Source organism: Paramacrobiotus metropolitanus, unplaced genomic scaffold, assembly GCF_019649055.1.
Source record: "Paramacrobiotus metropolitanus isolate TYO unplaced genomic scaffold, Prichtersi_v1.0 Parri_scaffold0000175, whole genome shotgun sequence".
Lineage (NCBI taxonomy): Eukaryota > Metazoa > Tardigrada > Eutardigrada > Parachela > Macrobiotidae > Paramacrobiotus > Paramacrobiotus metropolitanus.
Window position 1 is genome coordinate 1 of NW_026570395.1, and position 204,810 is coordinate 204,810.

At 42.5% G+C, this 204,810-nt stretch overlaps 23 protein-coding genes and 5 long non-coding RNA genes across 30 annotated transcripts; 20 read left to right on the forward strand and 8 right to left on the reverse strand.

The window, feature by feature from the left end:
* The first annotated feature begins 15,124 nt into the window (after positions 1 to 15,124).
* On the forward strand, positions 15,125 to 15,674 carry LOC129600400 (uncharacterized). Its single transcript, XR_008692045.1, has 3 exons — positions 15,125 to 15,237; positions 15,304 to 15,571; positions 15,627 to 15,674. It is a non-coding gene; the product is annotated as an uncharacterized LOC129600400 (long non-coding RNA).
* Positions 15,675 to 18,031: 2,357 nt separating this feature from the next.
* LOC129600399 (uncharacterized) lies at positions 18,032 to 18,998 on the forward strand. Its single transcript, XR_008692044.1, has 4 exons — positions 18,032 to 18,128; positions 18,328 to 18,463; positions 18,519 to 18,560; positions 18,652 to 18,998. It is a non-coding gene; the product is annotated as an uncharacterized LOC129600399 (long non-coding RNA).
* A 7,120-nt stretch (positions 18,999 to 26,118) lies between these two features.
* On the forward strand, positions 26,119 to 27,526 carry LOC129600401 (uncharacterized). Its single transcript, XR_008692046.1, has 6 exons — positions 26,119 to 26,225; positions 26,425 to 26,560; positions 26,616 to 26,657; positions 26,749 to 26,889; positions 27,078 to 27,213; positions 27,402 to 27,526. It is a non-coding gene; the product is annotated as an uncharacterized LOC129600401 (long non-coding RNA).
* A 1,559-nt stretch (positions 27,527 to 29,085) lies between these two features.
* Positions 29,086 to 34,159, reverse strand: LOC129600396 (atrial natriuretic peptide receptor 1-like). Its single transcript, XM_055498889.1, has 18 exons — positions 34,101 to 34,159; positions 33,608 to 33,915; positions 33,470 to 33,513; positions 33,361 to 33,399; positions 33,198 to 33,275; positions 32,994 to 33,131; positions 32,686 to 32,736; positions 32,441 to 32,620; positions 32,215 to 32,362; positions 31,889 to 31,973; positions 31,653 to 31,812; positions 31,196 to 31,339; positions 30,495 to 30,849; positions 30,105 to 30,435; positions 29,780 to 29,999; positions 29,526 to 29,661; positions 29,396 to 29,444; positions 29,086 to 29,332 (listed from the first exon to the last, which is right to left on the reverse strand). Exons 1-18 carry the CDS (start codon positions 34,130 to 34,132, stop codon positions 29,086 to 29,088), a joined length of 2,745 nt encoding a protein of 914 aa, XP_055354864.1. The 5' UTR covers positions 34,133 to 34,159.
* A 4,462-nt stretch (positions 34,160 to 38,621) lies between these two features.
* Positions 38,622 to 39,183, forward strand: LOC129600405 (uncharacterized). The gene is made up of 3 exons (XR_008692047.1): positions 38,622 to 38,762; positions 38,832 to 39,011; positions 39,103 to 39,183. It is a non-coding gene; the product is annotated as an uncharacterized LOC129600405 (long non-coding RNA).
* Positions 39,184 to 44,750: 5,567 nt separating this feature from the next.
* Positions 44,751 to 45,471, forward strand: LOC129600397 (histidine-rich protein PFHRP-II-like). The gene has a single exon (XM_055498890.1). The coding sequence runs from the start codon at positions 44,823 to 44,825 to the stop codon at positions 45,300 to 45,302; it is 480 nt and encodes a 159-aa protein (XP_055354865.1). The 5' UTR covers positions 44,751 to 44,822; the 3' UTR covers positions 45,303 to 45,471.
* A 733-nt stretch (positions 45,472 to 46,204) lies between these two features.
* On the forward strand, positions 46,205 to 52,118 carry LOC129600393 (solute carrier family 2, facilitated glucose transporter member 1-like). The gene is made up of 2 exons (XM_055498887.1): positions 46,205 to 46,336; positions 50,203 to 52,118. The coding sequence occupies exon 2, from the start codon at positions 50,227 to 50,229 to the stop codon at positions 51,751 to 51,753; it is 1,527 nt and encodes a 508-aa protein (XP_055354862.1). The 5' UTR covers positions 46,205 to 46,336; positions 50,203 to 50,226; the 3' UTR covers positions 51,754 to 52,118.
* Positions 48,105 to 49,255, reverse strand: LOC129600394 (uncharacterized). The gene is made up of 3 exons (XR_008692043.1): positions 48,885 to 49,255; positions 48,669 to 48,744; positions 48,105 to 48,360 (listed from the first exon to the last, which is right to left on the reverse strand). It is a non-coding gene; the product is annotated as an uncharacterized LOC129600394 (long non-coding RNA).
* A 95-nt stretch (positions 52,119 to 52,213) lies between the features above and the next one.
* On the forward strand, positions 52,214 to 57,038 carry LOC129600391 (uncharacterized). Its single transcript, XM_055498884.1, has 12 exons — positions 52,214 to 52,399; positions 52,503 to 52,604; positions 52,892 to 53,027; positions 53,720 to 53,951; positions 54,142 to 54,213; positions 54,360 to 54,525; positions 54,624 to 54,830; positions 54,977 to 55,078; positions 55,143 to 55,285; positions 55,475 to 55,619; positions 55,698 to 55,816; positions 56,587 to 57,038. The coding sequence occupies exons 1-12, from the start codon at positions 52,345 to 52,347 to the stop codon at positions 56,743 to 56,745; spliced, it is 1,638 nt and encodes a 545-aa protein (XP_055354859.1). The 5' UTR covers positions 52,214 to 52,344; the 3' UTR covers positions 56,746 to 57,038.
* A 699-nt stretch (positions 57,039 to 57,737) lies between these two features.
* On the forward strand, positions 57,738 to 62,773 carry LOC129600390 (nuclear pore complex protein DDB_G0274915-like). The gene is made up of 13 exons (XM_055498883.1): positions 57,738 to 57,755; positions 58,570 to 58,730; positions 58,903 to 59,004; positions 59,327 to 59,462; positions 59,712 to 59,940; positions 60,009 to 60,080; positions 60,239 to 60,404; positions 60,531 to 60,752; positions 60,965 to 61,066; positions 61,130 to 61,272; positions 61,486 to 61,630; positions 61,699 to 61,811; positions 62,349 to 62,773. The coding sequence occupies exons 2-13, from the start codon at positions 58,673 to 58,675 to the stop codon at positions 62,505 to 62,507; spliced, it is 1,647 nt and encodes a 548-aa protein (XP_055354858.1). The 5' UTR covers positions 57,738 to 57,755; positions 58,570 to 58,672; the 3' UTR covers positions 62,508 to 62,773.
* A 1,135-nt stretch (positions 62,774 to 63,908) lies between these two features.
* On the forward strand, positions 63,909 to 70,164 carry LOC129600387 (uncharacterized). Its single transcript, XM_055498880.1, has 12 exons — positions 63,909 to 64,066; positions 64,202 to 64,306; positions 64,389 to 64,515; positions 64,623 to 64,860; positions 64,931 to 65,008; positions 65,081 to 65,237; positions 65,445 to 65,696; positions 65,768 to 65,857; positions 65,928 to 66,070; positions 66,144 to 66,249; positions 66,585 to 66,712; positions 69,743 to 70,164. The coding sequence occupies exons 1-12, from the start codon at positions 64,012 to 64,014 to the stop codon at positions 69,956 to 69,958; spliced, it is 1,695 nt and encodes a 564-aa protein (XP_055354855.1). The 5' UTR covers positions 63,909 to 64,011; the 3' UTR covers positions 69,959 to 70,164.
* A 6,637-nt stretch (positions 70,165 to 76,801) lies between these two features.
* Positions 76,802 to 80,716, forward strand: LOC129600389 (mucin-2-like). The gene is made up of 12 exons (XM_055498882.1): positions 76,802 to 77,057; positions 77,187 to 77,291; positions 77,376 to 77,502; positions 77,585 to 77,822; positions 77,974 to 78,045; positions 78,116 to 78,272; positions 78,455 to 78,694; positions 78,774 to 78,863; positions 78,936 to 79,078; positions 79,158 to 79,263; positions 79,500 to 79,627; positions 80,280 to 80,716. Exons 1-12 carry the CDS (start codon positions 77,003 to 77,005, stop codon positions 80,493 to 80,495), a joined length of 1,677 nt encoding a protein of 558 aa, XP_055354857.1. The 5' UTR covers positions 76,802 to 77,002; the 3' UTR covers positions 80,496 to 80,716.
* Positions 80,717 to 82,568: 1,852 nt separating this feature from the next.
* On the forward strand, positions 82,569 to 86,077 carry LOC129600388 (mucin-2-like). The gene is made up of 12 exons (XM_055498881.1): positions 82,569 to 82,778; positions 82,909 to 83,013; positions 83,107 to 83,233; positions 83,302 to 83,539; positions 83,801 to 83,872; positions 83,943 to 84,099; positions 84,248 to 84,490; positions 84,572 to 84,661; positions 84,734 to 84,876; positions 84,953 to 85,058; positions 85,217 to 85,344; positions 85,688 to 86,077. The coding sequence occupies exons 1-12, from the start codon at positions 82,724 to 82,726 to the stop codon at positions 85,901 to 85,903; spliced, it is 1,680 nt and encodes a 559-aa protein (XP_055354856.1). The 5' UTR covers positions 82,569 to 82,723; the 3' UTR covers positions 85,904 to 86,077.
* Positions 86,078 to 88,057: 1,980 nt separating this feature from the next.
* Positions 88,058 to 91,831, forward strand: LOC129600392 (uncharacterized). Its single transcript, XM_055498885.1, has 12 exons — positions 88,058 to 88,144; positions 88,251 to 88,358; positions 88,551 to 88,686; positions 88,754 to 88,979; positions 89,218 to 89,289; positions 89,353 to 89,512; positions 89,714 to 89,851; positions 89,931 to 90,026; positions 90,116 to 90,258; positions 90,347 to 90,482; positions 91,266 to 91,390; positions 91,477 to 91,831. The coding sequence occupies exons 1-12, from the start codon at positions 88,102 to 88,104 to the stop codon at positions 91,642 to 91,644; spliced, it is 1,551 nt and encodes a 516-aa protein (XP_055354860.1). The 5' UTR covers positions 88,058 to 88,101; the 3' UTR covers positions 91,645 to 91,831.
* Positions 91,832 to 93,251: 1,420 nt separating this feature from the next.
* On the forward strand, positions 93,252 to 98,120 carry LOC129600386 (mucin-2-like). Its single transcript, XM_055498879.1, has 12 exons — positions 93,252 to 93,407; positions 93,528 to 93,653; positions 93,748 to 93,883; positions 94,427 to 94,667; positions 94,742 to 94,813; positions 94,918 to 95,074; positions 95,135 to 96,595; positions 96,763 to 96,855; positions 96,937 to 97,073; positions 97,147 to 97,270; positions 97,348 to 97,466; positions 97,672 to 98,120. Exons 1-12 carry the CDS (start codon positions 93,350 to 93,352, stop codon positions 97,858 to 97,860), a joined length of 2,913 nt encoding a protein of 970 aa, XP_055354854.1. The 5' UTR covers positions 93,252 to 93,349; the 3' UTR covers positions 97,861 to 98,120.
* A 661-nt stretch (positions 98,121 to 98,781) lies between these two features.
* Positions 98,782 to 100,991, forward strand: LOC129600395 (dehydrogenase/reductase SDR family member 1-like). The gene is made up of 7 exons (XM_055498888.1): positions 98,782 to 99,034; positions 99,407 to 99,471; positions 99,604 to 99,824; positions 99,990 to 100,122; positions 100,218 to 100,461; positions 100,584 to 100,664; positions 100,723 to 100,991. The coding sequence occupies exons 1-7, from the start codon at positions 98,929 to 98,931 to the stop codon at positions 100,749 to 100,751; spliced, it is 879 nt and encodes a 292-aa protein (XP_055354863.1). The 5' UTR covers positions 98,782 to 98,928; the 3' UTR covers positions 100,752 to 100,991.
* A 743-nt stretch (positions 100,992 to 101,734) lies between these two features.
* On the forward strand, positions 101,735 to 104,787 carry LOC129600384 (dehydrogenase/reductase SDR family member 1-like). The gene is made up of 7 exons (XM_055498876.1): positions 101,735 to 102,031; positions 102,352 to 102,416; positions 102,853 to 103,073; positions 103,296 to 103,428; positions 103,799 to 104,042; positions 104,203 to 104,283; positions 104,475 to 104,787. Exons 1-7 carry the CDS (start codon positions 101,926 to 101,928, stop codon positions 104,510 to 104,512), a joined length of 888 nt encoding a protein of 295 aa, XP_055354851.1. The 5' UTR covers positions 101,735 to 101,925; the 3' UTR covers positions 104,513 to 104,787.
* On the reverse strand, positions 104,723 to 108,350 carry LOC129600385 (uncharacterized). The gene is made up of 8 exons (XM_055498877.1): positions 107,943 to 108,350; positions 107,733 to 107,797; positions 107,541 to 107,665; positions 107,346 to 107,450; positions 106,637 to 106,735; positions 106,080 to 106,169; positions 105,928 to 106,014; positions 104,723 to 105,177 (listed from the first exon to the last, which is right to left on the reverse strand). Exons 1-8 carry the CDS (start codon positions 108,019 to 108,021, stop codon positions 105,063 to 105,065), a joined length of 765 nt encoding a protein of 254 aa, XP_055354852.1. The 5' UTR covers positions 108,022 to 108,350; the 3' UTR covers positions 104,723 to 105,062.
* A 6,715-nt stretch (positions 108,351 to 115,065) lies between these two features.
* Positions 115,066 to 122,484, reverse strand: LOC129600402 (cytochrome P450 2F3-like). Its single transcript, XM_055498894.1, has 5 exons — positions 122,235 to 122,484; positions 120,736 to 120,909; positions 118,212 to 118,791; positions 116,525 to 116,751; positions 115,066 to 115,391 (listed from the first exon to the last, which is right to left on the reverse strand). The coding sequence occupies exons 1-5, from the start codon at positions 122,482 to 122,484 to the stop codon at positions 115,066 to 115,068; spliced, it is 1,557 nt and encodes a 518-aa protein (XP_055354869.1).
* A 35,414-nt stretch (positions 122,485 to 157,898) lies between these two features.
* LOC129600377 (uncharacterized) lies at positions 157,899 to 161,462 on the reverse strand. 2 transcript variants are annotated; one of them, XM_055498870.1, is made up of 3 exons: positions 161,337 to 161,462; positions 159,535 to 160,316; positions 157,899 to 159,042 (listed from the first exon to the last, which is right to left on the reverse strand). In XM_055498870.1, exons 2-3 carry the CDS (start codon positions 159,665 to 159,667, stop codon positions 158,225 to 158,227), a joined length of 951 nt encoding a protein of 316 aa, XP_055354845.1. In that variant the 5' UTR covers positions 159,668 to 160,316; positions 161,337 to 161,462; the 3' UTR covers positions 157,899 to 158,224. The 2 variants fall into 2 exon arrangements, with proteins under 2 accessions (XP_055354845.1, XP_055354844.1); XM_055498869.1 differs by lacking the exon at positions 161,337 to 161,462 and having other exon boundaries at positions 159,535 to 160,384.
* A 609-nt stretch (positions 161,463 to 162,071) lies between these two features.
* On the forward strand, positions 162,072 to 163,695 carry LOC129600378 (uncharacterized). Its single transcript, XM_055498871.1, has 6 exons — positions 162,072 to 162,207; positions 162,266 to 162,533; positions 162,597 to 162,791; positions 162,948 to 163,067; positions 163,254 to 163,397; positions 163,516 to 163,695. Exons 1-6 carry the CDS (start codon positions 162,175 to 162,177, stop codon positions 163,659 to 163,661), a joined length of 906 nt encoding a protein of 301 aa, XP_055354846.1. The 5' UTR covers positions 162,072 to 162,174; the 3' UTR covers positions 163,662 to 163,695.
* Positions 163,696 to 165,467: 1,772 nt separating this feature from the next.
* Positions 165,468 to 167,176, reverse strand: LOC129600383 (uncharacterized). The gene is made up of 2 exons (XM_055498875.1): positions 166,740 to 167,176; positions 165,468 to 166,484 (listed from the first exon to the last, which is right to left on the reverse strand). Exons 1-2 carry the CDS (start codon positions 166,798 to 166,800, stop codon positions 165,892 to 165,894), a joined length of 654 nt encoding a protein of 217 aa, XP_055354850.1. The 5' UTR covers positions 166,801 to 167,176; the 3' UTR covers positions 165,468 to 165,891.
* A 1,510-nt stretch (positions 167,177 to 168,686) lies between these two features.
* Positions 168,687 to 170,488, forward strand: LOC129600379 (dehydrogenase/reductase SDR family member 1-like). Its single transcript, XM_055498872.1, has 6 exons — positions 168,687 to 168,972; positions 169,044 to 169,105; positions 169,166 to 169,386; positions 169,456 to 169,588; positions 169,776 to 170,013; positions 170,204 to 170,488. Exons 1-6 carry the CDS (start codon positions 168,867 to 168,869, stop codon positions 170,287 to 170,289), a joined length of 846 nt encoding a protein of 281 aa, XP_055354847.1. The 5' UTR covers positions 168,687 to 168,866; the 3' UTR covers positions 170,290 to 170,488.
* A 447-nt stretch (positions 170,489 to 170,935) lies between these two features.
* On the forward strand, positions 170,936 to 173,240 carry LOC129600380 (dehydrogenase/reductase SDR family member 1-like). The gene is given in 6 exon segments (XM_055498873.1): positions 170,936 to 171,190; positions 171,298 to 171,583; positions 171,893 to 171,981; positions 171,984 to 172,024; positions 172,150 to 172,357; positions 172,899 to 173,240. Coding segments are annotated over 6 exon segments (816 nt in total). The 5' UTR covers positions 170,936 to 171,084; the 3' UTR covers positions 172,985 to 173,240.
* Positions 173,241 to 178,782: 5,542 nt separating this feature from the next.
* On the forward strand, positions 178,783 to 180,915 carry LOC129600381 (homeobox protein engrailed-1-B-like). The gene is made up of 3 exons (XM_055498874.1): positions 178,783 to 179,257; positions 179,877 to 180,111; positions 180,406 to 180,915. The coding sequence occupies exons 1-3, from the start codon at positions 179,044 to 179,046 to the stop codon at positions 180,692 to 180,694; spliced, it is 738 nt and encodes a 245-aa protein (XP_055354849.1). The 5' UTR covers positions 178,783 to 179,043; the 3' UTR covers positions 180,695 to 180,915.
* A 1,314-nt stretch (positions 180,916 to 182,229) lies between these two features.
* LOC129600398 (uncharacterized) lies at positions 182,230 to 185,533 on the reverse strand. 2 transcript variants are annotated; one of them, XM_055498892.1, is made up of 3 exons: positions 185,024 to 185,533; positions 184,773 to 184,930; positions 182,230 to 183,310 (listed from the first exon to the last, which is right to left on the reverse strand). In XM_055498892.1, exons 2-3 carry the CDS (start codon positions 184,894 to 184,896, stop codon positions 182,490 to 182,492), a joined length of 945 nt encoding a protein of 314 aa, XP_055354867.1. In that variant the 5' UTR covers positions 184,897 to 184,930; positions 185,024 to 185,533; the 3' UTR covers positions 182,230 to 182,489. The 2 variants fall into 2 exon arrangements, with proteins under 2 accessions (XP_055354867.1, XP_055354866.1); XM_055498891.1 differs by having other exon boundaries at positions 184,994 to 185,532.
* Positions 185,534 to 190,908: 5,375 nt separating this feature from the next.
* Positions 190,909 to 192,164, reverse strand: LOC129600403 (dehydrogenase/reductase SDR family member 1-like). The gene is made up of 4 exons (XM_055498895.1): positions 191,973 to 192,164; positions 191,642 to 191,825; positions 191,066 to 191,204; positions 190,909 to 190,926 (listed from the first exon to the last, which is right to left on the reverse strand). The coding sequence occupies exons 1-4, from the start codon at positions 192,076 to 192,078 to the stop codon at positions 190,909 to 190,911; spliced, it is 447 nt and encodes a 148-aa protein (XP_055354870.1). The 5' UTR covers positions 192,079 to 192,164.
* A 4,520-nt stretch (positions 192,165 to 196,684) lies between these two features.
* Positions 196,685 to 198,850, forward strand: LOC129600404 (golgin subfamily A member 6-like protein 22). Its single transcript, XM_055498896.1, has one exon. The coding sequence runs from the start codon at positions 196,685 to 196,687 to the stop codon at positions 198,848 to 198,850; it is 2,166 nt and encodes a 721-aa protein (XP_055354871.1).
* Positions 198,851 to 204,810: the final 5,960 nt, after the last annotated feature.

The window sequence follows — 204,810 nt, forward strand, 5'->3', positions numbered from 1 at the left end:
CAAATGATACTGACAAGTTGCTTGCCAATTTGACAGATTTTTGACAAATTGACATACGGATGAAAAATTGACAAGGTGGTTAAAAAAGTTGTGTTTTGTTGTAGAAGACAATTTTTCCAGCTTTAACAAGTTTTTATTTAGGGCTGCAGTATTTTCTTTCTGATATGCCGAACAAGCTAATGGTTACAACAGTATTTTCGAAACATCCGGATGTTTCGCAAAATAATTCAGAATCGTCTTCTGCTGACTGAGGCGAGCTGATTTTTCTTCAACTCGGTTCTTTTGTGAACAGGATTGCGGGTCAATCGTTTAGAAAGGAAGCCAAATGATACTGACAAGTTGCTTGCCAATTTGACAGATTTTTGACAAATTGACACACGGATGACAACTTGACAAGGTGGGTGAAAATCCCGTGTTTTTGTTTTTAAATAACTATTTTCCAGCTTTGACAAGTTTTTATTTAGGGGCTGTAGTTTCTTCCTGATATCCCGAACAAGCTAATATACAACAGTATTTTCGAAACATCCGGATGTTTCGCAAAATAATTCAGAATCGTCTTCTGCTGACTGAGGCAAGCTGATTTTTCTTTCAAGTTCGGTTCTTTTTGTAAACAGGATTGCGGGTAAATCGTTTAGAAAGGAAGCCAAATGATACTGACAAGTTGCTTGCCAATTTGACAGATTTTTTGACAAATTGACATACGGATGACAAATTGACAAGGTGGGTAAAAATCCCGTGTATTGTTTTAAATAACTATTTTTCCAGCTTTGACAAGTTTTTATTCAGGGCTGCAGTAGTTTTTTTTCCTGATATGCCGAACAAGCTAATGGTTACAACAGTATTTTCGAAACATCCGGATGTTTCAAAATAATTCAGAATCGTCTTCTGCTGACTGAGGCGAGCTGATTTTTTTCCCAACTCGGTTCTTTTGTGAACAGGATTGCGGGTCAATCGTTTAGAAAGGAAGTCAAATGATAGTGACAAGTTGCTTGCAGAATTGACGGATTTTTGACAAATTGACACACGGATGACAACTTGACAAGGTGGGTAAAAATCCCGTGTTTTGTTTTAAATAACTATTTTTCCAGCTTTGACAAGTTTTTATTTAGGGCTGCAGTAGTTTCTTTCCTGATATCCCGAACAAGCTAATAGTTACAACAGTATTTTCGAAACATCTGGATGTTTCGCAAAATAATTCAGAATCGTCTTCTGCTGACTGAGGCAAGCTGATTTTTCTTTCAAGTTGGTTCTTTTGTAAACAGGATTGCGGGTAAATCGTTTAGAAAGGAAGCCAAATGATGCTGACAAGTTGCTTGCCAATTTGACAGATTTTGACAAATTGACATACGGATGACAAATTGACAAGGTGGGTAAAAAATCCCGTGTATTGTTTTAAATAACTATTTTCCAGCTTTGACAAGTTTTTATTCAGGGCTGCAGTAGTTTTTTTCCTGATATGCCGAACAAGCTAATGGTTACAACATAGTATTTTCGAAACATCTGGATGTTTCGCAAAATAATTCAGAATCGTCTTCTGCTGACTGAGGCGAGCTGATTTTTCCCAACTCGGTTCTTTTGTGAACAGGATTGCGGGTCAATCGTTTAGAAAGGAAGTCAAATGATAGTGACAAGTTGCTTGCAAATTGACGGATTTTGACAAATTGACACACGGATGACAACTTGACAAGGTGGGTAAAAATCCCGTGTTTTGTTTTAAATAACTATTTTTCCAGCTTTGACAAGTTTTTATTTAGGGCTGCAGTAGTTTCTTTCCTGATATGCCGAACAAGCTAATGGTTACAACAGTATTTTCGAAACATCCGGATGTTTCGCAAAATAGTTCAGAATCGTCTTCTGCTGACTGAGGCGAGCTGATTTTTTCTTCCAACTCGGTTCTTTTGTGAACAGGATTGCGGGTTAATCGTTTAGAAAGTCAAATGATAGTGACAAGTTGCTTGCAGATTTGACGGATTTTTGACAAATTGACATACTGATGACAAATTGACAAGGTGGGTAAAATCCGTGTTTTGTTTTAAATAACTATTTTTCCAGCTTTGACAAGTTTTATTTAGGGCTGCAGTATTTTCTTTCCTGATATGCCGAACAAGCTAATGGTTACAACAGTATTTTCGAAACATCCGGATGTTTCGCAAAATAATTCAGAATCGTCTGCTGACTGAGCCGAGCTGATTTTTCTTTCAGTTGGTTCTTTTGTCAACAGGATTGCGGGTAAATCGTTAGAAAGAAACCAAATGATACTGACAAGTTGCTTGCCAATTTGACAGATTTTGACAAATTGACATACGGATGAAAAATTGACAAGGTGGTTAAAAGTTCGTGTTTTGTTGTAAATACAATTTTCCAGCTTGTAAGTTTTTTTAGGGCTGCAGTATTTTCTTTCCTGATATGCCGAACAAGCTAATGGTTACAACAGTATTTTCGAAACATCCGGATGTTTCGCAAAATAGTTCAGAATCGTCTTCTGCTGACTGAGGCGAGCTGATTTTTCTTCCAACTCGGTTCTTTTGTGAACAGGATTGCGGGTCAATCGTTTAGAAAGGAAGCCAAATGATACTGACAAGTTGCTTGCCAATTTGACAGATTTTGACAAATTGACACACGGATGACAACTTGACAAGGTGGGTGAAAATCCCGTGTTTTGTTTTTAAATAACTATTTTTCCAGCTTTGACAAGTTTTTTATTTGGGGCTGCAGTAGTTTCTTTCCTGATATGCCGAACAAGCTAATAGTTACAACAGTATTTTCGAAACATCTGGATGTTTCGCAAAATAATTCAGAATCGTCTTCTGCTGACTGAGGCAAGCTGATTTTTCTTTCAAGTTGGTTCTTTTTTGTAAACAGGATTGCGGGTAAATCGTTTACGAGAGGAAACCAAATGATACTGACAAGTTGCTTGCCAATTTGACAGATTTTGACAAATTGACATACGGATGACAAATTGACAAGGTGGGTAAAAATCCCGTGTGTTTTGTTTTAAATAACTATTTTTCCAGCTTTGACAAGTTTTATTCAGGGCTGCAGTAGTTTTTTCCTGATATGCCGAACAAGCTAATGGTTACAACAGTATTTTCGAAACATCCGGATGTTTCGCAAAATAGTTCAGAATCGTCTTCTGCTGACTGAGGCGAGCTGATTTTTTTCCCAACTCGGTTCTTTTGTGAACAGGATTGCGGGTCAATCGTTTAGAAAGGAAGTCAAATGATAGTGACAAGTTGCTTGCAGAATTGACGGATTTTTGACAAATTGACACACGGATGACAACTTGACAAGGTGGGTGAAAATCCCGTGTTTTGTTTTTAAATAACTATTTTTCCAGCTTTGACAAGTTTTTATTTAGGGCTGCAGTAGTTTCTCTTCCTGATCAGCCGAACAAGCTAATGGTTACAACAGTATTTTCGAAACATCCGGATGTTTCGCAAAATAATTCAGAATCGTCTTCTGCTGACTGAGGCAAGCTGATTTTTCTTTCAAGTTGGTTCTTTTGTGAACAGGATTGCGGGTAAATCGTTTAGAAAGGAAGCCAAATGATACTGACAAGTTGCTTGCCAATTTGACAGATTTTTGACAAATTGACATACGGATGACAAATTGACAAGGTGGGTAAAATCCCGTGTATTGTTTTAAATAACTATTTTCCAGCTTTGACAAGTTTTATTTAGGGCTGCAGTAGTTTTTTTCCTGATATGCCGAACAAGCTAATGGTTACAACAGTATTTTCGAAACATCCGGATGTTTCGCAAAATAGTTCAGAATCGTCTTCTGCTGACTGAGGCGAGCTGATTTTTTCTTCCAACTCGGTTCTTTGTGAACAGGATTGCGGGTCAATCGTTTAGAAAGGAAGCCAAATGATACTGACAAGTTGCTTGCCAATTCCGACAGATTTTTGACAAATTGACACACGGATGACGAAAAAATTGACAAGGTGGGTAAAAATCCGTGTTTTGTTTTAAATAACTATTTTTCCAGCTTTGACAAGTTTTTATTTTAGGGCTGCAGTAGTTTCTTTCCTGATATGCCGAACAAGCTAATAGTTACAACAGTATTTTCGAAACATCCGGATGTTTCGCAAAATAATTCAGAATCGTCTTCTGCTGACTGAGGCCGAGCTGATTTTTTCTTTCCAAGTTGGTTCTTTTGTCAATAGGATTGCGGGTAAATCGTTTAGAAAGGAAGCCAAATGATACTGACAAGTTGCTTGCCAATTTGACAGATTTTGACAAATTGACATACGGATGACAAAATTGACAAGGTGGTTAAAAAGTTCGTGTTTTGTTGTAGAAGACAATTTTTCCAGCTTTAACAAGTTTTATTTAGGGCTGCAGTATTTTCTTTCCTGATATGCCGAACAAGCTAATGGTTACAACAGTATTTTCGAAACATCCGGATGTTTCGCAAAATAGTTCAGAATCGTCTTCTGCTGACTGAGGCGAGCTGATTTTTTCTTCCAACTCGGTTCTTTTGTGAACAGGATTGCGGGTCAATCGTTTAGAAAGGAAGCCAAATGATACTGACAAGTTGCTTGCCAATTTGACAGATTTTGACAAATTGACACACGGATGACAACTTGACAAGGTGGGTGAAAATCCCGTGTTTTGTTTTAAATAACTATTTTTCCAGCTTTGACAAGTTTTTATTTGGGGGCTGCAGTAGTTTCTTTCCTGATATGCCGAACAAGCTAATAGTTACAACAGTATTTTCGAAACATCCGGATGTTTCGCAAAATAATTCAGAATCGTCTTCTGCTGACTGAGGCAAGCTGATTTTTCTTTCAAGTTGGTTCTTTTGTGAACAGGATTGCGGGTAAATCGTTTAGAAAGGAAGCCAAATGATGCTGACAAGTTGCTTGCCAATTTGACAGATTTTTGACAAATTGACATACGGATGACAAATTGACAAGGTGGGTAAAAAATCCCGTGTATTGTTTTTAAATAACTATTTTTCCAGCTTTGACAAGTTTTTTATTCAGGGCTGCAGTAGTTTTTTTCCTGATATGCCGAACAAGCTAATGGTTACAACAGTATTTTCGAAACATCCGGATGTTTCGCAAAATAATTCAGAATCGTCTTCTGCTGACTGAGGCGAGCTGATTTTTTCCCAACTCGGTTCTTTTGTGAACAGGATTGCGGGTCAATCGTTTAGAAAGGAAGCCAAATGATAGTGACAAGTTGCTTGCCAATTTGACAGATTTTGACAAATTGACACACGGATGACAACTTGACAAGGTGGGTAAAAATCCCGTGTTTTGTTTTAAATAACTATTTTCCAGCTTTGACAAGTTTTTATTTAGGGCTGCAGTAGTTTTTTCCTGATCATGCCGAACAAGCTAATGGTTACAACAGTATTTTCGAAACATCCGGATGTTTCGCAAAATAGTTCAGAATCGTCTTCTGCTGACTGAGGCGAGCTGATTTTTCTTCCAACTCGGTTCTTTTGTGAACAGGATTGCGGGTTAATCGTTTATAAAGGAAGTCAAATGATAGTGACAAGTTGCTTGCAGATTTGACGGATTTTTGACAAATTGACATACTGATGACAAATTGACAAGGTGGGTAAAATCCCTTGTATTGTTTTAAATAACTATTTTTCCAGCTTTGACAAGTTTTTATTTAGGGCTGCAGTATTTTCTTTCCTGATATGCCGAACAAGCTAATAGTTACAACAGTATTTTCGAAACATCCGGATGTTTCGCAAAATAATTCAGAATCGTCTATTGCTGACTGAGCCGAGCTGATTTTTCTTTCAAGTTGGTTAATTTGTCAATAGGATTGCAGGTAAATTGCTACGAGAGGAAACCAAATGATACTGACATGTTGCTTGCCAATTTGACAGATTTTTGACAAATTGACATACGGATGAAAAATTGACAAGGTGGTTAAAAAGTTCGTGTTTTGTTGTAGAAGACAATTTTTCCAGCTTTAACAAGTTTTTTTTTAGGGCTGCAGTATTTTCTTTCCTGATATGCCGAACAAGCTAATGGTTACAACAGTATTTTCGAAACATCCGGATGTTTCGCAAAATAGTTCAGAATCGTCTTCTGCTGACTGAGGCGAGCTGATTTTTCTTCCAACTCGGTTCTTTTGTGAACAGGATTGCGGGTCAATCGTTTAGAAAGGAAGCCAAATGATACTGACAAGTTGCTTGCCAATTTGACAGATTTTTGACAAATTGACACACGGATGACAACTTGACAAGGTGGGTGAAAATCCCGTGTTTTGTTTTAAATAACTATTTTTCCAGCTTTGACAAGTTTTTATTTGGGGCTGCAGTAGTTTCTTTCCTGATATCCCGAACAAGCTAATAGTTACAACAGTATTTTCGAAACATCTGGATGTTTCGCAAAATAATTTAGAATCGTCTTCTGCTGACTGAGGCAAGCTGATTTTTCTTTCAAGTTGGTTCTTTTTGTAAACAGGATTGCGGGTAAATCGTTTAGAAAACCAAATGATGCTGACAAGTTGCTTGCCAATTTGACAGATTTTTGACAAATTGACATACGGATGACAAATTGACAAGGTGGGTAAAAATCCCGTGTATTGTTTTAAATAACTATTTTTCCAGCTTTGACAAGTTTTTATTCAGGGCTGCAGTAGTTTTTTTCCTGATATGCCGAACAAGCTAATGGTTACAACAGTATTTTCGAAACATCCGGATGTTTCGCAAAATAGTTCAGAATCGTCTTCTGCTGACTGAGGCGAGCTGATTTTTTTCCCAACTCGGTTCTTTTGTGAACAGGATTGCGGGTCAATCGTTTAGAAAGGAAGTCAAATGATAGTGACAAGTTGCTTGCAGAATTGACGGATTTTTGACAAATTGACACACGGATGACAACTTGACAAGGTGGGTAAAAATCCCGTGTTTTGTTTTAAATAACTATTTTTCCAGCTTTGACAAGTTTTTATTTAGGGCTGCAGTAGTTTCTCTCCTGATCAGCCGAACAAGCTAATGGTTACAACAGTATTTTCGAAACATCCGGATGTTTCGCAAAATAGTTCAGAATCGTCTTCTGCTGACTGAGGCGAGCAGATTTTTCTTCCAACTCGGTTCTTTTGTGAACAGGATTGCGGGTTAATCGTTTATAAAGGAAGTCAAATGATAGTGACAAGTTGCTTGCAGATTTGACGGATTTTTGACAAATTGACATACGGATGACAAATTGACAAGGTGGGTAAAAATCCCTTGTATTGTTTTAAATAACTATTTTTCCAGCTTTGACAAGTTTTTATTTAGGGCTGCAGTAGTTTCTCTCCTGATATGTACAAGCTAAGGTTACAACAGTATTTTCGAAACATCCGGATGTTTCGCAAAATTTTTCAGAATCGTCTTTTGCTGACTGAGGCGAGCTGATTTTTTTTCCAACTCGGTTCTTTTGTGAACAGGATTGCGGGTCAATCGTTTAGAAAGGAAGCCAAATGATACTGACAGGTTGCTTGCCAATTTGACAGATTTTTGACAAATTGACACACGGATGACAACTTGACAAGGTGGGTAAAAATCCCGTGTTTTGTTCTAAATAACTATTTTTCCAGCTTTGACAAGTTTTTATTTAGGGCTGCAGTAGTTTCTCTCCTGATATGCCGAACAAGCTAATGGTTACAACAGTATTTTCGAAACATCCGGATGTTTCGCAAAATAGTTCAGAATCGTCTTTGCTGACTGAGGCGAGCTGATTTTTTCCAACTCGGTTCTTTTGTGAACAGGATTGCGGGTCAATCGTTTAGAAAGGAAGCCAAATGATACTGACAGGTTGCTTGCCAATTTGACAGATTTTGACAAATTGACACACGGATGACAAATTGACAAGGTGGGTAAAAATCCCTTGTATTGTTTTAAATAACTATTTTTCCAGCTTTGACAAGTTTTTATTTAGGGCTGCAGTAGTTTTTTCCTGATATGCCGAACAAGCTAATGGTTACAACAGTATTTTCGAAACATCCGGATGTTTCGCAAAATAGTTCAGAATCGTCTTCTGCTGGCTGAGGCGAGCTGATTTTTTTTCCAACTCGGTTCTTTTGTGAACAGGATTGCGGGTCAATCGTTTAGAAAGGAAGCCAAATGATACTGAGAGGTTGCTTGCCAATTTGACAGATTTTTGACAAATTGACACACGGATGACAACTTGACAAGGTGGGTAAAAATCCCGTGTTTTGTTCTAAATAACTATTTTTCCAGCTTTGATAAGTTTTTATTTAGGGCTGCAGTAGTTTCTCTCCTGATATGCCGAACAAGCTAATGGTTACAACAGTATTTTCGAAACATCCGGATGTTTCGCAAAATAGTTCAGAATCGTCTTTTGCTGACTGAGGCGAGCTGATTTTTTTTCCAACTCGGTTCTTTTGTGAACAGGATTGCGGGTCAATCGTTTAGAAAGGAAGCCAAATGATACTGACAGGTTGCTTGCCAATTTGACAGATTTTTGACAAATTGACATACGGATGACAAATTGACAAGGTGGGTAAAAATCCCTTGTATTGTTTTAAATAACTATTTTTCTAGCTTTGACAAGTTTTTATTTAGGGCTGCAGTAGTTTTTTTCCTGATATGCCGAACAAGCTAATGGTTACAACAGTATTTTCGAAACATCCGGATGTTTCGCAAAATAGTTCAGAATCGCCTTCTGCTGGCTGAGGCGAGCTGATTTTTTTTCCAACTCGGTTCTTTTGTGAACAGGATTGCGGGTCAATCGTTTATAAAGGAAGCCAAATTATACTGACAGGTTGCTTGCCAATTTGACAGATTTTTGACAAATTGACACACGGATGACAACTTGACAAGGTGGGTAAAAATCCCGTGTTTTGTTTTAAATAACTATTTTTCCAGCTTTGACAAGTTTTTATTTGGGGCTGCAGTAGTTCATCTCCTGATCTGCCGAACAAGCAAATAGTTACAACAGTATTTTCGAAACTTCCGGATGTTTCGCAAAATAATTTAGAATCGTCTTCTGCTGACAGAGGCAAGCTGATTTTTCTTTCAAGTTGGTTTTTTTTGTAAACAGGATTGCGGGTAAATCGTTTAGAAAGGAAGCCAAATAACACTGACAGGTTGCTTGCCAATTTGACAGATTTTTGACAAATTGACAAACGGATGACAAATTGACAAGGTGGGTAAAAAGTTCGTGTTTTGTTGTAAATGACTGTTTTTCCAGCTTTGACAAGTTTTTATTTGGGGCTGCAGTAGTTTCTTTCCTGATATGCCGAACAAGCTAATAGTTACAACAGTATTTTCGAAACATCCGGCTGTTACGCAAAATAATTTAGAATCGTCTTCTGCTGACTGAGGCAAGCTGATTTTTCTTTCAAATTGGTTCTTTTTGTAAACAGGATTGCGGGTAAATCGTTTAGAAAGGAAGCCAAATAACACTGACAGGTTGCTTGCCAATTTGACAGATTTTTGACAAATTGACAAACGGATGACAAATTGACAAGGTGGGTAAAAAGTTCGTGTTTTGTTGTAAATGACTATTTTTCCAGCTTTGACAAGTTTTTTTTAGGGCTGCAGTAGTTTCTTTCCTGATATGCCGAACAAGCTAATGGTTACAACAGTATTTTCGAAACATCCGGATGTTTCGCAAAATATTCAGAATCGTCTTCTGCTGACTGAGGCGAGCTGATTTTTCTTCCAAGTTGGTTCTTTTTGTCAACAGGATTGCGGGTTAATCGTTTAGAAAGGAAGCCAAATGATACCGACAAGTTGCTTGCCAATTTGACGGATTTTTGACAAATTAACATACGAATGACAAATTGACAAAAGGGATAAGAAGTTCGTGTTTTGTTGTAAATGACTATTTTTCCAGCTTTGACAAGTTTTTATTCAAGGCTGCCGTAGTTCCTTTCCTGATATGCCGAACAAGTTAATGGTTACAACAGTATTTTCGAAACATCCGGATGTTTCGCAAAATAATTCAGAATCGTCTTCAGCTGACTGAGGCGAGATCAATTTTTTTTCTGGTTGGTTTTTTTGTCAACAGGATTGCGGGTGAATCGTTTAGACAGGAAGCCAAATAATACTGACAAAATGCTTGCCAATTTGACAGATTTTTGACAAATTGACATACGGGTGACAAATTGACAAGGTGGGTAAAAGGTTCGTGTTTGTTGTAAACGACTATTTTTCCAACTTTGGCAAGCTTCTATTTAGGGCGGCAGTGGTTTCTTTCCTGATATTCTGAACAAGCCTATGGTTACAACAGTATTTTCGAAGCATCCGGATGTTTCGCAAAATAATTCAGAATCGTTTTCAGCTGACTGAGGCAAGCTCATTTTTCTTTCAGGTTGGTTTTTTTTGTAAACAGGATTGCGGGTAAATCGTTTAGAATGGAAGCCAAATGACACTGACAGGTTGCTTGCCAATTTGACAGATTTTTGACAAATTGACATGCGGATGAAAAATTGACAAGGTGGTTAAAAAGTTCGTGTTTTGTTGTAGATGACAATTTTTCCAGCTTTAACAAGTTTTTTTTTAGGGCTGCAGTATTTTCTTTCCTGATATGCCGAACAAGCTAATAGTTACAACAGTATTTTCGAAACATCCCGATGTTTCGCAAAATAATTCAGAATCGTCTATTGCTGACTGAGGCAAGCTGATTTTTCTTTCAAATTGGTTCTTTTTGTCAACAGGATTGCGGGTAAATCGTTTAGAAAGGAAGCCAAATGATACTGACAAGTTGCTTGCCAATTTGACAGATTTTAAACAAATTGACATACGGATGACAAATTGACAAGGTGGGTAAAAGGTTCGTGTTTGTTGTAAACGACTATTTTTCCAGCTTTGACAAGCTTCTATTAGGGCGGCAGTGGTTTCTTTCCTGATATTCTGAACAAGCCTATGGTTACAACAGTATTTTCGAAGCATCCGGATGTTTCGCAAAATAATTCAGAATCGTTTTCAGCTGACTGAGGCAAGCTCATTTTTCTTTCAGGTTGGTTCTTTTGTCAACAGGATTGCGGGCGAATCGTTTAGACAGGAAGCTAAATGATACTGACAAGTTGCTTGCCAATTTGAAGAATTTTTGACAAATTGACATACGGATGACAAATTGACAAAGGGGATAAGAAGTTCGTGTTTTGTTGTAAATGACTATTTTTCCAGCTTTGACAAGTTTTTTTTAGGGCTGCAGTAGTTTCTTTCCTGATATGCCGAACAAGCTAAAAGTTACAACAGTATTTTCGAAACATCCGGATGTTTCGCAAAATATTTCAAAATCGTCTTCTGCTGACTGAGGCGAGCTTATTTTTCTTTCAAGTTAGTTGTTCTGTCAAAAGGATTGCGGGTTAATCGTTTAGAAAGGAAGCCAAATGATACCGACAATTTGCTTGCCAATTTGACGGATTTTTGACAAATTAACATACGGATGACAAATTGACAAAAGGGATAAGAAGTTCGTGTTTTGTTGTAAATGACTATTTTTCCAGCTTTGACAAGTTTTTATTCAGGGCTGCCGTAGTTCCTTTCCTGATATGCCGAACAAGTTAATGGTTACAACAGTGTTTTCGAAACATCCGGATGTTTCGCAAAATAATTCAGAATCGTCTTCAGCTGACTGAGGCGAGATCATTTTTCTTTCTGGATGGTTCTTTTGTCAACAGGATTGCGGGTGAATCGTTTAGACAGGAAGCCAAATAACACTGACAAGTTGCTTGCCAATTTGACAGATTTTTGACAAATTGACATACGGGTGACAAATTGACAAGGGGGATAAGAAGTTCGTGTTTTGTTGTAAATGACTATTTTTCCAGCTTTGACAAGTTTTATTTAGGGCTGCCGTAGTTCCTTTTCTGATATGCCGAACAAGCTAATGGTTACAACAGTATTTTCGAAACATCCGGATGTTTCGCAAAATAATTCAGAATCGTCTTCAGCTGACTGAGCCGAGCTGATTTTTCTTTCAAGTTGGTTAATTTGTCAATAGGATTGCAGGTAAATTGCTACGAGAGGAAACCAAATGATACTGACAAGTTGCTTGCCAATTTGACAGATTTTTGACAAATTGACATACGGATGACAAATTGACAAGGTGGGTAAAAATCCCGTGTTTTGTTTTAAATAACTATTTTTCCAGCTTTGACAAGTTTTTATTTAGGGCTGCAGTAGTTTCTTTCCTGATATGCCGAGCTAGCTAATGGTTACAACAGTATTTTCGAAACATCCGGATGTTTCGCAAAATAGTTCAGAATCGTCTTCTGCTGACTGAGGCAAGCTGATTTTCTTTCAAGTTGGTTCTTTTTGTAAACAGGATTGCGGGTAAATCGTTTAGAAAGGAAGCCAAATGATGCTGACAAGTTGCTTGCCAATTTGACAGATTTTTGACAAATTGACACACGGATGACAACTTGACAAGGTGGGTAAAAATCCCGTGTTTTGTTTTAAATAACTATTTTTCCAGCTTTGACAAGTTTTTATTTAGGGCTGCAGTAGTTTCTCTCCTGATCTGCCGAACAAGCTAATGGTTACAACAGTATTTTCGAAACATCCGGATGTTTCGCAAAATAGTTCAGAATCGTCTTCTGCTGACTGAGGCGAGCTGATTTTTCTTCCAACTCGGTTCTTTTGTGAACAGGATTGCGGGTTAATCGTTTATAAAGGAAGTCAAATGATAGTGACAAGTTGCTTGCAGATTTGACGGATTTTTGACAAATTGACATACGGATGACAAATTGACAAGGTGGGTAAAAATCCCTTGTATTGTTTTAAATAACTATTTTTCCAGCTTTGACAAGTTTTTATTTAGGGCTGCAGTAGTTTCTCTCCTGATCTGCCGAACAAGCTAATGGTTACAACAGTATTTTCGAAACATCCGGATGTTTCGCAAAATAGTTCAGAATCGTCTTCTGCTGACTGAGGCGAGCTGATTTTTCTTCCAACTCGGTTCTTTTGTGAACAGGATTGCGGGTCAATCGTTTAGAAAGGAAGCCAAATGATACTGACAGGTTGCTTGCCAATTTGACAGATTTTTGACAAATTGACACACGGATGACAACTTGACAAGGTGGGTAAAAATCCCGTGTTTTGTTCTAAATAACTATTTTTCCAGCTTTGACAAGTTTTTATTTAGGGCTGCAGTAGTTTCTCTCCTGATCTGCCGAACAAGCTAATAGTTACAACAGTATGTTCGAAACTTCCGGATGTTTCGCAAAATAATTTAGAATCGTTTTCAACTGACTGAAGCGAGCTCACCTTTCTTTCAGGTTGGTACTTTTGTCAACAGGATTGCGGGTGAATCGTTAAGACAGGAAGCCAAATGATCCTGACAAGTTGCCTGCAGTTTGACAGATTTTTGACAAATTGACATACGGATGACAAATTGACAAGGTGCGTAAAAAGTTCGTGTTTTGTTGTAAATGACTGTTTTTCCAGCTTTGACAAGTTTTTATTTGGGGCTGCAGTGGTTTCTTTCCTGATATGCCGAACAAGCTAATAGTTACAACAGTATTTTCGAAACATCCGGCTGTTACGCAAAATAATTTAGAATCGTCTTCTGCTGACTGAGGCAAGCTGATTTTTCTTTCAAATTGGTTCTTTTTGTCAACAGGATTGCGGGTTAATCGTTTAGAAAGGAAGCCAAATGATACCGACAAGTTGCTTGCCAATTTGACGGATTTTTGACAAATTAACATACGGATGACAAATTGACAAAAGGGATAAGAAGTTCGTGTTTTGTTGTAAATGACTATTTTTCCAGCTTTGACAAGTTTTTATTCAGGGCTGCCGTAGTTCCTTTCCTGATATGCCGAACAAGTTAATGGTTACAACAGTGTTTTCGAAACATCCGGATGTTTCGCAAAATAATTCAGAATCGTCTTCAGCTGACTGAGGCGAGATCATTTTTCTTTCTGGATGGTTCTTTTGTCAACAGGATTGCGGGTGAATCGTTTAGACAGGAAGCCAAATAACACTGACAAGTTGCTTGCCAATTTGACAGATTTTTGACAAATTGACATACGGGTGACAAATTGACAAGGGGGATAAGAAGTTCGTGTTTTGTTGTAAATGACTATTTTTCCAGCTTTGACAAGTTTTATTTAGGGCTGCCGTAGTTCCTTTTCTGATATGCCGAACAAGCTAATGGTTACAACAGTATTTTCGAAACATCCGGATGTTTCGCAAAATAATTCAGAATCGTCTTCAGCTGACTGAGGCGAGATCAATTTTCTTTCAGGTTGGTTTTTTTTGTAAACAGGATTGCGGGTAAATCGTTTAGAAAGGAAGCCAAATCACACTGACAGGTTGCTTGCAGATTTGACGGATTTTTGACAAATTGACAAGGTGGGTAAAAGGTTCGTGTTTGTTGTAAACGACTATTTTTCCAACTTTGGCAAGCTTCTGTTTAGGGCGGCAGTGGTTTCTTTCCTGATATTCTGAACAAGCCTATGGTTACAACAGTATTTTCGAAGCATCCGGATGTTTCGCAAAATAATTCAGAATCGTTTTCAGCTGACTGAGGCAAGCTCATTTTTCTTTCAGGTTGGTTTTTTTTGTAAACAGGATTGCGGGTAAATCGTTTAGAAAGGAAGCCAAATCACACTGACAGGTTGCTTGCAGATTTGACGGATTTTTGACAAATTGACATACGGGTGACAAATTGACAAGGTGGGTAGAAGGTTCGTGTTTGTTGTAAACGACTATTTTTCCAACTTTGGCAAGCTTTTGTTTAGGGCGGCAGTGGTTTCTTTCCTGATATTCTGAACAAGCCTATGGTTACAACAGTATTTTCGAAGCATCCGGATTTTTCGCAAAATAATTCAGAATCGTCTTCAGCTGACTGAAGCGAGCTCACCTTTCTTTCAGGTTGGTACTTTTGTCAACAGGATTGCGGGTGAATCGTTTAGACAGGAAGCCAAATGATCCTGACAAGTTGCCTGCAGTTTTGACAGATTTTTGACAAATTGACATACGGATGACAAATTGACAAGGTGCGTAAAAAGTTCGTGTTTTGTTGTAAATGACTGTTTTTCCAGCTTTGACAAGTTTTTATTTGGGGCTGCAGTGGTTTCTTTCCTGATATGCCGAACAAGCTAATGGTTACAACAGTGTTTTCGAAACATCCGGATGTTTCGCAAAATAATTCAAAATCGTCTTTAGCTGACTGAGGTGAGCTCTTTTTTCTTTCAGGTTGGTTTCTTTTTTACCTCAACAGGATTGCGGGTGACTCGTTTAGAAAGGAAGCCAAATGATACTGACAAGTTGCTTGCCAATTTGACAGATTTTTGACAAATTGACAAGGTGGGTAAAAATCCCGTGCTTTGTTTTAAATAACTATTTTTTCCAGCTTTGACAAGTTTTTTTTAGGGCTGCAGTAGTTTCTTTCCTGATATGCCGAACAAGCTAAAAGTTACAACAGTATTTTCGAAACATCCGGATGTTTCGCAAAATATTTCAAAATCGTCTTCTGCTGACTGAGGCGAGCTTATTTTTCTTTCAAGTTGGTTGTTCTGTCAACAGGATTGCGGGTTAATCGTTTAGAAAGGAAGCCAAATGATACCGACAAGTTGCTTGCCAATTTGACGGATTTTTACAAATTAACATACGGATGACAAATTGACAAAAGGGATAAGAAGTTCGTGTTTTGTTGTAAATGACTATTTTTCCAGCTTTGACAAGTTTTTATTTAGGGCTGCCGTAGTTCCTTTCCTGATATGCCGAACAAGCTAATGGTTACAACAGTATTTTCGAAACATCCGGATGTTTCGCAAAATAATTTAGAATCGTCTTCTGCTGACTAAAGCAAGCTGATTTTTCTTTCAAGTTGGTTCTTTTTGTAAACAGGATTGCGGGTAAATCGTTTAGAAAGGAAGCCAAATGATACTGACAGGTTGCTTGCAGATTTGACGGATTTTTGACAAATTGACATACGGGTGACAAATTGACAAGGTGGGTAAAAGGTTCGTGTTTGTTGTAAACGACTATTTTTCCAACTTTGGCAAGCTTCTGTTTAGGGCGGCAGTGGTTTCTTTCCTGATATGCCGAACAAGCCTAATGGTTACAACAGTATTTTCGAAACATCCGGATGTTTCGCAAAATAATTCAGAATCGTTTTCAGCTGACTGAGGCAAGCTCATTTTTTCTTTCAGGTTGGTTTCTTTTGTACCTCAACAGGATTGCGGGTAAATCGTTTAGAAAGGAAGCCAAATGATACTGACAAGTTGCTTGCCAATTTGACGGATTTTTGACAAATTGACATACGGATGACAAATTGACAAGGTGGGTAAAAGGTTCGTGTTTTGTTGTAAACGACTATTTTTCCAACTTTGGCAAGTTTTTGTTTAGGGCTGCAGTAGTTTCTTTCCTGATATGCCGAACAAGCCTAATGGTTACAACAGTATTTTCGAAACATCCGGATGTTTCGCAAAATAATTCAGAATCGTCTTCAGCTGACTGAGGCGAGCTCTTTTTCTTTCAGGTTGGTACTTTTGTCAACAGGATTGCGGGTGAATCGTTTAGACAGGAAGCCAAATGATACTGACAAGTTGCTTGCCAATTTGACAGATTTTTGACAAATTGACATACGGATGACAAATTGACAAGGTGGGTAAAAGTTCGTGTTTTGTTGTAAATGACTATTTTTCCAGCTTTGACAAGTTTTTATTTGGGGCTGCAGTGGTTTCTTTCCTGATATGCCGAACAAGCTAATGGTTACAACAGTGTTTTCGAAACATCCGGATGTTTCGCAAAATAATTCAAAATCGTCTTTGCTGACTGAGGTGAGCTCTTTTTTCTTTCAGGTTGGTTTCTTTTTACCTCAACAGGATTGCGGGTGACTCGTTTAGAAAGGAAGCCAAATGATACTGACAAGTTGCTTGCCAATTTGACAGATTTTTGACAAATTGACAAGGTGGGTAAAAATCCCGTGCTTTGTTTTAAATAACTATTTTTTCCAGCTTTGACAAGTTTTTTTTAGGGCTGCAGTAGTTTCTTTCCTGATATGCCGAACAAGCTAAAAGTTACAACAGTATTTTCGAAACATCCGGATGTTTCGCAAAATATTTCAAAATCGTCTTCTGCTGACTGAGGCGAGCTTATTTTTCTTTCAAGTTGGTTGTTCTGTCAACAGGATTGCGGGTTAATCGTTTAGAAAGGAAGCCAAATGATACCGACAAGTTGCTTGCCAATTTGACGGATTTTTGACAAATTAACATACGGATGACAAATTGACAAAAGGGATAAGAAGTTCGTGTTTTGTTGTAAATGACTATTTTTCCAGCTTTGACAAGTTTTTATTTAGGGCTGCCGTAGTTCCTTTCCTGATATGCCGAACAAGCTAATGGTTACAACAGTGTTTTCGAAACATCCGGATGTTTCGCAAAATAATTCAGAATCGTCTTCAGCTGACTGAGGCGAGATCGTTTTTCTTTCTGGTTGGTTCTTTTGTCAACAGGATTGCGGGTGAATCGTTTAGACAGGAAGCCAAATAACACTGACAAGTTGCTTGCCAATTTGACAGATTTTTGACAAATTGACATACGGGTGACAAATTGACAAGGTGGGTAAAAGGTTTGTGTTTGTTGTAAACGACTATTTTTCCAACTTTCGCAAGCTTCTGTTTAGGGCTGCCGTAGTTCCTTTCCTGATATGCCGAACAAGCTAATGGTTACAACAGTATTTTCGAAACATCCGGATGTTTCGCAAAATAATTCAAAATCGTCTTTAGCTGACTGAGGCGAGCTCTTTTTTCTTTCAGGTTGGTTTCTTTTTTACCTCAACAGGATTGCGGGTGACTCGTTTAGAAAGGAAGCCAAATGATACTGACAAGTTGCTTGCCAATTTGACAGATTTTTGACAAATTGACAAGGTGGGTAAAAATCCCGTGCTTTGTTTTAAATAACTATTTTTTCCAGCTTTGACAAGTTTGTATTTAGGGCTGCAGTAGTTTCTTTCCTGATATGCCGTACAAGCTAATGGTTACAACAGTATTTTCGAAACAGCCGAATGTTTCGCAAAATAATTCAGAATCGTCTTCTGCTGACTGAGGCAAGCTGATTTTCTTTCAAGTTGGTTTTTTTTGTCAACAGGATTGCGGGTGACTCGTTTAGAAAAGAAGCCAAATGATACTGACAAAATGCTTGCCAATTTGGCAGATTTTTGACAAATTGACATACGGATGACATATTGACAAGGTGGGTAAAAAGTTCGTGTGTTGTTGTGAATGACTATTTTTCCAGCTTTGACAAGCTTTTATTCAGGGCTGCAGTAGTTTCTTTCCAGATATGCCGAACGAGCTAATGGTTACAACAGTATTTTCGAAACATCTGGATGTTTCGCAAAATATTTTCAGATTCGTCTTCAGCTGACTGAGGCAAGCTCATTTTCTTTCAGGTTGGAATTTCTGTCAACAGGAGTGCGGGTAACCCGTTACGAGAGGAAACCAAATGATACTGACAAGTTGCTTGCTAATTCGACGGATTTTTGACAAATTTTCATTCGGATGACGAATTGACAAAGGGGATAAGAAGTTCGTGTTTTTCTGTAAAGGACTAATCTTCCAGCTTTGACAAGTTTTTATTTAGGGCTGCAAGAGTTTTTTTCCTGATATGCCGAACAAGCTAATGGTTAGAACAGTATTTTCGAAACATCCGGATGTTTCGCAAAATAATTCAAAATCGTCTTTAGCTGACTGAGGCGAGCTCTTTTTTCTTTCAGGTTGGTTTCTTTTTTACCTCAACAGGATTGCGGGTGACTCGTTTAGAAAGGAAGCCAAATGATACTGACAAGTTGCTTGCCAATTTGACAGATTTTTGACAAATTGACATACGGATGACAAATTGACAAAGGGGATAAGAAGTTCGTGTTTTGTTGTAAATGACTATTTTTCCAGCTTTGACAAGTTTTTATTCAGGGCTGCAGTAGTTTCTTTCCAGATATGCCGAACGAGCTAATGGTTACAACAGTATTTTCGAAACATCTGGATGTTTCGCAAAATAATTCAGAATCGTTTTCAGCTGACTGAGGCAAGCTCATTTTTCTTTCAGGTTGGTTTCTTTTTTACCTCAACAGGATTGCGGGTGACTCGTTTAGAAAGGAAGCCAAATGATACTGACAAGTTGCTTGCCAATTTGACAGATTTTTGACAAATTGACATACGGATGACAAATTGACAAGGTGGGTAAAAATCCCGTGCTTTGTTTTAAATAACTATTTTTTCCAGCTTTGACAAGTTTTTATTTAGGGCTGCAGTAGTTTCTTTCCTGATATGCCGAACAAGCTAATGGTTACAACAGTATTTTCGAAACATCCGGATGTTTCGCAAAATAATTCAGAATCGTCTTCAGCTGACTGAGGCGAGATCATTTTTCTTTCAAGTTGGTTGTTCTGTCAACAGGATTGCGGGTTAATCGTTTAGAAAGGAAGCCAAATGATACCGACAAGTTGCTTGCCAATTTGACGGATTTTTACAAATTAACATACGGATGACAAATTGACAAAAGGGATAAGAAGTTCGTGTTTTGTTGTAAATGACTATTTTTCCAGCTTTGACAAGTTTTTATTTAGGGCTGCCGTAGTTCCTTTCCTGATATGCCGAACAAGCTAATGGTTACAACAGTGTTTTCGAAACATCCGGATGTTTCGCAAAATAATTCAGAATCGTCTTCAGCTGACTGAGGCGAGATCATTTTTCTTTCTGTTTGGTTCTTTTGTCGACAGGATTGCGGGTGAATCGTTTAGACAGGAAGCCAAATAACACTGACAAGTTGCTTGCCAATTTGACAGATTTTTGACAAATTGACATACGGGTGACAAATTGACAAGGTGGGTAAAAGGTTCGTGTTTGTTGTAAACGACTATTTTTCCAACTTTGGCAAGCTTCTGTTTAGGGCGGCAGTGGTTTCTTTCCTGATATTCTGAACAAGCCTATGGTTACAACAGTATTTTCGAAGCATCCGGATGTTTCGCAAAATAATTCAGAATCGTTTTTGTTGACTGAGGCAAGCTGATTTTTCTTTCAGGTTGTTCTTGTCAACAGGATTGCGGGTGAATCGTTTACGAAAGGAAGCCAAATGATACTGACAAGTTGCTTGCCATATTGACAGATTCTTGACAAATTGACATACGGATGACAAATTGACAAAGGGATAAGAAGTTCGTGTTTTGTTGTAAACGACTATTTTTCCAGCTTTGACAAGTTTTTATTCAGGGCTGCCGTAGTTCCTTTCCTGATATGCCGAACAAGCTAATGGTTACAACAGTGTTTTCGAAACATCCGGATGTTTCGCAAAATAATTCAGAATCGTCTTCAGCTGACTGAGGCGAGATCATTTTTCTTTCTGGTTGGTTCTTTTGTCAACAGGATTGCGGGTGAATCGTTTAGACAGGAAGCCAAATAACACTGACAAGTTGCTTGCCAATTTGACAGATTTTTGACAAATTGACATACGGGTGACAAATTGACAAGGTGGGTAAAAGGTTCGTGTTTGTTGTAAACGACTATTTTTCCAACTTTGGCAAGCTTCTGTTTAGGGCGGCAGTGGTTTCTTTCCTGATATTCTGAACAAGCCTATGGTTACAACAGTATTTTCGAAGCATCCGGATGTTTCGCAAAATAATTCAGAATCGTTTTTTGTTGACTGAGGCAAGCTGATTTTTCTTTCAGGTTGGTACTATTGTCAACAGGATTGCGGGTGAATCGTTACGAAAGGAAGCCAAATGATACTGACAAGTTGCTTGCCATATTGACAGATTCTTGACAAATTGACATACGGATGACAAATTGACAAAGGGATAAGAAGTTCGTGTTTTGTTGTAAACGACTATTTTTCCAGCTTTGACAAGTTTTTATTCAGGGCTGCCGTAGTTCCTTTCCTGATATGCCGAACAAGCTAATGGTTACAACAGTGTTTTCGAAACATCCGGATGTTTCGCAAAATAATTCAGAATCGTCTTCAGCTGACTGAGGCGAGATCATTTTTCTTTCTGGTTGGTTCTTTTGTCAACAGGATTGCGGGTGAATCGTTTAGACAGGAAGCCAAATAACACTGACAAGTTGCTTGCCAATTCGACAGATTTTTGACAAATTGACATACGGGTGACAAATTGACAAGGTGGGTAAAAGGTTTGTGTTTGTTGTAAACGACTATTTTTCCAACTTTCGCAAGCTTCTGTTTAGGGCTGCCGTAGTTCCTTTCCTGATATGCCGAACAAGCTAATGGTTACAACAGTGTTTTCGAAACATCCGGATGTTTCGCAAATTAATTCAGAATCGTCTTCAGCTGACTGAGGCGAGATCATTTTTCTTTCTGGTTGGTTCTTTTGTCAACAGGATTGCGGGTGAATCGTTTAGACAGGAAGCCAAATAACACTGACAAGTTGCTTGCCAATTTGACAGATTTTTGACAAATTGACATACGGGTGACAAATTGACAAGGTGGGTAAAAGGTTCGTGTTTGTTGTAAACGACTATTTTTCCAACTTTGGCAAGCTTCTGTTTAGGGCGGCAGTGGTTTCTTTCCTGATATTCTGAACAAGCCTATGGTTACAACAGTATTTTCGAAGCATCCGGATGTTTCGCAAAATAATTCAGAATCGTTTTTTGTTGACTGAGGCAAGCTGATTTTTCTTTCAGGTTGGTACTATTGTCAACAGGATTGCGGGTGAATCGTTACGAAAGGAAGCCAAATGATACTGACAAGTTGCTTGCCATATTGACAGATTCTTGACAAATTGACATACGGATGACAAATTGACAAAAGGGATAAGAAGTTCGTGTTTTGTTGTAAACGACTATTTTTCCAGCTTTGACAAGTTTTTATTCAGGGCTGCCGTAGTTCCTTTCCTGATATGCCGAACAAGCTAATGGTTACAACAGTGTTTTCGAAACATCCGGATGTTTCGCAAAATAATTCAGAATCGTCTTCAGCTGACTGAGGCGAGATCATTTTTCTTTCTGGTTGGTTCTTTTGTCAACAGGATTGCGGGTGAATCGTTTAGACAGGAAGCCAAATAACACTGACAAGTTGCTTGCCAATTCGACAGATTTTTGACAAATTGACATACGGGTGACAAATTGACAAGGTGGGTAAAAGGTTTGTGTTTGTTGTGAACGACTATTTTTCCAACTTTCGCAAGCTTCTGTTTAGGGCTGCCGTAGTTCCTTTCCTGATATGCCGAACAAGCTAATGGTTACAACAGTGTTTTCGAAACATCCGGATGTTTCGCAAAATAATTCAAAATCGTCTTTAGCTGACTGAGGCGAGCTCTTTTTTCTTTCAGGTTGGTTTCTTTTTTACCTCAACAGGATTGCGGGTAAATCGTTTAGAAAAGAAGCCAAATGATACTGACAAGTTGCTTGCCAATTTGAAGAATTTTTGACAAATTGACAAACGGATGACAAATTGACAAAGGGGATAAGAAGTTCGTGTTTTGTTGTAGATGATTTTTTTTCTAGCTTTGAAAAGTTTCTTTTAGGGCTGCAGTAGTTTCTTTCCAGATATGCCGAACGAGCTAATGGTTACAACAGTGTTTTCGAAACATCCGGATGTTTCGCAAAATAATTCAGAATCGTCTTCAGCTGACTGAGGCGAGATCATTTTTCTTTCTGGTTGGTTCTTTTGTCAACAGGATTGCAAGTGAATCGTTTAGACAGGAAGCCAAATAACACTGACAAGTTGCTTGCCAATTTGACAGATTTTTGACAAATTGACATACGGGTGACAAATTGACAAGGTGGGTAAAAGGTTCGTGTTTGTTGTAAACGACTATTTTTCCAACTTTGGCAAGCTTCTGTTTAGGGCGGCAGTGGTTTCTTTCCTGATATTCTGAACAAGCCTATGGTTACAACAGTATTTTCGAAGCATCCGGATGTTTCGCAAAATAATTCAGAATCGTTTTTTGTTGACTGAGGCAAGCTGATTTTTCTTTCAGGTTGGTACTATTGTCAACAGGATTGCGGGTGAATCGTTACGAAAGGAAGCCAAATGATACTGACAAGTTGCTTGCCATATTGACAGATTCTTGACAAATTGACATACGGATGACAAATTGACAAAAGGGATAAGAAGTTCGTGTTTTGTTGTAAATGACTATTTTTCCAGCTTTGACAAGTTTTTATTTAGGGCTGCCGTAGTTCCTTTCCTGATATGCCGAACAAGCTAATGGTTACAACAGTGTTTTCGAAACATCCGGATGTTTCGCAAATTAATTCAGAATCGTCTTCAGATGACTGAGGCGAGATCATTTTTCTTTCTGGTTGGTTCTTTTGTCAACAGGATTGCAAGTGAATCGTTTAGACAGGAAGCCAAATAACACTGACAAGTTGCTTGCCAATTTGACAGATTTTTGACAAATTGACATACGGGTGACAAATTGACAAGGTGGGTAAAAGGTTCGTGTTTGTTGTAAACGACTATTTTTCCAACTTTGGCAAGCTTCTGTTTAGGGCGGCAGTGGTTTCTTTCCTGATATTCTGAACAAGCCTATGGTTACAACAGTATTTTCGAAGCATCCGGATGTTTCGCAAAATAATTCAGAATCGTTTTTTGTTGACTGAGGCAAGCTGATTTTTCTTTCAGGTTGGTACTATTGTCAACAGGATTGCGGGTGAATCGTTACGAGAGGAAGCCAAATGATACTGACAAGTTGCTTGCCATATTGACAGATTCTTGACAAATTGACATACGGATGACAAATTGACAAAAGGGATAAGAAGTTCGTGTTTTGTTGTAAATGACTATTTTTCCAGATTTGACAAGTTTTTATTTAGGGCTGCCGTAGTTCCTTTCCTGATATGCCGAACAAGCTAATGGTTACAACAGTGTTTTCGAAACATCCGGATGTTTCGCAAATTAATTCAGAATCGTCTTCAGCTGACTGAGGCGAGATCATTTTTCTTTCTGGTTGGTTCTTTTGTCAACAGGATTGCAAGTGAATCGTTTAGACAGGAAGCCAAATAACACTGACAAGTTGCTTGCCAATTTGACAGATTTTTGACAAATTGACATACGGGTGACAAATTGACAAGGTGGGTAAAAGGTTCGTGTTTGTTGTAAACGACTATTTTTCCAACTTTGGCAAGCTTCTGTTTAGGGCGGCAGTGGTTTCTTTCCTGATATTCTGAACAAGCCTATGGTTACAACAGTATTTTCGAAGCATCCGGATGTTTCGCAAAATAATTCAGAATCGTTTTTTGTTGACTGAGGCAAGCTGATTTTTCTTTCAGGTTGGTACTATTGTCAACAGGATTGCGGGTGAATCGTTACGAGAGGAAGCCAAATGATACTGACAAGTTGCTTGCCATATTGACAGATTCTTGACAAATTGACATACGGATGACAAATTGACAAAAGGGATAAGAAGTTCGTGTTTTGTTGTAAATGACTATTTTTCCAGCTTTGACAAGTTTTTTTTAGGGCTGCAGTAGTTTCTTTCCTGATATGCCGAACAAGCTAAAAGTTACAACAGTATTTTCGAAACATCCGGATGTTTCGCAAATTAATTCAGAATCGTCTTCAGCTGACTGAGGCGAGATCATTTTTCTTTCTGGTTGGTTCTTTTGTCAACAGGATTGCAAGTGAATCGTTTAGACAGGAAGCCAAATAACACTGACAAGTTGCTTGCCAATTTGACAGATTTTTGACAAATTGACATACGGGTGACAAATTGACAAGGTGGGTAAAAGGTTCGTGTTTGTTGTAAACGACTATTTTTCCAACTTTGGCAAGCTTCTGTTTAGGGCGGCAGTGGTTTCTTTCCTGATATTCTGAACAAGCCTATGGTTACAACAGTATTTTCGAAGCATCCGGATGTTTCGCAAAATAATTCAGAATCGTTTTATGTTGACTGAGGCAAGCTGATTTTTCTTTCAGGTTGGTACTATTGTCAACAGGATTGCGGGTGAATTGTTACGAGAGGAAGCCAAATGATACTGACAAGTTGCTTGCCATATTGACAGATTCTTGACAAATTGACATACGGATGACAAATTGACAAAAGGGATAAGAAGTTCGTGTTTTGTTGTAAATGACTATTTTTCCAGCTTTGACAAGTTTTTTTTAGGGCTGCAGTAGTTTCTTTCCTGATATGCCGAACAAGCTAAAAGTTACAACAGTATTTTCGAAACATCCGGATGTTTCGCAAAATATTTCAAAATCGTCTTCTGCTGACTGAGGCGAGCTTATTTTTCTTTTAAGTTGGTTGTTCTGTCAACAGGATTGCGGGTTAATCGTTTAGAAAGGAAGCCAAATGATACCGACAAGTTGCTTGCCAATTTGACGGATTTTTACAAATTAACATACGGATGACAAATTGACAAAAGGGATAAGAAGTTCGTGTTTTCTTGTAAATGACTATTTTTCCAGCTTTGACAAGTTTTTATTTAGGGCTGCCGTAGTTCCTTTCCTGATATGCCGAACAAGCTAATGGTTACAACAGTGTTTTCGAAACATCCGGATGTTTCGCAAAATAATTCAGAATCGTCTTCAGCTGACTGAGGCGAGATCATTTTTCTTTCTGGTTGGTTCTTTTGTCAACAGGATTGCGGGTTATTCGTTTAGACAGGAAGCCAAATAACACTGACAAGTTGCTTGCCAATTTGACAGATTTTTGACAAATTGACATACGGGTGACAAATTGACAAGGTGGGTAAAAGGTTTGTGTTTGTTGTAAACGACTATTTTTCCAACTTTTGCAAGCTTCTGTTTAGGGCTGCCGTAGTTCTTTTCCTGATATGCCGAGCAAGCTAATGGTTACAACAGTGTTTTCGAAACATCCGGATGTTTCGCAAAATACTTCGGAATCGTCTTCAGCTGACTGAGGCGAGATCATTTTTCTTTCAGGTTGGTTCTTTTGTCAACAGGATTGCGGGTGAATCGTTTAGACAGGAAGCCAAATAACACTGACAAGTTGCTTGCCAATTTGACAGATTTTTGACAAATTGACATACGGATGACAAATTGACAAGGTGGGTAAAAATCCCGTGCTTTGTTTTAAATAACTATTTTTTCCAGCTTTGACAAGTTTGTATTTAGGGCTGCAGTAGTTTCTTTCCTGATATGCCGTACAAGCTAATGGTTACAACAGTATTTTCGAAACAGCCGAATGTTTCGCAAAATAATTCAGAATCGTCTTCTGCTGACTGAGGCAAGCTGATTTTCTTTCAAGTTGGTTTTTTTTGTCAACAGGATTGCAGGTGACTCGTTTAGAAAAGAAGCCAAATGATACTGACAAAATGCTTGCCAATTTGGCAGATTTTTGACAAATTGACATACGGATGACATATTGACAAGGTGGGTAAAAAGTTCGTGTGTTGTTGTGAATGACTATTTTTCCAGCTTTGACAAGCTTTTATTCAGGGCTGCAGTAGTTTCTTTCCAGATATGCCGAACGAGCTAATGGTTACAACAGTATTTTCGAAACATCTGGATGTTTCGCAAAATAATTTCAGATTCGTCTTCAGCTGACTGAGGCAAGCTCATTTTCTTTCAGGTTGGTACTTCTGTCAACAGGAGTGCGGGTAACCCGTTACGAGAGGAAACCAAATGATACTGACAAGTTGCTTGCCAATTCGACGGATTTTTGACAAATTTTCATTCGGATGACGAATTGACAAAGGCGATAAGAAGTTCGTGTTTTTCTGTAAAGGACTAATCTTCCAGCTTTGACAAGTTTTTATTTAGGGCTGCAAGAGTTTTTTTCCTGATATGCCGAACAAGCTAATGGTTAGAACAGTATTTTCGAAACATCCGGATGTTTCGCAAAATAATTCAAAATCGTCTTTAGCTGACTGATGCGAGCTCTTTTTTCTTTCAGGTTGGTTTCTTTTTTACCTCAACAGGATTGCGGGTGACTCGTTTAGAAAGGAAACCAAATGATACTGACAAGTTGCTTGCCAATTCGACGGATTTTTGACAAATTTTCATTCGGATGACGAATTGACAAAGGGGATAAGAAGTTCGTGTTTTTCTGTAAAGGACTAATCTTCCAGCTTTGACAAGTTTTTATTTAGGGCTGCAAGAGTTTTTTTCCTGATATGCCGAATAAGCTAATAATTAGAACAGTATTTTCGAAACATCCGGATGTTTCGCAAAATAAGTCAGAACCGTTTTCAGCTGACTGGGGCAAGCTCATTTCTCTTTCAGGTTGGTTCTCTTGTCAACAGGATTGCGGGCGAATCGTCTAGACAAGAAGCTAAATGATACTGACAAGTTGCTTGCCAATTTGAAGGATTTCTGACAAATTGACATACGGATGACAAATTGACAAAGGGGATAAGAGGTTCGTGTTTTGTTGTAAATGACTATTTTTCCAGCTTTGACAAATTTTTATTAAGGGCTGCCGTAGTTTTTTTCCAGATATGCCGAACAGGCTAATGGTTACAACAGAATTTTCGAAACATCCGGATGTTTCGCAGAATAATTCAGAATCGTCTTCAGCTGACTGAGGCGAGATCATTTTTATTTCAGATTGGTTCTTTTGTCAACAGGATTGCGGGTGAATCCTTTAGACAGGAAGCCAAATAATACTGACAAGTTGCTTGCCAGTTTGACAGATTTTTGACAAATTGACATACGGATGACAAATTGACAAGGTGGGTAAAAAGTTCTTGTTTTGTTGCAAATGACTATTTTTCCAGCTTTGACAAGTTTTTATTCAGGGCTGCAGTCATTTCTTTCCTGATATGCCGAACAAGCTAATAGTTACAATAGTATTTTCGAAACATTCGGATGTTTCGCAAAATAATTCAGGATCGTCTCCTGCTGATTGAGGCGAGCTGATTTTTCTTTCAAGTTAGTTCTTTTTGTCAAAAGGATTGCGGGTAAATCGTTTAGAAAGGAAGCCAAATGATACTGACAAGTTGCTTGCCAATTTGACAGATTTTTGACAAATTGACATACGGATGACAAATTGACAAGGGGGATAAGAAGTTCGTGTTTTGTTGTAAATGACTATTTTTCCAGCTTTGAAAAGTTTTTAGTTATGGCTGCAGTTGTTTCTTTCCTGATATGCCAAACATGCTAAACTGGCATGACAGGGTGCATGCCAATTTGACAAATTTTTTGACAAATTGACATACGAAGATACCATAAGGTTTGCAACGAAAGTAAATGTTTGCAAATGACCGTTGTTGGGTTTTGCAGTTATCGATGAGCACAGTCGCAGGATCACTGGTTCTTACTGACAGTGATATCACGCTATGGGAAATCCAAGTAATTTCACTGTTTTGGGGCATGCTGCTGTATTTTGTTTCCATCAGCGTGCAGACGATCATCTTTACATGCGGCATAATAATTTGGGTTTGTGTGCGATCATTGAATCGAGTGGTGCTACTGTCGCAGATATGTAATATATGTTCCAGTAAAAATATACCGAAGATCCACTTGGTACAGGAGTTGGAGGGTTTAATTACATCCACGCGACTAGCCGGCAGAAAGGTTTACGGGTTTATGGTTTACGATCAAAGAAACCGTGTAAACCTTCCCTCCGGAATTCGGCAGAAAGACACACGCGCAGTTGCACGTGGTAATGCAAGCCTTTAATCTAGAGATGGCAACGGCCGGCTAAACGGCTGACCTTTCGCATGACGGCCGGCTGAAGCCCTTAGCCGGCTAACTCAACGCGGCTGGAAGTCTCAACCGGCTAGAGCGGCTGACCAAATTTTCCAGCCGGCTACGGTTGTAGTTGTACATTGCACTCCGTAGCATTTTTTTGAAGTTCCACTCATGTTGAAATGTTTTGTTGGTGTTGTGCAAAGTTCATTACATTGGCTCCTCTCTTCCTTAAAAATTAATAATTTCACGCACGATTACTGAGTTTATGAATAGAGATCTGAATAGAGTTTTGGTGAAGAAAACGCTGAAATAAATGTGGTGAACAGTTTACCAAAATTTCTCACATTAGCCGAAATTCAATTTTCGTTCACTATGAAACGTAGAGAAATTTTTGCTTCAGATTGCATTAAAGCGCCACGGTTTTCATATGGTGTGCAAGCTGAACGTTCGCGACTCCGCATGGCGCTTGATTTGGGTAAAAGATGTTTCCGCTCATCGAATTTTGCCACACATACAGTATTAGTGGCATCACCACGTGCAGATACTGAAAATAGTGCTACTAAACTGGGTTTCTAAATTCCTTAAAAAAGGCACTACATTATCGATTTCCTTTAGCATCGCGACCTTTGGAAAGATTCTCTTCTTTCCCTTCAACATTGTGCGACCAGGCAGTTAACCAAAATGTCATCATATCGTTTTTGCCTTTCACAGCCAGAAGGCCCCGGGTTTCCACCACAAAGTGGTGGTTCTTGCCCAGTAGCTGGTGGGTATCAACACTCAAATGGATACGTCCCGGCAGGCCTTGACTGCACATCCGCGAGGCCACATTGATCGTATCACCAAATCTGGAAGAAACGGAACACTGCCTCAACAAATTTAAATTTTGGCTGATTCTGCCATGGACGTACAGACAATAGCGCGGTCTTTTTGTGCCCATTATACCAGCGGCGCAAGGACCTAAAAAATTAATGACTGCTTATTTATAACGTCATGCTATTCGAAGCTGTCAGGGTGCTTCGATCATAACTGATTCTTTACCAGTATGAATGCCGATTCGGAAGCAAAGTTTCTCTGGTAAGCTTAGCGCTGATCCCGTCTGCATAACTTTAAGGGCAAATGCGCAGATGTAGCGAACATGTGAATCGCCGTTCCGCTGCGGCAGACCACTGGCAGCCTTCAGCAAAAAACGCGCCAAATTATTCATAGTACGTACAGATGGTCCAAACATAATTCCTGTAATCTTTGTGAATTTACGTAGTGGATTTAAAAATTAAAAGGTACTGAAAAAGTACCAGGAACATGTCCCCAACGGCCTCCACTTTATAAATGTCGCACTGTGTGCATAGTCTATCGAAAAAGTCTTCGACTTTGCCGATAAGGGATATCGTCACTTCCGGTGGCTCAGCACTGACAAACTCCACAAAACCGTACAGGTCGGTGAAACTGAGCGTGACACTGTTGAATACCTCGGGTGCCACTGCCAGACCAACACGTAATCGGCTGACAATCTCCCTAGAAAGCAGACGTCATTGCGTGGCTCCGGGCTCGTATAAAATATGGATACAACAACAATAGAATAAATCAAACAACATTGTGGTTTAGACTTTGTGTATATACCGTGGTAAGATTTGGCTGATGAGAGTATCGCATTTAACCATTTCCTCGTGCAGCAATTTGGTTCTGGTCTCCACTTCCCACTCCAATTGGTCAGCGTAGGCCGCTAAGCGCTGCTGGATCTTATCGAACAGTTTAAACCGACGCATGCCGGGCGCTAGTGACGGCGAGACAATGGCTAACCGGGCACGCAGTTGCCCTATGGTTGGGCGCCCGGTTGGGTCACGGTCCACGCACGCCCGAATAATCGCAGCTAACGGTTCCACTTCAGCGTAGTCGATGGCGTTTACCAAAGGATTCTCGGTAGGTTCATTTTGATGATAGCCCTTTTTATCTGCAGTTTCCCAAGGCGCTAACAAATGGTAATGTTGTAAGACAGTTAGCTAATCTTACTATGCGAAATGTCCCCCATTTTCTTGCACAGGGAACTCCTCGTCAATATATCGTAGAGGATCAATCCAGTGGAAAAAATATCAACAGCTTGCATGCTTTTGGTTTGACGGCGGCCGACGGGCAGTGTAGCATCCTGGAACAGCTCTGGCGGCGACCAAAAATGCTCTTCCCAGGTTGCCGAGAAGGGCCAAGGACAGTTGGTAAGCTTGCTTGCGCCAGCAGCCTGTATCGTAGGAAATAATCTATCGCTGGCTAAATGCATTAGCTTCAAGGTGAAGTGCTTGTCGATCCAGCAGTTAAACACGCTTAACCGCCCATGATACCCAAACGCCGAATTATGTACTGCTTCAACACCCTGCAAACGAAAACGTGGCTTACCAACAATAAACCCTTAAAATTCGGTAGAAAGATTATGAAAAATTAAGACTGAAAGTTTCGAGGTGGTTACTTGAAGATAGTCCAAGATTAGTGAGCTGACCAGGGCAAAGTCATTGGTGATAAAACTGTGCGACAATAACGGTAGAGTGCCTCGCGATGGGCATTCGAAAACAGCTGATATGTCAGCAATGCCGATTGACCTTTTATCTATACTTAATCCATAAAACCGGCAGGTATTAAGCTGTTCAAATCCATAGAACTGCAACCAGCGTGCACGGTTATTCAATTTATACGAATAAAAACGTTTGCTTTCTAAATCATACCATTTTCAGCATACTGGACAGTTCTCGGTTGGAACCCAGCTCCCCGAATGTTATTGTGGTTGTCGCATGTTTTATTATCGCGACAGGATAGCCGATCACTCCGATTCCTTTATGTAAGGCGCGGAATCCGGAAATATGGACGTCCTAAATTGACCACAAGGAATGTGTAAACACAGACTTTTTACGCTTGATTTGCCATGGCTCGAGCAGTAGTAAAATTAACTCTGGAAAAGGGTATGTGGATTTAGTAACTTAAATGTCGCATTATGGAGCAACACTAGCACGAGCTGATTTACTACATTACCAAACCTGAGCTAACTGCACAACGGAAAAAAAAGAGTTCGCACAAATTATGCACTGCCTTGCCTAAGTTTGATTATAAAATCGCTTACAAAGTTTATTTACAAACAGATGTTGGGAGAAACATGTTAAATTAATATGCCTGAATGGCTCGTACATTGTCATCGTAAGCAACACCATCGTAGTGCTCGGCTTTTGCCTCCGCGAATACCGATGAATACAGTGTTCGCAAAGCGGATGGATGGGAGATGCTGTCAAGCGTCAACTGCCACCATGTATTATGAATCAGCTGACCGTGGGCTTTGCGCTTGGCAGACCTTTAAAGAGCACGGGTAAAGGTTATAATAGCAGCTGTGCGTAGGATAAGCCGATTGCCTTGCATCACGCACGTACCTGACGCAGCATATTATCACGGTGAACACAAGGAGGACAACTCCCGCAATAGTAAACCCAATGATGTAAGTTTGATTACTGCCATCTGTAATTCCATAATGCCAGTATTATGTAATTAAAGAGCGGAATATCCAGAACACCCTTGTTTTCTTGGTTACCGAAATAAAGTAACAAAAATTTTTGCTATACCGAAATAAAGCGCTAAGAACTATTTGAAAAAAACGTAAAACGGGAAAAAATCCCTTTGAATATAAAGTAGCGAGATACAAATTTACCACTAGTTGTCGAGCAAAAAAGAGTTTAGAGCTTTTCCAAAGAATGCCTACATTTTTGCAGGCATGCCGGTTTCTGGTGTAAGTAACCGCAAATCGGTTCGCTCAGCGGGGGGAACGATGCGGTGGACGAATTGCCCCAGTGGTCGAGCTGTGTGATTTCTATCCAGGACCGCGTCATCCCATCTCTTGCGACCAGCCGCTGAATACCATCACATTCGGTATCATGTTTCGCCATATTCTGCTACAATAGGTACTGTGTTTACAATATTTCGATTACCTCACGAACGCCACTGGACAAGAAATACGATACAACGAAATCCGTACGCCGTTGGCCATTCTCGTCAATGTAGAACGTGCCGTACTCATTAGTAAAAGTACGGTTAAGGAAACGACGTGCCAGCGCTCTACCATCGCCCAGGTCCCGGATGTGACCTTCCCTTATTGAATCGTTTAGAACCTTTGCAAAAACTCGCACATTTTGATATGAAAATTGGTTACCTACAGTAGAAATTTGCCACTTACCGTTGCTATCGTCGGAAAGGCCAAGTAGCTGTCAACAATCGGCAAAAATGGCTGCAAAACAGTACAATCTAAACCGTATACCGAGTAGGTATTTCTCGGAACTATGGTGCACATTTGCAAAAAGAATATTTCCGGTTACAATTAAATAGAATGTTTTTACAACCAGTAGGTTTCTCACCGGCGATGTACTGCATCTTCAGGCGCAAAATTACCGCCTATCGTTTTCTGAGTATATCAAATCAGTGCATTATAATTTATTGTATTTGTCTAATGATGGCTATAATTAATTTATTTGCTGATTCACCGACCTGATCTTGAAGGCTGTATGTAAAGTTATAATCGAGAAAGGAGCGCCGGATGAATTCTGGTCCTAAGCGCAGATCGGTGCCCATGTCCACGTTCTTCTGGTGGACAATCAGCAGCGATTGGAAGGCTTGCAGCGCTTTCTACAACGTAGCGGCAACCAGATTGCATTTGCATCACGTTGCAAAGGTTGTTTGCGGGGTAGGTACCTCGTCGTTGGCGTCGTCATACTTCCAGTTCAGTCGGCCGAGAATCTTGTTGCGCATACTTTCCACGACGATGTAGACCTACAGTTGACGCATTATACAGAAAACTGCCATGTGAATGCTGAAAACAGCAGCTCATTTTTTATGTGTAATGTTATCGTCTTACATATTCTCCGTTAGTCATGCCCATATTGGCGGCGGTAATCTACAAACAAAATGACGCATATTATTCCGTCACTAACTACGATACCCACGCATTTTTATAATAAACTAACCAGGAATTCACGCAGGAATGCGTTGTGGCCAAAAAAGAGGACGACTAAATGCAAAATGCACTGTTATTTATTTTAGTTGTTTTTAAAGTTAACAAGTGCGAAAAAAGAGCAAATGTTTCTGCTATGAAACCACTTAACCTCGGCTGATTTTGCGTATGTCTTCCAGGATTGGTCCGAACTGTCCAAACGAAGCTCCGGGTTTTGTGGGGATTTCGCGCACAATTGGCGTGACGATGCGATTCTGTTTCAGGTCGTCAAGCAAATTGGACGCAATGATGGGATAAACCGGCGGTGATCCTTTATCGATAAGGACGAAGATTGTCGTCCAATTGTATCGTTTAAACAAGTCAATGTAGAATTCCGAGCACTGCGACGGGGCAAAATGGGTAACGGCGATCCATGAGGGATTCGCTTGTCGGTCACGAATCTGCCGACTGGTCGACTGACTGCACAAGAAACGCATTAAAGCAAATTGTTGCATTAACCAACTTTACTACTCTATAGTATAGAAGTAAGGCATTTTAATTCTTTTGGTGCGCGCGTTCAGAGGCTGCGTGCGAGTGCTATATTATATATATATATAGGTTCTCACTATCTTTTTACGTTAGAGTTAAAGAGAATGTATACATACGTGGAAATCCACAACATGTTCCATTGGCTCATAAAAGAGGGAATATCGCTGTTTTCCACGCAAGCTATACAACGAATAGAGAGTAACCGCTAGACATTTGAAAAAATGTATTTCACTTAATTTTAGAACGGTCGTAAAGTTTAACACAAATTATAAAAGTCGAAGCCACTGTAATAAGCGCACAGGTTTCTTGTGACGGCTTTCGTCTTGGTTGTAGCGGTTTTCCGCTAAAACGTCCACGTCGCGCTTTTGACACGGGGCTTAATAATTATTAAGCGAAATACTGTATCATAATAAACGCAAATTAATCAGCAGAGTGCCGAAAAACCACTACATAGCACAATACCGTTATTCAGATAAATCGTCAGATCGCTGGGATCCCGCTGCCGGTAGTGCCAGTCGGCCGCCATCCGTACCGCCACATCATCTAAATCCGGACATGTGTTGCGCAATGGATCTGTCAGGAAGCGGAAGGTAAATCGGATGCTGTCGGCATACGTTCGCTGTACGTATTCCACGCCTAATGACATGGCTGGTCCGATGTAGACGAGCGAGCTGAGCCCGATGGGTGCAGTGTACCCAATGGCCACTAGACTGATATTCAGCACGGGATGCCGGCTTTCTTCGGCGGCCACACGCAAGCCTATACACACCGCGAAGCTGAGCCGCCACAGCACGTCCGCTAGCATCATCATAAATTAATATTCACAGAATGTTGGCGCACCTGGGTTTCGTCCAACAAGCGCAAATCATGATGCAGATTAGTGTAAACCCGTAACGATTTTTCAGTTTAACTTTGAACGGCTTTGCGGTTATGCAATATTGTTCCAGAAGGGCTCAAATTTGCACCCGGGACGCACGCTGTACTGGATATCTTATTGCATAAGAAAGAGTGTAAAGGTTATTGCGCGTGTCTCTGCCATGAAAATATGGCTGGGAGCATTACTTTCTTCTAGGAGAAAAAACGTCAACATAGCACTCAATATGCCAACTATACGATCCTCCACACGCTGGATATATCTGTATCTTCTTCGCGTAACATAAATCCGCATACTGTGCAGGCGGCCACCTTGCAGCCAATCAATATTGATCTCAACTTAGCCAAGACTCGGTCTGTTAATTCAAATGCATGACGTTGGGAAAGATATTAAATGACGGATGTTACCTCATTGGTCACCATTTTTGGCAGATTCAGTTAATGCGCCCAACGCAGACATAAGCGTGAGAATCGTGAAAAAAGGTTGCACGTGTTCTGGGCGATAATTACCTCGAAGAAAAAAAGTGTTGCATAATATTTTACAGGATACTGCGTTGTCGAGTGCTAGTGTGCGGAAAGACGCAACACACCGGTGCAAGAAGACCTTGACAGTTGGCAGATTTTCGTGCAGTTCATTCTGTCTCGATCGGTGGGAGAAAAGAAAGAACATCCGGTGGATGAACGCTGCCCGCTTTATAAGGATTACTTAACCCGATTAGCTGCCGTACCTTTAGTAATCAGTTGCTCATGTGGGTGCTGGCGGCAAGTGACGTGGTAAATGCGCATTTAATTACTACCCCAGTGATAGCACGTTTAACTGTTGGTGTCGTTTGATTAATAACCGGTGACAGTAGCTTTTAAATGTATTTGTGAAAAATATGAACTACTCTAGGTAATCTTTACATGGAGATTAAGCAAGTTCCCTTTTGGTGCACTTTCAACCATGCCAGTAAGGGTTAGTAAATCTCTTTTTTAAGACAGTGCTGCAAACATGCGGACCAGTTTCTCGGGAGTGCCTCCGATGCGTTATGCAGGAAAATATTGTTGACTAGAACGTTGGACGCTGTATCATCGGAAGAACGGTTGGCAAGATCTCGCACGACTAGCACGTAGGTTAGAAACACTCCCAACATCTGCAAGGCGCAATTTATGTCACCATACTACAACTGTAATTTACGCATGTGGCAGATGCGATTCCTGGGAAAAATATTTCGAAAATTGATTTCGTCAAAGAGTTCAGAAATTCCTGCTTAAACTTACCGACAGTGCCAGATTGCGATCAATGTTAACGAACTTCCCTGCGGTAAGGACCCACGGATTCTGGCGGAAGACATGAAGTCGCGACAGCAGCTTCATTTCGCTGCGCCAGTCGACCCCACTTTTCCCGGCTAGACTAGGGCAGTGCAAGCGTTCTTCGATGACCTCAATCAGCTTTTCAATCTACATTATCGCGAAAGTCCGTCGTTACCAAACATAAAGCTTGGTCCAATATTTTGCCACATAAATATTTCGCTTACTTGGTAAATTTTTAAACCAATAAAAGTCGGCGTCGAATGTACGAATTTATACTTACAGCAGCGTTGTATCGTACAGCAATAAAAATTGGCACAGATACCAAAGCGGAAGCATACCACAAGATGATTATAATGGGAAATAATGGCGCCAAGGTCGTTCCTTGATTAGTTAGCTCTTTGCTGTCAAACGACGATGAGAACGATAAAATCGTACTGAGCATGTTCAGGAAATGGAGGAAGAGAATGCTGGAAAACACTTTATCCAGAGATTTGCCGGTTCTCTGAACATGCGATATGGCCGAGTTAAACACTTGCAATGTACATTGATCCGAATGGTGTTGACATTCCTGTTTCTGACAAATCGCGTGAATTAATGTGCGGTACAATTGGGTATTCCAGGACACGACGAAACAGAAAAAGACGATGATTAGATGTTCACCCCAGACGACAACATTCTGGGTCAACAGTAAAGCGACTTCAATACCGCAAAACGATGCATTGCGAGACAGTGGCCAGTATTCTATACCGGACATTACAGTCCATTGGGTTAAATAGGCGAATTCAATTTCGTGGATAATGAAAATAATTATTACGAATACCGTACCAAAAATCACGACTAAGCGTTCGTAATACAGGAGTTTTCCTCGGATTCGGCCAACGACTTCGCTGCCATATAAATCGATGACAAATGATTGCATTCTTTGTTGATTATGGAATGTATTATCGAATCGCGATCTGGATGCGTAGAAGCAAATGAGAGCCAGAAAAGAGAACACTACTTTACCAATCCACTTAAATTCGACGAAAACGAAAAAGGTAGTAATGCGGTTAAAATAGAAAAAGTGGAATACGCTACTAACTTCGCGCAACGTTGCTAGAAGAACGATGGTGATGTACAGGCATTTACTGATGAAAACTAACCATCGGAAGAACTTTGTCCAAGCTGATACGTAAGTTGGGGGCGTGGTCAGTGTGAAGAACTGCAGAATGTGCTGACTGTGCCATGGGACCTGAATTAGCACACCCTGTAGAACGACGAAGGGTTTACGGTTTAACCGATACAAAAGCAACTTGTTCTTTGTTGAATTACTTACCGAGTGCGCCAACTGTTTTAACATCTAGTGACTTTTTTACTCAGAAAGCGCGCATTTAAAAAAAATACTTTTCTACTTGTTTAGAACTGTTTGTTTGGTCCGAAGCCCGCTTTGCTTAATGTATCTCTCTATAAGCAACAATGCCATTCCATCGCGTTTTTGCAGCATCAACCTGCTGGTTTTCCCCAAGGACCATCCTACAACATTTTCGGCGCGGTATTCGATGCAGGGTTATTGATTTGTGCAACGTTGTACAGTTCCTCACTACGAAAACGGTGCGACATTATCAACGGAAACACTTGGGCTTTTGAAATTGAAAATCCAAAGGTCATTCACAATGCAATTTCTTTCGTGGAATCTTCTCCAGTTCTTTATCATCCGCCGACCATCTTCTTCTCTGAGTTCACGCCAGAAACTGATGCAATGGACCGTGTTACTTCTGAAAATAACGTACATGATTGTCGTTGGTCTGACTATCCTCCGTGAAGACACCAACAGTCTTCGGATGTATTTCATGCAAGGTCTCCATTCATCCATATTCTTTACGGATTTTAAATGGACGGGTAAAGTTGCCTGCTCGCTGTTGACACTCATCTGTTACCATGCATCACAGAAGCAGTTTACTAGCTTATTTCTGCGTCAAGGTAAACTGGAAGTTTTCATTAGTAATATCTGTTCAGATAAAAACGCTTTCCTGAGCCGGCAAACCGCAGTCTATCGCGAACGCTTTGCCGTAATCATTGGAACGATATTGATGATTCTGATTTTCGTGACCCATGAAGCAGAGTTTGCCTATGACAACCAATGGAACATTACATACAATATGGATTACTGGCCAATCTCCGCACATTTTCCATTTTACATCGTTGAGGTTATCTTAATACTGACCCAGAATGTTGTCGTTTGGGGCGAACATCTGCTGATAGTCTTCTTCTGCTCGATCGTATTCTATCATGCGCAACTTTTTGACGTGCTAAGACATTCGATCCATCAAGAAAAGATTCCACACCGTCAAGATTTTCAAATGACCCCGGAAATCTTGGAAGGCTTTAACTCCATAATAGCACAAGTGAGGAACTCCAGTAAATCTTTGGAAAAGACGTTTTTCAAGATTCTTTTTCTCCACTTCCTCAACATGTTGAGTACGATTCTCTGCTTCTCATCGTCATTCGATGATAAATCCTTAACTAAAAAAGGAACAGCTTTGGCACCGCTGTTTCCCGTTATTATCATACTATGGTACGCACTGGCGCTGGTAGCAGTTCCAATCTTCTTTTCTGTACGCTTTGCCTCTGCGGTAAGTCGTTCTGCTTAACGTAAAATGCCATCTTGTAACATGTCGACAACGACAGAATGAGATTTTTAGATCGAAAAGCTGTTTGAAGCCATCGAACACCGTCTGCATGCCGGTGACCTTTCTGGAAAGGGGGAGGCTGAATGGCGCTGCCAGATGAAAATTCTGATGCGCATACAGGGCCTACGTCAAAACCCACTCGTTCTAACGGCCGGAAAATTCTTCAACGTTGACCGTAACCTGGCTTTATCGGTAATACAGAACTGGGCACTATACAGTTAAATTCGCAGTGCTAAAAGTATTTCGACAAACGTGATACACGTAAACATGCAATTGTTTGCAGATGCTTGGTGTATTTCTCTCTTATATACTGGTCGTGCGCGATCTGGTTAACCGAGTGCCCGAAGAGAATAACACATCCGTCATGTACAATATTTTTCATTGCAACTCCACGCGAATGGTAGCCAGCAACTGGTCAATGTGTATTAATGCAACTGAAATATACAGTAGCACACTAGTCTGAAATCGATTTTTTGGAATGAATGTTGCGGGTGTTTTCTAATTTTGCTTAGTATCATAAAATTCGTTGTCTGTACTACAGACTGTGGTTGTACAGCAATGAGACAACATATCATGCAGTTTTCAGAACAAACGCTATCTTACGTTTTTTTAGGCAAAAGACGGGTTGACACACCTGCTTTTCTGTTTAAATTGTGAACTGCCGGTATTACAGACACCGAAAACAAATGGATTTTCCTGATAGTGTTGTTAAAAAATCGATAAAATATATCGGTGCTATTTCGGTGCTATTAGAAGTAAGACTATTTCAACGGTATGGTAATAATCTCGGAAATACGTAGTCTCTCAGTTGTCATCAGTTTTCCCAAGCAAACACTTGGGCAAACTTTCATTTTGTTCAACCTGTGTTTTCCTTACCCAGTGCTTTGGATCGTCGGCTTTTATGAGGCTCGTAGAGGCATACAAAACGATCGCCGATTAACGATTGTTTGCTCTTAAAAGTAAGGAAACGTCATTTTAAAGCCATCTATGTAGAATTAAAGATCTCTTTATCAAAGCCGACGAATAACTGTTTTTAACGTTTGTTTGTGCTTCATCTCAGAGAAGCAATGTTTAATTTCGAAGAAACTAAAATGCTAAACGATGATTCGCATCAGCTCTTAAGCTGGAACATTCTGCGAAAATTGCTTCCAACAGCGTATGTATCCAACGAAATTCCAGGCACTGGGTGCAAACTTTTCTTTAAAAAATGTTGGCATTATTTTCTCCAGTTTTGGAAAGTAATATACATCATCTGCCTTACTGTGGCGGTTATAAGGGAACCCTTCAACTCTATCCGCTACTACATTATAACGAACGACAGATTAACGATTCGCATGTTCCTGTCTGATTTTAAATGGACCGGCAAAATCAGCTTATGTGGCGCGACGGTAGTTTATTACTATGTGACCATCAAGAAGATGAACGGGTTAAACCAGATGTACCATAATATCGCGAGACTTCAAGGGGAAGTACTTGGCGAAAAGACCGTATTGGAAATACATCGAAAGGTCACGCGTTTGGATCGCGTTTTTGTCATACTCGGAGCCATTCTGTTCCTGTTAATATTTGCAACACACGAAGCCGAGTACGCGTATCTGTACCCGAAGATCCTGACGGAAGGCCGGGATTACTGGCCGTCAACCCACAACGAACCGTTTCTCCCGTTAGAAGTGTACTACGTACTGGGACCCGGTGGGGCAGTCTTTTTGGAACAACTGATCATTACACTGTTCTCCACGCTCTTATATTTCGGTATACTGTCGCTGAATGCTTTTCACCATTTTGTGGAGAACAGCAAACCGTCTCCTCACACCACGCAACATCTGTGGAAAGTCATTGCACAGAGTCGTTTGATCTTCCAGTCCATCGAGGCGTGTTTCAGTAAGATCCTGTTTCTGCATTTTGTCAACATGGCCATGACCATCTTGTCCTTTACACCGGCCTTCGACGGGGTGTCGCCGGGAGATCCGGGATTGAAGCGTCCCTGGGCGCCGCTCTTCCCGCTGATTGTAATCACGTGGTATGGAGCGATATTGATCGCCCTGCCGGTGGAACTCTCCACACAGTGTTCACAATCGGTATGACGGTTTTCGATGTAATTAAGTTGATGATGAAGTTCAAGTTCGTTATGGCTGTTTCTCGTCTGCAGATGAGTAAACTCATGGAAGCGATGCACGAGAGTGTCTGTTCGGTCAACAGTGGTGTTGATAAATGGGCGACATTTGGGAATGAGCTGAAACTGCTGCTGACGATCAATTTCACCCGGCAAACCTCTCCCGCCATCACCGTTGCCGGATTCTGTGTCGTCGATCGCACCTTTGCAATTTCGGTATGAATAATCATTAATATTGTTGTCGATTAATTTCGATTACTCATTTTTCCACAACAGGCTTTTAGTGCATACGGCTTTTTTTTTGCAGCTCTTCGGCTTGTTCCTTACCTACGTCTTCGTCGTGCGCGAGATCATTAATCGCACTGGAGAAGACCTGTGCGAAGGTCTCCGGCGCTGCAATGGAACAGTGTATTAATATATATCTACAATATCCACGAATGCTTTTTCATAATTTACATATTCCATAACACAACTTTAGCATGCTTTTTCTTAATTTACAATAATTATTCCATAAGTGACTCATACCGCTTGATATGAGGCGCCGCAAAAGGACCGATTTGCTGCCAACTAGCTGGAAACTTTGTATTAACAACGTTTGCACTTTAGCTCCCTAAAAAGCTTGTTTTCGGTAGAAAATGGCTTTATGCGAAGCCCTGATAATACGTAATTACGATATGCACCGTGAACACATGCTATAACTATGCTCCCTCATTATTTTGAGCAGTTATTTGGCGTTACCAGAGGAGAGGACTGGGATTCTCCTCAGTGTAAATATGAACATACGTCAGCAATTGTGATGCATGTTGGTATGACGGTGATCAGCAAATTTGTATGCTGATGTTCCTGTTGAGTATTACAGTCAGTCAGAACATAAATTTTGAAAATATGATTGTGTTCATAATAACAAAGTGCACCATATTTCTGCTACGCCTTTTACGTTGTATTAGTGGTAGGTTTTAGCTGCCAGGTATTAAGTGGCGGTCCACGATGGCTACGCCGCTACCCACCATCTGAATCATCTAGATGTGCTTTTAAGCTTCAGGATAATGCAAAACCTACTTCCGGTACGCTATGTCGGAAAAGCCATGCACAACTCTGGGACTGAGACCGTACTAAGACGAATTTCTCACTGCGTTCTTCAGTTCTTAAAGGCAGTGTATCTCATATGCTGCATCCTAGCCGTTATCCGGGAACTAGGCAGCAGTATTTGTTTCAACGTTTTCGATAGCGATCGCATAACCATGCGGATGTTCCTATCGAATTTTAAATGGACAGGGAAAATCCTTTTTTCTGGCTTGACAGTTGTTTATTACTACTGTAATAGCACAAAAATACAGGAGCTCAAACAGATGTGCGGAGCCGTCGAAAAACTACACAGAGAACTCTTCGGCAAAAGTGTTATGCCGCAACTGACTCGCAAAGTCAAGCGTTTAGACCGTATCTTTACCATCGTTGGAGCGATCTTATTTATTCTAGTTTTTGTAACTCACGAGGCAGAATATGCGTATTCGTATCCAAACGTAATGACGGACGGCAGAGATTTCTGGCCTGCACAACAGAACGAACCCTTTCTTCCTTTAGAACTCTACTATGTTCTTGGGCCGGGAAGCGTCGTCTGGATGGAGCAATTGATTATCACAGTTTTCTTAACGATAGTGTATTCTGGTATACTCGCGTTGAATAATTTCACACGGTTTGTTGTAAGCCAGCCGTCAACGGAAACGGTACAACATTTCTGGAAAATCATCCTACATGGTCGATTGATCTTTCATTCTATTGAGTCATGTTTTAGCAAGATTCTCTTGCTGCATTTTGTCAACATGGTCATGACGATTCTGGCGTTTATACCGACATTCGACGGTGTATCGCCCGATGTCCCCAAATTAAAGCGTCCTTTGGCGCCGCTGTTTCCCCTGATTATCATCGCATGGTATGGTTTGTTAATCGCCCTACCGGTAAAACTGTCAGCACAGTGCTCGGTTTCGGTATGAAAGTTGAGTATACTGTAATTTCAACTGATGATCTGAGTAACAGCCTTTGTTATTTGCAGATATATAATCTTTTGGATGCAATGCACGATATCGTCTGTGGAACCAATGGAAACGTAGCGACAAATCTTGTACCCGAGAAGTCGGAAAGGGATCTAAACTGTTGAATGCCATCAGCTTTGAACGACAAAAATGCCATGCGATAACCATAGCCGGCTTGTGTCCGCTTGACCACACGTCTGCCATTTCGGTAAACAGATATGATGAGGCACTGCGGTCACCGTAAAATTGTTCTGCTAACTGTATTTGCAGCTCTTTGGCCTGTTTATGACCTATGTATTCGTCGTCCGTGAAGTAACCGACGGGAAAAGCGGCGATGTGGGCGACTTGCGACGTTGTAGCGTAACACCAGGTTTCACTGCTTTGAGACGGATCGGATTTGACAAAATTTACTGTAGAATAATGACAATTATTCCAGTTAAAAAGAAAATAATTTACTGTTGGACACACGTTGACCACATCAAGTGTCGAACTTATTATTGTTTCTTCATCAAAAATTTCACAGAAGCTTCGGAAACAATCACATGTTAAGCATAAATCGAAAGAGGCGGCCTGATTACAGTGTCGAATTATCGTCAACAGGAAACCGTTTTACCGCGTTTATCAAGAAATTTTGTGGCTATGCAGTTTGTCATGTACGTATTACAAACAGTTCCCCTTGTAAGTATCGTCCTCTGTGGCGAAAGCTTGTATAAGCGCACCAATGCCTTATTTTTTGTGCAATCCGAATGTTGCGTTTAGGTAAAAAAATACTGAATATGCAAGTGTAGTAATAAGGTTGCTAGACTATGAACGAGATCAACCGACTTGGAAGAATGTTAAGGTGTTGTAAAGCATATTCATGTCGTTAGCAAAGTACATACGTATATCAACATGACAACATCTATGTCTATGTACTGTACTACTGAATATGCAAGTGTAGTAATAAGGTTGCTAGACTATGAACGAGATCAACCGACTTGGAAGAATGTTAAGGTGTTGTAAAGCATATTCATGTCGTTAGCAAAGTACATACGTATATCAACATCTATGTCTATGTACTGTACTTCCGATGCACTTCATCTGCGACCGGTTTGGATTTTTTAACACCTAATTTCCACTGTGGTATAACGGCATCATAGTTTAAACTAAGCGAGACACGGTAAAATACAGTAGTTTAGCTACGGTTGCACATTCCGATCTCGAGGATATTTTCGCAGTATTTAACGCCTGGATGGATCAGATTTCATTCGTTTGGTACGGCGTTTCATTTTAATCCGTTAACTGCAGTGAAGTAATTGAAACGAAAAATCCACAACTGGTTATCCAAACCGTTCAATTTATTTAGTTCATCTTTTTTTCCGTCTAAAGAAATTATGCTTTGAAATCCCAGGAAATAAATCAGCAGATATGGTGTATTATACGGATAGGTTTATCTGCAGTATGTTGATTATGTTCGAGGTACCAGCGTGGTGATGATCTGTTATACAATTTTCCGGTATTGTCGACACTACCGTATAAGCCATACACAGACGACGTCGTTTAAACGATCATCTCGCGCTGGGTCAGCACTGTACACCAAACAACAGCAGCGTGACCATTTGACTGCCGAGTTGAATGTCTGGATTACACGGCACATAACGCTTTAATCCTCCGCACCGTGCACAAATCCCCAGACAATCGATTTCTATACAATCCGCCGTTCCAACAAGAAATCTTCAGCAAGAAAAAAATGCTTGTCATCCAGCCAAAAAATCCACCGAAAACAGTATATAACCACCCTTAAGAAAACAGCCCAGATCGTGTCGCGTACGGACTACTAGAAAACTATTCGATATTCTTCTGTATCGAACCGCGGTCAGAATGCGTCTCTTCCTCGCTGTTTTCTGCCTGACTATCAGCGCTGTTCTGGCCCAACACGACACCGGTCACGGCGCGCCGGCCCCCGCCCACGGCGCCACCACCAAGCCGTCCGCCCGCGGCGGCACTACCGCCAAGAAGGGCGCAGCCAGCGCTGGCGGCCATGATGCCCACGCCGCACCCGCTTCCGGCCACGGAGCGGCCGCCGACACCCATGGAACCGATTCGCATTCCAGCTCCAGCCACGCTGCTGATTCGCATTCGTCCAGCGCCGGTCACGGAGCCGATTCCCATGGAGCTGACGCCCATGGATCAGCCAGCAGTAAAGACTCGCATGCTCCGGCTTCTAGCGGTCACGGGACACCCGCGGCTTCAGGAGGTCACGGAGCGCCGGCGGCCTCTGGAGGACACGGAGCCTCATCGGCGGCAACAGCGCGCCGAGGAGCCGCAGCGGCTAAACCGACGCCGGCGGCTCATCATTAAGTTGCCTGATGGTGACCTCGCGCCGGTTGGTTCTGCTACCGGCTGCATGTATACCATATACAATTTTTCTGACATTATTTTGCGTGCGGCATATTTTTGGCGGGTAAAATGACAACAGAAATTTACACTAAATGCTAGATGGCTTCGAATAAAGGTTTGAGCGCTTGTGCTATGCTACCGAATACGTATCGAGGCAAAGTATTCATATTCGTTTTGCCTGGAATATGGTTAATTAAGGCACTAAATTATTCTGCCCGTTAGTTATACCGGTTAATTACACCGACTAATTTCAAGCCGTAATTATGAATCATATAAGGGACAATATCGGCGATTGATACTCATAAATTAATACTCATAAGAACGTCATAATAAACAAAACCTTATCTTCTGTATGATCAGGATTTCGCATAAAACCGACATGAACACATAAAATTTGATATATGGCAGATTTTATTATGCACACAAAATCTTGATCGTTTAAGAGGAACGCGCATCATCACCGAAACTATCATCACCGTTGTCAAAAACATCTGATCACCAAGTGCAAGCCCATAACATTTATAACTCCGCGCAACGACGCCCGGCAATCAAGCCGCTCATTATGCTTATTCCATCGCGTGCACGGCATGCTCAAAACTCAAAAGTCAAACAAACTAAGCAGTGCCCGTCCGTCTGGTGACGTCGGCGTCTAGAGATGCAGTTGCTCTTGGTCTTCCTCTCAATCCGTCTTTGTGGTACTGTTTTCCCTGACTACACAAATTAACCGACACACAGAGACGATCGATATTTATACAGCGTCACTGATCTGTCACTTCCAGTTTCTCTGAACGATACCATGCTGATGGCGCGTGATACAGTGAGAGAGGAATTTTGGATGCGTCTCGCTCGACATCCAAGAGAAACCTTATTCCATAACCTTGAAACACGATACCCAGTTCGCCCTTTTTTCGACCGCGGATAAATTCATGGCTGTATTGGTTACGGTGATTCGAGGGTTGGTACTGTGTTGAAAACGGTGTGATTTCTGTTTCCCGGTAAGTTGACGGTATGTTTACCGTGTTTTTATACGGATTAGCGGGTTTTGTGTAATCTGTTGACATAACTATTTCAAGAGCAGTCGAGTAGTCAATAGACTATAATAACACGCTGTGAAAGCGTCCGTAACCGGTCTTTATGGCGGCCATTCAGCACTGCACAATTTCCAAAAATTCGATTAATTTGCACTTTTTGTGGATAACTCGCTCAGTTTATATTTTAGTCCGATATGCGAATGTGCAGTCTATGCACAGAACTCGATCATAAATAAACGAAAGCAGTTAAATTGGCAAGCCTATCATTACCGGCAAATGTAACGGTTTTATAATTTCCGTGAGCACTGGTTTGCGTACAATTGTACATATCTGTATTCTGGAATACAGTATTTGGTGATCGTGCTAATTATTTAATCGTTTGTTAATCAATTTGTTGATCAGTATCGTTTTTAATTGGATTATGGTTTGCTTTTACTTGGGATATTTTATCGCTAGTAATTATGTAATTGAGCCGTCCACAACCGTTTTTCTTTAACCTACAAATACATGGAAAAGTTTTTCGAAGCCAATAAATAATTTGCTCTTTCTACTGCCTTTTTGTTAGCCATCGCTGTGTGTACAGTCTACCGTAATTATTCCTGGTGTGATAATTAATAAACCCCGGCGCACTTATAAAAGATGCTTCAACTAGCGCTTTGTTTTATGTCAGCAGTACGTGCTGTACTTTGTGTACTTCTATCACTACTGTCTTTACCGGCTGTCCAATACGTGTACGTGTGTATCAAAGGATACAACTTCCATTAAGCTGGACGCAAATTTAGCATCCCGGTATAGTTAGCTGCACAGGAGTCAGGATCTACCCCTCTTGTTTCCTGGATGTGAATATGCTGTACATACCTAATTTGTATAAATGCTGTTAATGAATGTCAGTAGTTCGCCCACAGGCAAATTAGTAACGCACGCCCAATGAGCTTTAACAGTGTAAAATTAGTCTAATTTGGCCATATAAAGGCCACATGCTCTTTTATCGCGGTGCCATTGATCCTGCGCTACTAGCCATACAATAGCTGATGGGAGCTATTCAGTTATGGCGCCCTATCATTTTGGCCACCGTTCATTTTGGCCACCATTCATTTTGGCCACCATTCATTTCGCCCACAACTGATTTTGTTACCGCTTTCGATTTTTAGCTAATACATGCACTCGCTACTCACTTTGTAAGACTATGATCAAGCAATTTTTTTTAAAACGAAACGAACAAAGCAAAAATAAGAACCTAAGAGACCTAAGAAGTGAACCTCCCGGATTAAAAAAGCCTCGTTTTTGAGATAAGATTCGCAGCTTGCCAACATCTGTTTACTTATGACTTGATCTGCGCATGTTACTGGCGCAGCTCCCACAAAACGTTACTATCTGCATAATCGTGAGGTAACAGTAGCATCAGAAATTGGAACACTATTTTTTTGTCAACCACAGCATACGAAAGTACTGCCCAAGAGCGGTGCATGCCGTAAGTAAATATCAGCGAGGTATGAGAGAACTATTGTTCGAGTGCTGGGTCAATGCAAAGCAGCGGCTATTGAGGTGGTGGTTGGGAGCTAGTGCAGTACAGAAGGCGTGCGAACTAAGTATGCGTTCTCTGTTGTTTAACGCGAACGTCAATGCAAATCCAGTCACAGTTTACCAATTTTAATAATAAATAAAAACAGCCCTGCGCTGTGAGCGAGCGCTGTAACAAATGCTTAGAAAAATATTGCCAACACCAGCAACATTAAAACACAGTTATTTATTACTTATCACATAGCTGGCCGGAGAAAAACAAAAAAACAACATCGACAGCACAATTAATTGTAGAACAAACGCGTCGATCTGAGTTCTGCCAAAAACGATTTCGTTTTTACCAAGATATGTCCTAAAATATCGTCTTTCTTGGCGTCGGATTTCACGTGATAGTCCTTCCAGCCGTTGAAGATAGCTGTCACCAGGCCAGCAGCCAAAGCTCCCCGTTCGCGAGCTGCTCAAGTACACTGAAAAAACCCGATTTTGTTAAAATGTGTTCAGAATGTTATAATATAATCGGCTTTTATTAATTTATTTATCTCAACCTAATAAAATGAGAAATTGAAAAGTGAAGAGGAATGGCGAAGTAACCAAAATACGAACCACATAAAGCAAAAACATAATCTGAGGAAAACAAACGATAAAATCATAAAATTAAACGAACAGAACGATCATGCATTCCAAATACGGCGAGCTACGAAAAATACTGTGCGGTATGTTTGTTAGTATTAAGCAAGTACAGGGATTATTCAGCTGAACCACCTTTATCACATACCTTGCTTAACGCGATCTCGCTCGTTCCTGCTGTCCGCCATATGCCGCAAAGTTCAGGATGGAATAACGACGGGTGGCTAGTCAGATAAACAAAATCATTTTTAGTAACTGCAAGATGATTAAATAACTTATTGGCAAGACTTCTGTCTCTATGTGGTTTAGCTGAGGACACTAAAACGGTAACTCGCAGTCTAACACTCGAACTGTAGTGACTCACTGTAGTGAATGCGACTCCGCTTTCCGTTGAATGGCTCGTTCTCCATGCCGCTGCTTCCCCTCCATGGCTTTTCAGCTATCCCTAGGTTGTGGCGGGGTTTTTGAGGACAAATCAGGAAAGGAAACGCGAGCAAGGGTATAAACGTCATCAGCCCAGAAGCCAGGAGAACAAGCGAAGTCGCTCAAGCTAGCAAGTAGTCCCCAGTTCCAAGCGATTTCGCGCATGGTGGCGAACAGTATTATTAAATGTACCGCAAAAGTGAAAACTGCTTTAATAAAAATAAGTTTGCAGGACCAGAAACGAGATCGCTGAAACGACAACAACTTAAAAATTTTACGAAGACTGAATAACTTTTACTGACGGCAACCTGCAAAGCCTGAAAACCCGCGTGCAGAGCAACATCTGCGTCGACAGTACGCATTCAAGCACGTGGATTGTGCGGTGTGCCAACCGCACAGTCACAGAGCTACATTATTTTCGGCACAGTCGCCAACCGCCCAGAGCGCTGCTTATAGAACCCTACGGCGGTCAGAGGCCAGCGGCTAGTTTAAAAAGTTTTGCTCTGGTGGCCTGCGATTAACATCACAGCTGACACATGCGTAGCCGCTCGAACAGCCGCTGAGTTACTTGTATGTTGGCAGCGCCCAATTGTTTTGTTACTGGCACCGGAAATACAAATTTTCAAATCTGCCGTGGAAACCGGGCCTAAGAATAAAACACAAGAAATAAACATTTCTTGACTCACAGATTCCCTTTGTCAGTACGAGTACATATACTTAAAACCTAAGAAAAAACACCAAAGAAAACCTAAGAACACATATAAATACGAGTACATACATATAAAACCTAAGAAAAAAAACCTACGAATACCGTAAGAATACTGTAGCCGCCCGCACAAGTTGCTCCATTGGCAGATCCGGCCGTTGCCTTCTCCATGCACGCGCTGCGCTAAACAGCGAGCAATGTGAGTGCAAATATGCGTACACCTCACTCTGTGGAGCAACTTGTGCGGGCGGATACAGTAACTTAAGACAATCGAGCGCGGTATTAACCAAATCAGTGATGGCCGAAATGAATGGTGGCCAAAATGAACGGTGGCCAAAATGAATGGTGGCCAAAATGAATGGACACGTTCAGTTATTGCGTCAGCCTCTTTTAGTCAGATTATATGTATAGCGAGGTTTCTCACGATTGACAACTGAAGTAAATCGCGCGATTTTCTGATTTGTCGCTGTTATTTAGATATCTTAAAATTACATTACAAAAATATTGGCGGTAGATAACTAAAGATTTATCGTTTTGTGTATTATCGCTAAAGATTATCGCGATCTCCATCCGCACCATGTCCGACCAGGGGAAGCTGACCGGCAAACTGGCCGTGGCCCTCTTCGCTTCCACCTTCGGCACCTGGTTCCCGCACGGCCTTAGCGTCTCCGCCCTCAACGGGCCCCAGAACATCGTCCTCAACTGGATCCGCTCCGTCAAGTGCGTCCGCTGGGGCGGCCAGTTCGCCGGCAATTACACCAACAACACCGACCTCCACGATCCCAACCACTACTTGTGGTGCCGGACCATCCCTCAAGCCGAGGAAAAATCCCTGAAGCAGAACTACGAACTGTACACCCTGTGGGCGCTGTGCTCGTCCATGCTGTGTGTCGGCGCCCTGATCGGCACCCTCCTAACCAACCTCTTCATCCACGGACTGGGCATCAAAAAGTCACTGATGCTGGGCGCCGTCATTCTCCTGGCCGGGTGTGTCCTGTGTTCCTTCGGCCCGACCGCTGGTTCATGGGAGCTGTTTCTATTGGGACGGATCGTCATCGGACTGGGCACGGGCCTGGTTACCGTGGTCACGCCTATCTACACCTCGGAGATCACCCCTGCGAAATTGCGCGGTGCCGCCGGGACCCTGCCGCCGGTGATGTACGTCCTGGGCCTGATCGTCACCACCGCCATCGGGTTCCCGTACGTCCTGGGTCACGAGACAGGGTGGCCGTATTTGGTCAGCGCCGTCATCATCCCGGTGGTGATCGCCTGCGCCATCCTCCCGTTCTGCCCAGAGAGTCCGCGGTACCTTTATATCGAGAAGAGCCGGGAGGCCGACGCCCAGATGGCGCTTATGTGGTTTCGCGGTGCCGGTTCGGTCAAGGACGAGCTGGAGGAGATGCACACCGAGGCCGAGCACCTCAAGGGCACCCGCAACGTCACTCTCCTGGGGCTGTTCGTCGACCCCTTCCTCCGCAAGATCTGCTGGCTGGTGGCCGTGCCCATGCTGGCCCATCAGTTCTGCGGGTTCTACTGCGTGACCTTCTACTCTACCTCCATCTTCGACGATGTCGGGTTGAAGCAGATGGACGCCGTGTACGCCACCATGGGCGTCTGGGTGGTGTACCTCATCGCGCTGCTGACCTCCATGGCGTTGGTGGACCGCCTGGGCCGCCGCACCCTCCTCCTCATCAGCCACCTGGGGATGATCGTGGCGCTGGTGCTGTTCGTGGTGTTCGCCGTGACCCGCGAGCAGGGCGTGGAGTGGACCAAGTACGGGAGTGCCGCCTGTATGCCGCTCTTCATCGCCTCCTTCGCTACCGGGTCGGCGTCGGTGCCATGGATCCTCCCGGGAGAACTGTTCCCCCAGGAAGCACATAATTCATCGGCTAGCCTGGTGGCCGCAGTGTCCTGGGCGGGAGCCATTCTGACGACGCTGTTGTTCCCGCTGATTGTGGTGGTGGCTAAGCATTATACGTTCCTCATCTTTGCCGGGTTGGTGGCGCTGGCGACGGTGCATATTGTGATTAAGCTGCCGGAAACTAAAGGAAAAACTATTGAGGAGATTCAAGCTTTATTGCGCAGTGAACGGCAGACGCGATAATTTACGAAGACAAACAGCAAACTATTAGACAATTATCCGTCACAAACAAAAAATATCTGAGTCAAAAGTACAGATAGTCATAAACTGGGTTTCGCCATAGCTCTTTTGCATATATGAAATACTGTAGTTTTGTGGCTGTGTTACATTTACTGGTGATTTTTTCCGGATGCTTCCGTACGGAAGTTTATCACAGTTATTAAATTTGTTGCCGATGTTAGATATCTTCTCGACGTTGCAACGTTAATGAGCTACTTGAAAATACATTGTTTTATCCATGTATCAAGGCAAGAAACCGGCAATGTTATTCATCACATTGATATTATATTCTGATAAAATGCCAACCGCGCATAATTAAACCGTAATCCGCTGACCGCTAAGTGAAAATCGTGCTGACAGATGTGACTATGAACGAGATACCAGAAACCCGGCGGCATTGGCGATTTCCCTCCCTACCATCGGTACACACGGCCGATCCTTTACATTTTTCGATACGCTGCAGACGGTAATCATCGGCACGTAGCTGCTGCTATTTGCCCCTTTTTCCGGGATTATTCATCGGTGTTCCTGTGTACGCCCCCAGAACCAACAATCATGGCCTCGATCACTTGGTTATGCGTGATTACGGTGTTGCTCTTAAGCGTCTTAGGTAAAACGGCTACGGGAGTTATGAATGTTGAAGAATTGTCATAGAACGGGTTTAAAAATGTAAATTAAGGTACAGATATACTGTACGTGTTCACAATAAACAGGTAGTTTCGGGGCGTCCCAACATCTGCGCACCATCAATGTGGACGGTGCGTATGGAAAATGGAATGCATCGAGTATTCCCTACTGCATCGACGCCGATTACTGTACGTCAATTTCTCAGTTTTTCGCGTGCAGTATAATAACGCAGTATACATACATAATCACACCCATAAGTGCTGCAATAATTTTCTTTTTACAGTATCTAATCAGGAAAGTAACTTTCGATTTGTATAAGCACAGTAGTGCTAAGTACGAGTACTCTGTACATGGTTTTAGCGTATAAGTGGATGTTTTTGTAATAATATTTGTAATAATATTATGTAATTTGTAATAATATTAATTTTGTAATAATATTATGTAACCATTTTGATAATGGTTTCCTCTTATACAGCCCCGACAGAAAGGTCAACAATTCAGCAGGCCATCCAGATCATGATGGATGCACTGTCCGGTAAACTGATATTTACTCCCGTGGACTGCACGGATAGCCGTTACAAGATACGCTTTACGGCGCTGACCGGAGGACCGTAAGCCATTATTCGAATCCGTTCGTAGGCCGACCACTCGTTTACTGTACGGTTGACTGTACGTCCGTACTGAATCCTACAGTAGTAAAAAGGATCGGTTCGCGAACGGATTCGATGTATCTGTAAGAGTATACTAGGGTAGTACATGTTATGCAAGACAAGCCTCCGTTTCTGCTAGGGTAGAATTTATTCTAGCTTGCTCAAAGTAAGGTCTGAAATTCAAACACTTTTGAGCCGTTTTTGCAATGAGATGAAATACAATGAGATTTAAAACTAACCAAATTATTTTACAAAAACCCCTGAAAATCTTTAATCGTTTAGGAGTTGAAGTGATTAACAATTTCTCGTCCTTTTTTATCGTTTTGTCAGCTGCCTTTCGTCAAAACTTCGTTAAATCCTGTGATACCGTAGTATAAAACTGGCTTGTTAAGAGTTTAAAATAATACTTAAAATAACCAGGTTTTAAATTAATCAGCTATTTCAAACACGCAGAAAGCCTATTTCGTTATGGAATTGATACGACGTTGTAGCTTGAAATTTTGAAAATATACCGTAAATAATTTCACCCTACTGCAGCTTAAAGCGAAGCCAACTGACCACAGTGGAAGTCGGCTTTACTGTTGGGCAACCATACTAATGATACATTTACTTAGAGTTCGAAACCCATCCTAAGATTTTGTGCCATTCCACAGAGGCAGCGCCAACCGCATCTCCTCGTCCAGTGATCCTGGTGTTAATTCAGCCCAGCAGAGGGCGTCCCAGACCGAGCAAGTGGTGGCCATTGCCCGTGACAGTCTGGGCTGCTCCACCGATGTGCACTGTGCCCTCAAGTTCATCGCCATCTGTCTGGGCAAACGGGAGGAACAGCTGCGCAAGGATCGCGACCAGTATATTACCGTCACGCTCAGCAACGCCGTTACACCGGTACGCCAGTCATCATTAGCTTAATAAAACTGCACCGGGTTTTTACCAAATTAAGAAGCACGTTTCCTACCTAGTCGTCCCGTGCATCGGCACTGCGCATCTAATTAAGGGGATAAGATGAAATCGGGTTGGGAATTTCGTGGAAATATAGTGTTTGAATATAGTAACTGACAGCTTGATGGGTTCGCAGAGTCAGTTCACTACTTACCTGGACACCCAGGCGTATATTGGCCGATTCGGCTACGACTACTGCAGCATAACGGTAAGTTTATATAACCGTTACTAATGGAGAACGTTGTGTAGTGTCGTTTCTAGTTACAGTTCCCGCGGATGAATTACCGTAAACTAGAATAATATTAACAAGTCTAAGAAGCTGTCTACCATTGTATGGTGTTCTCTGGATGACAGCATAACCAGCCGACCGATTACGCCAAACCCGGCACGGTGGTCTTCACCGTCCCTGCGGGCAAGCCAAACAGTCCGGGCTGTATCCCCAAACTCAGCAATATCAGCAACACCGACTGCCAGCTCATCAGTTTGTTGTACGGGCTCGACGCGACTTTATGCAAGCCGTGTAAGTTATGCGTGATGCATCGATCTAACTGCGGAAAATAATTCCTAACCACAATAATCAGTTAGCATAACCACGACCTATAATAACCTTTGCTGCAGTAAACTGCGCCGCACAATCCTGCGTGACGACCACCACGACCACGACGACAACCACGCCCACCACACCGACGACCACCACTGCCTTGACAACCACCGGGGCATCCACCGACAGCACAACGTCCACAACACCAACAACACCAACGACAACACCAACGACCGGCACGACAACGGCTATGACCTGTCCAACGGCGGCGACGGTTCCAACAAGTATGGGAACATTTATTTTTCTATGGATATAAAATTATTAATGAAATAATTTATAAAAAAAATCACAAGCCTGCGGTGCAAAAGAATTCTTTGACTTGCAATGTAATTTTGCCATAAACGTCGTTATCTTGTTATTCCTCCTTCAGCAACCCCGCCCCCGACATGTTCCGTTGACTTCTGCGCCACACCCACTCCGACCATCGACGAGGCGAGCATTCTCTGGAACGACAAGTATTACATGTTTTCCGGTACATGATCGAGACTTTCCCGATCCGCTAAATTTGCCGTAAAACAGTTCCGTTCAAATTGCAGGTGACTGCGCCGTACAGATCGACGATCATAACAAAATCATCGGCACGTCGGTGCCGGTCAGCTATGTCCTGCCCGGAGTCTCCGGTCCCGTGAGATCCATCTGGACGGACCTAAAATATAAGATCACGCGTGTCGTCACCGACGTACGTGCTTAAAAAGAAATAAAAGTAATTTGCTTAAAATACAACGTCAGCTTCCGTCGAAGAAAACTCCCGTTCTGGTGGTTATCTACGGTTATACCAATGCGGCTTGGCGAACATATTCTGTTGCGATGAATACAACTGCATAATTATTTTTTGGGAATATCCTTGATTCCCGTCTTTCCTTTGCAGACAACACAGTACAACTGTTATGCCGCCGGGTGTTTTCCCGTATCGCCGATGGTAGACGATATCCGACCCCGCTGGGAGTTCATTCGCACCGATTCCGGCGGACTTATGGCGACAACCAGCCCGTACACAACGTACTCCTACGACGGTATGCGGTGCACGCGCACAACCGCGTATCACGCCAATTCACTTGACACATCTAACCAACATCTATAACCTTTTGCAGCGGATGTTCTGGCCTATGCAGCGGATGATGACTCGGGCAATCTGGTCGGGATCGGGAATTTGTGTATACTTACCGATCCTAACTGCAAAATCACGCAGGGATGGAATGCCGTGTACATGGTCAGTTCAAAGTGCTTATTAAGATAAAAAGCGACAAACAACAGCAAAAATAGTCGATTCCTTTGCACGGAATTTTTCTTATTTCGGCCATTCGTTAAATCATTGCCTTCTCCTTCGAAAAATTTTATAAATGGGCTCTCCTTAGCTTTGTGCTAGATGACAGTTAACTGGGTTCCCAGGTTAACTTATGTTAAACCTTTTAACTTTGTCAATTTACTAGATGAGAGCCAGATGTGTAACCGCGTTATTGTATAAGGAAGTAACGGAGCCCATTTATAGGTTTTTTCGAAGTACGCTTAATTTACATTTATGAACCGGTCCATAAACCGGTTTTGGAATTTCCTAACAAAACACAGCTTTTAGAAATGACCAGTTTAGACCTTAGACTTTGCTCATAAGTTTGTAAGTGTACTGTGTACGGAGTACTGTAAGCTTTAAACTAAATTACCCGTACACTGATTTTTTTTAAAAATAAAATGATTGACAGAAATTTAAACTAAAATTTAAATTCCAATGACCGGTTTACAAAGACGTGCATTTAAAGTTACTGAAATACGAAGAACGTAGCGACAGTTTTTTTTTGCCCCGCGGCCGGCGTACGACTTTGTAGCCCACCAGATGGTTAACTCTTCCGCAGTACAAAAGCACCATATTAATTAGCCACAACATCACACTCCCGCCGGGCACAAAGCAGGATTTTTCAGCTCGGCTGTTTTCAGTCCCTGTTGTTTGCTGGATGATGCACGGTAACGTAAAGTATGTATGATTAGGTGAAAGGCACCGCTGGGATAAACTATGTCAACGTTATCGGCACCGGCGACGACGGCAACCAGTACCTTAACACCATGTTCTGGGTTGCCACCGACTACTTTGCCTATTTATCGAATGGTGATCTGCTCTCCAAAGCCCTCCAGTGCCCCAGCCCGTAAGCAACCCCCATGGCATGCGGAGTCGGCAACCGAAATCCATGTACGATCATATCGTAGATGGGATCTTTTTTCAAAATGTGAACTGTAACTTTTGCATTGCGACCATACTGCACGTTTTATAAGTGTGACAAATTAGCCCAATTCGGCAAATCGTGCCATACTAGTAATGCAGGGAATGAACCCCTCTTACTAACTCTGCAGGTTAATGTTCTTATCGTTGATAAGACAGATTGAAAACAGGAGTTACCTTGAAAATACCGGCAATAAATTTCCAGATTGTCTGCGCGGTCGTTCACTGAAGAGAAATAAACTGTTATGTTATACTTTGTATCATACGTACACCAGGGTAGCCAACATGTCTACATTTATACAACTCAGAATGTAAATTTACAAGTGAATGTAAATCTTCGCCCATTATTATTTCTATCAAGCAAAAGCTAAAAAAGTATTTTTTTCACTTTGTTGCAAAACTGATCTACGTTTCTAAGCGATACTTTACCCTTTACTTTTTTGAAGTAACCACTTCCCAACAAACACATGCTTCGCTTAAATTCGCCACTGAACAAACCGATGGAAATTGGAAATCTATCCAGCAAGCACAGATTCATTCTGGGAGCGCGTATCTTTTATGTATCCCATGCTGTCGTCCGTATGCAACAACTTCAGAATCTTAGCGTACTAGTATCCATACTGTATTCGTTTCGTATCGCTGGAGTGTCCAGTTAATTACTTCAGGTTTCTTATTATTTGATGTTCTTCGTGAATCAGGATATGTGATAGTGCCGAATTGCACCCGGCTTGGCTACTCAATAAACATTCAGTCAATCAATTAGTGGAATACATGCGGATTACTTAGAGAATACTCCAGGAATCTTGTGGAATACGGCACTGAAAAAAAAGGACGTAGAATTAGTAGGATGGCTGGAACAGTAGTAGGATACATAAAGGCTACGTAGAAGAATACTGTGGAATACGACGGGATGCTCCGGATACATATCAAACATCAACAGGTACTGAAAATTTAACTTGTACAAACTGTGCCATAAGTGTAGCTATGAAAGTACGAACACAGTTGAGCGGTATGATTTTCTGCAAATTCAGAATTGGTACAACACCCGTGTAGACTTGTTACTCGTAAAGGCGTGGATGAATCTGATCTTTCAGAAACGAGCGAAAATATTGAAGCACATTAAGCAAAATAGGTTAAAATTTAAGAAAGATTTCATGCTTCTCCGGTTTTTGTTGGTAATTTCTCAACATCACAAATTTTTATGTCTCGCGATGGAATTCAAAAAGGACCTCCCATTGATCTGCAACGAACAAATTCATGCAACGATAAGTCCAGCGGTAAATTATTCCAGCGTAGCAACGAATAAATATGCTTTTGCTAATAACCACGTCAACCAAGCATTCCAAAACTAAATCTGCATACCTCGAAACGCTCTGCGACCGGCATTCTCCCGACAATCGGAAGTCCTTTACGCACAAGTGTCTCCAGGTGAATATCTCGCGACGGCTTGTCCCGCAGCCGTATACAGAGTGTCCCCATGATCACATGCTCAGGGAACACAAAGCATACTGGTTTATCCATATATCGGGCATGCATCCGGCCATGTTATTATAACTCTGATAAAATGTCGTCAATCAGCGCATAATTAAGCCATAATACGCTGACCGCTGAGGGAAATTTTACGCTGACAGAAGTGATTCGCGTAGACAAAACACAAAGAACCCGGCTGTGATGACGTTGTTCCTCTCCGCCGGTAGTGTGCACTGTGCGGTGTGCGGTATGCTATACACTGAATACATCTTGTATACTCGTAGATTCCTGGTAAAGGATTATAGGCACGTGGCTGCTGGTGTGTAATCTTTTGAGGGATTGTCTGCTTATCCCTGTTCCTGTTAGCGCCCACAACAACCGAGCATTATGACACTGACCCCATCGGTATGCATGGGAATAGTGCTTATTCTACAGGGTGCCACAGGTAACAGAGACAGAGTAATATAATTGCTATTAGAACAGAGTAATATAATTATTAACAGAGGTAACAATTATTATTATTTATTATTCGAGCCTTATTGAGTCTAGGTTTTTGGCAGTCGGTAATGATTGTTGAACTGTACTTTTTTAAAATGTATGGCACTTCACGCAAACAGGCAGTTTTGGCGCATCCCAGCATCTGCGCACCACCAACGTGGATGGGGCATATGGAAAATGGAATGCATCGAGTATACCCTTCTGCATTGATTTGGATTACTGTACGTTGATTGAAGTGTACTGTACAATATATACCGACACACCAGTTCACCATTGCATACCTACACTTAGTCTTCAGAGTATACAAGTATAGATAGTTGTAATTTGTTAATGTAACCTATTTTTCAGTTAATACGTTCAGTTGCAGTAGTCCTCTTGATATCTTAAACAACGTTTTATCATATTGCACTGTGTGAAAATGTATCACGTGCCCATTGTAGGCGAAGACAGATCAGAGAGAACTTCATCTTGTAAAAATCGAATTTTAACTTTATATATTTATTGTTTTTAATTTAAAATTGAAATTTATGGTGTTCTATGTAGCCGCGACAGAAAAGTCAACAATTCAGCAAGCTATCCAGATCATGACGGATGCCCTGTCCAATAAGATGGTATTCACTCCTGTGGACTGCACGGATAGTCGCTATAAGATCCGCTTTACGGCGCTGACCGGCGGACCGTAAGTCAAATAAATATATTCGGATAAATTATAGCTAGAATATTGACTTTTTTAGCGACAGCACTTATATTTAAGACTAGACAGTCGCGCGCTTCAACATCCAGCATTTCGTACTCACGTGGCGCAGTACACTGCCCGACAAAAGTAAAATATCCGGCTGTCGTACAGCGTACTGCGCCGCGCCACAAGCGTACCGAATGCTGGAAATTTAGTATGCAGCGTGCATTTTCTTACCGTCCTCATCAATAGAGGCAGCGCCAACCGCACCTCCTCATCCAGTGATCCCGGGGTCAATCGGGCGCTCCAGACCACCCAGACCGAGCAGATGATAGCCATCGCCCGTGACAGTCTGAGCTGCTCCACCGATGTCCACTGCGTCCTCAAGTTCATCGCCATCAGTCTTGGCAAACGGGAGGAACAACTGCGCAAGGATCGCGACCTGTATATTACCCTGAACCTCAGCAACGCTGTTACTCCGGTACGCTTCTACCTTAGGTTATAAGGTTATACAAGCTGCGCTCTGCTGATAGATTGTTCAATTCGCAGAGCCTCTTTACCGTTTACACGGACTCGCAGGCGTACTGGGGCCGGTTCGGCTACGACTACTGCAGCATAACGGTAATGTACTGCTGATAATTACTGGTATTGATAAGTCTCCAGATTAATGTCGTCGCCGTGGTTATTGGACCGCTGAATGAACCCCTGGAAATGTTAATATACATATTATGAGATTGAATCAGCTTATAGTTGTACGGTGTTTCGCTTGTTGACTGCAGCATAACCAACCAACGGATTACGCCAAACCCGGCACGGTGGTCTTCACCGTCCCTGCGGGCAGGCCTAACAGTCCGGGCTGTATACCGAAACTCAACAACATCAGCAACACCGACTGCCAGCTCATCAGCATGTTTTACGGTCTCAACCCGGGTTTATGCCTGCCGTGTACGTTACTGGCCATGGTGGATACTATTCTCATCCTGATACACTTCTACTGATCGAAATGAATGATTGATGAATACAATGAATGATGATTGATGAATACACGAAAACAATTTTCCTGTACTGCAGTGAACTGTGCCGCCCAATCGTGCGTGACCACTACGACCGCAACGACGACAACCACACCCCTAACGACCACACCGACAACTACAACTGCCTCGACAACCACCGGGACGTCCACTGACACCACAACGTTAACGACAATCTCGACAACGACGGCGTTGACGACGACACCGACGACCGACACAATCACGGCTGTGACGTGTCCAACGGCGGCGACAGCTCCAACGAGTAGGGGAATTTTATTTTTACTATACAGTTACACAGAACAGCCAAACTGAAAATTAATTATCGCAAAGGGCTACACTGCACAGTTTTACAGCCGCAGTCAGGATTTTCCGTAAATAATAATAATTTTGACATTAGCTCATTGGCCCTAAATACCAAAAAACCGATGTCATAGAAAGTAAATTTTTAATAAATTTTCGTATTGCATGTTTCAGCAACCGTGCCCCCGACATGTTCCGTTAACTTTTGCGCCACGCCCACTCCGACCATCGACGAGGCGAGCATTTTGTGGAACGACAAGTATTACATGTTTTCTGGTAAAAAAATTTATCTTCTACAGCATTCGCCAAATAAAAAGCTTTCCCTTGTCTCTGTTACAGGTGACTGCGCCGTACAGATCGACATCACCAACAAGATCATTGGCCCATCGGTGCCTGTCAGCTATGTTCTGCCGGGGGTCACCGGTCCTGTGCGCTCCATCTGGACGGACCAAAAGTATCAGATCACGCGTGTCCGCACCGATGTATGTTGTATTAGGAAGTAATTTGCAGATCGTATGACATTTGCCGATAGTGGTACTTTAAGATAAACCGCCGCTCCGGCAGCCTACGGTGATACGTATTCCAGTTACCGTGATAGGGACTACTACGTTGATAGTTACCTGGTACTATGGTGGTGCTTCTGCGTGGCGATCGTTGTTGTATATTTCGATGGAAATGCTGGAATCGCTTTGCAGACAGCACAGTACAACTGCTGGGCATCCGGCTGCTTTCCCGTGTCGCCGATGGTGGACGATACACGCATCCGATGGGAGTTTATTCGCACCGATTACACCGGCGCTATTTCCACGGTCCGCCCGTACACCACGTACTCGTTCGATGGTATTAACTGGAGCACTTCTTTGACCGCCTAATACGAATATAATAAAATTATCTGTGACCTTTTGCAGCGGATATTTCGGCTTATGAACCGGATGATGGGGGCTTTCTGGTATCGACGTCATCATTGTGTGTCATTACCAATAACTGCAAGATCACACAGGGATGGAATGCCGCTTACATGGTCAGTTAAAACTGCAGACTTTGGTATCTTTCCCATGAGAAACACTTTCGCTGTGTAATTCCTACCCTTTTCATAAAAAAATTCACCTGTAGTATCAGCACCGGGTCTAGCTCCATTTGTTTAAGGATAATAGCTGACGGAAGTTATACGGACATTATACGGTACATTCCAGTCTTAGTTTTGACATTTTTCTACTGTACGATTAAATAGTGTATTCGGAATGAACTTCTTTAACAGATACAATATCATTTTATCTTAGCCGATGCAGAAAATAATTTTATTTTTACGTGTGAACCAACGCGGAAAAATTTTGTGGCGTGTTTTATTATTCGAAGTCGAGTAGCAAAAGCTTTCTGCAGAAGGTGCAATGTAGTGGGAAAAACAACGAAGTTTAAAGGGGATTGGCAATAACGGAGCTAAAAATAATCGCTGTCTACCTTTTGTCGGGTACGGAAATTACATATGTACAAAATAGCTGTGTTACTCTCAACGCCTCGATTGTTCATCCTCGACGATATAATATCATGTGTTCAACAGGTAAAAGGCGCCGGCAGTATGAACTATGTCAACGTAATCGGCATCGGTGACGACGGCAACCAGTACATCGAATCCCTGTTCTGGGCTGACACCGATGTCTACGTTTTCTTGACAAATGGGGATCTGCTGTCCAAATCCCTCCAGTGTCCAAGCCCGTAATAATACCGATCTAGACAAACCCGGGGATCCGAACTCCGAATTACGACCCAACAGATGTTTTTAATGGCAGTCACCACCATAACATTCCTGTTAACGACTGCTGCGTAATTTTCGGTCATCCTGACAGCTGTAAATTTAGATGTTGACAAAATGTTCTAATAAACTGGCCAAATTCGGGTACCATACTACGCAGTATTTGTACGTACCATACACGGGCAAAGCCTTATTTGCTGTGCGGATAGTGTCATCGCTTTAATTAGAAAAATAAATGCAAAAATTTATGTATGTAAAAAGTTTTGCCATAACCGGTGCAAAATCGTTGGTATTTATTGTATTTAACATTACTTTGTTGTGCAGTTAATAGTGAAACGCATACTGAAGTACATTATGTGCTATCAATTTATGTACGATACAGTACATTATGTACTCGTATCTCTTAACGGTTTGTGTTAACGGACTCTAGCGGCGGAAAATTACAGTGCACGTGGATAATGTGGTGGATACATATTGTCCTACTCCGGAAACACGGAGTATTCAAATACACACCGGTATTTTGTAAAACCACTGCACTTCCGAGATCTACCATATTGACTATGGTATCAGGCTTAGCAGCATATCTCTCGGTCTATCGTACATATGGTAGGGCGGTTTACTTTCTTCGCGATCCAGTACCATCATGTAAATTAAGTTATAGAGTAGGTAGGTAGTACATCTACACGACAAAATGACATCAGTCCTATAAATTTTGCAAAGTTTATTTGAATTTCGGTATTTTCTATTACTGTATCTGATAAACTTCTGCTAGGCTGTCGTATAAGTCTGCCAAATTATGGCTGAAATCTGCATTCCTTACTTAAGCATTCATTAATTTCGGCGTTGTACAAGCGTGGCTGAGCAGGTTTGTTTATCGTTATTATTCGTTGGCTTCAGCATCAGCGCACCACAATACACCCGTGCAGGCCTGCTGCAAACGTACGTATTTGACCCTTCCAAAAATATAACTTATTACACATGGGAATTACCGGGAACTGTTTATAAAATTATACAGCAATTTTTATTTTCACGTCACGTGCACCAAAAGCCATGGCCCATGCATCCTGCTGCATAGCCGCTGCTGCTGTAAAAACGCCAACTGCAATAAATCGTCGATCCATGCATAAACCGCCACTGTCTGTTTTGGTCGTTCCCGGCGTTTTTTAATCCAAGCCAGTTGCCATTAACAATCGCCACTTCGACGTTTTTTACCCATCCAACCCAACGGCATCTTCCGGGTGGCAGCGATTTTTAATTACCCCAGCATAATTAATAACGGCCCTTCCAGAAAGCTGTTTAATATTCTCCAGCCGGCGGATGATTATTCTGTGCACTACCGGCAAATAAATTCCTTTTCTAACGTGTCGCTATATAAGTTTCCTTACCGATCTCTAGCAGGCTGGCTTCTGACAGTGCTGGACATTTATACACCTCGGTGACCTTGACATAGATAAAATCATTTATATCCACAATGACAGCCTGTTTTATTGCCGGGATTGTGCTGTTGGGATGTGTGTTCCTTCAAGGTTAAACACAATCATCATTAGTTTTAATTTTGTAATGTTATTCTCGTTATACGTTAATAGTCGCATTATAATATTTTCAGAAAACTATTTTTGGTTCTTGTTTTGTTAGTAAACTTGGACAATTTGTTGGTACAGGTGTGACGGCACGCAGTGCTAACCTCCGCACCGTCAATACCGATTACCACTTCTCCACATGGACGAAAGGAGTGGCGATTCCTTATTGTCTGGATTCGACCTTTTGTACGATTTTCTCTCCCATCATAAAATATTACACTGGAACAGCGTAGCTGATTTGTATCACGCCGGTTGTGTTTTTCTACAGTGCAGAACGAGGTCGATGCGTTCAACAAGGCCCTCGCCAACATTACCGCTACTATCGGCAGCTGTATGACCTGGACCCCCGTAGCCTGCAGTGCCACAACATTTAAGAACCACTTCATGCCCTTAACGTAAGTGGCTCTATGTACTTGCACAGCAGTGAGACGGATTCCGGCCTTTAATTTCACCGCACCATAAAATTACCATTATACTGATTTTCCGCATTTTATCCTATTAGGGATGGTACGACCCCGTCGTTCGCTTATCCAGGAAAGAATTTAGATCTGGCCAATTACACAAAGTCGGGAGTATACGAGCAGGTTGTCGGATTACAGCGTTCCGATAGTACAATGTGTTCCACGGATTATCGTTGTATCATGAAATGGTTGGCTGTTACAATGACCTTGCGCATGGAACACCAACGCTACGATCGCGACCCGTACATCACCGTAATAACGGCCAACTTGCGCGTTCCGGTAAGACTACATGACTGGTTGTGGCAAAGAATCTGACAAAATTTTAAAAGGTTTTATGCCGGCATCGTAGTCAGCGTACACCAAGTATCTCGCAAACGGAGAAGCCTACTGGGGATTGTATCCCGTATACGACTACTGCAGTATCACGGTAAGGGACATCCTGTTGCTATTTTTCTTGCGGTTGTTTAAACGGCGCAACTCACCGCGTGTGATGTCGCAGCATAATCAAGATACCGACTACGCCGTAGCCGGCACCAAAGCCTTCACCGTCTCCCAGGCCCCCTACTGCATCCCCAAGCTGCCGACAATCAGCAAATACGACTGCTATTATCTTACCAAAAATTATCAATGCCCGTCAGCCGTCTGTGACAGTCTTCGTACGTCCGCTACTCGTATCAACGACATTATTCGCTGTGCTTAAAAAAATACGACATTTATATCCAAAATAATTTTATTTAATGTTAATTCAGTTAATTTGATTTAATCTCCTAGTCATGTAATAATGTAATAATAATGCAATAATGTAGGAATGTTTGCGCGTTTGTAATATTCAGTTTTCTGGTTAACTTTAAATGATTTTTCAGCCGACTGTGCGAGCCAGACCTGCCAGCCGGCGACAACCACTCCCACCACAACACCAACAACACCCACAACGCCCACCACGCCCACCACCCCCACGACCCCCACTACCCCCACCACGCCTACCACGCCTACAACGCCCACAACCACGCCCACCAGCACCACCACGGGTTCAACGACCACCTCCACGTCCACCACGTCGACCACCACCACGACCACACCTACCACCACAACAACCACCACCACCACCACAACCAGTACGATCACAATTTTCGATAATAATATTTTGTAACGATTGAATTTTAATGGACTGGGTATCTCCTTACAGCCGCGCCCGTGTGCATCGACTTTTGCCTGGACACGACCAACATTGACGAAGCGTCCAAACTCTATAATGGAAACTACTACATGTTTTCCGGTAACCTATTTTAAGTGCCCGCTTTCTATGAATGCAGCGGGTCAAGTTAACCTCAAGTTCCGTATTCCAGGAAACTGCATGGTACAAATCGATACCAGCAACAAATTGGTTGGCCGTTCAGTGCAGATCAACACACTCCTTCCCGGTGTCACCGGACCGGTGAAGTCGGTGTGGACGGATAAGTACGGGACCACGTTCGTTATCACCGGCACGGTACGAGGAGCAGCATTACGGTATAGCCATTTTCATTTTCTTTCGCATATGACAGCAGTGTCTATTTTTCTAGGCTCAATATCAATGCCTCGGTACCCCGGTCAACTGCATCACCCTCCCGATTGTGGACACGGCTTTTCCCCGTACGGATTTCTTAGGAACCTTCTTTAGCTTGACCTGTGAGTTCTGAGTCGCGATAACTTGTTCACCGACATTATGTCGACTGGCTCTTCGTCGACCACATCACCAAGTCGACCGCCTCGGTTAAGAAGATCTGAGAAAACTAAGAAATTTATGACAACACCAAAGTGTTTTTAGGTTTTTTACGATTTCGTAGGTTTTTTAAAAAAACTCGAGAAAACCTAAAAAATCCAAGACTGTTTGAACTAACATGAGCTCCATTTTGTGACGGGTCGAAATTGTATCTGTTGGTCGACGAATTTCCGTCAACGAAATGGCGGGTCACACAGATGTAATCATGCTAGCTAGGAAATGACCATATTCCGTGTTGCAGCGGCCGCCCCGACCACTACCTATCAGAACGATGCGCAGAATGCCGTGGTCCCCATCTCCCTTGGTGTTAATTGCCAGTACACCGGCACGTGTGTGGTGGATCCGGCGACATGGAGTGCCATGTATACTGTAAGCTATTGGCATATTTTTGTTGGAACTGCCCACAACTATGCAAGGACAAAACTATCCTCAATTATACGTAAATGTACTGCTGCTGCCACCCACCGGAGCGCAGCGTTACGCCAGTACATTTGGTTAACTGAGACGCGTTCCATTAGCATCCTGTTTAGCTACAACGTAAAACTCCAGCCTGGCGACGGCAGGCTCTACATGAAGATGGTTCGAATAGCATGGTTTTCACTTTTGTATACCGTTCTTGAGGCACAGCTGAATGACTTTCGTGATCATCCGAGGGTTACTCGGAAAGTAATGATAACTATCGCACGATTTTTTATTGCATCAGCGCTTTCCTCGTATTTTCTCAAAACAATGTCCCTTAATCTCTATACAACGCAAACAGCTAAACAGCCACTCATCAAACGTTTTCGAAAAGAAATTAGGCGGTATCTTAGAGATCGGTGTACTGATATTTTCTTCCAGTTATTCATAATTTCAAACTTTTTGCCCCGCAACAATTTTTTCAAGCCAGGAAATATTTGGAACAGATAAAGGACTAAGGTAAACTAAGAAAAATAATGTGGAACGATAATTTTACTCCAGGCCGAGAAAAAAAATAAATCAGGGACGGGGTGCTTATCTGTGGATTTTCGCGATATTGCACCACACGGATGATACCGTGCCAGAAACCATTTTCTTCTGCGTTATCAGTAAGCAGCTGCAGCACACTCTCGACACCTTTCCTTCCATAATGATTAGACCCTCTGCTATTGCTTCGGGGTCGGAAAAGGATCTTTCTCGATCAGGGTTTTGACTATGATTACTTTTCGAAAGTGGAAACTCAAAAAATATTCCAAAATTTGAGCACCGTTGTCAAAACGGAGTGCTCGGTGGGAGTTCGCTGGAACCAACTGGCAACATCAGCAAAGAATGGTCCTTATTAAGGCGACAGAACAGGCAATACAGCATGAAAAATTCTACACTTCTCTCTGCAAATCAATTTTTCAAAATAATATCATGAAAACTGGCCAGTAATTAAGGCAACGCTTTCAGTGATCAGTGAAAAATCAGCGCTACCCAGCCATGTTCAGAGCCTTGCTAGCCGCCAACCTTAGGCGGTATGGCCACGGCCATTGCCCTATGATCTAGTTATGAATGCTACAGTTTTTAAAAAATCAGTGCATAATTTTATGATTATTAACTGATACTGATTATCATTACTTTCCGAGTAACCCTCGTAATTATGCAAAAAACTCTATCTCAAAATTTTTAAAATTTTTTCTAATAACACACTGGTTCGATCTCTCTAGATTGTGAAATGAATTTGGAAAATTTCAAAGTCCATTATAAATTTTTACTGATGCTACTGAACCTCTGATCCGTTGTGGGTTTGCACAAACGTCAGCACAGTTACGTTGTATACTTCTATAAACCCTTTAATACGGCACCCCTCCAACTCTTCTGTACTATATCCCGGCAGCCGGCTAGTTAAAAGTGCAGTATAGCATCTAGTGTGAATTTTACTCGTACTTATGCTGGAACTTACAGCTTATACTGATTTTAAGTAAAAAGTAGAGCACTTTTACTTAAGTATACTGATCATAAGTAAAACTCGAGACTTTTATTTACGCTGCAGCTCAAGTAAAACCCACCGACTTTTACTTATAATGAGTCTATTTTAACTGTTTTACTTAAGCTGATCAAAAGTACTCAAGCACCGAAGCAAAACTCAAAAAATTTTATTTTTTAAAAATTTTTTAAAGTTGCTGTCTGCTGCAATAGCACTTTGAAAATTTCTGTAAAATGCTGTCTTCCCACTGGTAACGTCGCCTTGCGAATGCAAACTCTGTTAGCTAATCGCAAGATAATCTTGCTTGTTACGAATCACAATTTTGTATATTCTTTTACTATTGATTTTTTGTGCGGCTGTGCCAGACAACTTTAGTTCTCAAACATAGGATTAGGGAGCCCCTGAGCTCTCCGCGTGGAAAGCCGTGTTCGTCCGTTTAAAAAATTCAGCTCTCTCCCGGTTTCCCTTCCGTAAACTACCTGAACCGGAGCCGTTTCCCGTTCAGTTCCGGCCCGTCTACGATAGAGTGGTATACCGGCCCAAGTCCTGGCCCGTTACGTCGATTCCGCTAGATGGCTCATGCAAGCGGAACCTGCTTGTGCAGTCGGTTTCGGCGAGCAAATACGGTCAAAACTGCTAAACAGCGATCCCCATCCAGTATTAAACCTTTTTTGCCTATTTTAATTTTGTAAAGCTTTCTATTCGGGTCTTCAGATTATCACAAAAAACTGCCTTTGCCTGCTTACAATTAGGCTGATAATTACGCTTCTTAAATTTTTGCTAAAAGTTAAATTACTTTAGCTGATGACTTTTACTTCAGCCTAAAATTTCTAGTTATTACTTAAGCTGATTATAAGTAGTCACTAATTTTACTTATGACCGGCTCAAGTCCAAAGCTTCTGCTTTTACTTGCACTTATTATACTTAACAAGGTAGAATTATAGCTTTCGATCAGCTTAAGTAAAACTACAAGTTAATTACTTCTAATCAGTCAAATATTCACCAATAGCATCTGCCTAGTATAGCTGAAAATGCAGCGTAGCATCTGTACGTACAGATGCTCCGCCGACCAATAGAAAAATTCGAAAGCAGTTGAATCGAGTGCAGATGATAAACGTGCAGTCGCCAGCGAGGACGGTTGCTCATGCTGCATTTTCAACTAGCCGGCTGCCGGAATCTGGTACAGAAGTCAAAGGGGTGCCGGAATAAAAGGTTTATCGAAGTATGGCATCACAGAGGACGCGTAGCCGTAGCCCGTATGTATCTCGGCCGGTCAGATAAAGTCCTTAATACGAAATCCATTAGCCAACACATTTTCTTTGTGGAGCTCCTCTAAAGACTGCCTGTCGTTATAGGACTGAATCTATGGCACTACTGAAGTTCACCTAGGTCGTTAAGACCTGAAATAAAACTTATTGTAGTAAATACATGTGAGTGCTTTTATTTGACGTCAGAATTATTTGTTCTTGCAGCTTGCTATATCACCCACGTTTGGCATAATGTACGTCATCGGTAAGAGTCCGGCCACGCCGGGACCGGTGCAGCGGGCCATGATGACCTTAATGCAGGCGGACGTAATAACTCCGGCCAACGCCGGCGCCGGTACCAGCAACAATTTGGCTACGGTCGGCAATGATGGTGTCCTGCTTAGTACCGTCCTGGGTTGTCCTAATGCGGGGGCAGGATAAACTGCACCTTCACAGCCAATACGTCAAAAGCTATAATTTGTCGCCTTGGGATGGGAAAAACAAGTCTTTTCGACTGTTTGGCTTGATCTACTTTTTTACTACTTGATCATGTTTGCTGGAGTGTTTTCTGCACAGACGTGTCGCTTTCCTAATGTAAGAAAAGCTGGAGTATAAGGAGCAGTGCTTTAAATTTTCCGATTCTTACATTTCTGGCACCTTTAAAGTGTATTAACAAAACCATTAAGAAAAGACTGCAATAAAATTAGATGCCAGACAGAAAGCTAACTGTCATCTGGGGATTGTTATTCAAGCACTTTGGTGAACACCAAAACGGACATTAAGTTTTAAGGTTAAACTGAAACCCTAGAAATATAGTTGTACGGTAATTATGTAGGATCTCTGGTGTCTGTATAATTATGTAGAACTAATAATTCTCCACCGTCCTTCTGGATAGATGAACACAGATGTGCCCCCGAAAAGTACGTTCGATATTATCGAAGCGCTTTTACTACCACTCGCACTTTTTCACATTGGGCTTAAGCCGCATTTCGTGTACATCGCGAAGGCTGGTACTGCAATATAATGGCGCATTTTCTACTTAAAGTGGTTTCAATTTATTATTTAACATAGGCGAATTTAGCTCGCTTGGGTGGAAGGGGCACATAGAACCAAGAACCCCAAAGACAGCAAAATAACTTACCGCAAAACTTATAAAAAATATTATATAAAGTACGAACAGAATCAAAATGGTCGGTACAGCAAGGTGTCAACTGTCAAGTCAAAAATTACATGACAAATGGACGTTTTCGCGCGAAGCGCGAAGGGAGCGAACGTGTTAACTGCAGAAATCGCTAAAAATTCCATAAAAAATAGCTGAAATAACTGAATTGTTTCTACAGCTGAAGTCAAAAACCAAAAAAACAGTGCGATATTTCATGTACAGAGTTCAGAAAACCAGTGAAATTTCGCGCGAAGCCCGAAGCCGACGGACGTTTTTACACCTGGATTTGCTAGAAATCTGATAAAAAATAGTAAATTATTACGAGTTCCTGAAAGAGCTCCCTTTGGAACATGGCTTATAGATAAAAGATTATGATCTATTCCATGATAAATACGCGCAGCGCGCTTCATGGAAAACAGTGAACAATGCACGGAAATAAATTGACCAAATATTGAGCAATGGTGTTAAGTTACAATCGTTGAAATGCAACCCCGAGGCACTTTCCCGCGAAGCGCGAAGCTAACAAACGGCTTGGCTACACAAACCGCTAGAAATTCAGTAAAAAATAGCAGTATCTGCAGTTTTTCCAAAGGCGGTAAAATTTTTCGAGCAATAGTCTCTCTCCCCTTTCCCTTTTTGAATTACCCATTTCCATTCCCCGAGGGACATGTGCCCCCGTGCCCTTTCCTTAAATTCGCCCCTTTCATATTCTTGTTATTAGCACAAGCCAGTTACATTGAGAAAATTCTGTAACTAAACAGCGCCAATTAAAATAAAAGAATCTCTTCAAAGCTGGCAGTTCCGCCATGCTCCCGAGGAAGGAAACCGCGTTGCCTCGTTGCATTCCGATCGACAAGCGTTGGCGTCGGGATTCGTGAGAGCGAGGTTCACCATAGTGCTGCTGCAGCCGCTGGCTGATTTCCTTAATTGGAACTGAACCGACTTTCCCCAGTGGCCGAGCTTCTTATTAATTAATTCTGTAACAGAAGTAGTGCATGAAATCATTTTCGGTGACGAAAATCAAAAAGATATATATGTGTCTGTAGATACATACTACCAGTAGGAAAACGCACTAAACTATGCATTTGTCGACCGGAGCGCAGGTACTGCATTAGGGTCCAAGGTTGAAGCCAGTTCGTACGGTGCTACTGGAGTCACAATTAAGAAAACACGGTTCCTGCAAGAAAATAAGTCAGTAACGTGGCTAGCTAGCTCCTACCAGCTAGCTCTACATTCCCAAATGGGTATTGGGAATTTATTTTGTCCCAGTGGTAATAAGAACAACATACTGGTATTGCTATACAATGTGCAGCCACGTATGCATCTGTATACTGTTGCGCTTACATGTAAACAAGTGTTTATGCAGTTGTTGTGACCGTTTGTGATGCTCCCTTTAAAATCTGCGAGTCGCACGAGTGTAGTAAATGTCATAACTGTATAAATCTCTGGACGGTTATGAACCTATGGTTACTCAGACCGTTTCTCCACAGTCAGACATCCCGCCATTTTGGGTTGAGCAGCATTGTTTATCGCGGATTGTTGTCAGCTGTTTGTTCGCTTCGCTTCGCTTCTACAATATTCGCTTGAAAGCGAGGCTTGCACCTCCCTTGAGACGTGACGTGCGTAGACACGTGGCGCAGTCGCATGTAAACGCTACCTCCATAAACGCAAGAGTTGCCGAAGAGAGCGAGATTGTATTCTTATTTGGAGGGCCGCTACATATTCGCACCGGTTGCTGTCGAGACACTGGGACCGTGGGTACCGTCCGCTATCGCCGTTGTTAAAGAGCCAGGCAGGAGACTCAGGATCCCATGAATTTATGCAACAACGATTATTGCTGGAAGTTTTAAGAGGGAATGTGGCATCTGTCCTTTGGACCGTGGGCGAAACGGATAGATTAAGCAAAATTTTTGTGTTTCTATTTCGTGTTGTTTGACTTACCGACGATACCACGTAAAAACCGTGTAACTGTTTAGTATAATAATTAAAGTACAATCATTGTAATGAACTATGTATCTTCACATACGTAGTTATCTGCGTCTACAAACGTCTGTTTTGTATGCTTACGGCTTACCCTATTTGTTAGCGTAGCGCTGAAGTTGTGTGGTTGAGCGATTCAGTGTCTGTCATGAGCGTGCAGAGTAAAAATCATTAATGTACTTAGGCAGTATTTTCCGTTGTGGATAACGCAAGATACGTTCGTTTATCAGTGAGAAACCTCCAGATTTTTTTAGATAAAATCAGTACTTAGAGAAGTAGTTTCTCGTGTGACTACTGGCTGCTGCACGGCTTCGTTGACATCAGTGGAACCCAAAGCGAAGTACCGGCAGTCGTTGGGAACTGACTGTCCTTTAATATCATGTAAACACTTCTTATTGCCGTCGAAACTTCAGAAACAACTAAATCTTACTGTTAAGTTTTTTCTCGGCAAATGATTCCGACAATCAGCCCAGTTTGGTAAACGTTTTTGCCACTTTGCAAAATTAATTTAACGATGCCAGTTTCTTTTGTTTTTCAGTTTAAGTTCTTCTAGTTAAGTATTTTACTTTATTCAAACTATATTACTAAGCAGTTATACTTCGTTTTGTCTCGTATTTCGGTCACTTAAAAGGCTGCGTTTTCGTATTTCGGCCACCTGGCGTTAAAATTTCCGAACAACACACAACAAAAATGCCAGAAATGAATGGTTTCCATAATAAAAACTTCGTTCAAGAAATTCGAAGCATAAACAAAAGAAATTTTAATAAAAAAATATCAAACAGAGAAATTGGACCGTATGTAATGTAAAAGAACCGCTCTTCCACGTTTACAAATTTAAGAAATTTTATGCTCCAATATTTTTACTTTTGCTTTTATAATTGTAGACAGATGAAAAATAAATCATGAAGAAAGTTATGCGATCAGCAAGTATTCATGTAGCGCGCCACAAGGGGTGGTGTAAGTGACCGGCGACCAAAATATATTTACTTTATACTGAAACATGTGACAAAACGAAGTATTTCATTTTATAATTTTTTATCGTTTACAGTCGATCCGGTAGTTTCCTTCTATCCCTGCTTCTCAGGGTCCATATTACAAAATATCTGCTCCGAACCTGTTACTAAAAGTGCCAGTCCCGATAAAACTACTCTAGTAAGTTCACGGGGTTCTTAACCGTGGCAGCATTACAAGTACGATCGCGTCGTGCTAATTTTTCTTCAAAAGCACACAGCAATTATTAATGAGAATATATTCTCACGGACCACTACGTAACTGTAGCTACTGAACCACCAATCAGAAATCAGCTAACCTTTTTGGTGCGAAGATGTCTCAAAGTATACAGATGACGGTACATCCTCCAAGAGGACTTACTTGTAAGACGATTGATCGAGCGAGCGTATACGTATTAATCAAAAATTGCGAAAATTTTGAATGTGAACTATTAAATATTTGATTCTGTTACAGTGCATTCTTTCATCAAAATTTATTATAAATATGATAACAATGTAAATTATAGATCCCCGTAATATGGGACAGGTACTGATGACGTCATCGGGTCACTTCCGTAAGAGACAGACCGACGGACAGTCAATTTTTTATTTCAGATTTAGAGAACCTTCGCTGAGCTTGATCAATAATTTTATCTTTGAAAAGGTCACTGTGGTGTACAAATGTCCAGCATTGTCAGACACCAGACTGCCAGAGATTTGTAAACAAACTTATATAGTGACACGTAGGAAAACAAACTTATCTGCCGCTATAGCACAGTACAGTCATCCGGCGGCTGAAGAATATTATATACTCGTAGCTTTCTGCGTTTCTGGGAGCGCCGTTGCTGAGGCAATTAAAAATCGCTGCCACCCAGAAAAAGCCGTTGAGTTGGAGGGGTAAGAAGCGTTGAAGTGGCGATTGTTAATGGCAGCTGGCTTGGATTAAAAAACGCCGGGAACGACCAAAACATACAGCTGCAGTGACGGTATACGCACTGATCGGCGATTTATGGCGTTTTTATAAGTGGTCAGCTGGATGCAAAGCTTTTGGTTCAAGTTCAGGTGACGTAAAAATAAAAAATGCTGTATAATTTTATAAACAGTTCCCGGTAATTCCCATGTTCAATATTAGGTTGTATTTGTGGAAAGGTCAAATACGTACGTTTGCAGGAGGCCTGCACGGGTGTCTTGAAGTGTGCCAGTGCTGATGCCATCAAATAGTAATCATGGATAAGCCTGCTTAGCCACGTTTGTACAGCGACGAAATTACTGAATGCATAATGCAGATTTCAACGTACACGACGTAGCATATGTACAAGCTTGTCCGGTAATTTCTGCCGGTTCAAAACAGCGAAATACTTACACAAATTTGCGTGTTACGCCAAGCGTAGTCTAGTGGCAATCGCTATAGCGCAAACTGGACGCTAAATATGTGCTATCTGTATCTTTACGACAGAAATTACCGGACAAGCTTGTATACGACAGATTTCAGCCTTGATGCGGCATACGTATAAGACAGCCTAGCAGAATTTAATTAGATAATAAGAAATACCGGATTTGCAATAAAATTGGCGGAATTTATAAAATTGATGTCATTTTGTTATGTTGAAGTACTACATAACCTATAACTTAATTTACATGATTTTGTACTCGATCGCGAAGAAAGTAAACCGACTGAAAAATATGCTGCTAAGCCTGATATATACCATAGGCAATATATTAACGCTCCAAAGTGCTGCGATTTCACAAAAAACCGGTGCGCATATGAATTTTCAGTGTTGCAGGAGTTAGGAGTATGACTATGTATCGGCCGCAACGTATAATGTATTCCCTCGGTAGAGGTTCGTTGTTTCGCTTACATGTCCAATCCGAATCCGTTAAGAGATACAGTGACGGCATACAACAATGTACTTCAGTATGCTATTCACTAAAGCAGTTTTATTTTGCAAGACGTTTTGAGTAATTATCACCATGTTTTTTGAAGTAATAGCTTACGATAACCTCATCCATTCTAAGCGCAAAAGCAAGACCTTCTTGTGCGATAACCTGTCGAGGTTAACACTTCCAGGAATTTTGTTTCAGTTTCTATCTTAGTTTATCTTATTTCACTTTTTTTGTTAAAATGACTGCAACGAGAGAAAAAACTATTCGGTTAAAAATGTTCGTAATAGAAAGTCCGTTAGGAATGACAAGAAAATTCCGTTAGAAACGAAAGTAAATTTGGTTAAAAGCCAAATGTACAAAATTCTTTCAAAAGTCTTAGAAAGTATTGATTCAACGAAAAGTTAGTTTATACCGGACATGTACTGGCCTTTTTTGGTCACATCAAAAAGGTATACATAAATATAAAAAGAAAAACGTTAAACTATAACAGAAAAATGCCGGACCGGAAACTCAGTTTATACCGGTTTGTACCGGAATTTCTGTTATTATGAAATGAGGTATGCCGGTACGTGGTGCCAAATTCGTGTACAAGTACAAAAACTCGCTTTCGCCACTCCCGATTTGTTTTGCATAGTTTATCGCATTTCGTAGTCAAATAATTTTGTTTCTTAAGTTTCTGCGCGCAAAATTCGTTTGGGGAGTTATGGGGGAAATCGTTTCAAAAACTTCAGACGTACAGTGTGTACCACAAGTGTAATTTTGATCCGATCTAATTCAAATTTCCGGAAAACGCACGCTAATATGAGAGAATCAGGTATCCACCATGTTTTTCAAATATTAAAATGAATATTTAAAAAATTTAAAAAGAATTGAAAATATGAAAAAATTGGCGGAAACCTGATTGGGTGTAAAAAGGATCGTGTGCGTGCATTTCCATGCAAATTCGAAGAGGTTCGATCTATAATTACACATGTGATAATCACGGACTTTATAATGATAACTACCAGAATTCTGCAGCGAGAACAAACGTACTTCGCCGTTTCCGGTGTGTAACTGCAAAATGTATTATCATACAATTTTTGCTAACACATCGTTTTTAAAGTTTACTTGCTTTAAATTCCCAACAAAGAACGATGGCATAACCGCACGGATAACTGTCAACAGCCCAAATAATATTTATATATTCTAAGAGTTATTTTGGCCCAGTTTCAGCGACGACTATTGGCTATACCACTGCGAAAAAGCGCGGTATAAAGCCGGGTAACTATGCTGGTCGGAATCCTTGTAACTCGTACTGTCGCTGCCACACAGGAATCGGGTTCACCGTTGCTTCTTATCGACAAAAGAATACGCGTTCTATCATCGGGCGTTTTAAGTTGACTTATCTGCCTTTAGAAGACTAGTGCCTGACAGTGCTAACATTTATATAATCGTGACCTTGAAATTTCCATAAAACCACATATAACCACAATGATAGCCTGTCGTATTGCTGGTGTTGTGCTTTTGGGATGCGCGTTCCTTCAAGGTTAAACGGAATTTTCCTTACTTCTTATGTCTATAATGTTACTCTCGTTATCCGCTCATTAAAATTTTCTTCGATAAATTTTATTCTGGATTACGTTTGGTCAATAAACTGAGGACTTCATTAGTACAGGATTAACGGCACGCAGCGCTAACCTCCGCACCGTCAACGTCGATACTCACTTTTCCACATGGCAAAGAGCAACGCCGATCCCTTACTGCCTGGATGCGACCTTCTGTACGCTTCGACTATCCCAGTTCTAAAGAACTGCATTTTTATAGCCCGGCCTTTATGTTTACGGTGGTTGCGTGTGTTCGATAGTGGGACCGGAGACGACCGCGTTCAACACGGCCCTCGCCAACATTACCGCTACTATCGGCAGCTGCATGACCTGGACGGCCGTGCCGTGCGCTTCCACAACATTTAAGATCCGTTTTCTGCCGTTAACGTAAGTCCTGCCCTATAGCAAGTTACAAGTTAACCGCCTCCCGAATTTTTTTATGGGTAATTCTCAAATGTATCATGAACAGCGATGGCAGTACCCCCTCCTACGCTTATCCGGGCAAGAATCTGGCTCTGGCCAATTACACACAGTCGGGAGTCTATGAGCAGATTGTCGGACTGCAGCGCTCCGATAGTACGCTGTGTTCCACGGATTATCGTTGCATCATGAAATGGATGGCGGTTACCATGAGCAAGCGTATGGAACACGAACGCGGGGATCGCAACACGTACATTGGCGTACTAACAAACAATTTGCGCGTTGTGGTAAGTGCCTATAACAGGTCGATCTTCTGTCTTCCTGTACCCCACTGAACATACTCACGCCAAAGAATTACTGCAGCCGAGAGATTTGACCGCTGAGGGCGCCGACATGAAATGGCATACAAAACTGAAAACACCGTGTTTGTGCATGTAGGCAGCGTACAACTTGTACGCAACGACGGATGCCTACTGGAGCTTGTACCCGTATGACTACTGCAGTATCACGGTAAAGGTCATCCTCTTGCTCGTTTGCATGTTGTTGCTCTAATGGCGCAACGCATTGTGTCATGCCGCAGCATAATCAAGACACCGACTACGCCCAACCCGGCACCAAAGCCTTCAACATCCTCCAGGCACCCTACTGTATTCCCAGGATGCCGACGATCAGCAAATTCGATTGCTACTACATTACCCGCAACTACCAATGCCCGACAGCCGTCTGTGACCTTCTTCGTACGTCCGCCATTTGAATCAGCGGCATTACCTGTTGTACTTAAATAAACTGTGTGATTTCCAGTATATTCAATCAAACTTACTTATACTACGTCAATTCGATTAATTCGGTCAATTCGGTTTAATCACCTATTAATGCAATAATCTTCAGTTTTCTAGTTAATTTAAAGTTATGTTTGCAGCCGACTGTGCGACTCAGACCTGCCAGGCGACGACAACCACCCCCGCCACAACCCCAACCACACCTACAACACCCACCACCCCCACCACGCCTACAACGCCCATAACCACGCCCATCAGCACCACCACTGGTTCCACAACCACTTCCACGTCCACCACGACGACGACCACCACCCCAACAACGACTACCACCACCACGACCACGCCCACCACGACAACAACCACGACCACTACCACCACCAGTACTACTGCAGATTTTTTTTAATACTTTATATTATTTTCCGTTGAGATAGTTCTAATAGGTCGGGCATCTGTTTATAGCCGCGCCTGTATGCATCGACTTTTGCCTGGACACGACCAACATCGATGAAGCGTCTAAAATATATAATGGAAACTACTACATGTTTTCCGGTAACTAGTCTTAAATGCCCCGCTTTTCTGTGAATACAATGCGCAAAGTTAACCCAGAGTTCCATGTTCCAGGCAACTGCATGGTACAAATCGATACGAGCAACAAACTAATTGGCCGTTCGGTGCAAATCAACACACTCCTTCCCGGTGTCACCGGACCGGTGAAGTCGGTGTGGACAGATAAGTACGGTACCACGTTCGTCATTACTGGCACGGTACGTGGAGCAGCATTACGTGTATTGTACTGCCTCAACCACTTTCCTTCGCATATGACCGCAGTATCTGTTTTTCTAGGCACAATACCAATGCCTCGGCAACCCCGTCAACTGCATCACCCTCCCGATTGTAGACACGGCCTTTCCTCGTACGAATTTCATTGGGACCACCTTCAGTTTGACTTGTGAGTTCCCGATTGAGCGGAGAAAAACTTAAGAATACCTAAGACATCTGATAAACTTGAGAAACATAAGAATCCTGTTAATTGACGGCTTAGCAAGACGCGCTTAGCTTGATTTTGCCGCGGGTCAGCGTTGTGTTTGTTTGTCTTAGTGACAGTCGACGAATTTCCGTTAACGAGATGGCGCGTCACAGAGATTTAACCCTGCTAGATACGAAATGAACATGATCGTTTTGCAGCCGCCGCCCCGAGCTCTAACTACCAGAACGATGGATCCGGTGCCGTGGTCCCCATCTCCCTTGGCGTTAATTGTCAGTACACCGGCGTGTGTGGGGTGGATTCAACGACATGGAGTGCCATGTACACGGTAAGCTACTTTGCATGTTTTTGTTAAAACCGCCAACAAATCCGCTAGGACCACACAAAAACTTCCTCAATCAATAAAAATATTGTTTTTGGGTACAGCCTATTAACACATTGATGATCATATGAGAAACAAGCAATTTTGTTAATTTCGAAATGAATTGCAAAACTTTTTTTAATTCATTATGAATTTTAATAAATAATGGTGAATCTTTTGCAGAGCAATCGTATTATTCGTATAGACATAGTAACGTTACCACAGTTACTTTGTACGAAGTATACGAGTTTCGGTGCGAAATAATCTGTGCATGCAGACGGTGATAATCTGTGCATGCAGACACCTGTTTGTTTTTAAACTTTAGGAATCGTTTTTCATGCCTTACACGTAACAAGCAGATGTTGCGCGCACAAACGGTCTGCACGCCACGTGTATCCGAAATCAAATTTTGGCCAGGCACTTAATTTGCAAAGCTGTTACCATGTTCTAGAGTTTGCATGTCGTCAAGGCTTTATATTGCTGTGCTATTGCAAAATTATCATTTTGGTTAAAAACGTTACAACATATAGACTACAATAATGCAATCAATACTTGCGTCTGCGTTTGTACAATACGTGTGTGTGTGTTTACCTGACATCAGAATTATTTGTCCTTGCAGCTTGATATAACATCCACATTTGGCATAATGTACGTCATCGGTAAGAGCCCGGCCACGCCAGGCCCGGTGCAGCGGGCCATGATGACCTTAATGCAGTCGGATATAATAGCTCCGACTACCGCCGGCCCCGGGACCAACAATAATTTGGCGACGGTCGGTAATGATGGTACCCCGCTTAGTAGCGTCCTGGGTTGTCCCAATGCGGGAGCAGGATAAACTGCAATTAAGACGTCATCACAACCAACAGGCTGTAGTTTGTCGCTGCGTTGGAATGGAGAACATAAGTTTTTTTGGGCTGTTTGGCTTTTAGCCGGCTTGATGTACTTTTTAATTACTTGATTATGTTTGCAAGAGTGCTTTCTGCACGGACATGTAGCTTTCCTATGAAATGCTGGAATGGAATGAACAATGTAATACTAGTAAACTTGCCCACATTACGGCTACCATTAGTAAATTAACATGACCGTTAAAAAAAGACTGCAATAAAATCCAGATGCCAGACATCATGCTTACTACCTGACGTTTGCAGTTCAACAACGTCGGTAACAACAAAAGAGAATAAAAGTTTAAAATTTTAACTGAAAGCCTAGAAATTCACTTCTATGGCACAGTGAAACGTACAGGAATACTTCACATTTATTCTTGGTTTACAGTTTAAGCAAATGTGTCCAGAGCGTGATGGTAACGCGGTTGTATGGGACGCAACATGCTGAGACACGGTGACCGCCTCCCACGTGCATGCGAGCTTTTAAAAGCCGGGAATGTGGCGCAGCTAGCCGAAAATAAACGGCGGAAGTACGCTTTGGCCGAGAAAATGAGATATCTTTTTTATCCATGCAGCAGCCGAGACGCTAGGAACGACCTAGGAGATGAGGAACTTTTGGTACGGCCGTTGCCGAACCTATCCGTTTTATCGGTCCAAAAATCCGCGATGCTACTGGGGAACCACGATCTACGGCGTCTCCGAGACAGCACTTAAACTTAGTGGTAGTTAGAGGGAAGCAGCAGCCGTTCTTGGAACACGAAATACGCAGCCTAAGACCCCGAACAACGGATTGTGGTTTTCTTTTTCAATGATTAAGTTTTTACAATTTCAGTTAGTGTCCAGCGCCGGCATTTTTGTACTAAAGGTTATATATACCAACTGTGAGAAAACAGAGAAATAAAATTAAAGTAAACACGAATGCACCTGGATCGTACGGCGCAGCCGCACTCGTATGGTGAGTTCTACAGTTTTAGGAGTGTAGCGCAGTGGCTATGGTGGCGTTGCTAAAGCGCCTTCACTGACGTCTTACAACGCATTTGCAAAAAAAAAGGTACGAGGTTTTTTAAGAATTTCCAGTACTCTGGAAAGAGAATATTCTGCTTAACTGAGAAAAAAACTGAAAGGAAATCGGTTTGTGGAACTTAAAGTTTCATGTGATTCATTAAATGACCATCGCCTGTTCATAGAGCATAATGGTCCACTTATTTGTTAAGCCACCGTGCGAGCAGTATGGTTCCTAGTAATTTAGTCTTATTTTTTTAAAGAGAAATAGTGCAAAAAAATCATTTTCTGTGACGAAAATCAAAAAGAAAAGAATGCGAAGTTTCAACATCTTCAAGATTAACATTCGTATTAGTGCCACACCAAACGGATGTAGCTGGGGTAACGGCCGGGATCGTCCCTGAATGTTCTTCAGTTGCGAACCGAGGATTTAACTTCATAATTAATAGCACTTACCATGAATTTAGGCGTTCCACAAAAATCGTAATTTCATCAGGGATAGTGGTTGAGCCAAAGCAGGTAGGCGCTGTAAGGTGGTATTTCTTTTTATCTCACGATAATTATAACTACCGAAAAGTCCACATCCTACTGTCTACGCAAAATGGTGCCGCCAAAAATATTTTACGTGGAGTCTGAATAAAGGCTGAATCCTTTTAAGGCTGAATCCAGCGGTTTACTACGTTGTAAATACACAGATTTATACTCCGTCGTTTCCGGTGTGTAACTGAAACGTGCATAATTATACGAATTGTGCCGACCCGTCGTTTTTAAAGTCTTTCTGCTTAAAAGACTAAGGACTTACTACGGACGATGGCGTAACCGCATGGATATTTGTCAACAGCCCAAATGATAATTGATATTTGTCAACAGCCCAAATGATAATCACATATTCCAAGAGTAATTTTGGCCCAGTTTCAGCGACAACCACTGGCTGTATCCCCGCGCGGAAGCGCTCTATAAAGCCGGCTTACTGTGCTGGACGAAACACTTGTAATGCCATTGCCATACAGGATCAAGCCTCGAGTTGACCGTTGTTCCTTATCCACAAAAGAATACTTGTTTTAATATACCGATATAAATAAGATTTTTTACCGGTCTTTAGCAGGCTTCTTTCTAATAGTGCTGGACATTGTACAACCGTGACCTTGACATATATATAAAATTGTATAGATCCACCATGACAGCCTGTCGTATTGCTGCAGTTGTAGTGTTGGGATGCGCGTTCCTTCAAGGTTAACCGGAATCTTCATTGATTTTTATTTCTATAATATTATTGTTGTTATACGTTCATCATAATTTTCTTCATTAAATTTTCTTTCTGATTTATGTTTTACCGATAAACCGAGGAATTTATTGGTACAGGGTCAACGGCACGTAGCGCTAACCTCCGCACCGTCAACGTCGACACACACTTTTCCACATGGCAAAGAACAACGCCGATTCCTTATTGCCTCGATGCGTCCTTCTGTAAGCTACGTCTGTCCCAATTTTAAAGAACTGTATTTTTAGATCTTGGTATTTATATTACGGTGGGTGCGTCACGTGCGTGTGTTTCTACAGTGGCTGCGGAGACAACCGCGTTCAACACGGCCCTCGCCAACATTACCGCTACAATCGGCAGCTGCATGACCTGGACGGCCGTACCCTGCACTTCCACAACATTTAAGATCCGTTTCCTACCCTTAACGTAAGTGTTCACCGAATCCCCTATCCCGGGACCATTTTTTATGATTTACATAATGTATGCGTGAACAGCGATGGTACGACTCCATCCTACGCGTATCCAGGAAAGAATTTGGCTCTGTCGAATTACACACAGTCGCAAGTGTACGAACAGATTGTCGGACTGCAGCGTTCCGATAGTACACTGTGTTCCACGGATTACCGGTGTATCATGAAATGGATGGCGATTTCCCTGAGCAAGCGTATGGAGCACGAACGTGGGGATCGCAGCACGTACATTGCCGTACTAACAAACAACTTGCGCGTTGCAGTAAGCGCCTGCCATTTTTCAGACGAATAATATATAAAGCACAGATATGTGCCAATAATCATTTGTAGTGTGATTTGTACATAATATCTGTCCAGAGTCCACACATTAGGCACTAGAATGCATCAGTGACTGTGCCACAAAACTTTAGTACGCCCTACTATACAACTATACTATACAACAGTACAATACAACTAAATATTGTACAAGTGTCAAGTGAATACATCTGTAAATCTGCAGCGCAAAAGTGTTCCAACATTTTAGGCAGCTTACAACGTGTACTCAACAACAGATGCCTACTGGAACTTATACCCGTATGACTACTGCAGTATTACGGTAAAGATCGACCTGTTACTGTTTTTGATGTTATTTCTATAATGGCTCAATTCATCGTGTGACGCCGCAGCATAACCGAGATACCGACTACGCCCAACCCGGCACCAAGGCATTCACCGTCCTCCAGGCCCCCTACTGTATTCCCAGGATGGCGACGATTAGCAAATTCGATTGCTACTACATTACCCGCAATTACCAATGCGCGACAACCGTCTGCGACGCTCTTCGTACGTCCGCAACTTGCATCATCCGCTCTGCTTAAAAATTACGTGATCTACCTATGTTCGAATTAAGTTTATTTAACATTAATTTGATTCAATCTTTTTTCCGTGTAGTTATTTTCAGTTTCCAGTTAACTTTAAATGGTTTTTGCAGCCGACTGTGCAACCCAGACCTGCCCATCCACGACAACCACATCCGCCACAACACCAACCACACCTACAACGCCCGCCACCCCAACCACGCCTACCACGCCTACAACTACGCCCGCCAGCACCACCACGGGTTCCACAACCACTTCCACATCTACCACGTCGACCACCACTACCCCAACAACGACCACCACCACCACCACCACGACCACGCCTACAACAACAACTACCACCACGACCACCACCAGTACGACTGCAAATTTTGCAAATTATTGATAATATTATCTTACTTGGCTTGAATTTTAATCGGTTGGCCATCTGCTTACAGCCGCGCCCGTATGCATCGACTTTTGCCTGGACACGACCAATATCGACGAAGCGTCCAGGCTATATAATGGAAACTATTACATGTTCTCCGGTAATTTAATTGAAATGTCCCACTTTTCTACAAATCCACTGCGTTACGATGGCCTTAAGTGCAATTTTCCAGGCAACTGCATGGTACAAATTGATACGAGCAACAGATTGATCGGCCGTTCGGTGCAGATCAACACGCTCCTTCCGGGCATCACCGGACCGGTGAGGTCAGTGTGGACGGATAAGTATGGAACCACGTTCGTGATCACCGGCACGGTATGTAGGGTTGTTTTAAACTGCCGCAACCATTCCCCTTGTCAAATAACCGTAGTGTCTGTTTTTCTACTTCTAGGCGCAATACCAATGCCTCGGCACTCCCGTCAACTGCATCACCCTCCCGATTGTGGACACGCCCTTTGCTCGTACGGATTTCCTAGGGACAACCTTCAGTTTGACCTGTAAGTTCCCGGTCTGAGTCGCAATAACCTTTTCATCGGCATTCTACATGTTTCGGCTACGGCTTGGACTATGTCTAAGAAATCTAAGAAATCTAACAAAGGAAATGAATATGAATGTCAGTAAATCGCGGTAGGAAATGAATATAATTGTGCTGCAGCGGCAACCCCGACCTCTAACTACCAGAATGATGGGACGTCGGCCGTGGTTCCCATCACCCTTGGTGTTAATTGCCAATACACTGGTGTATGTGGAGTGGATCCACAGACATGGAGTGCCATGTACACGGTAAATTACTTCATAATTTTTGTTGGAACTGCCAAAATAACATACGCAAAAACAAGGGTAAAATATCTTCAATTATGCACATATCGTTTTTTGCAATAAAGAGAAAAACGCTTCAGTACTGCTGTTTTTCGTGGAAAAGTGGCGGCAGTTTTGGGCACCATCCCGCTTGTAAAACGGCATGATAACGTTAAAAAGGGTACTGCTTGCTTTGGTTTTGTAACCTACCGGTATTTAGTTTCAAGTAGTCGTGTCTGGTTGTAGCCATAAGAATTGCTAAATTAATAAAGACTTGTAAAAAATAAATGAATGCGCTTATTTGACGTAGAATTATTGGTCCTTGCAGCTTGCTATTACACCCCAATTTGGCATAATGTACGTCATCGGGAAGAGTCCGGCCACGCCGGGTCCGGTGCAGCGCGCCATGATGACCTTAATGCAAGCGGATATAATAACTCCAATGAATGCCGGCGCTGGTACCAGCAATAACCTGGCGACGGTCGGCAATGATGGTGTCGCGCTTAGTAGCGTCCTGGGCTGTCCTAATGCGGGGGCAGGATAAACTGTTTTACGTCATCACCGTCACCACTCTGAAAGCTCTAATGCCGCTGTGTTGAAATGGAGAAACCCCTGTTTGGTGGTGTGTTCGGCTTTGAGCCGGCTGGCTGTACATACGTATTACTTTGTTATGACATTGTTTGCTGGAGTGCGGTTTGCACCAGCATGTGGAATAAGATGAGCAGTACAATAAAATGTTCAACTAGCGATACTCGACCACATTATTACCACCATTAGCAAATTAACAGAACCATTAAGAAAATACTGAAGTAGAATCCAGAAGCTAAATTAATACACTTAAACTTCGACAACCTAGGTATTAATCACGAAGACACTGAAAGCCTAGAAACCTAAACGAAATTTATCAGAGCTCTGGATGCTCACATAATCCTGTATGTTACTCCGCATTTCTTCTGGATGCCAAGGAAAATGAACCTTACCATGGAAAACCATACGTTCCATAAAATGAACGTATTAAAGCGTGGAAATCCATGAATAGTTAACAATTGGTCGATTTACTTCGCAATCTTTAATGCGTCGATAAAACAGATCGGCTGGCTGTGCATTAAGCTGCTTCTAAATGACGTATCTTCTAAATGACGCATTTAGAACCTGGAATGGTTTTGTGTACGTTGTTTTTCCTTTTTTAAGAAGCAGTGCGGGAGAGTAATTTTTGTGACGAAAATCCAAAAAATGTGCAATTTCCAAAACTTCGAGATAAAATTTTTATTATGTTTGTCACATCGAGCGGTTGCAACTGCTTCAAGCACCGGAAGTCCGTGAATTTCTCTCATCTAAATTTTTCAGTTTAGAGGTTTTGTGAACGATAGATTATGTTAGACAGGAAGGTCATCGCACAGGAATACCAGTTACTCTGCTGGGAATCGCTCTTGTGCGTTAGAAGCGGTGAGTCCCAGGCAGTCAAAATACGTAATGCGATTCTGAGTAATTTCTGACGAATATATAAACTGTATGATTAATCGCAATTACCATGAATTTATACGCTCTTTAAAACCACCGTATGCACTATATTAATGTACTTACAGATATCCAGGGCAGTATTGAAGTTACAAATTTTCGGCTGAAAGACGGGCAAGACACGACTGCATTAACGATATCCTGCGACGGGCTCTGGTTTCGGCAGGCATCCCAGCGCGAACCGGAACCTAGAGGCATGCACCACGAAAACGACACACGCCCGGATGCAATCATCACCTTTCCCTGGGCCAGAGGGCTGTGTTTAACCTGGGATGTAACTTGTGTTGACACCGTTGCCCGTTCTCATTTGGATCAGACCAGCGTAAAGGCCGGAGCAGCAGCCGACCAGGCCGAAGCCGACAAAGTGAGAAAATACAGTTCCCTGTCAAGACGATATGAATTTGCTGTGTCGGATTCGAAACTTTCGGAAGCTTTGACACATCAGCCAAGAAGCTGATCCAAGAGGTCGGAAAGAGGATTGAGCTGCAAACAGGCGAGATTCGCAGCCATGAGTTTTTAAGGCAGAACATTTCTTTAGCTATTAAAAGAGGTAATGCTGCTTCTGTTATTGGTACGGTGAAAAATGTTGTTTTGTTTAACAATAAGTGAAACTGACTCTTGATATTGTTGTTGCGTCATTGGAAATAAATACTACCATTCGGCAGTATATTTTGTCAACGAAATCTGGTGAAAAATGAAAAAATAGTGAACGGAGCGAACGTCAGTGCAAAGACTGTGAAAGATTGTGAACAGGCTGGTCACCAATTTTTTTGTCCCAGAGTAATGATAATTGATAAACACCGGAACAGCCGCATCCAGATGCCTATGCAAAATGTTTCCGGCAATATTATTTTTCGTGCAGTATATCAGGTCAATGGAGCGGCTTATTACGTTTTGAATACCGCAAATGTTGTGAATACCATCGTTTCCGCTATGTAACGGAAACATGTATAATAACACAAATTGTGCCAGCTCATCGTTTTTAAAATTCACTTGCTTCAAATCCCCGACTAAGGACGATGGCATAACCGCATGGATATTTGTCAACAGCCCAAATGATAATTACAAATTCCAAGAGTAATTTTGGCCCAGTTTCAGCGAAGACCACTGCGATTGCCACCGCGAACATGCGCTCTATAAAGCCAGCTTACAATGCCGAACGAAGCACTTGTGCTGTCGTTGCCATACAGGACCATTCTCGGATTTACCGCTGTGTTGATCATCATGTACTTTATTATATCGGTTATTTTCCTAGCGATAGCAACAGGTAAAAGTCGGGATCTCCTGGCTGTGTTGTTTTTCGTATCCGGTGTGCTTCGCGTTATGTCTCGTGTTTGTTTTGCTGCGGACCATGTTAACAATTGATTTTATAGAGTACGTCAGTGCGCACGAACCGGACAATGTCCACCCGACCAATTCGATCAGCATGTTCGGTCGCTGGAATAAATCCGCGATTTATTATTGCCTGGATTCCAGCTATGGTACGTTGTACAAGCTCGTTAAGAAAAACCATTCAGAGCCCGAATATCTTAATGAAATCCGAAGCTAGTGGATTTCAGCAGTACGTACAGTATTTGCCGGATTTTTTAAACTTTTCTAGTTTACTTTAAAATTTACGGTATGCTAATACATGTTTGCAAAATCCTGTTTAATGAGGTTTTGGTTTTCCACAGCGCCACTAGAAGTCGCCACCATCAATAATTCCATTCACGCGATGATGGTCGCCGTGCCGTGCTTGACCTTTATTCCGGTGTCCTGCAGTGATACCGTCTACAAAGTCCACATCACACCATATACGTCAGCGGCGTCGTAAGCCCGTTATTCTTTCGTACCTTCTCGCTAATACGCCACGTTGAACGTTTTTTGTCCTCTAAAGGTCTACCTTATCAGCCGTGTCCTTCAGCTTTCCCGGCATGCATTTGGAGATGGCAAAGAATTCCTCCGAGCAGGTGTTGTGTATTGCACGTGACACACAGAGCTGTTCTGTCAATGAACGGTGTGTGCTGAAATTCCTGGCGGTTCTTCTGGGGAAACGCAACGAGCACCAGCGCGGCGATCGGGATCAGTACATCACTGTCAACTACAAGAATCTCCTTATTCCGGTAAACGAACCGCCATAAAATCGAAAAAACAATCCATAAACTGGAATTATTTTTTATTCTTATTTTTTACCATACATAAAAATTATAATTGAGCAGAACCGTTGCACGATTGAATTAATCAGTAAAACAGCAAAGGAGCGATTGCTGAGCAAACGAAATAAAATAACGTCTAATTAATCTTCCATCATTTTCAAAAAATTTTGCAGTCATTTCTGAAATGTCATGATTGTTTTCGCAGTCAACATACAGACGCTACAGTACGGACGAAGCGTATTGGCAGCTTTTCCCATACGACTACTGCAGTATCACGGTAAGGCTAATAACATTCAAGAAGCTCCTTGAATTTGATAAATAATAAACGGTTTGCAATCAGCACAACCAACCCACGGATTACGCAATGGCCGGCACAGTGGCCTTCAGTGTGGCAGCCGGCGCGCGACCCGGCTGTGTACCGGCGCTCAACACCATCAGCAACACCGACTGCCGGCTGATCAGTCTGATGTACCAGTGCAATACATCCCAATGTGCAGCGTGTAAGTACAACATTATTTATATTTTATACTGCAGAAAGAGTACTTATTTATGTTTGATAATATTTGTTATTTCTAAGATTTAATTTGTAGTAATCATACTCGTTAATATTGCAAAGATTTATGTACCAGTTTCGGTATCGATTATTAACACATGTAGGGTTACCGGTTTTCATCGACTGAGGTTGAATAATTATATTACAGTGGACTGTGAAAACCAGCACTGTCCGTCCGCCGCTGCTACGGGTGTTTCCGTTGCCACCTCTGTCAGTAACAACATTGCTACCACGCTTACCATGGAGACTACCACAACGTCGAAGAGCATCAACGGAAAAATAGCAAGTAATAATTGTAGTGCCAGTGTTTTGTATTGAGATTGGAGACTGATTCTTCGTCATTTCTTACGGTTTTCTCATGATAGCCATACCTCCATGTGCGAGCTACTTTTGTGCCACACCAACACCAAAGATTGATGAAGCCTCCCTCTTATACGACAATCGGTACTTTATGTTCTCAGGTACTCGCAACGATTATTGTCGTATTGGATAGCAAAAGGCGTCGTAGTGGTGCTGACTCTGAGCATTCACTCCCGGTTTGGTTTTACAGGGGACTGCGCGGTACAGATTGACGAGAGCAACAAAATCATCGGCGAATCCATGAAGATCAGCTCCCTCTTTCCCGGTGTCAGCGGTCCAGTGAAATCCGTCTGGACGGACCAGATGACCGGGGTCACCAGCGTTGTGACAGCGGTAGTTAAACAACCTAAAATGCATCATTTAATTTCTTTTTTTTTTAGTTCTGTAATTATGCCAGTATGCAATGAAATATTATTTTCAGGCAGCTGAGTACGCTTGCCTGGCCTCCGGCTGCACGCCGGTCAGTCCGATGAACGCTACTGCCGCCCCGCGGTTTGAATTTGCTGTTATGCAGTCGACGCGGTTTGATGCGTACAATTACGCTATCAGTATAACAGGTAGGCGTCGTGTGTGCTCGTACTGATTTATCAACAACTAATTTAATTGAGTTCCTGGACGCGCGTACAAGTCGTTTGTGATTTTCACAAATAAAAAATTTCGAGGTGTTTTGACTCATTACGTATCTGTATATTGCGAACTGGTTGACCAGTAGACTGGAGTTTAAAATGGCTTTAACCCATACCCACCCGTATGCAGAGCATTATTTTTATAAATTCCACTGCATATCCGGCAAAACGCAATTCTAAGCTTGCGGACATTATTCCGAGTAGTTTTATTTATTCTTAAGCTATTTTTTATATTTGTTTTCTTTGAAATTATTAGAACGCTGCTTTTAAAGCATCTGAACTGGGGTTGCTTATAAAGGGAAGGGAAGCAAACGACTGTTAAGCTTGGAAAACGAAGCGAGGTCACGAAGCAACAACAGTATAATTACGATTACCAAAATTGAGAAACACAGATCACTGTGCGGCCAGATCGCAGGTCTTATTTACGAAGTAGAACTTATTTTTTATTTATTTATTCAGCCTTATTTATTATTTATTTCTGTAGTTTTCGTTCTTCTTTCGTTCGTACGGGACGATCCCGTACGAACGAAAGAAAAACGAAAACTAAATCAGGATAGGGACAACTTGGTCAGCTAGCTTCCTGTAATGTGCGCAGTCATGGTGCGCTCATGGTAAAGCTGGTCACAACAGACAGCCACGGCATGGTGAACCGCTTAGACAACATTCATCCGCTTTATCGTCAACAACGATTGACCTTTACAATATGTTGTACAGGGGACACGTATATCAACGAGCAGACGTCCCATCAGAAGCCGCTTAGCAGCATCACATGTCTGCCGGCAACCGGCCCATCGTCAACCCCGTGTAAAATTAAAGGAGCGTGGAATGCCGCATATATGGTAGGAATACGTATACAGTGAACCTTATAAATTGTCGGCTATCATGTACTTTGATAACAGGCTCTAGTAAAATAATTTTGTCACAGCTGCGATTGGCCGGTTTCAACATGGTCAGCGTTATCGGCACAGACGGAGCGGATCCGGAGCAGTATCTGCAAGTGATGCAGTACACGGGCACAGAAATGGCACCAGATACCTTTCAGTTTTTAACAACCGGGATCCGATTACGGGATGCACTGCAGTGTTCGCCGTGAAAATTTGCCTATACCTTACAATACACAATATCATGACGAATCTCTCAAAACCATGTATGGACTGTACAAAAGTTTCGACGTTCTGTATACAACTGTAAATGCCACGCACTGTAAAAAGCACATGTCCGCGTTGATGTAAATTACTTTTGTTGATTCGGGTGTTGCGTTATTTGAACAACACAAAACAACGTTCAACATCGCAGTTTACTGGATTGTAATTCGAGTTTTCGTTCAGCGAAGTTTCCAGCGAATACCGATATTCAGTATCGTACGTACGTACATCACGCCGTATTAAAACGGAACTATAAATCAAGCGACAAGCTGCACCAGAAATAATTTGTTTGTCAGAAAATTCAACTGCCATAGGACTGACTAGTGTATGAATACTGAATAGTAATTTTCCAAAGTCACACAAAAGAATTAAAAAAAGCGCAATTACATGTTCTTTTAAATTATGAAACGGTAAAAGGCGACAGACGTTTGGTGCAGCGAATGTGTCCTACTGAGATGAGTAGAATAACGACAGCTGACGGAATTTAGCTGCACTACAAAAATCAGTTACTGAAAGTGTTCTACTACAGCGCACGATGCTATAAAGGTGTCACATTCGGTCCGCGACCGACAATTTTATGGCCAGGACCAAATGACCAACATACAGGAAACACGCAACTGCGCATAACTCAAGAATCCAAACGCTCGCGCCGTGCACATCTCGGAACTGAAACCAACAACCGATATCTCACAAGGATGGGAAAACATCGAAAAGATTTTCGATACCAAACAGAATATCCTTTAAAAGATCTAAGAGAACAATAAGCCATTTTAGATTGTCGTCGGCAAAGCGTATGATTTGCGTGAAAACTGGAACCAAACCGTAGATTCAAATCCTGTGCTGCGTCTACATTGATTTTCTTTTAGATCTCATAAAAAACAACTGTTTGGTATCATCGTTCTTGCTTTTTTCTCATTCGTTTGACACATCGGTTAATGGTTTTTGTACGAAATGTGCTCGATGTAGCTGTTAATATCAGCAGGCGTTGGCCAGCCGGAAATGGCTGTTTGAGTACAAATTAGTGCCTGGTTGCACGCGTTTATATATGATTATATATGTAAATGTACCTAACACGTTCATAGTGTCCACTGTATATATTGCTGGTATTTACTGTCCGTGTACTGGTTTCGGGTGTGTGAATTGGTTTCGGGTTGGCCAGTGCGAGATGAGAAAATTTGTGTCGGGTAACTCTTTTGTAAAACATAAAGTAAAAGACTAAAAGTGCTTCTACCGGTCAAATTAACTAAAAGTTCCATTAACCATATAACACCGACAGTATTATCAGAAAAACTCTATAAATACAAACCCACAACATACAAGTTGATGCTGTGCTGCGTAATTTTCCCCTGCAATTAATAATCGCCACAGCCATCATGAAAAAATTCCCAGTTATTAATGGCACATGCAGAAAAGCGACAAGCCTTGCACTAAATTAATATCATACCTGCACCGCGTGCACGAAGCATAGGCGATTTTTAATGACATCTCGTTCCAGGAAGATTGTTAATGTTCCTGCTCTAAATTCACATGGCCAAGTACAACTAAGCGGTCCACATATAAAATATAACCTTGACATTGAAAAGAACGGCTGATCGGTTGACAGGAGCGTCATATTTTGTTATAGACGTGTGTGTGTATTTTCGGGAGGCAATCATGGCGAAATATTTGGTTATTACCACGACGTTGTTGGGATGTGCGCTATTACTCCATGGTATTTGTTATCTCTTTTCTATCTATTAATTATATGATTTCGATTGTTGTATTTAAGTTGTAAAATTCGGTGGCGTGATTAATGTTTGGCAAAACCAAAAGAAATCAATTCTGTTTTTAGGAGTCAGTGCGAAAAAGCCGGCCAAAAAGCCCAGTCGCAGCAGCCAGGTGCGCGCGATCAACATGAACACTAATTATGCTCAATGGAACAAAGCCAGTATTCCATACTGCTTGGACAGTAGCTTGAGTAAGTGCGCCTCCATGTGCTGGTGACCTTTATAACCTTTATGGCTACCTGGCTATTAGCCGATAATTAACACCAGCACTTTATCTTCGCGCAGCCACCGCCGAAAAGCAAGCAGTCACGGATGGCATCCAGACATTCGTTAACGCCACGAAAAACGCCGGTGTAGCCTGCTTCAACTTCGTACAAATGAATTGTGCGGACTCTGTGTACAAGTTACAATACCAAGCGCAGTAAGTACAATATTTTTCATTCACGTAGAACGGCTAACAGCTTTAGGGAAAATTGCCTCGTACATGGTGTCAAAATTGGGATACATTATACATACTGTTTACTCCGAATCACTGTTTTGTAATTCTTTATGCCATTCTAAGCCTACGTGATTTGTATACATTGTTCTCAAAACCGTTTGCGCGCACCATCCAGTTGCCGAGATATGGCGTACTACTCGTAAAACGCTTTGTTGTGTACCAAAGTCTGGTTATTACCAGATTTTCTTCAAACTTTGCTGTAAAAGACACATGACCGATTTTTTCCCCCGATTTTAAAATGAATCTGAAAAATCTTAAAATTCATTTTAAAATAATGGGAAAGCACTATGAACCTAAAATTGGTTCACTTTCGACTTCATGGTCATGTGTCTTTTACAGCAAAGTTTCAAGAAAATCCTTAACAACAACCATAAGTGTTTACAACCCGCGGCTGTTATCTCCTTAAGATATGTTACGTAAATCAGTACACTGGATTATCTATACGACTTACGATCCTTATAACAGATCGGGAGCCGCCAGCTTCTCGGTTCCGGGAATGAACACGGCACTGAAGAGTTCCGGAGCCTACAATCAGGCCATCATCCTGTCGCGGGACGACGGCTGCAGTACCAATACCCGTTGTGCGCAACGCTGGACCGTCTTCACCATGGGCAAACTCAACGAGCACCAGCGTCTGGATCGTGACCAGTCGCCAGGTCCTTTCATCGCGATGAATTCGGCTAGCATGTCGGCCAACAATATGACAGTATGCTGCGCATATGCACAGCGCTACCAGTCTATATCATATTGCGCTAAAATTTGGTTTTTCTTCATTTGTAGCTGTATTACAGAAAATACACTACCTCCGAAGCATACCTTGCCACTTTGGGTTACGATTACTGCAGCATCACGGTAACTAAATATTCTGTGCGATATCACTTTTCTAACCGTACAACAACAACTGTGACCTTTACAAATATTCTGGACAATTCCGAGGTTTTTGGTGCATACCTTAGCACAACCAGCCGACCGACTACGCCTACCCGGGCACGCAGGCCTTCACCGTATTAAAGGCGCCCTACTGCATTCCGCAGCAAAGCACCATCAGCAACATCGACTGCAATCTGTTACTGCAATGGTACAGCTGTCCCAAAGCGCCCTGCAGTGCAATACGTGAGTGTTGAACCTACATCATCCCGATGATGTAAACTATTTTGACTGGTTGCTCCGCAGCGTTGTGCTCGACGCAAACGTGTCCCACCACCGCCGCCCCTCCGTCTTCGACCACCCCGGCCAGCAGTGGCGCGACCAGCGCTGTTTCGGGCGCCACGGGTGCTTCCTCGGGATCCACGTCGCCCGGGGCGTCTACCTCGCCCGTCTCCGGTTCGACCACACCGGCTCCGTCGTCAACATCACCCGGCTCGACGAGCGCCGTCTCTGGATCGACCAGCGCACCTCCTTCCTCCACATCGCCCGGTGCATCCACATCCCCCGTTACCGGTTCCACGTCTCCGGCATCAACCACACCGGTGTCCGGCTCCACAAGTCCGGCGCCGTCCTCCACTTCCCCTGGCTCATCGACAGTGTCCGGATCCACAAGCGCATCCTCTGGACCGACATCCCCCGCCTCGTCTACTGTGTCGGGAGCGACAAGCCCGGCGTCGTCAACCAGCCCAGGGTCCACCAGCGTTCCGCCTTCGTCGACATCACCCGGATCCTCCACATCTGCGGGATCAACAGTATCCGGTTCCACCAGTCCTGCACCGTCCTCGACTTCTCCCGGTTCCACGGTGTCTGGATCCACTAGCCCGGCCCCGTCATCAGCTTCCCCGGGATCAACAGGGTCAGGCTCAACCAGTCCTGCACCGTCGTCAACCTCCCCTGGCTCCACGGTATCCGGATCAACCAGTCCTGCACCTTCATCCACTTCCCCAGGTTCAACTGTCTCCGGATCCACCAGCCCGGCTCCCTCATCAACCTCCCCTGGTTCGACCGTTTCCGGATCAACCAGTCCTGCACCTTCGTCAACTTCCCCAGGCTCCACGGTGTCTGGATCCACCAGCCCGGCTCCTTCATCGACATCCCCGGGGTCGACAGTATCCGGTTCCACGAGTCCTGCTCCTTCATCAACTTCACCAGGTTCAACCGTCTCCGGGTCGACAAGCCCAGCCCCGTCATCTACTTCCCCAGGTTCGACTGTGTCTGGTTCCACTAGCCCAGCTCCATCATCGACATCCCCTGGTTCCACGGTGTCCGGATCCACGAGTCCTGCACCTTCATCCACTTCCCCAGGTTCAACTGTCTCCGGATCCACCAGCCCGGCTCCCTCGTCAACCTCCCCTGGTTCGACCGTTTCCGGGTCCACCAGTCCTGCACCCTCATCGACGTCTCCCGGATCTACCTCTCCGGCGCCTTCGTCGACCTCTCCAGGGTCCACAGTCTCGGGGTCGACCAGTCCAGCTCCTTCTTCGACTTCGCCCGGCTCCACGGTTTCCGGGTCCACCAGTCCGGCGCCGTCATCCACTTCCCCCGGGTCAACCACCCCCGCATTATCCTCCACGAGCCCTGGCTCTTCGACCTCCCCTGCGGCATCCAGCACAACCCCGGCCTCCACCACCACGACGCGCCCAACAACTACTTTAACTCCAACCACCACGGCGACCGGCACAACCACTCCTTTTACAGGAAGCACCAGTAAGTAGAGCGGCACATAATCCGAATACACGCATTATTATGTGCTGTTAGACCACCAGGTCATGTGTTTTATTCCGTAACTTTCGAAGAATTTTCGGGAAAAGTTCTGACTGCTCTTCAAAATATAACAGTCCCAATATATACAGTAAGTAAGTTCCCTGTTTCAGCCGTTGGACCTTGCGTTGACTTTTGCCAGGAATCAACGCCCATCGATGAAGCCACCCGCTTGTACAACACCACCAACTACTATATGTTCTCCGGTACGGTTCAAACTTGGTACTTGATAACTTTATTTCGTTTAAATAAAGTTTATGCATCAGTCCCATTAAAACTGTTCTTAGGTGACTGCATGGTGCAAATCGATGAAACCAACAAACTAATCGGGCCATCGGTCCACATCGGCACCATTCTCCCCGGCGTCACAGGACCGGTAAAATCAGCATGGACCGATAAATATTCCACAACGTTTATTGTGACGGTACTCCCCGCATTCGGTTCGGCTGCTGGTATGGCAGCAGCGTAACAGAGGTTTCATTCCCATTTCTCTACAGGCCACGGCGGAGTATAAATGCACCCTGACGACTGGTTGTCAATCCATCAGTGCCGTCGATAGTCCTACGTTACGCTGGGAAAATTATGTTACGCCAACTACGTTCAATACATACAGTTACAATCGTATGTACCGTCACCTATATTTCCTTTAATCACTGGGTAAATTTGAATTTCATCCAGCATCACGTTTGACCTTTCAGCTGCCGGCACGTCCGCCTACACCAATGAGAACGGAGGCGCTGTGACACCGGCATTTGCTGTTACCTGTACCTCGGGAACCTGTAATATTGACAACGCCAACTGGAAAGCCGCTTACCTGGTAAAAATACCCCGTTTCCGAAACTTAATCTGAAAAAAATTAGCAAAAATGCTCTGATGAGCAACGATGAAAGTTTATCATAGCCGAAATGAGCACAAATGCTCCAATGGGCAGTAATGAGAAAAGGGGAAAATTAAAACGAATTTCTTTATACTTAAAAAACCAAGCCGCGGTATTTGTTGATACGAGGCCAATGGTTTTGTAGGTGGCAGGACCACCGGGCGTCAATATCGTCACGGTGATCGGGACAAATACAGCCGGTGTACGGTATCTGGCCTCCATGATGCCCGGCAAGCTCTTCAATCCGTCGGCCAACGCCGACTCCTACCAGATGATTGGTGCGGGTACTCCGCTCACCGCGTCACTGGGCTGTCCTAACGCGGCGGCTGGATAAAAGGGACAATTTATGTATTGTGGAGCCTGATTACAGAATAGTAAAGCCTAATTTATTCTTGAACATGTGGGCACGGTTTTCATGTGACCCAAGTTCAGGCAAGCCGCAAAATACATGGGCGACATCATGATTGTCATAAAAGATTTTGCTGTGTAAAGTCAGTAATTAATGCGCACCGGTCGTTTGAAAGAAAATCGTGCGGTATTGATTTAGGTTTTAAGAGTGTAATACTCCCCAAAAATTCGCACATCAACACAGAAAAAACCTTCTTCTCAGCTTGTCAATATTTTAATAAGTATAGCTGTGTTTTATTTCTGTTTTGCCTTAACGTTAGCAAAAATATCACAAGCTATACAAGTATACATAGCTTGTGATATTCTAGCCTATCACAAGATCTTGCTAGCGTGTAATACCGTACGATCGTATATTCTTACTAGCGTTATTGCTATAATATATCTGTACGTATATTATAGCAATTGCCGCAGTATTTCGCTTACATTTATTAATGCACCAATTGCTCCTACTGAGGGTTAATTAAGTACAGTAATTATTAACGGCACTGATATGATACCCCTACGTTGAACAAATGCCGAAACACGTGCATTAACGCACGCATGATGACGTGACGTTTTCGTTAGCGGCAAGCCGCAAGGTGAAAGCCGGTATTGTACAAGATTAGTGAATAAATGGGTTATGTAACAAACAATATATACGGCGGAGTTTTAAATTAGAACTTTCTGCTGAGTATGCGCTGGTGATACAGAAAACTACGGCACTCTATGTTTGCGTGCTCCAGGCACCGGTATACCTGACTGTGTGTTTGATGGTGGACTTTGTTTCCGATTCACCGAGATTGATAACAAGACAAATATCATTATGCACACATAACTCCAGCAGAAAGCTTATATAAAGACAACCCGCAATAATATATACGTTAAGTAAGACAGCTGAAGTGATCAGTAATTTGTTACGGGCTGCGAATATAGCGCTCGACCGTCCAGAGACATCAGCTGTGGTCTGGTAACTACATACAGACAATCAGCATAAAAATTAACGTGATTTAAGAAAATGGCTCTGTCTGGAAAAGTCGCTCTGGTTACCGGCGCCTCACGGGGTCTCGGGAAAGGTATCGCTCTGCAACTGGGAGAAGCTGGAGCAACTGTTTATATAACAGGTACGTGCGATGTACATCCCGAAGCAAGTCCGCTATAGAAAATACAGGGAAATGTGGGCACTTGGTTGTATGTATCTGCAGTTTTATTTGTGTGATTGTGAAACTTAAACAGAGAATAGACACTACGTTTTACTGCTGCTGATACAAATGATGCAACATAATCAGTATTCAATATTAATAATTGTCTTAAATAGTAAAGTAGCTTGTAGTAAAGTGCGACTAATTGTATAAGCTCATAACTTGTACAGTACACTGTAAATTTTAATTCTATAGTGCAGGTTGATATAAATCTGATATTTATTCTGTAGACCAGTAATTTCGTATGATACTAGAGACATGTATCTGTAATAAGTAGACTTACTTGCTTTACAGGGCGCACTGTTACCCCTTCCAGCGGAGCGGCTGGACCGGGAAGTCTGCAACATACTGCCGAGGAGGTACATATGTTTTACGAAGCACTTAGTTCTATCGTTCCTGTCGCAACAGTTTCGTTACGACAGCGATTCGCGATGAAAACAACGAATATGGTACAAGCGCATGTCCACACACTGGACGTTATTAAATCGTAGGTGACAGCCCGAGGCGGCAAAGCCATCCCGGTTGCCTGTGACCACAGCAAAGATGAGGATATCGAGGGCGTATTCCAGCAGATCATAAAGGAGCAGGGCCGACTGGATATCCTGGTCAACAATGCCTACTCCGCCGTCAATGCACTGCAGGATAACTTCGGACGGCCGTTCTGGGAAATTCCCGAATCCATCTGGGATGACGTTAACAATGTCGGACTCCGGTAAATAAACCAAATTGAAAGCTTAAAGTGAACCACGGAGCGGTATCGCAAACGCATAGGAATAAATATATTACGCAATAAATAAATAATACCAAAAAAATAAATATATGATGTACGATAATTATATTAATCTTTAGTAAACTCAAAAATGTACGTTTTTTCCAGCAACCACTACATCTGCTCCGTTAAAGCAGCCAAAATTATGGTTAAGCAGAAATCCGGCCTGATTGTCAATGTGTCGTCCGGCGGTGGAAAGCAGTACATTTTCACACCCTCCTATGGAATTGGCAAAGCAGCAGTAAGTTATAAATTCTGCATTAATTAATGACCCACAATATAAATACAAGGCAGAGGAAATGCGATCGTATCTTTCTCATCTTGATTTTCTGCTAGTTCGATCGTATGGCGGCCGATTGTGCTCTGGAACTGAAACCCCACAATGTCACATACGTTAGCCTGTGGCCGGGACCAGTTAAAACCGAGCTCATCCAGGAAGGACTGGAGGCCAAGAAAGCCGGTAAGGCCCCGGCATCCACGGAGACCCTCAAACTGGGCGCCAATTCCTTCGTCCACCAAGCCATGGCCAATGGCGAAAGCGCGGAGTTCAGTGGAAAGTGCCTTGTCAGTCTCTTCCAAGGTAAGGTTGTCTGCAGTTTGGTAGTGAACGTGCTTTTTAGTGACATCCGGTCTGTGGCGTATGTTTTGTCGGTTTTGCAACAATCTTTATGGTAAAAGTGTCATTTTTCTTTCCTATAACAGATCCCAAGATGATAGAGAAGACCGGAAAGATTGTCACCACCGCATCCCTGGGCGAGGAGTACAATCTGGTTGATATTGATGGTAAACTGTGAGATCGATGAGAAAGCCAAAAGTTTTTCTAAGCGATGTTTTTGTTTAGGACGCAAAATCAAAGATCTGCGAGGATAAAACTCCTTATTCTGGCTGCCGTGCATGTCATGCTGATCCCAAAACTTCGCAAGGCCAAAAATACTGTTTTTCTTCTGCAAAACGTAATGTTGAGCATGGATACTTAGAATAGGGCATTCGATGGAAAGTATACCGTACTGTGGTGTGTGCAAACGAAAGTACAATTCATATGTTTGAAATTTGAATTATATCACCAAGAGTACAATTTACAAACAAAATCGGAATAAAATCATATAATTATTTCGGCCATACAAAGAATAACCTCGGTAATTAGCCATAAGTGGATTACTACCAACCGTACATACAAAGTATACTGAGGGAAAGGCGCCCATATTCATCTGTTACATGCAGATCTGAATGTTGCACACCTGCTAACGCATTTACCGTACTAACACAGAGTTCTTCCCAAGCAGTTGTAACGTTAAATAATTCTCAATGATAAAAACCAAATGATCTGAATTTTTCCCTATGAAAACCTTTGTACGAATGCTCGACGGTCTGCATTCGTAGGCAGAACGGTTGCCCGTAGAAAATCTTTTACAATCGTTTCGTACTTCTTCCTAACGAATTACGCTTTTTATAAATCACCAGTTGCCGCCAGTACATTAAAATTAATTTCCCTAACATAATATGTTGATGTCTTCCCGTACACTGTGCAGGGCTTTGCTCAATGATTTAAACCTAGTATTAAATCATATTATTTATCATACTCGCGGTACTCTTTGCTTTGTACAACAAACTTAATTAAACTGGCCTAATTCTGCCGGTAGCATTGTAGCGTTATACATACAGAATGATCGATCAGAATAGTATAGATGGTCTATGGGTACTGAAAGGCGCACTTCCGGTTTGTGTAAGGTATTGGTAGTCAGTAAACTTATCGATTGGTTATGTTCGATCCGCGACTCGGGGCGCACACAAACTGCTGACTATCACAATGCGCCCAGACACCTGCTCTAGCTGACTGCAACATAAAACACACACAGATACAGTACGCAGTTGTACACAACTAATGCAGTGCAAAGTGGCAAAATTTCTCGATAATCCCTACAAAGTCGCACTGTTTTCGGTTTGTACTGCTGCAGCGCAAAATAATTTTGTTCGATATTGCTATATCTTCAGAAAACTTTTCGCGAACAAACTGCTGATATAAATTACCGCCATTCTCGAAACCATGGCTTTATCGGGGAAAGTTGCGCTGGTTACGGGTGCTTCACGAGGAATTGGGAAAGGCATTGCACTGCAATTATCAGCTGCAGGAGCCACGGTTTACATCACAGGTTGGCAAGAAATTTCCGTGCATTTTACATACATGTGACTGTTTCCTTACTGTTGCTAAAACCGTTTGTGTACTAGCATAAAGCGCACGATAAAATTATTTATATTCGTGAGAATGAATTACTGATAGTGTCCTACAAATGTACAATTCTGCCGTGTACCGGTCTCGGGAGTTGAGTGGGTGTGGAGCTAGTGGGTGTGCATTTCTAATCTGGGGTCTTTTTTTAACGCGAACCACCCTAGTAGTTGATCGGTACAACAGTAAAACTGCTGCCTATATAATTAGATAACATTTTATACATCTTTTCCTCCAAATTTATAGGTCGCACACTGCAGGCAGCGAAAGATGCAGATTTTCCAGGCAGCTTGATGCAGACGGCAGACGAAGTAATGCTATTTACGTAACATCTTTCGTATTATATTATTTTCTTTTCTTTCTCTGTACATAAGTATCCTGAAATGTAATTCAGCGCTTCGTTTTATTAGTGATATATACCTACTGAGTAGGAAACAGGAATTGACACAAATTAGCACTATGTAATAATATTATTACATTTATGATAATTATTTACTGTGGATTATTCAAAATTGCCAACCAAAACAGAAAAACATTACACTAGCGTGCTTGCTTTGCTTATATTATCTGCGTAGTCTGGAGCGTGGACATTATAAACTATGCAAAACATTGATACAAACTATACATTCAAAACTTTAGCTGTGTGCTCTGTATAGTAAGACTAAGTACGGTAAAGTGTATTGTAAATAGTACGGTATAGTCTATAGTGTACAGATATGTGATAATATCCTTGTGCACTTTTGACAGATATGTGCGCGAGGGGGAAGTTGTATTCCCGTGCAGTGCGACCATGCCAAAGACGACCAGATCGACGAGGTGTTTCGCCAGATCGAAATGGAGCAGGGCCGGCTGGATATCCTGGTAAATAACGCATTTTCCGGCGCGGCCGCCTGCATCCGCAATCTGGGCAAGCCGTTCTGGGAGCGACCGGAAACCTTCTGGGACGACATCAACAATATCGGTCTGCGGTGAGTGGGCGACGTACGGCGACATAGCATTCCGGCCAAAGCTGCTTACTGTGGCCATTTATCGACATTATCCAGCTTCTGAGAGCTTTGCCAGAACTAAGCTGCACTGGACTGATTATAAAATCTATAGTAGTAGTAGAATATGGTGGTCTAACTACTTGCACTAGAACAGAAAATACTTTTTCTTTCTAATACGTTTAATATTCTTCGTGTTGTCAACAGGAACCACTACATTTGCTCCGTTAAAGCCGCCAAAATGATGGTTAAACAAAAGTCTGGGCTGATTGTGATGATATCTTCCATTGGAGCCATAAAATATTCGGATACACCGGCGTATGGCATAGGAAAAGCAGCGGTAACACTCATAGATTCCTTGTTTAATGGGTATTATCTTGTTACCGACGGTTATATCTATATAAAAATGTTTTTCAAAAGCAATTACAAATTTCATGGTGCTAGTTGTGTTTTGCTCTAAAAATATACGAGCTGAAAAAATACGAGTATATCAATGTTCCCAGGAGTTAATTATTTTACTGTACCATGGCGGTACTTATGTGTTCACGCAAATGCAATTTGGTAAGGCAAAGTTTGACAAATTTTCCGGAATTGTATTGGAACGTGATGGCATTCCATAGCAGAATTACTTGTAAATTGATAAGTATCAATAATGATATGGTAGTACCGTAATAATATTATTGGTACGAGGTAATACATGTAATGTGTAGTGCGATCGGATGGCAGCTGACTGTGCACTGGAATTAAAAGCCCACAATGTGGCGTACATTAGCCTATGGCCGGGACCGGTCAGCACGGAAGTCATGCAGCAGTTGGCCGTCGATCAGAAGAACGGAAAACTGGCGGACAAAGGTCAAGGCGTCACCGGCTCCGTCGTGTACGATGTGGCGGAGATGCTGAAAGTGGCCGAATCTCCGGAATTCAGCGGCAAATGCATTGTGGCCCTGGCGACCGGTAAAATTATAACGGCAGCAGAATATGTTTATTCAAACACACGTAATTATAATTAACTATATTTATTAACTGTGAATGCCGTACTGGCATGTGCAGCACTAATCGCGTGCAGTAATTACGAGTGATAAAATTAACAGGATTTTGTATTTTACATTATCAGATACCAGTGTGATGGATAAAACAGGGGAGGCCTTCTCCACGGCGGCGCTGGGCAAAGAATACCACATTGTCGATATCGATGGTGCGTATATTTATATTCACTACATAAATATAGATATTTATTATATCTCTGTATTGTACACTCGTATTTTATGAATAGGCTTATACTCCTCGGTAAAGAATGCTTTATTGCTGTTATTTTTGTGTTGTAATAAAGCAGCTGCCATGTCGAAACCGCACGATTAACGGCATGACGCTTTCTGTTATTTACAGGACGCAGAATTGAAGAATTCTCTTTCGATGAGGCATAAACCGCTCCCGTTCCCAAATTTTTAATATTTATATATATGAATTTATTTTTCCATCTGTTGATAGTTCGCGTTGGTACACGGCTGTTTACATAAGCAGGAAAGGCCTTTAAACTTGAATAACTTGTCTGTATAACTTGTCTGTAACTTTGTAAGAACTGTATTTTACACCTCTTTATTTAAGCGAATTGGAGAATCGATCCTGCGTATATTTACAGAATTTATTAAGTACTCATGAAAACAGAACGAGGCGGAAACAAGAACAATACAGTATTAACATTGACAACAATCCCGTCATTGAATTTAACCGAAGAACTGGTTCACGGAGCAATAATATAATTTTTCTACGATTTTGAGCAATAACTTATCATTACTTCTATCTGGACGGAATGAATCACCAGTCCTGCATACCGAGAGGAACAGCAGAAAATAAATGAAAGGAACGATAAATAAAACAAGAAACTCAACAAGTAAATCTGTGGTGCGCATGGAAGCAGCGGCACTAGCTTTCCCTGGTCAACTTGTCGGGACTGCAGTGTGTAGTTACTTCCGGTCAACTAGCAGAACTGCTGGATGCCGCCACATCCGATGGATCGGGATGCGCGCTGCCGGTAGTACTGGCGGCGGTCTTGCTGCAGGAAATGATCGGCTTGTCACTGGGCAGCGGCCTATAAGACATCCACATCATCATACAGAAAGCGAAATGCGTCTTAATTTTTTGATTTTTTTTATGACCAGCACTGGAACCATCGGTTTCCCGTCATCAGTTATTCTTTGCTTCTTAGGCGTTGCGGTGTCGGCTCCATAACGTAAATAATTACTTGATTAATTATTATATTAAATTATATTAAATTTCTTTATGATTACAGGTATTAAATCAAAGACAGACAAATTATGACAATAATTATAAATGTCAAAAAATAACAACAATAAAATTGTGTAAGAAAAATGTTACAAAATAGTAAAAATAATAATCATTAATAAAAATAGTAAACAAACTTGTATAAGAGAAATACATAAAATAGAAAGATATTAAATAACGAAACGATTGATGCGAAAATTAAAAACCAACAAGTAAATTAAATCTCGAAAAGATTAAGAGGTAGGAAAGCAAAGAGTCCACAATCTGCATGGAACTTTCAGATCGTTTTAAGACTGGAAATAACCAAAACGGGACTATTATGAAAAACTGCCTCATAAAATAAATGCAAGTAGATTATTCACTAAGCGAACGCCACTATTCAACCGGAAGTGGCGCGCAGAAACTGATTTCGCAATCGGATAAAATAAATTAAAACATTTGATCTCCAGGCAGCAAAAAATCATCTGCCAGTTCAAAACTGCGCCATTGTTTGCGGGATATGCAATTGTAGACAATTAAATGATAATTATTCCGTCAATAACGGCATCGTACTTACTGCTTGGGTGAGATTCTGCGCTTTCTCTTCCGGCTACGTCGGGGACGATCGCCGCGCCACTCATCGTCGCTGTCCGTTGTCTCGCTCCTGATAATCAGGAAACATGCGTCACTGGACCACAAAATACAGAACAAAATTGAAGGGATATTTACGCTGAGTTATCCGATGCGCCGGGCGTCGTCCACCCGAAATGCCACTCATCGCTCTCCTCTTCGGCCTCGTGCTGCGCCAGGACACCGTTCCTGTAGCATTTTCACACCTCATTAAAAATACGCTCGTAACCTCTTTTTCAGAAGAAGGAACAAGAAAACGCGACATCTCAAAGAGGAACACAAAAACACAGAGTACTGCAAAATAATTCTACTACTTTGTATTAACCTCTGTAATTCTCTATAACCAATAATGCTACAATTAATTCTATAATTTTCAAAAGTAAATAATTCTACAGGTACCATCGTAATTAATTTTTTTTATTCCTTCTACAATTCTCCACAGCAAATCATCCCACAATTAATTCTATAATTATTCTCTAAAGAAAATAATTCCACAATTAATTCTATAATTCTCTGCATAAAATAGTTCTACCCATTAATTCGATAATTCTCTACTTCGACAGATGATTCTACATTTATTTCTACAGTAAATTATTATATAATTATAATATAATTCTCGTCTATAATTGTAATTCTCTAACGCCGGCCGTAAGTACTCGATCAGGCGGGTTTCCAGCTTCTTGACGTAATCCCGACCGAGGAATACCAGGCCCTCACCGGGTACTTCGACGCGTTTCTCCACGGGCATTCGCGATCTACAAGAACACAATACAACACAGTTCAGACGAAAAAAATTATTTTCGGAAAATACAACAGCAGTCAACGGGATAAAGCAGTTCTTTAATTCAACAACTGAGTAAGAGCTGTCTGAAGAGCACGTAAAACATTACAATATGCCCACAAAGTTGACAATTTAAGGCGAAATATACGAGAAAATTAAAATAATCACGTTAGAAAATTTTCAGACAATATTGCGTTGTACATAATGATCACTGGCGTTTGCGAATTTCTGCTGAGGGCGCTTTACTGATATTTACGGTGCAATTTAGTGAATTTACAGAATGTTTTTAGAGCGTAACGTTTCCACGATGAAACGACTCAGGGAAAAGTTCAAATAAATTTTCCCATTTTCTATAATTTTAAATTGTATGAATTTTACACTTTCATAATTCGAAAATTGCAGGTGATGGATAAATCTGAACCGCTTACAAAATACCTTCATTGACAAAAACTGAATTATTTTCAAAGGAAATATTATTTCTGTCAGCACGGCTAGTCGGATTTACGGCTATTTAATTCAAACAACTGGCTGTTGAGAAAAATCTATAACATTTTGCAGAGCACCTTACACATGATTAAGCTTACAGGACATTCTGATTATGTAGTCCGACAATGCAGAAGACCTCCTCATCCGTCATGGTATGGCGATCATACAGATGCTTCTCGTCCACGGTCTCCTGGTAGAACTTACTGCAGCGCATATAACAGATTCCGTGCAGCGCATATTGAGCAGCAGCTGTACTGCGTAATGCGTACTAAGCACTGCCTACCAAGTCTTACCCACTCTTTTGGGATTTCCATGCGTATCGCACATCGTACACGGGGAACTGCACGGTGCGCTTGACACCCGCGGCGCCTTCGTCCAGATCATCGCAGCGCAGACGCAGCGAACGCACACAGAGAACCTGGAAAACCAAGGATGGTGCTCACGTACAGCGAGTATGGTGCTGCTGGTGTGGTGCTGCATCTTACCTTGGCTTCGTACACCAGCCACTGGTCGATGTTGGGGGGTTTGCAAAATGTCCACAATAGATCCCCTACCAAAAATCGTAGATATGAAAATCACTTGAGAGAAGTCTGTGCAAAACAGCAGTGCGCAGTCTAATGACGAGAAATAGTCACGCTCTGCAGCGATGATAACATGGAACGGAGCCATCTGCCATAGGTGGGTACTAGGTATACCTTTCTTGTACAGTGGTGCAAATTGATACTGGGGACTGAAATAGAGATCCAGACGTCGCTTGTCAATGATGCGACACATTTCCAATAAGGCCAACACACAAACAAATATACGGCTTCCAGAGAAAGGAAGGATTCGCTCTACAGGATTCGCTGCAGTACTCCAGAATCCAGATGCAACACACACTGTTAAGCCAGCAGCCTAGCACTGCGTACCAGCGGGCAGTGTTGCAGAAGTAAAGCTTAAGCGATTATTCGACATGCAGCATAAAAAAGGACAACTACATAGTAACTATCAATATCGTAGAAATTCCCCATGTCGAGATTCCTGGAGAGCAGTTGGAAGTTGGAACTTGGGACTGCATCATGAGAAAACGGAAAACGATCAAAAAATTGGTTAAAATGTACAGAATAAAGCCAGTTCGACTGCTTTCGAACACGGAGCATAGAGCCTAGAGCCCGGCACGAGCAGCAGAAGTGCTGCTCGGCGCGCTCGTTTTCACTTGCCAAAACTTTCCGCTCGTTCAGCTCGCTCGCGGCCGAACCGCCGCTCGCTCGGCTCGCTCGTTTTTCAATTTTACCTTGTTGTTGCTCGCTCGACTCGATCGTATTCTTATTTTTGCAAATCGGCTCGCTCGGGAGCGGAGTTAATTTAACGTTTCAAATTTTTTTGCGCGAATTAGATATTCCAAAATTTTAGTCTCACCAAAAAGCAAAATCTTAGTCAAAAAAGGATATCTAAAATTACTTCTCTTCCACATCGGCAGTTAATTTTTTCTTCGTTTTTTCGCTGACAGCTTTCTGCAGTTCGAACTGATTCCCATTTTCTTGTGTATTTTGAAATGCAATAAAAATGTTTGAAATGTTTACCAGGCAATAAAGGAATTAAGAAACGGGTTCAATAATGTCTCTTTGTTGGTTACGGATTATCGTTACTTAGTCCCGACTCCCGAGTCCAACATATCAAGGAAAAATTTAGTAAACTAGTTCGCGCGAAGCGCGAAGGTGACGGTGATTTACGACCCTTTTCAGCTTGGTCAAGCTAATTTTTACGCAGGAAACTCTTTCAGTTCGCATAAAGTCAGCCTATAAGCTCGTGATCGCTCGCACCCGGCGATCCCGCTCGCTCGGCTCGCTCGCATATTTTTTTCCTGTTGCTCGGCTCGTTCATAAATTTGCAAAACAGCGCCTGCTCGCTCGAAGTGCTCGCGAGCACCGAACGCTCGCGAGCCGAGCCGAGCTGCTCGGCTCGTGCCGGGCTCTAATAGAGCCCAAGCGACTTCCGGAGCGCTGGCATATCGCACTGTGCAGTACAATACAATACTAATGCATACGGAAGTACAGATACGAGCTAAAAGTACTCGTACAATAAAATAATTACTTGTACAAAACAAGTACATTTAAACGAATTAAAGCGATAAAATTAATGGTGCCTAGAATCTGTAGAGTGAAAATAATTAACAGGGAGTTACTGTACTTATAAAATAGGGCGAAATTATAAGTGCTGGGCCTTATTTAAAATGATTAATTAATTTGAATTTAAAAAATTAATTTTTAACATTTTACAATTTATCCGATCAGTTCTTCACCTAACATTTGAATTTGAATAATAATAATAAAATAATTTCAAATCGCTTGAAGTCAGCCGGTCTAATTCTGTAATGTGAAGTTTGAAATTTGAAAAAAAATTAATTATTGCAATTCAAACCTAGAATGTACAGGTAAAGTACCGGATACGTATGAAGTATAAAAACATATATTGTGTACAGTCTCTTCTCATGTTAACTGGGACAAATTCTTCATCTGATTGTACTATACTGAGTGGTTCTCGTTGTTGTGCATATTGAAAAATAAAAGCACATAAAAATATGCTTGCCTGCTCCTTTAAATGCCATCAACAGCAGTTTCAAGTATTACAAGGCAGAGTGGAGAAAATTAGTATTCAAATTAATATTCAAACTCCAAAATTCATTAATATTCAAACTCCAAAACTTTTTGTACTGTTTATCTGGACATCGATGCAGTCGCATCTTGCCATTGTATTCGTATTTCTACAGTATTGATAGTTACTGTGTAGTCGTCCTTTTTTATGCTGCATGTCGAATATTCGCTTTACTTCTGCATCCAATCGTACGTTTGCTCATGCACAACTTTAGAACTACATGTATGTATTTACCGTTTGTATCGCTTATTATAATATTGTAGGTACAAAGAATAAGTGTTTGGTATGTACTTACAATTGTATTTATGCATGGTACAGTACTTCATTTTCATCGTGCTGCGTGCCTAACCTTGTACTGTACCTACTGTTTTATAAGACACAGTGATTCGATTGCAAGATGGTGTAAGTTTTATCATACGCGTACTGCGCTACAAAATAAAGAGTATTATTATTTGCAATTGTTTTTGGCACAATATCTAAATTTGAATTTTCGCTTAATTTTTAGCGATACGGGAACATACACAACATACTTGTACAGGTGCTTGTTATTTGTGCAGCTCATTTTAAATTATTTATTACATCAAAAAATTCTGGTACAGTATGTTATAAAATTAAAAAGAATATACACGAAATTATTAGTGTACAGGTAAATAACGCAGCCATTTAATTTTACGATGGTCACAGGAAGTTGCCGTGACTTTGTTACCGTAAACTAGAGTGGTACTCACCTCGTATTCGCACCATTGTACGGGCGAACAGTAACCACGAAAGTTTTTTGTTATAAGATTGTATTTTATAGTCGTATAATATTGTGCTGGAGTTAAGATATTATACACGATGACGATTTCTAAGAGAGCCATTATTCGATAGCTGGTTGGTGTTGAAAAAGCACGATAAACACTGTAATTTCCGGATGCAAGCGTCTGCCGATTGGTGCGTTTGGAGAGCGATTCCACGTCAGTAGCCGAATGATGGCCGCAGGGAAGAAACTGCATACCTTAAAATTTCTACCGTTGGTGTTTTCCCATAATACTATAACCTCGATGTGGTTGTTGCATATAAACCATAGTAGCGATATTATATTGATAACGAGAAAGTATTTCGCTTTCTCACTAAATATACATATTCTGAAAAACACAGCGTACTGCATGGCAGAGTATAACTGCGACGATAACAGTATCCCCGTTTACATCTGCCAAAGGTATAATTATGCGTGTTTTGTAAATACTTTTTATTTCTTATTGAGGACGAAAAGAGGAATATGGTGTTCGGTTTCCGGGGGTTGTGGTTACATAAAAAACCGGGGGTTCTGGTTACATACATGGCCGAAATGTGGAAATGCCGAGTCCCTTCAAGAACGGAGTGCTGAGGCGGTTGCTGCAGTCGGTAAGGTACAAGTATTTATTACTGTATTTATGGTGTTATACGTGATCGGCTTGATAGTTATTACATGTATTGGTCTACATAGTCTAATTCGTACAGGATGTACAAATCAATTAAATTTATTTTAGGGCAGTATGTAATATTAATGTGAAACTTGTATATGTATATACGAGGAAAAAAATACGATATATCATATGTGTACAAATTACTTTACAAGACCGCGAAGCTGTTATACTGTACGGAAACGCACAAAAACCGGCAAAGAGTTATTTTAACCAAAATTTTGAGAAGCAAACTACATAAGTACGAAATTTAAATTTTTACTTAGGCAATTAAATGTAACACTGGTTTTTTATTGCATTTATATAAATTCACTCTAAAGGCTCGTCATTATCATCAATAAGGCCCAACAGGTGCTGTTTAGCATTTGCTTTTGAAGATACAAAATTACGAGTACAACGTATTATACAACAGCATGTATCGTACGAAACAGCCCTAACTCATTTCCGCCACGCAAATTTTCTCTTTATATTTCATGCGAGTATTAATTAAAAGTAGGGTAGCAAAAAATAAGTACCGGCAAGTGCAGTGTCCCCTCACCTCACTTAACTTTTCGTTCAAAATAAAATAAAATATGAAATATTCTGATTAGTTAAAATGTGGTACAGTCCCGCCCTATTGAACGACTATTGAATCATCTCGTAACGAACGGCAAATGTTCGTTACTATAACGCTCTGGCAGTCGGTACCGGTTACAATTTTTCGTAAAACTGGCTCTTCTCAGTCTTCTGCCGGTAAAATAACGTCGACTCATGCAGCTACAGCAGCACATACACTTTTCTGCTACGAAAACCTGTGTAAACGGGCGTCGCTATGGCGTAATAAAAGGTATCTGCTCAGGAAGACTTCAGTTTTGATGTGCGAAACGTAACTAAATAGATGCGGCAGTCTGTTTTTATTTACTGCCACCCGATCAGCAAGCCGGTGGTTTACATATAATTATTACAATACCTGTAGTTTACATAATTTAATTTCGAACATACAATATTTATATACCGTTTTTATGCTACCGAGCTTACGCAGAAATTCTTTTGAATAGAGTTTATGACACGTTTCATTTGACTGTTACAGAAATCAGAACGTGAGCCATGCGCTTTCGCAGCATATAGAATATTACCTTGACGTAAGTACATTTCCTGTGTGTTTTACCATTGCCGTTGCTCTAGACCGTGTCGACGTACATATGTAGAAAATCGTAGAAGCTTGGCGCAGACCGGGCAGTCGCCCAATCGACTTTATCGGGCAGCACCTACTCAATTTCGCAGTCCACGCACTGTACATGTATGGAGGTATAAGAAAAAAATATATTATTTATGTAGAACCAGTTTTTCTTTAGTGTAGATGGCTGTACAGACTGTACAGTAGCGGATTTTTGTTTTATATACAGTACTTAATGCTAATCTAACTCTGAACCTGCAACTTAATGCAAGACACAATACAGAGTAGTTATTATACCGTTGCAAAAAAAAAACTTCCGAATGGTGCAACAAGGGCGGAAATCCCGGTCTTCATAGGTCATGAAGTATCGCAGTCAAACTTTTAGCAACAGACAAAATCTAGCTCTGTACTGTAGTTAAATCTCAATTGTTGACCAGCTGTGTTTGCTTCAAAGTTTAAACTTTTTTTCAACTTTTCAGGTAATTCTGCCTAATGAATGGTTAGAAATTTAGAAAAACAGCTGTAGTGGCTGTTGGCGGTATTGCAGCTTGTGTGCAATCTTTTTTGATTACAATACTTTGTATTATCACTACTTAGTACTTACTAGTACTGAACTACAATAGCCAACCTCCTATAGCGCAGATAGTGATACTGTAGTGTTGTCGGTACAAAGAAAGACATTGAGTGCTCTGTGATTGCCGCGTTACCGGCAAGGCGTGATAGTACTTCCTGTAACAATCCGGAAATTTTGAAGTAACAGTCACCTCGACGTTCTCCGCCGGGTTTGCGCAACTATGATTGTAGTTGCGGTATATATGCCGTATCACTGGCGATGGCACTGCAGGGAGACCCCTTGTACAATACGTAAATTAACTATGTTCGGAAAGAGTTACGAATGCTCGATTGGTAACAGATCGAATATAATTATAGACATACGCAGTCAGTAGTCGCTGCAGCCTCTAGATACTCGTACAAAGATACAGGTCCTAAAAATTCAGTATTCATTTCAAAGTGCACACAGTCTGTGATCCAAACGATGATGCCATCGCTCGTCGCAGCGTCCGAGCGCGAAATATTCGTAGATGCGAGATAAGGTGCAAAGGTGCAGGCAAACAAGCCCTGTACTTGCTGCCGTCACGCGGCTGGAGTGTAACGTTTCGGCTGTACATATGATTAAATCAGGCGCGGTACATAAGCACCATGTTTAACCACAACGTAAACTCCAGCCGGGTGACGGCAGCAAGTAAAAGAAGTGCTTTGCCACAGCCCTTGAATGCCCCTATATTATAATATTAAACAGCGGAAAGTGTGTTTCTTGCAGACGTACTCGTACGTTATTTTATATTATGACATTGTAGAGGACTAATTAAACATGTTCAAGCGTTTTCGGCTACCGTAGATGTCAGCCAGCTGGTGGTTTACGTTGTGGATAGACAGCATTAATTATGCAAAGCGCTGCTACTAACGCAAGATTGCAGGTACATCAAGTAAATTACAGGTATAAAGGTAAATAACTGTAAGCACAGTTCAGCTAATACCACGTGTACCGTCAGTTCCATACAACCTTACCTTTATAAAAAATACTGTCAACCCGCAACGTAAACCACCAGCTGGCTGATATCAGCAGTTGCCGGAAACGGCGGAGCACGTTCAGTTTTGCCCTTATTTTTTGTATTTTTGTATGATAACGTTGCACCGTGATTTATACCGACTTCCTATCGACCTGATGTTTTAAACTTTTTTCCTTAACAATAATTCAGATCCGTGCAGTACGTGCTATTTCCCGAAAGTCACGCCTACAACATAAGCGTCTGTACAAGATCACATCGCTATTTGCCGAAGTTTTACCGCAGGCCCGTTTGTTAAGTTTTTTGACATCTATGTGCCGTTACTGTGTACTTGTATAACGCTGCTGTACTGCATATCTATCTATATACACAGTACAACTTACAAGTTACAAGTATTTCTAACTCGTGTAGAATTACTTGTAGGTGCTAGGTAGTATCAATACTTCAAGTATAGCCGAATTATAGTACTGCAATTTATTGTGATTGTGCCCGTGATTAATAAGCGCATTCATATCCTGATTTCGACCAGTAAGATCATTTCAGCCTGTTAATTGTTTGTACAGCTGAGTCGATAACTGCCTTCCTCAGCGAAATAAGAAACTTTTATATTTTTTAATATGTTAATAATTTTATTTGGCTAAAATTTTGAGCTACATACTTCCGGTGTGGTTCTAACGAGCAAATGTTCAGACTTCGTACACAATAGTAGGGCGCTTTTTCTTGTGTGATGAATTTGAAACAGAACGGATAACATGATTACGATACCAATAATAATCTAAAAACACTATGTCTTAATCTAAAGACTAAAATCATATTACTGGAACTAATACTGCACATTGTGCACAATGCTTGCAAAATTAATTGACGTACTATAGTACGTACGAAACTCTGCAGATGGATAAATAAGCAGTAGAGATTTCTGTAGAATAAGGTGCCGTAACAAATAAAATTGTTATAAGGTTTCTATGTTGTTGTGCCACATTAACCACGTTGATACAACGTGCATTTACAGTAATCAGCCGCTTCTTTCTTCCAGGACTACTTCGAATGGCGGTGGATAGAAGACGACACCGGCGCTGCCCTGGAGGGACGGCAGAGCGGCGGCTTCCGGGAGGCGGATGCGGAAGGTATGGAGGATGTTGGCGATGAATAAGAAGAGCTCCTTACGGGCCAGCTGCTCGCCGATACAAGACCGGCGGCCAGCACCAAAGGGAATGAAGAATTCCGGCACGGTCAATGTCTGGTTGGCCGTGATGAAACGTTCCGGTCGGAAGGTCGCGGGGTCAGTCCACAAGGCTGGGTCGTGGTGGATGGAGTAGACATGGACCATGACGCGGGTACCTGAAAAACACATGTGTCACAACTTACCGGTAAGGTCAAACGGTACAGTGTTTGCGGTGACCAGATACAACATCGCAAAACAATTCGCTCACTTTAGGTGAAACACTGTCTTTTGTTTTTTCAAAATATTTTTGTTACACACTCATTGGAGCTAAGAATACGTATGTGTGACCTTACAGGAAAGTACACAAACGGGTAGTTCATTTTATTAAGCGGCCCGCCTTTACAGCAGTTATTCCAGGTACTATTATCAAAATCACATTAATACTTAATTTGTAAGTCATAATTGAGTTGAAAGATACATGTACAAGATGCTTACGGCACAATATACGAGTACTGTACAAGCCTGATTAGATATTGAGCATTCGTAAATACATGTACAACGAAGATTCAAATTTATGGTTACATCAACCTTCATTCCGCGGCGCTCCACGCCACATTGTTTATACGTTACATTAACTTACATGCATCTTGATCTGGCATGGCTGGTGCATGCCAAAATGAATAAGAATTACCGTTACTGCCGTGTGGATGAGGGCTAAGCGACAATAAAGGAGCGATCTGGCGTCGGAGCACAGTTTGTCATTGCAGATTGTACATAATGGTAGTGCAGTGGCTAAATGGCTATCGTTCAGGATTCTAACTTGGCGCACGCCGCCCTGTTCTTTTAAGTACATGTTCAATACTCAATAATATGTAATCAGGCTTGTACTACATAAAACGCATTTTGTGAATGAATTAATAAACGAATGAATTTTTATAATCTTCCATTCATTTCTACGTATAGAGTTAAAAATATGTTCTGGACTCATGTTTGTGCACGTTAGATTTTGTTTTCGCGCTTTCTCAAACACTTTTTACATCATCTTATGGCGTTCTGTCGCCAGATACAGATAAACTGGAGCAGGATTGTGAGAATCGTATAAAAGTCAACCCGTTCCTTAATAGCAAAGGTGGTGTATACCTACGCACGTCAGATTTTGCTTTCGTGTCCACCCATCACTTTCCCTTTTACATCGTTTCTTATTATATAGCGTTCCAGCCAAAGAAATATTTTATCATAGTTACCCAAGCGGAGGTTGCGCTCATACTGTACTTTTAATTAGTAATTACCAGCTAGGAGGATATTTTACCTTCAGGGATATGATAGCCGGCAACACTGGTGTCCATCGTGCTGGCATGAGGGACACTGAACGGCAATAGGGGATACTTGCGCATGGTCTCCAGAATAACCGCTTCCGTATAGACCAGCTGATCCCGATGCTCCAGCGTGACCCGCTCATCGGCACGGACCACATTGTCGATCTCTTTCTGCATGCGTAGTTGAATGTCCGGATGGTGCAGCATCATGGACATAACCCTGCAATATCCGAAGTACAGAATATCGCCACAGCTGGTGTATTGCATTTTGAAAAGATTAGAAAATATGTGCATTTTGAAAATAAGAAATATACCAACCTAAAGTCTCTTTGTTGAGGGCTAGAACAGCACTGACTATGGGATGCTGATAAAAAGCTGCATATTACCTATGTTTCAAGAAAGAGTGATTTATTTTATGCCAACAAATTTACTATAGTGACTTGTAAGTGATATTTACTAAATTTTTTATCAAAACTAATTACAGTTTCTGACGACTTTTGTGATGTTAAAAAACTGCAGTAGCTTATGCGATTTTTAAGGCCAATTTTTTGGCCGATCCTTACGTCAGCCGTAGCGTAATGGAATAAAGTTATTAACCATGTGGGGGTGGCCCAAAGTCTCATACTTCACCCATATTTGCACAGAATTAAGCCGGCTTCCCTTTCTGCAGCTGCCGCATTCAGCGGTATGGCGTTTGTTTATTGTGTATCAGGATGGAATGTTAAGCAGTCCTCACTGGTCCGGATATCGAAGCAAGCTTATTTCATGTTTATCTTTTCTTCAAAGTTCATTAGCCGTTATTTTAATAAAACTTTTAAAAAACTAAAAAAAGCTTGCATAACCAACGTATATATTTAATACAGTGTGATTTCAGCCATGGCCGCTTTCGAGGATTATGAAATCTTCCAACGAGATATCGTTTTAGCTCATCTATTTGTTCAGATTAATAAATAAACTAGGTAATACTGTTTTGACAAAACTCATAACTCGGTGTATTTGAATGAACATAGGGATATCAATAATTACTGTGAGGTGATGGCGGAAATATCAAATACCGTTAACTTGACGAAGGAAAGATTCTGAAGGATCTCACTACAGATACAAGTGCGATATTACCATACAAACTTTTAGAACTTGACTATTCCACAAGTGGCCATAATTATATTGTTGTTGTAATCCCTTTAACAGGTGATTGAAATTTGCAGTCAATCACTCTCGTACCTTACGGATGTTTATTTGGCAAGCACAATGCGGTCCTATGATACAAGCGCCAGTTTGATTGGTTGTTAGTCATCACTCTGCGGGTGCTAAAACTGTTAAAAATTGCAATGCTATCTGGCTGACGCTGTGTACTGAATTGCAGGCAAAAATTATAAAGTTTTAGGAATTTACGAAGTTTACGAAATCAAATAAGACCCAATGATAATTAAGATTATGAGTGTCTGGAAACTTACTTACTGTACGTGTTGTATAAATATTATGTACACGGTACAGATACAAAGAGCTTCGGCAACATCGATATAATACTACTATCTACATTCTACCGTACATAGGTTTTAGTAATCTTTTTTGAGTTACCTTTTTATAGATTGTCGCAAAAATTTTGTTAAATGGTAGGTGCAAAGTTATCAAGACTAACATGGCTTCCAGCTACCGGGTGAACCAACAAAAAACTCTCACCATAGAATTGTGCTGCAGGTCGTCTCAAATCCGCCGGTGAACATATCAAAGACCACACTGGTCAGATGCTGCTGATCGAACGGCCCTTTCGCCGATTGCTCCGCGTGCTGCAGCCAGCAGTCAATGAAATCGCGCGGCAATCCGGACACCCGGATTCCGACATGCTCCTTCACTGTATCCGCCAGGATACCGATTCCATACAGGAAACGCCCCAAATGCTGCTGGTACTTTTTCTTTAAGAACGGCTTCAAAAAGGGCAGATACAAGTTCTGCTCCTTAATGGTCATAACCTCGACGCCCTGCAGGAGCGAATCCATGAGATCCCGGAAACCGTCGGTCCCGTGCGGGAAGGTTTTGCCCAGGAGGACCCCGGCGATGACATTGGCCGAGGCGTTGGCGATTGGGGTGCGCGGGTTGAGCGGACGGCCGGTGTGTTGGCGGAGCGCGTCGAGAAGGTTCGTGGTCTCCAGTAACATGGTGTCCTGCATGGAGGTCTTGCCGAAACCGAACGAGCGCAGGGTGACCAGGGTGAATTTGCGGATGGCGCGGGCGTCCTCGTCCATACCCGCCGCGACAATGCCTGCAGAGAGGGAGAGAAAAGGTTGGTAAATGGGGTACCGCACTCGATATATTAACGTACACGAGGCGAACCAGTACATAGTACCCAATACATATGCAGTTACGTAAAATTTCGTTTTCGCGCAATTCAAAAACTTTTTTCCGGTGGTTACAATAATAATATTATTGTTATTATTAACACTCCAAAGTACTATCGGCATTACATAATGATTATCGGTTCATAAGAAAACTTCAGGTGCGCGCACCTGATTACGTTTAAACGTTTTGGAATCTCGCTTGACCCGTGACTTTCCAACCGGTTGCAGGTACTTACAGATACAAATGGTTTCATGCCTATAAATATGTACATATACTGCACACAAACAGTCGGGCTATAAAATGTCGCAAGCAATGCAAGATGTGTTTTGGAGTACGCAAAATGAAGTAGTCTAGAGATTTTGAAGTGAGATTCTGAATGTTTTAAACGCCAAAAGGTGCACCAAAAGTTTCATTGTGGAGCGATCTCCTTCAAATTCTTCACAAAAACAACATTTCCGCACAAGATCGTTTTGACACGAATCCGGAATTTTGGCGTTTTATTTAATTTATAGAAGAATTTTAAAATTCGAAAAACATGATGGAAACCTAATTTAAATCTTGTTTCACCCGTTACTTCCCCATCGGATTTTGTGTGAGCAAAGCTTTTCACACCATTGCGTGAGAATCATTTGACTACAGAATGCAGTAATAAAACGATGTGAAAAAGTATTTGGGAGTGCGCGAAAACGGAAGTTTTCGTCATTAGTGCCTGAATATGGTATCGGGTCATGTATCGCGTCACTTTCTTAACCTAACGTAACTCAACTGTTGTAACTTGGCTTACTTCTATCTGTACTAATATAGCTTTATGAAATTTTGCAGCCAAGTGACTTAAATACATACAGCTGATACAATACTTTATATTAATTTTTTCTGTACATTAGCGGGGAACGTTCTGCATGCGCAATAGTCGATTAATCAATCGCGAAATCTTTCTGCAGAAAGATTTCTACTACAAAGTTATACGAAAGACGATTCTAAACCAGCCTTATTGTTTTTGCCGTTCTTCTGAAATTTTGAAACTAATTCCGATAATGTTGAAAATTCGAGGGTAAAGTCTTAGTGAATGTATTGTAAAAGTACTCTGTACAAGGCTTGATATTCAGTACATGGTTTGATATATAATTATCAAGTAGTACGGGAGTTTCTGTTGGGATTGCCGAGGTCTTTCAAAACCTGCGTATATGAAATGTTCAACCAAACGCCTTGCCAATCTAATAAGAATTTATTTATCCTAGCCTTTTATCCTGTATGTATAGCACGGAAAGGTCAATAAATCATTGGAAATATTGTGGGTGGCAATATATGGCTGACTGAAAGGTCATGACCACGTAGCTTAGACCATGAGTTGGCACGGAGCATACAGAGATCTCTCTTCAACAAAGTCTAAGCAAAAGTTTCTGTGCGGTATAAAAAACCAAAAGGGAAATTTTTTTCCGACATCGAGCACCGGTGCTACGCAAATTACGGCTTAAAAACAGTTCCGGGAATTTCGAGAAAAAAAAATTTGTGCGAACTCTGTTTATGATCCGATACTGTCGCTTGCCAAAACCACAGCGGCGCGCAAAATCTTTTTAGGCGACGTCTGACAGTTTATCGATTGCGAAAACTTTTGGGTGACTGCAGGCTTATTGACAACGCTCTCAATCGGCAGTTTTCTAACAGCAAGTAAATACGCAAACCAGTTCTTGCTAAAGCGTACTGCTGTGGGTGTAGCAACTGTTTTTCCGAGAATTTCAAAATACCTTGTAGTTACTGTTAGGCTAACATAACATAACATTTCTGTTGAACTACAGAGTTCCCGGTAACTGCATGGGCCGGGCAACGCGCAGCTAATTAAATGAAGCAGGGTTTTCTTGCAGATGTCACTGCAGACAAATAATGGAGAGAAAAACGTTACCTTTGACGGGAACACCATCAAAATGCAATTCCGGAGGCCGACCCGCGAATTCCCATGCGTGGTCAACGAGGAATTCGCGGAAACGCTGATAGGATGTCAACATAATTACCTTCCTGCAAATTACAAACAGGTGTTTAAAATCTAAAATAATTTATAATAATTCTAAACTGTCGACTTTTCTTTTTTCTGTTAGGAATATTTTTGTAAACTGAAATTATGCAATACGCACAAGAGATGTGCGTCATCCATTAAGGTCATCCAACCTGGTTCGTGAAGATGCCTTTAACTAAATATCGAATTATGCTTGAGTAAATTGCCACTAATGCAGTTTTCAACTCGAAATGCCTTGACTGATTTTAAATTTTAAACAATCTGTTATCTGTAAAACTATAGGAAACCATTTATTACTTCTTAAGTCATTTTATTTTGTTCCAGAAACGTCACTTATAATTTCTGTATCTATTGATAAATAACAGTGTTTAATATCACTAAGTATTTTTCTCTTAACAAAGCGCAAGATAATTAGAAAACGTTGCGGGAAACACTTCATTAAAATCACTTAATAAACAGTAATTAATAACACTTCATTAAAATTACTTAATAAATAATAATAAATATGACTTAATAAATGTAGAGTATTTCATAAAGAAATTCTAAACTGCGTTTTCCTGCGAATATTCCAAGATATATGAATGATAATATTACCAGTATCATGACAATGTATTTGTAAGCTTAAATCTGAAAGAAGAAAAACTGTACGAGTACAATCAGGTTGAAACTGTACTGTCTCAGTATATTCTTCTTAACTGTTTAGTTTATCAGAGATTTTAACTTAATTACTGCAGTTCCGATGTGAAGTGTTATTACAAAAACTTGTTCATTGACTAAAGATCACTTAATTAACCGTTATAAATAAAACGTTTAAAAGCACTGCAACCGCTGATAAGATTATGATAACTAAATCTATCTCAAAACTAAACCTAATGGTTAGTGTTTTGTGACAGAAAATTATGAATTTAAAAACCACGAGCGTGAAAATTCGTGAAACAATTACATGCACCAACTAGTAAAATATTTTATCGTAAATGAGTATGTTATCTCTCATAACGTCCCCCGTTACCAAATACTGCATAAGTTGACTATGCGTGGGGGGCCTGGCGTGCAGTGGAACGAAATCGAGCTTGATCTTATTGACTCTTAAGATGATAAATATTTTATTAATATAACACAAAAAAGCAAAAATAATAACTTAAGCAAAATATTTGTAATCGAGTTACTTTTTAAAAAAAACTGTTAATTAGTCCGTTGAACCATCAGTCTATAGCTATAACATACTAATACGAGTACATCATGTACATGCTGAGCGGTGACCTTTATGGAAGCTGTCAACAAGTGCATTCACTATATACTGCGAAAATGTTCGTATTACGAGACATTGTTAACATTTTTTAATTTTTACCTTGGACCGAGTCGTAACGTAAACATTCCCTGGAATCTCTTTCCTAATTCCTGCAGACGCCCGTGTACCGCCTCGCCACACATGACCAGCATGTTACCCAACACCGGCCAGCCGTGTGGTCCGGGCGGCAGTCCACGGCGCGCCTTCCGTGTCCAGTTATGCGTCTTACATAACCTGTCCAAAAAGTGAAAAAATCCAACCAAGAATGCAGAAATGGCGGTGACGCAGGCCATAGACAGGGCAACTTGCAGCGGCATTGTAAAATAATTCCGTCAGAAAAGGTTAAAATCGTCAGTGGAGAAAAAATCGTAATTAATTATATTAAGCGCCAACGTAACGATAGGTTTGTGTAACAAAAAACTTCTGATTTTTACCGGTTTTTAGTCATTTTTATTTGTGCATAGCTGACAGTTTAGTGGATTACTCGAGGCTACCGTGTAGCACCAATGTACAGTACACACTGGTGTTAGAAGAAAAGCTAAAGAACACGCCTTCGTGTTTTAGGGACGGTAGCGGCTGTACAAACACATTCACGTGTGGTTTTTCCGGGTAATGCAATAGAAATTCTTGCAGTAATTAATTTCCATTAGTTTACGCGCCGTGGTGTACACTGTACATACGGCACGGATGCCGGCGGAAACGGTTACCGCATTTGATAGAGCGCCGGCCGGGTAAATGTACTTGGGTACGGCGCCGTCAATTGAAGTGGGGATGCCGACGCTGCGACTGCCTAAACCGGTGCTGCGCCTCCAAATCTGTCAGTTACTGACAAAATTTTAAAATTTAATGATTTACCGACAATTGGTTAAGGATGGTTTGTTTTTTATCCTTGCGGCTTTAATAGTAAAGTACAATGGAAAGTAGCTTTAAGGCCAATGTTTTTCATGCCTTACCCTTTTTTGGGATTTTCTGCAGCGGTAGATCTTGTGACTGTTCATCGCTTCTTGCCAAATCAGAAGAAAAATTGCTGAATTTACTGGTATCTTACTTATTCTGCGGTTATACGTACATAAATTAAATTCCAGTATGAAAGCCGTATAGTACATTATTCCACTTATTTTTTACAATCCTGAAATTGTGCCAGGTTCTAGAACAGTTTTTAACAAAGTCTTATTAGAAAAGGCTGTATTTACTTAACCCTCCAGCGGGCGGTACCCGAAGGAGTGCGCGTTTTCTATTGAAAATCGGGATTTCCCAATGAAAAAATTCAATTAAGAATGGGAATTTTTTGCGAGCTTGTGCTGACCATAGGTCAGCGGTGGTGACTATGTCGTTTGCCAACGCCAATGCCCATGGACGGTCTACAGCATAAAAACGCCTAATTTTGTAATAATTAGTCTAATAGGGATAGAGTTAAAACAAAGGTTTCATTAAATAGCTCAAAAAAAGTACTTTAAAACAGGAGTATAGAAGTGGTCAACAATTTGACCACTGGTCAGTAAAAATTTAAAAACTGCTAAAAAGCGTTTCCTTGCATTTTGACCACTACTACACATACAAAACAATATAGAAAACAAGCGATGCTGACAATATTCCTTTGCAAACTTTCATCACTCTCTCATACGGCACTTCAAGAAGCCTTTGTGCAATTTAACATTGCACTTGCTGCATTTTATTTTTTAAACACGCCGAGCCGCCTTTACACTGCGTGCACCATTCGGACTTGCACGTTTCCTGGTATAGCCGCAGTGGTGGGAATGGGGAAAGCGGCGGGTATAATCCAGCTGCAAAGGCGATTGGCGCCGAACCAAATATTAGTGGTCATTCGCACTTTTCTAACACATTATCGGCCGGATGTAACCTACATAAAGCTATCGCAAAGGTCAACATCACTAAGGTGGTCATTACAGCTTGCAGTCGCCCGAGACTGGTCAAAACTGAAAATTCGCATGTTTCTTTAAATCTGCGCTGCTTCGCTTGCCCAAGCGGTATTCGGTACTCGTATCGAAGGCAGAGAGCAGCAGAGTGCAGGGTTGTGCAGCCAATTACAGTGCTACGTACACTGGCGGTAAAATTACAGTCAGGACTAACGCATCAGGACCACCATTCCGACCGCCCGGGGTGCCGTTCAGCAACCCCATTTTCTGCCAGCTTTCGACAACCAAAACCACATGGCGCATGTTTTGCGTCCGAACCGACAGTAACTTACTCTGTTTACGTAATGAAAATAATCTGTCGAAAGTGCACCCCCCCGTGTATTCACAACCCTTCATGGGCAATGGTGTTGGCAGACGACACACGTTTTTGAGGGACTGTGGTCATCTATGGTTCAGCTTTTAGATTCTGTGTAAGACATTTTTGAATAAAGGGTTGCCAGTTATACCTTGTTGATTTATCTCGGGTTTAATTATTCATCCACTAATTAGTTAATCAGCAAGACCTACGAGAGGTCAGAAAGTTCAAAATTAGCGATTTTCGCGCACCTATTGTTCTTAATTAACTTAAGACACAAGTTCAAATTGTGTTTTTATTGCTGTTTTAAGGTCCCATTTTGCTTAATACGTTATGGGACAACGAATAACTGTTGCCGATCGCTGGGAAAAAAATCAAAAACCTCTTGTCGTTTCCAGACACCAATGCCCGTCAACGGGTTAAGAAATATGTTAAAAAAGTTACACATCTACAGACTGTACATGAGGCGATTTTTAGCGATTTACAGTACGTACGTTAACGAAGACAGACAGGAAAACGTAGATATCACGCAAATGAATTCCCGTAACGTAAATTATCTAGTTAACAATAAGTTCACGATACAATGCATCTTATTACAAGTGATTAAATGTATATAAGGGGCAAGACCAGGCGTCTTCCACGCATCCCCTGTATTGCTGGCGTCACCCGCCTGGAGAATGGCGTTACGGCATTACATATGGTTAAATCTGGCGCGGTACATAAGCGCCATGTTGAGCCACAACATCGAAGTCCAGTCGGTTGACGGCAGCAGTACAGGTGAACGGTGGAAGAAGCCTGGTTTTGCCCCCTATATTCAGATACAAGCTGAGATGCGATATCGCATGCCGTATACGCGTTTGCTGACTGCTTATGAAACATGCGCGAACAATCGTCGATCTACATAAAATTCGAACAGAAACTGCTATAACAAACTGTCGCGCAGTTATAAAAAGCAAGGGCGCTTAATCACCCAATATAAATACTGTGTTAGCAGCATATGTTATCGCGCGCCTGTTTGAACAACCATGTTTTTTTGTGAAACCATACAGCGGAACGGTTTCTGCCGCAAAGGGCATAAAAAATTACAATCTACGATGGGGGTGACGCCGCGGTCAACCCATTGGAGACAGCCGTCAGGCAGGGAGAATAGTGTAGCAAATTAAAGCTACAGACCTACAGTAGATGAGATAGCGAGCGAAGATAAGTTGTCCCAGAGATGGAGCTAGCGCGGATCAAGAGTAGCAATGTGATTTAGCACTCTTCAAGTTCGGTGTACCCCTTCTTGGAACGAATGCTTTCTGTTTGATCACTTCATGGCCACGGACTCATGGTGCGATTTGGCGGTGTAGGATGTTTTATCTTTTTCCCTACTGGTCCGTGCCGCCATATCGTGTATTAAATTTCCCGCAGTCATTTACGCTACACACAATAAACTACACAATAAGTAATGTTCGTTAAGTTAACTGGGAACCCATGCCTAAAGGGAACACTGGAACTTTTTCGGGTACAGCATAATGGTATATGAGTCCGGGTACTCGGCAGTCGGAGCTCAGCGAAAGATTTCAACGAGAACTGGATTGATTGTTAACCGTGTTTTGATCGTTTACAGATTGTGCTAATGCTTTTCACCTTTCAGGAGCTATGAATATTTAGCTATGAGTTAACATTTATCAAGATATATCAGGGCGGTTCACTTTATTACGCAATTTAACAGATTAGTCCCAGACTTCCAGCCAAAATGATAAAGGTTCTTAGCAGCAAATGCAGGTATCATTAGTCGTACTGAACACATAAACTCCCCAAACTCGGACACAAACTCAAAATTCCCCAAACAGACAGACATAAGCTCCCCAAACTCAAAATGTATCAAGTTCTCCAAAAGCCATAATGAACCGTGTTCGGAATTGTAATAAAAGTTATCGGGAAGCTGCTCATGCTTAAAAAAACATAAAAGATAGATAGATCTATACAAACAGATTATACAAAAACAATCGCTTTGTTAAAACCACATGCAAATAAAAGTACAGATGCAGATAAGCCACGAACTTTACAAAATGCGACCGCTATATGTGCAGCGAAAACACCAACCAGCTGCGCAGATAAAAATCCCATTTGTTTACTGATTCCGACAAGGTTAAAATGTTACCCTGGCTAATCTACGGAAAACGCTAATAAGTGTGAGTGAAGACCACAAAAACTTGCAAGATCCTGACGATTACACTATTCCTGGCTCCTGCATCTGGACTTCCACATCCACCGCCTGCAAGTCCAGCTGGACCATCGTCTTGCGAATGGCGCGCATGTACTGCTGTTTCTGATCCGGAGACAACATTTCCAGCATTGCCGCAATGTACAGAACTACACATGACAAGGGCAAGGGCGATATACAGCGAAATGCATATGGAGATTCCACTAAATAAGCACTAACTGCCATATACGGGCGAAGTGTAAATATACTGCTAGCATTTTTATTACATAATTTGGAAAACTAGTCACACGGGCGCTCCCGTATCTTCGAATAAAATTATTATTAACGGGTAATACACGTGTAATACACCTGTCATGTAACTCATATACGTATACTATTAGAGTTTTAGGCTCTAAGTCCATACACGACGTACAAAAGTAATAATTTTTGAGTGGCATAATTCTACATGCATACAGATAGCAGAACAAACCTTATACGTGCCTGATAATCAACAAAAGTGCAAAAGCGCACAAGTTCCTGGCAGGCAGGCAGGGGACCTTTAGTTTTCCTGTTTTATCTTACGGGAAATTCAGAGGTGCGCTCTTGAGAGTGAGCACGGTTATGGCGCAATCGGCTGTAGCCAGCAAGCTACTGAATACGATTACTACTTTGTATTAAACCGGTTTTGGGGCAAGTCAGCTTCACGCTAACATGTGCATCGTGTTAACGGCAGCTGTTCGTGGGGACACTAAATTTCCCATAATTGAAAAGAACAAGCACCAATAGTCCCCTGCAAGATAAAAATACATATCATATTTTACATTTACTATAATTACTGCACAGTACTGCAGTGGTATTTACTTAAACAACTGCGCATACCAAATTTCGCTTCATCGTAATGCGGAGAGAATTTGACGGCTTTATTAGCTGCATTTTCCACACCGCGTGTCATGTTCCGTGCCGACCGCGGCTCAGACTGCGAGTACGAAAATATTGATTCCACGCTTTCCGAACGGCTTCCGGAATGCTGTACTGCTGAAGTTCCGGCTACGTGCCGAGTGTCTGTTGCAGCCATTGTAGCCGTTTCCTATAAGCCTTTATTAGGCACCTCTTCTGCGATATGGGAGGCTGTGGGTTTCACTTGGTGTCCTGCGCAAGGAGAATAGTAACCATTTAGACTCCTGGTATAGCAGATCCTGTTACGCGACTAAAAATTGCTCGTTTATTACCTGAATCTCGATTGCACTCAGCACTTGACAAACCTGAGCGGTGATAACAAGAATATGGTACAATAAATTGAAAACCCAAAAAAACATATTACGATTAAAATCAAATTTGTAAATTAACAAGGAAGTTGGAGTTATTTGGTTGCTGCAGCAACCGGGACTTGAGCATTGGTAAAGGTCATCGTAACAAACGTTTAACTTACCAAAGGTCAACTTTTTCAGGTCACGCAAGGCTGCTTATAGTTAGTGTTTATTTCTATTTTTTATCATGTCGATGTATCATTCAGTAGTTTACTGTTCCGAAAAATTTATACTGAAATTCAGGAATTCAGTAATAACTCGGACCTTGACTTATTTTTAAAAAAATTGATTACATTGTTTCTATTAACGTTTATCTGTGCTTGATTTGATTTGATTTCTGTTTGTTGACGCATCCATGTTTAATTCAGCAGCGGATAGGTCCAAAAAAATTGATTGACATTAAAGAATCGGGAATTAGTACTCGGAAAAGTTATGTTGGGCACTCCATTTCAAATTCAGTACAAGCAATCAATTTATGTAGGTAGTTGGCTGCAAGAGGTAACAATTTCCGCGTTGGTACCTTTCAGTTAATGAAAGTCTGAGTCATGAAATTCGCAGTTAAACTGAAATCGTTCGAATACAGAAGAACCAACGAAAACGACGACGATAGCACTCACCAGCAGCAGGCGCATCTGCAGATGCCGGGGCGTTCCCACTTACGACGCGGTTCATTGCCGTCAGCGATAGCGCCGACCGCAAACTTGCTTTGAATTCCTCGACCAGCGGCCGTAACAGTTGTATCCACGGTTTCTTCTTTAGGTTTTCGATGTTCTTCTTCGGAATATTGGTTCCGTCGATCGGTATCGCCTGGGCGATGGCCAAGGAACAGTTCACAGGTCCGTGGTTGTGGTTCTTGCTGAACGACCTTATTATTTTGTAACCGCAGCCTTCCGCTGTATTTGGTTGGCCCTTTTGTGCGCCGACAACGCCAGCCTCCTCTGGATCTGGAATCGCGCAGATACTCGCATCCATCCGGAATCATCACATCTGTGCCCTTCTGCGATGTAGTAACTGGGGAACACGGGAGGCATCTTCCAATGCCTCCACAATGCGGAATAAAACCCTAATCGAATACTAACAAAAGTTCGAAGGCTGCTGGGAGTAAGAGAAGAAATACGGAACGCTTAATGCTTAACGTATTCCAGTTTTCAAATGGTCAGCTCCACCGAATTTCGTGATACCTCGCGCGATACGAGCATATTTATTGAAATGTCAACGAAGACCAGATAGCCGATAATTACAGGTGATACGAGTACTAGGCTGAAGCGGTCTAACTGAGCGAATAAGCAGTTGATTGGATACTGTAGCTTTAACCAGCCATAACTAAACGAAGTTTGCAATTATTATTCGGGAATTTTTAGCTAAGCTTAAAGAGCGCATATAACAAAGCACTTAAAAATTGGTGCTCTCCGACTGAAATAAAGCAGAAGTCAATCTGGCACCAAATTACCAGGTCACTGCCATGAGTGCCATCATCACTGCCGAAACTGCGCAACGATGCCGCCGCTCAAGGTGCTTCAGTTATCGCATCACCGCAAAACCTTCTTGGATTGAACACATATTCGAACAAAACCTGCAATATAAGCCGTCGTGCAGTTGCAAAATGCAAGTAAGGGCTCTATAGCACCGCATTATATGTACTGTGTATCCGTATACTGTAATTATGACTTCCGCAATACGTGAACGCGATTTTAATCACGAAGATTAGTACAACTCCTTTACAAGTGTGTGTTTCGTTTTTTTTACATACTTGTACATTAACACTATCGGTGCGAATTCAGTTATGTATCAGTAGAAGTAGTTAGCTTCGTTAGCGCTTAGCAGCACATTTAATCGCGCGCGTGTTTGAACAACGGTACTTACTTTCTTGTAAAACCAGCGAACGGAACGGTTTCGGCCGCTCAGGACATCGAAATAGTTACAACTGGGTATGATACAGCTAGACTGAGCTAGCGATAAACGAAAATAAGCTATCGCAGTGATAGAGCGCGGCGCACAGATCAAATGTACGTATAGCGTTTTAATTTTCGAGTTTGGTGTAACCTTCTTGGTACGAATGTTTTCTTTTAATCACTTCATGGCCATGAGCTTATGGTGCGATTTCCCGGTGTAAGATTTTCGGCTTCAGCTCCTACTGGTCTCTGGCGCCGCATCTTGCATCGAATTTCCCGCCATCATTTCCTTTACACACGTTTACATAGTGAACTATCACAATATTTCACTGCAGATTTCAACCTACCGGTAGGTATAGGGAATACTGGAGACTTTTTCGGGTGAAGCACAATTTAATGGTAAACGAGTCCGGGTACTCGCCAGTCGGAGCTCAGCGAAGATTTTAACGAGAACTGGATAGTTATTTACCGAGTTTTGATCGTTTACAGATTGTGCTGATGTTTTTCACCTTTCCAGAGCTTTGCACATGGCGTGAAAATAAGATTAACCATAAGATTGGTAACTTATGTAGACCAGGACTTTTCGCTTTATTACGTAATTTAACACACCACTCCCAGGCTTCCAGCCCAAAATTATAACGGTTACTTATTAGCTTCTAGCAGGAATATTTAGTCGTACCAGTCACATGAACCCCGTAAAACTCGAAATATACAGTAGCAGGTCTCCGGAAGCCATAATAAAGCGTGCTTAAAAGTATCGCAGTCATAATAAACCATGTTCGAAATCGTACCAAAACTATCGCAGTCGGAAAGCTGCACATGTTTACAAAACAAAAGTTAGATTCACACAAATTATACAGAAGCATTTTGTGCAGCGATTTTTTAAAAAAAACGTATTTCACTAAAAAGTTCAGTTTAGCCAGGAGCTTACAAACATGAGAACACTATTTTTGCAAAGAAATACCAAACAGCTATGCAGATAAAAATCCGATGTACTGATTCCGACAAGGCTATTAAATATTACCCTGGCAAATCCATGGAAAACAATATTATTAATGTGAGTTCCGCAAAAGCCACTTCAATAGCCACAAAAACTTCCAAGAGCGTAACGATTACACTATTCTTGAATCTGGACTTCCCCCTCCACCGCCTTCATGTCCAGCTGGACCATCGTTTTGCGAATGGCCTGCATGTACTGCTGTTTCTGATCCAGAGGCAGCATTTCCAGCATGGCCGCAATGTACGGAACTATAGATATAAGCGCAACGATGAGATGCAGCGAATTTCATGTGAATACTCCACTAAATAAGTACTGTGTTGTCGAGTCAACTTGGCACCTTTTCGTACAGTGAGTTATACGCTAAGCGGATATGACTCACTGTAAAAAGAGGTGCCAAGTTGACTCGACAACACAGTACTACAAATAAGTAGCCAATACACGGGCAAAAAACTGAGTATATTGTTAGCATTTTTATCACCTAATCAGGAAAGTTTTTAACATGTCCACTTCCTTATCTTCGAATAAAATGATCATTAACGGGGAGTATACGTATGCGACATCCGTACGATTCACATGTAATACGCCCATCATGTGAACGTGTACGTATACTCTAATCTTACAATTCATGACTTACAAAAGTCATAATTTTTGAGTGGCAGAATTTTTCATGCGTGAAGATCAGATCTTATACTTACATGCTCATTAACAGTGCAGAAGCGCAGAAGTTCCTGGCAAGGGACCTTTAGTTTTTCCTGCCTTATATTACGGGAAATTCAGAGTTGTGCATTTGAGAACGATTATTGCACGATTATTGCGCAACCGGCTGTAGCCAGTAAGCTACGAAATACGAGTACTAACCGGTTTTCGTTCAAGTTAATTTCACACGTTTAAGTTAAGTGCATCGTTTTAATGGCAGCGGTGCGTTGGGAACACTGAATTTCCCGTAAATTTAGAGAAGTAAATACCAATACTTAGTCCTCTGCGAACTGCGAAGTAAATAATTCCATATCTGTATTTTACATTTACTGTAATTACAGTACTTGCTGTACTCTGTACTGGCTTTTACGTAAAGAAGTGTGCATACCAAATTTCGCTTCGTCGTAACGCGGAGAGCATTTGACGGCATTGTTAGCCGCATTTTGCACACCGCCTGTTATGATCCTCGTCGACCGTGGCTCAGACTGCGAGTCAGAAGAAATTGATTCCACGCTTTCGGAACGGCTTCCGGAATGTTGATCAGTTGACGTTTCGGCCGTGTGCGGATCGCCGTACGATGCAGCCTCTTCTGCGAAACGCGGGGCTGTGAATGTCACTGAGTGACCTGTGCAGAGGCAACAGTAACCATTAACCAATAATTATTATTATTATGAGTAGAATCCTGGTTTCTGAAAATCCTGTTACGTGACCACATCGAACGGGTATTAATATTCAGTGCGATTAACACTCAGTATTAATACTGAGCTATTATGTACGATGCTACAAGTAATAAGATATTATATCAAGTGTGAAAAACCCATACTGCAAAAACGTATTAAGATTAAATTAAAATCTGTGGTTTAAAACTGGAGTAAGACTTATCGCCTGTGGCACCTAAATGAACAATAAAGTGCATTTCTTGGAACTGAACAAAATTGACCTTTGTGGAATTTTTTCTATTGACGTTTACCAATGCTGCACAAAATCAATTTTTTGTTTTTCGTTACGTGGATGTGTCATTCAACAGAGGATAGGTAGGCTGTTCCCAAAAAATTTCATCAACAATCGAAAATTCAATATAATTAACAAACTCGGAAAATTAAGCTGGGCACTCCAATTCAGACCCAACAGAAACGCTTAATTTCCGCAGCTGTCTACAGATGTAACACCCGCCGCGTTGGTGTCTTTTAGTTATTTAAATTTTTAGATCCAGAAATCCGCTGTTAAACTGAAAGCTGTGAATGCAAAATAACCAATCAAAGCAGCTACGAAAGCACTCACCATCAGTAGACGCAGTCGCATTTGCCGTGGCGCTTTCATTGCCGACGCGGTTCGTTGCCGTCACCGGTAGTGCCGACGGCACAGTTGCATTGAATTCCTCGTCCAGCGACCCTATCAGTTGTATCCGCGCTTTCTCCTTTCGGGTTTCGATGTTTTTCTCCGGATTAATGATTTCGCTGGCCGGGGTGGCCAGGGACTCCGCAGGTTCGTGGTTATGATCCGTGCTGAAAACGGCCACATTGCCTTGAAACCGCAGCCGTCCATTGCATCTGGTGGGCCCCCTCGTGCGCCGACAACGCCAGCCTCCTTTGGAATCGCACAGATACTCGTATCCTTCCAGAATCATCACATTTCCGCCCAACCGTGACTTGATGAACTGGGGAACACTGGCCATTTTTTCCATCGCTTCCTTTGGAGTTATTTGTATACCGGCTACTGAAATCTGGAATTTCGGGTAGGAAGTTCAGTTCAAGTCAGTGGTAACTCACAGTTAAACGAAGATTAAAAACTTTTGAATCATCGTGAAAAAAATTCGAAAAAGTGCTTGTTAAATCGAGTGACCTGTAAATTGTAATTAGCATTTGTATGATCCGGCTTCGTGCTTGGGTGGTGCATCTTGTCGAAGCACAAAGCCACGTACAAATGAGGTACGTCTTACCCGGCGAGTGAAAGACGGCAATGGCCGACTGAGCGGCCGATCAGTTGACCGACGGCCTGCTGAAGTCCTTAGCCGGCTCACTCAACGCGGTTGAATGCTTCTGCTGGCCAGAGCGACAAATCAAAGTTTTCGGCCGGCTTAGCCCGCGGACGGCCTGCAGATTTTTTCATTGAGGTTCAGAACATTGCATCGACGACATATCTGATATCCTACATTTTGTATATTTAATTTCGGTGTTTGTTCGCATGGAGGCCGGTGGCCGAGGCGTGTCTTGTCATTTACGCACATCGAAACAACTTGTCCATGCACGTTTATAGAGGCCCATGGTAACAACTTTCCTTTTCGATCCCCTTTTGCCCCTCGAGGCGCATCGACTCGGCAACAGCGCAACATCTCCCGCTTCGTTCCGGCGATTCTGGCGCACTTTACCGCGTCAAAATCGGCCTACCCGTTCGTCCAAACATAATTTTCTTAGCAAAGGCCGTCACGGCTGTTACGGATGTAGTTAACAAGATGAGCATGGATGAATATTGGCTTACGACTATTTAAAATTACGTCGTATCTTCATGTGTTGGATTGTGTTGCAAAGTCAGAATGGCAAAGCCAGACAGCTACTTATTCAGGATGGTTGCCTGCGGTGAGAATCGTAGAGTATTGACCTTTTGCCCCTAAAGTTTTTTGATTCATGGCACAGCTGCTAAGCTTCTGCTTTTTCTACTAAATTCTACTGAATCTGAAAAGCTACGGTAGTGGCTTATCACTGGGCGAAGTGATTTGTTAAGTGCTCCTCAGCCAGGGGAGCACAAGAAACGCAGAGGCGAAGCCAAAACTGTTTCTTGTTCAAATTTATCATGCCTGTGGCAACAGAGCTGCCCATCTTAGCCCTATGGCATCCATGGTAACAAGCTTTTAAGTGACCACTGGGCCTACCGCGATCGCAAAGGCGAAAGGTCAAGAGCCTAAGAACACTCCCCGCACTGGGAGGATTCCTTTGCAATTTAAAGCAGAAAAATCGATTGAGTAGAAGCGGAGATCACGCGTTACAATCAAGAGAGTCCGAAGGTCTGCAAGAGATGTTTAGTATTCATATAACCAGTTTAAGGGATCTACATCCGTACACAAACTTTTGCGGCGCAAGTTTGTTGCGCAACGCACACTTCGCAACGGTTGATTGCATTGGTCCCAGCCGCTAAGAAAACTAAGAAAACTAAGAAAGAAAAAATCTAAGAAAACTTGAGAAACCCTAAGAAAGCCTAAGAAACCTAAGAAAACAAAGAAACCCAAAAAATCTAAGAAACCTAAGAAAGCTGAGAAACCTAAGAATACCTAAGAATATCTAAGAAACCTGAGAATACCTAAGAAACCTAAGAAACCTAAGAAATCTAAGAAACCTAAGAAAACCTAAGAAACCTAAGATATCTAAGAAATATCGTATATGAAAGAATACGAGGTATACCGATCACGCTGGTGGGATTGACTGCGATTAATTTTTGCACATGTTTTTTTGCACATGTTTCTTAAATTTTCAATACTTTGTAACGTGCCGATGCCGAAGGCCGCGGTCTGTCTTGGTTTTTCCGAGCGGTCCGCAAACAGACAATGTATTTACCATGTATGTCTATGGGGGCCCATGGCAACAATTTGTTTTTTGGGGCTACTCCTTCCCTTTTGGGGCGTATCGATGGCGCAATAGCGTAAGAACATTCGCGCCGTTGAGACGAATTTAACGCACTTGGCCGCGTCGGAATCGGTTCAGCCGTTCGCCCAAACATTGGCTACATTATCAATCGTGTATACGTGGTTACGGATGTAGATAACCAGTTTACGGAGGACTACATCCGTAACCAATTTATCGGCGTCGGCTTTTGGTGATTAATTAATTTTGTTTTTGTTCGCATCGAGGCCGCTGGCCGAGGCGTGTCGTGTCATTTACGCACATGGGAACAACTTGCCCATGTATGTCTATGGAGGCCCATGGTAACAACTTTCCTTTCCGGTCCCCTTTTTTCCCCTCGAGGCGCATCGTCTCGGTAATAGCGTAACATCCACCGGGGCGTTGCAGCGGTTCTGGCGAACTTGACCGCGTTGAAATCGGCCTACCCGTTCTCCCAAACATAGGTTTTTTAACCTTATGCCGTCACGGTTGTTACGGATGTAGTTAACAAGCTGAGCACGGATGAATATTGGCTTACGACTATTTTTAAAATATTACGCTTTCCCGCAAAGTCAGAATGGCAAAGCCGGACAAGTGTTCCGGATGGTTGCCCGCGGCGAGCACCCTGGATAGTTAACCTTTTGCCCCTTCTGTTTTGATTTTGACTCGCCTGCTAGGTCTCTGCTCAATCTACCGTATTCTGAAATTGCCAAACTATTAAGCTGCTTTTGCCAGTGCAGTGGCCGAAGATATCTGTTCACTCAGTCCGTGAACAGAAGAAACGCAGAGGCGAAGCCGAAGCTTTTCTTGTTGTTTTAATGCAGTATATAATGTGGTAACTGGCCAGCCATGTTAGCCTTATGACATCCATGGTAACAAGCTTTTTAGTGACCACTGGCATTGATAATTTGATGATAGCAAAACAAGACTGGTCTTAGATCACCCGCCAGACTGAGAGGTCTTCAAAACATTTTAAAGTACGCAAATTGGATGAGTAGAAGCTGAGATTACCGCGGTCTAACAGAAGAGGCCAAACACCTGCAAGAGATGTTTAGTATTCATATAACCAGTTTACGGGATCTACATCCGTACGTATTATCGCGGCGTACTTCAATTTCGAAAGTTAAATGTACACACGTCTATTATTCTTCCGGCTAAAACACAGTACAGTAAAGAAAACGTTTAGCTATCTCATCGGCATGTATGCTGAAATGTTATCGGATCGGCAATTCCGGAGTTATTTTAGATGCTAAGAAAACTATAATTATTAATAGAATAGATGTGAAAAAATGAGATTATTCTTCCGGCTTGGACACAGTATGTTAAAAAAAAGGCACAGTTATCGGATCGGCGTTTATGCTGAAATTAGTGGTAATAATATGAGGAGGTTGTTTAGGTTTCTGGAAATTCGGTATCGGTTTCCTGATTTAGTTCGTGTACGTAAAATCATATATGGTATTATGTAGATCGCTTTGATGAGCTTGGATCCGGTGTTGGAGGTCTTTTCCTTTGTGTTGTGTTTTCCGGGCATTCGAGCTCGTCGTCTATGAAACCCACAGAGATCGCCCATGTGAGGAGTGTTTGTGCTTGATCAGTCAATGAAATACGGAAAAAGGTTTTTTTCCACTGGGTTTGGAGAGTTTTGTACTTGTCGTTGTATACAATACCGCTGAAGTAGACAGGTTTCGACATGTAATCATGATCAAAGTATTCGGCCTAAACAAAAGTAAATATGGTACTAAATACAAAATTAAATAAGTAACTAAATATGAAACTTACTAAATGGCCCCACAAGGTGATTGGTGTGGAGCATTCTTGATCACGAATCGTGATATTTCTCATGAACTTTGTTCGTCCGCTAAAAATTTTTTCCTGCTTTTCCTGAATTTTTTCGACAATTCCGATGTAGTCTGTTCCAAAGAAAATGTATTTTTGAAGATAAAAATGCATAGCACAAGGATGAATATGAAGTTTTATTTTTGTAGGGGTACTGTCATTATCAAAACTTCTTAGGGAAAATTTGGAAACTGTACGTGCACAAGTAAACTATTTATAGAAATTATGGAATTTCGCGGACTGCGCGGCAAACAGTTCGAAATTATTATTATGTTTCAAAGAACAGTACAACCTGCTGCGTAGCAGTTACCGAGTATATGGTGAAGCGTGATTTAGAAATACTTGTATAGAAGAATAGAAAATACTATATAGAAGTATGCAATTAGTAAAGGTTTCATACACATGCTAGTGCCGATCGGTACAGAGTGTACTGTATGCAGTGCCTTGCCGCTTGCCAGGATTGACCTTAAGACTTTTAGTTCTGTTTATGAATTCTGGCATTGTGATTACTATTAAGCGGTACCTTTAAAAATTCAATTTAAATCGTACTTTTTAAAATGGAAATTGCGGTAAAGTACGGTTTATGTGTCGTGACATTTACATTGACATTAGTTATGTTTTTCGATAACGGTTGTGCATTTTCCTTTTGCCTTTCATCCTTTGTCTCATAAAACCTATATTTGGATTCAGGATATGAATGTTGGGACAGAGACTTGGGTAGACAGATTTGGCATATTTTGGAGGTCATCATTATCTTTGCATCCGAGAGTCAAAGCAGAAACATCATTTATGCGCTTTAGGTCGTACTTGGTGAAGACGTATGTCTGAAATTATTCGAGAATTGTTTTTCAAAAAAATGGTGTAAGAATATTGGTGTATAATGTAATGTTGTAAGAGTGACGTACTTGTCCGATTTTCATTTGGTCGAATTTGTTGACTTGGTTGCCGAATGCGGTAACAATAATACTTCCTGTATTATCCGCAAACATACACGAGCGAGATATTCCGAAGCTGCTGGTAGCATGGGGAGGCATTTTGAACACAACCGTCAGTTTAGTTGGGCTGTAACGGTAATCGATTAGTACGTAAATTATGTAAAGTATGTACAGCTGTGTTTAAGTCTTAGATAGATTAATTTATTAGAGCGGAAATTAGGTATAGTAGGTTAAAATCAGTATAGGTATGCGTTTGATAATTATCTAAGGCTTATAAGCGTACGTTGGATGTTCGGAGACTGCGGTTGTAGTTGAATCATTAAAATAGGATCCGGCCGCTTTTGCCGTTAAAACCGTAGTTTCGGGTGGAATTTTCAGGTCTTTAATGACCCTTTTAGGTTCGTCCGACTCCAGGATTTCAAAAGCAGTAATTGTTAATCGATAACTGCAATATTACTAAGGTGTAGTAGCGTGTTAACAAAGGTAGAAGAATTAAAGTAGCAATTAGTAATACTACTGACGGAACTCACTCATTTTGGGTTCCAAACGACATGGAATTTATCACCTTCATGTAGGTCAGTTCGATACGTGAAGATTCCGATAAGACATCCTTTTTGATCCTCACATCTATAGAAGGTTTTTGTAAATTGCCGATGCTGTACACGGGAATTTACACGGGCTTTGGCGATGTAAACGCCTAACTACGTGCAGGGAGCGAAAGGTTGTCGTGCATAGCATTCGTGTGGACTCAAAAAGGTGACTTGTACATGTAGTTATTGCTGCAATGCACGCGGATATAATGATGAGTGTAATGGTGTTCTTACTGGATAATTGAGTGTGTCCATCGTTGATTGTGAGCTGAGTCCAATTTCCTTTTGTAGTTGTGGTGACAATTTGGAAGACGGTGTTCGCGGGTGGTGGTGTCCCTTTCTCACAAATTTGTCGAATGATTCCGGGTGTTAATTGTTTTGACATTTTGAGGTGTTGTTGCGAAACTGCAAAGAAAACTGTTGATTTTAATCTGTAATAAAAACCGTTGATTTTGGAAAAAAATGGATCAAACAGGAATAAACAGCAAGAAAAATTGTTGTTTTTAATTTGTTAATGGGACAGGATTGAAATTTAACGATGTTAATCGACTTGTTGTTTTCTGTGACATAGCAACTATTATTTGTGCTGAGGGCAAAATGATCAATACACTATTATACTAGTACGGGCAAAGTACTGGTACGAGTATAACATTAATTCTGGTATTTTACCACTAATGACAATTAGCGCTAGTAAATAATTCTGCTGTGACCTTTTATTATATTAAGGTTTCATTGTTATTAGCATTAGCGTATGCCCGGTAAATAAGACATACTCGGTATTGTTCGGCAAGAGAGTGCGCAACATTTCCAGTACCTTGTTAGATCACGAGGTTTCGTTTTCGGGTGCGTTGGGTTTTCTTTGTGCAAATTGGGAACGGTAATAGAGTGTTGCTTTGAAAACATGAGATTAAGTGTTTTCGCATAAGGGCTTTATCCAAAGTTAAATCAACAGGATTCTGGTCAAACAGTATTGCCGTTGCAAATGCTACTGAGTATAGACCACAGTCGACGCCATTCTCTTGTCGTTGGACGGATTGGTACTGTAGTAATATTTTATCCGTGGTATGTTTCTGTAGTTGCCTTTTTAGCTGCTGGACAATATCGGAATTCGGATTTTGGTCGTCAAGAGAGTCGTAGACTTTGAACACGTCACCGGTTCGCAAGATTGTCTGGTAATGATTTCCGTTTGTAAAGATAATCTGAACTGCTTTATTACCGTGAGCAATGTTGCTTTGAAAATCTGGACTTTGGAAATTCGCGACGTAATCGAGTCCGGAGAAAATTTCGGTGTCGATGTTTGATCGTTGGTGATTTCGCTTTTGTAGAAGAAAAATTGCAGCGTCGATTGCATTTATAGATAGTGCGCCTTGGTTTACGATTTCGTTGTAATCTGTAATTGACAGTTGTAATTGTTTATTCCAGTAGTTATTGTTTGTGAATAAGTTAGCAGGCGGTAATGGCACATTCATCGGTTGGTCGGTAGTTGTAAACGATGTAGGACCATCATGGTCGTGGCTAGTTCCACTTCCGGTATTGAAGGTTCGTATAGTTGCGTTTTGGTTGTAGGTATCTTTTTTTCGCTTGCTCTGGTTAGATTTTATTCGTGGCAAAAAGTCGGTCTCGGATGCTGATTCGGTAGTCGCGAACATATCTGATTGCTCAATTGATATTAGAAGGTCCAAAACCCACTGATCTATGAATATGGATTCTTCAGCAAGTCCGATAATGAATAAATTTTTAAGGCACCTGACACGTGAAACTGCAGTGTAGAACTGACCAGTCTCGAAACACGGTTTGCGTATATCAATGATAACTTTATCCAAAGTTTGGCCTTGAATTTTGTGAATTGTCAAAGCATACGCTAATTGTAGAGGAAATTGCTCCCTGTATCCGATTATTTTGCCAAATATTTGTAGGTATTTTTGAAGCGTGGTATGCAAAGTGTTTGGCCGGTTTGTAGCGATTTGACGGTTATGATTCTGCTGTTGTAGTCGGTAACTTGAGCAATTGTGCCGTTGTGCCATCCAGAAGTAACATCAATATTGCGTAATAGCATGACCTTTGCTCCACGCTTTATTTTTAACAGATCCGGAAAGCGATCGCTGCACCATTTTTTAACTCGGGTTTTATCAACTTCACTCATGGGCTCTTTATTGAGTCCATAATCTTTTGCTTCGTAATTCATTTGATCTGATGGGAGAGCGGTCAGATAGCGATCGCACCATTCAATGGCCGTTTCAATGTGTGGGCATATTATTGGTACATAGTTATCGGGATCAATGATGATTTCACCGGCTGTATTGTCCTTTCCTGCAACGACTTCTTCACGCACTCAGAGTAGCTGCCGTATCGGAGGTGCTTCAGAACTTTTTTAAATTCCAAATCGCTTTGTCTGTGGACTGTTGACAAAGTCGTTACTTTAAATTTTGACCAATGTTTCCCTAAAAAAATTGAATGGTTTTGTCGGTCCAATGATACCGGGGGAAGTTGGGCAGGGTCACCAAGTAGGATTATAGACACGCCTCCAAAAGCTTTAAAACACTGGTTCCTCTTGTTGACCTTTGTAATAAGCTGCTTAGTGATGTAAGGACTTCTTGAGTGACCATACTCATTTCGTCAATAATGATGACGTCTACTAGATGCGCTCTCCAATATTCTATTGTGTCTCTTTCAGTTTTATGCTTGTTATCGATTCCGATACCAAAGTATGAGTGAATTGTAGTACCGCCAATTATATTCGCAGCTGTGCCGGTTGGCGCAACGATGCAAACATTAACGTTGTTTGCAGATAATTGGTGATGTACGTATTTTACGATGACACTTTTTCCAGTTCCCGCGCAGCCAATAATGGATAACAGCGTTTGTGTCCCAGCCGTAATGCTGGAAATTAGGTCGGTTGCGATATCTAATTGCTTTCCCGTTGGCTCTATTGGGTGTTTTGCCGGTTTGGGGAAATATTTTTCATCGTTAATTTCTTCCCTTTCGGTTGTGGATGCAAACGAGCTTTCTGTATACATTTGTTCGATGTTTAATAACGCATCTTCGGTAGCTTCGGTAAAATCTGGAAACGTCTTTAGGCAAAGGTCAGCAAGCTCCGTATTTTGCGATTGATAGTCCTTTGCTTACTGCTCTGCCAAATGTGTCTTGGACAATGGATTCATCTATAAGATTTCTTATAATGCATTCCTCAAGGAACGTATTACTTGAATTATCCGGTGAAAATAGGGTTCGTTTCGGAAAATCGGGATTTTCGACAGAAATAGTTGACGATAGAAAGTGTCGGTGTCAGTTGAATCTGGCAGTACAAATCGGAAACGTGTCACAGCGGGAACTCTCCGTTTCGTCACCTTAGTTTCTCCAGTACTGCCAATAAGTTCTCCAGAATATTTTGAAGTATATTGATTGCAGGTGGACTTGTTGCATTCCAGTATCGGTTTGTTTTGTAAGATTTTAAAGTGGGCAGTTCTTCGTCTTCTGGTGGTTCATTTTGTTCTTCTTCCTGTGTTGCTGTTGTTCTGACGAGGAAGTATTGGAAAAATTCGGTGTAGGTGAGATCTCTGAGGCGTTCGTTTCGTTTCAAGTATTTTTCGAACTTTGTGTCGTAATAATCAGCATCAGTCGGTTTTTGTTGTCGATTGAATCCTTTTCGTAGTGTTTTATACGTTGCCTCAATTTCGTCGGTTAAGTAGACGCACTGAAGAGATGATCCGTGCAAATCTTTGCTCAATAATCGTTGTGATGCTTCGAGAATACCGGTAATCTTCGTGGACAAATGTTTTTGGACGGCATTTTGAAACGTTGTTCGAATTCTTAATTTGGGCTCTGATTTCGCAACATACTTCGCTAGATAAAGTTGCCATCCGTTGGAAGTTATTTTTTGCACATTTATGTGACCCTGCCAGAATAACAAAAGGTTCGGGTTGTATGGGACTATTCTTTCATCCTGTTGAGAATCTTGGGTACTCGTATCGAACTTTAGTTTCATCCAGCTTACATTCTGGGTTAGGTGTATGAAACGGGAATCCGTATTTACATTTGCTCAGCCTTTGTCCAGCAACTCCTTGGAAGCAGCGTTCAGGAGTACAGCGTTCGTGTATTTGAAACTTGAGAAGTAGCTGACGTATGTACTGAGAAAGAGCATCGTTTTCTTGTGGAAAATGCGCGTGTATTAAATTAGCTGTAGTATCCGATTCCAGCCATATGACAAGGTGGGTATGGATCGCACCTCTCTTTTGGTACTCGTGTCTATACCAGTAACCTTTAATTGTTCCGAATGGGCTTTCGCTGCCTAGTAGGAATCTTTGCTTAAATGCGAGCCATCGTTGATGATATGCTAGAGTAACTTCAACTGGGTTATTAACAGCAACGCTTGTTGGTGTTCGTTTGATTTCGTTATATGTCTTTGCATTCGTTCCTGGTTTGTTCTCACATGAAAACTGTATTTCAGGCCACGAATCGTTTTGAGTCAGTGTGACAAAAATATGAGGTTGTCCAAGGTAGTCGGCATTTGAAATGGCAAAAATGTCGGCAGTGCAGCTAGCCCAGTAACTTGCGGATCCAATTAGTCTAGGCGGTAATTCTCTTCCATAGGGTGTATGGCTGTCGTACTCAGTATTTTCATTTTCTGGTCCATTTACCATTTTTTTCCGGTTATTAATAAAAAATTTGTTGCACGTGAACAAATGGTTTTTTGTTTTCCGGTCCAGCTGTACAAAAATAAACATCTTGCATTTTCGGAAATTAGGACTGCGATGTAGCAACTTATTTCGGTGCCAAGTAGCCATTTTTCCATTATCTTTGTGGTATCCTCCCTCTACCAAAAAGCGAAATAGAACGGGGAAGCACTTGCAGTCGAATTCATTGTCCGATAACTTTAAAGTAATCGATTTTGTGAATTCTGTCGTATCACTGGGGTCACGGAGAAAGCATCGGCCTACAGTATCGGCATTTATATTTTCAAGCATTTCGTCGTTGTCGATGTACTCTGGTTCAATAAGAGCTTCCGTTTCTTCACCCAGATCATTTTCTCTAAGAAGAAATTTTCCATTTACCGTCTGAGGAGTTGCACTAATCCAAGGCCAAAGCGTTTCGGCCAGACACGCAAATCTTTCGTAGAAGGGATTATTATGTCGCAACCATTGTATTGCTGCAATAACTGAACTTGGTAAATGATGGGTCACTTCCGTGTCTGCTTGTACGATCGCTCCCAGCAGGCCTTTGTAATGTTCATCTGGATTTTTCCAGTACTGCAGGTCACCCTAAATGTGGTTTTGAACCTCTGTTCATATATTATCGTTTTCATTTTTAAAATTGTAACAGCAGCAATAGCAAATTTGGAAGACTCTCTCTAAAAGATCATGGTAGATGTAACAGGTATAATAATCTAAGAAATGTAAGAAACCAAAGAAATCAAAGAAACCAAAGAATCCTAAGAAATCTAAGAACCTAAAAACCTTAGAAACCTAAGAAAACCAAAGAAACTTCTACGAAACCTTAAAAAATCTAAAACTGAGAAAAAACGAAAGAAAACTAAGAAATGTAAGAAGTGAAAAAAATGTAAGAATTGAATTTAAAATTTAAGATGTGTGTAATCTAAGAAAGATCTGATCAAGAAAACAGTGTTATAATAAAAGTAAATTAACAGGTGGCCTTTATCGTTGTTTATCAGTTTTAATAATTATTTAGAATATTACTTTACTTACCTGAAAATGTTGGTATTGTGCTCGGATTGGATCTGTTGCTTTGTATACGCAAGAATAAATTCTTCCTAATGATAAGAGTTGGTGACTTGCTGGATTATTAACGATTTCCAGGACTTTAGGAAGTGTTACGTTTTCAGTTATGGGATCTCCATGTGGGCTGCTTTTTTGGAACGCATTAAGAGTGTTTAGACATTGGCCACAGATTTTGAATTTGGATTCTGGAGCGTTAATTTCTTCAGGGAATAAGCGATGTAGCATATACTTGCTTTTGTCTTCATCTTTTGACTGATGTATACGATCGCCTTCTACAAAATTAGATCCGCAAATTCCGCAAGTGTCTTTAAAGACATTAATCGAACAGTTCCTGAATCCATGGAACAGGCATTCCAGAAGATGTTTTTGTGATACCATAATAAGTTTCCATGATTCGTTTAAGATTTGTTGGTAATCCGGTAGAATTTCGTTGCAAATATGATTAAAGAAAGAAGTATATCTCCATGGTTCTCGAATCCATTTTCGTAGTTCTTTTTCGAAATCTGAGAAACGCTTTTGAATTCGGAATTTTTTCGTAAACATTTTGCGTAATGACTGTTGTTCGGCTGTTTCGAGTTCTGTAGGCTTTGTTTCGTTGACCTTTTGAGTAACTCGATTTGTGGTCCGTTTGTACGTAGCTTCCAGCGTTGATCTTTTTCTTAACTGATTTTGTGATGATGTTCTTTTTCTTGTTTTTCCGAGGACTTCATTTGAGCTTGATGGTCTGGCTTCGATTTCCTTCGAAACGGGATTCCTTACTTCATGATTTTGCTTTGCACGTCTTGCTTTTCGTCGTTTTCCACTGCATATCCGTGCACTTCGTGTCTTTTTGCTCAGATTAGATTTTTTCCTCATTTGAAGGTTAAAATATAATTACCATTTTGAAAGCAATAACACTAATGATATTTCAGAACACTGACTGTGCAGATGTGTAGATGAAAAGTTAGTTTTGGTCGATGGTGTGTTAGTCTAGCGATTTGAATTAGTACTTCTAACGCATCATTAGAATAATATTATACCTTACATAATTATGTAATTATAATCGAACTATATTTTGTTGCTGTTTTTTAACGTATTGCGAGAAATACTCTAAATTTATTAGGCGAATTTTAGAACGAAAGAAGGAAACTTAAGAAAACCTAAGAAACCTAAGAACCCTAACAAGACCATATATATAAACAACACTCGAATCCTAAGGAATCTAAACAGTCGAAACACTCGAAACCTAACCGTAAGAAATCTAAGAAAATTTTGCTCATGTACGTCTATGGAGGCCCATAGCAACAAGCCGTTTTTTGGGGGTTGCCTTGCCCTCTTGAGGCGCACATTATTAGCAGTGTCCCTATGTCACTCGCGACGTTACGACGATTCCGGCGCACTTTACCGCGTCAAAATCGGACCATCCGTTCGCCCGATCATCGTGGTCGTCTGCTTAGCATGTATAAGAGGTTACGGATGTAGATAACAAGCTGAGCACGGATGAATATTGGCTTACGACTATTTTTAAAATATTACGCTTTCCCGCAAAGTCAGAATGGCAAAGCCGGACAAGTGTTCCGGATGGTTGCCCGCGGCGAGCACCCTGGATAGTTAACCTTTTGCCCCTTCTGTTTTGATTTTGACTCGCCTGCTAGGTCTCTGCTCAATCTACCGTATTCTGAAATTGCCAAACTATTAAGCTGCTTTTGCCAGTGCAGTGGCCGAAGATATCTGTTCACTCAGTCCGTGAACAGAAGAAACGCAGAGGCGAAGCCGAAGCTTTTCTTGTTGTTTTAATGCAGTATATAATGTGGTAACTGGCCAGCCATGTTAGCCTTATGACGTCCATGGTAACAAGCTTTTTAGTGACCACTGGCATTGATAATTTGATGATAGCAAAACAAGACTGGTCTTAGATCACCCGCCAGACTGAGAGGTCTTCAAAACATTTTAAAGTACGCAAATTGGATGAGTAGAAGCTGAGATTACCGCGGTCTAACAGAAGAGGCCAAACACCTGCAAGAGATGTTTAGTATTCATATAACAAGAAAAGATCGCTGCCTGGGAAGTCATGCGGTAAATACGGTCGTATAGCGCGATACACAATCGGCAACAACCGGCATCGGATGTGAATCCAGCACTGAGATGTTACGCCATGAAATGCGTGTACTTCCACATATTCTGCGCAGTAAGGGTGAGCAAGTTTACTGACTGTTCAGGGACGCTCAGCACTTTCGTTTTTCAGGTAACAATCAGTTCGTGCAGTGATAATTTTTATACCATCTCGCTAAACGACAACACCGCCATCGAAAAATGTCAAGCTTTTCCAGGCCTATTCTTGTTCTGTCTCGAATGCCGTTCGCAGGGCTTCCGGACGTGTTTACGCGGATGCCTTATACGGGGCCACAATATCGTATGGCTGCTACTGCGATAGCCCGACATTCCGACCAGTCATACAAGGGACCATCGCCATCGCAGTGGATTGTACGGTCCCGGTAGTACGAAATGCCTGCCTAGTAAGTCCACTGGTTTCATTTGCGCCTTCATATAATTATATTAAACAACTTTCTGGTTTTGGTTGGCAGCGGCATTGAGCCACAAAATGCGGCATCGTGTGGCCTTGACTCGGACTGTGCGCTGATTTCGCACAGCCGATGCTCGTTCGACTGGTTCTCATTCGCCAGTGTCTGCGTGTGCGATAAAGCCAATGGTTACGAAATGGTTCTCGTAGATGCCGTTTCAGAGGACAGCACAGCCCACATGTTCTGTATCGTTGTGCAAGTATGGTGATGCATATTTTCTTTTCTGCGTAATCAATGCTGAGTACTACTATGGACGTAACGTCACGCATTTTTGTTATTTATCAAGCGCGATCGTTAATAAAAAATATTATACTTTAGAAAAACCTTCTACTGCTTCACCATATCCTTTGTCGAGCACGACTACTGCAATCCCAACAACGACTCCGCGATCTGACCAATGTGAACCCGGTTATTCCATGACTAATGGGTATTGTGCGGGTATTCATGCATTTACTGTCAATGTATTTGTGAATGCGTTGACCCATTTAGGTCGCTAACTCGCTATCGTACATCGGAGCATCCGCGCCACATTGGTACACGTTTTTTTACGACTTGCTTGCTTATTTTACATAGCATAAAGGGTTTGATGTGGAACCTTTTAAAATTTTTACGTGGCAGGGAATTTCGGGACGCGCTGTTCGAAATCTAGTGACTGCCTTCTGGCTGCCAATTTGTACTGTATAGCCAGTCAGTGTTTCCATAGCCCTGTACGAGCGCTGCTTCTTGGCGGGAAAATTGTGGCTTGCAAAGGTTACGTTAATTTCCTAATCGTGTGATGCGCCCTTATGCATATCTGTAACTGTAAGGTCTGTAGACACACGACGTACAGATCAGATCTTTTTTGTAGCCGCGTTTGTACAGCCATGCCATCTGACCGATTGTGGTCGCAGAACCAACCAATTTGGCATGGGAGAATGCGCGTGTCCGCAAGATCAAATATGGGACGCTGTCGGTAGCGCTTGTTTATCCTAGACATTACTGTGTTTATGGTTGTCTGCTTATCGCTATAAATGATGGTTTGCTTGAAATAGACAATATTTAATGCTGGGAATCATTCTGAAAAACGCTTTATTGCTGACATTCGGAACAAGACCTAGAGGAGAAAAATTACCTGAGTTGTGAACAACGAGAAATACATCAACCACAGCAACCTGTATCTCTGTATTTTTACAGAAATTACGCCACCTTCGCATTAAATAACCGGAGTCTCATGATAACATTCAGGTTTATAAAATAAAGTTTAGCGATTCCGAAATTTATTGCTGATGTTTCGTCAGAGTATAGCGGGAAGTGATTTGGGTCCAGGTTTGTTGGCATGGATAATTTCAAAAGGTAGTTTAAATTTCGGCGCACAAAAACAACCTAAATCTTTTGTCGGTTTACAGTTCTCCATATTTCGCGGGTGTTGCGCGTGTAAGACACAAAGTTCACTATCATGCTCTCCATCAGAAAAGTACGGTTGTACTTTGAAGATCGCAAAAGGAGATTTCAGCCTAAATGATCGTTATCTGGCCACAGCCAGACAGGCATAAGCAGATCAGAAAACGTAAGAAGTGAATTACCGGAACTACAGAACACCGGGTTATTCGATGGAAGCGTCGGTGTGTATTTACCAGGGGCTATGTACTGTATAACCGTTTCCGGCATTTGACAGCACATACGAACAAAATATTGCTGAAATAGATTTCTCGCAACGCCCTGCCGCGCAGTTCAACGTTAACGTGTCTCACTCGTACAATGCCTGTGAAGTGTTTATAGCATGAAGCTTATAGCGAATGCTAGGCATCTTCTAATGCCTAATGGTATGACGCTACAGGCATTACTCCGGATGAAACAGTTTGTCGCCATGAAGCGAAAAGTCAGGTACAATGTTGTAATAATAATACATGGATTACATCGTGTCCAGTTTTAAAATCGCGTAGCCTCCGTTCTGAAAACTTGGCATTTTAGGCTTAAAAATCACAGTCGATCACACAGTTTGTCGCCATGAAGCGAAAAGTCAGGTACAATGTTGTAATAATAACACATGGATTACATCGTGTCCAGTTTTAAAATCTCGTAGCCTCCGTTCTGAAAACTTGGCATTCTAGGCTTAAAAATCACAGTCGATCACATGCTATTGGTCTGCACTCAGTCTTGGTCTGCACAGCTACCGAGCGGCCAATAAATCTAGAACTTTTCTGTACCTCTTTTCTCGCTATTTTCCCACTGTTTTTTCCTTGCCAAAGTATGAATTTTTTTACTTGAACGCGGCGCTCTTAATGAGAGCTTGCCCATCGGGTAATGGAGATTCATTATGGAAGCATATCTTCTGCATCTTTCTTTTTTTCCTGCAATTTGTGGAGCATGCTGCTGGATATACGACGCCTCGCTGTTGGAATAACGGTCGACCGTTGGATATCTGGCCCACCATAAAGCAGAAGCATCTGGCTGTTTTCTCTACTTTGGACGTTAACAACATCCGGTAAGCCAAGACTCCTGGATTTGGCATCATCCAGAAATTACACGCAGCATCGTTTTCCACCTTTTGCGTTTTGCACATGCCTCCTTTCCTGCTGCCGTGTGCCTCACATCGAGGAGGAGGGGCCTCTCATTCCATCAAAGACTGTGCAATTGCCATTCGCCATCGGCATTTGGAGTGGGCGGAGTTGTCCAATCAGCTTTTGCTACTTCATCCTTTTTTTAGGCCCCTTTGCGATGTGCAGGTCGGCTTGCCCTTTTTGCGGCGCCAAAATGTTGCCTTGTTGTCACTTACGTAGCACTTTGTTTGATTGTTTTCGTGAAATTGTGAACTAATGTATTGACGATCTTGAATTGTACCAACCACAGGACAATAAAGGCTGAGACACACACACATCACCATTCTCCAATGTGCTCCACCGGTAGCGTATGCTCGTTCAAATCAGTCAATTACTGACAAGGTTCTAAAACTAAGGATTTACAGATAAATCTTGAGGAGGGTTTAATTATTTCTCTTAGACCCTCCGACTTTAAATTAAATTGCGAAGAGCAGTATAAATCGATTACGAGGCCTAGGTTTTTATTGATTTTATTTACTGGTTGATTTAGACAAAGTGGAATTGGTTTTCGACTCCCCTAATTCTTACTACGTTGTGCTTTGTATCAGTGCCATGAATCTGCCGAACTCTGTTGGGCAATTATAATTCATCAAGATAAAACTGGACACAGTCTAGTAATTGTTTTATCAAATAATTACATAATGGAGATACAACACTAATAATCTTCTACGTAGCTGAAATGTTTTATCCTGCTGTCATTAAAGCGTGCCAATGACAATAGTAAGTTGCAAATTTTTAGAGCAGTGGCTCGCAGAGTCTTTAATGTCATTAAAGCGTGCCATTGTCAATAGTAAGTTGCAAATTTAGCAATGGCTCGCCGAGTGCCCCTTTTCTCCACGCCGCATCGGTACTGTTCTGATGGAAATACTTGGCTGGATGGTTGGACTTTGCATTGCGTCACTGTGGTCAGCACGTTGGCATTGGCCAAAGGGCTTCAAATATGCTTGAAGAGGAACGATTTCCCCTACCCCTTCAAACACGGAGTTTTTGTGTGACAAACAGGTGTTTGTCACACAGTTTTCGATTTCCCACATACATTGTTTGACGGGAATGACACTTATTGAATTAGGGTTTCTACTTATACTTTGTACTTGCGTCAAACCTTGCTTGACAGTCGCTTCAAACGTGTATGAAGCCGAAGTCTGCGGATACCTTAAGCCGCTTTCTAGAGCTGTGCACGCTGCTCGCCTGCAGCTTCATGAGCTTTTCATTTGCGCTTGCTCACTCCTCTATTGTTTTGCGTTTTGTCACTTCTCGATTTGCCCATCAAGAACCTGTTCCCCCGCCCGCCATGCGCCTGTTGTCTTTTTTTTGTTATTTTATTCCACTGAATAAAGGGGTGGCCTGTGCGGCTGGAGCGACCAGAGGTGGCCATCGCATTCGCGTTAACCCACTTTGTACGCGCTTCCGGTCAACAACAACTGTATAGATACTCACATAGCAAAAGTAGGAAATTAAATAACATTGCAGCATATATTACAATGGCACAGCATGCCCATATTGTCATCCGTTCGACAAGGATCGTTGATCAAATATCGTTGATCAAGGTTGTCCTAACGCAGCCGGTAACTGACAGCAATGGCGTGTTGGCTATGTCTTGATTTTCTCGGGCATCCTATCTGTAAAATGAATGGAGAAAAACAGAAGAAAAAATGTATCCGGCTAGAAAGTCTGGCCCTTCTGTTGTCTCGTGTTTCTGGATCGAATGACATCATCAATGCATTGACTACGAAGTGAGGCTGAAATGCGTAAGTGCCGGTGACATTCGACTCTTGCTTGAAAATTCATCTTCCATCTCCCGTTTTTCCTTGGTAAATTTTATGATTCGCTTTAAGCCTTTACAGCTTTTCAGGGCGCCGTTCTTCACGATAAAGGTCACCCGTATGGTGTTTGGCAGTTCCGAACGATCGGAGACCAACAGTTTTCGTTTAGCCGTTACGCTTGACCTAAAATAATGTATAGTGATAAAATAAAATAGTGGACCTTTATGAACAGTGGCTATCACATTTAAGCATAAACTGAGTACTTGAACAAAATTCACAACAGAAAAATTTCCTCTATACAAACCTGGTCAGGAATAGTACCCATCACAAAATATCGCCTTTCCTCGTTGAATTTGGGTGTAACCGCGCGCATAATTTACTCGCGGTGTACGATACAAATTTACATCGGAAGTGAAAAGAAGTGCCATTATACGTCGCACTAACGAAAAGAAAATTCACTAACAACAAAGTTCTAAGAACAACTTGGGAAATATGAGCCTAATGGTGGATGGACCGACTGTGCCACCTATCGTTAACGGTATTTTGTCGTAAACACGAGCTGCACAAACAAAGTGTTTTACGCACCGTAGTGCGTCGTGTGGATAAAAAAATTAGAAGAGCAACTGATAGCCATCTTGAAAAACGAAAACATTCAGCTCATGCTCAACACCGTTGCCATTCAATCCACTATCGACCCGCTTTACGGCTGCCTTCTTTTCGAGCACTTTTCACTCCACAAATAACGCGAAAATTCGCTTGCTGAAACGTGAAACGCATTATTGAGGTAGTTATTCAAGTGCCAGTAAGTGAAATACTACACTCACAGAATCGGTAAAGAAGCAACACAGATGCAATGCTAATTTAAAACAAACATTGAAGCATGTTTATAAAGAAGAAGAATTATTTCTATAAAGTGACCTTATCTACGATAATCACGATCTGTCTTGTTTTAAAAAAATTGGCGAAGGAAACGTATTAAACTTTGCTACCCTAATTTTGTAGGTAAACTTGATTATGTTTCGCTTGGAATAATACTAATACGGTGCAACTCAGCTCGACGACCTCCACGACGGTATTGCTTTGACGGCAGTCGCCACATCGATTGTTGCTTTTGTTTGGTGTAGATTCAATCCAGATACGTGTAGTTCATCTGGTCCTTGCTGATGACCTTGTGGCAAAAGATTTAGTAAAGTTAAACCGGCCAAATGATGAGAGAGTGTTAAATTTTGTGTGTCGCAAGGATTACCTATGCACGTTTTGATAACTGTTGAAATTGTCGAAATATGCATAATATGCATCGAAAAGCATTGAAACCTGCAAAATGTTAGGGATGTACTGAGAAACTGTTGCACTCCTTTTGCAAATTATAAAATTACGGTGTGGAAAGTTACAGAAGTTTTTCTCCCACATCTTCTGCTGATGAGAGAATGTTAAAAGCAAAATATCCAAAAGTAGATGTTACGTATGTGCTGCCGAATGTCGGCGGAAACGGTTATTGCATTGATAGATCGCATGGTAAATGTAGTTGGGTATGGCACTGCTAATTAAAGTGGAGATGCCGATGCCTCGATCAATTAAAACCGGTGCTGCTGTCCACATATGTCAGTTAGGTTTACGGGAGAATCTTGAGGAGTGCGAATGTGTTTTTGACATCTTCTTTTGTTCGTTATAATCACAAACGTGCCATTGATAACAGTAACTTGCAAATTTGGGAATGACTTGGCGTATATCTTTTGATAAACGCCTATTTCACCGGTTAGATTAGCAGTAAATAATACGAGTATTATAACAATAATATACTTTGCATATTACGGGAACAGTGCTAGATTGATCTATGCTTCTTACGGTAGAACGAAAGACAATGAACTGATTAAAGTCAATATCTGAAAGGGCATCGCCCTTTTTGTAAATCCGCACGACTACTGTACATATGTACTGTATATTCTTTTCTTAAAGCGCCTCTTTGTAGATGCTGTTTTCTGACGCTTGTGCTGTCTGGTCCTTTGGTTTTGTGAGCGGATGTACGTCAGCCGTTGTGCGCACGGTCCGCTCCGTGTGCTTGGTTTTGGTGAGATCACTTGGTGGCCTTTTGCTGACCACCAAGGGCTGTAATTCCTCCTGTGGCTCCGCGTTAAGCTGCACTGCGTCCGGAGGCACGTGGCTTCCGATGTTGGTACTGTGGATGTACTGCTGGATTTCCTTGAGGATTGCAATGCACGTATCCTGATCCGAAGCGCCGCCAGTCTTCTTTGGATGCAAAACCGGTTTTCCTCTCTCTAAATCGGTCTTAAACGCGTTGTCCAGCTCACGATGTTCAAGAACAGAAAACATTCCTCGATAAAGCATTGCCGTCGGAATAGCATCTGCATGACTTTTAAAGATCATTTTTACGTCGTCACTCATTTTGTCACAATAAATAATAATCGCCTGAATCCCGGCACGGTCTGCACGAATGTCCTTTATGATTGCGTTGAGCGCACGCAAGTAGTCCATTCTATTACTATTTCCGTGAAAATTAAATTTAGTATACAGTTGTCGATCAAGGGAGTAGTAAGTGTTTACATCCTGGCGAGTATTTTCGGATTTAATTACCCTCTTAGGATTGATATAATCCAACCTTCTCTCCTTGCGCAAGTCATGCAGATAGTCCGCTCCCGTGTTTAAAGCAGCTTGATAGACGGCAACTTGCAATAAGGCCAGAGCAGCCTGGGACTGTTGAGGAATGTTTCGTTCACTGTCATAATCCAAATCGCCAATGATAACAGCTATCTTTTTGTAAGCTTTTTCTTTGACCCATTCAATGGTAGGGGAAGGCCCTTCACTGGCAACATAATCGATTTCTACTACATCGTCCACCGCATATTCAGTACAAAATCTTTGTCTGCAGCATGCAAAAATGCCCCAAACAATAAAACCCACAAGGCAACAGCCTAAGAAAGCCATAATGATGTAGAAGAATGTTTGTGAACCCCAGGATAAACTCCAATTATTAGTGGGGTCGTAACCATTTGTATTATTACCCGTCTTGTTCAGGCAGTTTACAGTTCTCAACATAAAAATGGTAAAAATTACGATGACCGTACATGAATTATACTCGTACATCTTGAATAGCAAGATGAAGGTAAGACAAAGAGTAACGATGAAGGTAACGCGTTTGCTGAATTCGAAGAGTAAAATATTGCCAGCGATTTCGGCTTGCGGTTTACGTAAAGGCTAAGCCATATTAAGTTGCGAATACTACGTAACATAATATTTTTATTTTTGTCATCACAACGCATGATCCTACTTCTTTTCTGATACAAACAAACATCCCGGGTAATAAATCTCATCCGGATTAAATTGAACGGAGACGGCTTAATCGATATCAGCGGCAAAGGTGTTAAACCTAGTGCCAGCATAAGGATTATCTCGTCTTTCTTCACAAATCTATGCAATTTTACTGTTTAAAAATTTCTTGGTTTTTTATATTAATCACTGTACAATTAATTGCAGACAGTATGCGCGGCATACTGTCTGCAATCTATAATGAAATAACTTAAGCTTCTGCCTCGTGGGAGTAAATGTTAACCCCGCGTCGTTCAAATATTGCCGGTTCAATCTCAACCACCGGAAACATCCATTCAGCCGCTGCCATTCAATGATCTGCAAAGGTCAGCTAACAACTCAGCAAATTTCCGGCAATTTGCGCTTGTTGAATTCGTCACTTGTGACGCTGTGTATCGTCACTCATCAGCGTAGCGGTCTGCTGGTTGCCGAGCGCGGCTTACTTTATTTTATCAGCCGTCTAGTTTGAAAGTTTCGCACATGGAATTAGTGAAATTTTACTGAAGCAAATCACTATACAGTAAACTCTGTGAGATTGAACAACTGCGAATATTGAACAACTGCGAATATTGAACGCCCGTGTAGGAACCGGCGCGTCTCGTATACTGCAAAAGCTACTGCGAATATTGAACAGTTGGTTACATTGAACACTGTTGAGGGAACCGGAGGTGTTCAGATTACACAGGTTTTACTGTACCACCCTTTTCACCCCCGTTTTTTATATCCGCCCCTTTTCACCCCAGTGTTCTATAACCGCCACTTTTCGCGCCCTGTTTTTTATAGACACCTCTTTACTATTAATTAAATAAACACGTCCTGCTGTCAAGACACCCAAAATAATTTTTTTTAAAAAACAAAATAAATGTTGACACGTTTTTAGCATTTCGAGGCAACATAGTAATATTTGTGATCTGTCCTGAGAAACCATGGTGCAAAGAAAAACGTTTTTGAGTAGATCTTTAAAGCAAATTTGAAGATTTCGCATTTTTTCTTCGGGTCTGCATCCTCGCTTGGTTATTTCCGCATTGGTGAGAGTGTTGGCGATTTCGCTAACAGTGACTGGTAGTTTCCATCTTTTTCTACGTGAGCGAGTGGTTGTGAACGTGTGATCAACATTTTTGTCATTGGTATGTGGGATTTCAGTGCGCCACCGCGCGCACTTCCAAAACGTGGGGCAACGGGCTCGGCACGGTTTGTAATGCGCGTGGTCTTTGTGCCGGTATGTATAGATATGTTTAGCTACTCAGTAGCGGAATATCACTGTGTCAAAGCTGTCAAAGACTTAGCCAACTTTAACGATGCCAATTAAATGCCCAGTTTCTACGTATTAAAATAAATTCTGTTTATAAAATCTTTTTAATATCTGACAACGATAAGTTAAGAGTTAAGATTGTATAATATGTCCATATTTATTAGAAAGGATGGCATCATGTGTGCATAGTGAGAGGCAGAATCTGCTTTTCAATTATAAAAATACATAGTGTTTTATACAACCACAGTTCTCTCAACGGCAAGTGGTCATAACAACACAAAAAGAATGAACTGAAATCATTTTAACTGTAGCGAGCATAACATGGGTTTATTGCGTATAAGATGGATATTTGATATTTCTTGTTTCTGGACGCGGCGGACTGCTTGCCCAAGCCCCCGCCCACCCAGTATTCCTATCCCATGCCAAGCCTCATGATCTGCCGGTCGCGGCGGGGGGTTATAATAACGCTGGACGAGCCGCGCCGGATCCCCAAGATTTTGACCGAAATGCCCGAGGCGCAGCCTATGACCAATCCATTTAGCAAACAACCTAGTAAGTCGGCATATTAAAACGATTTGTGCTTGATGCAATAAGAATGCATTGCGATCGATTGTAAGCTGTCCAAAATGTCACTTATACGTTACATGAACATAATAATTACAAAGTATATCCAGATTCAGATTTATATTGCCACGAATGGAATACACCAGAGCCGGCAAACCAGAAAAGACTGACCAAAACCAATATTATATTCTGAAAGCCCGTAGTCGAAAACCCGGCCAGACAGTATTCATTTCTTTCAAAACCTCTCCCGCTTCGAACGCCAAAGCGGAAGAGTTTTGACTACCTTCACCAAATGTGACAAAATTATTATCATAATAATTATCATCGTGGTATTTTTAACCAGGCAGTGTTGCCACGTAAACCAACTAAAATATATGTAGTTAAAAAATGAAAGTATTTTCCACTAATTGAATATCAGAATGAATTTAATTGGCAGACCGTTATTACGACAAGAACGGCTACATACCTAACGTTTGTCATCAAGGACAATTTCTAAACAAGTGCCGGTCGAGCAGCTATCGCTACACTATCCCTACTGTGATTGTTTGTTCGATCAGTGAAAGACCGAACTGCCGCCACTGTTCAGTGCACAAACCCGTTAGTTCAGCGAGTGAGCGAAATACCACTATATTCTAGTTAAAATAGCCCGCTAAGCCAGTGAGTGACCGACCAGTGCTTCCGCTACTGTCCGTGCACAGAGCCCGGGAGGTGAGCGGGTGACCGAGTTGTCTCTAATGTGCAGTGTACATAGCCCGTTAGGGAACGAGTGACCGAGCTACCACTACTGCCCGGCGAACCGAACCGGTTACTGTAAGCAAGTAATCGAGGTACCACTACTGTCCGGTCATACACTACCGGGCACACACGACTTTCCAGTAAAAAGAGCCACTGAAGTGACGAGCCGCCGAACTAATGATCCAGTGCACTGTCGCTGTTTCGAATTTCATACCTTATAGACTGATATTTCGGCTTTCTTTTCGGGTAGGGGATGTCGTAAAAATTATCTGTATGTACAGTCAAAGGGAATGCTTTCAAGGTTGAGAGAATCATGAACTGATTTTCACATAAAATTCGTGTTTGCCCTATTACATGTACCGATCATGTTTCGGCGAAATATAGATGTTATTCTAATAAATATTCATTCAAATTCAAATAAAATGGCCATGGACCACAAGGAACGTGGAGGCAAAGCCGAGGCTGTTTCTTGTACATACATATGTTGACAATAACTGCAAAAAAATCGTATTTGTGGTGGGTGAATTTTTTTTTACAAAAGCCAGTCAACTCGAAACGACGATCGTCCTTAATTAGCTGACTTGTTATTCTTACAACCTTATCAAAATCAAATTAAATTTTTAACGAATTTCTATTTTACGATTACAGTACTTCTACCGTCTTTCTTAATTGTAACTTTCAATATAAGAATATCGCGATATAAGAGTCTGAGTACAGTACTGAGTACAGTACAGCTTTCAATATAAGAGTCTGAGTACAGTACTCTGTACAAGCTTGTCCGGTAATTTCTTACGATTCAGTACAGCGAAAAACACAAACTAACGGTTCACGCCAAACTCCATACTACAGCGCGCTACGCCACGCTGCTTAAACACGTAACATGCGTTTGGCTGGCTGGTGGCTTGGTGCACGCCAGACATTTAATGAGCACACTCGTAACTGCCTGGCAGAAGGTGGCTGGAAAACGGTCGGTGCAGTAAGGAGCAACCTAACTGCGGAGCGCATTTAGACAATGTGTCAAACTTAGTGACGTGGCAGTCGTTTTAAGCGCTAACTTCGCGCTCGCTGTACCTTTACGTAGGAAATTACCGGACAAGCTTGTACATAGTACATACATAGTATGTACTATGTTTCGAAATGTATTACGATGTCATATGTGTCAATCCGAAACAAGAAGAAATAATAATATGAAGAAATAACATCTTGGGATAGTGTTGTAATTCATTTTATTTATTCGGGTAGTAGCGGTACTCAAAGGCCTCAAAAAATGCTTTTCTACTTTGGGCTCATTACGTTGAGGTATACAGTTTGCCGAATCCACTCATGTATGTCAGGATAGAGGCGGAACCAGCACTCCACCGGACCGCTGTCTTGCGGTGTTAGCTGGTGAAAAGGCATTCTGAAGTTAACTGTTTCATCCAGAGTTTCGTCAGTGCCATCAAAGGCCACATTGGTCATCGTACCATGTCGCCAGTGGGGACCCAAGAGCGTCGCGTAAGGCTCTCCACTGGGAGCCATAATAACACGTCCGTTGTGGCGCCAGATCCACTTGTTGCGATAGTTCAAGATCATATATCTAGGCAAAGTAACGGACACGCTGCAATTAAATATCACATTATCTCCGACGTTTGTCCACACGTCCGCCATTTTGTTCACGAAAAGGTCACGTGCGCTGGTTAGTCGCGGCAGGATTTTGTAGCGACGTAGGACGTCATACTGTTCGTGGACAGGGTCCTTCAATAGGAGACATGTCACTTCGCCGCTGGAATGGATGGTTACATGGGCGATGCGAAAGAGGACCACGATGCTGGTCTGCGAGAAATTATATTTTCCGCGGTCCGGCCCTCCGGCCCGTATTGGTATGGCGCGGCCTTGATCATAAACGAGAGCGCCCTGATGTGTCCAAGAAATGAAGGACAGTGCGGCGCCGTCCGGTACTTCGCAGGTCATTGTGATTTCCGCTCCCAAACGCGGTCGACGGATTTTCCAGTCCGCTTCTGCACTGCCAAGCTTGGGTACCAAACTGTTGGGGAATTGAAGCTGGATTACATCGGCGCGCCGGGTACCAATGCCATCGTCCACTATGTCATCGACTAAATAAAGAAGCGGATTCAAATTCCAGTTACGGCATATCAAGCAATACTTACTGCATATAATTATCAGTCAACGGCAGAAAAGTTTTCGTATATTCAAACAATAGGTTGAAAGCTAAATTACATAATTTTTACTACTCTGTACATGCACAAGCAACAAGATAGAGCGCTTCCGGATAATAGCTATCGCTTGTATAAAAAACGTATGCACAGCTTGTTCACCCCAGGTGCAGATATTAAAAGAAATTGCTCCATTGTTATTTCCATTGCATTACAAGTACGATTCGTGCACCACAGTAAAACCCTTTTGAAATCTGCTCTTGCGCTGACAGTTATCAGCTAGGAATTGGAAAAGACTTCCCAGATTTTTGTTACTTAAACGTACGTATTTTTTTTGTTACTTAAACAGTTGTTGCATTAATGGTTGAAATAATTACTGGATGGTCACGTCCCTTAAATTAATAAATACACAAATTATCTGTTAGTTCGTACAAAGTGTTCTCGGTCCGGATCGATGAGCAGGAGCTTTGCTGACAGTACACGTCTGTACATTGCCTGGTTCAGGGCTCAGCAGTGACAGCAAAGCCCATAAAATCTTTTCCAGTAGGTGCATCTTCTGCTGCATACACAGGCACCCAGCATGTGCACCTGAATTACAATAAAGCGCCAGTTTGTACAGCGGTTAACCCCTGTCGCACCATCCGGCATGTGTAGCGTGGAACTAATCTTTTACGGTTGCACTGCGATTGTAGTCCGCTCTGTAAACGAAGATGAGGCGCAATCCGACTTGCTCATGCATCTTTCAGGTATTAAATATCGATAGATGATTTTCTGGGGATAATGGCAATCCATGAGCGGATCTTGACAAGTGAGGTCCGGACGGTTGGGAAAACGTCCGGAAAAATATGAAATTCGTTGTCATTACATCGTTTTTCAATACACTTGCAACAGAATACGGTAGGGAGTATGCCAGCGCATCATCGAGGAATAAAACTGCAATTATTGCCTGACGGCTTTTGCACCTGACCCAGAAGCACAAGAAGCAGGTACTCCATATTCTGATTGCTCATTCCCATCACGATCATGCAAAGAACATGATTATCGCACTGTACTTTGGTTTCCAGTTTAAATAAAATTATCATAATCCCTTTTTACAGAAAAATGAAAACTGTGCTGAAACTCAAAATCGAAATTCGTTAAACCGGTTTCTCTTCACCGGTTGAAACATCAGGTTCATCAGCCGGCCATGTTAGTTCGAATTAAGGCAATCCCAGCTGCAAACAGCTGATTTCATTCCAGTCGATCATGCGATACATTTACTATGTTGGAGGCAAATGATAGAATGTTGACAATTGCTACAAAATGATACTGCAGTCTGTACTTCAGTCGAAGCCCTGCCGTGCACGTGGCATGTACTGTAATGTAATGGAATTCCAGTTCCCTGAACAACTATACGTAACTGCTTTTCAGTTCCAACGAGTACGTACTCATAAAAATAATAATATTATTATATTATTATTAAGCTGACTAATGCTCTACCAAGGTACTGTATTGTACATCCTTACATGCTTAACTCTACTCTACAGGCTTCTTGGTATTGCGCACTTAACGTACAGAATAATTACGAAGTATCAGTATGCACATACTTAAATAAATTAATAATAATTAATGATACGTATTTGCGTATGTGGGCTTGTAATCCAGTGTCCCGGGAAATATTAAATGTACCGTAGCCACATGTACACCTACTGTACTTCACCATAGTGGATAATGGCTGTTATTAAGTACATTAGTATACCACTGCCATGTATTTAATCGTCGCTTTGACTCTCCACTTTGCAAACCGGGAATATCTGTACGGAGTAGGTAGTGGGTTGAGTCACACTCTGTGCTTCTATTGAGTCCTTTGGAGAGTCCTTTGGAGAGTCAATCAGAGTTGCGCAGCAACTCATCGCGTTATCATAAAGTAAAAGTGCACGATACAAATGCAGCAGAAAAGTTGTATTAAGCATACTATTGAAAGTAATGACCTGATACCCTCTGTTAAAGTAGAGTTCAAGCATCGATCACTCAGATACACAAACTACAAAGACAAGGAAACCACAGATGCGCACTTTTGGTTGTTGGTTTACCGACCGAAATAGACCCTAACGCCGCAGGTCAACCTGTGGAGTTAGCTTTAGTCGCAATTTGCACCAAGTCATTTGCTTATACCGTAAAGCATAGACCGCCACAATATTACTAGAGTATCCATTTGTGATTCATGGCGGTAAATTACAATACCTTTCTCTTACAGTTTTTTATTTCACATCCGGCACGTCGTCATCTGCACGGCGATCGCTTTGCGACGTACGGAATAGGCCGAATAACAGGAAAGGTATCACTGACATTGGCGTATTCCTTGGCACGGAAACGGCAACCGTCTCTAGCCACTTTCTGAGAAAAACGTAAAACGTAAAACGCTCGACAGATTTTTGTCACTGCCATGACGGAACAGGGCACGGTCAAAAGCTACAGATTCAGGAAGCATTTTTTGGCAGAAAAATAGGGTACTCCCAGGTCTAGGATGTGTTCATTGACAATGATTGAATCAGCGAAGCCAAACAAAAATAGATCTGTAATTGTGTGCTGCGAATGTCTCATTTTGTGCGTGCCTACTTTATAGCTACCATTTATCAATGCAGTTGCACCTTTTCCGAAGAATTTTTTTATTTTGGAATAATTATTTATCTGGTCATGGATTGACTGCCGAACGCGAACGGCGACAAAACTGAAATGCTACTTGTGTTACCAATAATACGCTGAGCCAAAAGCTGTTTCCACTGTAATAGCAAAGTGTATGCCATCGTTCGGTCAACTGCCAAAATTAAAGCTGCAAATTTAACTAGGCGCAACACACATTATATAGTGAAATCAGCACAGCGTACACAATCTTTGATATTAACCATCAGGAAAAGATCACTGCCTGAGAAGTCAAGCGGTAAATACGATCGTAACATAACACGACACAATCGGTTACAACCGGCAATCGGATGTGAATCTAACTAGCACTGTGCTTTCCGCGATACATGCATAATTTAACACTGAACAATTTATGCATTTATATTATTGCATTGGTATTATTGTTGCGCCATGAAATGCGTGTGTTTCCACATATTCTGCGCAGTAAGAGTTAAGAAGTTTACATACTTGTTCATGGACGCTCAGTACTTTTGTTTTTCAGGTAACAATCAGCTCGTGCAGTGATAATTTTTATACCATCTCGCTAAACGACAACACCGCCATCGAAAAGTGTGAAGCTTTTCCATCCTATTCTTGCTCTGTCTCGAATGCCGTTTGCAGAGCTTCCGGACGTGTTTACGCGGATGCCTTATACGGGGCCACAATATCGTATGGCTGCTACTGCGATAGCCCGACATTCCGACCAGTCATACAAGGGACCATCGCAGCGAACGGATTATACGGTCCCGGTAGTACGAAATGCTTGCCTAGTGAGTCCAATGGTTTTGTGTGCGCCTTCATATACATAACCAAGAACTTGTTTTTGTTTGTAGCGGCTTTCGTGCCGCGAAGCGCGGCATCATGTCGGATTGACGCGGACTGTGCGCTGATTCCGTACAGCCGATGCTCGTTCGACTGGTTCTCATTCGCCAATGTCTGCGTGTGCGATAAAGCCAGTGGTTACGAAACGGTTCTCGTGGATGTGAGCCCAGAGAAAAGCAGCCCACATGTGCTGTATCGTTGTGCAAGTATGTTTATGAAATACAAGCATGTTATTGTAAAAAATTGTTATGCTTAAATTAATTTAAATTGTTATGCTTAATCAATGTAGATATGAACGTAACAGATCGCTTGTTATTTAATATGCTGAGCCTTCAACATAATAAGAGTGGTCAATCTTTAAGGAACACAGTGTACTGCGCCACAATGTTCTTCGTCGACCACGACTACTGTCACTCCAATGACGACCCCGCAATCCGGCCAGTGCGAGCCCGGTTATTCCGTGATTAACGGGTATTGTGCGGGTACTCATGCACTTGCTAGTTGCTGTCAATGTATTTGTGAATTGGTTAGCCAGTTTAATTGCCAATTTCGTTATCATACGCCAAAGTAGCCGCAAATTTATTACGACGTGCCTCCGTAATTTTCATGGCATGACGGATAACGTTTGATGTGGCGCTTCAAAACCTTAAGAAATTTCTTCTACTCAGGGAATTTTGGAGCACGCTGTTCGAAGCCCAGTGATTGTCTTCTGGCTGCCAATTTGGACTGTATAGCCAATCAGTGTTTCTGTCGTCGGTACCACGCTCCTGTAAGATCGCTGCTTCTCGGTGGGAAAATTGTGGCTTGCAAAGGTTATCTAGCAATTCTATTAAATGTCTATTAAAGCATGTGGCACATTACTAAAAAGTCTTTATACATCTGCAGGCTTCGTTAACGCTTTCCGTACAAACTAACTGAAATTTTTTGCAGCGGCATTCGGACAGCCGTGCCAGTATCTTACGGATTGCGGCCGACCATACATGGTGTGTCACAAAAGCGACCAGTATGGCATGGGAGCATGCGCTTGTCCGGAAGGGCAAGGATGGGATACGGGCGGTAGCGCATGTATGTCATAGTCTTCATGATGCTTATGGATTATGCTGTACACAAATTTCTTTTTATCGCTATGAACGATGGTTTGCTTAAAATGCTTTGGTACTAAAAGCTCCGATCAATTCAGAAATCACTTTTATCGCTGGCGTACTTCTACAGAACAAGACATAGATAAGAAAATGACCTGACTTGTGAGCCCTGAGGTGAGGAGCCACAAATTAAGAAGTTTAGTAAACTCCGTATTACACAAATACGTAGTTATTAAACGAATTTACAGATTTTGAAATTTATTGCTAACATTTCGTCAAAGCACGGTGTAACGAAATTTTGGTCTGGATTTGTTCTTATGGGATCTGTGCAGTTTTGCACAAAGTTTCAAGAGGATAATTTGAATTTTGAGCGCAAAAACCCCATTAATCTTATGTCTATATAATTTGCCATTTCTTAGTTGCCCGGTCTGGGCGCGTAAAACCCTTCTCGCAGGAGTTATACAAATTATTTACAAAGATAAAGCCATGCAGATAAGACTTTCTTGATGCGTATGATAGGAAAAAATTACAGTGGACGTACGCGGTTTAATACTATCCCAATAATTATACTGGACCATTTTCCGGAATTGCTCTACGGCTTACAGCCACCTCCATTCTACATTCAGTTATTCTATTGCTAGTTAGGAGAATACGGAATAATAATTACTGTTTTCAGTGTACATTGTTTACTGCTTTCATCCATAATAACCAAGTTTGCACTGATATTGTTGTTTGTACAGCATCTGTCCTGATATGGCAATGCCATGCAGAGAGAGGACAGGACGTACGACTCGGTACCCTATTAACAATGTTTACGTGAAACCACAAATCCGTGTGTTTCGGATGATTGATTCACAAAAAACGGCATGTGATACACAAATGTGCATGTCGGTTCATTCAAAACTATTTCGCGCCGACTGATAACGTCTGCGCAGTTACATTTTTCGCTGGTGCAGCATGAAAGCTGTCCTGATAGAACATATTTCTTTCGGAAAACACAAAAAAATGGTTTCACTTGAGCAATGAGCAAAAATGCATTTTCTAACTAAAAATCTGTTGCATTTTCTAGTTAGAAAATCGGTTTAGCTAGCACTTTAATCTGTTGTCAGATGATGAATGTCGTACGTAAATGATAATTGTGCTCGTTGCTACACAGTTTTTCAATGCCGAATTTGCTAATGAAGTGCGGATAGTAAAAACCCTCAACAGAATAACAACATTGAGAAGGAGCTCGTACCTTAATACTCACAAGCAAGTACGAGTTTATGACAAGCAAAGTCACTTCAACATTAAGTACTCGACAATTAATAAGAAATTAGTAACAGATAATACGATTAGATACAACAAATTTTGTGCAAAAGGAACACAATTTAAATCCGTACAGTTTATGTCTGTATGCGACAAAATATGACACGTTACAAAATCTCTTTTTTTTCCGCCAAAAAAGTGCTGATTTAAGGGGTACTGTGACCCACGCGAACTACGGGTGACTACTCATGTGGATACAAGTACCGAAATCCATATGAATCACTCATTCACTGTTAATGGGGGTACCAGAACACTGCCAAACTACAGCAGCAAATGTAGTGTTGTGGTTCATAATTGATTCATTTGATGGTGTGTACTGTGTACTGTAAACTGATATTGTCGGGTATAAAAAAAGTGCACTGCACAGTTGCAAAGGATTTGATTTATGGTTTTGTTATTACTGTACACTGTACAGTAATAACAAAACCATAAATCAAATCACTGTAGTTGAATCCGTACGGATTATTTGTTCAATTTCATTGAACAGCTATGATGAACCTCTGCATAACAAATTCGAAAACGTGCACAAGCATACACATTTCTAGCTCAAGATACGAGACTACGAGTTTCTTAAATCAAAAACGAGCAAAGTACAGTAAAAAAGAAACTTTTGTGTTGACAGTTGTAGAAAGGTCGGATCTGAATTAATAAATGCAATACTCGTATTGGAGAAAATAATGTTGTACCCACATCTTACGTGTTGATACACTGGAATAAGTTTTTTACCGAATAGCAGATTACGCTGATTATGAAGAAACGACAACAGCGCTGAACAGACAGACCTTAATCATGATATACAAATTCAATGGGCGAGAAGAGTCGGTAACATGAATGTAACGAATAATCAAAGTTACCGGCGACTAAGTTACGTGACGACGTAATAAGGTACTCGTAATTACTAAATCCTGCCTCTTCCTTAATTCTTGCATTTCTCGCCAAATTGCGGACGATAACACTTTCCGGATTTCCCGCATGGTTGTTCGCCGTTCTCGCACACAATCCCGTGGGGGTAGCACTTCTCCCGAATCTTGAGATAACAACGTGCACCACATGCCGCTTCGCTCGTCCCACACACCGTCCCATTGGTGCAATTTTCGCGGATTTTATGGTAGCATTGCGTTCCGCAAGCTGCCTCGCTCATTCCACACACCGTTCCATTCGTGCAACTCTCCCGGATTTTATGATAACAATGTGCCCCGCACGCTGCTTCCCCCATCCCGCATACTGTCCCATTTGTACAGCTCTCGCGGATTTTATGATAGCACCGACTCCCGCAAGCCGCCTCTCCCATTCCACATACGGTGCCGTTGGTACAGGTTTCACGGATGCGATGGTAACATTTGCTGCCGCAGCGCTCTTCACTGAACCCACATTTCGGCGGCGGTAAAATGCGGCCCTTCTCGCAGGCTTCACCGTCCTGTGGCCGGTAGCAATCCTTGTGGCCGCATGGCTGGGCTCCGTAGGGGCACACGACGCCGTCGGTGCCAACTCTTTTGGTGTTCACATTGACTGCAAATTTTTGGTATTTATTTACAAATTTATCTTGGGCCACAGCAGAGATTGATTGAAACGATTGAATTATTATGCGCGATGTAATAAACGAATACGGCAATTGTCTTGATGGTATAACTATAATACGAGCATTATGAAGTGAGTACTGAATGAGCACCTAATCAATTTAATCGCGAGGCACTACCTGTACCGTAAGTTTCTATTGATTATTACTGATATATCTGTATAATATGAATACTACAAAGAACTTACCGGGGAAATATAGTGCTGCTGCCAGGACAGCCAAAATTAGATTGCTAACGATAAAACACATGGTTGGACCAGAATAATAATTATTGCGTCCTGTAATAATATTGTAATCTACGGTCTACACCAATGTTTCAACGGCCAATAAAAGATAAGGACTCTTTGATTTCTTTCCTTCTCCTAAAAGAGCATGTAGGCTTCTTTAACCACTAGTAGCAGACACGTGTAAGTATAATAAAGTAGTATAACAAAGTTGTACAATGTACATTATATCATGCCCTCCATCAGAAAAGTACGGTTGTGCTTTTAAGATCGCAATAACAGATTCCAGTCTAAATAATCGTTCTCTGACCACAGCAAGACAGGCATAAAAGCAGAACGGAAAGCGTAAGAAGTACAGTACCGAAATTACAGATGCTCTACCGGTTGAGCACATTGCGGAATGGTGTTGTATGATAAGATGTGATCGACTGTGATTTTTGTAGCCTCGATTGCCATGTGCAGTATTCAGAACGGTGGCTACGCGATTTTGGTTAGGCTATCCCAGGGAAGTCACTTTCGTATGCTCACTTACGTGGCGGAAATTTTAAGCAGTATGATGCTGGCAATCGTCTCGTATCTTATAACTGGTTGGTAGCAGCTTTGACACCGCCCATCGATTCCGACTGGCGCCCATCGATGAGTTGGCTCCAGTCTTCGGTGGGCCGGCATATCTGACGCTGTGTTTGTTAGATTTCTCCCTGTTAAAATCTTGAGACCATTCCGTGTCATGATACCGACTAGCCTTAAGATTTTAACATGGTTTGATTCTAGATCAGTAATCGAATACAGCAGTCGAGAAGATAACTTTTTGGAAGGCACAAAACAGTAGAAAAAATTATGGCCACTATCCACCATAGCACCGCATTAAAAATGCGTCTCGCATTCCAAGGCACGCAGAATATATGGCAATTCCCATGCAGAAGATCGAAAGGGACGTAACTATTCGGAGCTCACTGATCGTTATTTTTTCCAACCACTGGCTTTCGTAACTATGGGGAGTTCCGGCATTAGTACCGGTGAGCTTCATTAGGGGAGTTGACCGACGTATCGCAGATCAAACAGGAAAAGCGCGAGCTACCGAACATTTGTGGCAGTTCGTATCACTGTAGAACTTCAGCGCGGAAATGCGGCGCGGAAATGCGAGGAACTGCTGGGTGTTCTAGAGAGCTGCAAGAGTTATTTTGCTTGTTATAATTATTGGAGATTGTAATTTTAAGTGCAAATGGCGTGTACAAGTTATAAATAAAAATTGTAATACGCATGCAAGCTTCATTTACCGTACTTATGTGACGTTGTCACGGTCCCACAACATGCCTAATGCGGTCGGCAAATCGTATTACATATAAAATTTTTCTGACTTTACTTCGTTTACCGATCATTGCCCATAGGTTGCCGTAACCACTGAGGTTTTTTAGTGAATGGTGTGCGACTGTGCCTTCTCAAATCGGTGGTCGACATATCACAAAGCCACAAGGTACAATTCTTGACGAAACTTCACGGAATTTCTTTAGTTTTATTCTAATCATTTTAAAACCTACGAAAAATTGCAAGATTCAGCTTTTGGGATAACCTGGATTTGGAATTTGCATTGCTGGATAATAACATTAGAGTTAGAGGTTGTACGTATACATGTATGCCGACCACGTAATAAACTAGTACAGTAGTCGCAGTTATTTTTGTATATAGATACACGTTAATTTTCTGAACAACATTTTGAACAGCTGCGGTGCAAGTAAGCAAACAGTATTTATAAAGCAAACACTTGATTATCTGCATACTCATTAGAGTTTAGTAAAGATAATGTGAAGTAGTTATCCTTGGCTATCGTTGTACTTGATACCACGATTATTCCGCTTCCTAACGGCAGGCATACGTATAGTAGTAGGTGCGATACATACGATCTAATGGTTAGTCTACATATACAACATGTAATCGGCAGTCAGCAGAGCACCGTCGGCAACATAGCTCGTTGTCCAGATACATTGCATACTGCATTTGTATCGATTGCAGCGCACATTGCTGGTTCCATTGCACGCGTAAACCTCTCGAGCCATCACGTAAAATTCACGGATGTAACGTGATTCCGCAACAATGTCTCTGAATGGAAAAGTCGCCGTTGTCACCGGGGCATCTCGCGGTATCGGTAAAGGTATTGCGCTGCAGTTAGGAGGAGCAGGGGGAAAAGTCTACATCACAGGTACTGGGTACAAGACTTCTACGTGCACTTCCAGTGTTTCACTGGGGACTCCATGTACGCATCTATTGCAGGCCGAGCGCCAGCGAACGCCGACCGCGACGCTCCAGGAAGCTTAACCGAAACCGCAAAAGAGGTACGTGGATAAATTTTCTAAACTTAGCTGCTTTTGCTTTACGGTTTGCAGTCGTATTAGATCGAAAAACGTGGCGGTACAGCGGTAGCAGTTTATTGCGACAGCAGCAAGGATGACGATCTTTCCGCGCTCTTTGATCGCGTTGCCACAGAAAACGGCAGACTGGATGTCTTGGTGAACAACGCATACGCTGCGGTCCCGGAATTGTACCAGAATTTAGGGAAACCGTTCTGGGAAATATCGGAAGGCATCTGGGATCGCGGAACGCAGATTGGATTGAGGTACTCGATCCTCATTTACGCTTTAGCTCGTAAGCTGTTACGGTTTCAGAAAAGACACATTTCTTGTAGGGATTACTACGTTTCAGCATGCAAAGCAGCAAAAATAATGGTCCCACAGAAATCCGGTCTAATTATCAATATTTCGTCAATTGGAGCCGAGGAGTACCTTTTTACTCCTGTCTATGGAATTGGGAAAACTGCCGTACGCATTAAGTACTAAACCAAAGTAAAAGATCAGAACATTCTTATGAAATTGAAATCTTTGTGTTTCTTGCAATTGTTAATGATGTTTATAGCAAATGTGTACATTACATTTCATATACTATATACCGTTTAGCGATATTTTTGCGCTGCGTCCCGGTAAAAAACGTCACCGTGTATATTTTTAGTGTGACCGTATGGCTGCCGACTGTGCCTTGGAGTTGAAATCCCACGGTGTGAATTTTATCAGTTTATGGCCCGGTGCCGTAAAAACGGAACTGATGGATAAGTATCACAAGGAATTTGAGGCCGATGCCGCCCGATTTAGTGGAGAAACGGCCAAATTGGGCCTGAATTCTATGATCTTTGATGAACACGAGGAATCTATGGAGTATGCTGGCATGTGCATTGTCGCACTGGCTCAAGGTATGGAGAACACTAATAGCACCAAAAATCTATCCCGCAAAACTTGCGTTTCACAACACGAAAGTGAACGGATGCACATATTAAGTATAAACAATTTTTTATCGGCATCTTTGTAGTAAATCGTGTTTCCGCAAAACTTTGATGACCTGCTGTAGGCATCTGTTTGATAGTCTCCTCACCTGTGTTGCAGATAATGAGCTTACTACGAAATCGGGAACCGTGTTGACCACAGCCGACGTTGGTAAAACTTATGGATTGAAAGATATTCCATTTTAAATTTTCCTCGCTTAGTGAAAAGTGAGCATTATGAACGAAAGCGCATTTTGAATTTAGTATTGAATTCTAGTTTCTTTGTAAATTCGTGTTATGCACACGCTTGTGTCTTCCGCTGAAAATTACGGAAGAAACGAGTATATTTGCTATAATATTACTATTATTACTCCGTTTACTGGTAATCACGGGAAATTAAACTGATATGAACATGCTGCTTTATTTTTCCATTAATGACAAGTTAGCACTTATTATCTATATACAAAAAAACACCATCGAAATTCTGTAAAACTTTTGAAGATTTTTAAGTTGACGCACCGGCTTAAAATCAATAGAAGAAGTATTACAATCTATAGTAACATGGCTACACCACCACAAGAGTTTGAATGTGTACATTATCATATAAGTGGGCCCGCGGGTTTTTTATCAATGATAAATGCACCGGAAAACTGCACCATACTCCGGCTGCAAAACTGCCAAGCCGCGACGCCGAACAAAAGTCCTGATGCACCGTCTGCTGGCATAGTTGACGCAGCAGTTTCTCTTTATTTACTTAACGTGCCGCAGGCTCGAGAGTCTGAGTAATATCGATTTTTCATGCGGTGGATATACTCGTACATAGAATATTATATGATAGACGGCGGTGTAAAAACACTACATCCAAAGCGGCTGGTACATAATGTGTAGCTACATATCGGTAAATGTACGCTTCAAAAAACCAGGGAAATTTATCTTCTATTCCGCGGCGGCGTAAATCGCCTATGTATTACAGTCTTTTACGAAAATTATACAAGTTTGACCATGTCGCTCAGCGGAAAAGTAGTCCTTGTTACGGGCGCATCGCGGGGGATCGGGAAAGGTATCGCTCTGCAACTGGGACAAGCTGGTGCTGTTGTTTACATTACAGGTACTTCCGCAGTTTAACCGAAAAAATTCATAATATCGGATTGAAAACTGAGCGTTGTACGCGACGTATTTTTAGTTCGAGCTTTAACAAAAATAGTGCACTTGCAGGAAGAACCATGAAGGCATCAAATGCAGCAGCCGGCCCGGGATGTCTCCAGCACACCGCCGACGAAGTGCAGCGTCGTGGAGGCCAGTGCATTCCGCTCTTGTGTGACCATAACCGGGATGAGGAAATTGATGCGGTCTTTCAGCAGATTATCAAGGAGCAGGGACACCTGGACATTCTGGTGAACAATGCGTATTCCGGCGTGCCAGCACTGCTGGAGAACTACGGAAAACCGTTCTGGGAGATAACGGAAGACGTGTGGGATGCCGTTAACGGGGTGGGCCTACGGTAATCGGAAGTAGGAAACAAGCTACAATGTCTCGTGTTAAGTACTCTACTACGGTATACATATGTTTTCGAATTTGATTAATATAATTGCTAAGTTATAATAAGATTGTATTGTAAGTAATCAATATGTTACAAAGTAAGTATGAGGTTATATGTGATACGTAGTTGTATTGTTTTCCACGATACACGCGGGGATATTGTGGAGACAAAAAATTGTAAAAGGTTTGCCGTAGACGCCAAATTAAGAACAGCTGACAATATCTATTTAAAATGAAAAAATATTAATGTATATTGTTGATTTCCATACAGGAACCATTACATTTGCGCTGTTAAAGCCGCTCGCATCATGACGCAGCAAAAATCCGGATTGATCATCAACGTGTCGTCATCAGGGGCGGTGGTTATTTTTTCACACCGGTCTACGGAATCGGAAAAGCAGCAGTATGCGGTTTATTTGTCTTGCTTTTTGTGCGAAAGCATAAAAATAGTAGAGAAAACCTCCATCTATCTGCACTCTTTGAAGCTGTTAATTAATAACAAACTAATCCAGTAATTATTTGCTTTAGTGTGATAGGATGGCAGCCGACTGTGCCATTGAGCTAAGACCACACAATGTGACCTTTATTAGCCTCTGGCCAGGCGCCGTGAAAACGGAGATGATCAGCGAGAATCTCAGTGGCAAGGGCAAGATTGCCCAAAATCACAATATGGCGGCGATTGGCTTTGGAGAATCAACGGAATTCCCAGGGATGTGTATCGTGGCATTAGCGAAAGGTCAGTATCCACTACTCAGTTCTGCGCTCGTATACATACCTGGGAGTCTATGACGTACAAGTGCGGTACATGTAATTTGAATATGCATGCGCGGTAGTATGAAAATTAGTATAGTGTTACCGTACAGCGTATAGTTGCTCAAAGCGTACGTAAACAAATTTTACGGGGATTGCGATTTGCGAGCTAAGACTGCAAAGCTCACGTCAGTCATTCATTGAACTGAGTGAACTGAATGGTTTGTATGGGATGGCTAAATTAACATTGAAATCTGCCCGATTTTGCTCAGTATTTTGGACTTGCCGGATTGCTCAAACTCAGAGATGAGACTTTAAAAATTGTAAAAACTTTAATTCTTGAAGAATTATGCAAAATCATGTGGTACGTTCAATTAGCAAATTGCTTTCTCTGTCTACCTGATTCAGCACCGGTTTTCATCCTTCGTGAAAATTATGAGGCGAGCGCATAAAAAAATACGAAATATTTTTACGAAAATCCGCAACTGATTGTGCATTCAACTTCGATAGTCTGATTTGTTTTACAGATCCCAACATCTTACAGCGTACTGGCAAAGTGATTTCCACCTCCGCCATTGCACGAGAATTCAAGCTGAAAGATAATCCGGTGTAAAGTTCACGCCGACAGACGAGCATTAAATACTTGAAACCGGCATGTTCCTGTTGCAATAAATTCAGTTCGAAGGCCCCGATTCCGGCAAAAACTTATTGTAACTGCCGTATCTCGCGCGTGCGTGATTCGTAGATGCCTGAAAAATTCATATCCATATGATGTGTAATCTGTGTATTTTCTGCAAGCATTTTGCTAATGCAAAAATCCGCACCACCAGAAATATTCTGCTAGATGAATGTCATTAGCAGGCTGCAAATAAAACGAAATTTTACTGCCAGACTGATTGCTGTGATTATTCGGGATTATGATAGGAATGGTGATTGCTGATCTACCGCTTGTCCATTCTAATGCGATGGTAAAATGACGAATTATCGCAACCACCACTTAGTGACGGTTGTTGTTCGCAGCACCGCAGTCGGATTTGACAGATCAGTGCTGTATTCGTACACGATACGTTTTTACGCACGTTCACTTCTCGGAAGGTTTTCGGTCATTTGTGAAGGCTCTTCGGAAGGATATCCAACTGGACTGTGAACATGTTAATTTGGTAGAAAATTTATAGCGTCTATAGCTTACTTTCAGCAGCTTTTGACGGGAGTTGCGAGGGTGCTATGACACGGCTTGCTCCTCATAATAGAGTTGAAACTTTGTGTTAAACTGCCAAAAAAACCGAATGACGGCAGAGGCGGCAAAATGCTACGTATTGCAATACGAGAACAAAAGTTTTCATTACAGTCTGAAGTTTATTACTTGGTACCCGATAAGAATAATATCGTCAGTACATTCCTTTACAGTAACTTACCCTTTACATCATTCTTAAGCTTTACGCATCTCAAAGAAGTGTTCTAATCGAGTGTCACAGGGCCGGTCTGTTCGCTAAAATACCGGCACTTAAGCGATCTGTTCAACATGCGTTTTCTTGTTTCCTACAATCTGTGCGTTTTGTATAATCGTAAAACCTTTTACGAATCTAGTGCCATATAAATCTAGCTATAATTAATCTAGTGCCATATCTAGCTGTTTTCAGGGTTCAGAGACTTTAGACAAAACATTCTAAATTAACACCAGACGTACATAATAAATGACAATTAACGAGTTAATTGATGTTAATGTTAGCTGGAGGACATGCGCTCCCGCTCTCTCTCCTTTCGCCGTGTGTTGCGAGTTACGTGAGTCTGTTGGTGGCGCTGCGCGTCGCCGTGGCGCTTAGATCAAAGCGGCCGCCGTCATGCACGGGCATGCTGTTTGCACTTGGCACTGTTTCGTGTGCTCGCATTGCATGGTTCTGCAGTTCTCATTGCTGTCTGTCTGTGCTCCTTCGATATCGTGTGCGCGCGAGTGATCTCTGTTCTTTTATCTTGATCTCTCGCGAGTGATCTCTGTTCTCTGGGAGATTTTTCATCTTCCTAGATCTGCATCTTGGATTTCGGAATGTTTAGCCGTTCCGCGCGCCGTGTTCCGCGCACCTGCGACAGCTGATATCTAGCTGCCATCTGTGCGATGGTTCAGCTCTTCGTTTATCGCTCTCTAAGTCTGTCAGGCTGTCACCATCGGTAACTGGCTATATCCTCGCCAGAATTTCAGATCAGCTCTTTATGCGTCATCAAAATCCACACCGCATCCGAAGAGCCAAGCCGAAGCGAACAGCTGCACTCAGCTTGAACGCGTTACGTCGCTCACACGTTAAGCGGCCCTCCAGAGGACCATCAGTGCGAAGGATAAAGCGCACACGATCAACCACTGCTCAGCGGACAAGTTACAGCCGTCATCAATTATCTGCTGTGGCTAGCCCAACGGGAAGACAGGCCACGAAGGAAAGCTGCACCACTTTTGACGCGAGCCCTTCATTGGACGGCAGGACAGGCCTCCAGCTACGGTGGCGACTCGCACCACGACGTCAGCCAAGCCACCGACGACGGCAACACAGGCCTTCAACTACGGCTGCATCTCCACCGGACAGCAAAGAAGGACCCTAACTACGGCCGCTCTACCTCCGGCAGCGACAACCCCCTTCCAACGGCCGGGCACCAAGCTAGGCCACTGGCGAGAGCTGCACCATCCTCGGACGGCAAGGTACCGCACCTCCCTTGGACGGCTGACAGGCTCGTTACCCTCGGCGGCCCACACATCCGACAGCAAGCTAGGGATCTAGCAAGGGCACTTTTCTCGGACACCAGACAGGTCCCTACTCAACGCAGGCGTGCACCTTCGACGGCCGGTGTGCCCCGCCAACGTCGGCTGCACCTTCCTCGGACGGCAGACAGGCCCCTTGGCTACGGCGGCGCCCTCCTCCGACGGCAAGCAGGCACAGCAACAACGGACGCATCTTCTTCGGACGGCAGACCGGTCCGCTAGCAACGGTTGCGCCTTCCTCGGACGGCTTACCAGGCCACCAACTTAGGCTGCGCCTACCTCCGACGGCAAGCAGACTCCCAGCGGCGGTTGCAACTTCCTCGGAGGGTATACCAGGCCACCAACTTCGGCTGCGCCTTCCTCCCACGGGAAGCAGACCCCCAGCTTTCCTCGGACGGCAAACAGGCCCCCTAGCAACGGCGGCGCCCTCCTCCGACGGCAAAGTAGGCCCACCAGTGACGGCTGCATCTTCCCCGGACGGCAGTTAGGCCCCTTCCAGCGGCGGCGCCCTCCTCCGACGGCAAGTAGGCCTAATGGCCCACCAATGGCGGCTGCTTCTTCCTCGGACGGTAGTCAGGCCCCTTTCAACGGCGGCGCCCTCCTCCGACGGCAAGTAGGCTTAATGGCCCACCAATATCGGCTGCATCTTCTTCGGACGGCAGGCATGCCCCCTTCCAACGGCGGCGCCCTCCTCCGACGGCAAGTAGGCCCACCAGTGACGGCTGCATCTTCCTCGGACGGCTGACAGGCCCCCTTCCAGCGGCGGCGCCCTCCTCCGACGGCAAGTAGGCCCACCAGTGACGGCTGCATCTTCCTCGGACGAGAAACATGCCACTTAGCAACGGCGGCGCCCTCCTCCGACGGCAAGTAGGCCCACCAGTGACGGCTGCATCTTCCTCGGACGGCAGACAGGCCCCTTTCAACGGCGGCGCCCTCCGACGGCAAGTAGGCCCACCAGTGACGGCTGCATCTTCCTCGGACGGCAGACAGGCCCCTTCAAGCGGCGGCGCCATCCTCCGACGGCAAGTAGGCTTAATGGCCCACCAATGTGGCTGCATCTTCCTCGGACGGCAGACAGGCCCCTTCCAGAGGCGGCGCCCTCCTCCGACGACAAGTAGACCTAATGGCCCACAAGTGACGGCTGCATCTTCCTCGGACGGCAGACAGGCCCCTTTCAACGGCGGCGCCTCCACCGACGGCAAGTAGGCCTACCAGTGACGGCTGCATCTTCCTCGGACGACAGACAGGCCCTCCCAGCGGCGGCGCCCTCCTCCGACGGCAAGTAGGCTTAATGGCCCACCAATGACGGCTGCATCTTCCTCGGACGGCAGACAGGCCCCCTTCCAACCGCGGCGCCCTCCTCCGACGGCAAATAGGTTCAGTGGCCCATCAATGTCGGCTGCGCCTTCCTTCGACGGCAAGCAGACCCTTAGCGGCGGTTGCACTTTCCTCGGACGGCATACAAGGCCATCACCTCCGGTGCGCCTACCTCCGACAACAAGCAGACCCACCAGCGAGGCTGCAACTTCCTCGGACGGGAGTCAGGTCTCTTAGCAACGACGGCGCCCTCTTCCTACTCCCAGCAGACCCCTAGCGGCGGTTGCACCTTCCTCGACGGCATACTAGGCGATCACCTCCGGTGCGCCTGCCTCCGACGGCACGCAGACCCCAAGCGGCGGTTGCGTTTTTATTTCCATTTTCCGGTGGTTGCAGTTTCCTCGGGCGGCATGCAAGGCCAACACCTCCTGTGCGCCTACTCCGACGGCAAGCAGACCCCAGCGGCGGTAGCACCTTGCGCGGAAAACCTGACCGGATCCTGACATACCGCGGATCCTGCCATACCACGTCGGGATCATCACGCTACACCGCTCCGTATCGGCAACGTAACGACGCCGTAAAGATAGCCGAATTTTGCCTACTCCCAACGGAACTCCGAATCTTCTCCAAATACATCCGCAGAACCGTGCAAACTGCTGCATCCATCCCTATATTGGGTTGTTTGGGGTTTGTTTGGGGCCTTCGGTTGCGCAGGGCACTGGTCGCTCTCTTCCGCCGACCCCGGTCGGCCGGCTTCGCTGACCCACGGTCACCGCACACAGCCGATCACAGAGAGCACCAGCCTCCCAGCAGCCGGGGCTCCAGTGCCCCCAGTGGAGTCCGGAAGCGGTAACATTAAATGACAATTAACGAGTTAATTGATGTTAATGTTAGCTGGAGGACATGCGCTCCCGCTCTCTCCTTTCGCCGTGTGTTGCGAGTTACGTGAGTCTGTTGGTGGCGCTGCGCGTCGCCGTGGCGCTTAGATCAAAGCGGCCGCCGTCATGCACGGGCATGCTGTTTGCACTTGGCACTGTTTCGTGTGCTCGCATTGCATGGTTCTGCAGTTCTCATTGCTGTCTGTCTGTGCTCCTTCGATATCGTGTGCGCGCGAGTGATCTCTGTTCTTTTACCACCCGCCACACCCTGCTGTTTTCTTCTGCTGTTATTTCGCACTTGCTCAATAAAGGGGCCTTCGGTTGCGCAGGGCACTGGTCGCTCTCTTCCGCCGACCCCCGGTCGGCCGGCTTCTCGCTGACCCACGGTCACCGCACACAGCCGATCACAGAGAGCACCAGCCTCCCAGCAGCCGGGGCTCCAGTGCCCCCAGTGGAGTCCGGAAGCGGTAACATTAATTACTATTGCACTATTGCACGCGCAATAGTGCCGGAACCGTGCGCTAAAAAGTCCACACGGAATTTGGTCATTAGCGGTACCCTGACAGAAATCCAAAGGTCAGGTCAACTATTTTTTAAAATTTTTAAGCAACTGCTACACATGTGAAATGTTTGTTTTATTTTTAAAAAAACTGGAAAGGAAGCGACCTATGTATTACGCCCGCTCAAACATGCATTTTTAAAAAAATTTCATCGCCAACCCGTAATTATTGTCATATTCTGTTTAATTGCGATGGTGCTAAATCAGCCCGCCTTCAGCTTATTATTATTTCCTTCTCTGCTAACGTCATGCAGCTCACATATGACCTGTGTGCAGTGTTGGTTTAAAAATATTACGTATACCATTTCTGTAAAGGAGATGAACCAAACAAATTTCTGGAAATTTCGAAATAGACACTGAAATGTCGCACGGTATCTCCACACAACAGCCATCGTTCGTCAAAAGACCTTTTGCATGACGCACGTATTGTTTACCTGGTTTCCCCAAAATGCCGGCTGCTAATGGTAAATGCAGCGGGCAAAATACATGTAATAATACAGGATAGTGCAAAAAATTGACGATGTACTCCGGAGGAACAGCGCACAGCTCTGACCAATCGTCCACAGTACAGCGTACTACACGGTAATACCGTGATTGCTGTATTTTTGGACACATAATCCCGGATCACTAATCACTATGATTGGATGCCACCACGTGATCACGAGCTTGATCACGGCATCCCTGGATCAGTTGAATCATGTATACGTACTGCGCAGTAGAGTTAGTACACATATACGCCGCATACACGGGTTATAATAACACTTGTCAATGTATGCAAGCGGCGACATTGATCACACTTAGCCATATATTCCCGTAATCACCACTCTCCGGCCCTCGCTGGCTGCCTGATGAGGATTGTCCGTGTTTAAGGCGGATCCCGCGGCGCAGTCGCTCCGTCAAGTGGTCAGTAATATCCGATTGATTCAAATGATTATCTGGCAGCAGCCCGCGTACCAGGGCTAACCCCCCGAATTGGGAACACAATCAGTTCCACGTGCGCGCTGCTGGTGGTTATAATGTCTCTGTTGCGTAGGCTGTGCGCTTAATTTAGACTGGCACTCGCAGTAAAGAACAACTAAATGATAGTGTTGAGGACGGTATACCCGCGCTGGCTATATAACCCTACTCGATACACAGCCCGGAGATTCTATTTTCCTCCTTAGTGCTTCAAGATGCAGCATCTCAAGATAGAAGACTTTGAACCGCGAAATCCCGGCGCCTGGTCATCGGCGTCCTCGTCGTCCATCAGTTCGGGATCCAACTCACCCAAAGATAATAAGATGGGCTTCCGCAACTGGATGGTGGAGACGGAAACGGCCAGAGAGCAGACACCACCCAGCAGTGACCTCGAGGCGTCGCTACCGTCTCCATCCAATCTACCATTCTGTAAGTTGCAAACTCAGAAAGGTTTCCAAAAAGGTTATCTTTATTCACTTGTTCATTTGTCTTTGAGATTGTCTTTGATAATTGGTAATTACAAATTTACAATTACCGGCTAATCGAAATGACAAATACTCCCTACAGTTAAACGATACGTAGGGGGCATTTATTCGGCGGAAACAAACGTCGTATCGTGCCTACTTTGCGACAAAATTTCCTATCGTAGTTACGAGTAATTTCCGGTGCGTGGCTTCGCATTAAGTGTGGACTGTATCACTAAAGCGCGTCGTACGGCGTGCGGCGCTCCGAGTTATGCGGTCATTAGGCATTTTTTCAGCTCTATGATATGAAAGAATTTTGGCAGCATGAAATTAGCAGATTTAGCTAATATACCCCAAATATTAAGTAAGAAAATTTACCTACGGCGAACAGTTTAACCTGATAGAGCATTAAATGCGCTAACTGTTATTAGCGGAATTAAAGTAAAGGAAGTGCCCAGAAGGAATAGCACAAATTAGGCGCTGCGCCAAGTGACACAACTTGTTCATCCACTATTTCATGTTTTGTCATTAAAGGCCATTGTATTCTTTAGGAAACCGCATATTCTGAATATTTTCTCTAATAGTCCCGCGTAAACGCCGCGAATCGCGCAAAGAGCGTCGTGCCCGGACGACCTTTACCAGCCAGCAGACCCAGATCCTGGAAGCAGAATACCGCCGCTCCGAGTACATTAGCCGACCGCGCCGCTACGAACTGGCCACCCAGCTCAGTCTCAAAGAAGTCCAGATCAAAATCTGGTACCAGAACCGCCGCGCTAAGGATAAACGCATCGAAAAAGCATCCTGGGATCGACAATACCGGTAAGCCGGCGCTTATATCATTCTCTGGTCATAGAAACGCTTTAACTGCGCACACCATAAATAGCCGCAAGTGCGCGCTAACAGCATGTTGTAATGAGAAATGTCCCCAATCAAACGCCAGAGAGAGAACGAGAGAGAGCGGGCCTTGCGTGTGTCGCTGCAGTCAAGTTGTTATTGTTAAACCCCAATGATCAGTTTATCCTGGCTATGTATAACGACGTGGTTAATAACAGCAATTTCCGTTCTGTATGTTATTCAATTGGGGGCTCATCCTCTTTCTCTCTATGAAAACAGATGTCTTGGCCTGATGGCGGTGGCAGCGGCCGGTCAGTTTCCAGCCGGCGGGACAACGCCACCCGCCACGACCGCCACCGGATCATTGAGTGCCAATTATCGCCAGTTACTGACGAACAATCCAGCCACTCCACATCCGCTGCACATCTTCCCCACCGGCAGTCATGCGCCCCTCTCGCTCCCCTTTCCCTTCCTGACCACCATGCATATGGCAGCGGCAGCCGCGGCGGCGGCGCGCGCAGGAACGGCACAATTTAATGTCGACAAGGAAAAAGTTAAAATCAAGTGACACCGGGAAACGTTTCAAATGAGTCATTTTGTTACTATATAAAGCGAATTATACACGTTGTTTTCTTAATATGGATGATAATTTAGAATTAATTTTTAGTGTGGTGTACTGCGTACAGATGCACACCATTATTATTGATTTTTTTATTATTATCATGATTGCGGCGCTGTTTGTAATAATCTTAGCGGCACATTTCAATAGGCACTGATTTATCATCATAATCTGCGGCCGAAATCCCATTTGCGGATTCTGGGCGCACTAATCCATTTTCGATCATGATTGGCCAATTGAGAGCGTTGCTTAATGAAGTGACTGATTAGTGCGTGACTCGGACTGGTCGGATAGGACGATGTGCGTGTCAGCCTGCAAAGCCACTGATTGATCGGTTGGCGATACAAGCGGAACACGCCCCTCATTGATGAGCAATTTTCAAGCTAGTTAGCCGAATGTAATGAGCCAGCAAACATACGCGGTTGAGAGCCTGCACGCTAACCAACAAATCGCGCCAATCATACTTCCACTTTGCACCTGCTTGTTGGGGCGGTAATGTGTTGTTAAAAACAGATTAAGCGGAAGGGACTTTACAACCGACTTGCGGCTGCGCAGTTAGCCATTGACAATACAGTAATAATATCAAAACAGAATTGTACTGTAAACTGCAAAAAACAGTTTGTCAATCTACAGTATTAGAACTGTATGTATTGTACACCCCATGGCAATCCGCACAGCTAAGCGTAAAGTGGTGTGTAGTGTCCGCATAAGGTAATCAAAAAAAAACACAACTGAAATTTTAAGAGAATAAAAATATTTATTTATAAATATCCTTAAGCGCAGACACTAGTGTCGCTCATAGAAAAAAATTGGGCAATTTCATGACGCATGCAGTAATTGTAACTATGTATGCTCTGTTATAATAAAAAGTTTAACAATTTTTGCCATGTACAGATACAGTACTCGTACTATTTATTAATTTTCACGTACGTACGTATACAACCACAGCCCAGTATGCCTACTCTAGCAAAAAGGTCGCGCATGTCGTAAGCGCAGTAAAAGGGGATTTGCCGTGAAAAAATTGGGTGCTTGGATGCACCGAATATACTTTCTTCCAGACCTTTTCCTAATAAGAAAAAAATTTGGGAGAAGCAGATCGTCGGTTTACTGGATCTCGTTAAAATTCCCCGTAAAGCCAACGCGGCAACGGCATTAGGCAGGTTGCCAATGAAAAGTAAACCTCTTGATGGTAACGATATGGTCAGTTTTCCGACTCTTAAGCACACAGGCTGTTAATTTCCGCGCTAACATGCTGAAATGTGAATAAAATAGTAAAAATGGGGACTGATGTGATTTATAACTTAGGACGGTTCTGCACGGCGAAGCGTTTAAAACCAGTAAACCATCATTCAAATTTTAGTTGGCCTGAATATTGAAATACGTAATTTGTGGCAAAGTAATATCAAAATCAAATATTTGCATTAATGTTATTTGCCTAACGGTTAATGTGATCTTTTCGCAAATCTCTTTTTTAAAGGTCTGTAAAATGGGTCCAACACAAGGCTATCTATGGTCTCGGAAGCATGCAACTGCATTTGCAAGATTCTGAAACTGGCAATTGTCAGCGCAATTTTTATAACGTCAATTTTCCGAGTTGCAAAGGTATAATATCCGATAGCGAGCTGGACAAGCAAGTGCCGAGGTTATACAACAGCGGCTCACCCTAGTCTGGTACCAGGCCCAGGATCCAGCGAGGATATGAATTGTGGGCTTCAAATGTAGCAAACTAGACAGTTGATAATTATCACAAGTTCGAACCGATTACATTGAGGTTCACCGTCTGCCGTATCCATTCATGTAGGTCCGGGTACAGTCGGAACCAACATTCCACAGGACCGCCGTCATTTGGCGTCAGCTTTTTTAAGTACATCCTGTAGCTAACCGTTTCTTGCGGATCGTCGTCAGTGCCACTTGAGGTCACATTTTTTAACGTCGTATGCCGCCAGTAAGGACCCAGGAACGTCCGGTAGGGCTCATCACAGGGAGCGGCAATTACACGACCGTTATGGCGCCACATCCATTTGTTGCGATAATCTGTGACCATGTACTTGGGCAAAGAAATGGACACGCTGCATTTAAACATTACACTTTCTCCGACTTTCGTCCACACGTCCTGCATTTTGTCCACGAAAAGGTCACGAGCGCTGCGTAGTCGTGGCAAAATTTTGTAGCGCCGCAGGGTGTCGTGCTGGTCGCGGACAAGATCCTTCAACAACAAACACACCACTTCGCCGCTGGAATGGATGGTTACGTTGGTGATGCGAAAGAAGGCCACGATGCTGCTCTGCGAGAAACTAAAGTTGCCCCAGTTAGACCCACCGGCCCGCAATGGCACGGCGCGACCTTGATCGAAAACGAGGACGCCGTGATGTGTCCAGGATATGATGTTTATTGCGGCGCTTTCCGGGATTTCGCATGTCATTGTGACTTCCGCTCCCAAGCGCGGACGCCGTATTTGCCAGTCCGTTGCCACACTGGCAGGGTTGACTGCCGGGCTGCTTGGAAACTGCAGCTGGATTATGTCGGCTCGCCGGATGCCAACTCCGTCGTCCACTATGCCGTCTACTACATAATGGACATTTAACTTTAATAACAGCAGCACGCTAACCAATATTTACTTAACATAATAATCAGTCAACCACAGAAACTTCTTTATGTACCCAAAAATACTACACCCGTTTAAATTTGGACGCATACAAGCAACGTAAAACAGTTTTTCCCAAAACTTATATAATTTCCAGGAAGCTGTTACCGTGTATAAAACTGATAAACAAATACACACCGCACCCAAAATGCGGGCATCAAACATAAGAAAATTGCCCCCATTTAAGGTAATTTCCACTGCATATGCACATGTAGTATCGTATGTACTATGTACCTGTTTTACAAACTGGTCATTTTTGCCCAAATAAATATGTCAATGAAGCGTGCTGTAGCACTCAACGTTTCTTGATAAGCTGAAAAGACATTCAGAATTTCGTATCCCGCAATAATGGGAGCAACAAATGGCTTTCTGGCAAACGAAAATTTAAAATTAAATACCGGTGTCTGCTGACAAAGTTTAACAAATTTATGAAAGCTGAAGACATTTGGTTACTCTGTACCCAAATGTATCCCCGATCAGCATAGCATAGAAGAAGTGTTTCTGTTATAATAATCATTTTGTTTTTATTACCGAGTTTGTATCCGATATTCGATACTTATTAAAAGTACTGAAACTCTGTACATACTGTTTATCGAGAGCCATGTTTTATGGAATTCGAATGTATTTTATTGAAAGATTTTGCATTCTTGCTATACCGGTACCTAGTAAAGAAAATGAAGTCGGCTAAATAATCTGTTTTGTTATTAAAGTGAACACTGTATCCACCCTTGACACCCTCGTTTTTTATAGGCACCCAGTTTTGCACTCTGTTCATTTTTGACGCCCCATTTTTAGGGATTATTTTTATAAGCTTATTTAACTTATTTTGTACCGTAGTTATCTATTTGATGGCATGCATTATAATGGATAGGAACATATTACGGAGCGTGCATTTCACCGTCACTGTAAATCAGACTTGGGCCAACAGAGTTTTCAACTATCTACCCACCCCACCAAACCGTATAATTCCACCACGCTAACAAATAGTAGACCTTCGCCCACCAACGATAAATGTTTTTACTGTCCACCCACCCTCCCACTGGCTTTAAAAATTTTTAGCCAGCTCTGTTTGGCTCGTTATACACTTCAGCAATACCAGGTACTGCAGAAAGCAAGTAACCAAAAACACATGTACATTTTCATAGGCCATGGTGACTAGAAATGACGCTGATGGTAGGAAATCATCGCTGAGCACGGAAATGATTTTCTCGAATGTCAGCTGACAAAACAGTATTTTTTTAAAGTAGCGTGAAAAGGAAAAAGTGAAACCCTTACAATAAGGACGCACAATTGCAAACGTTTTCTCAAAGGACTGAAAATAAAAGCTTTACCAGGTCACGTTCTTTCATTTTCATTTCTAACGGGCTATCTGTTAATTCTTACGAAGTGTCCTTGGTCCGGGTCGATGGGAAGGACCTTTGCTGACAGTGCATGCTTGTATTTTGTCTGAAGCAGGTCTCAGTAGCGCTAGCAGTACGTCCAATAAAATCTTCTCCAACAGGTGCATCTTCTGTTTGCCACATATGCGCCCAGTATGTCACCTGAATTACAAGTATTGTAATATACCAATTTACACCGGTTGTAAAGGTGAAACACTCTCGCACCATTCGAGGCATGTGTGAAGTGGAATTAACCTTTCACGGTTGCACTGCGGTCGCAGTCCGCTCCCTAGATGAAGACGAGGCACGGTCCGTCTCGCCCATCCGACTTTAAGGAAAGGAAATATTGGTACAGCATTTTCGGGAGATAATGGCAATCCATGAGCGGATCTTGACGGGCGAGGTCCGGACGGTTGTGAAAGTCATCCAGATAGATATGAAATTTATTGCCATTACATCATAATTCAATACACTCGCAGCAGTATACGGTAGGGGTTCGCTAGCGCAGTATCAAGTATGAAATCGCAGTTACTGCCTGTCGGCTTTTGCACTTGAACCGGCTGCACAAGAAGCAGGTCATGCAAAGGATACGATTATCGCAGTGTACTTTAATTTCCAGTTTAATTAAAATTATCTTAATAACTTTGTGACAGGAAACTCAGAATTGTGATGCAAATGTTTTATTAAACCAGTTTCTTATTAAACCGGTTGAAACATCAGGTTCATCAACCGGTCATGTTAGTTCGAATTAAGGCAATCACAGCTTCAGCTGATTTCAAACAGCAGTTGAGTTCATTCCAGCTGATCATGCGACATATTTACTTAGTTGGAGGCAAATGATAGAATGTTGACAATTACTACAGAATGATACTGTAGCCTGTACTTCAGTCGAATCCCTGCCGTGACGACTGCACGTGGCTTGTAATGTAATGGAATTACATTACTGTACTTACTTACAGTACTACATTACATGCCACGTGCACAGCAGGAATTCGACTGAAGTACAGACTACAGTATTATTCTGTAGTAATTCCCACTCCACAAACAACAATACGCACAACAACAATATTTACAGTGTACGTACTAACAGTATTATTCTGTAGTAAATTCCCACTTCGCAAACACCAATATGTATTTAAAATGATTTCATTTCCTAAGTGTACGTACTAACATAAAATGAATATTAAGTGATTTCTCCGTACATCACCTTTCCCTACCCTTTACTCCGCACACAACCTTTAGCACTACTTTTTATTCCGTGCACAACCTTTTTGCGCTACCTTTCATTCGGTAAAGTTGTGTACGGAGTGGTCACCTAATATTACTATTAAACTAATAAAGGCTCTACCAAGGTATATCCCTGCATGCTTAACTCTACTCTGTGGGCTTCTTGGTATTACGTACTTACAGATTATGAACGTACAGATTAGACAAGACAAGACAACTTTATTCCCCCAGATTTCTTCTGGCAGGGGCACACCATGCGTTGTGCCGTATGATTAGGTGTAAAATTATAGCTTTTGCAGAACAAACATCGATGATGTCAAGAAAATAATATCAAACATAACAAGTTAACAATGTAAAACGTAAAACAAAAGGCGATGTAAAACATGATGTACGTAAAACAAAAGGAAGGTGAGTTTGGATTCAACTGCATTTTAGTTGCAGAAAGCTTTACATAGGCAGCAGTAACAATTCGCCGCAAAATACTTTGCGGCTATCTTTCAAGATCTGGTTAAAAAATTGCTTAAACAAAAGAACAGCGTTTTATCGTGCTCCGTCGGCGTGTCCTTTTTTCGTAGTAAGTTTTGCATTGTTTCCACTAGCTCGCCATCCGGTATTGAAAGGTCATGGAAAGCTAGTCGCTCTTTTAGTTTCTCCCTGTGTGGAAAGTATCCCGGACATTCATTCAGTGCATGATACTTGTCTTCCACAACCTCACAGAAGTTACATATCCGCTCCTCTCGTGACAAACCGTTCCATCTTCCTGTCTCCACAGCCAGATAGTGACCGGAAGTCAACATTTTTACCCAGTTTCCGCTTATTATCACAGGCATCGTTTTCAACAAGTCCACTTCTCCGCTTACCGGTAGAAACTGAAATAAAAAATGCAACCTGCTGCTCCTGGCAGCATTATCCTGTACCGACTTAAACAGATTCACCCGGAATGTTTTCTCGAGTCTCGTCATTATATCAACTGAATTCAGCTGTGCCAGCTGATTACGAATATCTTGGACCGTGTTTGTTAGGTTAATTTCGATTTCTTCCGGTAATTCCCTGAGCGCATTTTTTATCCAGCATCTCTTTCTGCTTTTGCCAACCAAAATGCTTTCCTCAAAAGCCGCTCGTAGAAACGTCCCTGAGTTTGCGCGACTGAGCTTTTCGAAAAACCGCATCTGCTGTCGTACTTGTCTGAGACTGAGTGGTAGCAGATTCAAAAGGTACAAAATTGCATCGGTGTTCGTAGTGCTTCTGAGACTGAAAATTCGCTTGGCAAAGTTGATCTGCACTTTGTCAATTTCGCTGTTTTTTCCGCATAATTCCGAGCCATAGGTTAGCACGCTTCCCACGACTGCTTCGAAAATTATTTGTGCAGTCTTCCATGTGAATCCGGTTTTTATCCCTGATACTTTCTGTATTGCCATGTTGTATCCCATTTTTACCCGCTCTGTTAAATGCTTAGCAGACTTCTTAAGATCGCATTGTTCGTTTAACACAAAACCTAGATACCGAAATTCTGGAACCTGTTCTAATTTTCGACCATCGATTTCAATGTGGCAGGAAATTTGTCTTCGAATAGCACCTTTCGCCACCATACAAAACGATTTGGCGTAGCTGATTATCAGCTTGTGTTCTTGTGCAAACTGGCTTAATCGATCTACCGAAATCAACAGTTCCTCTTCGTTTTCGCTTATCAATACGATATCATCGGCAAACTTCAGGAGGTACACAGGGAGATCTCCCAGTGCAATATCTGTTACACGCCCTTCTCTTACATATTTTGTTAAAGGGTCAACGTATAGATCGAACAACATTCCTGATGACGGATAGCCCTGCCTAACACCCTTTTCTAACGGGAAGAATCCTGACGATTCTTTGTTCCATTTTACGCAGTTTTTTGCCGCTCCATACATGTTTTTCAAAAATCTTAACATTTTTAACGAAATTCCTAACTCAGTCAAACGTTCCCATAACTTCTGGTGACAAACTGTGTCAAACGCACTAGAAAAATCGATAAAAGCAAGAAAAATCGGCTTTTTACGAAAAGCGTATTTTTCGCAGATGATGTGCAGTATGTATATTTGGTCAAAAGTGTTCCTGTCTTCTCGAAACCCACCCTGATCATCTTCGATGTGCGCCCACAGTTCGATTCGCTTCGCCAAGATTGATGACAGCAAACGCATGGGCATAGGTTCGACAACTACCGGACGACAATTTTCTGGGCTGTGGGCTTTTCCTGGTTTCGGTACCGGTGTAAGTGTGCCGTTCAACCATTCTTGTGGAATAATGCCAGATTCAAATACGTGATTAAACGTATTTGCTAGGATTTGCAAAAACTGCAGATTTTTACACATTTTTTTGAAAATTTCAGTGCACAACGGAAATGAGCCGCTGCTGCTTGTAGCGGCTACTTTTGCGACTACTCGTTGGATTTCGTTCACAGTTATTTCAGAGTCGAGGACTGGTATCGAAGGGGAAAGGTTAATATGTGGTGTTTTACTTACCGCAGAATCATAGGAAGCCTTTTGTTTAAAATACTCGTATAGATCATTCAGGCTGATAGGAACAACGGAAGTACAACTGTCTTCATTTTTCCTGAAGCTTAACATTTTCGAAAACATTTTTGGGTTCTCGCGCTGTAAATGTTTCACTTTTTCCAAATATATCCGCTCGTAAATGCTGTTGTACTGCAAAACTTTTTTTCGGAACTTCTTCCTGGCCGACCAAAAAACCTCACGTGTTTCTTCAGTGTTATTTGCAGTCATAATTTTCCAGCACTGTATTTTGACGTTCTTAAGCTCAAGAATTTCGTTCTGTAATACCTGGAGTTCTGGTGTAAAGGAATCGAAAGGTATTTTCTGTTTCCGAATGTTCGCCCGCACATATTCGACAACGCTGTTAAACAAGGATATATCGCCATAATTGTTGTGCTGGAAGTTATTACCACTGAATAAAAAGCATAATACACTTTCAATGTTCATCGTTAAAAACGGGTGCATATCACTTTCCTTCTTCTTGGTGTTTTTGATTGACCTCGCGATGTCCATGTTTAACAATATTCTGAGCGGTAAATGATCTGAAAAATCAAGATTTTCTAAGATGTCGAACTCCAAAATCTTTCCTACGCTCTGTTGATAAACTATCAAATAGTCGACGACTGAGTGACCGTTATAATGTATGCAAGTAAATTTTGATGGAAATGATTTTTCAAAGTACTGCAACCCATTAAGCGGTGTCATACCGTTTACACTGCAAAATTCAAAAAGTTTTCTACCTCGAGCTGTCGGTCGAGTAGCCTGTATATCCACGTTCTGTAAATTGACGTATTCGATACTTCCTGATTCATTTTCCCGGTTTACATCCGCTTTCCAAAGCTTTGGCTTTAGATTTGCTATACGTGCATTAAAGTCACCGCATAACAGTACGTAACTTTCAGCCCTTGCGCGCTGAACTATTTCCGTAAGTTTTTCAAAACTTTCATTGTCATCAACGTTGACAACCGAATTGAACGGCGGCAAGTAAACACAGACCACGACAACGTTTTCGTTTGCAGAAACATTTATTTTTACCGCTAAAATATCACCATAAGATTCTTGCTCGTAGACAATACAGGACCTGAATTCACTTTTAACATACACTGCGATTCCTCCCCCGGCAAAATTCGTTCGCACTTTGGACACCGTCTGATAGCCGGATACTTGCTTTATTTCGTGTTCGTTTTTTAGATGTGTTTCAACAAGTACAACCACATCGTGTTTTTTGATGAATTCACTGAAGTCGTTTTCGAACAAAGCGAACGTTCTTTTTAATCCGTTAACGTTCAGATAGACTATCGATAACTGCGTGTGCAAGTTCCTGGTTGCACGTGTACCACTGATATTACCGCTCTCTTCCGTTGACCAATTGAGTAGCCCGACAGATCGTTCGGTACTACGATTACGTTCCGTTGACACATTTGGTAGCCCGACAAATTTTTCGTTAATATCGCACTGCTCCGTTAAGCTCAGCCGATCGTTAATTTGAAATTCCGATTGACGCCATCTGTATTCAGCTTTAGTATCTGTAGTACAAAACGATCCCGATTGACGCTCAAATAGTTCAGCTTGTGGAGTAACGGCACACTGTCTACAGTTATCTGTAAGACTTGCACACGAGTTATTTCGTTCTCTATCTAACAGCGTGGCTCTTCTTACCGTATATTTTTCGATTTCGTAAAATTTTGTTGTGCTATATTCTGTTTGGTTTTCAAGTGTCCGGCTATCAACCCGGATACCATTGCTCTCGATTATTTGCGAGGCCCAATAACCTGACCTACAGAGAATTCTCTTCCAGGACTGTACATGCGCACTTCTTTCAAGACTGTAACCAGCATCCCTTTTTATAAAAGAACTTGCCGCCTTTTCATACAAATAATATGTATTCGGGTTATTCGTTTTCGAAGCTAGTTTTTTTGAAACGTACGGGATTTTAGAATTTTACTGACCTTCGCTCTGGTATCGTGAGATTATGAAGTATCAATGTGCAAAATGGGCAAAATGCAGCCGTAGCACTACCAGTGGCTGTAGCATTGCCCCAGTAGCAGTACCCATCCCGTGGTCCGTCTACGAGACGGCTGTGCTATAGCCATTTGTATTGCACTGCCGTATTTTGCCCAAATTATCCAATATTTTGGGTAAAATGCGGCAAATTGGGCATTTATCTATGTTTTTAGAAAATGCCCATTTTATAATATGAACGTAATACTGACCTTTCGCCAATTCCACGATACAAATGCCTGGGAATTCCGTTGATTCTCCAAAGCCAGTCGTCGCCATATTGTGATTCTTGGCAGTCTTGCCCTTGCCACTGAGATTCTCGCTGATCATCTCCGTTTTTGCACGGCGCATGCCAGAGACTAATAAAGGTGACGTTGTGCGGTCTTAGTTCAATGGATCACACTGAAACAAATAATTACCGGATTGGTTGGCTCTTAATTAACAGTTTCAAAGAGTGCAGATAGCGGCATAACAAAAGTATGTAGTTTTTCTCTAGTATTTTATGTTTTCGCACAAAAAGCAAGACAAATAAACCGCATACTGCTGCTTTTCCGATTCCGTAGACCGGTGTGAAAAGATAACCACCGCCCCCGGAAGACGACACGTTGATGATTAATCCGGTTTTCTGCTGTGTCATGATGCGAGCGGCTTTAACGGCGCAAATGTAATGATTCCCGTACAGAAAGCAACAATATAATATTAGGTGATTTTAATAATATTGCCATTGTGAATGGATATTGTCAGCTGCTCGGATGCAAACATTTTATAATTTTATGCCTCCAGAACGTTTGCGCGTGTATGTCGTGTCAAATAATACAACTGATTTGCTTTTTATTCAGGAAATAGCCAATTAACGTGACAATGAGCCAGCGCTGATAGACGACTTTACGCAGTGTATATGCCACATAGTCTGTTAATACGAACACTTGTACTGACTTCGCAACATACTGATTACGGTTAATCAAGTCAAAACGAAAACTGTTTAGTATACTGTAGAGTACTTAGCACGAGACATGGTAACTCGTTTCATGCTCTTTATTACCATAATCCCACCCCGTTAACGGTTTCTCACACTCGTCCCGATATCTCTCAGAAAGGTTTTCCGCAGTTTTCCGGCAATTCTGGCGCTCCGGAATACGCATTGCTCACCAGAATGTCCAGGCGTCCCTGCTCCTTTACAATTTGTTGAAAGACCGCATAATTTTTCTCGTGCCGATTAGGATCGCACAGGACGTGGATGTACTGGCCACCGCGACGCTGCACTTCGTCGGCGGTATGCTGCTGACATCCTGGGCCGGCTGCTGCATGAGATGGCTTCAGGTTCTTCCTGCAAATCACTATTCTTGTTGAAGAACTAACCAAAATATGTCGCGTACCATGTCCAGTTTTGAATTTCAGTCCGATATTATTCGGTCGTTTAACGGTGAATGTACTTGTACACTACGCACCTGTAATGTACACAATCAGCACCACTCGTCGCAGTTGTAGAGCGACACCTTTCCCGATTCCCCGCGATGCGCCCGTAACAAGGACTACTTTTCCGCTGAGCGACATGGTCAAACAGCTCAAACTTGTACAACTTTAGTAAAGGAATGGAAGACAGAGACGATTTTTGTGATTTACGCCGAATAAAAGATAAACTTGCCTCATTTTTTGAAGCGTATATATACCGATATGTACCAGTAGCCAGTAGCTACCAATTATGTATCAGGCGCGTTGGATGTTGTGATTTTATATTGTCCTCCATCATATTCTATGTACAGAGTATATCTACCGCATACAAAATTGATATTACTCGGTTTCTGGAGCCTGCGGCACTGTTAAGTAAGCAAAGAGAAATTGCTGCGTTAACTATATGCCAGCAGACGGTGCAAGATGCTTTATGGTGGGTGTACCGGGACTTTTGTTCGGCATCGCGGCTTGGCATCTTTCGCAGTAGTATGGTGCAGTTTTCCGGTGCATTCATCACTAATAAAAAACCCGCGGACCCACTTATATAATAATGTACACAATCGAATTCTTGTGGTGGTGTACGCTCATACACTCGTTGAGGAGAGTAATAGAACATAATAATTCGTAAACACCAGTTTAATTTAATTAATTAACGGGAAGCTGCCTCCCGCGGCATTGGCAATGGCATTGCGGTTGCAAGCCAGCAAAAAATTCTATATGAAGTAACAGACTTCTACTCCACCAAGGAGACATCCAAACTAGGTCCGTATTGCTTAATTACGTCGATGAAAATGACGAATCGAAAGATTTTGGCATTTGCATTCGAAGTATTGAATATCAATACACCCGTGCCTACCCAAAAATATCCTGCACGTTTCAGCTATAAAATTAATTATTTACATCCACAGGTGCGTTAGTTTATGTACTGTAGTTCTGTATATTATATACTATAATCTACGTGTATTCGTATCGGATCTGTGATCTAGCTGTAGACCGACTACCCAGTAATTAGACGGTAGTCATCGGCATGATAATTAAGCCTTTTATTGCAGATAACGAACTCATAAAGTCGGACACAGGTGATTCCGGCAAAGCGCATGATTTAAAAGACATTCAATTTTAAATAAACAAATATATATCCTAGTGAATAAATAGGTACAGTAAATAAATAGATAGATGTAGGACTAGTAAATGTAGCAAATAGTGTGACGAGTTTGACGCTCAGTGTGGCGAGTTGGTAAACCATAAAACCAGATAACATAATGAGTTTTTGAAAATTTTATTGTTGAAACAAATTTTATTGTTGAAACAAATTTTATTGTTGAAACAAACTGGTTTCGGCTACCGTGGCTTTCACCTTCATTGGAATATGGTGGATGTCCACCGCAGTTTGTATGACCAGGGGCGACCATTCGGCATTTGTATCCCCGGGATCGCTTTCCGAGTCGGCAAACTGGATGACACTCTCAGCGGCACAGCTGACGCCTGGGCCAACGGACCCGCCTTCCGTCTCCGTTTCAATCGTGTCATTTTTATTGGCACAAAAGGTGATACCGCCGCTAACCGAACCATTATCATCGCCATTCGCCGCTTCAGATCCGTGTAATATGATAATAGTCTCGTTGTCAGGAAATAAGAGCGGGCCATCATGCAGAGTTTCGCTGTTGCCCATAGTGGGCGCTGTCCGTTCCGCTTCCAGTTCCGGTTGCGCCGCAACTCCGTTCTGGTTGCTAGTGCTAGCGTGATCCAGCGCCGGTTTTCTCAAAATAACAAACGTGGTATTCTTCCAGCATAGCACTATGGGTGTCTCACTCGTTGAACAGGCAGTAAAAAGGTTTCTCAGTTCATCGGGCAGCTTTTCGCTATACACCACTATTGCATTAACCTTCAAATCCTGAAGGTCTTTTGTCAGTCTTTGTACAGCATATAAATAGGACGTTCCGTGTCCAGTCAATTTGCAGCTAGTTGTCCGGCGGCGATGCACCTTATATAAGTAATTACAATCCGGACAGCCGTTTTTGTTTTTTATGACCACTTCGGGAAGGAATTCTTTCGTGCCAAACTCGCGAGAGCAGTCATAAAGAAACCCTGCTCCTTCACCAATGGCCGATACATGGACACATTCGAAGGATGTCATTAAGGATAGAGCAACCCAGTGCTCCTTTATAATCCGGTCACGGCTACAGTACTTGATCCCACCGGCAATTATTACAGCTATACGCCGATCTTTTTTCTTTACAAGCCAGTCAATAACTGGAACCCCAGAAGGCTGACCTTCGTCCTGGGAGGAAGGAAATTTAGACCTGAACCGTCTTGCTCTTAACCACATCCGTCTACGTCTGTCCGTCAGCTTTACTGCAGTCACTACGACGCAGATAATCAGAAGGGCAAACAATATGCCGCTAACAATTTTCAGAGCAAGAATCACTGCACTGAGAATATTTTGAGATGGATCAGGGTCCGGTACGTCATCGTTTTCCGCATCACTGGTGCTATTTAATTTGTCGAGCAACAGATTATCCATTAAAGACTGATTAACTGATTGCAACTGATTGACTGATTTTGCAACTGATGGCAACTGATTGTAGAGTGGATCATTGTCGGTGCCCTCATTGCACAAAATAGGGCCAAGTGAAACCAGTGTGAGCGCAGGCGTACATGCGTACACCCTCGCTTTGGCAGTCTGTTGTGTTTTGTTGCACGCCCGCCTACGTGTGGCGAAAGCATGGTGTTCTGCGCGCACCCGCATCATGTGGCGGCTACGTGCGCATTTTTCACGCTTGCTGCAGTCAGCAATGCGGAGTTGTCCACGAGGAAATTCTATCGAATTTAGTCTGGTCTATAAAGTTCTAGCAATCACGCCGTTTCTCGCTTTCCATAGCGTAGGCGCTGTATAGCATTGCCAGATCTGTTTGGCAGGCAGAATTCCGTCAATTCTGTTCCTGCGCGTGAACCTTCATCAGGTCCACGCTCATATGGTAGCAAGAGTCGTGTTCTCCAGGATAATCCCTGAGTTTTTTCCGTCCATCTGACGAGGAGTGGAGGATTTCTCCCGCGAGAAAGGGCTCGCGTACGGTTTGGTGGCGAAGGGAGCGTTTGGATCCACTCAGCAGACTTGAAAACGGTGCATCTCTACTGCGTAGAGTGCACTGTATCAGTCTGACGCGACCAAGGTTACTGCCGTAGCTTTGGTTGGAGGGGCACAAGCGCCGAGAAAGATCGCCACAAGAGGCAGAAGCCCGAAGGGGGGCACGAGTGGGCAAGCCACTTTTGGACTGCGGGTGTGGAGTTCAGGTTCGTCTCTACTGCGTAGAACGAACACATCATACGCGCTCCCCCAAAAGGGTGGTCGAGCGCCCCTGTCGTCGCCAACGTCAAGGCACGACAGAAGACCCGCAGCCAGCAAGTCTTTTGGTCGACGCACCGCTGCGTCCTGCTGACACGAAGCAGAAGGGGTTATCGGCTGGCCCAGGAGAAGTCAGCTTAATCGCTGGAGGATTGGAGGATTCGCGGAAGGACGCGTTGGATCGATTCTGGATTCTGGAAATCGATAAAGGTCAGATTTCCGTTATTAATTTTAGAATTGGCTGATAAGTAGAATTTTCAATTTTCATTGGTCGGTTCTGAGCTGAGCAGAAAAGTAGGCAGTACTTTTGCGCACGGCGCGCTAGTGAAAATTTTCGATTTTGGTCGTGACGTCACTCTGCCTTATAAACTGAAAAACAACTTACCTGATTGGTCGATTATTCGCACTGTGATTGGCGCAGCAGCGTAGCTAAAGTTAGCTAAGAAATCAGCCAACTAGAAGCTGAGATTTCGTAAGGAGGCGGAGTTTTTGCGCACGGCACTCAAGATTGTGACGTAGCTAGCTAAGAAAATTTTCTGAACCAACCGATGAGAAGTTGACCTTTACCGAAAAATTGACGAGATTGATGACCTTTAATATAAGTGCCTAAGCTGAAGAAATAACGTTTGTTCTGAGGAAATCTAAGTTGATTTCTTAAATAAAATCCAAAAATATTCTCAGGTTAGACGTTTCTGACTAAAGTTGTCAGTGACCTTTATAAGGAAAAAGTTCTGAAAGAAAAAGTGACCTTTAACGCGACGGAGTAAGCTATTAAGCTGAAACAGTGGGAAATTAATCTCATTTTACTAAAGGAAGTGTCCTTTAAAAGGGATTCAGTCAAATTTTTTCAAAGAAATAGTGACCTTTAGAAGGGACTTAGCACTTTTTTGAGGCAGAGTGACCTTTAGTAAAATTGAGCTGATACAAAAGAAGGTGACCTTTAGGGAAGCGCTTGTTTCTGTTTACGTGTAAAGGGGCTTACGTAGCTTAAACTAACACACGTGTCAGAAACATTATTAGCATCGTCCAAGTTATCCGATCATCAACTCAAGTCAAGACAAAGATATGGATCAAGACGGAGACGGTAATGAACCGATCTCATCAGGGTCCCAAGGAAAACGGTCAAGGGACACGGAAAACCCGTATGAAGTGAAAAGGCAGCCGTACACGGCCGGTTGCTCACGAAAGGGCAACTCGAGCTCAGAAGACCTTTGGGAGGAAGGACACCAGAGGCTCAGAGGCCACATACCAAACGGCCCTGAGGGAAACTCAGAATGAGAGCTCGAGCGATGAAGTGGAGAGAACTCCGGGCGACATGCCGGAGATAACACGGTAGACTCAGCAAAGGTCACCGATGTGAGAATGGTCACAGATGGAGAGAACAAAGATGACCTGAAGGCCGAGACCGGAGGAATGGCACGGTCGGCCGAAAAGGTCAAGGAGGATCAAACTGAGAAGGGAAATACCGAAGTCAGCCAAAAGGTCACCGAAGGTGGTGGCGCCGTCAGCAGCGACATGCTGATTGACGAAGGAAAGGTCAAACAGGATGACCTTTCGGATAACTCACTGTTCCTACAAGAACAGCTGGAAGAGAATGGTAACAGCCCCATGTCAAGTGACAAGTTCTACACTGATGACGAGGACGAAACGACGATACGAACATCTTTCCATACGGCCTTGAAAGAAGCCAGTATAACAAAAGAGATGTTCGAAACGACCGCTCAAGACAGGCTAGAAGAGACCTTCGAAGGGACGGCGTCAGGAAAGGCCGACGACCGGGACCAAAGGTCACCATCACCAAAAACATCGGTACTAAACGGATTAAAGCAACGAGTAAAGGAGCTTGAACGACTACTCGACGAGAAAGAAGAACAAGCGTTTGCCGCGATACGAGATCAACGTAACAAAACCTTTGAGGCGGAGGCCAGATTGAGTGTGACGGAGGACGAAGTGCAACACTGGAAGGTCAAATTTGAAGTCCAGAAGCAAGCCGCAGAAGATCTTAAGAAAATGGTTGAAGATCGAGACACGAGAGGAACACTCACCGACGAAGACAATGATTTGTCCGAGGAGGTAGCTGAAAGGTCACGAGAGATAGCAGAATTGAAAAGGGAGCGTGACCTTTTGCAGTTAAAGGTCAAGGAAGTTGAGAAGAAACGTGATGAATCCTTGTCGAATGCGACAAAATTCACAGGAAAGATCACTAGCCTTACAGCAGACAACTCCAAGTTGAAAGACGAGCTCAAATCACTTGAAGAAAATAATAAAACGCTCCAAACAGAATTACAAGACACGAGAAAGAAGCGACACGAAGCAGAGAGCCAACGAGAGCATGTAGCGAAGGAACTGCTCGAACTGGCAGAAAAAACGAAAACCGAATTCAAACGACTCAATGATGAAGTCGAGAACCAAAAGAAAGAAGCAAAGAAGTGGCTGAAACAAGCACAACTTTGTGACGAACGGGTCACTGTGCTAGAGGTCGCAAATGGAGAAGGGCGAAAAGAAAACGAAAAACAAAAAGCAGAGATCATAAAACTCAGCGATGAACTCGTGGAATTGGCCACTATAGTTATGGAAAAGGATGATAAAATCAAGGAGCTTGAAAAAGTCAAAGAGGAGTGCGAAGCGAGAGAAAGGACCCTCGCAGATAGAGCGGATCGTATCACACGGTTGGAAGCAGAAGCTGAGATCCTAAAAGCAGCAAAAATGGATCTCGATAAGACTCTCGATAACCGAGCAAGTACAATCCTCGAGCAAATGAGAAAGGTCACCGAAGCAAACAACGATTATGAGAAGCTCAGGAAAGACGCAAACGAAACCGTAAAGCAGCTGCAGCAGACAGTCAAACAAAGAGAGGAAGAAATTAAAACTTTAAAACGGTCGGCAAAACAAAAGGAAGGAGAGGCAAAACAGCCGGAACGGATCGAATCTCCACCCCCCGGATATGGCGAAGTCCACACCGTCGAAGGTAGCTTTCATTTCCAAGCTCCCTTAAAGACGGGGACTGGCCGAAGCGACGGCCGTGATGAAGATAAGGTCAAAGCTGAAAAGGTCACCGACGATACTGAGTTGGCGAAGGGGCACTCAGGACCGATCGGTGGGGTCAATCCTCGGCAACAAGAAACAGGACCGAGGGAAACAATCGTCTACAAATCTGACCATCAGCCAGACAATCATGAAGATCCACGAGTTCGCCAAAACGAGCAGGAAAGGGTAGCTCGTGAAGAGGAAAGGCGAGAAAGAGAACACCGCGCGGAATACCACGCTGAAGCACAGCGACTCCGTCGCGAAGAAAGGGAATTCAGAGGGATCATGAGAGCCATGTCCCGGAAATCCGCACTGATTGACTTCAATGGCAACCGAGAAGCCTTACTCGGTTGGATCCGTCAGGTCAAGGAGACTCAGAAGACGTATGACCTTTCTGATGCAGCAATGATGCTGGAAGTCGCCAACGCAGTCAAAGGGACGCGAAGGCTTGGTTTGATGCGGAAAGAGAAATCGACGATGAGGAAGAGGCAGACGAACTAACCGTCGACGAATGGATGACAAAGTTCAAAGAACATTTTGGCGATCGTGACGAAGGGGTCAACGCCTTAAGGGAAGCTATGACAAGAAAGTTTGAGACCGGCAAGGAAACGCTTGATCAATTTTATCAAGCGATCATGCGCTTCAAATCGAAACGGGTCATCACAGAAAAGCAGGCCATCGGATTCCTCATCCAAGGATGTAAAAACGACAGTGACCTTTATAAGGCACTTCGAGCACAAAAATTCCATAACCCCACGGACATCAAGGAATTCTTCCGCACATGGTCGACTGGCGAAGAAAAGTATAAGGTCACGAAAGGCAACCGGGTCCAAGACGATTGCGTGATCATCCGATCGGGCCAGATCGAAGAAGTCGCGAATGGGCGACAGAACCAGTCGTGCTCGGCGCAGGCGCCAGGATACAATACAGAATTCCCGCCGTTAGGCACTCAAGAGATGACCTTTGGCAACGGTCGAAATGAAGGTCAGGTATCATACGCGACGATCGCGGCGATCCAAACGGCCGTCCAAGAAGTAACCAAGCCTGCGATCGCGGCGATCCAAGCATCAGCTCAGCAAGCAGCAAGGCCGAAACAGAACCCACAAGGAAACGTGCAAAGAAATGCCCTGAATGGAGGGCTCGGTGGCCAAGGAATGGTTCAGGCGAACCCGGGCTTTGCTGGCCAGGGATTCAACGGTGGCGGAGGAAATCAAGGAAACTTCCGACCGAACCGTGGACAAGGAAATCAAGGACCACGATACGGGTCGCGAGTAGAGCGCCTGTTCACCATGATCGACGGATGGGTGGCCAATAACGCGCTGACATGCCAGAACTGCATGTACGGCAACCACTACACACAAGCGTGTTCGTTCGTGGGAACACCGTGGAATCAGAACCCCAACCGGGTCGTGTATGAAGAATGGCTGATGCTGCGTAATAATCATGGCGGATGGCGCAACGCAATGGCAAATGGTTATGTGCCACAATCACGCCAAGGCGGACGGTATGCTGGTCAAGGTGGCCAAGGGAACTTTGCCGGTCAAGGTGGCCAGGGCAATTTTGGAAACCAAGGTGGCGGCCAGGGCAACTTCGCCGGTCAAGGTGGCCAGGGCGGAGGATACGGTCAGAACGGCCCAGTCCGAGGAGGCTTCAGAGGAAGGGGCAGAGGCTTCGGCCGCGGAGGTAACCGTGGTTACGGCTTTGCCGGCCCGGGCCAAGGAGGCGGTAACGGAAACTTTGGTGGTCAAGGTGGCCAGTGGAACAACGGAGGCGGTCAAGGTGGCCAGAACTACGGTGGTCAAGGTGGCCAGAATTTCGGAGGTCAAGGTGGCCAGGATTACGGCGGAGGCCAAGGTGGCCAATGGAATGGCGGAGGCCAAGGAAACTTTGGCGGTCAAGGTGGCCAATGGAATGGCGGTGGTCAAGGTGGCTACCAGCAGCAAGGAGGCTTCGGCGGGCAGCAGGGCGGCTTCGCCGGTGGAGGCCAGAACGGTTTTGGTCAGCAAGGCGGAGGATTTAACTTCGCCCCGGCGAATGGTGCCGGCCAGGCGCAAGGTGCGCCGCAGCAGGGCTTGAATCAGGGAAACGCCCAAGGTCAGTAGGCGCCGGTGAGCCTACTGATCGTCCGGAACCGAAACCACCGGATATAGAGGAGCAAGGTGCTCCGCTGCAGGCAAGGACCGCAGCGAGAAAGGGATGCTGCGAAAGTAACGCAAAGACCCGGAAAAGAAATCCGAGGATTCGAGAAAGTAACTCGAAATCGAGCGAAGGGGCTCGTAAAGGTCAAGAGAAGGGTGTTAAAAGATTGCCGCAAGGACGGAAGAATTTGACCGAAAGGTCACCGCAGAAAGTAACTGCGGGGAGTCAAGAAAGTAACTTGACTCAGCCGGGGCCGACCGAAAGGTCACCGCAGAAAGTAACTGCGGGAACAGGGTTGACGGAAGGGCCTCAACTCTGCATCCGGGACAGCAGAAAGTAACTGCAAATCAAGAAAGTCACGAAAGTAACGTGACGCTGCAAGGACAGCAGACCCAAAGGTCACCGCAGAAAGTAACTGCGAGCAAAGGTCACGAAAGTAACGTGACGCTGCAAGGACAGCAGACCCAAAGGTCACCGCGGAAAGCAACCGCGAGGAAGAGTGAAGCTACTCTGCGAAAGACGCAAGCGGAAATCTCAAGCGAAGAGGATGATGAAACAATGACCGTAACCGTAAACGAACGCATTCCGGATAGACCAAATTCCTTGAGCAGATGGCAAAGTATTTCAAGCAAGAGCTGCCGAGGAAGATCTGAAGGGCCGTGACTGCGCAAGGAGCGCAAGAGACCGAAAGGTCACCTCAAGCGGAGTTGAAGAAGTGAAGGTCACGAGATTGCCAGTGCAGCAGACTCAAGAGTCACTGAAAGAGAAAGGTCACGGTGAAGTCGCCGATGAACCGAAAGGTCAAGAAAGTAACTTGACTCTGCGAATGGCGCAGCAAACAGTGAAACAGAGCGAAGGGCACAGCAAGTCTCAGATGACTCTCTCGATGAGGCAAACACTCTACAACAGAAGAATGGTGGCAAAAGTCGCTTACAGGCCGAATGGACGGCACGGTATGTGAAACCAGTTTCTCCGCCACAAAGGTCACCGCAAGATGTGAGAATCTCAGAGAGCTTACTGGGAAGAAAGAGACAAGACGGCGGATGAGAAAGCATCTCCAGAAACGGTGAAAGCTTCACAACCGAAAGTACAAAAGTACTGGAAGAAAGTGTGCGACGAAAATAACCGTCAGTTTCGAGTTGAGAGGGTGAACTACCGCCTCAGTATGGCGAGAAAGTACTACAAAGGTCACTAAATGGTGGATTTTCATGTCAAGACCAGAAAAGGTCACCGGACTGTGCGCAAACTCCGCAAGGAGAAGTCATACGACATGACAGAAGCAATCCGGAATGACAACGAAAGGTCACCGCCAAGAACTGACGGTTGTCATCTCAAATCGATCCACTCACGAATAACGAAATTGCGAAAAGAATTACGGAATGGATGAAAGAAAACGACCATAAGATGGTTGTGTACGAAAGGTCACCAGAGAAAAGAGTGAAGATGACGAGATGACCTTTGCGGATGAAATTACAAGAGATAATGGCAAAGTTGCAGAGAAAAACCGTCCAAAGATGTGCGCAATGAAAGGTCACAATACGAAGTTATTACGCAAGAGATAATGGCAAAGTTGCAAGAAAAACCGTCCAAAGATGTGCGCAATGAAAGGTCACAATACGAAGTTATTGCGCAAGTGATAAAAGGTCACGAGAACGCACAAGAGAAGGGTTTAATGTGCGAAGTGGCGAAGGTCACGGGTAAAGAAAACGCTGCGAAGGAGCAGGCGAATGTTTTACCGAAATCAAAACGGATCGAAAAGTTCTCAGACGTGCGATCCGACGTACCGAAACGGATAGAGAGCAAGCATGCTGCACCAATCCCAGTCAAGTGTCGAATAAGAGTCTTGAAACTCGAAGACGGTAATTTACCGAAACGAATAGAAGCTTACACCCACGAAGTCAAAATCGGAAATAAAAAGGTCATGGCAATGCTTGACACGGGCGCCGAGACGTCTTTGATTTGTCAACAGTTCTGTGAGAGAAACGGCCTCCAGACTGTCAGACTTCCACCGAAAAAGAAGGTGATGATCAAAGGGATCAGTGGAACGTCAGGCTTTGAAGTAACGCACTACTGCGTAGCACCAGTGACCTTAAGAAGGAAAACGAGTCAACACTCGTTCTACGTCAGACCAGCGTCAGACGACGTCCAAGTCCTACTGGGATTCGACTTCCTCGCAAAAGAAATTCGTCCTGATAGACGGACAGGACGAGGAAGAAAGGGAAACTGAAGCTGAAGACGATGAGCCGAAATCATCCGCAAAAGTTAATGCAGGAAAGGTCACCGAACTTCAACCAAGAAGTAATTAAGAACGGCTATCCCAGTACCAGAGGCACAGGGATCGAAGGAAAATAAGCAAAATGAGAATGGTGAAAATCTAATCCCAGTACCAGAACAGGGATTAGAAAATGCTGAAAAAAGCAAAGGTCACCGAAGTCTAAAGGAAATCAAAGGTCACCAACGATGAAACAAATCAAGATAATGCAAGCAGAAGCACTGATTGCAAAGAAACAGTCGCTAGTGCCAGGAATGGAGAATGGCTACTCCCAGTACCAGAGGCACTGGGCACGAGAATGGTTGGGCCCAGGACAGAGCCAGGACTGATGAACAGCGACGAAAGAGCACTATTCTCGGAAATACGAGATCAAGCCATAAAGCAACTGGATGCAAGGAAAACGGAGCATGGTGCTCAGCACTTTCGAACCATGACAAAGCAAGAGGGCGGATGAAAGGTCGAGACACGCGCCTGCGCAAAGAGGTAGCAGAGAGTAAGCGTCGTCATACTTTCGAACCACGCTCTGCAGATGAAGAAATCGAAGTCATCGAAATATCATCAGATAACAGCGTAATCGAAATCGAAAAAGATGACGAATGGACAGATACCGATTCCGGAGAAGCGGATAAGCGAGTTATCGTCCGTCCTGAACCGAGACAACGGATGCCGGAAGGGAACAATCGCGTCATTTCCCGCAAACCGAGAGAATGGACGGCGGAAGAGAGAGCAACCTCTTGCCATCACGATTGGCACGACAGCGATGACCTTCGATAGCGCGACCTCAAGAAAGATGTGCAAATGCATGCAAGAAATGACACAAGATGACCTTTCGGAATGGCCGAAATGCAATGCAGCAATTGCGCGTCATAAAAGACAAGAAGAAATAGAGGTCAAGTCGATTATGAGAACACTTCCCATGCCGGAACTGTCAAAGCAACTTACCTTTGGCAATGTTATCGAGAATGGTTATCGGTAGTCAAGAACTACATCATCTCCAGAGGGAAGTGGCTCCATCATTGGCAGCAAGAAGCGGACAACTTCATTCCCGAGAAAGCGGATAAAAGCGACCCGTGGTATACAAACCCGATTACAAAGCTCGACAGAGAAAGGCGACGAGCAATGGAAGAGAACGAAATATGGGAGCAAGCGAGAGTTGACTTATTTGGGAATTCAGAGTTAATTATCTATGGAAAGGTCAAGGACGAGCAATCATTTTCCCAATTGACCTGGCACAGTAGTGTACGAATTATTTGACCTTTACCAGGCCTGCCTCAAAAAAGGAAGCTTAAGAGAATGGAATAAACAATGGGCAAAATCCTCGAAGAAGTACCGATATTCACAGGAGAAATTCCAGAATTAAAGGTCACGCGAAAAAGACGCGAACTTGATTATTTGGCTATCCGAGAAAAGAAGGTGACTTTGCACCAGATCCAGATGGAGTGGAGTATCCTGAAAGAGGCGGAGATACTTGGTGCATGTATGAGACGGTACCGAACAATGACTGGACTACAGAAGAACTGATGGCAAATTGCGTCTTTATCGGTGATAAGAGACCGAAAAGGTCATGGCACAAGCGCTGAAAGAAAACGGCACAAGCGCCGAAGAAGAAAAGAATGAAGATAACGGCACAAGCGCCGAAGAAAACCAAAGAAAAGAACAAGAGGTCAGCACAAGTGCTGTCAAGAAAACGGCACAGGCGCCGAAGAAGAGGAACCAACGCACACGGCGTATGAGTTGGCCTAGCTGATCAAGGAACTGAACCAGGCGTTTCGGGATAAGGAAAAACGGAACTCGGTAACAGATAAAAAAGGCTCAAATCGTCGCCAAGAGAAGAAAGCAAAGCGTCGTTAGTGGCTTCATTGTTAAAGGTCACTCGGTAACGGTGAGGAAGGCCACCAACCGAGAAGAACGAAAGGTCACTAAACGCGATGCTGGAAGAGGAGCCAGAGGGTCAACCTGAAAGTTGACGAAAGAAAGTCATCTGAAACTGGCGAGGAAGGACCGCCGCCAGTTGAAAAGCAAAAGGTCACAGAATACCGCTCAAGCAGAT

Coding starts and splice junctions, on each gene's coding strand:
- LOC129600397 (XM_055498890.1), top strand. CDS start 44,823: ATGCGTCTCTTCCTCGCTGTTTTCTGCCTGACTATCAGCGCTGTTCTG.
- LOC129600404 (XM_055498896.1), top strand. CDS start 196,685: ATGGTCACAGATGGAGAGAACAAAGATGACCTGAAGGCCGAGACCGGA.
- LOC129600377 (XM_055498870.1), bottom strand. CDS start 159,667: ATGCAGCAGAAGATGCACCTACTGGAAAAGATTTTATGGGCTTTGCTG. Junction 159,043..159,534: donor ATCCGGACCGAGAACACTTT/GTACGAACTAAC, acceptor TTCTTTATTTAG/TCGATGACATAGTGGACGAT.
- LOC129600383 (XM_055498875.1), bottom strand. CDS start 166,800: ATGTGTTTTATCGTTAGCAATCTAATTTTGGCTGTCCTGGCAGCAGCA. Junction 166,485..166,739: donor AGCAGCACTATATTTCCCCG/GTAAGTTCTTTG, acceptor AAAAATTTGCAG/TCAATGTGAACACCAAAAGA.
- LOC129600387 (XM_055498880.1), top strand. CDS start 64,012: ATGACAGCCTGTTTTATTGCCGGGATTGTGCTGTTGGGATGTGTGTTC. Junction 64,516..64,622: donor AACCACTTCATGCCCTTAAC/GTAAGTGGCTCT, acceptor TTATCCTATTAG/GGATGGTACGACCCCGTCGT. Junction 65,009..65,080: donor ACGACTACTGCAGTATCACG/GTAAGGGACATC, acceptor GTGATGTCGCAG/CATAATCAAGATACCGACTA.
- LOC129600386 (XM_055498879.1), top strand. CDS start 93,350: ATGGCGAAATATTTGGTTATTACCACGACGTTGTTGGGATGTGCGCTA. Junction 97,271..97,347: donor CAATACATACAGTTACAATC/GTATGTACCGTC, acceptor TTGACCTTTCAG/CTGCCGGCACGTCCGCCTAC. Junction 97,467..97,671: donor ACTGGAAAGCCGCTTACCTG/GTAAAAATACCC, acceptor ATGGTTTTGTAG/GTGGCAGGACCACCGGGCGT.
- LOC129600388 (XM_055498881.1), top strand. CDS start 82,724: ATGACAGCCTGTCGTATTGCTGCAGTTGTAGTGTTGGGATGCGCGTTC. Junction 83,014..83,106: donor TTGCCTCGATGCGTCCTTCT/GTAAGCTACGTC, acceptor GTGTTTCTACAG/TGGCTGCGGAGACAACCGCG. Junction 84,100..84,247: donor AACCGTCTGCGACGCTCTTC/GTACGTCCGCAA, acceptor TGGTTTTTGCAG/CCGACTGTGCAACCCAGACC.
- LOC129600391 (XM_055498884.1), top strand. CDS start 52,345: ATGGCCTCGATCACTTGGTTATGCGTGATTACGGTGTTGCTCTTAAGC. Junction 53,028..53,719: donor ACGGCGCTGACCGGAGGACC/GTAAGCCATTAT, acceptor GCCATTCCACAG/AGGCAGCGCCAACCGCATCT. Junction 55,817..56,586: donor GATGGAATGCCGTGTACATG/GTCAGTTCAAAG, acceptor ATGTATGATTAG/GTGAAAGGCACCGCTGGGAT.
- LOC129600393 (XM_055498887.1), top strand. CDS start 50,227: ATGTCCGACCAGGGGAAGCTGACCGGCAAACTGGCCGTGGCCCTCTTC.
- LOC129600379 (XM_055498872.1), top strand. CDS start 168,867: ATGTCTCTGAATGGAAAAGTCGCCGTTGTCACCGGGGCATCTCGCGGT. Junction 169,106..169,165: donor TAACCGAAACCGCAAAAGAG/GTACGTGGATAA, acceptor CAGTCGTATTAG/ATCGAAAAACGTGGCGGTAC. Junction 170,014..170,203: donor CATTGTCGCACTGGCTCAAG/GTATGGAGAACA, acceptor CCTGTGTTGCAG/ATAATGAGCTTACTACGAAA.
- LOC129600392 (XM_055498885.1), top strand. CDS start 88,102: ATGTACTTTATTATATCGGTTATTTTCCTAGCGATAGCAACAG. Junction 88,687..88,753: donor CCATATACGTCAGCGGCGTC/GTAAGCCCGTTA, acceptor TGTCCTCTAAAG/GTCTACCTTATCAGCCGTGT. Junction 89,290..89,352: donor ACGACTACTGCAGTATCACG/GTAAGGCTAATA, acceptor GTTTGCAATCAG/CACAACCAACCCACGGATTA.
- LOC129600389 (XM_055498882.1), top strand. CDS start 77,003: ATGATAGCCTGTCGTATTGCTGGTGTTGTGCTTTTGGGATGCGCGTTC. Junction 78,046..78,115: donor ATGACTACTGCAGTATCACG/GTAAAGGTCATC, acceptor GTCATGCCGCAG/CATAATCAAGACACCGACTA. Junction 79,264..79,499: donor GACCACCTTCAGTTTGACTT/GTGAGTTCCCGA, acceptor ATCGTTTTGCAG/CCGCCGCCCCGAGCTCTAAC.
- LOC129600395 (XM_055498888.1), top strand. CDS start 98,929: ATGGCTCTGTCTGGAAAAGTCGCTCTGGTTACCGGCGCCTCACGGGGT. Junction 99,035..99,406: donor AGCAACTGTTTATATAACAG/GTACGTGCGATG, acceptor CTTGCTTTACAG/GGCGCACTGTTACCCCTTCC. Junction 100,123..100,217: donor ATGGAATTGGCAAAGCAGCA/GTAAGTTATAAA, acceptor ATTTTCTGCTAG/TTCGATCGTATGGCGGCCGA.
- LOC129600381 (XM_055498874.1), top strand. CDS start 179,044: ATGCAGCATCTCAAGATAGAAGACTTTGAACCGCGAAATCCCGGCGCC. Junction 179,258..179,876: donor TCCATCCAATCTACCATTCT/GTAAGTTGCAAA, acceptor TTTCTCTAATAG/TCCCGCGTAAACGCCGCGAA. Junction 180,112..180,405: donor TCCTGGGATCGACAATACCG/GTAAGCCGGCGC, acceptor CTATGAAAACAG/ATGTCTTGGCCTGATGGCGG.
- LOC129600384 (XM_055498876.1), top strand. CDS start 101,926: ATGGCTTTATCGGGGAAAGTTGCGCTGGTTACGGGTGCTTCACGAGGA. Junction 102,032..102,351: donor AGCCACGGTTTACATCACAG/GTTGGCAAGAAA, acceptor CCAAATTTATAG/GTCGCACACTGCAGGCAGCG. Junction 104,284..104,474: donor CCACATTGTCGATATCGATG/GTGCGTATATTT, acceptor TGTTATTTACAG/GACGCAGAATTGAAGAATTC.
- LOC129600396 (XM_055498889.1), bottom strand. CDS start 34,132: ATGAGCCAATGGAACATGTTGTGGATTTCCAC. Junction 33,400..33,469: donor CATTCCTGCGTGAATTCCTG/GTTAGTTTATTA, acceptor TTTTGTTTGTAG/ATTACCGCCGCCAATATGGG. Junction 30,000..30,104: donor ATCAGCCAAATCTTACCACG/GTATATACACAA, acceptor TCTGCTTTCTAG/GGAGATTGTCAGCCGATTAC.
- LOC129600385 (XM_055498877.1), bottom strand. CDS start 108,021: ATGTGTCGCATCATTGACAAGCGACGTCTGGATCTCTATTTCAGTCCC. Junction 107,798..107,942: donor TGCACCACTGTACAAGAAAG/GTATACCTAGTA, acceptor GATTTTTGGTAG/GGGATCTATTGTGGACATTT. Junction 105,178..105,927: donor CGCAGAATCTCACCCAAGCA/GTAAGTACGATG, acceptor GATGTCTTATAG/GCCGCTGCCCAGTGACAAGC.
- LOC129600403 (XM_055498895.1), bottom strand. CDS start 192,078: ATGTCGCTCAGCGGAAAAGTAGTCCTTGTTACGGGCGCATCGCGGGGA. Junction 191,826..191,972: donor GCTGATTGTGTACATTACAG/GTGCGTAGTGTA, acceptor CATCTCATGCAG/CAGCCGGCCCAGGATGTCAG. Junction 191,205..191,641: donor TATTCCGGAGCGCCAGAATT/GCCGGAAAACTG, acceptor TTGTTGCTTTCT/GTACGGGAATCATTACATTT.
- LOC129600402 (XM_055498894.1), bottom strand. CDS start 122,484: ATGCCGCTGCAAGTTGCCCTGTCTATGGCCTGCGTCACCGCCATTTCT. Junction 120,910..122,234: donor AATGTTTACGTTACGACTCG/GTCCAAGGTAAA, acceptor AAATTATTTTAG/ATTTTAAACACCTGTTTGTA. Junction 118,792..120,735: donor CTCCATTATTTGTCTGCAGT/GACATCTGCAAG, acceptor CCCTCTCTGCAG/GCATTGTCGCGGCGGGTATG.
- LOC129600390 (XM_055498883.1), top strand. CDS start 58,673: ATGACACTGACCCCATCGGTATGCATGGGAATAGTGCTTATTCTACAG. Junction 59,941..60,008: donor TCAGCAACGCTGTTACTCCG/GTACGCTTCTAC, acceptor TTCAATTCGCAG/AGCCTCTTTACCGTTTACAC. Junction 61,067..61,129: donor CAAGTATTACATGTTTTCTG/GTAAAAAAATTT, acceptor TCTCTGTTACAG/GTGACTGCGCCGTACAGATC.
- LOC129600398 (XM_055498892.1), bottom strand. CDS start 184,896: ATGCACCTGTTGGAGAAGATTTTATTGGACGTACTGCTAGCGCTACTG. Junction 183,311..184,772: donor ACCCGGACCAAGGACACTTC/GTAAGAATTAAC, acceptor TCCATTATGTAG/TAGACGGCATAGTGGACGAC.
- LOC129600378 (XM_055498871.1), top strand. CDS start 162,175: ATGAAATGCGTGTGTTTCCACATATTCTGCGCA. Junction 163,068..163,253: donor GATTAACGGGTATTGTGCGG/GTACTCATGCAC, acceptor TCTTCTACTCAG/GGAATTTTGGAGCACGCTGT. Junction 163,398..163,515: donor GAAAATTGTGGCTTGCAAAG/GTTATCTAGCAA, acceptor AATTTTTTGCAG/CGGCATTCGGACAGCCGTGC.